The following is a 288358-nucleotide window of genomic DNA, read 5'->3' as shown; positions in this document are numbered from 1 at the left end:
TTTTCGAAATGGTCGAGATAAAGAGGAAACTCAAAACAAAAAACGGCGTCCGGCAACCTCTTGAACACCCACCATTCAGTCCAGACGTGTTCCCACGTGACTACCATATGTTTGGTAAACTAAAACAGGCATTTGGAGAGAAAATATTTCAAGTCGTTGCAGTCCAAAAGTACTTGCGCAGTTGGCTACTGGGGAAACCATCTTTTTTCATGAAGGGATCAAAAAGCTTCATGTCCAAAGGATAATGTGTATTTCTATATAGGAGGACCCGATGTAGAAAATTAAGAAATATCATTTGTATTTTCGTACATCGCCAATAAATCTGTATAATATTATTCCGGTATATATTTGAATTACCCTCGTAGTCGCTTATTACACATAACTTAATAAACTAAGCTTCTACTCAGCAGAATTCTGATTTGCCAGACCATCACGCAATCATGGCCACTTGCACAGACCAATTAGAGCTCAGCTGTGATTGACTATGTACAAACAGTTTCCCACAAGACCAAACATTCGGTTATTCATCGCACTTGATAATGACTGCAATATGGCAAGCCGAAACGTCGTTCACTTCATTGTTTCACTGGACCTGATCTTAACAAAAAAATAAAAGGCAAGAAGTAGTTAAATGATGCTTTGTTTGCGAATTTATGATCAAATACTTAGGTGGAAATTTTTTCCCCAAAGAATTCTTTGTGAAATTTCGAAGATATTTTTTTTTCCATGTAGGCTAAGTTCGTTTTTTTTTTTTGCATAACCGTTAGTCCAAACATTCGAGACTCCCGCACTTCCATGTCAGTTTCCACCCTTCCCAGAGCATTCGACGGCAGTAATTTCCTTTGCCGAATCGAGTTCCCTGGGGGGATTGCAAGAGAGAGTGAGATAGAGAAAGTACATGTGTGTGTGTTGAGGTACATGGATGCAGGACTAGGAGAGTAAGAGAGAGAGAGACGGTGAAGATCTCTCGCACGCAGAGGCTACCAAGGGAAATGGGAAAAAAGACCCGCTCTTCCGCCGGTGGACGGACGTGAGACCTTGTCCATCACGGCAGTATTTCCTTCTCCTTCTCCTTCTCTCTCTCTCTCTCTCTCTCTCTCTTCTGACCTTTTCGAACTAATCGCAACGCCTGTAGTAGCTGGCGCTCGCAGAATCGAAACAACCAGACGCCAGTTAACTGCCCAACGCCGTGAAGAGAGCAGAACCCAGTGATGGTACATGTTTAAGGATCTCCACCAGATTTTGTCCGGAGAGTGCTTATTTACAGCGCATTTCCCACGCAGGCCTGCTTCGAAAATATATGCATATACTCACGTGCTCCGGCTTACGAGCCTAGCAAACTACCGAATGACCAAACACACTGTGTATTTTATTACTTATGTTTGTTTTTTTTGCAAACAAGACCCAGGCAAGGATAGAGCACTATTATTCAAAGCAAAATTCCACGTGCATTGGAATAGAAGTTAAACTTTGCAGATAGAGTTACAATATTTTTGTAGGGGACACAAATATTTGAAACACGTAAAAATTATGATTTTAAAATGGATCTTTATTCTCTAGTTCCCATGTCTTTATTGGGATCTAAGAAGGAAATAATGGGTTGATAAAAAAATTACATTGGATACAATAACATTATATGAAATTCGATTTACCTAAATATCTAACAAAGATAGCGTCGATGGTTGTTCCGAATTTTGAAGTTGATATTGTTCTATCATTATGAATTTCCAATTTGTCATCTAAGGAGTCAATCCGCGGTTCTGCTTCTGACTTCACTGAGAACGCTTCACTGGGACTCTCAATTATACTTCCTCCTCTCTGCCATTGTTTAATTTACTCCCGAACGTTGCATTTTCCGTTACGCTCAACAGTTTTCTTTACTTTGACTTTCTCACTGGCCGTAGGGAATCTTCGCCTCAATAATTATTTAGGTGCGCACAAGCTCTGAAGATGAGAAACGTGTTTTTCTGCCCGGGCGCACACACGGTGTGCAGACCTTCAGGAAAAAAACAAAAAACACGCGATTTGAAATGTCCTCAAGATATTCGAGAAATGTCTGTTTAAGAAAAAAAAACATTTAATAATACGTTGAGAGCGGTTGAGTACATAGTTCTTTTTCAGTATATCGTTTTTAAACTGTATTTTTAGAAGAGTGAAAAGGGCTAAAACGTGTGTTTTCAGAATAATTTTTAGCTCTTACAATTGTTTCTTGAAAACACTTGAGTGACTTGCAGTACACCTTTTCCTTCATTTATCCGCTATCTAAAGTAATTGATGTCATAGTTACCCAGTGCTCGATGAGACTACATCATTGCGCTTAAAGGCGATACCGTGCTTGAGACACCAGCGAGCGTCGCACTTATCCCGTCTCACTAACACACATACCTCTGACCAGTCGGGCCCTTTTTAAACATGGCTACAAAGCACTATTTGTTTTAAAAATATATACATGTGAATACTATTTTTATTTCCATGGACCGTCAGTCCCCAAGAAAGGTGTTGAATTCAGAAAGATTTCCTGCCCCCCTCCACCAAAAATCCTTCCTTTTTGAGGTGAATACGCTGTTGGATGCACAGCTACCAGCAAGTTTGCAAAACCTAAGCCTCGGTCGCATCAGGCTGGTTCACCTGCTAACAGCAGCCACCTCGCAGCCGACCCGTGATTGGCCAGCGCTGCCTGGGTATTGCTCGGCTTCCTCGCGCTTACCGAAAAGTACATTGTTTCATTTGGCGATGACGGAGATGAAGTGGTCTGGAGATCACGCTATGTGTTTTTTTTATGTTTTTAGGTAGTACGATTGCTCATCGGTAGAGACCTGCAAAATTCGGGTTCAATGACCTCCAGGATAGACTCTACTACACTCTACACACTCGGGCAAATGCCAACTGTTCATTGGCTGCTGACTTGTGAGTCGTCTCGACTGAGTGTCTGTGATTCGACACTTCTATGAGTGAGGGTCTCTAATTGGCCCTCATTACTCCAGATTAACAGTGAACCAGTGGTAGAAGCAGCGCTAAGGTATAATTATTTGAATTGTAGTATATCACGAAATGAATTTTGCAGGTCTCTACTCATCGGACACGTTGTCCAGTGAATACAGCAAAAAGAGACGATAAGGACTCAGATTTCAAGAAGATGATAGACGGATTAAACTTTGTGGTATTAAATGTTTCTCTGGTACCATTGAAAAAAAAAATTATTCCAGACGAATTTCAAACTGCAGTCATGATGCTAAGGAAATCATTATCCACACCATGCTCGGCAATACTGTTACATCCCTGATTATTTCAACGCGATCATTGAATGCCAGCTACAAAATTTGCTGTGTTTGTATAAATTAATTCAATTAAAATATAATCCAAACATTCAAGTGTTCAATCTTTAATATTTTGTCTGCTATTTACAGTGAAATTGTTAGAAAACAAAAAAAAACTAATCCATCGTTTACCGATAAGTTAGATACTCTTTTAACTTATCACAAAAAGAAATTGTACGTCATAGTTTCACTAAAACATATCAGTGCTGTCCTTGTGTATTAAAAACTTTAAATAAAAAAATAATAAAAATATTGGCAACGATGTCAGGTTTTCCTGAATTTAGACGGGGGGGAGGGGTTAGGGGCTGGTCGTGACCCCTGTGACCTCCTCCCACCCTCCACCGCTCCGCTGGGGGAGGGGGGGGGGTCCACGCCAGGGGGGGGGGGGGAAGTCGAGGGAGGTGGTTCGTCGACGAGAACACGGTGCTGGTTTTATTTTTTTATTTTTTTTTTGCGGTGGCTGGGACGCGTGCGGGGCGCAAACGGCTGTTGCAGCAGAAGAGAAAGAGAGAGAGAGAGAAGAAAAAAATAGCAAAACAAATGAAGTCTAATAAACAGCACCCCTAAGCACGTCCAAGCGACCAGCTGGAAGCCATTTTCCTCGGAAAGACGACCCTCGCGTTACGCCCCGCAGACGAAGTTGCTGGAAAGTTATCTGACGCATGCTGCTTACACTTAAAAAAAAAAATTTCCACGAGGAAGAACGGATACAAATCATCCAAAGATCTTCTGGGATCAACGCGAGCGTGACGTTTCTGAAATTAACGTTCAAATGTCACATTCAAAACAGAATTTCGTAGAAGGAACTGTCAGAAAAAAAATAATTAGCTTGTTCTCCATGTGTTTGTGTGTTTTTATTTTGTGAGGTTTTTCTATGAAAACCAACAAAAACCAGCCATGCGTACGTCCACAGTACTTTGTTAAATAGATTTAATGGGAAAATATTTCTAAGAGTGGGAGAGATCAAGTTTTTTTTTTGGTATCTGAAGATGTCCATTCCGACACGTGGTGGAAGAATCAAGGAAAGATAATTTGCAGAGAGGGCATCCAAAACTGTTCGTTGGAAACCAAAAACTAGTAATGTCCTAGGACGCCTGCCTAGGCACACACACGACATGCAGAGCTTCAGATGAACCTACGTCATTTTTTTTTATAAAAACTCACAAAATCCGAGTGAGTCTGTTTACGAAATACATTCATGAAAATGTTGTGGTTTCAATGAGCGGTCTGTTTCCTGACTTAGGTTTCAACTATATTTTTAGGGTAAGGTTTAAAGTTAAAAATTTGTATTTTCAAAATACGTGTAGTTGTGAAAATTCCTGGTGCATAGTTTAAATCACTTTATGAAAGTGTGTAGTACTTTTATCTTTCTACACCATAAAGGGTTATGGTCATACCTCAAAGTCTCACAGTTGCCCCATGGACGACGAGAAGGTTGCGCCCTAGTCCATAGCCTTGTACTTAGAGGCGATACCGCGCTAGAAGCACCAGCGGGCGTAGCACTTATCATACCGCGTGACTTACACAAATACACCGGCTAGCCTAGTCAGGGGTGTATTTTTTTTTATCAGTAAGGAAAGATGATAAGTGCGACTCTCGCCGGTGCTTTTAGCACCGTATCGCCTCTAAGTACAAGGCAGGCTGTGGACTGGCGCGCAGTCTTCTCGTCGTGCATAGATTTGAGCGGTAACCATAACACCAGATGGCGGAGAAGAGAAATCAAAGTTGTAATGCAAGTCCCTTGGGTGCTTTCGAGATTCCGTACCACGTGCTTCATGCCTAATTATTAGCCATTTCCACTCTTCTAAAAAATACAGTTTAATCACCCATCCTCGGTGTAATCTTAAGAGCTTTTCGTGAACAGACGTACTCGGATATCTTGAACTGTTTTGTCAATTCCGTGGTTTCATTCTGAAGCTCTGCGGCGCACCAGATGGGTGCCGTGGTAGGCAAGGGGCCTTAATCATCATCCCCCCGACCATCTTGTAGAGTGGTCCAACGGCGTTTGCACACACACTCACACACACACACCCGGGGTGCGCAGCTGTGCGGAAGGTGTTGCGGTGGCGGCCCCCGCCGACAGGCCAAAGAGAGAGAGAGAGAGAGCGAGGTTCGTACGACGTCGACGACGACGACGACGTTGTAATCGCTTTGCGGTCGCCGGGAGAAAGAGCATATCTTCGCCCGGCCTCCCCCGGCTGGTCCACCTCCTCCCCTCTTCCCCCCAAAACCTTGCACAGGACTCGAGGACGTGTGCCTTAACGTCGCTTCGCCAACACGCAGTCCCCTCGCGGCAAACCTACCCCCCCCCCCCTCACCTTTCCCTTCTCCATCACATGGGGCTCCGCCGAACAAGTTAAGCCTCTTAGGAACAATCGTGGCCATGGCAACGAATATAAATCCCCACTTCCCCCCCCCCCCTCCACCGCCAACACCTTCTTCGCCAACACGAGGAATCCCTCTTCCCACCCTCCCGCTAGCCAACGAGGCAGATCCGATTGTGACGACTCGCGCGGATAGGGCGCGAGAGAACCTCCAGGAACAAGTGGCGAAGGGGGGGGGGGGGGGAGAGTGGAAGAGAGAGGGGGACATTCACATGCTCGCTCAGGGGCCGAGAAACCGCGGGATCGTGCGTGGCATGGGGAACGCGACTGCTCCCCGGCCGGGATCAATGTCTGTGAAACATGCGCAGTTTTTCCTCCGGGATCGAACCTTCCCGACTCGGCAACATCCCTTCGATCATCACATGCACTTTTACGAAAAAGATCCCTTTGGAAACCAGTTGCCAATAATATATATATATATATATATATATATATATATATATATATATATATATATATATATACTACAACAAACACATTGTAACTTTGACCAGCACATTGTTATGGTGACATACGTTTTTCGAGGTAATACTCAAAATTTCATACGAAATTTGACGCATGATTGTATATTTTAATAATTGATGTTTCATTCAAGCATATATTTTTTTTTAAACCAGGGAAAATATAATAGAATATTCAATAATTGGACTATATTTGATATTATCGTGCTTATTAATGTGCGCAGTTAATACTGAAAATCTATCCAGGAAAAGGTTTACAAATAACTTTTATTACTGTACAAAGTAATATTTTGCAGTGACACTGTTGTTTTCATGTAAATGTTTAAATATTTGTAATTTTACATTTTACAAGAATATTTCTGTTCAATTTTTAAAAATATATATATTTACAGTGTGTATAGTATGCCATATAACCTGGCAGTTCCCGAAAGTAGTATCAGTGGCGTCTATTTCTCGAGAGTTACTTGCAAAGCGTCACATATGTTTGTTTACAACCACTGAAGAACACGTGAAGTTTTCAACAAAAACTGTTTACAAAACGACAGTGTCAGGAAGTGTACGTAGACTGTCGGCACTAATTTCGAGAACTGTCCAATTGGAGACAAGACATTTGGCACATAGCATCCTTCAGTGATATTCCAAGGATGTTTCTCTTATTAAACTGAGCTATTGCGCCGAGTGTATCCTAAAAGGAATTCAAGCTAACCGTTCAAGAATTTCTACCTGTCGGATACACCTGGATACAGTCTTACTCAAAGTTTGATTTATGCATGAAAAACTCATTTCAGAGTTTGTTTTTTTTTTTTCCCCCTTTCCCGTCTCCTTTGGCTTCTTGAAGTGTTTTCCGATAGCTTCAAAACTTGCTTACTTCGGCTCTCACTTTCGCGTAGCCAACGGAATTCTTTCAGATATGGTGAGCTTACAAAATATTAATAATTTAGGATACTTTACTTCTACGCTGCAAAAATCATATTTTAAAATATCGTCAGCGCTGTTTCTCATGTAAATCATAACGTGTGAGTTTTAAGTTCAACCACACAGTATAATTTTCACTATAACTTCAAACGCAGGAGGGGAAATTCATTTGTGTTCGAAGATAATAAAGAGAGTCTCCAACTGGTTTCTTTTAAAAATAAACTTTAATTAGGTACTCATTTTTGTGTGTGCGCATGTGTTCTCATTGAAAACTCATATCTTACTGAGACTTTTTTTATTGTTTTATACTGAAAGAATATAACGTAAAACGTTTTACAAATAACCGTTGTTGCACCCGAATATCATTGCACGTTGTAAGGGTGTATTATGGTGGTGTGCCATTACTATACAGTATATATTTAAATTTACTATTACATAATTATTATTTATTTATATGATATATACATATATTGAGTTTTATTGCGGGTCTGTCAAATATGTAAATAGTAAAGGTGATTGGTATATATTACTGTTTTGGAATGCCCAATACACAAATCATGTACATAATATAAGGAACCAAACACATGTTTTAAATTATATTTTGTAGGTATACTAGCAGGAAGTTATGTGGGGTCCAGCTTTTATCAAAAGTCCAGATCTAATCGAATGTTATTGTTTATGATAATTATTAAGAAACAATTTGAACTAGAAATATTCTCGTATATCAATGTTGCCTCGACTTCAGTTCGGTAGATTCAGATACTCGTAAAGTCTACAAGACTACTGGTTTTAACACAAGTTATGGTAAGGAAAAAAATATTGAATATTGATGATTCTTTCCATAGCATCAATTTCTGTGGCCATCCAATATATTCAGTCAAACCGATATTCGGAAATAGTGAAGATAATCAGCTCACCTCAGTTCTAGTTTTATGCACCTCAATTTACTCATAATAAGCATTATATTCTTCACAAATATCATTGCAATCATTTAATTCCATCTTTATGTCTTAATTCAGTATTACATATTCTGATTGACATGATTCCAACCTTTTTCAACAATTCAAATCATACTGGTCAAGCAAATTTTTCTATGGCCTGAGGTCATAGTTACCATCAAGCTTAAAAAAAGGAGAAACACTTATAACTAAATATATACTAAATACAATGGTAATATTAAAACAGTTAACATGTGCATTGAGAAAAGAATATGAAATTGCATAGACAACTATGTGAATTAAAGTTAAAATAATAGTCTTTGCAGGCTGTTTGTATTACTGCTGCTATGAAATGGTCGCAAAGCTTTATAACTATGTATCACAATGTCATTGAATTAACTTATTTCAGTCTTTAACACATGTTTACATAGTTTTATACATATAAAATTATTTGTATATTATTTTTGTTTATTCTGAGAGGTCATTACCCGCTCAACGTATGTCCTTAACCCCGAAGTGAAAACTCCAACACACAACACATAAATTGATTTTCCGAGACTATAGTTACAGTTGTAGTCATTCTCATAAATTAATTCGACATTGAGCCCAGGTCATTTCACTGGGTAAAATATTTCTCGCGGCCAATCGTTATCAGACTTAGGCATTCCATTCAATTGGGCAACGAAGTTAAAAAATTCCATACAAATGATTTAAAATTCTATAGCCCGAAAACGGAAATTATGAGTTCAAGATGGTGTCGTTATTTTTTTTTACTCTCTCCCCTTTAAACAGCACAATCCACAGTGTTATTTATTGTTTTTTTGAGCTCATTAATGTAGTTTTAATGCAGTTCGTAAGATTCTTTCACTATCTGGGGTATATTATACTATTTTTTTTTGTTTGCAAAATATGGTCATCACATAACGGCATTTACGTTTCATGCTGTGTTTTTGTAAATGTCAGACTAGTACAAACGACATTTTTTTTGATCCACCAAAATGATTTATGGTTAGTTACCAGAACTTGGGCAATTAATGCCAATCTACTTTTTTTCTAAAAATTCATTTGGGGGAAAAAAAAATAAACCTGTTATGTGACGAGAAAAAAAAACTATTGAAATAATTCAAACATGGCGGGTGAGGCTTGAAGACCGAGGTGGAGGTGGATGGAATTAGTTAGTTCCCCTCGCGGCCGAGGTACGTGCTGCTCGAGTCCGAGACGAGCAACGAGCAGTGGCGGACAGGGCCGGTGCCAGGTAAATTGGCGCCCTGGGCGAAAAACCATAATGCCCCCCCCCCCCCCCTTCGCCATCGGACACCCCAAAAAAAATTTCCTTGCCTCAAAATACATCACGTGAGCCTAAGATTTTGTCAACAATCAAATGTAAGCAGGCTTGTGTTTGTTTTTTTTTTTTTTACTTTTTTACTTATTACAAATCATAAACAGTTCACCGTGGACTTTAAATAATTACTTATATCAATATAAACATTCCAAACTGTTACAAAAATCCATTTTCATCTAGTTTCAATAATCGTTCAACATATGATATCAGCTGTTATGTGTCGTGCTGCGCCGCCCCCAGCTACAGCCTGGTTCTGCCTGTGTGGACGCGCCGGCCCTGGTGGCGGGGGAAAGTCGTCTCGCAGCTGAAGGGATCGGGCTTCAGCAGCTTGTTCAGACAATCCGTCTTGCTCCTTCCTGTTCCTTCCTGCTGTTTCGTTTGTTCCGTGGACCCTGCTGCATCACTCCCTCCCCTCCCTTCAAAACCCCTTCCGACGAACATAAAGAAGTTTTCACCTCCATCCATTACCACCGCGTGTCCTGTCGTGGACCGTATAGTAGCTCGCCCCGTTTCCTCAAGAAACACGGGACTTATTATTTGTTGTTTTCACTTGTCTGCGCTCAGATTCAAGCCGCACAAACGTAGCTGTTTTCTTTCGGCCACCACACGTACATTATTACAATACCATAATAAATATTAAAAATAAAAAAATTATAAATAGTAATCTCTTATCACTTTAGTGATTAATTTGTTAGCTTAATTCTTACATCGTTCAGGGCGCTATTATTTTTTTTTTTACTTTAAATGTGCCAAGAATTCTGGTTACAATATGTCCAGGGATCTTTATGAACTTACGAGACATCTTCGTAAATTTACGAATGCTCAGTTTTACAGATTTTTTTACACGAACTCACATTAAACATCTTAGAGTACAAGCAATATTTAAAAAAATATATATGTTTAAAAAAATTTTCTTCCTTATACATGCATACTTCATCATGTTTACAATAGAGAACATAACTCGGAAAATTGAATCAAGCGTAGTTTATACTATTATCCAGTTATTTGGAACTAAGAAGAAATCTTAATTTAATTCTGGCAAATTCTTCGTTATAAAGTTTGTCAATTTACTGGTTTTTTTTTGTTTTATCATAGCAGTTGGCTAATTGCACTTTATAAATTCAAAATATTGAAGAGTCTTCGAATTATTAACTAATTTATTATTATTTTTTAACTTCTTCACTTTAATCTGGGAATTCCAAAGTTTATTTCACTGGCCGGATATTAAATAAACCACCTGTGTCTTCCGCTGATTTCGCAGAAGATTTAATTTATTCGAACACAGACGAAGAGTGAATATGTTTTGTTGAAAAGCATTTTGGCTGATACAATATCATTTTACTGTTTAGAATTACTTATTAAAGGTTGAGAGGGTTCTTTGTCGGTGTTCAAGGGCGTAACCTTTTTCCGCGTGAGCGCGCGCTCCGATATCTCAACAAATGACGAAAGCAAAAGAAAAATTGAATTTAAAATTTTTACACCGCAGCCGCCTTCGGTAGTGTAGGCTTCAGTGTGACAGATTTGTTGTCATAGGGCCTAGGTTAGAGTCATGCTTCGAATATGATTGTTTTTTTTTTAATATTAGCATTTACTTTGTAAGCCATCCTGCATTTTGCTTCTTGATTAAGATGTCAGATAACTCGTTTCCCAAATTATTTTATTTTATTTTTGCTGAGTCAATGAATAAATGCCTTTTTTTTCTCTATAACAGTAAACTTTGTAGGGTACTAGTGTGATAATTTACATTTGTCTTCCAATTCAAGGGGATTCTCTGGTATTGTGGTATTTCTATACCTGTTCGCTTTTATCTCTGTTGCAGGTTCTGTGGGGCTTCCTTTGACGGGAATACGTCGTTGTACGTTTTAGTGTAAAAACGTCAGCTCTCGATTTACGGTAGTTAATGGGTGTAGTTTCGTGAATTTAACGGAAATTCGTAACCACGTTGCTTTTATCTGTGGATGATGGCGCGAACCAAAGTTCATAGAGATAAAGGAAAAGTTGTAGTACTAACAGTTTAATGAATTTTTCAACAAGATGGGCAGTATTTTTAATCAAATCCCTTCTCAAAAATCAGGTCCAAAGCCGGTGCTTAGTATTTCTTTTCAAGTCTTTATTAGTTTTTATCGGAGCAGTTTTATTATATACTTTTAAGCTTTCGCTTTGTAAATTGCATGATTCGATATTCGATGTAGCTGTAGGTGTGGAAACTACGTTTTATTCGCGTCCAGAAATTTAATTAAAAACACAATTTTTGCGTATATTTATTATGCTCGGTATTTTTTTTTTTAATTCTACGTTAAATTTCGCTTCCGAGTTTCGTATTATAAGTTTATTTGCAACACGAGAACACATTAATGTGATCGTTTCCAAGTTTAGATGTTAACACATCACTGGCGAGTACTGAATTACTTTCTCTATATTTTTTAACGGAAAACGTTCCGAAATTAGTCCTTTCACGTGGCTTTTTGGAGGGAACTTAGTTTTTTTCCCGAGAAGTGAATAAGTTATCCATCTGTCTTTTCATCTTCCATCCTACTTAGACGACTGGAATAAAATGTAAAAGTTACCAAATTTTTTAAGAACGTTACTAAAAGTATTTTAAGAGTATATTTACTACAGTCAGTTTACGGACCGTTCAACATAGTTCGATATTCGTTGAATCCACGCTGCATTCGGACATAAAAAATGTATGCTCCGTTGTAAACAGTGAAAACAGGCACTTGAAAGGAAGAAGATAGTTAGAGGTTGTTGCCTAACACGTTTTAAAAGTTTTATTTCAAGAAGCCAAGAAGTATCCTCAAAGTTTCATGTTCAAATAAAGTAAACTCAGCAATAAATAATTATTTTATTGAAAATTCCAATAAATTTACTAATATATTTTAATAGTTTGTAACCCGTGCTTGCGAAAAACAATTTAAAAATTTAAATTTGAAAGGTGCAGTGGAAATGGTTGATCTTAAAAACTGTGAAGTGACATCAACCCGAAAGAAGAGAATGTCGTACCAACCCCAGATAAAATTTAATCATACTTCCCCCGTCCACGTTAGAGATACGTCCAAAAGTGCAGAGCACGCATTCTTCATTTCTAGAAACGCACCCCCCCTCCCCCCCCCCGGGATCCTAATGGTGAAGTGTCAATAAAGGAAAAAAAAATCAGCCTCTTTTCTTATCCCGCCTGTCTACTGCTACAGAAAAAAGTTCTCTGTAAATTTTACAAGGAAATTTTTTGTGTGTTCGTTAGCTTAGCTTCCGAAATTTTAAATTACTTTACTACTAGTATTTTTGTACAAATTTATATCACACATTCAAAACGTATGTTGCAACTCCATGGTGATCATAATGTTTGAGACGTATTTGCTTCTTTAGATAAACTATTAGTTATTTTTGATGGCTGTGATCACTAAGTGGTTACCCTCACATCATGAAAGTCCAGGGTTCCAACCCAACATCACACAAAAAAATTTCTCTACTTTTACAAAAGATTCCTTTGGAAACCAGTTGCCAAGGAAAAGTTTGTTATATTACAAGAAGTATGTTGTAACAAAAAAAAAACATGGCGATGGTTATTTTTCCTTGAATTAAATACGTTTTTTGAGTGTTTCTAATGAATATTGGCTCATAATTTAGAATTTTAATAGATGTTTCATTCAAGCATGATTTTTTTTAAATTGTAAAATAAAATAGAGTATTCAATAATTGGATTTGATTTTATTATGCTTATTAATGTGCACAGTTAATAGTGGAAATCTATCCATGGAATTATACATAAATACCTTTAACTACTGGAGGTAATGGGTAGAGACCTCAAATAATTTTACATAAGTGCTGTTTCTGCCATTGGTTCACTGTTAATCTGGAGGACTGAGGGCCAATTAGAGACCCTCACTCATAGAAGTGTCGAATCACAGGCCACCCAGTCGAGACGACACACAAGTCAGCAGCCAATGAACAGTTGGCATTTGCCCGAGTGTGCAGAGGATATTGGAGTCTATCCTGAAGGTCATTGAACCCGCGAATTTTTCCGGTCTCTAGTAATGGGACATCTCAAAGCATAACTGCCCGGGAAAGAATGCGAACCCAATATTACTGTGAACGATATATTGCAGCGATACAGTTGTTTTCATATAAGTGTACGAATTTACAAATATCTGTAATTTTAAGTGTTTTTTCTGTTCCATTACAAAAATATTTACAGTCCATCAGTATGACTTAACCTCCTGATTGCCGTGTTGGGATCCAGGTCGTTAGGAGACTACTATAATTTTTAGATCACTTTAATTTCAATCTCTATGTATGACCGTAAGACGTCAAACATATCATACAGGTGTACAGCCTGTTTTAAAACACACCTCAGGCCGAGAGCACTTGAAAGTTCTGAATCATAAAAAAACTAAAACAAGAAAGATGTCATACTTTTAGAGTTACATATTCATTTTTAAATCCCAACTTTGCACCAAATTATTAGATATTGTGAATACGAATTGTGTCAACGAAATCATGAATAACCCTTCTATTGATAAAAAAAATTCAAAATAAAAGCACACATGCTATACGTTTGGGGAAAAAAATTATTTACATGACTTATATGGCAAACATTTTTAAGCAGGTAACTTAACTGTCTAACTTTATAAGTTATATGCTTAAATGAGCCCATTTTCCAAATAAATTTCTAAATTATCACAGTGAACGGTTTGATAGTACGAATATTCAAAGCTATAAGATAAAAAAAAAACTTTTGCCACACAAACTGCACAAAGAATTTTCTTATCTCAAAATTATAGTTTGTTTGATTTTATTCCGCACTGACATCAATAGGTGCGTGTCAGTAATGATTACGTAAAAAAATATTTTGGTCACATTGCCTAATAATTTGGTGATGGCATTTTTAATATTTTTTTTTATTCATAACCGTAATTTATTCGCCTATCAACTGTTCTAAACTTGATGTTGGGTCATGGGACACAGGACTGCATTCTCGTCAACAGCGAGGGAATTATGTCATTAAAATGATAGTATTCAGGGATCAGTATGGGAAATATTTTTACATATTTCCTGTGTACAGCACAAAAACGTTGGTACACTAGCACCATCTGGACCAAAATAATTATCTTTATTTTAATTTCCAACCTTTGGCAAACCAGTTACCAAACTATATCTATACTAATATTATAAAGCTGAAGAGTTTATTTGTTTGTTTATTTAAACGCGCTAATCTCAGGAACCACTGGTCCGATTTGAAAAATTCTTTCAGTGTTGGATATTACATTTATCGAGGAAGGCTATAGGCTATATTATATTATCACTAACATTGAGGATCCTTACTAAAAGTCCAATTTAGAATCAAATGTGTTGGAGGGGGTTAGATACAACATGCAGTACACGTACGAAGTGTGTGTTGACAATGCCGCAGGCGCTAGAAGTTTATTTCCTACTAGCTGCCCGACCTGGCTTCGCACGGCTATACTAATGGGAAAAAAATAAGCCACATCTCCCATTTACAGTAATGGTAAATTAAAAAAAAATTCAGTGAAAATTTATTACAATGCTGTATAATGTACCGGAGAGAAAATGAATAGCACCGATGGTTTCCCGACTCGTTTATTTATATATATATATTTTTTACAGTGTTAAGGCCAACCAACGAGGAAACCACTGTCCTGTGCAGACGGGCCTTAAAACTCCGGGTAGTTCTCGCGGAATGTAACCCAGTTCCCGGACGACACCGACGACATTTTCCGGAGGGTAATGATCGAAATCGGGTTAATTCTGCTCGCCCGAACCGAGCTGCGATGCGGCCAAGGGAGGGGGGGGAAGGGGGGTAGTGGTTGCGGGGAAAACTTTATATCGCGTTTCTGCTTCAATAATTTTCGAGGGAGAACCCGACCCCTCCCCCCCCCCCCCCCCTTCCACCTTGGGTGTTTCATGAGGGTCCCCGCGTTTCCGCAAGTCTCCGGGTTTTGGCTTGCGAGAAAAGGGGGTTTTCCCGCGACGAGAGGAGAGAGGGGTGCGATACTCTCCCCACTTCCTACCCCTTCTCGAGCCCCTTCGCCTGAATGGCGAGAGAACAAGAAACAAAGTTGCGGCGAACAAGCGCGGGAGCTCACGGTCCGCACACCAACTCCCTTTTCATCGGAGTCTTGGCGCCTTCGTGCTCTCCGCCCTCCTTTCCCACCCCTCCCCCCCTTTCCCACCCTCTCCCTCTACCCCTCGACACGAAAAAACCCCTTCTCGGGGTCTCCGGGACTCTTTTCACCGAAAACTTCCTCCACACTTCCCCCCCCCCCCTCCCTGGTGAAGCAGACTTTCTTCATCCTCCGCGAAGTAATGAAATCCTCCCTCCCTCTCTCTCTTTACTCGGTTCGCCAACGAAAAACGGTATCTCGTCCTGCGTGCGCCCAAAACTCGCTCGAAAACGATATTGCAAAACTGGGAGTCGCGCAGTTCGAAATTTTGTCTTCGCACGCGATCAAAGCGCGCGCGAAGAATGACTTGAAAGGTGACACGTTCGTGAATCCCGCCACTCAATTCCCTTACCCCCAACTTCTCATGCCCCACACACTTATCCTCTTCCCCCCATCACACACACACACCTCCTCATTATCCCGAAGCAGCAGCGATCTGTGCGGAGCTCGCGTGAAGAAGACGTGGTTTGATTCGGTTTAGCGAGCGATGTGTGATGTCCCGCGGTTCCTCGAGACGTGTATGGTAGAGATGGTATAGGGAGGTAAATGAGGCGACATTATTTTTCAATTCACAAGAATGTTTCATATGTCTCGATTCAAAGACTGGCTATAACATTACCAGACAGCGATTGTTAAAACAACCGATTAATATATATTTTTTTATTTATATATTAACCTGTTCTGAAAAATTAAACTATTTTTTTCCAAAATAAATAATAAAATCTATATACGCCGTTGATAGAATGCATTATATATTATCTTTGAAAGATTTGTGCAATGGGAGTGCATGACTTGATGTAAGCTTTTGGACATACGCCATTGCTAAGCACATTTATCTTTGAAAGATTTGTGCAATGGGAGTGCATGACTTGATGTAAGCTCTTGGACATACGCCATTGCTAAGCACATGTGCTTAGCAATGGCGTATGTCCAAAAGCTTACATCAAGTCATTGCAATGCATGTCAAAAAGTAAACCCGAAGACCGGACAAAAATGAATACACAAACACGCAGAAATCAAGCCAAAATTAGCTGTTGCCAAATGTTAAAAATAAAGACAGCTAAGAGAATTCCGTGGAAGGAAATAGTCGAAACAACATCACAGCACTAACTAAGACAATGGGCTGACAAAATATGAGACAAGTGCAACAAATAACACTTGATTCAGAAAAACCACAACTTTACAAAAAATTCATTTGGAAACTAGTTGCTCAAGATATAGTTTGTAATCCTACAAAAAAAAAAAAAAGATATTGTAACTTTGTACAACACACGGCTATGGTTATTTTTGCACATTGGAAATTCATTTTCGAGTATTTGTTATGAAAGTTGGCACATAAATTTATATTTTAATTGATGTTTCGTTCAAACCATAGATTTTATTACCATGGAGAAAAGATTAATGAATACTCAAAAATTTCATTTATTTTGTTGTGTAATGCTTACTGATGGGCGCAGTTATTACTGAAAAGCTATTGAGGGAACGTTATGCAAAAAAAAATTAAACATTGGAGGCACTAGGACAATACACACAGCATAAACGCCAGGGTATGAATCAGAACCCAGTATTACTGCGAACACTATTTTGAAGTGATGCAGTTGTTTTCATGGTATTCTGTTCCATCTACAAACGAAATTACAGTGCACAATGAGGACGGCACAGGCAAACACTGCAGGCTTCCCAAAGACGAGACACTCGCGACGTTTTCGGGAACGTGTGTGTGTGTGTGTGTGTGTTTGCCTGTCCCCGCCAATTAGTAGAGACCTGTAAAATTCGCGATTTCAAATCCCTAAAGGATAGACTCCATGATCCTCTATGCACTCGTGCAAATTACATCTGCTGATTGGTTACCGACTCTTAACACCTGTTGACTGGAATGATCGTGATTCGCTAATTCCTTCTGTTAAAAGATTTTTCATTGGCCCAGAGTCCTTCAGATAAACTGTGGCCCAATCACTGAAGCAAAATACATAATGTCAAAAGTATTTGGACTCTTATCCTATCGCGAAATGAATCCGCGAATTTTACAGGTCTCTGGCCATCAGGCGCAAACAGAGAACCAATGCAGGTTTGCCAATCTTCCTGACGGCTGGCCACCTGCCAGGGAACTTACGGCACTGCTGGGAATTGCCCCGGCCGTAGCCATCTGTTGTGGAGCGAGCCTGTCGGTTTGCCAACTATCGGAAATAGTTGTTGGCGGAGGGGCGGAGGGGTCGGAATTAGGAGCTCTGTTGTGTTGTACCCGCAGACGCCGAGAGAGCGGAATGATTAAATGCAGCCCGTGCATGAGGGTGCGGGGAAGGGGGTGGGCTCTGGAGGGGAGCGCTGTTTCGCTCGCGGCACCGCGCCCAAGTGAATCACGAGGCAAGCAAGCACCGGCTCGGCATTATGACGCTCGCGAGCGCCATCGACAATGGCGGCGGCGGGGCGTTTAAGCCTCGCTCAGCGCCACTCACTCGGTCGCTTGCTTCGCCCACTATCCTCCTCCAGTCGAATTTTGACTGCTTTGAGTCGTTAACGTCCTCCTCCAGTCGAATCTTGACTGCTTTGAGTCGTAAGCGTCCTTCTCCAGTCGAATTTTCATTGCTTTTAGTCGTAAGCGTCCTCCTCCAGTCGAATTTTGACTGCTTTGAGTCGTAAGCGTCCTCCTCCAATCAATTTTGACTGCTTTGAGTCGTTAACGTCCTCCTCCAGTCGAATATTGACTGCTTTGAGTCGTAAGCGTCCTCCTCCAATCAAATTTTCAATGCTTTTAGTCGTAAGCATCCTCTTCCAGTCGAATTTTGACTGCTTTGAGTCGTTAACGTCCTCCTCCAGTCGAATTTTGACTGCTTTGAGTCGTAAACGTCCTCCTTCAGTCGAATTTCGACTGCTTTGAGTCGTAAACGTCCTCATCCAGTCGAATTTTAACTGCTTTGAGTCGTAATCATCCTCCTCAAGTCGAAATCGTAAACTCCGTGTCCCAGTTCAACGTCTGTTGCCCTTATTTTTATTGTGAGTTTATGCTTGTCTGCTTAACATTAAATATATATAAACTACACATGAAATAATTAACTCAAATATGATACTTATATATTAGAGATTTTATAACGCTGAATTTTACAGAAAATAAACTTGGCAGCCAAATAAATAAAAAATTATTAAGGAAGTGATTTTTGAGATGAACTTTAAAACTATTAGTTTAATGAAGACAAATTGCGACAACCATCGTAAAACTACACTGTTAAAAACTACAGAATTTTCTTACTTTCCAGCGAATAATGCACCTCAAATAAACGAAGAGTACTTCGTTATTTCAAGTGACTATATTTTCGCATAAACTACAATAGATTCTAACTTCTGAGTTGTGTGTTCAATATTTTTGAGTGCGATTAGGCACGTTGAAGAAATAAGACCGTTTTTTACTGCAGACTTAACAAGTAATTGAATGTTTGGTTTATTTGCCAAGATTATTCTAGCGGATAGATATTCAAAGTAAGGAAAATAAGTACCGTTAATTTAAGACTATATCCGTAAAATTACGAATATTACAGGATAATTTGTAACGAGTATTTGTCGTACAACTACCACGGAGAAATTTTTAACAGTGAACAGGACTAAAATCCGTTAATATATGCATGTTTGTAAAATTGTCGTAATTTAGCTATCTTTTAACAGTTGAAATCAAACGTGTTTCACTTACCCTTGGTAAATTTTGAAATTTATGTTATGTTGTGTTTTTTTATGCTTTGCTGGATGAATTACTAGTAAGTATATCAGAGTAAAAAATCGTGTGAAGGTTTTTAAATTTCTCATAACTAGACCCGAGTAAATATATGTTTTGGACAAACGAACTTTTGTCTTGCACATCGTTTCTAAATCAGATGTTCTTTTTAAGCACAGAATTAATTTTTAGCTCACCGAGATCCGATCATCCACGCAAGTCGTTCAGCTAAATAAAAATAAGAATTTCTTATTAGTTTGTGCTGGGGTACATGATCTTTAAAATAAAAACTTTAGATTTAATTTTAATTTTTAATTTCATTAGAATCTTAGGCTTAATAAATGAAATAATACATTTTTATGCGCGTTGTAACAAAATTTACTTTTCAAACTAATAAAAAATGTGCTATGAAGCATTTTTTTAAATATGTTTATAATTACATATTTTTATTATTTAACAAATTACTTTCTCTAAAAAAAACATAAATTATAAATGCTGAAACCAGCAAACACCTTTTTCTGAAATTTTAATTTCTTCAGGTTTACCTGAAATTAGTTAGTGGAGAAAATTATTCTAAAATACTCATGTCACTGATGATATTTACCAGTTTGTTTGTTGTCGCTAACATGACAAATGCTGCGCTATCTCTTTCTTTTGATGTTAACTATATGGTTTAGATAATTTGTTAATCATGCCAGTAACATATGACTTTTAATGGGCGTGAATTATTTTTAAAGCAAAATACCTCCTTTCACTAATTTTTTTATTGTTTATCGTTTTTAATGAAAGTTTGTTTTATCGCCTTTTTCTGGAGGTTTTTGCTTTAGGTGTTTCGTGAAATAAATCTTTCTCCTCGCGCATCAAACACACTAGCGACAAAAGCACTTTGCATAAAACATAAAACTAGATTCCCCACTTTTTTTACGGGCAGAGATTTGACTGTGGTACTCCGTCTCGAAAAACCACGCGAACAAAGATCGCTCTTCTCGGGAACGTGACAAGTCGTTCTCCGGGGGATCAGCTCGCTTGGAAGCACGAACGCACGAGACAGCTCCGTCGTTCCGTTTCACGTCACGTGCTGTGCGCGCTGCCCATAACGCACGCAAACCAACGAGGATCTCCACTTCTTCTCTTCTTCTTTTCTTTTTTTGCACCGAATCCCGGAAGCTTCCAAGAAGAGTTCCCGATGTAAATGTGCGGGCACTTAGGCGGATGAATCTTTGAGGGTTGTGGGGGGGGGGGGGGGTTTACAGGGGGGTGTGGTGGGTCGATTTGAGACTCGCAGCAGAGTTTTATCACCTCGAGGGACTAACGCCCCTCTCCGCCCGCACCAAGGCTGGGTTTTTAAACTACGCAAGGAACGCTGCGACGCAAAAGGCAACCAACGCGAGAAAATCACAGACGTTTATAAAGCACGCATGTTCAAAACATTGAAAAAACAATATAAAATATGTGAGCGAGTCTTTCAGTATTCTCCAGAGATGTGTATGTAACATATAACCTCGATAACGAGCAAATTCAGCTGTTCTCATGTTGCAAATACACTTATAAAACGAAACTTGGACATGACATTTAACATGGAATTCTATAAAATAATTACAAGCGTGATAAATACTCAAAAATAGTATTCTAAACTACATTTCTTGACGCTAATCCCGCTTAAGATTCCTCACCCGCCGCTAGAATTCGTTCCCGAAGCAGCTACGTGTAGTATTGAACCATTCGCTTTGCAAAGAGAAAGGTTAAACTATATGGTTAAAGGACTCCGATAAAAGCGGAAAAGACTTGGGAAAAAAAAACACCAAACCCTGGTTTCTGACCTTGAAAGTATAGCATGTTTGATTTTATTTTTACTTGTATTCAATAGTACAGTTATTTATTATTGCCTAGCAAAAATTTGTAGACAGTGAGTGCAATAATTTGGAGAAGGGTGGAGATGTGCAAATATTTTTTTTTAATATCAGGCTCAAAAACAATTAAATGTTTTAATTTTTTAATTTATTTATTTAGAGCCGTAATTTAATCGTCGGTCAACTATTCTCGGATGGACGTTGAGTTGTAAGACATCCCGTATGACTATTGCGATCCTGTGGAGGGGAAAACCGCTTTTCTTCGCGAAGCAGATTTCCGAACCAAATATGCGACAGCGCTGAAAGGTCATCAGTGGGGACAACGCAATGGGGGGAAAAAAAATTGAAGAGTTGTTCCTAGAAAGTGGAGACAGCCTGCGTGATCGATATGGTCATTGTGACTTCAGCCCAGTGAACAACATCATTCGTGCTAGGCAGATGAAAACAAAGGAGAAACTGCAACCGTTTCGTTTCTGGGAATATGTAGCTGCAGCAAATTTATGACGAAGTACTCTCGGGACGAGCATAAGGAGGGGGGGGGGGGGGGGGGTGAAATAGTGCCCCATTCATTGCAAAAATAAAAATGAATTAAAATAAAAACTGGCAAGAAGAAACAGCAGTTTGGGACCATTAATCCAACACAAACAGGACGAAGAGCAGAATATGAGCGTCTCTCTTTGAGAACTTTAAAAAAAAAAATAAAAACACAGGAAACACGACGAACCGAGTCGGGAGATTTCGCGGGTTCAGTGAACTTCAGGTTAGGCTCGGTGGTTCTGTGCTGCGAGCTTCAGGCCTTTGTCGACAATTGGCTGCAATGCGGGAAAGACTTTATACAGTCTGTGATGAAATGAACGGAACTCTACCTCTCAGTTCGTCATTGGTTTGGACTTCCTTGGGGACACGCCAGAACAGTTTTCGGCTCGAAAACACGCACAGAAAAAAAAAATCCAGTAATTTTACAAAGGTTCCTTTGGAAACTAATTGCCAAGAAATACTTTGTAATACTACAAGAAAGATATCATAAATGTATACAACACATGGCTGTGGTTATATTTGCGTACATGAAATAAGTTTATCGAGATAATACTGAGTATTTCTTAAGAAAATTGGCGCAAAATTTCATATTTTTATTGAGGCTTCATTCAAGCAATATTTTTAAACCATGGAAAAAATAATAGATTATTCATAAATTCGTTTTTATTTTTTATTTATTATAATTATTATTAATGTGAACTGAAAAGATTTTCAAGAACCGGTTTTAAAATAACATTAACTATCAAGACAACCCAGTATTACTGTGAACACAATTTCGTAGTGATAAAATTGTTTTCATGTAAATGTACAAATTTACAAATGTCTGTAACTCTATCACGAATATATTTGTTCCGTTTGCAGAAAAAATATATTGTATAAATCCTTTTTTGAAATTTGACATATCGTTAATGAATCTGCGAAATTGACGGGTGTCTTTCCCTCAACCCCTTGCAGAAATGGTTCGGCTAATCAAAAAATGTTTCAGACAAACGTTTTAGATAAAAAATATATGATTAGTAGATAATTTGTACGAATCGATTGTGACTACGAAGAAACGAATGTGTTATTATCCACATTAGGGTAGTTACAACGATTTTTCTGTTTAAAAAAAATAACCTCATCCATTTCTACTCCTTTGGTGGGATATTGCCCATTAATTAACTTTACCGAGATTATACACTAATAGATTGTATTTATGAGTTTGTAAATTATTTGAGAAAATTTGCGACATTTATCGTGTCCACAAAATTGTGGATATATGTATATATCAACTTTTGAGTTAGCAATGGTTTTCGGGTCTATAGACCATGAAACGAAAAACTATATAAAAAATTTCCGAAAGTCGCACCATGGTAACGTCTTTAATTCGTAGTATTTCTTTGAAATCTACCCAAATAAAAACGTTTAACATATTTACAAGTAAATTTAATCAAACCATGCACTTTTAGTAGTTGTAACTTACGAACTAAAGCTAAAACCTAAGTATATTGCCATAAATTCTTGTATTTGCATTAAGAGTAAAAATTTAATATTTTCAGATAAAAATTTTTTTGCAAGGATTAAATTTATTATTTAAAAAAGGTGTCTACTAACTGTCAAGCTTGCTGATACAATAATTTGTAGAGAATCAACCATGTAGGTTCGAAATTATCTAGTACACCACAAGGTTAAGAACATTAGGTCTAGTCAAAAGTACATATATCGTATACTTAAATTCGGGTCATTGCTTCAATTGATTATTTTTTTCTCCAATATGAAATTAAACAGAACCAAATCAAGACTACTTTTTTAGTTGAATACCACGTATTAAAGAAATAAATTTCGGTGAATGTGCGGTGAATTTGTAAGTAAGCCCAGAACTCTTCGTGAGTAAACACATTTTTTCCTGAGGTATTCTCATGCTTTGGAGATATATCAGCGGTCGGAAGTGGTCGGCCATTTCCGGAGGAAGGCAATCCGAAGTCCCGTGTGATGGAAGAGCGTAGATAGTTGGAGGAGTGGGATCGAATGATTCCCGAAATCGAGAATTTTGAAGAATCGATTTTTTTCCTCCACGAGCGAAATCGAATTGATGGTGTTGCATCCGAGAACGGGAATTTTTATTTCAGCGCAAATTCATTTTACTAAATATTTTTATATTATTGTCTGAAACTTTTTAGTTTTCAAGCAGTTCATTTTTTTACATAGTTTGTTACAGTTATTAGCTTGGAAAATATTAGGTATGTCAGAATTCGACGTAGAGTACATATTCATTGCGAAAAAATAGATAAAAACATATCGTAATTCTATGGCTAACTATCTAAAGTGATTCCTAAGGTGGATAAATGTCCTTGAAATCGTAATCTAACAAGTTTTTCATGAGACTTAATAAAGTATCGTGGGTAACTAAACGCAAGAAAAATGTATTACCAAATGTTATTTCAAAGAATTCATTACGAAAGCAATACATTTTGCACTGGTTGTAGAAATGTTGTTTAAATAAACATCATCTGCACGATTAGTGCTCTGTTTGAATTACTTTCGCAGCTATATTTGAAGTTAAAGAAAAATGTTCAGCTCCAAATTCAAAGAAGAATACCAGCCTTGCGAAGCACGTTTAGACCATGAGTCGTTTGAATTAGGGTACAGAACCTAAGATTCCCGGTGCTTTTGATGTAGTAAAAGAACCGAGACTTTAAAAAAATCGATTCCGAGTTCTTTCGGTACATTCGGGACTCGACATCAGTGGCATAAAATTTCGTTTTTTTTTTTTTGTTTTTTTTTTAGTTTTTAACGCTGAGGTTACTTTCGTTTGCTACACTCCTCTCGCGAGGGCAATATATGCGGGCGCCGGATTGCTGTATGCGTGCTAGTGCCTGTGGTTGTTAATAATTTAAAGTTAATATTTCTGTGATTTTGCATGCGTTAAAACAATAATTTCTTTGACTGTTTTTGTTTCTTCCAAAATTAAAATATTCAGAGTAAGGCAGACAATAAAGTGATTTGTTCATGTTTGTAGAGGTATTTTCCAATTTAAAAAAAAAAAATTACTTTTGGTCACTGAAACTTGTATAATCGTTCAAAACTAACTATTACTACCCCAATCACCGACTGCTGCAGCATTAAATTAAAAAAAAAAAAATACTACCTAGTATCGAAAAGAAGAATTCTCGGTTCCGTTGAAGAAAATCGGTTACGGTTCCGAATACCATAGTTTGAATGTTTTGAACTTTTATGTTTCGTGATGACGAGGATTGTCGGTAGAGTTTTGACTCATCCTCGAATGAGAAGTCTTGGAGGCGGATCAACGAAGTTAGTTAGTTCTCGTTTGCGGAGGGGCACGATCCCGTTAAGAAAAGGATTTCTGCGATGTAGGATTGGGGGGAATCGAGATCTCGATTGTTTTCCGCTCGATTATGCTCGTCTTACGGGTTTTCAGAGGGAAGGAAGGGGGGAGAAAGGACTTTCCCGTCGGCTGACGTGCACGTGGTCATTACCGGCGGGAAATGGCTTGTTCCGGGACGCCTCGGCGTCACTCTTACCCCCCCCCCCCCCCTTCCAAGGCCAGTGCCCCCCCCGCCTAGAGACTGGCGTCGTGGCGCCTGTGGCTAGACGTGACGACGGTTCTCATTCCCCTCTGCCCTTCCCAGGGTCATCTTGAATGGGAAAACCTAAATGGCGCGGAATTACACCGCTCTGTTTTTTTTTTGACGTAGATTTAAAAGAAATGACGACCTATTGCAGTCGTTACCATCCACACAGGAAAAAAAAAAACATTTTCTGTACTTTTACATTAAATTCCTTTGGAAAACATTTGCCAATGAATAGTTCCTAATACCACAAGAAAGATATTGTAGCTATGTACAACATATGGCTAAGGTTATTATTTGTATTTATACAACACGTTTTCCGAGATAATATTGAGTATTTCTTACAAGAACTGGCGCATAATTTTATATTTAATTGTTTCATTCAAGCATAATTTTTTAAATCGTGGAAAAAGATAATTTAATGTCCAATAAATTGGTTTTATTTTGTTTTATAATGCTTATTCCATGCACAGTTAATAATGTAAATCTATTTAGAACTATTGGAGGTACTGGGACAACACAAATTATTAATGCCCGAGTAAGAATCAGAATCCAGTAATACAGCGAACACTATATTGCAGAGAATGTTTTAATGTGAATGTACAAATTAACTAATATCTGTTATTTTACATCCATTATTCTGTTCCATTTACAAAAAAAAAAAGATACAAAGTCAAGACAATCTAAAAAATGTCTCGTATTCCATTTCATCTTCCTTAGACCCCAAACATGTAGCTCATAAACATGACGGACTGAAAGCTAATTTAGATCATATATTGTTGCAAATCAACTAACTACATTAATTCCACTTGTTACAGCAATAATTATTGTAGCTGAAGTGAAGTATGTTCGGGTATCTAGAGATATTCCTACTCTAAATATATGATGAGCTCATACAACGCATCCTAATAAACCAATAGCAAACATAAGTCGCTTCCTGAATAATAAAATAAAAAATAGTAATGGTAAGATATTTTGCGCGAATAAATTTGACTCCTCAATAGACTGCAATAAGCTATGCCCAGGATAGCGATTGTTCCCTTGTAATTGGCGCTCGTCTGCAAGAGAAGCTATTGGCCTGTTTGGCCCGGGCCATTCAGGATGCGTTTGCTTCCGCACAGTATGGCTGTGATTGGCTGCTGACAGTAGACACGTACCTGAATCAAACCCAGCCAATCATGAAACACACACGCTGCTAGAGTTTTAACACACACCTGATCTCTAAATCTTTTCGCAAAAATACGTGGCTCTAAAGTTAGATATTAGTGATATAGATTAAGTTCGTTAATGGACAATATTGGAAAAGGGGAGTAGAAATGAGGAATTTAAAAAAAAAAACTTAAAAAAAGAAATCACTTGGCCTATAGGCCTAACTCCTTTAGTACGAAAATTATTGCATACGTTTGAAGTTTTCATTACCTCCTAAGAGTGGTACTAAAAAAAGTTAGGTTCTCAAATGTTTCGATGTGTAACATCTTACCTCTTGGTATACGGCATTTTTAGGAGTAATTTTGTATAAACTGAACGATAGTCGATGAACGGAAATGTGACACACGTGTAGCAACATAAACCCGTTTGTAGACACTTTAAAAAATTATGGTACATATGAAAAGTATTGGCGTGCCAAATGAAACTTTATAAAAGTGAAACTGCCCTAGGATGAACTAAACTAAAGCATAGTAAAACAGTAATACCAAGTTTTAAAAAATGTATGAAAACTGAACTTCAAAATGATAGTAATACATACTCTCCCTACTACTCTCAATATTTCTGATGGCGCAGTGATATTACGCGCGCTTTTAAACCTCAAGGAACATGTTTCATATCTCTTCAATGGAATTTTTTTTATATTTTAAATAACATTTTAATATAATAATACTATATGATTAAAATGTTTAATCAGCTTAATAAGGATAAGGTATTTTTGAAGGAAGTATTTACAGACTGATTTCAGTCGTTTAAGCAAAATCAAAACACACACATATACTTATGCATACTGCATGCCACAGAGAAACAGAAAACAAGCTAAAATCAGCCGTTGTCAGATGTGAATCACAAGTGCACGTGTGGTGATAATTTCAAAGACTTCCGCGCCTTTTGCAACCGTGATATTTGGTAAAATTATTTGCGGCATAACAACAAATGGGAGGTATCGAGTTTAATTTTCATTGTTAATACTTAACTAAAAGTAACGTAGAGAAAATAAAACGAAAATGGCATAGGAGAACGAATCTTAAACTATTAAAGATAACCGTAACAATTTTTTTTTTCCTCCCGTAACCGACACACTTGCACCTTTCGTGCCCGTTCGAAACCAGCGCAGTCTCACCAACCTGCGGCAATTAATCAAGCAGGCGGCCCCAGCACGAAGTGGGATTATCGGCCGAGAAGTTCCCCGTGGCTTCTGCCTGGGTGACGCCTTCTCTGGCCTCCCAATTATCGGCACACTTCAAGGCGCTTAAAGGAACTAATTGGGTTGGCCGCTGGTTATAATGAAACTTTCTTCCCCCACCCCCCTCCATCCTACCAACTTTACACACACACACACACGATAGTCACAATGGTCAGATAAATTCCTCCCTCCCCACCATCTGAACGTAAACGATGTGAGACGGAATTTTATAGCAGCGGCTGACGTTGTCGTGCTGTGTAGCTTGTGTTGGGGATTACTCGGGACGCTTCCGTTAAAAACACGCCAATGCATTCTGTTTCATTCACCTTCGCGCCAGCCTCCATCGTGTTTCAAATCTACGTCGCAAGGTCACACTTGGTGAGAAAAAATACACTTAAATAGAAGAAAAAAAGCACTGCAATTTTGAAAAATCTCATTCATGTGCAACTTAGAGTGTTTGTGTGTGAGAGTGCATAAAAGCTGTTTACCGTGTACTTTATGATTAGTTTATAACAAGTAATTTTTTTAATAACAGAATCCATTTCTTTTCATCTACTTTAATTATTTTTTTAATTATTTTATGAAAACGTGAAAAGGGTAAGATTGATTTCATAGTATAAATTTAATCTATAATACACAAGTTTTATACGTCGTGAGATAAAAATTTAGGTCTGGTTCCATTTAAATTTATCATATACATTCATGTCTACGAGACAATATATACCTACCTTTAATAAAACAATACCTCCTGTAACTTAATCAAATCATCAAAATTATATAAAGTTAAAAAAATTTCCGTTGAGTATTATATTTTATTATTAATTTTTAAGATCGATTGTCTAAAAAAAATATTATTAATTATGAACTGGGATTGAAAGAACTTTTGTTATATACACTGTTAGATTGGTAGCACATTTAGAAAATGTTTGACTAAACATGTTACTAAAAGCTCAATGTTTTGAATTGATGGCTACTAAAATTGTTTTGTTTTTGTTTATGTACTATATATACTATATACTATATATATTGTTTACCACATTGCAACAGTTCAGCCTGTCTCGACGCTTTTCCAGTCACCAGGCTCCAACCGATTTTCTACTGACTGTAGAAACTCAACAAAGATAGCGGAAATGTTAATTTAACCGCGAATACTTAGCAGTGACGTACCTGCCGCGCCTTCTGCTCGGAGCTACACACCTGGTCGTGTCGAGTTTTCCTCCTCCCACAGTTATTCTGCTGGCAGCAGTCGAAATATAAAAAAAAGTGAGTGTCTGTTTTCGTGTGAAGCTTTGCACGTGACGAGTTAGGTACAGGGGTGCCCATCCCTCAATGATGATTCCGCATTCCCCCACCCCCTTGAACCAAAGATCGCTGCCATACCCCCCCCCCTCCCTCAAAAAAAAGTTACCTATCACTTTTAAATGTCCAACCAGTTGCTCCAGGGATCCTAACCCAGAAAATTTTTCAAAATAAGTTTATCAAAATCATTTTTAATGCTAATATAACACTAAAATACTAAGCTTAATATTGCACTTAAGAGGAAATTAATTTTAAATAATAAAAAAATTGATAGATTTTGTCTATTTATATTTTTCTTACTTTTTTTTTTTTTCAGTGAGTGGCCATGAGTTAGAAAAAAGCTACTGCTTTTAACCATTTCAGTCTATTAGTCCACTGGAATGGACAGTTAACATCTCAACGATACATTGAGTTTATCAAACCTTTAATGTGTCGTTCATCGTGTACGTTCTAGTCGACATCATACTTTATGGCTAACAGTTTTACTAAAATTTTATATTTTTCTAGCTGAAGTACCAAGCGTGTCCCGGGCTAAAAAAACAAATCGTTAAGAAATTTATTTTAGTCCAATATAGATTCACAAATGTAACAATTCAATACATGGTGCCATTGAGACGAAAAGATAAAATCAAAATTAAATATGTTATAACTTATTGTTAGTAAAGGAAATTTTGATCATTGGAGCTCATTTAGGAGCTGATTTTAAATACGTTCTTAGCGTTTGCCTGCATATCAAAATGAATAGACGTGCCACAATCCAAGTCTATAGGTCTTTAGCTCCGGAGAATTCGTGATGAGCGAGTCAGTGATTGGTGTTGCGTGTGTGTATAAATATAGTATATATACATACAATATTATAAATTAATTTACATTTATAGCTCAATACCTTTATTATATATAATAGTTTAGTTTAAAAAAAATAAAAATTACTTCTTTGCAAATTATAACGCGTGATTGAAAGCGTTAAAGAAATGACAAATTTTATACAAGTTGCATGGGACAGAATTATTGAATGTTAGATACTACAGAGTTTTTTAAAATTTTATTTTAGTATATTTTCTCTTTGAATTAACTGAGACAGTAATTATCACAAGGGCAAATCCGAGGGAGGAGTACTGGAAATTCCGGTGGAAACCGCCTATTAATGGAAGTGGGTGGCCACCCTCTCCCACCAGCCTTCGAATCCTGCCCCTCCTCTGCTGCAGAATCTTAAATCCGCGCCTCTCCAAACAACAACCCCCGTGGACTTTAATTAATTTCTGGGGCGGGGGGGGGGGACGGATTTGTGTTCGCAGCCGCGGGATGTAGCAGCACTTTGGGAGGATGCTGAGGCGTGGACCTGAGAGGGTGGACGTGGGGGGGGACGTGGGGGAATGGACACGTTAGGACGAGAGGTTGATAATCCCTTCCGACATTCCGATCCCTCACTCCCTCCGTCCATCGCAGCAGCCTCCGTTCAGGGGTTGGCGTGGTTGCGGCAGAAGGGGGGATGCCGCGGGGTCTTCCGCCGTTACCCTCCTAGCGCATGCGCGGTGGGGCATTTGTGAAGGAATCCGGGGTTCCTTTTGGCAGCTATCTCACCATCTCCCTCGCTCTCCTTCGAGTCACAAAGTCCGTCCCTCCTTTGTGGCCCGGTATCTTAGGCTACAGCGCATTCAAGATGCCCAACGAAACCCACAAAACAGTCTTTTAATAAGTCTTACAGACAAACATATAATTTCTTGACGTGAACACGTCTTTGAAATTGCTTCCACGGTGTGAGGTAATTAAAAAAAAAACGAGTGATGTCAAAAACCGGGGGGGATACAGTTTGGTGTTGCAGCTACATATCTATCATCTCCGTTCATAATTTAATTACACCACTGGGTAGCTAAAGGATCAAAGAATCCGTTGCGCTAAGTGAGGAATGTGACACATCGCGCGCGGTGGAGGGGGAAGCGCCGCGATTTTGAGGTTATTTTGCTGCGTTTCCAAATTTCCATTTGGTACAAATTTTGACTCGGAGAAGCTACGGCGTTCGTTTGAGTTTCAATCGTCAGCTCTCGTCAAAATCTATCGATTGCATGTATAAAACATTAGTGTAAATTAGTTACAGTGAATATACATGGTGTTAAAATAAATATATATAGTAATCATATATGTATATTGTCGGCCTATACGCAAAGCGTATTCACGTACAACACACGGTTGTGTCCATGACACAGCCACACCCCATTTTTTTTCTCCCTACTCTCTAACATTTCCGTAGTGACAACGGTGACTTACACATTCTTCAACAAGGTGACAAAATTTTCTCACAGTTAAAAAATTGGTTGTCTGTAAGGTCGGTTTATGGACGATAGTTTAACGTGACAACGTCATAACAAAACATTAATGAAATGATTGCATACTTTTATGAATAAAATTGAATCATTTTTTTTAATTATCACTATTTTGTTTGGATACAAAGAAGGCGTGAAATGAAATCTACAATTTAATTGATAAATTTACTTTTATTTGCACTCATTAATTCAAATATGTTTATTACTTTAACGATCAGATTATTTTAACTATAACTTTTATACATGTTTGCTATTTAACTTCTTCCAATCTGTGTTATTCTGTTAAGGATAGGACGATGATATGAAAAGTAGGAAACGAATGGGAGTGTTTCAAGTTTAATGTGCCTCGAAAAAGTCAAATCGATGGTTGTTCCAATCGAGTGGAAGAGAGATGCGACGCAAGCGTACAATGAGCGTAACGGGACACAGTGTAACGGGACAATGTGCGTAACGGGACACTTTTTCGTGCGTGCAGCCGGCGTTAATCGATTTATTAGACGTTGTCACGTCTAAAAAATCCCGGAAACAGTGCAAAAACTGACGCGTCTTACATCACACGACAGATGGAATTCATGCTCGCTTGGCGAAAATTACACCTCTGCTCTAAAACCCACTTGATACGTCAGCACAGCAACAGACAAAAGACTGAGCCCTAATATAATACGAGTGACCAGGGCTTTCGTGATAAACCAGGGGCTTCTTTCCCATTACTTATTATTTTTCTTTTTTAATTTTCCAAACCTAAATTTTACAATAATCGAAAGACTGTGAATGTTACCGGCCATAACTCTTTTTACGATCTGCGAGTATTTTAATATTTTAAAGGTTACCGCTGACAGTAAGTGAAGTTTAATTGACCGCGTTCAGCGAATTTCTTTTGTTTATTTATTTACGTAGTGAATGTTGATTATTTGTGGATTTTAGTTCATAGTTTTTTTGATATTTCAAGAATAAAACTACATTTATTCTAATTTTAAAGTTATTATTGGTAGGGGCAAAACTTACAGGTTCGCGTCACCGACATGCTAGTGATATAACACTAAAATTATTTTCCTACGTACATTTGACGTAGAAATGATGTCATATTACACATTTAAAAACATAGTTTTAAGTTTTCACTCCTATTGACAGTCTCCATGACTGTCTTTTGGTTTGTTTTTTTCTGTGTACCACAGATAGATTCAAAGATTTCTTAAAATAAAATAAAATAAACTATAATCAGGCAAACAGAACGAAAACGCTGAATGGTTACTTGTTTATTTTTGTTTTCATGAAGGTTAGGGAAGGTCATTTCAGCTATAACACACACAACAGTTGAAAAATTGTAACTCACAAAAAAAAAATGTTGCTGTGGTTGGAAACGTATTCGCAAACTTGGGAATGGAATAAACAAGCCGAAAGCTACGAGGTCGCGTCCTGGGGAAAAAGAAAAAAAAAGTTTTGTTTGTACGGAGCTTTCGGAAGAAGCTGAAGTCAAACATCACCCTCGAAGGTCGCCTGAAGCCTTCAACGACGTGGACTTGACTCACGGGGAATAAAGTCCTGTGTGGTGTAACTTGTCTCGAGTTCGACAGTTCTTAAAAGTAGAGCCTATATTGGCAATATTCCGAATGTCATTGGCAAAGCACCGCATGATGTTTGTACACGATCACTGACAAACCCATCAAGTTATTTTAAAATACTGCAAATGGTGAAACGTGAAAATATACATGAACCATTGGTACTACTTAAGGAGAAACGTTACTTAACACCACTATGTGCTTGGGTAAGATAAGTGTAGCTACACAGAAAAAAAAATTCTGTATTTTCACCAGTTGGCAAGAAATAGTTTGTTAAGCTACGAGAAATAAATTGTAACTTTGTACAACACATGACTATGGTTATTTGTGCATGTATGAAGTACCTTTTTTCTTACGAAAATATATTTATTTTAACTGATGGTTTACTCAAGCATAAGTTGTGTTTAAACCATTAAAAAGATGATTGATTATTCAACAATTTGACTATTTTGTTGTAGGAAGTTCATAATGTGCTCAGTTAGTACTGAAAATATTTTCAGAGAACGGTATACAAATACCTGGAGGTACTGTGACAACACACAGCATAACTTCCTGGGTAAGAATCCGAACCCAATATTATTGTGAACACTTTTTTATAGAGGTACAGTTTGTTTACATGTAAATGCACTAATTTACAAATATCAGTAATTTTATATGAATATTTCTGTTCCATTTAAAAAAAATCAAAGTATATACTTGAAGAAGAAATACTTTTGCAGTTAAATTCACCGTTAGTTTTTTTTTACTAAACAGTAAGGGAGTTTTGTTTTATGTGGTAAGAGATTTGGCAATAAGAAGTGAAGCCTAAAGACTAAAAATGTTTGTTTTAATGTTTGCATGCCTGTCTTATAATTTGTTACAAATTAACATAATCGATACAGTAATTTTTTTTTGTTGTAATCCAACAAGATAAAAAATATATGTCTAGCACAATTTCCATACTATAAAGTATCATTTCCGTATGTATCATACTTTTGTTTTTCGCACAAAATGCTCTTAAACTATTCCATGGATTTCCTAACTTCCACACGAACGCATTCTTGGGCACAACCTGTTTTTTATGTTAAAAATGTAACCTTTCAAGTGTATGTTTTTAATTTTACTTAAATGACTCATTTGTTGCTTTTTGAATGCTGGATTGTTGAGGAATCGAGGCCAAGGACCGTTGTGAATTGAAATGAGACGTGTGTTGAAAAAATTAAATACTTTATTAATTCCGTAAAACAGTTTTTTTTGTTACAAATTATTTTTTTTTTCAAGTCACTAGAACAATAACATTTCGAGGCATCCGCATCCCTTTCGGTGCCCCGTGCTTAGCGTATTCTGTGTCCACTAACGTACATAAGTATTGGTTAACGTTGTACGTATGTAGACTTAGAGAACGGCTATACACGGCACACATAAACTATATGTTTTAAGTGAAGATATTAAGTTAGACATATTCTAAAAAAATTACTCGATTGAGAAGAGAAGACATATCAGGAATCACGGGAAATCGATTGTTTACAGCTAGAATCGATTGAAATATTTAAGGTTTTTTTTTAAGATAAGTCCTTTGTTGTATTCTTAAAGCTATCATGTCACACAATCATTATGAATTACCATTCAATTACACAGAACAAATCAATAAAAAAATTTTTACCTCAAATCGATTCATATGATTTATTTACCTGTTGATTTTCCTGCTGCTGCATGACTCTCCTTCGACCATCTTTTAAGCTACAATTTTTGACGTTTAAAACTTATCGGAACAAGTTTAGAATGCACGTGATTAGTTGCCGAGTTTAAAAAATAAATAAATAATTCCAATATATTAGTTCAATTTCAATATACTTATCCGAAACAACTTAAAAATTAATATGAAACTGGAGTTGGAGTATTTCAAGATATGCCTTTCTGCTGTTTGTTTACAACAATGTACAGTTACATTTAGGCTTCTAGAATTATGATGGACTTAAAAAAAAAAAGATCGGTTCTTTGGTTTATAGTTCTTTTCTTTCAGGTTTTATTAGTTCTAAATATTTGTTAGTTTTTTTTTTTGTTCCATAGGTTGATTTACAAAATTATATTAAGTTTTTTTTTTTATTTATTTCCGTTCGAGGTGCGGCAGTCGCGTACTCGCGAAGAGGGGCATGTATAGGGGCAGGCATTTTTCGCGAAAAAATATGAACGCCTGTTAGAATTCAACAAGGCATACCCGCGCCAGCGGTTTCTTGCGTTTGATTGGCGACCGTCTGAGAAATAAGTAGTTCAAGACGCGTTTGCTTCCGCATCGAATTGCTGTGATTGGTGTTGCTGACAGTATAGATCTACTTGGAATAAACTTACCCAATCACGAAACACAGACGACGCTACAGTGTTTTAACTTTCATCCAGTCGTGGAAACTTTTCGCGAAATATGCATGGCCCTAATAATAAGCCTTTTAGTACAATACGTATAACATTCCGTCATGTCAGGCAGTAACTAATTATTATTTTGGAAATGGATTTCTTAGTGTTAATAGGTGTGAAAACTCGTAGACTTCCGTTAACTACACTGCCCTTAGACTTCCGTAGCGAAGCACGGGCGCATGAACTTGCAAGTCCTGATGTATGACCCCTTCCAGACGAGGCAACTGGTTGATGCCGCTGGTTGAACGGACGGGTGTCGAGGGGTGTAAAGACGTAGCAGATGATTGCGAACCGCCCGAACCCCTTCACTTGCAGTCAACTCGTCCCCTCGGGCCGGGCGGCCAATAGGCGCCCGCGTCTCTCGCCAGTAAGACTCGGCACAAGAGACACCACTCGGAGTTCGTCCTTCACGCCGGTCGCCTGGTTGAATCCACCGAGGTCGTTCCACCTGTCGGTTTCAATGCGGAGCAGTTCATAGAAGGAGCTATTGATAGTGCCACGATATGGGATAAGAGGTATGAGGAATACAGCGATTAAAAAAAAAAAAAATTGTTTGGCTGTAAAGTCGGTTTACGGACGAAAGTTTAACGTGACAACGTCATAACAAAACATTGATGAAATGATTGCATACTTTTATGAATAAAATTGAATCATTTTTATTTAATTATCACTATTTCGTATGGATACAAAGAAGTAGTGAATTGAAATCTACAATTCAATTGATAAGTTTATTACTTTAACGAAGAGATTATTTTAACTATAACTTTCATACATGTTTGCTATTTAACTTCTTCCAATCTGTGTTATTCTGTTAAGGATAGGACGATAGGAAAAGAATGGGAGTGTTTCAAGTTTAGTGCGCCTCGAAAAAGTCAAATCGATGGTTGTTCCAATCGAGTGGAAGAGAGATAGATGCGGCGCAAGCGTATGAGCGTAACGGGACACAGCGTAACGGGACAATGTTCGTTACAGGACACTTTTTCGTGCGTGCAGCCGGCGTTCATCGATTTATTAGACGTTGTCACGTCAAAAAAAGGAGTGAAGCTTGAAGAGAAGTAGCACTAAAATTTTGTTCCGATTTTAACAGCAAACAAGGATTTTCTTGCTTCTCTTCTCGCAGGAGAGCAAGAACAGGAAGTTCTCCAACTTCGTCAGTTTATAACATCGTACCTACTCACCTCCCGTTGGGTAAAGAAGTTTGAGTCCACAAATTGCCTGGTGTGAAACCAGCCCCTCAAATGAGTCTTCGACACGGCAGTCGACTAGTTGACAAGTCAGCCAGGCAACTTAGTTGAATCAACCAAACCGCCTCGTCTGAAAGGGTTCTTATATCGGCAGATAATTTTCCGGGGAAAAAAATGAGAATTCTTTTTTTTTACGTGTGTAGGTCGGGTTAGGTGCAGTTGATTAGGTATCGGGAAAGCAGCACCAGGTACTCCGTGTGCTTGTAGCTCTGGTGTTACGAGGGTTTCGATTTGAGAGGAGGGTAGACCAGAGGATTATTCAGTTTGATGGCTCTTGCCGGAGTGGATCATGGCCGCCAGACGCCTGAGCGCTTCAAGGGATCGACCTCTTCCCCAGGCAGAAGTAGCTTATCCACCCCCCTACGCCCTCCCCCCCCCCCCCCAAGCCATCGTCAATCAAGCACTACCCACCCCATCCAGGCAAGTGGCGCCTGGATCGCTGGAACAGCTCCGCCTACCCGAACACACACACGGTGCGCAGAGCTTCAAGGATAAACAACGCGATTTGAAAACTGCTCAAGATATCCTGATTAGGGTCTGTTTACGAAAAGTATTTAAGATTACGTTTTTTTTAAAATTTGTGTTTTTGGAAGAGCCTAAAAGGCGTGTTTTCGAAGTAATTTTCAGTCGTAAATCAACCGCTACAGATTATTGAAAGCACTTAAGGGACTTGGATTACACCTTTATCTTCATTTCCCCGCCATATAATGTTACGGTCACCGCTAAAAATTTTCACAGCCATCCTGTGACGACGAGAAGACTGCGCGCCAGTTCAGAGCCTTTGCGCTTAGAGGCGATACCGCGCTAAGAAGCACCAGCGAGCGTCGCGCTTATCATCCCGCCTCACTTACACACATAGGCGCAACAACGTTTGCTTTTCAAGTTGTGTGACTTGTGTTTCCATAAATTTTTTTTGTAAACACGACCAGTTATAAAATATTTATGATGTTAGAAGCAATAGGCCAATAAAAATAGTGCATAGCAAAAACGGAAATTTATTACACCCAATTCTGTCTCAACGAATTTTTAAAATGGTGAATAACACACGTGCGACCAAAGTGGTTATTAAAGTGAAATATCTAAAATAGTGATAGTATGAATGTCATGTGCAAAATAAAATTATGCGTAAAAAGGCAATTATGTTTGTGTTAGTTTAAAAAAATCACTGAATAATTATTTCATTATATAACAAATATTATTGTGAATTCAATTTATACATGTTCGAAAAAAAAATTTTAAATGTTCGTTTTGGAAAACCAAATTTTTGGAAAAGTAAAGGAAGGGCACTTATCGAAAGAAAAAAAAATACTTACAAGAGGCAGGCGGCTCAAGACGACACGGCAAAGACAGCACAGTCGAACACAATAGCGAAAACCACCGCAGGTTGTCCGAATAAGATCAACAAACTTCTGCTGTAGATTCGTCCTTGTGTTCTGAGACTGCTTACCAAGGCCGGTGCACGCCTTTGAAGTTGTACCTGCACTTACACGATTAATTTTTAATAATAAAATATTTACGTTTGGAATACTGAGCATCTGAACAATAATAATTAATAAATGTCTGCACTTACTATAAATTAGTTCCCAAACGTTAAATTATTTATTCGAAATAATATCGCCCCAGAATATAAAGTAAATAAATGTGTTTACTTTTTTTTTTTTTTTTTTTTTTTTGCGGTTTGAATTTTCAAAAGCTGTCTATGTTGTTGTCCCCCCCCTCCCTCATTGCTATAAATGTTTACGTTGATATATTCATCGCTACTTTTACACTAGAGAATTTTAGCTACGTAGGAAAAAAAACTTTAGTTTTAGGGCTCTTTTTTACCTTAATCCAAAAGCTGTGATTTTTTTTTCTTTCGGCATATTTTATCAGAACGGATGTAAGAGCTCAAAACGCATGATCCGGTTTATATTTCCAATTTAATAAATTAGTTTTGTATGATCAAATCTCAGGATCGGCGAGTGTTCAAAACCGAGGATCCTATCAGTCCGGCATTTCGGTTACCAGACCAGTTTCAATTCAATTCCGTAGATTTTTACTAACATGCGTATACCCTTTACAAGTTTTTTTTTTTTGCTACAGAGACATCCCAGTACTCATTGCTCTTTTGCCACATTTTTACAGATAACATACATAATAATTTTTTTTCTATTTGCAATAATTAAAATATAGTTTAAATAAAACGAAAATTAAAAAAAAATATATTATTTTGTCCAAAGACGTACTACTTCGCGGAACTCACCCAAGGTCGTACCCAGTTTAAAACATACAGAAAGAGGGAAATTTTTACAGAAATTGAAACTATTTCATGGGGAAGCAGATTCCACGGGGCCCATACAATAATAAAAGTAAAATCATTTATGATAAAAAAAATTTAAACTTGTTCATTCACAAATTTTCTCTAACTCCAAGGCGTTCCGACCCTTAGAGGGGAGAATTTTTTTTTTATTCAGACTACCTATATTGTAATAAATCACAAGAGTTTTTAATCCAAGGGAATAATAAAAAAAAAACTTTTCTTTGTATTCACGCTCGCTGCTGCGGTCTAGATTTAGATTCGTCACCATCCATCAGAAGTATTCAACGTCTCTGTAATTATTTTTTTTCTTCTTTCTTTTTGTCCTTTCGCCCGGTCGCGTGAGGGCTAAAATGACAGTTTTACTATCGCGACTTCTTTTCAGATGTAGCGCGCGTTTTTATTTTATTTTTTATTATTATCACTCGTCGGTACGCGGCTGTGCAAAAAAAATAAATCAAAATATATATTTTGTTTTTGCCTGAAACCTAGACCCGTAGCGGGCCTTGTAGCTGCGACAGCCGCGCTTGTTGAAGAACGGTCGCGGAACTGCCAAGTGGGAGAAGGTAAATATTTCATGGTAATGTTGGTAGCACGCGGAGGAAATGCTACCCCCCGGGCAGGGTGGGGGAGGGGAAGTACAAGCCATCAGGGGGTCTCCTCCCCTCCCTTCCTCCCTCTCCAATCCTTCTGAACGCTAGTGGGGGGGGGGGGGGCAAAGGGCGTTGTGTGCAGTTGTGTCGCTGGCAATGACGGCGGTCATCCGTCAAGCCTCGACAACCGCGTGCCAAAAGGACATAACGAACGCAAACTTCGTGCTGCGCGCCCTTAATTTCAGGCGGTGCTATGAATCAGTAAAAAAAAATAAAAAATAAAAATTGTCATAAAAAAATATAACCTTTCCTGTTTTCCTCCCCCCTCCCCATTGGAACGATTTTACCCATTATTCAACGCGACCGAGATTTTCCATTTCTATACTTTATGTATCAATATGGAAGTAATTTATGAAAAATTATGGCGGTTTTTTTCTTCATAAAAATGGGATATCAATTATAAACATAGATAAACAATATTTGGTTTTTGGGGTTTCTGGGGCCATTAAAAATAAAAATTTGGTAGTTTCCCCCCCCCCCCCCCCCCGGAAATCGCACCATGGTACCGAATACAACGAAAAGTCTTCCTCCAGAATTTACCTAACTGAAACTTAAACTTGAGAATTCTAAAAGTCCATTTCAATGGGGGGAAAAAAATTCCACTGTTTCATTCGGTTCTTCAAAAGACTAAAGACCGCTGATTCAGAAGCTCGTTAGGATTTTCGGTTTCTGGATTTTCACTGAATTAGGTTCACTGATTACAGTTCAGTATATGTTGGTAAAGAACGTGAACATTAAAAGTTTTTTTTTAAACTAAAGCATCTAGGTTATAAATGTTAGAATTTAGGAATAAAATTAGCATTTGATACTTTACCTAAAAAAAATTCAGCTTTCAAAGCCACAGTATAAAACATAAAAATTATTTTAATTTCTTCTAGAATTAAATAGACATTGTTTCTATAAATTGGTTAGCGTTCCGACTCTAAATTACACAGTGGCAACGGTTGCAAATATTACAGGAGAAAGATTCATTATAAAAATTGCTAAACACAAGAAAATATTTTGTGTAAGTTTGATGATCAATTTCAACTTGCATATATAAAAATAAAACTTTAAGTTAAATTTACAAAAATGTTTTATGTTCCCGAACAAAATAACTCGCTACATCTACAAATGTTAGGATGAAATTCGAACAAGTATAATAAATACTAGTTGTGTTAATCCATTTCTTGCGATATATATTAAGTTAAATAAAAAAAACAAATTTCGTGCATTTTAAGTTATTGTTAGCTGAAAACTATAACATAAATTATATATTTGTTTTTCGTTCAGAAAAAAAGTACTTTGCGCTTACTCAAAAATATTTCCCACAAAGCTCATAAAGATAAGTAACTTAATTTCTAACGTTAAGGCATAGCTGTGTTTATAGTTTTTCTGTAATATACGATTTGTTTTCTCCTTAATAATCATTTAACAAAAGATTTTTGCAGAATAAATTACAGGAAACTACTCTCATTAATTATATTAAATATATATAATATATATATATATATGAAGAAATTTTCTGTACGAGTCTTAGAGTCTAAATGAAGGCCGGTTTCTTGAAATTTTTTTCGGTTAACCATTTCATTTAAATTTCATTGTTTATTAATTTAAAATTATAGTTGAAAAAATTAATTGTACAAAGTATTTTTAATAAGAGAATTGTTTTCTGAATTATTAAGCTAAAAAAATATTGTATTTTGGCAAAACATTTAAAGTTAGTTCATAGTATTACATTTCATAGCTTTGAGATATATTCTGTTGATAATTCAGAATATATTAATTTAATTATTTAAAAAAAACATTAAAGCTAATTCATAGTACATCACTATTATGAATTGAGAGTATGTTATTGTATGGTATAGTGTCATACTCATTATTCCAAAAGCAAAGTTTCGTTCGTAATTCGATCTCGTCCCTGAAGAATAGGGTGTATGACGGACCTTCCCCCCCCCCCCCCCCAAATTACAATGTGTCCATGAGCTAGATTGAATTAAAACTCTGTGGAAACCCTCCTACAATTAGGCGAGAAGGGGCAACCCCTTAAAGGTAAAAATTGGACTTGAAATAATTTTTGTAGCAGGTATGAATGGTGGATTGTACTTGGTTGTGGTGTTCTGTAAAATGTTTCGCTTTTAACACATAATTTAAAATTTTATTTTCGCATAAATCTTCAAAAAATTAGGTATCGATTATTTAACTTTGTTTCCAATGAGTGGTTTATATTGGAATTTTATTATTTTTTAACCATTAGTTACCTCATAACTCTATACTTTTCACAACATATTAATAAATATATGTTAAGCAATAAAATAACATCTCTGTTAAGAAATTAATGTTTTTTTTTTAATCTGGTGTGTACAGATACAGTTAAAATAGCTTTATAATTTTTCATGTGAAATATTTCCCTGCTAGTTGATCATACATGCATAACCTCAAGTTAAATATTAAAAACAAATCACATTAATATTTAAAAACCTCGTTATAGTGAAATTACATCATATTGACAATACATTTTTTTTATATATATTGGATTGATTCAGCGTGGTTTTACCAGCATGTGCAATTTACATTTTATTCTTGTGAATATCTCACCACAAGCTAACACAAACTATAATGAAACTGATAAAAGTAAAATTTTCAATAAACGATGTTTTAAATATTTTTACAACAGTAAAATCAATATTCATTATAATGCTAGATTTATCTTTTTAATCAGTTTATTCTGTTAGAATATATCCATTTTAGTGTACGTATACATCACTATTTAAAATAACAGTTTTATATTCTTTTATGTGAACAAAATAAATGACACAACTAATCTCAAATCGCAGTAAATAAAAAAATCATTAATAGAAATAATTAAAGTTAAGTAGATTCGCTGTGAAATAAAACCAAAGTATTTTTTTTTTAACGATTTACATCCTTTACTTTATAGTTTTGGCCACACATATATCGTTCTCACACAATTATAAAAATATTTGATAATTGATGCCCAAATTCCACAGAAAAAAAATTGCATATAGCTTTGTTTAAAAAAAATTAATTTTAAAGTATTTTATGTTTCTTTAATTATTAATCCGTTGGTTGAGCGGGGAAAAATATTTTACATGAGCTATTCAGCTCTAAAATGAAGAGGAATCATTTAACAGAATTAAAAATTTATCATGGGAGAGCAGACGCCATGACGACACGCAATAATAGATAATAACAAAACGAATAACTAGAGTTGTTAATTTTTTTTACATTGGTTTGTGAGATTAATTAAGAATTGTCTAACTACATCTAATTGTCTCCTGTCTGCTAAAACAAATTAATACTTATCATGGTTAACCTACCACCAATAGCGCTTCTTAGGCATGTTGTAATACACAATAAAAAAAGACTAACACAATTTATTCACATCGGAGGGGGTGAATGCTGCCTCCCTTTGCTCCACTTACCAACAAAGAAAATTTTTTTCCGTACTTTTACAACAGATTCTTTTAGAAACCAGTTGCCAAGAAATAGTTTGTAATATTACAAGAAAAATATTTGCAAATTTGTACTACACTTGGCTATGGTTATTTTTTAATATATTAAATACGATTTTTGAGATAATACTGAAACTGTCAAAAATTTTATTTTTTAATTGATGTTTCATTCAAGCTTAAATTTTTTTTAATATTAAAAGTTTTTACTTTACTTTGTTATAATGCTTATTAATGTGCGCAGTTAATACTATAAAGCTATTCAGGGAACGGTTTCCAAATAACTGCGACCGCAACACAAAGCAAGAATCCGAACCCATGTATATCTACGGACACTATTTCACATGAATATTTCTGTTCCATTTACAAAAAAAAAAATATTATATTTACAGAGTATGTTTCGCTCCTGGTTAGTTTGGCAATCCATTACACGTCTTTGTCCGTGTTAAAAGCGGCTTCGTGGTCATCCGTGCGTTGTTAATGCCGTCAAACGATAACAAATGTGGATTCTCCGAGATTCGGCGCAGTGCGCGCAGCTAATTAGCTGTCCCTGTTAATTGCCGCCGTTTCACACAAAGCATCGGAATCTCGCATCACCGCACATTCGGAGTGGCTTTTGCGCCGGTCGCACCGCTATGCGAACATCAGACTCGATAAAAAAAGAGTTCTCCGGTCGAAGGACGATCCATGAGTGTGTTGGAGGGGTTGGGGGGTACTGTTGCTGTAGGTACTGTTTACTGCGGTTTATGGACGTTTGCAGCTTGTTGATGTTGGTATCGCGAGCTAAACGAGACCCGCAGGTCCGAGACAGTTTCAAAACTCAGTGAATCCTAGCGTCTTGCTGTTTGCTTCGTGTTTTGATCTCGTGCATTCAGTTTAACTCATCAATGTTTATATTCTTTTTTTTTTTTCCAGAAATGACATATTTTTTAACAAATAAGTGTTTTAGATATTTTGTTGATAGAAAACCGGGAGAAACTTGGGAAGATATTGTATGTCCTGTCATACGAACATATTCATGAATAATTTTAAATGAATATTAAATTGAAATTTTAAAAAATTCTCTTTGGCCACTTAAGTCCCCAAATGGTATTCATAGATTTAAATAAAATTGTTTAAAAAAACTACTCAAGATTTTTGCTAAAGAAATTTTTATTTAATTGAATTCAAGAACATTTATCAGTGACAAACATTATCCTCTTTTTTCGAACGTTTTAAGGTGTGTGTATAGGTATATATGTAGGTGCATATATATATATAACATTATGTGTATTTCAGTTGGTACAAAGGAGCAAGAGAAAAAATGTATAATTTAGCTTTATAACTATAAAATCACTGCCATGCGTATACACTGCACGCAAGTTCACACCCTAGTGCATTAATACGAAGAGACATGTGGTATTAACTTAGAAGATGACTATAAAATAAGTAAAACGTATAACTTACGGAAAAAGTAAAAACTAACACCAGCTTCACCATCACCGATTGGCGGTCAAAGGTGTATGTTTCCTAACCCAGAGGTTTGAGGTGTCATGGTTCGAATCCCCGTGGTTCCAATGTATAAAAAAATTACATTTAATATCTCGATAAGGATCACTTTAACATTAGCAGGGAATGGAACATTGAACTTACATGCCTGAGCCAGAGCTTTGCTGGCGCTCTCTAGGATAAAAAAAACAGCATAAACAAATATGTCGGTATCCAGGCTAGCGGCCTCCAGCGGAACAGAAAATAACAAGATGGCAGTCGTGATGTCATCCAAGATATTGACTTCCAACCGACGACAAAAAATATAGCGGACATGACATTAGAATCGAAAAAAAAAGTGAATTTCATACCAGATCCAAGATCGTGGCAATGACATTAGAATTCAAATTGGTTACCGTAACGAAAATTGCATCGTTCGAGAATTAGTGCACTCGATGTCAATATGGCGATCGTAATGAAAATTGCAACGTTCGGGGAGTGGGACGTTCGACTTCAAAATGGTGGGAAAATAGCGACTAAAGTCAAACGTTAATGTCAAGGTTAATATCATTCAATATGGCCACCATGACGTCAGAATCAAATATGGTCAATCCCATTCACAATGCAGGCACAGGCACCAGCGCCTTAAGCCCTTTCATATACCACTTTAGTTCTTAATTAATAGTTTTTATGAACTTACACGTAAATATTTATGTCAGTCCTAGCATGTATTGCAAGCATGAAATCGTGTGGTACACAGTTTCTGATAAACTGTTCGTATGTAGCATTCTCTTAAACACTATTTTAAGTACATAATCCATATATAAATAAAAATTTAGTTTTCCCGAAACCTTGAAAAGATCAGGTTTCTATGGTTTTGGAAAAACCTAATTTATATCAATTATCAATACTATAAACAGTGTTGTAAGACGACGGCTACATACAAAAAGTTAATACAAAATTGTAAACCACGTGTTTTGATGCCTTTTTAGTACATGCTAGGGCTGACATGAAAATTTGCCTTCAAGTTCATGAAAACCATTAAATATTTACCTGTTTAGCAATCCCATGTGGTTATATTATCAACTATGTGCAAAAAAACGTAATATTATAATCGACGAAATTTAGGATACTACACAGAATATTTTACAGCATTATTACAGGAAGCTCTCAATATATTCTGTAAAAATTGTTTGTACTTTCACAAAGATACTCTTTGGAAACTCAGTTGCCAACCATATCACTTGTAAAATGATACCCTTAACCTCAATCTAAAGTAAAATTATTTCTCCTATCTGTAATCAAAATTTTTAACTCAATAACTGAAAACCAGCTTAAGTTTGAAAAAAAATTTAAGAGACCTACTATTCGCATGGATATTGTTTTTTTTATTTCACTGTAAAAAATTAAAACGGTTACGGAGATATGATAACTATACACAAAAATTTATTTCCGTAAAACCATTAAAAACAAAGTTATAACCCTAGTCATCATAAATATTAGACATAAATTTGGAGTTATCAATCATATAACTTAAAATCTTAAAACCACAAAATTTTTGTGATGATACAAAGCTCTGCTTTGCAAATTTACAAGTGATATCGTTGGCGACTGAGTTTTAAGAATTTTATTTATAAAAAGTACAAAAAAAATGTTACAATGTTAATCGGCTTGAATTTATTTCAGAAGATATTAATTAATTTTACCTGGCATTTCAAAATTCTCAAATTTGATACGATTTTGATAGCCAAGAAACATGAAATTAGTTTTTGTGATTGAAATGTAAACCATATAATGAAGTAGCCAGTGGCAATGCAGTTAAGCCTAAAAAGTTTCAGTTCTGCAATAAATTAAATTCTCCTTATTTGTACAACCCAAAAACGTTAAAAATGTAACTTCGGCAGCTAGTTATGCAAAACGTATGCGCTGAACATATTTTTCATTTAGTGAAAGTTAAACAATTGAAAAAATCTAAAAGTTGATCAGTGATTAATATAAATATAAAATCATGACCTGAAATGGGAGGCACCCCCCTTAAAGGCTCTCTCCACCATGTTATTTATTCCCTAGGCTTACGTATATTTTTTGTTTAAAGTGCGGTGGTCTGCAACTTTCTCGCGCGCGACGAGAACTTGTTGCATGCGAGATAATTACTCGTACGAGCCGTTTAAGCCCGGGCTCAATTTGAAAATTCCCAGCCTCCTTCGGCGAGACACCGAGGCTTTTAGAAAGTTATTTTCTTTTTTCTTTATTTTTTTAGATCAGAAAGGTTGTCGTACTTGTTCTTCCTTGCGCCGATAAATTTATTTTTCAACTCGCGCACGGAAACATTACATATTTAATTTTACATGTAACAAGGAAAATTAGTGAAATTAAAATGTGTGTGTTATACTATAATTATTATTACATTAAATTAATTAAACTTCTTAAACGAGCTATACGCTTAACCTCCAATTTGAATTAAAATTGTTTTTCCCCATCTGTAAACAATTATTTAACTCAAAAACTGAAAACTGGCTTAAGTTTAAATATTTTATTATTATTTTTTACTTCACTGTGAAAAATTAAAACGGTTCCGTCAAACCATCAAAACATAAAGTTAAAACCTTAGTCATCAAAAAAATATTAAACTTAAAAATTGTATTTCTCATCATATAAGTAAAAATTTTAAATCTAACAAAACTTTGTAATGTAACTCACTTGAATATCCCTAGATTGGATTTAGTTCCATATATTGTAACGAAGGATTGTTTTTGCAATTGGTAAATAATTTTCTTTAAGCATCGACTGAAATCGTTTTACACAAGGAAATAACTCTCTAACACTTCACTTGACTTGAGGGTTTCTCGCCCAACTGAATCAACTTTTCTTCCATGGTAGAGAATCTCTAGCGAGCTGATTTTGATAACAAGTCCAGCCAAAATAAGTATCACGGGAACAGTAAGTTTCCTCTGTTAGGGAACTCCTGGTGAAATGAGTTGAGAACCATCGAGCTAAGATAAATATAAAAATAACTTATCTAATTAAAACAAAAACTACGTTTTTACTATAAAAACTCAAAATTCTATATCAGTATTTACAAATTGAAAGTCTTAACAATTCGAAGTTAACGTTAAGAATCCTCTTTACTCCATTTATATCAAAGACTTACGACTGTGAGTACTTGATTAGAAGACAATAAAATATAGAGCACATCCAAACTATTTTTCTAACTATTACTAGCTAAACCCGGCCACGCTTTGCTGTGGCACAGTTTAATATTAATTCATTAATGTAATAGAAGAAATAAAAATGTGTTTAGCTTAAATATTTTTATTGTAAAGCTAATGGAAGGACTACATTCCTTGTTTTCCCATTTTTTGCATAAACATATAGATCAGATGGTTTACCGACTCTGGAGCACCCGACATATAACTGTCCATGAGAGAAGCATTCATTTTCTAAATTCAAACCGCACACTTGCAAAGATTGTCCTTGTGCTTTATTGATGGTCATAGCGAACGCAAGGCGTATTGGAAATTGAAGTCGTTTGAACTCGAACGCCATATCTGTCGGAATAAGTGGCATTCGTGGAAGTAATACGTCTTCACCTTTATGAAGTCCAATCAAAATTGTTGCTTCAATAAGATTATCCATTAATTTTTTAACTACTAATCGTGTACCATTACATAATTTAGGCTGACAGATATTTCGAAGCAATATAATTGGCACACCAATTTTCAAATTCAAAATATGTGGTGGTAATCCTGGAACATCGAGTGAATTGAGAAATTCCGTTGGAAAGTTCACTGCTTCATTTTGGTGCACTACTGAATCAATAGATTTGTATGTCATTGTTTCACCTTCGATTCTGTTTATAATACTATTGTTCATATCGTGTACGTCAACATTTTTAGCCGCTAGAATGGCTCTTTCGCTCAACCATGCATGATTTTTGAATTTTGTTTCGATGTTATGGAATACCTTGTCTACTAATTCCTCTTTTGAATCTACGATGTTGCATAAATCAGATGATAAGCTGATTTTTCCTGTTTCTGGATTTGTAGGTACAGTGCCGTTACCAACTTCAATTAATTGTCTTGAAAATATGACTGCTGTTGGATCGTTCTGAAGTTTAACTCGCATATTCGTGGTTAAATGCATTTTTTTTACTGTGCTCCAAAAATTTGAATATTTTTTAATTTAAACGTATTTTTATCAATAGAGTCGAAAGAATATACTTTCAAATTAAATAAAGTTTTTTATTCTTTCTTGAAATATATATATATATATATACATATTTGTGTAAATTATAGTCGTCAAGGCACAATGGTCGAGTAGCCTGATGTGCTTGAACTTCGACAATATGGTACAGCATCGTCGAGCGTGGTCACAACTAAGTTGGGTGACCATGATATTAAGTTATAGAAACTTTTTTTTCCGACTTTTCCGGTGGATTTTCCCAAACTTTTATTTCATATAAACACTCTTCTGTTAAGATGCAATGTTCTGTAAAAATTTCAATCCAAACCATCGTATACTTTCCGAGTTTTGCGGCCAAATACATACGGAAGCTAAATTTTTATATATATAGATGAGATACTTAAAATTTTCTTACATTGTAGATTTTTTGTGTAAATGGAACATAAATATTCATGTAAAATAACAGATTTGTACATTTGTACATTTGTACATTTACATTAAAACATCTGTATCATTACAAAAAAAAATTTCAGTGATCATCAAATTAGACGACATACACACAATATATATTTTTTTTTTTTCGTAGGACGCATAACTGAGCCAGAATGCTTCTTGAATTTATTCGTTATAGTTGTGTCAGTTTTGTTCGATTATTTCTCGAAGAGCTGAACGCCTCTAGCTGTCTAACGATGAAATGTGATGACGTGAACAAAGATTTGTTCCCATGGCCCTTTGACCACGGTAAATAAGGGTACTTTTAATCTTTGATTTCAAGAAATATAACGTCAACAATGCAATAGCATAATTTTATCAACCAAATAAACAAAAATATATGTTATAAGTGATAGTGAAATGTGGACTTGGGGGTGATTATTTTCCCACTTCAAAATCTGGCGCAAACAGTGATCTTTCTCTTTTTCTAATTTAAAGTTTACAAAATTTAATTAAGATCGATTTTAAATTGTACAGCTATACCAAAAAAAATGGACATACGGAAACACTTATTAAAGTATACAAAGATTTTGTTTAGGGTGAACTTTTTTTTTTTTTGGTGGTCACAAAACTGGTGTAATTTCCGCGTAAACGCGTGCATGATTAACGCAGTTAGCGATAGCAAGAGTAATTACCGCTCGCTGCAGAGATAACCGCCGTTGAAAACCGAACATGGAATACGGGAGGCTCGTCTGAGCACGTGACGCGATCCCGGCTCGCGAGTTTAATAACTTCTCGCCTTTCCGCGCCCAGCCGTGTGAGTTAAGAAAGTCCCGCCCTGGGTTGTGAGGAAGTGGTTGGTTTTTGCGAAGGGACGGGGGAGTGGATTGGGTGGAAAAGGGGGGAAGGAATCCGACCGCAGATACTGCGCAGCCAATCAGAACTTAAGTTCCGCTAACAGTTAGCGGGTTAAATGTTCAGGAGGAGGTCGGCAGTTTGGGGGGAGGTCTCCAGAAGTGCTGGCAGGAGTTAGCCGAGGTTTTTTGGGGGGAGGGGGGGGGAAACACGTTTGTCGATTTCGAGGGGGGTTTCCAGGCCCACGGACATGCAAGTCACGGAACTTTAGGTTCGGGCGGTTGGCATGCTTGGAAATCTCTCCAGTTGAGGGGAAGTGGAGACGTGAAAAAAAAAAAAAATTCACTAGATATGAACCATGAGGCAGGAGACTTAACAAACAAGTTGCCAAACATTTTTGTTAAAACAAAATAATTTACTGTCTCTTATAAACCATTTATTAGCGGAATCATATGTTTCTGTAACATGTGAGCCCTTTTTGTGGAGATTTACATATAATTTTGTTCACAAGACATATAGGCTATTTGGGAGGTTATAGACAAAAAAAAATTTCGGGGTGCAAGGTTTGGTAGGTTTGGTAGGTTTGGTAGGTTTGGTATGTTTGGTATGTTTGGTAGGTTTGGTAAGTTTGGTAGGTTTGGTAAGTTTGGTAAGTTTGGTAAGTTTGGTAAGTTCGTTTTCTACTCACATTCCGTTTTTCTTACTTCGAGGTGATTCTATGTAACAAGTAGTTTTCGTGTATCGGGTTATTGATTTCAGCGGAGTTGTTACGTGTTAGCGACGCGTCCGGGAAGCGAGGCCTGCGTGTCTCGAGCAAGCAGGCGGTCGGTCTCCTAGAGTTTCTGCAAGTTTGCAAATCTCTCCCCGCGCGCCGGCAGACGAGTCTCGTTCGGCCAGCGGCTGCCTCTAGCCTTGAGAATAATTGTTTAAAAAAAAAACTCCCCGTGGTTAACATTCTCGAATTTAGGTACTTTGACTAGTCGTACGTGAATTATTTTAACTTCACATGTGTTGGAAGTTATTTTTCTACACGAGACAAGAGATAAAATACAAAGTTGCTGGGTGGGTATAGATCACATGGTCCTTACTGCATGCGTTACTGGCATTTGACGTGTGCTAACTCATCTGTCCTGCTGTTTCATTTATGGTATTGAAGTTTTTTTTATTTATTGTTTCCTGGACCTTATACTGTTTAATATATTATTAATAAGTTTAATTAACTATGTGCTGCCTGGTATCAAACCGGGGACGAAAATCTATCGAATCTCATAGGTGATTATTATTTTTGACGATTTTTTTAAAATTTCCCAGAATTTCTAGCCAAACAATCACAGAATTTCAAAATGGTGGCCAAAGTGGCAAGATGGTGGATATCGCAACAGTTGACTTAATGAAAAATACTTCACTTTAGCATGTAAATACTAAACTAATATGATAGCAGCGCCCTCTAGCATATGAAAACAAGATGGCGGACCTAAGATTGTGGCCTCCAGCAGACGAAAACAACACTGGCCGCTATGACGTCATACTGACCGATCTAATATCTGCCTTAGAATTAGTGGTGGGAGGTCAGTCTTGACGTTGGCTTCTGTGGAGAAAGGATCTGTTGCAGTTATTTGTCTTCGCCAGGTTCTAACACAGCATCTTTTTTTTTTAAATTTTGCTATCAAAATTAATTAATTATTTTATCATTTTAATTTTTTCCATTATAATATGATAAAAAAATACGAATTTTCAGTACGGCGGACAAATGTCAAAATGGCGGAAGTTATGTTTATTAAAATTATAATTATTACAATTTGACATAATTTCAACTTTTTTCCATTAAAATTGGTTAATAATTAGGGATTTTTAAATATGGCGGCCATATTGAAAATTGCAATATTCGGGGATTGGGCACTCGAAACCAATATGGCGATATTCAAGATGGCGAATGAAATCAGAGGTCGAGGTCAAGGTAATGCCAAGGTCAAAGGTCAAGGTTTAAATCAAGGTCAAAGGTCAAGTTAAAGATAAATGTTAAGGTCAAGGTCAAAGTCAAGGTCGTTTTCCAATATGGTCACCATGATGGTACAATCAAATATGGCGACCGTAACGCAAAGTTAAGTTGTGACATCATCATCCAGGATGGCTGCCGTGACGTCACAATTAAAGATGGTGTCCGTAACGAAAAGTGCAACGGTGACCTCATCATCCAAGATGGCCGCCATGACGTCGCGATTCAAGATGGTGGTCGAAATACAATTATCTGGACCCTGGACCCTGCTTCCGGAAATACATTCATATAGCTACTACTTGTGTGACATGGTGACGATTGGGTCAAACGTGTGACAGGCGTGTGATTTGGTGACCACTGTGTAACTCGTGTGTCTGGCGTGTGTTCACACATGTATCTGGTGTTGACACGGTGTCGGCTGTCACGCGTGTGACTGGCGTGTGACACGTGGTCGATTGTTTTCAAGTCGTGGCCAGGTGCACGCCATGAAAGACTTGGATCAGCAATTGAGTGATGCGACGAGAGCACAGCTGCCTCTCAAAGGACGGTTAAGGCCGACTCGTGGACTAAGACCAGTTATAGTATATCTTTAATTTAATATTTTTATTATAAATTACCTATAATGTTAAGGCATATTTTTTTATAAATTTTAAGCTGGAATTTATTTGCTAGCTTTTGCATCATGGTATACTAAAATGATTTCTGTAATCGTCATTAAATTTATATATTTCTTAAATAGTGTTTATCAGCTGTGATATTATTTCATTACTTTGGCTAATGAACCTAGTTTATTTATATGTAATTAAATTTTATTCCCTTTTTTAGTTTCATGATAGTATATAGGCCTTATCATAGCCATTAATATTTAGTATTTTATTTCGCACTAAGCCACCTGTATCAACTAAACCTTAATGCAACTTTAATCAAAATTCAGTATCCTGATATTTTTCAAAATAATCTTTAAAATCAAATTGTTTTAACATGCAATTTTCAAATAAATTTATCTATAATTTTTTTATATTCTGTTCGTAACAGTAGAAGTAAAACCTTTCGATTACATACTACCCCATAGTTATATGAAATGTTTCAGTACGGCTTAACGTTATCTCCCGATAAAGCTCTCATTAAAAGCGGTGATAAGGATTTTAATCGAAATAATGTGCACAACCCCATAAAAAGGTATTTCCTCCATGATTATATCTAATGTTCAACAAGCAATTCGGTTACCAAATGAATAGCATTTATTTTGCATATTTACTATTAACCTTGTGTAAAAAATTTTATTTGTTTACATGGATTGCAAAGTTATTTTGCATCTTGTCTAAACTTATTGCTTGTAGAACGTACAACAATGTTTTGCTATGCTGTTCTATGTAATGAACAAGGCTTGCTTAAAAACTTCAAGAGAAATTTTAAAAAATTCTGTGTTTGTGTTAAACTGATATCATCCATTATCATCGGTTAAATTAAAATAAAATTTCATGTATTCAAAATCAACAGTATCGCATAAAAATGTGTTTACATACGTAAACTATAGATCTAAATTGAATTGGTACATAAATATGCATTTTAAAAAAGCTTCAGTGATGAAGGTGGTCAAATGGTATTCAGTAAACGTATTGTAATTTATTTAGCTCAGTTGTCAGTTAACACATGAACGCGCCAGATAAATATACTCACATGATTGCTATAAGCAAGGGTGGATCTGATATAGTAATTTAATTGTTCTTACATCTTGCAGCATTTATAAAAATTAAGTATTATTTGATAATTGGCTTGTTATTACATATAATTCACTTTTATTTATTATTTTTACCTAAGCTAAACACAGCCAAACCGCTGACTGTAGACATAGCAGTACAGTTTCTTCCATACATTTCCCTACACTTCTATTATTTTTGCTATGCAATTTTTTTGTCAACAGCTGCGATATATCTGTATACATTAAAAATATTTAAACAGTTTTAATATAACCTAAATTTCACTATTTACTATTTTAATTCTTGTGACTGCCTTAAGGTACATTTTTTTAGAAGCTTACCCGGTGTCAATAAATCTTCTTTATTAAATTTCCTCCGCATAGTTTGCCTTCCATGGTTGACCTGTATTGCGTTGATTATAATCATAAACTTGATATTGTAGTTTCCGTGACCCGTTATAACGGCGAAAATTTCACAGAAACTGCACAAAGTGCCTGCAGTGTACTATGACGCAATATCCGAAGCGCTGATTAACATTAATAATTGATGATGCGTCATCTATCATGGCATCTCAACAACACATCAACCTATGTCTTTAATTCCCATAGGTTACAAAAACAAGCTAGGGATTCTTATTTTCTGCAAATGGTCCTTTTTCCTCTCCTACTTATTTTCTTTTAATGATATTTGAATGGGGAAGACCGATTCAAAGCAAATTCATGGACATATGCCACTTCTATCTTACACTGGATGTCAAAGACTAAATTTCTTCCACGGAACTCATGCTCCAAAAGTTTTTTTTTTGTAAAGGAAACAGAAATAGTCAGGTAAAATTTACAGATATTTCTAACTTTGTACATTTACATTAAAACAACCGTATCACTACAAAATAGTGTTCGTAGTAATACTGCGTTCGGATTCTTATCCGGATGTTTATGCTTTATGTTGTCCAGTACTCAAATAGTTAAAGTTAGTTGTAAACAGTTTCCTGATTAGCTTTCTAGTATTAATTGCCCACACAATATGCGTAATACAAAAATAAATTTAAAATGTTGAATATTAATTATCTTTTACATGGTCTAAAAATTTGGTTTTATTGAAACATCAATTAAAATATAAAATATGCGCCACTTTTCGTAACAAATACTAAGTATTGTCTCAAAAAACGTAAAAAAAAATTACAATATATTTCTTGTAGTATTACAAATTATTTCTTGGCAACTAGTACCCAAAGGAACTTTTTGTAAAAGTAGTCTTTTTTGTGTGGCTATGTATTTAACTTTTGACTTCATTTGTTATTATCTCGTTTTCCGTGTTCTTATGTATTCGACTTTGTAGTCCATTTTTGATATTTATCTCTGATATCCAGTGTTTTTTTTTTACACATATAATTTTCTATCGCAGTAAATATTTTTACCATGTTTAAATCTTCAAGATATATTAAACGTTTCCTCGTTCGCAGATGATACAATTATGCTGCAAATTAATGCGTAAATAAAGAAACACTAAAGAGCAAGTAAACGGATCTTGTGTTCCGTCCCAACATTTATATTAACCTCTTGCTGTTGCTTTGTTCGCAGGAAGGCCAACATATAGGTCACCGAGGGGCTCTTTTGTTATTCTTTCCAGCTCTCGCAAAGTGTGAAATATGTTGGCATCCCTGCACCAAAGAAGAAACACGCCTCGCCTGCGCGGGGCTCGCGTGATAAAAGGGAACATGTAAATGTGCGCGCTCCTTGCTTCGTTATAAGGAGATTACGTTCGGTGGCAGAAGAGTCGGAAAAGTTTTCAGTTTCCTGTTCGCCCGCGTTTTTTTTTTACAAAGTATTGCCGGAGAAATTCTCGCCTGGAGACGGGGAAAAACTCTGTGCACAAAAGGAGAAGCCATGTCGAGTCGGAAAGGAAAATATCACAATGTTGGCAACACCTCTCTCATTGTCACTACATCGGGCGGCTTCACTCGCGCACAGTTCGCACTAAAGTTTTAAAGAACAATATAATTTATTGTTTTTTTTTTTTGCAAACTTGTGTTTCTTCTTGATGCGGGCTCTTTACATAATGAACATATCTACTAACATCCTTCACTGTAAATGTTTTTTTTTTTATAAATGGAACATAAATATTCATGTAAAATTTAAGATACTTATAAACATGTCCATTTTCGAGGAAAAAAAACTTCATCACTATAATATAGTGTTCGCAATAATACACTTTTTGTTATGCGCATGCAACATGCAACCAAATTTTCACGGGATGGGAAAAAAGCCCACATACAAATAAAAACTATATGTGTTTTTTAAAAATCTTTTACTTTAGTGATTGATACTGAATACTGATTCATTTCATTAAAAACATTTTTTTAAATTTTAAATATTATTGGTATAGATTTTTTATGAACTTTTTCGTGTGGTTTTGAGGTTATGTTCCCGTATTCATAATTTATATGCATTATTAAACATAACATTGTTATTGAATCAATAATATAAATTAATAAATCTGTCTTAACATATAGCATGTTTATTAATTTTTGTTACTAATTAGAATTCACCTCGATTATTTTACAAAATTAAATAATTAATTTTATTCACGTGTTGATACTAAAAAATTGCACCGTATTTATAGTATTTACCAACCGTATTTATAATTTCCCTGCAGTCCTTTCATTATTTTATTTCTATGAATTAATTGCATGCAAAATTAAGAGTAATTATAACTTATAACCCGCGCGTATGTACATAAATACACGACGCATATATTATTTTTAATGCACTAGTGTTTTATTCCCTAAAATAAATAAATTATTTTTCACGTGACCAGAACTGAAAATAAAAAAAAATAATTCTCCGCGCACAACATGGAGGTTACGCCCCCGCTGTATAGTCCGGCCGCAAAGAGTCGTAGCCGCTAGTGCATCTATCTCCATTTGGTTTCGGCTCCGCGCAGTGAAGCATTAATCTATTAATTAGCGTGTTGCGTTAACTAAGCGCGCTAGGTCATGCGGTGGCGTATTACGACCTGTGTTACGGGGAGGTTACCCCCAGCCCACCTACAAACCCCCCCCCCCCTCTTTCCCCCCCCCCCCAACTTGAAAGTTTTTTCCCAAAAAAAAATAACCTTTCCAGGCAATTGGCGGTGTGAATCCTGCGTGTACGTCCATTATCCACCCAAATCCCCTGCGTCGCAATTAGCGTTACTGTTCAATTGGCTACGCGAAAAATTTTGGCCAGCATTTTAAAAAAAATACTATAGTTTTTTTTTTAAAAAAGACATTGCTCACCGAATCTCTCTCACGCAATTTTTCCAAGCCAGCTATCCTGAAACAGTCCCTTAATCGCTAACTAGCATACCTTACCCATTCTTTGAATGCATTTGCTGTTTTTTTTTGGTGCTTATAAGTTGTAACAGAAAATAATTTATCATATTTGAATTATTGATTTTAGTTTTTGGTTTTAATTATTTTAAAAATAATTCCGTGTCTTACAAGTGATTAAACACATAAAACATTTTCGAGTTGTATTTTTACTTATACGCATGCAACCGCCCTGCTGCTTAACTGCCGCAACAGTGCGATAGCAACTTTTCCCCACACTCATGCCCCAAGGCCAACCAAAGGTAAATAGCTTATTCCCCGGGCATTGTGTAAGTACCATTATAAAAAAAATAAGTGCAGTTATTATTTACTATCATGGCTAACAAGGATTACAACCCCCCACGTATACATTACATTAAACACATAGGTATACAAATATATATATATATATATATATATATATATATATATATATATAAAACTATAGTTGAAAGATAAAATAAAGTTTATATCAGTCCTGTGCGTGCACTTTCCCTAAACTCGTTTGCTCGTGGGTGATACTGCAGTCCTCGTAATATTCAAACAAAAGTACGTGAACTGTCTCCATGCACTCCATCCAAATTAATACTATGCGGGCTCGAGTGAAAGACAAGTTCATTAATGTTCATCCACTACAAAAGTATTTACCGGTCCTGAGTAAAGTCAAATTACGTTGCTAGTAACCGTCTACTTCAGCAAAACGTATTTCACAGCCCCGAGCTTCACCTATTCTGGCCATAACAAGTATGAGCGTCGACTCCTTACTTTGAGCATGTTGAGTGGGGCCCCAGCTGGTGGTCAACGCGCCTCCGCGCCGCTGCCACACCGCGGGCCAGACGGTCGCACCGAACCATCCTGCTGCTGTCGAGTCCGGCTTGCAAGTCCCGTACCGCACACTCGCGCGCCACCGCTGAGCTCGTCACTCGGCTACGTCACCATCGAGCTTCTTCGGCCGTCCTCGGGTACACTCGTAAAACCCATTCCCAACCCCCGCATGGTAGACTCTTTTCTACTCTGTCCAACACTTCATCCAGACCATCCTCTGTCTCCTGTAAATTCCTACACGTAATGCATGCCAATTTGCATCCCGCATGAATGTGCCCAGGGTTTTCCCTGTGTCTATGCAGGTTTTACCTGGGCCCAACCTATCTCTAGTTATAGTCTAGATTTAAGAGTGAGGGGAGTTAGTCATGGCGCCAATCGCTGCCATGGCTGGCCAATCCCCTCCTAGCACATGATGCATGCGACCCTCTCCTTGCATGGCTAATCCCAGCATGACTAGGCGTATAGGCTTCGGCCTGAGACGCACCTAGGTCCCTCCCTAACCCGGACCCCTCCAAAATACACTTAGTTTTAGTTAGGTTAGGAAAAAAAAAAATTAATCGTAAAACCCACACATCACTAGGCGGCATGACTAGGCGTATAGGCTTCGGCCTGAGACGCACCTAGGTCCCTCCCTAGCCCGGACCCCTCCAAAATACACTTAGTTTTAGTTAGGTTAGGAAAAAAAGAAAATAGGCGGCCGTTGAGCAAACGGTTTCATTTTCTTAGTGTCCTCCTAATGCAATTTAATAATTAAAAAAAGGAAAAACCTAATAAACATTACTATGAATAATTAAATAACAATAACAAAACCAATAAATAAATTATTAATTACGAAAAAAATATTTAAATTATTAAATGCAAAACCAAAGAAACGTTTCTTAAATGACAACAAGCAACAGCCAACTAAATCGCAAAGAAAGTTACCGAAAACGGTAACACGCACAAAAATGAGACACCATTAATAAGAAATATTATATTTTTATGTGTCACGTGCATACTTGTATCAACTATATATATATATATATATATATATATATATATATATATATATATAGAAACTGTAAAAAGTAACATTAAATTAAAATACAAAATTAATAAAATAATAAATTTTACGATAATAATTTTACGTTCGCTATCAACATTCGAAGCTGATCAATTAACTTCTAAATCAATTTCAATAAAATTGAAGCTAATTCTTTTAACGTGTTATCACTTTGAAGATATTGTATTGTAAAATCGAAATGTTTAATCGAAATAGTGTCCAAATTTAGGCAACGATAGTTTTAAGATATTGGTGCTACATTTTCAACAACATTGAAACCAAAAACCAAACTATGGTAACTGAGTACCAATTAATCACTACATAATATAACAGATATTTGTAAATTTGTCCAGTCACATGAAAAACTGCCATCACTACAAAATATTGTTCGCAGTAATGCTAGATTTGTATTATTAACCAGGCATTTATTCATTGTGTTGTCCCGTACCTCCAATAGTTAAAGTTATTTGTAAAACGTTTTCTGAATACCTTTCCAATATTAACTGCGCACATTATAAACATAATAAAACAAAATAAAGTCCAATAATAAAAAAAAATTATATTTTGTTATCCGTGGTTTTCAAAAAAAAATTGCTTAAAAAACATCAACGAAAATATACAATTATGCGCCTTTTTTGTAAGAAAAATCAGTATTATCTCAAAAAAAAGGATGTCATATATTCAAAAATAACCATAGACATGTGTTGTTCAAAGTTACAATATCTTTCTTATAGTGTTGCAAACGTCACGTCTTGCCTAGGGGTTACCTGCCATTCCCGGAAAAAAATGAAGCTTAAGATTGACGTCCCGGTTTTGCTGATGCGTAGCCTTGATGCACCGAGATCGTGCAACCAATAAGACTTTACAATAAAATAAAATAAAAATTCTCTTTTATTTTTCAAGTTTATGTCCTACAGACTTGAAACTCGGTAGTAATTAATGTTCCTTAAGTTACGATGCGTTCGGCCGGGGGGAAAAGCCGGGGGTATACCTCAGCTAGTTTAGCCATGTTTTAAAGATCAACATTTGCTTTGGATTTTAAATCTTTTTGATAGTGAGTGGTTACATTTTTTTTTTTCAGGAAAAACAAAAGAGTGGTTGTATATGATTTTTTTTGACGTGATAACGTCTAATAAATCGATGAACGCCGGCTGCACGCACGAAAAAAGTGTCCCGTGACGCACATTGTCCCGTTACGCTGTGTCCCGTACGATTGCGCCGCATCTATCTCTCTTCCACTCGATTGGAACAACCATCGATTTGACTTTTTCAGGCACATTAAACTTGAACCACTCCCATTCGTTGCCTACTTTTCCCATCATCGTTCTATCCTTAACAGAATAAGGCCCGGTCCACACGAACGGGCAGTGTGCGGGATGGGAGCCGCGCGGCGCACGCACGGTTTGTTACGGACAGTAAGATAGGTAGAGCAGCCCACACAGGGCGGGCACTGCTGCCGTGCGGCTGTAGCTACCACCCGCACTGCCCATAGCGCGACGGGCACCGCGCGGCAGCCGATACTTTGTTACTGGCTGTTGTGAGATACAGAGTCGTCCACACGAGCGGTCACGCCAGTCTTGCGGGGGAACCGTCTTGTGTGTGCTGTAAAGTTAGTAAGAATTGGTTTCCACCATGAATGATACCGACGTAGAAAAAGTTGATGTTGAAGTGTTTACAGACCAGAAACTGGAATTCCGAGTGGAGGTGTTGCGTTTACTCCAAAAAAATTAGACGGAAATTATTGCAACCAGGTCAAATAATTGATTCCCTAAATACAGCTCCTATGTAGCCACTGCAAAGTACTTCCGCACACCCAAACCACATTTCTGCTATCCAGACACCACTTACAAGTGTGTACCACCCACCTCCAACATCTATGTATGGACAGCTCCAGTTACAAAATGCAAAACCTATGTATAGTCAGCATCTGTCACAAATACAAGGAAGCCAAAACAGCGAGCTTACAGAAAATCGGCTTTTCACTTCATGTCGTTCCATCGTGTCACCATCTGACACCGAACTGTCTGCATTCTCGGATGACTCCTAATGTGCATACCATAAATATACACTTTAAATATCAAGTTTCATATTTATTATCTTTCATTTTTTATTGTACGTGAATAGCTGTGCGAAAGAATTTTTTCAGACTTAAGGGCATATTTGTTTTCCAGTGCGAACTGTACATAACAATATTAATAGAATTGTATGAATACACCTACAATACAAGTATATCTTGTTATCTTTCTCATATTTAATACAAACCTGTATTGTCTAAGAAAGTTTTTGCGATATGTAAATGGCCTTGTCAACTTATTTAGTACATGTTAGTACAAGAAAAAGGAAACACACTTACCTAAGCGTTAAAGCCATCATTTCCATTGTAGGTATAGCCAGCCTCATGTTTGTATCTTGTTTTTGCAAGGAATACTTCACAGTCTCATGCAGTTTATGAAAGCTTGCAGACGACATTCTGAAGTAATTAAAAAATTTCATTTCGTCTTCTTGCAATAAAAAGTTCCTTGTAACAAACAACTGCTCACTATGGGATGTACCCAATACTTAAGATTCGACTTTCTTCTTTTTAACACCTGAATACTTACGTACACAAGTACTGCACTATGGCGTGCATCCATTGAATCTAATGACTGAACTCCAAAATGGTAATGCCCGCAGACATCAGCCGCATACCCAAACCCGCACACTGCCCGTTCGTGTGGACCGATTTCACTCCTTCTTTGTATCCATACAAAATAGTGATAGGCCTAATTCAATAAAAATGATTCAATATTATTCATAAAAGTATGCAATCATTTCATCAATGTTTTTGTTATGACTGTCACGTTAAAACTATCGTCCGTAAACCGACTTTACAGACAACCTTTTTTTTTTTTTTTTTTTTTTAGAAAGTGTCGTCTCCCACCCACACGCGCGTCTCTGTTTGCCCGCAGAGAACGAGACGTCTCCGTGGACGGGCGCCACGGACGCCGCGACGGGCGACGCCTGGTCGACGCCGGTGACCGCCGCCTCCTCCACGGACAGCCCAACGACGCCGCCGCCGCCGCCGCCGACGCCGACGACGCCTACGCCTACGCCGCGGGTGCACTTCCACCACCACCACCACCACCAGGGCGCGCGCTTCGGGCCCTACTTCGAGGACGGACCGGGCCCGCAGAACGTGACGGCGCGCGTGGGCGCGGCCGTGACCTTGGACTGCCGCGTGGGGATGCTGCACGACAAGACCGTGAGTAGTCGGGCCGTACATGCAGCCTTGTCGCGTCCACAGAGAGTAGGTAGAGTGCGTGTGGTACGAGCCGGCGGCAGGCACAGGCCCCGGAAATTTCATTTGACCGAAATCATCCCGGGGGATATACCCCTCCTACCCCTACAGCCCTTCCTTCTTTCCCCCCTGGAATCAAGAAGCCCTTCCCGGGCGGTGGTGGTGGGGGGGGGGGGGTTAGCCTGCTTGCACTTGCAAAAAAGCGACGCGAATGCTGTGGGATAGGGTCCGATAAAAATGTAAACGTCAAAAAATATGTTTTATGGGAAAACATTCAGTAATTTATTAATTTTTTTAATTTTGTTGTCATATTTTTTATGCATGTAAGCCAAAAATATCACTCTCAAAACTCTCAACCACGTACTGTACTTCCATCTGCAGGAATGTACTAACGTTAAAAAAAGGGGGGGGGGGGGGTGGTGGGGATTCAATAATCGACGTAGCTGCTCTGGCAGCGAATTCTAGCTGCGTTGTGGAAGACTTGGTTGATTAGCTGTATGAAATGTGTGTAGTTGAAAACACTATTTTCGTTCGTTTATAAGGTTCGGATATTTTAGTAAGAGTTCTGCGTTAAATTTCATGTCCAATTTTCGCATTATAAGTGTATTTGCAACATGAGAACACATACGAATACTCTCGTTACAGAGGTTAGATGTTACACATATTTGGCGAATACTGAAAGACTCTCTCAAATTTTATTTTTCCATATCATGTGCACTTACAAGTGTTTAAGTGTATGTTTCATTTCACATAGAGTATTTTATCAAATAATATGGTGAAGAAGGGTCAATGCACACACCATGCTTTTTTTTAAAAAAAGGGGGTTTTGTCTGTAAAGTCGGTTTACGGACGATAATTTTACGTGATAACGTTATAAGGAAACATTAATGAAAAAGTGCATACCTACTTTTTAATTTTCAAATATTATTTACAGTTTAAATAATTTGTTTAAATATAATCACGAACAATTAGTTATAGAAATAAACTGAAATCAAATCAATGTCAATGAATTGTTAATTTGAAATGACGAAATTAGACAAATAAATAATTTTTTTTTTTAATTGGTGCTTTTAAAAAGCCCGTCTCAACCTGTTTGATATTATAGAAGATTTTCTCGCACGGTGGTTGGCCGGATCTTGCACGTGACAATGAGTCATGCTTTTTCGGGCGTGCAGCCGGCGTTCATCGATTTATAAGACGTTATCACGTCAAAAAAAATACTTTACTGCCAGTTTCCCCCACACAGCCTAAAGAACAAATTTTTGACGTGATAACGTCTTATAAATCGATGAACGCCGGCTGCACGCACGAAAAATTGTCACGTCCCGCTTGAGCCGAGCGTGCAAGAACCGGCCAATCACCGTGCGATAAAATCTATAATATCAAACAGGTTAAGGTGGGATTTTTAACTAGTTGTTCGTGATTATATTTAAACAAATGATTTAAATAAATTAGCAAAACTGTAAATATTATTTTTAAATTAAAAAGTATGCAATTTTTCATCATTGTTTTCTTATGACGTTATCACGTAAAATTATCGTCCGTAAACCGACTTTACAGACAACCGCCTTTTTATTTGTTTATTTATTCATTCTTAGTTGCGAAGTTACACGAACGAGCGGCGAACTTTCGGAATAGTTCGGGGACTGATCGGTGGTCAATGAATTGTCGTCTTCTTTCTGTTCAACCAGCCGGTTTCTGGGTCTCCAAAGCTAGCACTTTCGAACAAGATCTAGTACCCTTTATGCATTTTATTTTTTTTAGTACGTTTACCCACATGTATGTTTTTTTTATGAATACTGTAAGATAACAAATGTTTCTCTTTTAACAAAGTTAGTTAACTCTGTTCCATCCGGCAATTTTTAAAGGCAGCAAATTAAAGAACATTTGCAGCAGTGATGATAAACAAACAAAATGTTAAAACCATTGTCTCACTTATTATATTAAATGGAATACGTACTTTTAATAAAAAAATTAATTATTGTCCACCTACGTATTTTACGGTTTCAGGAAAAACATGTTAATTCAGAAAATTATGACAAAAAAATATTTTAACCTTACTGTATTTTTCTTTGTGAATTATTAATGTAATATGTATTTTTGATTCATTTGTACAATATAAATATTTTAAATACTAAATATTACATGGTTAATTAATAAATGTGTCAAATTGAAATACAATTCTGACATGTGTTGTCTCCGAGATTTCAAACGGTATGTGTAAAAACCATTTTCTTTTACATCTTAGTAGACTTAAAACATTGCGTTAATTTATAAGCGCGATAACACGAAAAATTTTAACTTTTATAAAACAAAAATATATATAACGTGTATTTCTTCTTCCGATCTAGTACTTTTTTCCTGCCACAGTTAGTACGAAGTATTTTTTTCTTAGTGGCGTCCCTGCTTGGGCGTAGTCCCGTATTCCCAGGTAAGAGGTCAGAAGGGCCTACCCACTCCTCTAACTAAAAAGGCCTTCAATTTAGAGGCAATCCTAATTTTTGAAACTGCGATTATAAATGAGAAATTTATTATTAAGCTAAAACTAAATTTTAATTGATATGTTTTGAATAACATAGAGTTCAGCGCTTATTGCGTGCATTTTGGCCAAGACCACCTAGTGAGAAGACTTGTGTTGGTATCCCCCCCCCCCTCACCCGCGTAAAGCCCTTGGGATGCATATTCTGCTCATCTCCCCCCCCCCCCCCAAATTCCTCAACGAATTAAATAAATTTACGCCCTTTATATATAACACATTTTTTTTCCAATGCATTTGGTGTTCTCTAGCAAATGTCGATGCCCGATAAAATGATATTTATCTTACATTTAAAAAAAAGACAGCGAAATATGAATAAAAAAATGTTGTCTACCTATTTCGTGATTTCAAACTCCAAACCTGGAGTCATAAAAAACATAGATTCTATAAAATTATTTTTAAATGCACCTGTTTATTCGCAAAAAATATATATATGCAATTAGAGAAAAACCGAAAATCCCTCTGGCAAGAGTGACGAGTGTATACTCGTGAGGTAAAAACGGAATGAGGGGCAATGCAAAAAAAAATATTTAATAGCAAAGGCTTGGCACACAGTTATAGCAGTGGGATGTACCATTCACAGGACCCAGACGCCAACTAATTGATTTATTAAAATATAAAAAAAATTAAAAAATTCATGCATGCTCATCCAGGGGCGTAGCCAGGGGGGGGGGGTTTGTAGGGGTACAACCCCCCCCCCCCCTTAGCACCAAATCTTTTATTAATTTCTTATTGATCACTCAAACAAATTTCATATTAAAATTAATAAAATTTTCACCATTAAAATATTTAAATTTAAGTACCGAAAAATGCCAAAATAGCACTATTTTACACCTTAATATCCAAATTTTCCCGGGGGAGGACCCCCGGGCCCCCCGCTTCAATACGGGGGGCCTGCTTCTTAACACCCCCCATACACAAATCCTGGCTAAGCCCCTGTGCTCATCTCCACGTGCGTTAAAAGTGAAACTTCACAAAATGGTCCCAGTTTCCTCGCCAGATCACAACGGCTGCCAGGTAGCGCTGCTGAAAACATTATACCGTGGTCGTGTGCACAATGATTTAAACACAATAATTTTGAATCCTACTGACTCATAATACTTCATATGTATAGTACTTATGTGCTCCTCTTGGGCGCACAAGAAGGAAATAACGTTGTTATATTTGATTTATATTACGGACGTACGGCGCAAAAGCCGCTGAGCGCTGAGTATTTTAAGGGGAACACTGTTACTAACATATGTGTGCAACACACCACCCAGCTAGAAGTACACTCGAATTCCAATAACTCCAAACTACCAAAGACTCTGGGCCTAGCTAAGTGCAGTGTATTTGCGGTTAGCATAAATAAAATAGCAGAATTCACACAAAAAAAAACCTAACGAAGTGTGCAGAGATATGTTACCTAAATACCAGTAAAATATACCGCGCGCATCAAAATTAAGTATACGGCGATTCTTTACTGCTGCTGACAACTATACTGACAATACACTAAACGCCAACACACCTATTTGACTTGGTCCAAAAACAAACATTTAGGCTGCAGCCGACCTAAGAAAGAAGGTACCAGTAATAAAACCAACTTATTCATAGTTACGAAAAAAAAATAATATCTAAATCGCCTACAAAATATATAGTCCGCCAAATTCATATTTCAGCTTCTCCACAGTCTAGGCGGATAGCAGTTCACAGAATACTTGGATAATATTCAGTCCGCTGCGACTCAAGACATACCAAGAAACTAATATCTAAATGGCCTACAAATAAAAAGTCCGCCAAAAAGTCCTATCGCAGTTTCTCCGCAGTGCGGGCAGATAGCAGTTCACCAACTTTATTTGATTATATTCGGTCCGCAGTGACACAGTCAAAACAGGCGCGCGGCAAGGCGGTAAGCGCAGCACTTCCAAGAGTGTACACCGCGCCACACAAAGTTTTCATCGTGGTGCAAAAAAAAACAGTAGGGACCCATTATCCGCACCATTTACCACGCTGTTCAACGGCTTCGTGGGGCACACCACACAAACAAACTGACGAGCAACTAATCCTCAAAAGTCCCACGCGCAGTAACTTGCTCCAAAAAAAAAAAACATAAACCTCTGTGACCATGAAAATTTATTAAGCGCGGTTATCCCATAGCCAGTCAATACTCGGGGACAGTGTATGCGACGAAAAAGGTAATTGCACGACGGCGCTCGAAACAAACTGACTGGCTTGGCATAGCACACCAAATTAAAAAAAAAAAAAATTAAATGTTCTGTAGTTATGTCAAAAAAATCTTTCAATGTTTCGGGCACTTCCGAATGCTACTCTCAAAACTGATGACCTAGTCGCCGAAGTTATTCCACGCAGTTATTGTTACCTATGGGTGGCAAAAGAAGGATGCGATCGCAATGTAACGGACTTACGTTGCGAAGTTCTCGAAGCCTCGGCGCCTCCCGCCAGGGTTGCTGTCCCGCGCCGGCAGCTGCTACGTTTCCGGCCCTGGATCGAGTCGTCCCGTCACACGCCGTCTTATCGAGCACTCCATCTGTCGATGTTATCGCGTGGACTGGCTTCGCTTCGCACTCCCTGCTCGCACGCAGCCGGTGCTGTCAACCCCCTCCCCCCCTCCGCCAACAAACCAACCAACCAACCATCAACCAGCCCTTACGTGCGTCGTCTGTCATGCCGCATTCGACCGCCGCGCGCCCAAGCGTCGCTCGCCGGAAACACGACGACAGCACGTCAGTACACGTGTAGCAAAAAAAAAAAAAAAAAAAAAAAAAAAACAGGGGTGACCAAAGTTCCGCACGTCGCGCTCAAAAGTCCGCGACGCTCGCTAGCCCGCTTAGCTAAACTAAACAAAAACTACCAGATCCCTAAAAAAAACTATAAAATATTATAGCGGCGAGCACGCTTATTTCTTTTGAGGTGAGAATCGTCGACTGTATATGTGTGATTATTGAAAAATAAACTGCTTGTCAGCTGTCAAGGAATAACTATCCGAAAGTTTAAAAAAAAGTGAGTGAGTATTTGATTATTTGTCAGTGATCGGTAACATATAGGCTAAACTTAATGGGCAAAATCATGTGTTTTTATGTTGTAAATACATTTATAATACGAAACTCGAACACAGAATCTAACGTAGAATTCTTTAAAATAATGCCGAGCTTGATAAATATGCACAAATTGTGTTTTCAACTACAATTCTGGATGCGAATTTAGTTTTCGCACCCGCCGTTTGACTTCGCTGCCGGAGCAGCTACGTCGACTATTGAATCATTCCATTTGTAGAGCGATAGATATAGACATAGAGAGATAGATATATATATAGCGAGGTATATAGAGATAGAGAGAGGGATATATATAGGTGTACAGAGGTACAGAGGTACAGATCGTAAGATAGATTGAAATGTAGTTACATATGGAGAGATATTGTGATATTGAGAGATATGGATAGATGTATGTAACGAGATGTTTATATATATAGAGAGAAATATCGTGAGATTTATATAGGGACATTAATAGATAGATAAAGAGAGATAGAAAGAGAGATTCTTTGTTTATCTGTACCTACTTCAAACCATTTACAAGAAATGAAATATGCCCAGCAACGCATGCTGTGCATTAGCTAGTTTAGTATAAAATTTTGATTGTAATGGTTTGTGTAAGTATGGCATTGCTGTTGGTGTTATATAAATGTGTTGAATGAATTTGCAAATGTAAATTTACCACAACTGACAGTTAATTATTCTGCATAATTAACTAGATATATACTAACAAAGAACATTTTAGTTTATACTAGTTCCAATAAATATTTTACATTGTTGTGCTTATTTTTATTATTGAAAATGTGAACCGTATATTTTTTTATTTAAATATCTTATCTTTTAATGATCAAGTACTTACTTTTTATAATCCGAAAAACCTAGCGGGGGATCGAACCCACAACTTTCCGATTATAAGTCAAACAGCTTAACTTCATAACCATCGTGAACAAAAAAATGTCATTTGTAGAAATGGGAATTCTACTTTCGTAACCTAAAGTAAATTAATTGTGTTTTTGCTAAGAATGAATACTAAACTTTTTTTTTTTTTTGCATTTCTCTAGCCGTTGTTGACTGTTACAAATTTTATGCTCTTTTACGATGACTTTAGTGTGTGTATACAAGTATAGTGTACTGAATAGCACACTGATTAAATCAACACTTGTAGTATGTGTAATTTTACGTGCACATCCAAATGTGTTCTTTAACAAATAAGTTACTGAAATAAAATATTTATGTATATATAATTTTACCCGCGCCCATAACACACAATTTGTTTGTCTGGTGATAATAGTGCCAAATTACAAACTTTACCTTTTTTAAAAAACATACACTACAAAAGAGTAAAATTAGTTTAATTTCGTATGTGTAATTTAACGATATTTTGTAGTATTCTTTACAGCCGTATTCGAGGTGATGGAGTTATCAGAGAGCAACTGAAAGTAGCATATAGAAGAAAAAATACATGAAAAGCTCAGAGCATTACGGGGAGCGTAATAATCAGGAAGAGAGAGGTTTTGTTACCAGCCAATCGGGTGAGGCGAGACCTTGTGGCTGCAGATACGTCCATTTCACATCAGACGCACTATTCTGGAGACTCTTCGCAACGAACGCTAAGAAACTGGATTTTCAGGTCTACGTAAATTTGTAAACACACAACTTGCAAAAAAAAATAACCTGTGATTCGCGGTACTAATCACTAGCATCGACACTAACGTCATTGGAATCGCGAATTCGTGCACAGAATCTTAGCCGTCAAAGTGCTTGCCAAAACACATGACGTCATCAGCAGCGCTACCTAGCAGCCTATGTGACCTGGCGAGTCTACTCGAACCATTTTGTGAAGTTTCACTTTTAAATCGCATGGAGATGAGCACGCGTGAATTTTTTTTTTTTATAATTTAATAAAACAAATAGTTGGCGTCTGGGTCCTATGAATGGTACATCCCACTACCATAACTGTGGCACTCCTTTGCTATTTAATTTTTTTTTTTGCATCGCCCCTCATTCCGTTTTTATCTCACGAGTACACATTCGTCACTCTCGCCAGAGTGGATTTTTTTGGTTTTTCTCCAATTGCGTATTTTTTTACGAATAATCAGGTGTTTCGAAAAATAAGTTTATAGAATCTATGTGTTGTATTACTCCAGGTTTGAAGTTTGAAATTGCGAAATAGGTCAGACAATTTTATTTATTTATAATTTTTTCCCTTGTATTTTTTAATATAATATAAATAGTATTTTATCGGGCAACAACATTTGCTAGAGAACACAAAATGCAGTGCATAAATATTGGATCATTCGAACAAATGTGTTAGATGAAAAGATAATGGCATAAAAAAAACAATATAGCGAGTGTAGCCTGGTGGTTTACATGAGAGAAAAAAAAAACAGTGGTTTATTTTTCTATTCCTCTGAACACTGGTGTAGATACAGTGGCGATTTTTTTTTATTCGCGGAAGTAAAACCAAGTTTTTTTAATGCGTTAAATTTATTTTCATTACAGAAATGTAAAATATATACACATAGCTACCAAAAACTTAACTCTGTGCGTGAGTTTTTATTCAGCTGGAAAACAAGTAGGTACTGAAATAAATAAAAATTTATTATATCGGTTCACAGTTTTCTAAATGGAACTATGTAAAAAAAAAGGACATAATCACACCACTTATATCTTTTTTTCAGTTGGCAGACACGGAACCTTTATCATCTACAACATATGGCTTGTATGAATAATCAAAGGCGGTGGGGTGTTACACTGAAGAATCTTTCGGAATAAACGTGGGCGTAGAACTTCTTCGAATTTAGTTTGGTTCGTACAATAATAAACTGTCACGCTGTAGTTTTCCAAAAAAAATCTAAATGTTCCTACACGAGGATACGTTACTGCATAAAAAGTATTCCAATAACATTTGCCGTGTTAGAATTCGACCGTACTTTGGTAAAGGTATTCAATCTCAGGCATTATCTCGCGCCCAAACACACAAGACGAAAACATAATTGTTTCTCCGGAACCTATTTCTCCAGTCGAATTTCCTCCCTAGCACTGCACCTTCACCCCAGCTGACACGGAAAAATATAATATGAAAACTTTATGAAATCTCTTTTCTCGTGGCTACTTTTCACGCTTATTCCAAACTCAGCTTTGATTGACACTGTGTTTTTTTAAAGCAATTTCAGAACACACCGCATTGTGGGGGATCACAGATGTTGGGAAAAAATCTTCGCAGAGGCGAGAGAAATAAAGTGTAAAATAAAGTGTTCGTAAAAAGTGAAAATGTGTTTGCGCTGATGGACTCTCCATCCAATTTTTACCGCGAAAGGATGCGCAGAATTCTTTTATTCCTCAAGGGGTGAGAGTTTTTCATAACAAAAGTTTTTTTTTTTAACCGTATTGCGCTTCCAACTTCGTGAGAATTTCCTGTCGCGAGAAGATTCGAGAGGAGGAAAGGAAAAAACAAAAAAAAATGGAGGGTTTCGAACCACCAACTTACTTAATGCATTTCTTTAGTATCCGTAGAAAAGAAAAGTGTCTTGCCGGAACAAATTCTGTGGCAGTAATCATGCAACTTGTTTTTTTTTCCTCCTAACATTTCAAGAGAAAACAAATTTACAAGAATTTTCTCTCTTGATATACAACAAGGCACTTCCATCATAGTGTGCCTAAAAAAAAATAAAGCTACCTAGACTGCAGAAGATATTCAACGATAAGTTTTTTTTTTAGTGTGTAATATGCCTAAGATACTGTCAGACATAAATATTTATTGATCATCAGCAGATGCCATAGTTAAAATTAAGTTTTAAAAGTCATACATTATTAGTTCTCTTGAACAATATATTTAAAAGTATTGTTTTATTTTCTAAGTATATAAATATTAAATTTTGGCATTGGTAGATAAATAAACAGTGCAATGAAACGATAAAAATTTAGTTATGGATTTGTTTATTTTCCAATTTCATAACAATAGCTGTTGATTTAAGCAAATAATTTTCTATTTGTTAGAATCGTCTGGTCATTATTAAATCATCCATAAAATATATCAAAAAATAACTATTAAATATGTATGATGTTCGATAATGTATTAAACATGTTATTAAATATTATTGAATTTGCGACTTTAAAGTGAGCTTAAGGGAAATAATTTTGTTAAGAAATATTAAATTTTGAATACAAACAAAGAAAAACGTTTTTCTGCAGCGAAATAAGTATTTGGGTTTCATTGCAATAAATTCTGCAAGGTAGATAATTTATATTCTCTGTAGCTCATAAACCTTTATACACGTTAAGACTGAATCTGTTACTTCTAAGACCAAACTCATAAATAATGACAGCTGGAAAAAGTGACGCGATGCATCTGTATAAGCTACTTTAAAGCAAACGAAAATGTATCATTCATATACCTAATAGTGTTTATGTTAGTTCCAGTATGACGTCTATTCGTTTTGTCATAAGGTTTTGCTGGATTTAATTATATATATATATATATATATATATATTAACGCTGGGTCCACATAGAGATAGCTTGGCCATTACTTTCTGGGCGGAAGGGGGGGAAAGGAAGTTATAACTTAGTTGAAGAAGTTCTAGTGGTATTCGTCCCAGATCCCTGTAGCGCGTGGGTCGAGTACTGTGAAGTCCAAGAAAGTAAAGAAGTATATTTATATTTTACCTAACTAAAACTAAGTGTATTTTGGAGGGGTCAGGGTTAGGGAGGGACCTAGGTGCGTCTCAGGCCTAAGCCTATACGCCTAGTCATGCTGGGATTAGCCATGAAGGGAGAGGGTCGCATGCATCATGTGCTAGGAGGGGATTGACCAGCCATGGCAACGATTGGCGCTATGACTAACTCCCCTCACTCTTAAATCTAGACTATAACTAGAGATAGGTTGGCCCCAGGTAAAACCTGAATAGACACAGGGAAAACCCTGGGCACATTCATGCGGGATGCAAATTGGCATGCATTACGTGTAGGAATTTACAGGAGACAGAGAATGGTCTGGATGAAGTGTTGGACATAGTAGAAAAGAGTCTACCATGCGGGGAGATGTATATAAATGTGTATATACTCCCGATAAACTCCGAACATACCCGAAGTTCGCCGCTCGCTTGCGTAACTTCGAATTTGGGCTTAAAAAAATAATAATCTTGTGATAATTAATACATTTTCATTATTTTTGCTGTTTCAATACAACCAGCCGTTAATTTGTGTTACTATTCCCAAGGATGTTCACATACCTACCCTCCACGGGGGAGGAAAAAAAACTAATTTTTTGCGATGTTTGTGTTACTTTAACCACGGATTTTACGTATAATTTAAGTAACAGGCCCGATCCAACCTATCTTTGCATCCGAAGATGCACGAACGCGGATTAGCCGTTCGTGAATTAACATAGACCGGCTTGCACGGTCGTGACTTCAAGGCGAAGTATTTGTCTCCATTTGATTAACCTGCAATTTTTTTTTTTTTTTTTTTTTTGCTTGGATTCTAACTTAACCTGTCTATGCAAGCGGCCCTTGGGGCTTCTCTCGCCTCGCCGTTCGCCCGACCTCTGCTGCAGGAAAGCCAACACCTAACATCGATTATTTTTTTTTAAAAAAATCGGTTGTTTTTTTTTTTATCTTTTTTGAATTGAATTTCCGTCTCGAGACCCCCCAGCAGCAAGACGATGAAATGCAATTGTGGGTCATAAAATTGTACTTTATTTTCAGTCAAGTGGTTTTCAGCCTACTAAAATCGTGTAGGCGATGGCACTTAAGCCTCAGTGCATAACGCCCTGCAAATTCAAATTGTTATCTATAAACTAGGAAAACACCTGAAAATATGCTTGTTCTTTCTTACCAACTCGCTACACACTTGCATTAGCTCACTAACTAACTCGCTAACCTCAAGATAGGCTCGTTGCCGTCTGCGAATCCGCCTTGTGACGTCAGCGCACAAGTCGCTCGAGTTTCAGTCCGCGCACGATGTTACACGGAAGTAGAATGCCGTAGCGATTGCACTCATGCTTTTGAAGAACTAACATCGGGAAGCCTACAACTCACGTAGTTTCGGTTCCCTGCAAGAATTTCCGAAGATTTCCGAAGTTTTGCGTTTTGGCATTAACGCCACTTCAGCCGCTAAATCAGAAGTTTCCAATGAAAACAAGCATGTTGTGACTGACCTAACCTAACCTAACCCTTCGATTTTTTTAAATTTCAATTTTTGAGAGAAATACGAAGTTGCACGAACGTGGTAGGGAACCGAAACTATGTGAGTTGTAGGCTTCCCGTTAACATCTTAGCTCTCGGTATACGGCATTTGGTGGATGTGATTTCTGAGAGCGCGACGGGAGTCAAAAGGAACGGATATGTGCTGCCATCTGTAACGGATGACACCAATCAAATTTCACAAACACAAAAAGGGAAATTTTGATTGATTTTAACAAGATGGGCAGTGTTTTAATAAACTTCCTTGTCGTAAACCGCAGGTCCAAAGTTGGGGTTCAGTGTTTTCTCAAGTCTCATTTTTCGCTTTCATCGGAGCCGTTCCATTGCATGACCTAAAATTTTGCTTGCAAATGGAATGATTCGACAGGCGACGTAGCTGCTCCGGCAGCTAATTCTAGCGGCGGGTGCGGAAACTACGTGTGAATCGCGTCCAGAAATGCAGCTGAAAACACAATTTGAGTGTGTGTTTATCACGCTCGGCATTATTTTAAAGAATTCTGCGTTAAATTTCATGTCCGAGGACCGATTTTCGTATTATAAGTGTATTTGCAGCTTGGTAACATAGAAATTTGCTCGTTACCGATGTTGGACGTTGCACATCTCTGGTAAATACTGAAAGACTCACTCACTTTTTTTTTTTGTGGTTACAGAATGAATACACCTGCGCACTGTGTGCATGAACGTAGTAAAGGAACGCTGCACCGATGAGGAGATTGTCATCATTTATTTATTTTACACACACACACACACATACATACATATATATATATATATATATATATATATATATATATATATATAATGCAATTGGGAAGTGTACAAGACTGAAATTTCTTATTTATGCCAGTTCGAAGTTATAAAGTTCTAGCTTGAAATAGTTCTTAATTGTGTGTGTGTGTGTGTGTTTTTTTTTTAATTATAGCAGCTTTAAGCTGTGTGTATATAAGTTGTGACAGTTCTAAATAGTGACTTTTACTTGTAATTTTCTATATTACGATTTCTATAAGTTGTGATGATCTAAGTTACGATAATTTAAACGTGTGTGTTCTTCAGTTATGATCGTACTAATCTTAAAGCAGTTCTCATTTCTCAGAATTTTTGTTCGGTGGATCTAAGTTATGACTGTTCTAAGCTGTGGCATTCTAAGCTATGCGTGTATCCCCCCCCCCCCCCGGATGGGAGTCTTTCGTTGCTCCTGCGATGAGGGGTGGGAGTGTGATCACGATGGGTGTCAAGGGAAGAACAAAAAACAACACACGCCACTTGTGATGACGGCAAATACTTGACCTGGTTACGAGCTCGCACGCATCCCCTCAGAACAAGAGTGAGTTAAGGGGTGGTTCCATCCTTCCGGTGAATAATGTTCGTAGATATATGAATAATTTGTTGAAGGGTGCTGATTTATAATTAGCGGTGAAAGACACTGGCCAAAAATATTGTGAGGAACAAACGTTAAATATCAGTCACTATTAAAAAGAATGAAATCGCTTTAAAAAAAACGTTTCAATAAAAGATGACAACGTTCAGTTACTGTGTTTAAATACTTCCCACGCAAGAAAGAAAACTTTAAAAAATTCTTAAAACCCAACGTATGTCATTAAAAGTTTATTTTAATGTTTTCTTTGAATAAAATGTAAAGACTTTATAAATTAGAATAATTCACTGATCGTCATTTTAATTTCAAATGCAAACTTTATGTATTTCATATTGAAAATATTCCACTCGTTTCCGTTTTTTAGTAGATTTCCATGGGAAGGAATGCTTAACCGTAATTTTGGTTCCATATTCTATGGTTTATTGTTCCATAATCTCTGCAAGTTTTAAATTTAAAATTTAAAAAAAATTTTGAAACTTATTTAATCTGGTATATGTTACCCTTCCAAGCCTGCACTAAACTTGGAGCAACTGTAACGTTGATTTCCTGTTTAATGCCGCCATACGTGAACCACTGACCAATTTTTATTGGGAAACCTAATATTCGTTGACTCTTAGTCAAACCCTCAAATAATTTGCTTTCGTACGTTTTATTTTCCTTTTATAAAAGTGAAATATTGGTAAATAATAGATCAAATAGTCGTTAAGATGTTAAAATACTCGAAATAATTCGCTGTTTCGTGTTGTTTTTCTTGGAAAGTAGGTTTTCGTACTTCTAGGCGATCGTTCAGCGACATAAAAAATACTCTAAAATCGTTAAAATGTATGAGTTTTCGCAATATTTTCTCATCTTTATCATTCCGACCCCGAATGTGCACGAGGGAGTAGTGAACTTCAGATATGATCGATACATATCGGGAACTATTGAAATGTATGTTTCCCATGTTAAACATACTCTCAGAACCTGAAAGCTTTTTAACTGTTTCTCGTCATTTGTAACTCCTGACATTCCTACGCCCGTTAAATAAATAGCTGATTTTTGAGGTAACTAATTCGATGCTGATAATTTAAAATAATTCAAGTACATCGAAATACATCCAATTTTTTCCTTGGTAATATAGAATTCATTATAGGGTTAAATTCTCACATTTACAAATGTTATTTTTCAAATGTAATTTATTTAAAGCGTCTTTAGTTAGAAAAGGCCACGATTAGATGGCTTCATTGAGCTGAAAAAGTATTTCTGAAAATGAGAACACATTTGAGAAAGTTAAACTGAGTAAATTCACCGGTGTGGACGTTATAACACGTTTTCCTTCATCCATGCAACGTACTTTCCCTCGAACTGTCGCTCCACGTTATCGATTTACTGGGCATTTGCCTTCGATAATAATCGAGTGCGAGTAAGCTAGGCTCAGAACGTGCACCAAGTTGCTTTCACACTCTCGGTGTAAATAGTTTGAGCTTGTATCCGGATCCATGCAAGAGAAGCATTTAGGAATACGCTGCGAGCTGATGAGTATTAATGTATCTGTATATTGATTTAAAATTTAAAACTGTATTTTTATAATAGTGTAAAGGTCTAAAACTCGTGTTTTCAGAATCATTTATACACGTGAGAAGCCCGGTGCAGCTTTTCGAAAGCTCTGAAGGAACTCGCATTACACGTTTATCTTCATTTCTCCGCCGTATAATGTTCTCGTTACAGCTCAAATTTCACGGTTTCACATTGCACAACGATAATAGTGAGTGTTCAGTGCAGAACCTTTTGCTTAGAGGCGACACCACGCTATAAGCACCAGCGAACTTCGCACTTATCATCCCGCCTCACTAACACATATACGCTCCTAAATAGGTGGGCCCCTTAAAATCGGAATCGACGACTCAAACTACATATATTTCCTCTAAAAACGAAGAGTGTAACTTGCCACAATTTTATCTGCAATCCCATGCACCCCTTATCTAATTTATTACTTTTTATTACGAACAATTGCTTCAGACATTAGGGCTCACGCGTGTACAGTATACATTTCTTCAAAAATTTAGAAAGATTTTAATTCTTTTTTTAATCCCTTCAACATGCTTACACTCGTGTTTTTCACCTGATACATTATACAGCTTTCCCAAAAAAAAAGTTCAGATATTTGTATTTATTTTGTTGAACATGCTATTTGTATTATGACTGGCTGTTGTCTGCATGTTTTGTGTTTGAAGTGCGTATGAAGTTACGGTACACCCTATGGTGACTGACACATTCTACGCCGTCAGTGCTTAGTTAAAGCTTCAAATATTGTAAATAAACTTTAAACTCAAGGTGTATAACGCCAATAATATTTAAAGGGGAAGTAAACTAAATCATTAATGTTATCCTATACATTTTTATTTTCGCTCATGATGTTCAATATATCTGTAACATAAGACTAACTTTTAATAAATGGTTTCATTAATATAAGTGTTATTTAATAGTTTTGAGAAATATAAGGACAATTTGTACCATGGACAAAGATCATTTGTTTTCGTGGTATAAATGTTTGAATTAAGTTTTTGTATGTAGATTTTGCAGTAAATCAAAATAAATTTCGTTACCAAAAGAAGTCTAAAAACCTGAAATTTTCATTTGTTTGGGGAAGCCGAATTGCTATTTATCAGAATACCCTAAAACAAACCAATTTTACAGCAAAGTACACACAAATAATATATTTAAAATTATAACATACGATTTGATGCTCTAAATTCGTGATATGATTTAAATATAAGATGGCTTTTAAGGTTCTCGAATTCATTTAAAAAAATAGCACTTTTCGAAGTTATCAAACTGATGATAAACTATTCCATATAGCAATATTATTTATTCAATTAAAATTACATGTAAAAATTATCAATTTAAATTAGCCAAGTAATTTTGGAAACTTAAAACTCGACTGATAGCAATGTCTTGTCACAATATAAACGACACACGAGTCTGTGATTTTGCACTTACAGATAATAGCGCTCATCATGATCAAAAAAAAATTTGTAAACGTATAACAATGCACACACAAACAGAGATTGCTAATATGTTGGTGAACCACTATAAATCAGGAACCAGTGAGACGGTAGAAAATATTTACCATCAGTCCAGATAAATTCAGTAGATCATTCGCTGTTCAGAGATTTAAAAAAAAAAAGCTGGCATTGCCTGCAGGGACATAAATCATCAAAAATGTGATTTATGTTGACAGGTTTTGCATAACATGCCAATATTTTCCATTGAACGGTCACAGACTAAAGATTGCATTAACAATGTTTTTTTTTTTTTGTACTGTGATTACTTTCACAGCTACGGCAAAGCTGGCGAGTTTTGTTAGCACAATGTGAATGAACAGCAAATATCAGAATTAGTAAGTCGGCTTTTCCTCGTAGGTGTTTACGTCTGTGTTGATTCTTTTTTTACATGCTTTATATTAGCTTCACCTGTATGTTTGTCTGTCCGTCTGTAACTCTTTCGACTAAGAGTGAGAGTGACTCATCACTGTAAAATGTCCCACCAATTTCATTACGTTCGTTAGCCGAGCGGTCTAAGGCGCGCGACTTTTGTGACGTCAGCTTTCGGATTCAGCGATCGTGGGTTCTACTCCCGGCCACGCCGAAAAAAAAAAAAAAAAAGTTTTTTTAATTTTCCGGTAAATTCTAAGATTATATCCATACATCTAACTGTAAATGATTCGGAGAGACTTTACCATTTCTTTGTGACGTTGCAACTCCAAATAGTTATCTCAGATGGTAATAGGTAGTGTCGGTAACTCATTTCCCTATGATAATTATACATAAATATAGTTTAAAAAACTAAAAAAACATGCTTTTAAAGAATATCAAACTAAAAAGTTAAAAATAAATATAGTTTAAAATACTAAAAAAACATGCTTTTAAAGAATATCAAACTAAAAAGTTAAAAATAAATATAGTTTAAAAAACTTTAGAAAAATGGTTTTAAAGATTATCAAACTAAAAAGTAAAAAATAATTTTAAAATTTTATTTATGACAATAGTAGGTATATAAGCAATACTAGTATAAATGAGAAAAAAGCATGGGGCGCTTAATATACAAAAAATATGGCACAAAGCGCCTTAAGCTTTTTTCTCATTTATACTAGTATTGCTTATATACTATTGTCATAAATTAAATTTTAAAATTATTTTTTACTTTTTAGTTTGATAATCTTTAAAACCATGTTTCTAAAGTTTTTTAAACTATATTTATTTTTAACTTTTTAGTTTGATATTCTTTAAAAGCATGTTTTTTAGTTTTTTAAACTATATTTATTTTTAACTTTTTAGTTTGATATTCTTTAAAAGCATGTTTTTTTAGTTTTTTAAACTATATTTATTCTGTTCTTGTTGCACCTGCTCGGCTGTGCTGTGACATTTCTTCCCTACTAATTCCTTCCACGTAATTCTCTGTACTGTTTATGTGCTTAACCATTTGACATTAGGTTGATTGTGGCTGGTTTTTCTGTGTGTTTGTGTACTCATCTTTCCTGTAGTTGATTCTTGTGGTTTCTCCATGACATGCAGTGCAAACCAGCACTGGTGTTTGTCCAAGGAAACGTATTAAATTTTACCAGTAACTTATTATTTTTGTTTCTATAAAAGACATTATCACAATGAATACAAATTTTGAACAGGGATAAAAGTTTTAAGTACACAATAACTGGTTTGGTTTTTTTTTTTTTTTACGTCTGTGATTCATAGCCGACTTAAGATCCATTGTAAACATAACATTCGAATTTATTTTAATTTTTTGTTGTAAAGTATTTAATTACTCTTCATAATCGCTTATTCGTGGGACGGAAGATAACTTTGTTTGACAGTTCGAAAAGCAATTCGGAAGGTTCGTCTAATAGTAATGCTGCTTCGTGTTATCATTCAACCTACAAATAACCCAGACTAAACCTTAACCTTCTTTATTTCACCTGTTCCTATTTCGTGTCACAGGAATTTCACATCTTTCTCTTTTCTCCGTTAAAGTCACTAAAAAAAGAGGGGGCAATTACTTCTTTTATGTACTGATATGCTTCTTTTTTAAGTGTTTACGAGTAAAAATTTTTTTCTTCAAATTAAAAAAAAGGGCATTTGGACAACTTGGCGGATACATCTTGGAGCGTCTTAAAATGCGTAGTTAATATGTTTACAGCAAATTTTTAATTAGCTGTTAAGTAACAAAAACTTGAAACATTTTTTCATGTACTACCATTTAATGCCGTATTTGATTACTGCCTACAGGTATTCTAGAGGATATAATTTTGAGATTCTCTTCCAAATAGGAGTACTAACTATAACTGATGCTGTTTTTTTTTCTAAAATAACTTAATTTACGGACTTATATTTTTTTATCGACAATTAACTGTTTACTAAACACCATGGAAGTTACATAGTATTATTTTTAATGGACCCTGGTTCAAATTAGCACATAAAATTTCTGTCTTTATGACAAGGAGTGCGAATGTTATTTGTCTTTTCAATTTGTAAAATATAAGATTAGTTCAGTTTAATTATAAATAAACCATTTTCCAAATTATAAGAAATGGGTTCTATATAATTTGTTTTATTCGTTACTCACAACATACTGAAGTTAATATTGGGTCCTTCAGGGTTTTATTGTTTTAAATCAATCAATAGGTCACAGAAACCACACAAAAAGAGCGCTATATCACGCTACATCATTTATTACTAGAACCTGCTTGACATCATCCCCTAGATGATTAAAATAAAATTGCTAACATTTCCGTGAGTCTGTTTAATAGTCGCTTCTGATACAATGACACAAAGTGAAATGGCGGGAGTGCATGAAGTTGTGTAGTTTTATTTTGCACTCTCACGACCTGCGGACGACAAAAATTTTTTTCAACCCTGGGAAGAGGGCGCGTCTGTATTTTTTTTCTCTCTCTCCCCACGTGGCTGTTAACGCGAAATCCTTTCACGCGCTTTACTTTATTTTTTTTTTGTCTCCGCTGCGAGAGAGGGCCTCGATTATTATCGGCTGTTTGAACACCTTCCCACCTCCTCCACTGTATTTCTTCCTCTTCTTTTTTTTTTTTTTCATCCCAGTATTTTTTTTTTTTTTTCCTGAAGGCACGAAATTGCCGTCAAACGCAGCGACGCCATCAAAACTTCAGGCGCTCGGACAAAACACGTTCGGTTTTTTTCCCCCAGTCGTTCGTCTCGGTGTAAATAGAGCGCGCTGAGAACGTGTTCCAAGGACACTGACGGGTTCTCTTTTTTTTAAAAGTGAAACTTCTTTGCTGAGAAGGCTACAATTTTCGAGCGTTACGAATATTCCGATCGCATGAGGGGAATAGTTAGGTACGGTGGGGGAACCGGTAGAGGAGGAGAGTGCGTCAGCGGCGACGCCACTCCAACGCATGCGCTAGCGGTCGAATGGGAAGACTTAAAATTTGTGGGGGGGGGGAGGTATTTTGCAGAGTAGCGTGCTATACGCTAGTTTTAACGACCGGCAGGGGAGATGTGTAAATTACTTTACTGCATTCTTGTAACAATGCTTGTGTTTGTCTACTACTCAGTTTTCGTAACGACTAACGATTGACGCTACCATATTTCTTTTCTTTTATTTAAAGTACCTACAATTTATTTATTCGTGTGAAAAAGAGTTATTGATTTGTGCAATTTACTTTATAAGTATCACATATTTGTATGTGAAAAGTGTGATTAAACATGTAAAAAATAGACGTAGGTATGTAGACTTAACGAGGTTATATTTATAAGTGAAAATTATTTTTAGTGTGTGAACACTTGTCAAAAGGACTCATAGACATGTGAGACAGACTTTATAAGTGTAATTTAGGTTCGATTGGAGTGTTTTTTTTTAGATCATACTCACACCCCTACTATGCTCAATTATTATGTCTTATTTAATAGATTTATACCTAATAAGCAAGAAGTGTATCTTCCGTCGCGCGTGGACTCAAGGCACACTTTTTTTTTTTTTTACTTTTTCGAAGCAAACTAAAACTAAGAGTATCTGGTAGCAGGGACACGGGTGAGGGGGGGGGGGGAAAGACCTAAGATGCACATAAAGTTTGGTTACTGCCCGAACACGCCGGAATAATTCACCTTCGGCCAACTTCGGGATTTGTTTTATTTTTTGCGCAGGAAAAATTAATTCAAATGTTAAGAGTGGTCGGTTAGGTTAGCTACATCAAAACACTTTAAAACACTATGGACGGTTAGTTAGGTTAGTATAGCTACATTAAAGTAAACAGAGATATATAAATATATAGGTATAAATAAACTCGAGGTTGACCGAAGGTGAATTGTTCGGGTGTAATCGGCAATGGCAGAACTTCATGTGCATCTTAGGCTTCCCGTTAGGCAGGGACCTAGGTGCGTCTCATGCCTAATCATGCTGAGAGGGTCACGTGATCGTGAGCTTAGTTCGGGGGTTGGCCAGCCACGGCAGCGACTGAAGCTATGGCCGAGTCCCCTATCTTAAAAATCTAGATTAAAACTGTGAAAGGTCGAGCCCAAGGTATCATTGCGGCAACTACAGATTGATTTAAGATGTATTAAAGGTGTCTGATTACGAATAGCATTTAAGGGCTCCGCCTACCCAGGCACACACACGGTGCGCAGAGCTTCAGGAAAAACAATGCGATTTCAAATCTACTCAAGATATCCGAGTGGGGTCTGCTTACGAATATAATTTAAGAGTTCGCTGAGGGTCAAAAAGTACTTTTTATTTTGGATGAAGTTTTTAAATTGCATTTTTAGAGGAGTTAAAATGGCTAAAAAAGCATGTTTTCAGGGTAATTTTAAGGCGTAAAATAACCATTACAGATTCGTGAAAGCACTTAAGGGACTTGCATTACACCTTTATCTTAATTTCACCGCAAAATAATGTTACGGTCACCGCTCAAATTTCACAGTTGTCCTGTGACGACGAGAAGACTGCGCGCCAGTCCAGAGGCGACACCGCGCTAGAAGCACCAGCGAGCGTCGCACCTATAATCCCGCCTCACTAACACATATACACCCCTGACGAGGCGGGCCCCTTAAGGAGCAGCGCACTATCTTCTGTAATTATTTTTCATGGTATAGTTTCTAATATATATTGCACGGCGCAAAATTCTTAAACTGGTGTTTTCACAAGCGTCTCTATGCATTGTTAAAAATTTAATCAAATTTACGGACTTTTCTACCAAGAAAGTTCTTCAAATAACCGATGAGTACTTGAAGGTTTCGTATACCTGAATTTTCGCATGACTAGGACTATTTCCGACTTCTTAGTTAGGACTGCCACCACTTAGCCTAAAATCGTTCAGCCTAATACCCTCTCTGAAACACTATTCAGCCTAAAGTCACACAGCCTAAAGTCATTAAGCCTAAAATCACTTAGCCTAAAGTCATTCAGCCTAAAGTCATTCAGCCTAAAGTCATTCAGCCTAAAATCATTCAGCCTAAAGTCACACAGCCTAAAATCGTTCAGCCTAAAGTCACACAGCCTAAAATCGTTCAGCCTAAAGTCACTTAGCCTAAAATCATTCAGCCTAAAGTCGTAGAGCCTAAAATCATTCAGCATAAAGTCGCTCAGCCTAAAGTCGCTCAGCCTAAAGTCGTTCAGCCTAAAGTCACTCAGCCTAAAGTCACTCAGCCTAACGTCGTTCAGCCTAAAGTTGTTCAGCCTAAAATGTTTAAGTCTTATGTTTTAAGTATCTGACTGCTGTAAAACCGTTATTTTTTATTACAATCGCTCAGTGATTGTAGTGCTATCTAGGAAGCAGTATTGGAACTATTCTCGAAACCTAACTCTCGAGATGCAAAGCAAAATGTCTGACATCTGGTAAGGGATTGGGGAACCCACAGAATGATGATAAGCAGCATGTGCTCATATGTTTGCATGCATGAAATAGGATTAAATTCGAGCCGAAGAAATAATGACAGGAGACACTTCAGTATAATATACCATATATAAAAATCACTAAACATTTGTATTTAGCAGCTATATTTTCTTAAGCCTAAAATAATAACGCTAGAAGCAGTCAATATCGAACTGTGAACACAAGCTTTGCACAATTTATTTGTGAAATTTTTCCACGTTTTTACACATACATAATAATATAGGGGTGACTCAATAAAAGAACGTGTAAATATTAAATTTTATTATAAAGGAATTATAAACATAATCGTAACACACTAACAAATATTCAAGTCTATCACAAATTCGGTAACAAAGTAAAGAGCATGACAGCGTATATACTGTACGAAAACTTTGGTACGTGGACGAGTTTTTATGGTATGTTTACATGGAAGTACACAAAATCCAAATGAAAGTGTAAATTTGGTGGTGTGTCATGTGTATGAAAGATTGGGTTTCCCTCCTGGTAAAAATTGTGTGGAAGCAATGAAGACTAGACAGCTACAGAATAGACGAAGCAAAGCGTGTGGTGAAAAATATTGAAATGAAAGCCAGGCAGAAGAGGAATGCAGCAAAACGGAAGTTGAAGGATCTGTATGAGCAGCAAGAAGACCCGGATGAGCCATCATATGGAGCTGGAATGTATTAGAATGTTAAGTGAGATTGTATTGTATACAGTATTTACTTTAAATGCATTTTTCTCAAAGTAAAAATTTTCTCTGCCAAGGCCCCTTTTTCTCAGGAACTATTCGAGATAGAATAATGAAACTTGGAACATAAATTGCTAGTATGATTATGCGACTTATAACACAAGATTATTTTTCTAAATTAATTAGAAAAAATGTTATTGCAAAAAATTTTGATAACATTTTGTAAAAAAAATTTAAAATGCTAAATATTCCCCCCCCCCCCCCCCCAATTATACCACAACACAATACAATTTCCTTATGTCTATTCCATAAATAAGGCTTCATGAATACGTAAAAAAATTTCAACATGCTGTGACAAAAGGATCCTGAGAAAATGGGACATTAAGATGCTAATTTTAACACTGTCAAGATAGGGCATTCCCGGTTCCCTTAATGTATTTAGGCCTGAAGTTTTGTGTTTCGCGAACCCCTTATATTAACTGTTTCGGCCTAGTAACTGATTGTTCCTGTTAATGCCTCTGGTTTTCGTCATGGCACAACATAATTATCTTAACTTTCACCCAGTAGTCTCGACTTAAAGATTCTTGTGTGATCCGAGGGAACTGAGTTGATTTTTAATTCACTTTAAGTATTATTATTTACCATAAATTAACTTTTGCTTTCGGCTGTGCCCAACATAACTATGTAGATAACTTATATTTAATTTTATTTTATATGAGTTATGTGTAAGCAACCTTGTTTCCCAGTGTTAATCACCTTATGTGTGTCAAACTAAGCTTTAATGTTATTGTGTTTACACTTATTCATAATTTTAATAAATAAAAGTGATAATTTTCAGTTGTATTAATATTTGAAATGGGTAACTTTGGGCATAAGCCGCAATTGAAAAACCACTTATAGCAGTGGAAATATTTATGAGTAATATAGTAATATTAAAGTGTGGCGCCCGTATAAAAATAATAATAGTTGTCCTATTACCTATAGCAACTACAATTCATTCATGAAATAATAGTAATTATATACAGACTAATCATAGAAGTTATACATATATGATAGGTATAACACATGATCAGATGATTTAATTACAGAGTACAATTATAGAGTGGCTAACCCAACTTGGAGACAGTCAAACTGCGATTAATATAATTGTGGTAACGAGCAAGTAATTGTACAATGGATGTGATGTTTTCTTGGTGGTGTTTTGCAAATCAGTAGTGTTTGCAAAACTCGAATACAACAACCATGTGATTAAATACATGACTAATATAAAAACCATCATTTTCCAAATGCCACTTTCACTCAGTAGGACAAAACAAAAATGGTACAAGAAGAATTATTAGGAAAGGTTAATGAATCACACTTTATTGGGAGGATCCAATCCTCTCCTAAACCATCCTACCCCGTTACTGTAACTAGGTTATTATGTACACTACCTACTGACATTATTGCTTAGTTTTGGTGCTACAGATGATAGAAAGCACGTTTTTTTTTGTTTTAATTTTAGGTCTACTGTGCAAGATTTCCAACATGCAACCATAAGTTGAACTAAAATTCTTTATGGAGTAGTTGACCTAAGTTGTGTATTTTTTTGTGCTAATGGCACGTTCAGAGTTAACAGAGCTTTGTACTGTGAGTGGCCTATGGATCATATTTTCTGATACACTCTGTATTGACATTGCCACTATGCTTGGTTTTTGCTGAAAAAAAAACGCAGGGTAGTAGTTTTTTGATTTTCCCTCCCCATCTTAAAGATCAGAAAATCAATTTTGTTTTAGAACAGGTAAAGATACAACTGCTGTTAGATCTCTAGTCAACATGGTTTTAAATTCATTTAACACTAACAACTTTATCCAAGCAAATATGCGTGAGTTGAGTAAGTCATTTGACTGTGCACCATAATATTTTATTATCCAAACTACAATTTTATTGTATATGTGTTGTTGAATTAATTTTTTTTAGGACATATATAATAGGACGAAAGCAATTTGTAGAAATATGACAAATCCTAATGCACCCTAACCTTTTTACATGTTTAAATTTCTTAATTCAAATTGCCTCAAGTTTCTTGTATTCCGTCACGTCGCGCTTATTTATATTCAAGTAAATAGCATTATTTCTTCAAAATGACAGTATGTTTAACACATACTCTAGTATTTACATTTTATAACCTTAAAACTATTTTCCGACTTTCGAGCCACCTAGCTCACAGTCAAAAACAATAACAAGCTAAATGCAAATGATTTTCGAAGGCGTTTTCCAAAATATCGAAAAAGTGTGGTTCGGAAGTATTTCAAACACAAAAATCACAGCAACGTTGCCACATTTCAAGGTGAAGAGCCATCCAACTCTCATTCTTCGGGCGGTCAAATGGCAGATGTTAATAACTAGGAAAGGGTGGATTGCCTCCAGTAAGCCGCTGAGTGGGAGACAGCCGGCGGCTTGCCGGCAGTCATTCGAATGTCGTTTATAAATTCGGCCCTTAATCTTCTATTATCAGCATAGTTTTGGCAGTAAACAAGTTTTCTACAGTTTGAGGTAAAAATACAGTGTTAATTGGTTTAAAATTCAGTTTTAAATAGTTTCTTTAGTGCACGATGTCAAGCGTCACCACAAGAGAAGCCTACGAGGGAGTCATGGAAAATTCGTTTAGTCAAATTGTCGACCCATACTTTTCGGAAGTGTATTTTGTACTAAAATATGTGAGTTTAATTCACGTCATCGCTCAAACGTTACTGGTATTCTTGAATTCGTGCTTGACGTATAATCGAATATATCTTAAAATGTACTAGCCCAGAGGTCCCGAGAAATGAATTTCAGTTGATCTATTTACTGATTTACCCAGGGAATAATTCAAGTACTATTCACAAAAGTAAAAGTCCTAGTGAAGAATTTATTGTAAAGCTCTACAAAGCTATGCAATTTTAATGGTAATTGTGTCTGTTATATGTGTGGTTTATGATAGCCAATGTTCATTCCTTGGACGTAAAGTCTTTCATTATTTTATTTTCACATTATGTGATGTGGTGACAAGAACATTGTTATTGAATTTTATTGCCACAAGACTTATTAAATTTATTATTAAATGTGTCTAGTTGCTAATTATTTCGTATTGCAGTGATTATTGTACCGTCTTAAGTTGTATTCTTAGGCTGACGCTCAGTGACGTGTACTCAAAAAATCTCACAGATAACAAATTTTCTGACATTGTTGAACTTGAACTGCAAAAAACCATGCAAAATGCACACACTTCACAATTATTCAAAATAATTTAATATTATTGTAATATGACACACATATCGCGTCGCAAGAAAGTTACATCTTCCTACAATATACCAATGCGAACCCTAAAACTTATTAGTGCAATTCTTCAAGAAAAATTGTTGTTAAACATGTCATAGAATAATTACAAAACTTTGAATTATAGGTACACATACAAAACATATTAAGAAAGAAAAGGACGCCAGTGTCAAATGGTAGCGTGGTGGATATAACGTCCACAATTTATTCTAAATGTGTCTGTTAACACAATTTCAAGCCGTTCAGTATGGTTTTAATTTTTTGGAAGGAAATAGCACTGAGTCTACAAATAACTGACCTGCCAAAATGTTTTTTTTTATTTATTAAAAATAGGTTATAGATTATTTTTGTAATTAATGCACACATTCATTTAGAATTGACCTCTACCAATTAAGTGAAATGTTTTGTATATTATTATTACATTTTCATAACGCTATGGCAATTCTCAACGTATTACTACTATTATTCTTTTTAGTATTTGCAACATATTTGTTGTGTTCGCCTTGCCAATTCATTATACATTTAAGTTTAATTTCTGTGGCTTTAGCTGTAATTGCCGCTGAATGAAAAGGTCGAAAATGTAGTGCTCATGGCACCATCTTCAGGTGAAATCTGACACTACCGTCCTCTACGATATATCGTATCAGTGCTGCCACCTAGGAATAAAATATGTTACTACATGAGATGCGAAGCGCACAAAACTTAAACTTTTATGCCATTGCGTATCAGAACCGTCACTCAGCCTAAATTTATTCAGCCTAAAATCGTTCAGCCTAAAAATACAACCGCTCACATACATTAACAGCCAAGATCAGAATTTCGTTCTGCCTAAAGTCATTCATCATAAAGTCGCTCAGCCTAAAGTCACTCAGCCTAAAGTCGTACAGCCTAAAGTCATTCAGCCTAAAATAACTCAGCCTACAGTCACACAGCCTAAAATCGTTCAGCCTAAAGTCACTCAGCCTAAAGTCGTACAGCCTAAAGTCATTCAGCCTAAAATACATCCAGCCTAAAGTAACATAGCCTATAGTCACTCAGCCTACAGTCACTCAGCCTAAAATATATCCAGCCTAATTTTAGGCTGAAAAATTTTAGGCTCTGTGACGTGTACTCCTTAGTTATATGTAAACAGGGTAAACACGTGGAATAATAAAAGTGTGGATTCTTTATACTTAATAAAACTTTGAAGTTTTTTGTTAACACACAAATATTATTGTTCGGTAATTTATAATGTACGTTTGCTAAGTAACTGTAATTTTTAAAGAAATATCCGTAATTTTACGAATATCTCTAAAGAATTTGTGACAGGGGGTTCTTTGGAAATGTAACGCGAATATTATTTTAAAATATTAGGCGTGTATGTATGTACGTTTGAAAGAAATAAAAATTGCTTGTCTGTAAAGTCGGTTTACGGACGATAGTTTAACGTGACAACGTCATAACAAAACATTGATGAAATGATTGCATACTTTTATGAATAAAATTGAATCATTTTTATTATAATAATGAAAGAATAAATACTTGAAATTATACTAGTAATCAGATTCATTTTCTTACGTACATTTGACGTGGAAATTATATCATATAACTTATTACACATTTATAAACAAAGTTTTAAGTTTTCACTTCTGTCGGTGCGGCGCAAGCGTACAATGAGCGTGACGGGACACAGCGTAACGGAACAATGAACGTAACGGGACACCGAGTAACGGAACAATGTGCGTAACGGGACACTTTTTCGTGCGTGCAGCCGGCGTTCATCGGTTTATTAGACGTTGTCAGGTCAAAACAGTAAACGATTCACCGCTGATGAGTCCCACAGAGACGCGTTTACCTTCGCGAGGACGGCGCGTGGCTGATGGCGCGCAGAGGCGAAGAGATCCGCGACGCGCGGGCCAATGTCGCCCTTAACGCCCCGATGATTCGCGCGCCAGTGGGACCCGCGCCACACGCTGCCGCGATGCAACACGGCAGCGGGTTCGCGGAACAGAGAAGAGGAACAACGTCGAACATATCGATAATCGATATTCGAGCCGGCCTCCGCGCTTGCAGAGTTACGCCCCTGCAGACCAAAGACTAATGATGTGGACCGCGCACGCCAGCTGCGCAGTGAAAAATATGTATATATGTACGTATAAATGTTTTTTTTTTGTGGTTCCCGACACTGACACATCTGTTCACCAGAACGCTGTGTCGTATCGTACGCATTTGACGTGTTGTGGAGATAGCACATTCATGTGTGTGTACCAGGCTGTTTCCGAATACCTCCTTGAAAGACTTTTGACGTGACGTCAAATAAATCGATGAACGCCGGCTGCACGCACGAAAAAGTGTCCCGTTACGCACATTGTCCCGTTGCGCACATTGTCCCGTTGCGCTGTGTCCAGTTACGCTCATTGTACGCTTGCGCCGCATCTATCTCTCTTCCACTCGATTGGAACAACCATCGATTTGACTTTTTCGAGGCACATTAAACTTGAAACACTCCCATTCGTTTCCTACTTTTCCTATCATCGTCCTATCCTTAACAGAATAACACAGGTTGGAAAAAAGTTAAATAGCAAACATGTATAAAAGTTATACTTAGTTAAAATAATCTCTTAGTTAAAGTAATAAACATATTTGAATTAATGAGTGCAAATAAAAGTAAATTTATCAATTAAATTGTTGATTTCATATCACTACTTCTTTGTAACCATAAAAAATAGTGATAATTCAATAAAAATGATTCAATATTATTCATAAAAGTATGCAATCATTTCATCAATGTTTTGTTATGACGTTGTTACGTTAAACTATCGTCCGTAAACCGACTTTACAGACAACCAATTTTTTAGCTTAAATAATTCTTGAACAGTGCGTCTCAAGAGGATATCAGCCGGTATTACTCTGCATAAATTGATTCGCAAGGGAAGGGGGGGGGGGGAATAAATCTGTGGAAGAAGTGATATTGCTTTTTTTGTAGCAGTTGATTTATTTAATTTACGTATTTGAGGATTTTTTTTTTTTGGAGAATGTAGATTTAATAGTACTGGGTGGCCCTTACTTTTTCTTTTTTTCAAAAGAATGTTATGAAGATATCTAACGATTTTCTAATTGTGCAAAAAAAAACATTTTGAATTTTTAACCTTAGAAAGAAGAAACATAATAGTATTTCAATGAATATGAGTATTAAAATATTTTTTATGGCGGGATATTTAAAACATAATTGTGTAAAATTGCTCATTGCTAATCACTACTCCTCAATACATGTTATCTTACATTGTTTGTGGGCTGGTAGATTAAAATCAGTTGATCTTAAATAACCTAAAGTGGTATCATAAATCTTTAGCATACAATGCCAAAATCCAAAATATATCCGCCCTCCCCACCACAAATTCGTTTGTGAAATAGAATTCTGGCTGCGTCGCTATTATCCGGGCCACGCGCCGTTAATTAGTTACGTCACGAGCTCGGGTTACCCATCAACCCCTGCGTGCGCGGGCGCGCGCGAGACTCGAATTTTCATTAAACCACCAACCCCCCCCCCCCCCCTCCTCTTCCACGACGCCCGGTGGGGTGCCGACTTTAATATCGGCCACGAGTGGCGCTCCACAGAGGGTGGCCACCCCACGGGGTTGAAGCAATTCAGCTTTTAACCCCTAAGCGGATAAGGGCTTCTGAGTTCCTTGCCGTGGGGGAAATAAAAAGAAAGCTTATTTTCTTTCATATGTGTAACATCTTAGCGGCATTTGGTGGGAGTAGTTTCGTGAACGCGACGGAGGTCGAGGAACGGAAATGTGTAACTGCCACGGTGCTGCCATCTGTGGCGGATGGCGCGAACCAAAGTTCACGGAGACAAAGGGAAAACTTAAAGTATTAACTGTTAAGTGAATTTTAACAAGATGATGGGCAGTATTTGAAAAAAAAATTCGGGGTTAAATTATTTTTTTTAAATCTTTCCTTTCTTTATCGGAGCCGTTTCATTATATAGTTTAAAATTTCGTTCCTCCAGTCAAATGATTCAATCGTCTACGGAAACCACGTGTCATTCACGTCAAGAACACAAAAATTTGCGTATATATTTATCACGCTCGGAATTCTTCCAAAAAATTTCGCGTCCGCGTTTAGGTATTTTTAAGTTTTATTTGCGACATGAGAAAACACGAATTTTCTTGTAACCGAGATTTTATGTCACACATTACTGGCGAGTACTAAAATACTCGCTCACGTGTTTTTTTTTTTTTTTTTCTTGTGACGTTACGCTTGTTACGAAAGATCACGCGTGTCAAAAACAATTTGTGTACGTCAGGTTTTGCTCTTGTTTTTGCTCGCTGGGATCTCTTCATAGTTTCTATGTTATTTATTAATGTTTTTTTTTAGATATTGCTCAGAGTTATTGATTGCCTTAAAAAATTTAAGACGGTTACGCAAATATTTTACGGGTAGTTGTAATGAAATACAGATATTTTGTACTGGATTTGTGTATCAGTTTTTTTCAGAACATCTCTAGAATGTTCTCCTCAGCCTTTGTTCCGTACCCGAAAGGAAATCGTTAGGAAAAGTTGCCGGACCCCTGAGAGGGGTTTTAAAATATCGGTAGAGACTGGAAACTTTCGCGGAATCATCTCGTGATGAGCAAGAATCCAAACAAGTTTACCTCTGTTTGATTTTTAACTATTAGTTTCACAGTTCATGGGGATGACTCTGGGCCTATGAGAAATCCTCAGCCAAGTGCCAACGTAGAGACGTCTCATTTTTTAACAATTTTTTTGGATATCTGTATCCAAGGAACAGTTGACATTTCTCCTAGTATCTAGATAAGTGGGGAATCCATCCCAAAAGGTCACAGAAACCGCGAAATTTTCCGGTCTCTCTACCCATTGGTAGGGATACGGAAATTTCGCGCAATTATTTAAGTCACAAGCTAGAATGCAAACTTTCAACACTCTCTCGCTGTGTTCATGATTGGACCGCAGTTATTCGGACACGCCCTTTCTACGACCGTGAGCCAACTACGTCCAGCTAGAAGAGAAGTAAGCGAATCAGGTAGTGCCAATTAACAAGGATTGAAAACCTACTCGCTAAGGAATCAGCCAGTAGGGAAGCAAACATAAGATGAGCACACCTATGACTTTGAAATATAACCTGAGGCCAGACGAATGCGCGAAATTTTCCGGGTCTCTGGCTATTGGTACACCAGTGGTACAGAGTTGCATAACTGATATTTCATTAAAGAATTCTTAAATATACTAAATCAAGAAATTAATATTCACAACTTAAGTTTAAATCATCCCACATAATTTAAGTTGTAAATTTCAAGTAGTAATTCATTTTTATTACATTTTTACGTAATTAACAAAAAAAAACCTTGAACGCGTTGTTGGAGGTTGACATGTATATGGCCATAAATATAATGTTTAATATAACTGACAGCTACAACCTGATATTTAGATGCATAAAGTTGTTAGGAATTAAATTAAGAGCAATTTAAGATACACATGTTAGCAGGCACGTATTCAAATGCTGCTAGTTTCCAAATTGAATTATAAGGTACTCAGTTCTCTTATAATGTCTGTTTACAATGAGTCAAAATGCAACGAAACATACCAAATGAACTACACAGTTGAGTCATAATTCCAACTGACTTCGACTGCTTATTACGAAAAATAAAATTGTATTTTAAGTTGAAGCTGAACTATATATATATAGTTTCCAATAGTAAAAAAATTTGTTCGCAATGGAACAGTGAGCATCTAGATAGCGTTCAAGTGATTAAATAATTCCTTCAACCACCGCATAAATGTTTCGCTGTAGTAAAATTAATTCTTTGAAATAATCCCGGTAACCACACGTCTGAAAAAAAAAATGGGAAATGTTAGTTTCAGTTTCACGTGTCAATAATTTAAATGAAATCCTGCAGCCGAAGTTTTATGTTCGAACTCTGGCTTGTTCTGTGTAAATATTTATTACAACTGAGGCAGTTGGACGTTGGGCGCCTACGTCCTGTTAGCAGGTGCGTCTGGAGTGACTGGAGAGAAAAAAAAAATATCCCTTGCTGGAGAACTTTACGAGCAGAAATAATAAAAAGGAGTGTCGATATAAACTTCCACTTGCGCGTGCGGAAGTTTAGTGGACGTTCCGTAGCTGATGTTTTTACAACTGCAGTATATCTTACTAACTCGGCGGCGTGAGCGGAAACTCCGCAAGGAGAAAAAAAAACTTTTTTATTTTCATTTTATTTTCAGTTCCTCGGTGTCGACAGCTCAACAGCTCAACGGAGTTGCTAGCTTGAAACTTATCTCAGTAGCTTCACCTGATATGACAGGAAACGGAAGTTCAGAATAGTAGTTCACCTCGTACCAGAAAAGAAAAGAAAAGAAAAAAAAACAAATAGTAGGATAGTAAAAATGATTTTATTAACTGATGAAAAATTTGTGATCACTTACAGTTTTTTTTTATGTTTATAGAGCTGCAGGAGATTAAAAAAAATTTCAGTAGGGTGGTTCATGGGGTTATATACCCTACTCTGTTGACATTACGTGATCAATCGTAGCATTGAAAAATAAAGAGTGGATCAGAATTGAATCTTAGAGGTTGCAAATTTTCGCGAACTAACCATAAAATTTCCAATGCACTGGGAAATATTATGTTTTTGGAACCATACCATGTTCCAATTGGTATGATGTGAATAGTTTTGTTAATTCATTGTAGAAATTACGTGAGAGTTTCGTTGTGAGTTCGCCGTTAATGTGGACCGCTACAACGTATGAATATTGATATCAACGCTATAGTAAATCTTGAAAGATACTCACCAATAACATTACTTTTTTTTGGGCTTTTTATCATGGAATTAATGTTTACGTTCCTTAATTTTCTTTCTACGTGAATCAGTGTCAGTGGGAAGTAGTCCTTAATTATTTTATTTCTCTAATTTTTTAATAACTACAATGCATCCGTCAAATTGATACATGTTTAGTTCATGGTTTTAAAAATTTTAAAGGACAATTTGTATTATTTTCTACTCTAACATAGCTGAGAGCATGTATTCGTGAAGTGTACAATTTAAAAGAAACTGTTTGTATGTACTTTTTGTAGTAAATCTGTCTATTATTATGCATGCTAGTATGAGTTGTTATATAACCTTTACTCAAACTTACAGATACTACTAATACTATGCCATACAGTGTGCATAATTTTAATTAATTGATAATTGCATAGTGATACCCATTCACATAACAAAAAAAAATAATACACAATAACAATGTATATATAATTATCACAAATACACACCCTAGTAATACTGGCAACAATGCAAAATTTATTTTCAAAAATTATTGATATAATTATTCCTTAAATAAACAGGTTAACTGAAATATAAAATAAAATTAATGACAAGCTCCCTTATATGGCGAGAACTGTAGTTTCAAGTCGAGCATAAACAATACAATTGTAGCGACTGTTTTTATAAAAGATCAAAAATGAACAATGAAATTCATCCTAATACGTAAAAATTATGTAAAAATAATGAATGAACTTAATTTTCGGACGTCTCTGTACCCTACATCATTGCACACTTAGGATTTATTTATAATCTCTAAAGTTTTTATTTCCTCAAAGCTCTAAGTAACTTGTGTTTTCGATATTCGGCTTACGTAACGGCTGTTGGAACGTTTTGTCTGTGTCACGTGACTTGTCTCATAGCTCAAAACAAAGCGTTGCAAAGCCATCTCACAATATTTGATTGCGAAAATTGACAACCGCATGAAGAATCTGTCAACAAACATGGCAGAAGGATACGTTGATCATTAGTACTAACATAAAAAAAATTGTCAAATTTAAAACGGGTTATTTGATATAGACCAGAGTTCTGCGTTAGGTCACAGGAAAAGTTTGAAACTGTTGCCTTGAGGCTTCGATCGTAGTATGTCAAGTTCAACTAACGTCATCCCACCCCCTCCCACACTCAGTCGTAGTAACTGGTTGATGGTGAGTGTTTGGAAGTGTACAGTCACGATAAAGCCAAGCACGCATTTAACCACACTTCACCAGCCGCCACTGTTTATAACTAAAACATTAAAAACAACAACCTATTAAAGTTGTATAACAACTTACGAAAAAAAAATTTACTCACGTGTATGTGAGGTCGAATGCCCCCACAACCGTACAAATTTATTTTGACTGTTAATGAAGTTACCGATTTTAAATGTCAGTTTGATGTTCTCTTCAGGAGTTATGCTGTAAATAAAAACGTCGTGCTTTTATTAGATTTACGTGAAATGTCGGCGACTATTTGATTTGACTACACTTCCCTTCTCTTCCCGTAGAGTGACATTTTATTTTCGCGTCGACGACTCGTTATTGCACTATCCTCCCCCCCCCCCTTTTTTTTCCCCTAGTCACTTCCGGGCCCGACTCTACCACGGTGCCAGGCCTTGTTTGCCCGTCATGCATCAGGCGAGACCGTCACGCGCGGGAAACCTATCCCTCACTGACTCAGAGTCGAAAAATTCACGTTCTTGCATCCCCGAAAATTTTTCTGCTGTAAAATTAAAAAAAAAAAAAAAAAATTGGTTGTCTGTAAAGTTGGTTTACGGAAGATAGTTTAACGTGACAAAGTCATAACAAAACATTGATGAAATGATTGCATACTTTTATGAATAAAATTGAATAATTTTTTATTGAATTATCACTATTTTGATTGAATACAAAGAAGGAGTGAAATGAAATCTACAATTTAATTGATAAATGTACTTTTATTTGCACTCATTAATTCAAATATGTTTATTACTTTAACGAACAGATTATTTTAACTATAACTTTTATACATGTTTGCTATTTAACTTCTTCCAATCTGTGTTATTCTGTTAAGGATAGGACGATGACAGGAAAAGTAGGAAACTAATGGGAGTGTTTCAAGTTAAATGTACCTCGAAAAAGTCAAATCGATGGTTGTTCCAATCGAGTGGAAGAGAGATAGATGCGGCGCAAGCGTTCAGCGTAACGGGACACAGCGTAACGGTACAATGTGCGTTACGGGACACTTTTTCGTGCGTGCAGCCGGCGTTCATCGATTTATTAGACGTTGTCACGTCAACAAAATTGTGTGTTATGTGGGTACATGCGTTACATAAATTAATCCCTCGCAATTTTTTTTCTTTACAGGATAGAGGTTTACAGACTTCTAGGTGAAGTTAACTAAAAAGTTAAGGTTGGTTATATAAGGTCAGCTACATTAACAATGCGTTAACTCAATATTAAAATATTAATTTTGACAAAAATTTATTCTTTATTCCCTTCCCCCCCCCCCCCCCCGGAAGGTATGTTTTGGCTTGTCCAGGTGATAGTAGCAATAAAGAAAAGTTTGGTTAACTCAGTTCAGGGAAGTTATTTAAACAGTCAGAATTCCAGAAGACGTTTGTTAATTCAGGATTTTTTTTTTTTAATGAGGAATTGCACGAACGAACTGCAAACTTCGGATTAGTTTATGTGTACGTGAAAGTGAAGTTCATCCTAATACCAAAAATAAAATAACGCGAATTTTACGGGTTGCTAATGCTTGGAGACAGTTGTGAAACTGGTTACGCGTGAACAAATTTCTTAAAACACTTTTAAAGGAATCTCAGACTGGTGGTAGTAAAACAAACGCAATCTCAATAGGAGCGGCATGCACTGAATTTTTTTTTGTTAGTGGAACAGAAATATTCATGTAAAAAGTAAAATTACAGATATTTGTAAATTTTTACGTTTACACCAAAACAGCTGTCACACTACGAAATATTGTTCGCAGTTATAATGGATTCGAATTCTTTCCCAGGAATTTATTCTTTGTGTTGTCCCAGTGCCTCCAATAGTCAAAGTTATTTGTAAACCGTTCCCTGATTAGCAAGCACTAGACCGAACGTCATTTGACAGAAATTATGGAGAAACGACTTTCGGTTTGGACTAGTGCATTTTTGTTTCTGACTTTATCAAGTAAACAAAGAAATGATTTTAAAAAAAAGGTTTGTTGAGTATTAACAACCTGTTTAAATTTTCTCGCGAAAAATAACTGCCCCTACTAGTTTTTTTTTTTTTTTTTTTTTTAGTTTCAAACGACGCTGTAATTGCATGTAGCTTCTCTGGCACTGAGCTCGGCTAACGTATTCTTAGAAACCGACTAAAACAACAATGCAAACACTCGTTTTCAACCCCATCGTTGCAACGATTTCGGATAAGGGGAAGGGGGGGTTGTGTGTTTGTTTGTGTCCAATTTAAAACGTCGGTAATTGACGACCGCACAACCGCGATTGTTAAACGAGATCTGACGGAGCGAGTTCGTGGGGAACGGGGAACACTGCCTAACGCAAGTCGCCAAACACGGCGATGATCTGATCGCAAAACGCAGTATCTGCGCGAAGAGGGGGATGGGGTGTGTGTGGGGAGTGGTAAAAGGGAGGGGGATTTGGTTTCACAGGGTAGCCCTATCGCCCGCGTCCCGAGCATTGATTAAACGAAGTTGGTAGCAGTGGGGCGCGCGCGTGCTCTCTCTCTCTCTCTCTCTCTCTCTCTCTCTCTCTGTCTCTGGTTTTGTGGTCGCGCCTAGCAGTCGCTGCAGCTATATGGTCCCACCGTGCAGCCTGGCCCGGAATTTAGTGAACCCCTTTACCCCTTTCCCCGACGGCTCATTACCCTCCCCCCCCCCCCCCAATTCCTTTCAATCCCATACTTGCCCCTTTCCCCTTTCCATAAAACTTGTTAATGCATATTCAGGGACCCTGTCCCACATAACCAGCCGCTATCACCCACTCCGCCCCCCCCCCCCTTCTCGTAGTTTCTCTCTTTCTGACAATATAACGCCCACGCATAGAGTCATCAAGTGGGTTTCTGCACGCTTAACGTAAGCGCATAACCAGCTGATGGGGCAGAAAGCGTCTAAGAGACTAACTCCGACGGTTAAAGAGGACATTATTGTGATTGGCTGCCGCGCGGGGCGTGTTGGGAGATGTTTCCGCTTGATTGGCGGATCGCAGAGCCACTAGGAGGAGACCTCTTCTGATTAGCTACTCGCGGATTACACCCCTCTTGCTCGACCGTGGTGATGCCTACTGGAAGACGGAAATAAACGTCCGTATAACCACTTAGACACGGCTAAACTTTGAAGGATTGGAAGTTCTATAAATAACAATGGCCGTTAAGGCCTGCAATTTCACTTTCTTTCTGTTAATCGTCAGCATAGGCGTGCCTACAAGGGGGGGGGGGGGGGGGCCAGGTGGGCCATGGCCCCCCAATGTAATCACTCAGATCGGCATTTTCTGTTATGCGTTCGTTAATATTCGTATATTCCTGGCACTGTGACACTCAAACTGTGTTTCAGTGTTGCAGCGTGCTAAATAACAACATTTTTAAACATTTTATCGTTATGGAAATTAAGCCGCCTAAGTTTATTTAAAACACGAGGTCCCTTAAAATGGCCAAGCAAAAAAAAATATTTTAAGAGGTTTGTTAAAGTTCTGTTGTCTGAATTGCTGTGTTTGCATTCACTAAAAAGAAGTTCATTTCAAGGTAGATCTGGACGAAGCTATTGGAAAATTCGAGGGGGAAAAATGTGTAAGTACCCTTTAAACATTGTCTATGAAAAAAAAACATATTTTCAAGATTGTTAAAATTATACGGATATAAATAGCCTATTAACTAGTAAACATATCTCGTTGATACTGCACAAAAATATAAACACGGCAATGAGTGAATGTATTTAGGCTATTTAACATTCTAAATTCAGCTTCTGATTTAAACATTTAGCAGGGCCCCCCCCCCCCCTAATGGAAATGTCTGGGCACGCATATGATCGTCAGCAGCAAGGACATTTCGGAAGGTTTCTTCCGTGGCTTTTATCTAAATGCCATCCCAGCATTTACCTGAAGTAAGTTCAGAAAATCAATAAAAAGTGTATTCAGCCGGCCAGAATATCTAACCTGACACATTGCGCATAGCTGAAAAAGTAACTATGAAAATTATTGGAAAGCATGTGAACAATACCTACTTATTTGTGAGCCTTTGTAAACCTTTATAGAAGTTATATTAAATTCATGATAATCTAGAGAGGCGTTAAAACATGAAATATTATTGTCTATTGTCCCGACGTGAGTTAAGATTTTAACAAGTTTGCGTCAGGTTGGTTATCTTTAAGTTTATTGGTTTATAAAAAAGTCAATTCCAAAATGGTCAGATATTTTTTAATGTTATGCACACTGCTTTTTAACGGACAGTGGAACGCAAAGTTGATAATAGGGTAGTTAGCCATGTCACTGATGTATAGTTCCATTAAAAATATTTCCTCGTTTTAATTTTTTTTTTTTTTTTCAGAAATAAGTATGTACCATGAATTAATGTAAATATTTCTTGGTTATTTTCATGATTTTCAACCCATTTTCACTCAATTAGAATAATATGAATTTTATACATGCACTCATCTACCATTCCGCAATAAATAATTATGAGCAATATATATATATATATAGTATACGAGCTGACGTGAGCAAAAAAGTACATAAATCTGATAGAAATTGTTTTGTCCTTGCTATTTATGTGTTCAAAAAACATGCATTAATATACTCTTGCTCTTTTCTGTTTTATTTTTATTTTTAATGATAATCATGCACCGAGGACTTCCGCGGGATAAATGTCCGATAGGATAGACTTCATGACCCAGTTGCTTTCTCGAGAATTGGTGGTTTGTCAATTGACTGTAGGTCCTCGAGAGGACATTAGTCCTATAGTCATGAAATAACTGAACGTGATTCGACCGTGCAATTGGTTTCGGCTTGTCATTGGTTTTGGCTGCCTTGGGTATAGCATCGCAAAAAAATAACTTTTTTTTTTATTTAACTTATCGTTAAATTAATATACGAAATTTTCGGGCATCTATTTTTTGAACCACCACTCGTTTTGAATGGTCCTTGCAACGTGGAATTTGAATTAAAACAAATCCATGGACATACCCCACTCTTTGCTTACACTGGTTTTCATTATAAAAAAAAAGTCTTCAAGAATGGACAACAATAATAAATACATAAATACGCTGAGAATAACGTATTAATAGCGGATGTCAAATGATACAGCATAGACTAACGCATTGGACCGACAACGACGAAACATTTGAGATAATAACAGTAAATATAAAAAATGGTAAACTTGGTTTGGTTCGTCGTGCGTTTATATGTTTTCCGAGGATGTACTTCATATGTGCTGTAGTATTTTCCGACTAACCTTTTTTTTTCTACAAATTTATCTGTGCTATCTAGGCAAGTAACATTTGGCATCAGATTTTATTGCCTCTTTCGCCGTGTGTTTACGTATTCATCTTTGTTGTCCAATCTTGAGGTTTTTCTATGACTTAGAACAGGATGAATACGCGAGTTCATTTCGTTGAAGGTTAGAACTCAAATAATGTAACTCAGATTGTATGGAGAACTATGGGCCAATAATAAAAGCCTAATAGAAGAAGTGGTTAATCACATTAGTAGTAGGCCTATATAAAAGAGGCACCGAAGCCTGAGTTCTGGATGAGGTGCTTGGTGCAGGAAGCCATCTTGTCTTGTGACGTCACGGTGGCTGTTTTGGATGTCCTTGACCTATACCTTTGACCTTGACTTTGACCTCATCCGCCATCTTGCATTTCACGATCTTGAAATGGAGCATCCCACTCCCCGAACGTTGAAATTTTCGGCTCAAGTCATGTCCGCCATCTTGAATTCTGAAGTCACGTTCGCCATCCTGAACTCCCATCTCATGTCAGCCATCTTTCATCTGACATCACAGTCACCTTTTTTGATTCAGACAATACAACCGCCATCTTGTTGTCATCTGCTGAACGCTGCCATCTTGTATGACGTCACGACCTTTGTTCCTAGAGATTGCCAGCATTGCTCTGTCTAATGCACATAAGATCGATGTCCCATTACCTGCAAATGTTGTTTAGGTCTTTATCGACATATTAATTGTAATTTTTTTATACATAATACACACATTCGAATCGAGGTGATTCGAACCAGGCAGCTCGGACCTCTGCGTTGGAAAGCATATGCCTTTGACCGTACGACCATAGAGACATTTACTAGACTGAGAATTAATTATGGTTTATAAAAAAGATAACACACAATCGGAATTGTTATAACTATACTTAATTTGAAGGAATAATAGCATCAACTGTTCGAGGTCGAGCCACCATGTTTATTTTTTCAATACTAGCTACCAGGAGCGTTAGTTAACACACATCTCCTGCTAGAGGGTGTCGCCGCTATCTTGTTTTCAGTCATCTATACCAGGATCATTAGCATACACAATGGCAATTTACTACCAGGGCGCCCACCTTCTCGTTAATTGGCCGCCATCTTGTAAATATTTAATCATTTTGTTAAAAATCGGAATAAATTCCAAAAATCATCAAAGAAATAGACTATTAATATACTGGTTGATTCAATGCTTAATTAGATCTTTATTTTTTACCAAAAATATGTAAAGCTCATGTTTCTTATGTTGTAAATGACTTTTATTTATTTAAGATATGACATACTAAAAATTGAGAGTTTGAAAATAAAGGCTAAATACGAATGGTTGATACAAAACTGCATACCACAGGATTTCATACTTTCATTACATGCTAAGACTGATAAAAAAAATTGTCTTTAAGTTTTTAAAAAATCTTTTATAAAAAAATAAATATTGTATGTGAATTTTTTTTAAACACGAAATATCAGATTCAAAATAATTTCGTATATTAAACTCTTAAGGAAAACAAAACTGTATGCAGGAGAAGGGTGTAAAGGCTAGAGGCAAATTAATGTCCCAGGATACAAGCAATGTTAGTAAAAGGGGTAAATGCCAATAATTTAATGGTTTTAAAGTGCAATCATCCTCTCCGAATGGACGTGAAGTGAGCAGTTTTAAGGGCGTAAAATAACTCGTGACCAATTTTTTTTTTCAACTAGCACAGAACTGTAAGCCTCATCGAGCACCAGGCGGGAAACGGCTGATAATCCTTTGGGAACAACGTTAGCTTTTTTTTTGCCCCTCCGCTTTCGCCCACGGTTCTCTGTAATCCCGTCACTCTCAGTCGCGAATTTATTAAAACAATCTCAAAAATGGGGGGTCGGGGAACGATGCAATCCGCTGGGTGGAGGGGGAGGGTGTCCACGTTTGTAACGGAGCTTTCGCCCTGTTGAAAACCCAGGGGGTGTTTTTTTTTTTTTTGTTACGACCCCTCCCCATCCGCCAACCAAAAACTCCCCCAGCGGATGTGCGACTCAGTAGCCACCCCCCGCGGCGACGATAATCGAAACCCTTTCGCCGAGCGCGCAAGCCCGATGCTAACGCCTCAGAGGATTATTTACCGTGGCCTGTAATATGCCTCACGCCTTCCCCCCCCCCCTCACCCTGTGGTCAATGTAATTTACGCCCTCCCGTACCGAACGTGCAACGAGCAGAAGAGAGAGAGGAAAAAAAATACATCGCTATCAAATATGGTTTTATCGAGGCAAAATAACTGGTAATCCGTTTTTTCAACTAATGAGCCACCCCGGGCGAGAAGTCTCGTTCCGGATTTTCTTTTCATTTGGAAATAATAATTAAATAAAGGAATTTTAAAAAAACATGAAAACGTGGTATTTTTCTAGATGCAGCGATACGTCGAGTCAATGAATCAATGTGTTGCCAGGACTGAAGATTGCTTAGAGATGTCGGTTTCTTACAGTTCGGTTTCACACCCGAAATTATTATTATACTCTCTTGTGAATTACTAGTTTCTAAAGGGATATTCTTGTAGGTACATCTTTAATTTCTCACTCGCATTGTTCGTTTGATCGCAATGTTTCGCTACCAGAAATTTATGAAACTGTATTCTAGTGTTGCAAGATGTCACGTAAGGGACCAAAAATAATTACGGACACTTGCGTGGCGTTTGACGTTTCTTAGACAACACTTGGTATAAGTCTGGTAAAAAAAAAAATGTGATTTAAGTAAACAGCGATAGATCCACCCGGACAAACTGACAGGAATTGCCCTTAAATAAGGGTAATGGCAATAAAAAATTAAAACATCAAAATATCGTTTCAGACCAAGCCTTAAAAAAAAAAAACATATGAACCCCTGATTCATGCTCCCGACTGAAAGAGTTGTGCGTTTGAAACCGCTTGAATTCGTCGGCGTATTCCTCAGTAGCGTTATTTTTCTCTCGAAAATGGGAATTATTCCACTTGTGATGTTTTGTTCCAGAACAGCAGTACCGCATTTTATATATATATATAATTTTAACTGTAAAGCTCATTCATCTCCCATGCGAAAAGTCCAACTACGCTATGGATCGATTTACGGACGACTGACGAATGAACAGTTCTGCTCGAGCCTTAAACATTACATACGTTCAGGTCTGTGGTTCTGAAAGCCGTTAGCTTTAAAACATTGTTCGCTCAAGCGTTAACTTTAGCAGTTCCGGCTAGTTAGTATAGTTGAAAATTTATGGTACGTTCCGATTTACATTTCCAGTGGAGAATTAACGACAGCATTAAGTTGTTTCATTTTTTATTATTATCCTGTCTACAGCGAGGCCACAAAACAGGGATGTTGGTGAAAGAGTTCGTATTTAGTAGGGATCAATCCTAGCATCAAATATTTGAGCTTGGGTCCCTCTGGAATGGGAGTTTTAGTGTCTTACTTCAATTTTTTTTTAAACTTTGAATGTATGTATATATATGTCATTGTCAACTAACCAACCAATCCATCTCCCTCCACTTTTGAAGATTTCTTTTTACTGAAAGCTTGGCGTACATTTTCTTATTTGGACAGGGAGCGCGTCGTTTGGCCTAAAATATTTGGCCTAAAACTGATTCATAACATTCACTTGGCCTAAACTTCTTTTACCTAAAGTCAATAGGCAAAAATATTTAGCCTAATTTTAGGCCAAATTATTTTAGGCCTACTGGCGGGTACCCTTTGGACAAGTCATCGAATATGTGTGCCGATTTGTGACTATTGAAATAAAATGTATGTCATTTCACGCAGGCAAATGCGTTTCGTTTGCAAATTCCTGCCTGCGTCTGTGGCTTATACGGCACCTAAAGTCTTCGAACTCTATAGTCAAGCGAGTTAATAACCCCGCATACCTCTTCCTATTTTCTTTCGGGTGAGTCCGAATACGGGATCGGGCGGGCCCGATTTTCCTGACGCGACTGATTCTAAGTGTAGGTACTGGTTTTCGGGGAGGGGTCCGAGTTAGGGAAACACTCCCCCAAGTGCGTTATCGTGCGCGGGGTGTTTCAACCCGCGCACGGGGAGGGTAGCTCGCATCGTGTTCTGCGCGGACAATCGCGAGAACTTCCCCCCCTCCCACAGGGGGGTTGTATCCCAACCTGGAACATCCGATCACCCTCGGGCCCAGGGGTCGACTCGATACACCCGGCGGGCACCTGTGTCTAATGGCGGGAAACAGGGGCGTGGGAACCCCCCCCCCCTCCCCTCTCACTTTACCGCTCCACCTATCGATCACTCGTGGAAGCCCCATTGTCCTGTAGGGGACGAGTTGCTGGGCGTGGGGGAAGAGGGGAGGCGGGTTAGGGGATACGCTGACTGATCCCGATGACCCCCCCCCCCCCCCCCCCAACGCTATTCCCCAGCGTGCCAAGTGGCACGCGTCCAGGGTCCGGTGACCCTCTATTAGCGGTGTCGAGTGACCTCCTGCTCACCACCTCCAACCCCCCAGCCGCTCCTCCAAACCCACCCCAAACCCACCCCCTGGGCCGTCATATGGCGTGACCTCCCGCATCCACCATCCCCCCCCCCCTCCCTGTCCACTCCAGGCATTCAGCGGGGCCCCACCTGTAGTGCGCTATCACGTCCGCGCGTCGCTTCATTTTAAACTGCACGCGTTCAACGATTTTATACTCTCGAGAAAAAAAATTTGATTTGGTGAATTTTTATTTTTTGTCGTGACAACGTCTAATAAATCGATGAACGCCGGCTGCACGCACATTGTCCCGTTACGCTGTGTCCCGTTACGCTCATTGCACGCTTGCGCCGCACCTATCTCTCTTCCACTCGATTGGAACAACCATCGATTTGACTTTTTCGAGGCACATCAAACATGAAACACTCCCATTCGTTTCCTACTTTTCCTATCATCATCCTATCTTTAACAGAATAACACAGATTGGAAGAAGTCAAATAGCAAACATTTATAAAAGTTTTAGTTAAAATAATCTCTTCGTTAAAGTAATAAACATATTTGAATTAATGAGTTCAAATAAAAGTAAATTCATCAATTAAATTGTAGATTTAATTTCACTCCCTCTTTGTATCCATACAAAATAGTGATAATTCAATAAAAATGATTCAATTTTATTCATAAAATTATGCACTCATTTCATCAATGTTTTGTTAAGACGTTTTCACGTTAAACTAACGTCCGTAAACCGACTTTACAGACAACCAATTTTTTTTTTCTATGTGTAAACATCTTAGCTCCCGGTATGCGGCATTTGGAGGGAGTGATTTCGCGAATGGTGACGGAAGTCGCATGGGACGGAAATGTTTAACCGCGGTGCTGCCATCTGTGGATGTCACGAAAATATGGCAGACCCCGCATGATTCATCCGTATATATTGCTTTTATTGTGAACAACACAGTATTTACAACGTGCAAAGGTATTAATATTTTAAATTAATAATAATATTATAACTATGATCAGTAGGATACGATACTACAGACTGGACTACGAACATTTAACGAAAAATATGTATATTTTCACGAACATTAAACTCAGTAGGATACTAACCCATAGGTAGATTATTACCAGAATCTTTTGTCAGTGACAATTTTTTTTTTTGTTGTTACGACCAACCCTTGCTGCAAAGGTGACCAAATTTGTACCGCAAAAAAAATATAAATATATATTTCCTTGGTAATCAAAATACCAAGCCCCTTCCAAATTTATACAATGTTCTTAATATCACAAAAAAAATTTGTTTGGAAATTTTGATACCCCTACAACCATCGACGCTTTTTTTTCGCAGAGATTTGAGTGTTAGTTAAAGGAAATATAGTTTTCGACAGACTGTCAATGTCTTCGATTGGCCGCCATACTCTGGTGGAAAAGATGATTATTATTTAGCACGTATTTAACTTTTTTTTTTGTTTTAAAATTTTTTTCCAATTCAATTTAATACGATCATTTTCTCTTCAGACAAGGAGCTGCTAATACGTAGTTTTAAAAAATTACTTAAAATACTTTTCTTAATAATTTTTGTTTGGACGTTTTGTCACCAACGAGGTCATCAAAAACGTACCTTAACACGACTCAGGGTAATTGGTAAATTAATCGGTCATGGCCTTTAGTAAAGACCCAACTCAGCATTAGCATGGTGGTTCTTCAGTACATCAGGGTAAAACAATAAAGTCGTGACAAATGAAAAAAAAAGATTCGAACCCACTTCCTTCAGAATGGTTGTACAATGTTTTACTGTTGCAACACCTCGTTTATAATAAATTAGCCTACAGACGTTAGGCTTGTGTATTGAAATATTTTGTTTGCTTTAAAAGTTTTTATTTACTGACTTATTGACTAATTCAGATGATAAGTATTTTTAACCATTACCTTTATTTTGCAATGGCCGTGAATACGTTGTTTCTCCTTCAGACACATTCAGTTTGTCAGAATTAAGCTTATACCACAAAACTTAAAGCCTAACTTTTTGCTTGTAACTCAGTAAATAATATCGCCGTTGGGTATACAAGTAAAACTCCTTGTACCTTTATGATCACATGCAGAAATTTTGGCAGAACGGTAAATGAGAATACCAGATGTGTGTGTGTGTGTGTGTGTGTGTGTATACATAGTTTGTACCATATAACTTGTGTTAAATTTGATAGTTCTCTAAAGTAGTCCCAGTAGTACCAATGTCGTAACTGTATCTTGCAAAGCAACACATAAATTTTTTTTAGGACACTGACAATCGTGTGAAGTTTTTTACAAACACCGTGGTAGATTTACAGTGACAGAATGATATTAAGAACCAATGACACTTCTCTCTGTCTCTCACAAAGTCCGTGAAAACCAGCGTTACCCAATATATAGGGACCGGAAAAATTCGCGGGTTCAATGACCTCTAGGATGAACTTTATAGTTCTACGTACACTCGGTCAAATGTCACCCTCTCATTGGCTGCTGTCTTGTGAAGGTGTCCCAACGTAGCGGCCTGTGATTCGACACAGCTTCAGTTGAGTGTTTCTCACTGGCCCAGAGTCGTCCAGGTGAGTTGTGAGCCAATAGCAGAGGCAGCACTGAGGTATAACTATTTGAATTTCAGGCTGTTGTGAAATGAATTCAATTTTTCCTGTCTCTACCAATATAATATACGATACGAGCGTTTTGCGTCTGTATCTGTGATATAAAAATACGAGCATAAAATTTTATTTCAATAGATTTTTTATTGTGTTATTTTTTGATCCAAATTCCGCCTTCGATATCAGCTCCGCACACGTCGATGCTGGAAAGAATCCTGCACTTGTGGGTAAGGGTGAAGGGTCGTGGAGGTAAAGGCAGGGGGCGCATCTCTCTTCATCCCCCTACCGTTGACCCAGTTTTCAAAAATTGATTTTCCTTTAACTTGCAGGAGAAAGCTGACGCGCATTTTGGAGCCTTTGTGGATAATAACGCAGTGTTCGCTAACAGTTTCTGTTTTAAACAGGCATGCTTTCCATGGTTTAGTTATTATTTTTTATTGTGACGACTTCGTGATTTATTTAACGCCAAAAACCTTCTTTTTTTTAATTTCATTAAATTTTGTGTTACCTGCTCTAATTTTACCTCTGTCCTGGATCTCGGGAGGAATTTCCCAAAACTTTCAAGCGGCGGTGTGAGAGTTCTCTCCCTAAAAACATTGCATGGCTAATTATAATAATTTTCCGCGTTTTGCTTTAAAAATTAGAACGAAGCTATCACAATTTAAAGTGTACCCCCTTCAAAGGGATAATTCTTCAAATTATTATACGTATTAGGTAATAAATATATTCACATTGAATTTTACAGATTTTTTGTAAGGTTTTTTTTTTTTATTCATATCCTTCACGTTCACGTATCTGTGTTCTTTCAATATTGGACCATACGTAGGCCCTACGTGTTTCACTCAAACACAGCTAAACTTAGTTTTTTTTTTTTAATAATCTACCAAAATCGTTTAGCCAAAACTTTCACTATGCCCGTAAGCTATTTTAGACAAATTCTACAGCGAGACGTTTAAGGAAAATTAAAAAAATAATAATAATTTGTATTTTTTAAATTTACTTTGCTGTTTTAGGTTGCCATAACTAGAGCTGGCAACTGCTTGAAATAAATCCTTCGTGGAAGTCCATAAGTCCATCCTTTTGGTGCTTTTTTTTTGGGGGGGGGGGGGGGGTGGAAGTCTCCTTCAAACCTAGGCTTTCAGTTCGTTACCGTTAACGCGCTGATTCGGGCGCCACGTTTATCTCCACTTCGATTGCCCCGGCAGATTCGCCGGTAATTAAAGTGTCTTGAACGACGACGAAACTAACGCACGCCTGCTTTACGATCTCCGGGGAGGGTCGTCGGGCGAGGCTTATACGGGAGGGGATTGGGGGATAGCCTCGCGATCCCGGATTCGCTGGCCAGTTCCGGCCACATCCGCGAGGTTCAAAGAGGGCCCCGTTGCTCCCAAGTCTCGGAGCGGAGCCATCGAGCTCGAGAGCAATCGCACGATGTCGCCCCGAGCCAAGCTCGTAAAAACCTCAGCCTGCTCTCTCTCTCTCTCTCTCTCTCTCTCTCTCTCTCTCCCCCCCCCCCCCCCCCCTCTACCCCGCCCCCAGCGGTCACACGAGGTTCAGGCCGCGCTGCCAGGTCAAGGAACCACCCTTTTGTTGGCGAGGAACGGCGATCAGGCCACGAAGAACCGACATTATCCTGCCTGGTCCATCGGGTAGCAAAGTATAGACCTGAAGCACACGTATGTGCACATCTCTGTTCTAGCTGACGATAGAACTGCAGTGTGCAATTGACACGCACTTGATGACCCCGAGCCACAGCTATCAACGAGAGGAGAAGGATTCAACCCCGCGTGATTTCGACAACCATGAATTGAAATCGGCAGGGTCTGCATGGATGGAAAAGGGGCTGAACACTCTCAGGAGCCCGACTGCCCCAAACTGTCGTCCCTGCCAAGCCTGTGGGATGGCGTGAGGTCAGATGAGAGCCACAAGATCAAATTTTCAAAGTCTCGAAAATTTCATGGGCAATTGACCATCTCCCGAGGTGGTCAGATGGTGCCCGAATAAGGCCTCAGAAGTACGTTAAAATCAATGTACTTCAATTTTCCAGGCTTTAAAAAAAATCAGGGGCAAATGACCTCCACTCTGCAACCCTTCTCCCTTTTCCCAAAATCGAATCCCGAACAAATTTTACACCATGTCTTGATGTAAGTTTTTGGACATACGCCATTGCTAAGAACGTTTTCTGTTGAAGAAGCACTATTAGTTTTTCTTCAACAGAAAAAGTTCTTAGCAATGGCGTATGTCCAAAAACTTACATCAAGTCATGCACTCCCATTGCACAAATCTTTTAAAGATAACATTTACACCATGTCCCGGCCTCTTGGATCAGAAACATTTCCAAATCGAAAAAGAATCGTTTTTTAAAATTTTCGAATTTTTGTTGGTTGACTTCCTGAGGTGAAGAGGGGGGGGGGGGGAATTGACTTGTACGAAGATTTCCCACCATTCCCCGGCCTCATGGATACAAAAAAAAAGCATTGTTATTGGCCGTATCTCGAAATTTGTATTTTGGCCCCTATAACACTCCATTTGGAGCATAATTTTAAATTTTAATTTATGTTTAGTTCAAGAACAAAATTTTGAACTTCGGAAAAGATAATCGAATATTCAGTAACTGAACTTTATTTTGTATTATTATTATTAATAAAGTGTGCAGTTAATACTGGAAAGTTATTCAGGAAACGGTTTACAAATAACTGACTGTTGGAGGTATTGGGAAAAAGCAAAGCATATTTTCCCGGGTAATGATCCGAACCCAATGTTACTGCGAACATTGTTTTGTAGTGATACAGTTGTTTTCATGCAAATTTACAAATATCTGTAATTTAACATGAATATATTTCTGTTCCATTTACAAAATAAAAAAATTACTTTGTAGGTTAACGACTCTGGCAAAGTATAATTCTCGCGCGAAATGAGACGTCGACATAATTACTCTTTGCGTGGGCACTCCCGGGAAATCCATTTCAACATCCGACGGGAAGACGCATGAGAATTCGTAACTTTTTTTTTTTACTTTTGGGGAAGAATTTTGTTTTCCCAAGACGCAGGAAAATTAGGTCAGAGTTTTCAAGCGTTTCCCTTGCCAGGGTTTCTTCCTGAAGTACTCTGTTGACCAATTAAAGTTATGTTAATTAGCTCGAGAACCGCTCGACCACAGTTGCCTCCACGGCGCGCTGTCAATTAGGGCGAACCTAGAACTGCAATGCGAACAAGTTTGCTCTATATGTGTTACTGCGGTGCCAACCTTAGTCGCCTTGTTCCAAAAATAAAAATCTGAAATACAATTATCGGATGCAGAAAATCTTTTTCCTTTAAGCAGGGGTTACACATAGGGCTTAACTTTTTATAAGTGAATAATTTAAAGTGAACCTCTGCATTAAAACCGTAACCTGCTTGAATGCATTTTCAAATTTTTGTGAGAATCGTAAACAAACTATACGTACGTTAATCAATTAAAAATCTCTTTTTGAGTTTAGCCATGTGTGTTTACGTTGATAATCAGAGTGAAAGTATTGCAATATCTATAAATTTAAGATAAATAACTGGTTTATTGAGAAAACTGTCTACATGAATCTTCCAATAAAGCTACTACAAATCGATAGCGCGTTTTTAAAGTACGATTTTTTTTTTTACAAAGGACCAGACTATCGGCGGATTTGGGTTGTACAATACCAACATTTAACGATTTTTTGATGTAAAATTTCGCATGATATATATATATTTTTTTATTTGTGTACCTCTTTGTGAACGAAATTTGACATCTTAAGCGTGATTGGTTTTCAGTCCCGTGTAAGCGCGAACTTGGTCTTCAAAGCTGGGTTACTATAGAGGCGAAGTGTAGGTACTCATAAGAGCTGGTGAGATGTCATGCGAATGCCTATATCGCGGAGCATGTTCATAGGGTTGACAATCATGCATTCACTAAACACACTTCGCATTTGTGACTTGCAACGGCAAAACTTTCGAGATCGATTTTGTGACAATTAAATTTCAAGCACGCATTTTCATTGCAGCATAGTACAGAACGGGTCAAATCTTTTCAGATTACCTACTCATTTCATGCTTATTATTTTGTACACAAATCTTCAACCACGTAAAAATAACGACCGATGTGAATTTTTTTCTGTTAAAAAAAAAAAATTTCTGTAAAGTCGGTTTACGGACGATAGTTTAACGTGACAACGACATAACAAAACATTGATGAAATGATTGCATACTTTTATGAATAAAATTGAATCATTTTTATTGAATTATCACTATTTTGTATGGATGCAAAGAAGGAGTGAAATGAAATCTACAATTTAATTGGTAAATTTACTTTTATTTGCACTCATTAATTCAATTTTTTTTTACTTTAACGAAGAGATTATTTTAACTATAACTTTTATACATGTTTGTTATTTAACTTCTTCCAATCTGTGTCATTCTGTTAAGGATAGGACGATGATAGGAAAAGTAGAAAACGAATGGGATTGTTTCAAGTTTAATGTGCCTCGAAAAAGTCAAATAGATGAATGTTCCAATCGAGTAGAAGAGAGATAAATTCGGCGCAAGTGTACAATGAGCGTAACGGGACACCGCGTAACGGGACAATGTGCGTCACGGGACAATGAGTCATCCTTTTTCGTGCGTGCAGCCGGCGTTCATCGATTTATTAGACTTTGTCACGTCAATAAAAATACGTTTTTGATTAGTAATGTCGTGAAACGTACTTTTCGTTTTTACAGGATGAACTTTGAACTTCCAGTTGCTCCAGAATGGCAAAGTCTGTGTAATGTAGCTTGTCCTAACATTTGACAGTTCTCAAATTTGGTACCAGTGTTACCCAGTGTAAACATGAAATCGTTTACAAACCTGTTGGCATAACAACAGTGGCTGAGTTATAGGTGATCAGAAACACATTTTATATACTTTTACAAAATATTCCTTTGGAAACCAGTTTCCAATGAATAGTTTATAATACTGCAAGGAAGGTATCGTAGCTTTGTACAACACAAGGCTACGGTTATTTTTGCATATTTTAAATACTTTTTTCGATAAAAAACATACTGTGCATTTCTTACGAAAATTGGTGCATAATTTTATATTTTAATTGATGTTTCAGTCTAGCTTAAGTTTTATAAACTACGGGGGAAAAAAATAATTGAATATTAAATGACTGTATTTTCTTTTAACATGCTCATTTGCCAGACGCGTAAAGGCGAACAGCGACGCTGGTCTGGCCAGGCAGTCACAAAGGACCCGGACTGTAGGAGAATTAGGGGAGGGGAAAGGGGTTTCGTGGTGGTCTGTGGCAGGAAAGCCATGCCGGCCCGAAATCCAAAGAATACCGAATGAAAACGACGTGCTGCAAATCTCATTGGCCATTCCTCTCGTCCGTCCAAGCACGGAGAGAGAGAGATAGATAGATAGATAGAGAGAGAGAGAGAGAGAGAGAGAAGCAGAAACGCGCGCTCACAAAAGACGGGTACAACCATGCCTTTCAAATTCAAAGTGCGGGGAGGGTTGGTGTGGGGAGGGGAAGGGAAGTTTGGCTCGTCGTTGGCATCAGCGATTTCGTGTGTGTCTTTCCTCCGATCCCTTAAAACCGCCTCTCTTGTTCCGCACCCACGGGGCTGGCCCAGAACACTGCTCCCGCCCGTGGTCCCTGAAGGCGGTCTTACAACCACACGAATACTGCACTCGATAACATGGGCCGTGTCTTGTTCCGCATATAGGGGCGCCCATCTGTGGTGCACAGAGAGGAGGAGGAGGAGGAGGGGGTCGGCTGCACGCTTTGTGAACACCAAATCCCCTTGATGATTTCGTCATTGCATTTGGAGGCCGATCCGTCGGCTCGGCGGTCAGGGCTACCAGGCTTGCGAGCCGAAATCTCCCGGGGTATCGATTACGGCCGGTTCACCCCGTGCTGCAGAAGGCAGCGGTAAGCCACATTCAGAATCATCTCCACTGGTCTGAGCGGGTCGTTACCACAACGCCGAACGTACAATAACGCCGAATACCATAACGCCGAATGCCAAATTGACCGCAACGCCGACAGCTAGAAAATTGCTGTGTACCACAACGCCGAAATACAGTAACGTCTGAAAAATGTTGCTTCCGTGATGGGGGGGGGGGGGGGGCACAGCAGCAAAATTAAAAACAACTGAATGAATTTGTGTGCTAACCTTACCTTTGTGGCAGTCCTGCAATGACATTTTTCGGCATTAATATATTTCGGCGTTAATGTATTTCGGCGTTGTGGTAATTAGGCGTTGTGGTACACAACAGTTTTCTAGCTGTCGACGTTGTAGTCAATTTGGTATTCGGCGTTAAGGTTTTCGGCCTTATTGTACGTTCGGCGTTGTGGTGCGTCCCTGTCTGAGCTAGTCACGAGATGACCACCTCAGGAGTGAATATCATCATCTTAATCATCTTAATCTTAATCATCACAATCATTAACTTGATCATCTTTATCTTAATCATCATAATCATGTAGATCTTTAATCATCGTCAGTAGTATACTAATGGGGCTCCTAGCCCAGGGTCCAGGGTGAGAAGCTCGTGCCGGTCAACGACCGACCATCCTGACGTCACGGCGTCCATCTTGGATGAGCCTGACCTTGAACTTTGAAATACCCATGTGACAGCTCAACAAATAAACGATTTAAAAGATCGAGCTGTTTAAAATTTCAAACTTCTGTTGGCGAGAGTAAAAATATGATCTAAATGTCATTGTATGATTGATATGAAGTTCAAGATCCTGAAGTTATCTGAAAATTTATCAGAAAGTTTTTAACACGAACGTGTAATTTAAATTTTGCTTTGTAAATGTTTTGGACATAATTTCCGCGTGGAAATTCTATTCGTGGCGACCTATATTTTTGATGATTCGTGAGCTCAAAACTCACAAGAGTTTTTGGTTACAATGTCGATGACTAACTGTTCAGTCATCACTAAAAAATTTTTTTAAAAAAGCAAGCTTTATCGAGAAAAAAATGCAAGATAAATTTCAACACTTGAGAATTTTTTTATGGAGTAGTTAAGTCTTACGAAACTACTTCCACGAGTTTTCACACCTATTAAAACTAAGAAATCCATTTACAAAATAATAATGAGTTACTGCCTGACATGACGGAATGTGATACGTATTGTACTAAAAGGCTTATTATTTATTCATCTTAACAAATAATTCACACAACAATAATAACCATTCAATTCTCTTTCAAGTCCTCCCCCCCCCCCCCCAGCTTCAACCGTTTGTAGTTTACTGACATAAGAATAAAAATAATACGTAGTTTATGGTAGAAAAATAATAAATACGTACTTGCTAACGAAAACTACTTTCGTTTCGCTGTCAAATCGGGTAAGCAGTACCGTCGATGTAAATTCCCCTCTCATAGAGGGAACGAATAGGTAGGAGCAGGCATTTTTCGCGAAAAGATCTGAATGCATATTAGACTGCAACAATGTGTACACGTACCTGTGGTTTCTTTCTTGTGATTGTCGGCCGTCTGCGAGAGAAGTCGTTGTCTTATTTGACCGAGCCACTAAGGACGCGTTTGCTCCCGCACTGAATCACTGTGATTGGTGTTGTAACAATCGATATGTACCTGGCAGAAACTCGCCCAATCACGGAACACAGACGATGCTACACAGTGTTTTGACTTTCATCTACTCTCAAAATCTTTTCGCGAAATCTGCATGCCCCTACGAATATGTGTCTACGTGGGTGGAAGCTGTTGCGAAGAAGAGTCCGTTCCTGGAGAGAGTACTGAAGCACTCGCAAGGCTTGTTACTGGTCTTATCAGCGGCACTCAGCTCCCGACAACGAGCAGCACATACGGGCGAATGCCTCCAGCCAACGCCTACTAGATCGTACCTTACGTCCTTCCGAGCACTCGAGCCGAGTAGCATAGTAAAGGTCCAGGGTCGCGTTAAAATTGCCCTTATGTTTCCGAATGAATATCTCAAGATGGAATTTAAAATGTGTCAGTGGGGAAAAAAGTGCGTAAGTCCAGTTTCTTGACAGCTGGTGCTTTCATCGTACGATGTAATTTTTTTGTTTGTTAAAGTAACATAAATATTAATAATAAAATTAACAAATATTTACATGAAAACTACTGCATCATTACAAAATGGTTTTCTCGGGGATACTGGGTTAGGATTATTACCAGGGCATTTATTTCCAAGTACCTCCAATAGTTAATTATTTGTGAACTGTTCCCTGAATAGACTTCCAGTATTAAATGCGCGCATTCATTTTTGAATATTCGATCATATTTTCTATGATTTAAAAATATTATGCTTGAATTAAACATCAATTAAAGTAGAAATTTTTCGTAAGAAATACTCAGTACTATATCAAAAACATATTTCATCTATGCAGAAATAACGATAAACATGTGTTGTACAAAATTACGATACCTTTCCTGTAATGTTACAAACTATTTTTTGGCAACTGGTTTCCAAAGGAATCGTAATTACAGAACTTTTTTTTTCTGTTTTCCAATCTGGGATAAAGTAGACTATTGCTATAGCGGGAAGAATTCAGAAAGTTTTTAGCAAATTCCTTACAACTGTTTCACACATCGACGAATTTGGCTAGAGTTTGCTATTTTTATCTCACTGCTGGCAGAAAAAAATACTTTACACCTATTTTTTAGCCAGAAACTTTTTCCAAAAACCTCACTTCCTTCCCCTTCTGTTCCATCTATTGTTGTTACCTGACTGTATGCCGAACTTAACGAGATTTTTTTTAATGTCAAATTATACACTGAATCAAAGTACTAAGTGGGGTCAAAAAACCACTAATATTGAGCGATGGTAGTAACCAGAATTTTTGAGCATCCATGAGGTCGGAGCATAGTGGAAAATTTGCCCCGGGTTCGACTGTTATCCTGCGGGGGAGGGAGGAAGGTTAAAGACCCAACATTTCGAAAATTATAAAACTCATTGATTTTTTCGATTTGGAGTGTTTCCGATCCAAAGGTCGTGTTATGTTGGGAAATGTGCCCGTATAAAAGGGGGGGGGGGGGCGTAATGCCCCTAAATTTTGAAGATTTCAAAAATATATTTTTGATTTAGAATGTTTCCGAGGTCGGTTTATGGTTGAATATGTGTGCCCAGGGTTCGTTAATGGTAATACGGGTACTATATCTGAAATTATCTGGCCACTCTTCCGGCGTGATCAAATGTACGAAACGGACATTCCATCAGTCCGTATTGATTTCGGCATAGATGGTGTACATATAATTCAACCAGTAGCCATTTTGTTTCCTGCGAAATACAGCTATGGTGCTGCTGAAAGGAGAATTTTGCCATTAATACTGAGTTGAGAATCTACCGTGCATAACATGCAAGGCTGCACTGTAGATTATGCAGTTGTTTATTTCGGATCGCGTCTCTTTGCTGCCGGATAGGCTTATGTAGGTAGCTCTTAGTCGCGTAAAGTCACTGGATGGTCTCCAAGTAGAAAAAACTTGATTGCTCTAAGATAAAAAGAAAATTGCCATGTAATGTCAACGCATTAGCTGAAATGACAAGATTACGTGAAAATTGATTAATAATTTTAAGTTCATTGTAACAAATAAATAATTTAATCACTCATATTCAGTATGTTTAATTATTTCATTTATTCATAATCAATATTTTAATTTTATTTTGAGACTAAAAAGTACAAAATAAAGTTATAGTTTAAAAACTAACACCCCCGTTGAATTAACTAAAAACTAAAAATTTAAATTTATGTTTTTTGTCCAACAGGCAAATAATGCACTAGTGATAGAAAATATAGTTTAAATAATACTGTCATTACTGATAAAAGATTTAAGACGATATCAAGCACCCCACTTTTTTTAATTATACAGAGTTATGGTGTATTATTTTGCTGTTGTCAAAAAAATTAAATTCAAAATTTATTTTTAGTTCATTCAACGATAAAAGTTTTTTTAGTTTTTTAAACTATAAGTTTATTAAGTCATATGGTGTACTACATTTTCATAAATAAATTGGTACTCTGAAAGTTTACTAAACAGAATAAATTTTATGTACTGTTAAAAGGATTAATTTGTAAACTAGTTCCCAAGAAATATTTTGTAATACTATGAGAAAGATATTATAAATTTGTGCAACACATTGCTATGGTTATGTATGCATAGCTATACGAAATAAGTTTTTTCGAGAAAATACTGAGTGATTCTTCAGAAAAAATTGTGTATAATTATATATTTAATTGATGTTTCATTCAAGCACAAATTTTTTTAAACTATACATTATTATTATTTTTTGTATAGTGCTTATTATGTGCGCAGTTAATAACTATGCAGAGTGTGTTTTTACGAAACAATTTTAACTGTTGAAGGCACTGGGACAATACACAAATCATGAATGCCCAGGTAAAAATCTGAACCTAGTATTACCGCGAACAATTTTTTTGTAGTGATAGAGTTGTTTTCATATTAATGTACAACTTGTAAAATATGTGTAATTTTGTCATAAATATGTGTGTTTCATATATATATATATATATAGTTCATTACTGGCCCATGAATTTGTGTGTTTCATTTACACACATACACACATAAAGTTCATGACTGGCCCAAAAAAAAAATGTTTTCCGTGTCATTGAGAGGAGATATTGGTTTGGTGACTTCCTCTTTGTACCTGCTGTGGCCCATGGTCCTGTCGTACTATGCCGTTATAACCAAAGGTCACACTGAGCAGAGCCAGCCTCTATCATTCTGCCGTACGCAGCTCACATGAAGTTTATAATATTTTTTGTCCATTTCATGCGAGAAGCTGCGTGTGACAGCACCCCCCCCCCCCCTTCCCCCCCCCACACACACGTACACAAAAGGACTTTGAAGCGCGGAAAGGGGAGCCCACGCAGAACAAAGGCAGAGCAAAAAAAACACGCCACTTAAAGTTCATATCTCGCGGTACTTTAAAAATCAAGCAGTGACTTTTAAAATAATTTTTTTTTCTGATTTTACTTTGACAAGTATTGTTTCTCCAACTTCTTTGAAAGAAAGAAAAAAAATAAGCCTTCACACACTTTGAACCCAAACAAAAAAAATATAGTTCTGTACATTTTTTAAAAATATTTTCCAAAAATTAGGAGTTTTGTAGAATATATACAAGCTGGAAACAATTTGCAAGCTGTATTCAAACGACTGTGCGTCTAAGTCATTAGCATTGCTATGCATTTCCAATACAAAGTACTGAAGTATTTATGTGGGTTGTATAAACAATCAGAAATGATGTTCTGATTTTAAAACTTCGAAAAATATTTTTTTTTCTTTGGAAACTATAGTTAGTAGCAATAGTTAACGTAAAACAATCCACCTTACATTGGTAGATTATGTAGAAATTATTTATAAAAGATGTGTGAGTGTAGTCCACGTGCGACAGAATTGAACTTCTGGTTTTTTGAGTTAGTGGTAAATATACTTTTATTAATATATTTTATATAACAAGAGATAATAATTGAGCAAAGTAAGGATGTGGGTATGATCTAAAATTAAATAAATATTTTTCACAGGAATGAAAAAATAACAGATTCTTTAAACAAAACAAAAAAATTTCGGCACAGCTTACAGTCCTAGATAGATTTCGAAGCACTATTTCTTTTGAAAATGTTTTGGTAACTTTTATGAACTCCACGAAAATTTTAAGAACTTAATGTTTACTCCTAAATGCTCTCCAATATCTAAAATAATATATATCGATTAAATATTTTCTCATTTGAAGGGCTGAGGATTAGAAGGGTGATATCAACCAATTCATAATGTTTGAGAACAGTGAAAAGAAGATTTTGTTTGGAAATATAAGTATTGTATTAAACTACTACAAAACGCTGAGTTTTCATTTTGTACATTCAAATATTTCTCTTTTCACCAAACAACTTTTTTTCATTGTTTTGTTCTTTGGCATGTGGTTCATAGCCCCGTTATAATATTATTGGTTGATAGCTCCATTATAATGTTGCCAGAAAATGCAGCTCGAGAAGTTTAGAACTATATTTTGAGTGTTTAAAGTGGGCTACGGACAAAACCAATGATACCAACGAATTCTACACGAAATTTCCTATAATAATATGCTGGAAAGTCATTTTCGCAATTTTGGCTGATAGCCCCCTTCTAATCCTTAGCCCTTCATTTCTCATATCCCAAGCAGCGAAAATATATTTTATTTATTTTTTTTAAACTCAATGCATCCAGCATTGAATGTCTTAACGAATTTCGTATTAAGCCTACTAATGTGTATTTATGCAATTATTTTTGACCATCAAACAATTTTTTTCCATTCCTTGTACTGATACGCAAGTGCGCAAGTGCGCGAGTGCGTGAGTGCTCAAGATTTCAAGAGCGTTAAGTGTGCAAGCTTGCAAGTGTGCAAGTATGCTGAATGATTTCTACCTTTCTCTGCTATCTCCTCCACTGGTTCTCCTCCAACGTAACTAACTGTTTCCCTCCTCTCCCGGTTCCCCCACCATATACCTCATGCGATCGAAATTTTCGTAACGCTCGATGTCGTCTTTCCCGTGTTCCAGGTATTTGTTTTATTGTTTTAGCTTCGTCGGCGCGGGAGCGGGCCCTATTTAGCTCGAGACGACAAAGCACCACAGAGTTTCATTCTATACAAAGTACCAGTTTGTCCCATTATCCTGATCAGGATCTTCAGGATTAGAGATGTTTTATACCCGGAGACATGGTAGTGTATTTCACCATGTACTCGTATGAAATAAAGTTTCCAGAGGGAGCTTAATAAATTATCGTTTAAAAGTAAAAACCACACATTAATGATAAATTTATCTAAAAAGTAAAAAAAAAATAATAGTTTGAAAACTAAAAAAAACACGCTTTGATAGAAAATCAAACTAAAAATTAAAAAATAAATATCATCTGATTTCAAGATTTCAAATGTTGCATACTTAGACAACAGAGTATTCCGTAGAATAAATTCAGTTCAAAAATTTGACAGAACAGACGAACACAGCCTGTCTCGGCCTGTTTATCTGTTCGGTTCCGTAACTGAGTTTGTCTGTGCTCCACTATGTGTTGCCCGGAGTTTTATTTGTTGTTTTTGACATGTTTTATTTCTGTTCTTACTTTTTGGATCGAAACTGTCTCGTCTAAGACAGAATTCTGTGTTCGTCTGTGCTGTCAATTTTTTTCTGACTTAAACACCTTCCACGTAATAGGCCTACTCTGTGTTGTCGATGCATAGCATAACATCTTCATTTCAGCTGATAGTTGTTTGTTTTCAAGTGTGTTGCATGCGTCTTTTGTTGTCCATTACTGAGAGTTTTTTTTTCCCTGACAAATAGTAAAAGCTAGCAATGACGTATGTACAAGATTTTAAGTTGAACTGAAGAGAGAGAGAGAGAAAAAAAATCGTTGTTACGTGTCAATTATCATCCCTTTATGACGGCGTTATCGAACCTTCCACGCGCGGAAAACCTTCACAACGGCTACCAGACAACATACAGACCTACCGCTCCGGCGCCATTGTTTTGGCGCAGCCCTCAATTTCCTCCCTTCCTTTGTCCGCCCGAGTGCTATCTTCCCGCTGCTGACATCTGACGGCCGTTTTCGGGATTAATGGCGCAGCCCGCTAAACAGATGTCGAGAGCTCGTGCGTCACGCTCGACTCTTGCGAACACAGGCTTCCCAGATAACGAGACGCATCAAGCGGTGGAACATCTGGCGTAAGAGTTCACGGAAAGTGAGGCTGGGTTCAAAATTAAAAAAAAAAAAAAAAATTAAGCGAGTGCATAGCAAGCCATGCACACGACCTGTGCACACGACCTGTGCGAACTGCGAAATCGGTTCACAATTGAATTCTTACTGTTAATTTCAGCCAATGAAATTTCGCGAACTATGCGAAATCTGTCAGCAGTGTTAGTAAATAAACATATTAACTTTCAAAATAACGACAGTACTATTATTATCTCGACATTTTCTTACCACAAGATGGTTAGTGAATATAAACATATTTCTAGCCCCGCCAAAAACGCACCCTGCTCTTCTCTCATTGGCTGTTGTGCCATGCGTACACGACCGAAATAAAATATATTCATTTCACTCCTATGCGCACGACCTCGCTCCCATGCACACGACCAACTTTCTGCTATTGTGAATCGTTAGGTTAGGAAACATGGCGTTCATATCCTATGTACACGACCTACTGTTACTGTTAATTTTTCAATTGTGAATCCAGCTTAAGAATTCACCGCGTCGTGTAACACGTCCCGAATCCGAAAATTCTCAAAGGTAGTGAGCGCACAACATAATCTCCTGTGCTCTTTTACCAAAAGATTCTTCGAGGAAACCAGTTGCGAGGAGAAGAAAAAAATAGTCTGTAACACTGCAAGAAATATAACGTTACTTTGTACAACACATGGCTATGTTTTTTTTTTTTTTGCGTATATGAAATACGTTTATCGAGATAATTTTGAGTATTTCTTATGAGATAATTTCATATTTTTTTAAAACGATGTTTTATTCAAGCATAATTTCTTTAACAGTGGGAAAAAATCTAATAAACAATCATTTGACTTTATTTTATTTATCATGCTTATTATGAAAGCTTTTCAGGGAACGATACTGGGACAACACAAAGCATAAATTCCCGGGTAATAATTCTAACCCACTATGCCTGTAAACACTAATTTTATAGTGATGCAGTTGTTTTCGTATAAATGTACAAATTTGCAAATATCTGTAATTTCACATTAATATTTCTGTTTCATTTACAAAGAAAATATACAGTGTGCCAGCATTACCCATTTTCCAAAAATCACGTGATCTTTGTAAACACAGAGTCTTGGAGCGATAAAGGAATTTAATATCGCGATGCATTCTGCAGAAATGTAGGTATTTATGATATACGGAGATCGCTAATCCATTGTATCAAGACAAAAAAATTGTGAATTTGTTCCATAGTAACAGGCAATTAATTTTTTTTATGTTTTTACTACATGTTAATGAACATGTTTAAATTTAAAAAATTGTTAAAGTTAAATATAAAACAAAATGTATATATTTGTATCTGAAGTTTTTGATATTGATCCCATATTCCTCCCAAAAAAAAAAAGTTTACTGAGGTTTCCAAATTCAAGGTTCTTTAAGATATACGCGTAATCTTCGAAAAATAATTTTCCTCGTAGTAAATAATATTATCATACTAGTAAATATGTGTCTTAAGATATTCTCAGTTCCCCCACGGCCCCCTTCCAAACCTTTTGCCAAGCTTTTTTTTCTCACATTAAGTAGAATCTGGGACACCCCAGCAGTTATCATCACGATTAAACATACCGGTATAATCATGACCCATCCCAAATTGATTTTATTACTCTGGGTGACTTAGTAAACCCGCTGAATATATCTGTATGTCCGCAGTTTGCAGGAAGTTTGTTTATATTCAACTGCGTTACCTCTCTCGGAGTGCAAAACTTGCTTTCGGGCATATTTTTTCCATTAAACGTCTCAGCTGAAAAAGGTTTCGCAATATTCTTTTTTCTTTTTTTTTTTTTTTTTGTTCTGAGAATTCACGAAGTTTGCAGAGTGTCTTTTAATTAAAATCCTTGGAGCGGGAAAAGTTCTGTTGCACCTTCGTGAAGATGCCTTGTTTGGCTTTATTTTATTCACGAAAAATAATAAAATATAAATCGTTTAATTATTTCACATTTAGATTTTATAACACTAACGAAAATTTAAAAGCCTTGTATTGTATAACTGCTATATAAGTGTTTTTGAAGTATATGTGCGATCGAAATAAAAAGCCGAAAAGGATGTATAAGTATAGTAATAACCCATTTTGTTTTTACCTCAAATTATTATTAAAAAAAATTATTTCATAACGAATGATTTACAGTCCAGAATATATAACAGTATACGATTTGGTGTCATATTCGTGGGATCAGGGTTTATTTGGTCACCCCACAAGGAAAATTGGAAAGGGGGGGGGGGTGTTTAATGCTGAAATTCGTTTGATCAAACCATATGCAAAGTGTACGAAAGGTAAAAATTTAACAGCCAATAAATTAATACATTGACTTCATTGTGTAGAAGTTTGTGTGTCAGGCGCCAGCATATGAAGCGCAGTTTGGCTGATATGCATTTATTAAATAAATAAGACAGAAAAATCCGTGTAGTCTACAATTAAAAGAAGTATCGAATCACAAGCATCCCAGTTAACAGGTGTCACGAGTCAGTATCCAATCAAAAGGTGATATTTGCCCTGGTAGATAGAATATCTTGGAGTCTATCTTAGATGTCACTGAAAAACAGCAAAAAAAAAATTTCCCAGTGCCTAACGAATAATCCGTGTTACCGTGACAAGGGTCATTCAAGTGTACCAACATTTGCATTCTGGAATGTCTATATATATAACGAGAATTTTGTTGGGCTCTACTTAAAAGCAAGATCTCTCGTGCCGGTAAACGTGTTGCGAAGGCGAAGGAACCTTTTTTCTAATTAAAATGCAATGAACAGATCTGTAACCTTGCGTTACCTATCGTAGCAGAATTACTAAACTGTCGATTGCTTTTACCTCTCGCTTCCCACCAAGATGATCTGATTTCAATTTCCAGTGGTGTATGGCTCGGTTTTTTTTTTATCTCTCTCTTGAAAAACTCTCTTTTGTAGCGAAACAACCCTCACTTTCCCTCCGTGGCCGCTGATCTCCCTCGCCTATTCACACGTCATCCTCTTGTGTCGACAGCAATGCAGTTAAGACGTTCAGCTATTATCTTTTCCTATTATAAAAGGGTTTAATTTGACAAATCGGAAGTAAAATTTTCTAAAATTCTTCCCACCCCCTCTTTACATTGTCAATCTTTAATATTTCATAGATTAGTTATAAATATTTAAAATGTTTTACATACAACATGTGACAGCAAAAAAAAAATCTACTATGGAATTTTTAAAAAAATATACATATTTTTTAATGATTTCTTATGTAAATTTTAATATTTTTTTACTATAAAACATATTGATGCGTTAATTTTTTCCAGTAACGTGTGTTTCTTATTAAGTTTTGTTGCTGTTTGTCTTCCCCAAGATATTAACATAAATCGAAATTGGTTAGGAGCCCAACTTCCAAAGTACCTTCCTTGAGGTATACTGTAGGTAATTTTACGTTATTTAATTGTGCGTTTTTATTATAATCCCGAGTTTAGTTTAATACATAAGTATGATTAAAAAAATTAATTGTAAAATTATTCATCCCCATCTTATCCTACATTTCTTGAAACGAGTGTGAACTCTCAGAGGGCTGATATCAACCAGGCAAAATGGTCCTTGAAGATTTTGCGTACCAATCTACGAGCAGATAATTTTTTATGCCCCTCACCACATGTGTATTTATTGTATTTCTCCATTGCGTGTTTTTTTTATGAATCCTCTTCAACGTTGGATAGCACAAACCACCAAAAGAATAAATAAATATACGAAGACTCATGTGTTATTCCAACCTGATAAGCAAAATAAATAAAAATACACGGGTCGATTTTGTTAGAGAGAGCTGCGCGTTGCTTCTTTTGTACTTCCTCCGCCGTTTCCCCCCCCCCCCCCCCCCCCTTCAACATTCGTGGGGGAAATTGGTGCTTGAGCGAAGTCAGCAAGTGATCATCTCACCGTGCTGTCCAAGTTTGGAGTCGCACCTCATTACCACGCCATCACCACATATCACCCAAACACCACGCCGCAACCACGTCACATCACCTCACCACACGACTCCCACCTCATAAGCCACAACACACACACCATACTGCCCCCAATACCACCTACCACCACCACCATTGAACCCCTGCCCGCATTACACGAACAGATAAGCCCAGGCGGCGTTCCGCACCCTGGGACTCTTCCGCGGACCCTCGGTAGAAGATAGTTTATATTCGTGAGGCCCGTCATGGCGGATGATGATATCCCTGTCAGCCAACCACGAACAACTGCCTGGGGTTGCGTCATTACGCAATAATTCTGAGCCATGTCCTGGTTTATTACTTTATTGGTTATTTTCTTGACGTGACGACGTCTAATAAATCGATGAACGCCGGCTGCACGCACAAAAAAGTGTCCCGTTACGCACATTGTCCCGTTGCGCTGTTTCCCGTTACGCTCAGTGTGCGCTTGCGCTGCATCTATCTCTCTTCTACTCGATTGGAACAACCATAGAGTTGACTTTTTCGAAGCACATTAAACTTGAAACACTCCCATTTGTTTCCTACTTTTCCTATCATCCTTAACAGAATAACGCAGATTGGAAGATGTTAAATAGCAAACATGTACAAAAGTTAAAGTTAAAATAATCTGTTCGTTAAAGTAATAAACATATTTGAATTAATGAGTGCAAATAAAAGTAAATTTATCAATTAAATTGTAGATTTCATTTCACTCCTTTTTATCCATACAAAATAGTGATAATTCAAGGAAAATTATTCAATTTTATGCATAACAGTATGCAATCATTTCATAAATGTTTTGTTATGACGTTGTCACGTTAAACTATCGTCCGTAAAACAACCAATTTTTAGTGACGGCTGTGTTTTGCTGCCAGCGGCAAATATATTATTTCTGTCCTATACGACGCCTACGTGAGCATGTACCTGTACTTTCATTATAATAGTTGTTTTTTTATATTTTTTCGGTTTCAAGGTGGGCGCACGGACACCAGCGCTTGGGGCGGTTCGTGAGCATTGGGAAGGCCTAGCGAAGGCTTGCGTGAAGCATCAGTGGCGTAGGAAGGATTTCATTTCGTGGGAAGGGGATAGAACTTATATTCAAGTAATCTACCAAATTCCAGTAATTTCATTACTGAGAATTTGGATTTAAAGTGACAAAATAATTCAAGCACTTTTCGTACCTAAACATTTAATTTACATCGTAAAAATTTAAATAATTTTCAAACGATTTTTATCTGGATACAATTAAAATATGTAGACCCTTGCACGATATATACACCTTTTTTTTTATATCAGGGTAAATTTGAAAGTTGCAAACTGCAATTTGTATATTTATTTTCATCTATTTTACGGATGTTTTTAAAACAGATTGACTAAAGGGAGAATAAGCCTCATCAGCTTGCAATTTCCAATATTTTCATAACGCTTGCGATAAAGCTTCTGTGCTAGATTTTTTTTTTTTCTTTTTTTTTTTTTTTTGGTTTGACATGGCATAGGGACTAAGCCTTGTATACTTGTTGAAGTCGATGACTTGGGAACTAATGTGGTTATCATGACAGTTGTAGTTGCCTGTGTGGAATAATAAGCTATTTCCTCGTGGCGCTTACAGACTAGAACCTGTTAGTAAACATGTGGTTGCAACAAGGAGTAGAAGGTCTGGAAGACATGTTTTTTATACCTTGACTTGACAAACATTGGGATAAAAAAAAAGTTCAAAATTATATTTATGGCAAAAAGTTGGAAAATTTCCAAGATGGCGGGGACTAATGTCTCTCTTAAATGTGCTGTAATATCGATCGCTCGATAGGAGCATATTATGACAGCGGAAACTGCAGCGTTTCACATTAGCCGCTGATTGGGTTTTGTTCGTGGGGATGATGGATGGTTTAGGATTTTTGGGGTGAGGGGGGCAGGATTATCCGCTCCCCCCCCCCCCCACCCTTGCTTACGCCCATGTGAAGTATCGCAGGTGTTTGTATTGGAAACAAACGTAACAGTCCGGCCTCCGCTTGTTTCGTTCAATCAGAAGTCCACTTACCCCCCCCCCCCCTCAATTTTGCACACACAACTGCATATCGCGAGAAATGGGAAGGTTTCCCTTACGAAGTCGTGCTGTTTGAAGGTGGAACGATGGACGGTAAAAGGAACAGGTGGAAATGTTGGGAATCAAGCTGGACATTATAATTATTGTTCCCCCTCCTTCCACGTCTCAATTAGACCTTACAAACTTTCGCCTGCAGGTTCATCACAATAAAATAAGTTTAAAAATCATTTATACGAGACATGTTTGTGACGTGTTACTACCGCCAATCATCCCAATGAAATCACATTGATGCAGCGGCAAATTTTCGCGACGGTTATAGAACTTCATTCAATTAAACATAATCAAGACGCCCGGTGCACAGCGTTAAATGCTTACTCCGTTATTCACAACAAAATAAACTTGCAAAGACGTATGAGAGCCTTGTGAAGCATTTTAGATCATAAGTCGTGTGTATATGTCAACTTATATTTGTCGCGATGAACTTGCAGCTGAAGTTGTGTCGTTAGAATCATGCACTGCACGTAATATGTATTCCTGAAACATTCGGTGCTCGGCACGGGGTGTTTATTCCCTTCGGGGGTTGAATGAGGCTACCACAACCACAATCCCCCCTCCCCCCGGGGACTCATCAAACAGACGCGGACGTTCCGAGGTAGATAGATGGGGTTTGCACCCCCTAGCGTGTGCCATCATTTCCGTCAACGGTGGTAGGGGGGGGGGGGGGGGGGGGAAAGGGATTGAAAAGGTTTTTTTTTTTTTTTTTTTTTAACTGGGAGTAGGGATGTAGGTCTCAATTCCTGCGTGGCAAAAATTTGTGGTCCCATCTTTCTTTTTTTTTTTTTTTAATTTTAGCCGGTGTGCGTATAAAACCACGTGCTAGGTCTCCGCACCAATAGAAAGCCCCACAACCTACCTTTATTTAATCTTCCGGATACATACATGTCGGTCGCGGTGCTTTTCCTGTCGGGGGAAATTTCTCGCTGCTATGTTGAGTTTTTTTTTTTTTTTTCCACGAATGGCTGGGGGCGCTGGTGGTATTAGTCTATGAACATAGAGACCATATTGATTCTGCGGTTACTACCTTACAATTGATTCAATATATGTCAATAATTCATCAGTTTGAACTTATTTATTTCGTTTGGACGGACAGTATTTGTTTTAAAGTTTTATTTAAATTTGTTATTATCTAATTGTCAATGTAAAAATATAAATATTAAAAATCATTGAAGAAACTTAACTTATATTTGTTTACATTGATGTTTTGATATTGATATTTTACTGCTTATTTTACTAAAAACAGAAGACATTAGTTTTAATAAACCTTACGGTTTTAGATGAAATTAGTGTTTTCCATGCTGTGGTAAAATAATTAATTTTAGTCTTGGACTATGGGATACATAAATGAACGCTTATATTGTATGTTTCATTGTGCAAGAATTTTACTGCCAAAGTTTAAATTAAGAAAATTATAAGTTCTATTAAATAATTTGAAATAAATTCAAAACATATTATGAGAAATTAATTATTAAATTGAAAATTTTAACGTTACTGATTTGTATATTAGTTTGTAAACGGAAATTAAATAAAATATCATGTACGATAGTATGTACGGGTAGGTATTCCAACATAAAATTAGGGCTTATCTTGATTTTTAATCATTGCATGCGTATTAAATTGTATAAAAATTTGTTTTAGTTTACAGCTTATATGAATATTCTGATTAAGTAAACCCTTATTTAGGGTTTAAGATCACTTTTACTTTCTAGTCAATGAAGTATTACTTGTTTTTATGTTATGTTTAAATTTATTGTAACTTCATCATCTGTAAGCATTCCATAGCTTTACATACATTTAGTGTTCTGTCTAGGAAGCAGTAGGTAATGATTCTGGAAAGATATTTCCGAGACTTTTATAAAGGTTAATAAGCAATAACAATTACAGGGTTCCAAAGAGATGTTTACAGGATATTTATGAAGGTTAGGAAGCAATAACAATCCCAGGGCGATGTTTTTCGGGATCTTTATTAATGGAGCGAGTCAGGCGGGTAGCCTACCCTTTAGAGAGAGAGAGAGAGAGAGAGAGAGTTGTTGGCAATGAAATTGGAGTGAGAGCGAATGAAAGAACATGTTCGCAATAAGGAGACGGGAGTGCTTTGACGTTCAAAGGGCGTAGGAATACGCCATTTATCGCGAGCTTTATTATTGCACGGGATCGCGTGCCTTTCCCCATATCTCCACGGGTAAATTCCAAAAGGTTCGCCATTTTAAAACTCCACAGAAGCCGAAACCCAAGAATTTGCAATACATGCTCCTGTGAGGAAAAAAAATATTAACACGAAGTGTGTTGAAGAAAACACTGCTTTATCACGAAAAGCTGATTTTAAATCCCTTCGTAAGACGCGTGTTGAAATGGTTATTGGTAAAGACTTACAAAATTCGCGTTATTTATTTTAAAGTAGCTGTAACGCATAAAATTACAATAAAGTTAAACTTGCATTCAGATAGGACCGTAGATAGTTTTGATACGTCCTGAAAAACAAACAACCAATAGCTAGAGACCTGCAAAATTCGCGGATTCATTGACCTCTAGGATGGACTCCACAGTCCTTTAAATACTCGCGGAAATGACACCTGTTCATTGGCTACTGACGCGTGAGACGTCTCAACTAGGCTGTCCGTAATTTGGCACTTTCTTGGTTTAGTGTTTTCGATTGGCTCACAGTTACCCGGATAAGATGCGGGCCAATCGCAGAAGCGGTACGAAGGTATAGTTGTTTTGATGCTAGCCTATCGCGAAATGAATCCGCGAATTTTGCATGTCTCTACCAATAGCACATTACAAAATTCAAACGACTCAATCCCATGCGATCCGGCCGGAAGCGAAGTGTAGTAACGGCGTATATGGGCTATAAGCATATTTGTACACAAATGGTGCCAGCAAATTACCAAAATATTTCAAAACTCTAGTTACAGGCAGAGGTATGAGTATAGTTTGGTTTGTCCTGAACCAAGTTACAGGTTGTGGTGTGTGGTGGGGTCAGTGAAGGATCCCCCTGACGTCACGGTGGCCATCTTGCATGTCCTTGAGCTTTCACCTTGACTTTGACCTTGACATTTGACCTCAGTCGCCATCTTGGATCCTAGAACGTTGCACTTTTAGTTACGCCCGCCATCTTGGATTCTAGAACTTTACATTTTTTGTTACGTTCGCCATCTTAGAGTCTATAGTGTTGCAGTCTTAGTTAAGACCGCCATCTTGAATCCTAAACTCAAGCTGCCATCTTGGATCTGATGTCACAAAAAAAAATTTAAGTTCTGACATCATGTCCGCCATATTGCTGTCACCTGCTGAAGACCGCCATCTTGTTAACAGACATTTTTGTTTCTGTTTGTACCTCAGACATGTAGGGTCGATGTTCTATTACCTTACAATGTTATTGTGGTCCTTATCGACAAACTAAATTTAATTTTTTTAAATACTAAATAAATTGGAACTGTGGTGACTATAACCATGACAGCTCGGACCTCTGAGATGGAAAACACGCGCCTTTGACCGCACGACCATCGAGACATTTACCAGACCGAGAATTAATTAAGGTATATAAATAAATAACACACAAATTCAGACTTGTAATTTTTTTTAATTTGAAGGAATAATAGCATCACCCGCTAGAGGGCGTTGCAGCCATATTTATTTTCAATATTTCCTACCAGGAGCGCTAGTTAAAGAACATCGCCTGCTAGAAGGCGCTGCACCATCTTGTTTTCAATCATCCTTACAAGAAGTGCTAGTGTCACGTAGTACGCACGCCGTCTGCTAGAGTGTGTTGGTGCCATATTGATTTAATTTTTACCCGCAAGCGTGCAGTAGTATATATTACCTTAGTGTCCGCCATTTTATCTGCTATCTTGGCAGTCATCTTGAAAATCCGCTAGAAATTTTAAGATTTTTGGGCTGTAAATGGAATTATTCGATAGTCGACATAGCTGCTCCGGCAGCGAATTCTAGCAGCAGGTGCAGAAACTATGTATGATTTGAGTCCGTGCACCAAAGTCTACAAAGACAAAGAAAAACGTTATAGTATTAACTGTTTGATGAATTTTAACAAGATGAGCAGTGTTTTAATCATTTCTTTCCGAAAACATAGTCCAAAGCTGTTTTATTTTTCAAGGTTTTTTTCTTTTATCGAGTGGATTCAATATATGGTTTAAAGCTTTTGTGATTATTCGATGATGTAGATGATTCAGCAACGAATTCTAGTGATTGAAAAATTTATTGGTAAATTTTTGATTTTTTTCCCGAATTTCTAGCTAAGTAATTACACGATTACAAGATGGTACCCAAATGACCAGATGGCGGATGCCTCCGTAATAATAAATGATTACTGCACTCTAGCGGGTAAAATTACACTAACATGCCGACAGCACACTCAAATAGCTGAAAACAAGATGGTGGCCTCTAGCAGATGAAAACAAGATGACGGGCATGACGTCATACCAGCTGATGATATATACCTTTGTATTGGTGGAGGGAGGCCAGTCGACAGGTGGCTTCCATGGAAGAACGATCTATCGACTTTTTTTATTTTTGCTCTTACCAGGTTCGAACCAAGACTTTAATTTGTAAGTACGTTTTTAAATAGTATTTTATTAAAATGTGATAATTAAAATTTCTTTATAATTTTGAAAAATATTTTCGAAATTTCTACCATACAAATTACTGTTTTCCAAGGTGGCGGCCGTAAAGAAAAGTACAACAAAGTTTTTAATGATTTTTCATTAGATTTTAATTTATATTTTTTTTATTAATTTTTAAATTTTTCCCCGATTTTCTGGCATTAAAATTACGGATTTTCAAGATGGCGGACATGATGTCATACTTGCTGACGATATATATACCTTGATATAAGTGGTGGGAGGACAGTCTGCCAGCGGCTTCCGTGGAGGAAGGATCGGTCGTCATTTTTATTTTTTTGCCCTCACCGGGTTCGAACCGAGGAATCCGAGCTCCATGATGTAAGTGTACATTTAATTTTTTCAATAATATTTTTATTAAATCTATCATTCAATTCATTGATTAATTTTTTAATGATTTTTAAATTTTTTCCCGATTTTCTAACATAAAAAATACGGATTTTCAAGATGGCGGCCGTAATGGAAATTGCAACGGTGACGTCATGATTCAAAATGGCTGCCATGGCATCCTAATTTTCAAGGTCATGACCTCGGCGGCTTAAAGCGGCTAGCTCTTAGGACTTCTAAGCCGCTTTTAGGATTTTGAGTTCTTTCTAAGGCAAAAAGACTTTTGAGGTTTTTGAAATCCTAATGTTTGAATTATCAAATTTTTTTAAGAATCTTTGGTGGAATTTGTTTCCAAAAAATGGAAATTTTGGCGAATTTTAAGGAATTTTGGGTAAATTTTGGAAAAACTTGGCAAATTTTGAAGGTCAAAGGTCAAGGTGAAGGTCAAGTTCAAGGAAACGGTCATCCAAGTTGGCCCCCGTGCCGTCAAAATACAAGATGGCGGTCGGCACCACAGGCCATACAGCCTGAAGCCTGGCGCAGGACATACCAAAACATACTACTAACGAACAATTACTGCAATAGGTTGAAAAAATGGGGGTTGAATAAAACTAAGATTCATAACTTCCCTGCCATATTCACTAGTGTATTCCTGGTTGGTTTCTTAAAACATTATAATATAATTTAAGACTTTTGTCTAAAATATTTTTTAAGCGTCCAACCATTACTGCAAAGAGTGGAAGTAACAAGGGTTGATGGACAAATAATCATAACTCCTTTAGTAGGTATAGTATAAAATACGATACAATTTATTGTAAAAATCCTAAACACTATCTAAAATTTTGGCTGAAACATGTTTTTGATGGGCCAAACTATTGGGTACTGAAACAACCAATTGTTAGTGCAAAGGATGAGGTGTAGTCTTCGAAAATAAAATAAAAATTCATAAATACCTTAGTAATTATGTTATGAAGTTCTTTTAAAATTATTCATGCTGGCGGCATTGAATTAAAAACATTCGGAACATTTTTACTGCATGGAATATGAGACCATGTGTAATCGATAAATTTGGAATATCGGAGAACTAATAGGTGTTATGTACATTATATTCTATAAATGTTACATAAGTTTTTAGAAGCTTTCCTGAACTTTTCATGAGAAGATACTTCGAAATCTACCTGTGTCTGTAGGCTGTGCTGAAAGCTATTTTGTTACTATGGAATATGTAAACAAATTTTATGAGACCAACGAAATTACAATAAAAACTAAAATAATTATTTAAATTCTAAATGTACGATGAATTAAATTAATTGTAATGTAAAATAAAGTTATTACAATGATCAAAAATTAATACTAAAATTAAAATTTAAAAAAAAACTACCTAAGCTTCCATAGGAAAAAAATTCTTCTTAGATATAAGATAAACCTCATCACCAGAAAATATATCCAGCCAAGTATTGAAATATTTTTATTTGTTTTTTTTTTTTCAGAAAAATATTATTGCTACAACTTTTTGCAAGCAAATGTAGATATATCTCTGTGGAATCGTTTTGTGTAGTATAGGAGCAGGATGAATATTTATATTATTTTCACGCGATACATAATTGAACTTTTTTTTTAAAATTCTATGCATATATATTTTTTTTAGAATTTCAAATAGTTCCTTTGATCAATAACTTATTCCTCATTGCAACAAACTTTCAAATAACACTTCAAATAATCGCCAATTTGTGTTCCTCCCCGGCACCAATAACTAAAATCGCATTCGGCCGAAGCGTCGTGAGTGCGATGCGATAACTAAGAAGGAGTAGGTCTTGGACAGACTTGGAGTGTGTCGAGGGGACGGGGGGGGAGGGGTAAGAGGAGGAAGTTGATTAACCCAGGGTCACGTTGCGAGCGCTAGGGCCACGTTTTCCTATCTCGTTCCCTCTGATTGGCTGCGTCACGTGCGCGCCTAATTAACTGCGGGCGAGAGAGAGAGTTCTGTCCCGACTCCATATCTCTCCGGCGGCGTGTGGCAGGGAGAGAGAGAGAGAGAGAGAGAGAGAGAGAGAGAGAGAGAGAGAGAGAGAGAGAGGCGAAAGGGCCTATGTGCCCTAGCAATACTCTAAGAACTACCCCTCACTACCCCCCTTACCTCGATGTAAAATTTTTTTTTTGCAAATGAAATGGAAAAAAAAAATCACGTAAGATTGTTTTACAAGCAGTTAAAAACGGATGAAGTTGTTTACATACACTGTTGAACTTCCTTGTTTTTAGAGTTCTTAATATAAGAATGATAAAGGTTGAGTACATTGGTTTATTCAATGATTTGAAGAATTAAAAAGTTTAGTTTTTTTTTCAATCGTAGCATTTAATTGTGTGGTACATAGTTTTTTTTACTAATTATGTGTATATATATTTTTGTCCTAAATCTCTTTATCTTTCTGAAATCTTCTTAACTACTCAAGAAAAATAGTTTTCTTAAAACTCTGAAAAATATTTTTCCAAAACTTTGGAAAAAAAATTATTAAATGTTGATTAAAAACTATATATGACCTTACGTCATGCTATTAAATCATGCTTGGATTTAAATTTAATTCTTATTTTAACGTTTTTAAAATTATTAAAGAGTAAAATGTTTTATTGAAGTTGTACTTCTTTAGGCGCGTTATGAAAAAATGATGAGAGTGAAATTTTAAGATGCGCGCGCATCACTGTAACATAAAATTAACAGGTTGAAGCTGCCTGCTAAACCGCTCATTAAGTCTCGAAAAAAAGCTACCAACAAAATAGTAATAGAACCTCTATTAGTCGCGCATGTTGGCACGCTCGTCGCCTCTGATCACTGTTTTCATATTTATAATATTTATCCACATGTTTCTAGTTTTTACATTTTCAACACGTGTTTAAAGTTTCATACAGGTGCGAATTATATATGTGCTAATAATTTATATTCAGTAGTGATCTAAAATGAATATTTTGATTAATATTATTTACTATTCGTAAAAATTAGTAAAAAAAATTGTGCCTTTATACTTTTTCAAGTGCTCCAATATAATTGAGTTTAACTATCCGTATGTATTATTTTTTCTAATAATTAAAATATTATTATTTCATATAATTAATACTAAATATTATTAAATTATTATGTTAAATATTTATTATTGGTTATTTAATATTTACAAAATAAAGAAATAAATTTAATAAAACATTTAATAAAAAAATTGTGACAAAAATTAAAATCGAACATCAAATTAAAATATTAATTTTTAATATTTATTATTAAATTGAATAAATAATAAATATTTATAAAAATAAATGAACAAATTTAATGAAAAACGTTTTGATAAAATTGAAAAGTAAATATTAAATTAAGAAAATTAAAAAAAAATTAAAAAATTAATAAACTTAAATTATATGTTTGAATTTATTATTAAATTTATTTATTTTCTTTTAAAATATTAAATAATCAATAATATTATTTAAAATTGAAAATCTTATAATATTCAGTACAAATTGTCATATTATTCTCTAAATTTTATTTATTTAATTTTTTTTAAATGAAACAACTTTATTGACTGTTCACTATCTTTTTCCAGCCCTTTTATTATTTTATTGTAATTAATTATTTGCATGCCATTAAAAACTATTTATTTAATAATGCCAAATAAGTATAACTTCTCACGCGCGTACATAAGTACACGCACTCATTTTTTTTTGATAAAATAACTATTTACAAAATATTAACCATATTTATATTAAGAATTTAACTTAAACCATGGGGGGGAAACAAACATAAAATAATCTAAGCAGTTTAACAAACACCCCTTTAAGGGGACTCTTAAGCACACTGACAATAATTAATTCTCCTCACGGAGTCACAGTTCCACCTCGGCTGTCCCATAAGGTGATAATTTCGCCCCAATGAGGCAACAAGTAAATGAGAAAATTACCGCCGCGAAATGTGTTATGATAATTATCGTTGGCTCTACGGTTCGCAGAACGATAATGTAATCAGGGCCATCCGTACACAAATCCTCCCCTCTGTCGACACTTCACGTGTGCTATCGCGAAATCGCGTTATTATCACATTGGCGTATTTACGCCTAAACAAAACAAAAAAGTAATTCCAGGCGGTTGTTACCTCATCAAACATAATTATCGTTCTGCGATATGACCCGTACTTCTTTTAGGAGTATACACCATCACCCACGACACTGGTGGGAAAAAAATATTCAGATTCGACCGTGTCGAGTGTAGCTTACAATCCCTAGTCTCCTATGTACTCAATCTGCCAAGTGACAGCAATCATAATCCACTTTAATTTTCATTATTTTATCTGCCGCGCTTGTGTTTTCTCTCTTTTTTTTCTTTCTCTCTCTCTCTCTCCCCCCCCCCCCCCCCCCCCCCCCGCTCTTCTCACTCTCCCAGACGATGCGTTGGAGAAGAAAGAGCCTTTACAAACACAAAAAACAACGAAACAAGGAAATACGATATAACTGGAACGGAATGTAACGCATGTTTAGACGGAAGAACCGGCAGCAAATTAGGACGTGGAGAAATTACCGTCATTCATTATTTTTTTCCTCTAAAAAAATGTATTTAATGGCAGTATCTTTGAAAACAATGGTGCTGATATGAAATTAAACTTCCTTAATTATCTTTTTCTGTAATTGCAATTTTTTACACTTGCGAGTTTTTTTTTTTTTTTTTTTTCGCATCTTTCGACATTACCGCAGTGAAAGGAGAATAAAAACCAGAGATAAATAACGGGGATGAAACTCCTCCGACTTCTTTTAAGTAGGAAATTGTATTCAGGTTTTTTTTTCTTAATTAATGCCGTCAGATGAATAATTTAGTAACTGGAGTGTTGTTATTTAAGCTTCATGGTTGATTTATGCGTTTAAAAGAAACAATGTTTAATTACGAATTACATAATATTTGAGAAGAGAGTAACGTTTTTCATTAAAAATTATGAATGAAATATCAACGCCAAAACGTAATGCTTTACGACATTGATTAGAATATTTATTTAAATATATACGATATAAGTACGAAACGCTGCCTTAAAGGAATTTGTAAGCTCAAACACCGTAGACAAATCAACAGAAATTGTTATTCAAGTACTGCAAATATGAATCTCTTTTTTTTTCGCTAAACTACGACGAAAGATGTGCTTTTGTTTTATTTTAATCAATTTTATGTACTGTAATTTTGCGTCAAAAGCGACGCAATTATAAATCACTCAAAACTTATCACTTGTACTGGGGTTTGAAAAAGGTTGTACCTTAAGTAATAAGGAAGGGGTACCCGACAAAATGTTCGTCAGTGTTGTAATTGTGTTGTCTATAATATCTGTTTATTACTATTTTTTTTTGCGTTTTCCAAATTTTGTTGTCTGTCTGCATTTACTTTTATTGTTGAAACTGTCTCGTCGTTTTTAGCTGACTGTGTTCGTTTGTGCTGTTATTATTTTTTTTTCATGTCTACATTCCTTCTAGGAATTCTTGTGCTGTCTGATATTTAATTTTAGTTTCTAATGCTCTGCTGTCGCCGTTGTGTTGCCCGTAATACCTGTTAGGTTCATCGTTGGATTTATCTGTTTTTATATCAGATTATTTAGGTCTTTGGTTTCTGTAAGTTTGTGCATTCATTTGTATTTATTATTTTGCATTTATGAGTTTTCCAAATACAAAACAGTGCCAAACTACAACGGTGAATGTCCAAGAAATTGCATTAAATCAAAATTCTCCGTTGTATGATTCACTTAAAGAACGTTGAATTTTTTGTTCCCTGACATTTGGTTGCTCTCGGCGGCTCTGAATATGACGCAACCTTTGGTTCTCTCTCTCTCTTCTCTCCTCTCTCTCTTCTCTCTCATCTCTCTCTTTCTCTCTCTCTATTTCTCTCTCTCTTTCTCTCTCTCTTCTTCTCTCTCTCTCTCTTTCTCTTCTCTCTCTCTTCTCTCTCTCTCTCTCTCTTTCTCTCTCTTTCTCTCTCTCTCTTTCTCTCTCTCTCTCACTCTCTCTCTCTCTCTCTCTGAGAAACAACTCGGGTGATCTTTCACACTTACATATAAGTTATGTAAGCAGTACTAACAAATTATTCGCTCCCATTTATGTCTTTACGATACGCCACGTATGGCTGTTCCCCACTCTGATACCACAGGTACCTACAGTATCTTATTTCCTTCACAAGTTACTTAAATTTAGCCTTCGTGGTAGGAATGCGTATTGCCAAGTTTATTTTTAAAAAAAAAAAATTCTGGAGACCAGAAAAGTTCCACATAGTACCTCTTTATTTAACAGTCTGTTTCTTGTAACAAACCAAATAAATACTTGGTAAATCGCGAGACTTATATATTTGGTGTTTTTTTTTTTGGTTGGCTTCACCGCTCTGACGTCACGAACAAGGGAGAGAAAAAAGGAAAGCTTGGAGGAAGTCGTGAAAACTCGAACTTTCACGAGCGGCTGCGGCCTTCCAAATGGTCGGAAACTTTAAAGCTTTTTAAGCCTCTCGATCTTTTCAGATATGGACCGCGTGATCGAAGTTAACTCCATGTCGAACTGCCCCTATAGGTTGTTCCAGGAAACGTGATGTACGACCTGGAGAGCGAAGCACTGGTAACGTGTGTGACAAGAAAAAAGGAAAAAACAATTTACATTGGTCACTATTCACAGAAAAAAAAAAATCTTTTCTTTACCTTTACAATAAAAAATTCCTTAGGAAACCAGCACGAAATAGCTTGCAATTCTACAATAAATATATTGTATCTATGTAAAACACACGGCTATGGTTATTTTTGCATGTATGAAAATTTTTCTCGAGATAATACTTATTGTTTATAATTTTTAACCATATACAAACAACCAAATATGTTGTTTAGGAAATGAAACCATTTTCTTGGAACCCTGGACAAGTTTCACTGTCTGGGTTGTGATCAAAATTATAAAAGTAAACTAGCATGATATTAAAATATATTACTAAACTATGTGGACTAAGTACTTAAACATAGCCCCAAGCAAATATATTGTAAATGATTGTTTTAAAAAATTATTTGACTGTATCGTTAGCAGGAAAAAGAACTGAATAAAACATGCTGAAGATCCATAGTACAGACGTTTAAGGTGGCATATTTTCCAAATAACGTGACACAATTGTGCATCAAATAAATGTATTACTCTTAAATCACTAAACAACATAAATTAAGATTGTGTTTGTCTATTTTTTAACGTTTTTTTAGTGATGAACCTACAGACGAAGTTTGTTGGTCTAATTATATGTCCCATTCTGTATATGGAATAGATCATTCGTCGGTGGTCTGTGGAACGTTTTATGTCCCCAAATGTACCTGGTTCTCGGCACGTTTTTTGTCCCCAAATGTACCTGGTTCTCGGCACGTATTATGTCCCCAAATTTACCTGGTTCTCGGCACGTATTATGTCCCAAAATGTACCTGGTTCTCGGCACGTATTATGTCCCCATGTGTACCTGGTTCTCGGCACGCTTCATGTTCCCGACTGTACCAGCGATCCGCGGCAAGTTTCACGTCCCTCGACTGTACCGACGGCCTGTGGCACGTTTCATGTCCCCGGCTGTACCGGCGCGCAGCCCCGCTGAGGTCTCCATCAGCGCCGGAATTGCGTGCTGGCTTAATCGGCCGCAGAGCTGTCGTGTGGGGGTGCGTAGGGGGGAGGGAGGGTCACGTGGGAGGGCGTGAGCGGCGTCCGGGCTTGGGGGGGGGGGAGGGTGGCTCGCTCGCTGAAGCGTTTACGTGGCGCGGCAGTGCGCACATGCCTAAGGGTGTGGTAACATCCTACATTATTTTTCTTCTAATATTCCATGGGTTTTTTTTTTTTTTTTTTTTTTTTTTAGTAAATTCATACTATAACCACATTTAAAATATTCATAAAAAAATTTTTTTACCTTCAGAACAAATCCTTATTTAATGGTTTTTGCTGTCTTATAGGCTTCCTTTTTTATGTCAACACTTACACATAAATCATGAAATCGTGCATTTACCGTCCGTATGTATTTTCTTGTCTTTTAACTCTTTATTTTTAGGTTTTCCCCAAAACTACAGAAACATGAGATTTTCAGAGTTTTTTGGTAGAACCTATTTTTTAATGATTTACATACGATAAACTAAAAAAAGAATTTCATGACCACGGCCACATAACGAACGGTTGAACCAAAAATATATACCACGTGATTTCATGCATTCCGTTCAAGCTAGTGTTGACATAAATATAAACCTTTAAGGACGCAAAAACCATTATATAAGGGCTTTTATGGTATGCAAAATATTTTATAAACATTTATATATGGTTGTATTATGAATTTATTTGCAACCATTTGCAAAAAAAAAAACAATACCAAAAATAATAATTTAGGATACTACCTACTTAAGGCTCGAACTCAAAAAGCTATGTTGATTTTTTTTTTTTTTCGTTTATTTTATTTTAGGAATATTTCTAGAATTTTAACTCGATGCTTTCTCAGTGGCTGTTCTTTCGCTACTGAGGTTTTCAACAGCTATTCACTAATTAATACATGTTGCAAATACTCGTGGCCGAACAGAATTCCCGTTCCAGGTCTTATTTTATGTTTACGTTTAAATTTTACTAACTTTCAAGCCTTTTAAGTGGCTTAACCTTTACATAGTAAAACGATTTCTATTGCATACCTACTTTTTCCATTTTCAGCTGTCAAAATTGCATTTTTTTTATGTTTTTGGTAGTACAGGTAAGAATAATCAAAAGGAATAAATATCTAAAACATTTTTTTTTTAGTTTTAAACGCAATGCTACGTGCTAATTCGTGATACTGTTTAAATTTAGTTCAGAAAATTTATTTAATTATACTTACTCTTTGAAATCATCATAATTTTGACACTTTTAAAAGTCTAGGTCAAATAAAATCAATAGTTCAGAAATAAATTAAACCATTTTACGAACAAAAATAAAACAGTTATTTATTCATGTTGTATGTTCTCCTTACCCGTGATTTTATCGTATTCGAATTGCGGTATTCGATGTGGGAACTACTGGGGGTTTATGTATCCAAACGTCTTCATAAAAGTTATCCTGTTACCACGATGATACTGGTAAGCTTTAGAGCTTCGAACTTTTTTTTCGCTTAAAAATAAATGGTTTTTGAGTACAGACCGGAAAAAATTCGCATTATTTTCTATTGCTAAGTTGAAATCGAAAAACATTGTCAGTCTCGGGGGTTCATTGGCATGCACATGATGAGGTGGGATTTTTTTAAGGTGCTTCATTGGTAGAGGTATGGAAATATCGCGGATTCTTTTGTTCGCAAGCCAGAATGCAAATCCTCATACCGTTGCACATAGAGCAATGATTGGACCGCCCCTTTACGACTGTGAGCGAATGAGGCTCATTTAGGGGAGAATCAGGCGTATCAGGTAGTGCCGATCAAAGAGAACACATGGGTTCTCGCTTGAAAGAATAAAACCAAATCGGAAAGGCAAACGTTGGCGGAACAAGCATGAGGCTTTGAGTTTCAGTCCGAAGCCAAAACGAAATCGCGAAATTTCCATTCATTATGTTTCCAGTCCTTCTTGGCGTTTCAAGTAACGGAGACAAGAGTCTAGACCATCACCAAGTGACGACGCCAACTGCCAAGTTGTCGACAGTCTCTTGTTTCTGCTGTCGTGGTGTTCCATCGCGACAGACACTCAAACTTGTGGTCGGCCAGGCTTTGGAACGTGGAGAACTACGCATCACGGGGCAGGGGAAGGGACAGAAATGTGCTTTATCAAAGAGTACCGTTAGGGAATGTGGTTTATGTTCGTGTACACGAATATTTTTGTTCCGTTCACAAAACAAAAAAAAATACGCTTTAGTTTTGTATTTTCACAACTGTTGCGGTAGGGCATTATTAAAAAATTTTTTTAGCGTTTAGCACGATGCCTCAACTCGTTTTACAAGCAAAATTGCTGGCGGGAAATTTAAACTGTATCATTCGTTGGCAAAGAGCTCTGGGTCCTGTTCGGTGAAAGTCGAGAAGTTTTGTTTTTGTTTCTGTCGTTCACTTTCACCCTCTTTCTCCGTACCTCTCCCCACCCCCTCACCCTTCTCGCGCTCTATTTACGAAGCGGTGGCCGTTTTAATATGGAAGCCGCGCCATTCGTTCAAATTAAGGGCACACTTTGAACTGGGGAAGCGCCATAACGAAAATGTATGCGACCCTGCAGACCGTTAAGAGATGGGGGGTAAAAAAAAAAAAAGTAGTTTACATGCAGCGAGTGTGAGGATTGGTCGCTGCTGTGTTTTCTCCGCGAGATTGCTTTGAGCTGAAGCAATTCATTTCAAACACTTGGCGATGCAACGCCCTGAGAAAAATGTGGGGATCTTGGTACACTGTCTGCGGTTAGGCACCCCAGGGATCAACATCATTGATAACAGTGCATCGGTTACATATTAACACGTGATGAATCTGAACCTGAACCTGGGATGCAGGTTCGTCTTGAAAAAAAGTTAGTAAAAACTTATTTACGACTTGTGGTCGAAACTGCTTCCTAAGGCTGGTATACACAATCGAAGTTAGATTTTGAAGAAAAAAAATTGGTGTCTGTAAAGTCGGTTTACGGACGATAGTTTAACATGACAACGTCATAACAAAACATTGATGAAATGATTGCATACTTTATGACTAAAATATAATCATTTTATTTTAATAATAAAAGAATAAATACTTGAAATTATACTAGTAATCAGATTTTTAAAATCCAAGAATAATTAACCTTTATTGCCGAAATTGTTGTTGTAATAAGCAATGAAAACCACATTAACTTTTCACTTCACTTTATAAACAGTCGAGAGGAAGAGAGATAGATGCGGCGCAAGCGTACAATGAGCGTAACGGAACAATGTGCGTAACGGAACAATGTGCGTAACGGGACACTTTTTCGTGCGTGCAGCCGACGTTCATCGATTTATTAGACGTTCTCACGTCAAAAAAAAAACTTTTTTTTATTTCAAATAATAGAGCAATTACTCGAGTGCGTCTGGATAGTATTTAACTGAACAAATATTCACAACTACTGAAAATATTTAAGTGTCTTAAAATTATTTATTTGAATTATTTCGGGGGTAACAAAACGTCAGAAAAATGAATGACGGAAAAAAAATTCAATAATTTCACGGAAATCATATTACGGAAGGGATGAGTTTTGGGAACTGTGTTTGATTAAATGTCATTCAGATACTTAAGCCGGCTTTTACAGTAGTGAATTGAAGCAACTTATTACTCCATTTTATTTGTCTGCGAAGTTTAATGCTTAGATTTTACGTACCTGACTGCAGGTGGTCCTACCAAACCAAATACTAGGGCCTTTTTTTTTATCCTTCATGACAGATGAAGTGTGTGCTCTGTTTATTGGAACATATTGTGATTTTTTAATTAGGTTACGCACGGGCCTGAAACATTGAAACCAAAACTTAAATTCCCATGTATCCCTAATTTTAAATAGTTTCAGTTGTGAGTCGTGATTTTTCCTACTTCGGTGGAACCAACAGAGTTTTTGCTGTAATATTTGTTTTTGATTCCTTATCCATAGTATTGGCATGATAGTATATATTTTTTCAACTCTGTAATATGTTTAGCAATTATTAACAGGAAGCAGCTTGATGTAACCACCAAGAGAAATTTACTAATTACCTACTATACGCAGACGAAAGGTAACATTGAGCCACGAATACTAACTTCAAAAAATGTTGTGCTACGTCGAGCCACGAAAATAAATTTTCAATCTGCTTTGCAAGCCGTAGCTAACATTTCAAAATATCCCATATGGCGAGTAGCATAAATCTTTCTTTAACCAGATGAGCAAGATATATCGAAGATTCACCGAACCCCGAGTCGAATTCCTGAATAATCAGCGTGCATATATTTTCGGATTTTTTTTTCTGTGTTAAAAGTAAAAAGTAGGTTTAGATACATTTGTCACATAAATGAAGATTTTCGCTTAAAATCGTGGATTCTATATGTGTTTTCTCATGTTAAGTTAGGTTTCTACACGTCTTTGTGGCCATAGTTAAAATGAAATGTTGGTTAAAATTAGGTCAGCGATACTTAGAATTCTTCTGAAATCGTGGAAACGTATCAGTTCTCGCAAAACGACGAATGTTTTCTGTTGAAAGCGAAGTTCGGCAAACTTCGGATGCGTTCGGTATTGTTCGGGCAGGAATGGTTGTTTAACCTCGCCCGTAGTGCTGACTGGCGGCGGAGTGAGTGGTCAGTGCAACCACTCACCACCAGGGGCGCTTGCGTCCCTGGTCACTAAATCCAGTACTGGACAACTAGAAAAGCGGACCACGAGTCCAAGTGCCCAACCCCCGCATGGTAGACTCTTTTCTACTCTGTCCAACACTTCATCCAGACCATCCTCTGTCTCCTGTAAATTCCTACACGTAATGCATGCCAATTTGCATCCCGCATGAATGTGCCCAGGGTTTTCCCTGTGTCTATGCAGGTTTTACCTGGGCCCAACCTATCTCTAGTTATAGTCTAGATTTAAGAGTGAGGGGAGTTAGTCATGGCGCCAATCGCTGCCATGGCTGGCCAATCCCCTCCTAGCACATGATGCATGCGACCCTCTCCTTGCATGGCTAATCCCAGCATGACTAGGCGTATAGGCTTCGGCCTGAGACGCACCTAGGTCCCTCCCTAACCCGGACCCCTCCAAAATACACTTAGTTTTAGTTTGGTTAGGAAAAAAAAATAAACCTCGCCATCTTGCGATTCCAAATATTTTTATACCCCTCGCAATAAAGCTTCCATGGTTTGACATGGCAAAATACTTAGCTTTGGCTTCTTGTTGAAGTGATGTGTGATTATTTTGATAAATGTATTCGCCCGCGCGAAACAATAAGTTATTTCCTCGCGGCATTTACGGAACTAGAGTCTGCTGGTAAACGTGTGGTCGCAAGAAGGTGCGGAAGGCCTGCGAGTTATGATTTATGCCGTGAAAAAAAAAATTGAATAAATAAATCAAAATTAAAATTACAGCCAAAAAAAAAAAGATTGAAACAAATTCCAAGATGTGCAAAGCTTACAGGCGAGCGGAATCATTCAAGCGTGCTCGGCGGTGTGAAGCGAGCGAATAACGCAGAAGTTAAAGTACCCGTTACCAACCTCCAAAACACACACACACGCGCTAAACCCACCGCACGCATCTGCGCTAGACACTTAACCTCTATCTCTCTCTCGCTCTCGCTCTCTCTCGCGGCAAGTAGATCCAATGCACGCGCGCGCAATGTTGTTGCCTGCGATGAACCCCGGGCCTTCCAGCATAAACACTCGCTTCGCGGAGCGTGAGGTATGGCCGTGACGTTAATGCCCCGTCGAGTTACGGACCAGCACCCGTAGCAAGTGGAAAGGGGGGGGGAGTAGGGGTGGTTGTGCTCACCGCATTGCAGTCCGCCCACGGATAAGGGATGGGGGGTGGGGAGAGAACTCGCCGGGAGGGTGAGAAGCTGCGGGGAAAGGAAAAAGGGGTGTAGGGGCGAGTGGACCGAAAGGGTTAAAGCTCACTTCATGTTCTGAGTTTGTTGGGAGGGGGAGGGAAAATAAAATCGGAAGACTCCAAGACGTGTACGTTAACGAAATTTGAGCATGTGACACCAGCAGTGCCTTTTTTGACGTGACAACGTCTAATAAATCGACGAACGCCGGCTGCACGCACGAAAAATTGTCCCGTAACGCACATTGTCTCACTACGATGTGTCCCGTTACGCTCATTGTACGCTTGCGCCGCATCTATCTCTCTTCCACTCGATTGGAACAACCATCGATTTGACTTTTTTGTATTATTATGTAATTTAATGATCGTCCACCGATTTTCAGCAAAATTGGTACGGTTATTTAAAAGTGATGTTGAATTTTCAAATACTTTTTTGTACGAACAATGGTGTTTTACAGTTACACATAATAATTCAAATTACACCCGGGATATTTTGCACAATGTTTTAAAAAAATATTGTAACACATTATAAATAAGTTTGGTGTATTTAGGATGCGTATTTGTTACAAAATCGTATTATTAAAACGAAATAATATTATTCCCCTACGGTGCTGTAATCTACGGTGACGGACGCGAACTGAACGAATCGCGCTATCTATCAGTTTCCACGGTAACCAGGCACTCGTTAATACATATTTTCCTTTGTTTATCGCGAGGGGCGTTATTATTAATGAATTATAAATAAAATTTCGTGCCCGGGGCCACAATTGCATATCATTTTGAGCACTGGAAGACATAAAAACGTAAACTATTCTCGACGAATTTTAATCTCGGCCCCAGCGCACCACGAGCGTCTGGGTTGGAGATTAAAGCCGAAATTCTTTCTTAAACTTACTAATACTTATTTTATTAATTGCAAGGGCGTTTTTATTAAATTCTACGTTTCATTTCACGACGAACAAACTTCGTCGTTAAATGTGTAATTGCGAAAAAGCGTCACGTTAAACTATCGTCCGTAAACCGACTTTACAGACAACCAATTTTTTTTCGTCAAAAACGTCTAAAATACTACATAACAACGATATTAGTCAATATTTTGTGACTAAAATTTAACTGTCAAAAATAAATCAAGAAAATATATACCGATAAATGGTTGAACACACAATATCGGTATACAACCACTCAATTACTGATACACACTTAATTCAAATATTTTATGTTCAAAAGCAAAATTAAATGTTTGTTTGAGCTTTATTTATAACATGTTGGAATGATAATGCTACAGTTACTAAAATCTCAAACGCTACAAAACTATTTTTTTTTTTTTTCAAAACTGCGTTCCCCCGGAGAAACCCCCGGAATGGCCACCGCATGGGGAGCCCAAGAATGAAACGGGCTCCCCTTTTGGAAGCCAACTGGAAGGTTCTTTTCTGTTCCACCAACCGTTTCTTTGGTAGCCTGACTTGTTACAAGGGATTGTTTTCCTACCAGAGAAAATGCCACCATTTTGTCTGGGCAATCCGCCTTGGAGGAGCCGGGGCGCGAACCCGGGTCCTACAAGTCACAAGGCAGGCGCTCTACCCCTGAACCAGAGTGGTAGAGCGGATACTTGCAGTCTTCTTAACACTGAAATTATGTTATTCCACGATTTTACTGTTGTTTAGTGTGTCATTAACACGTGCAGTAACATATAAACTCGGTAACGAACAAATGTATTTATTCTTATGTTTTTCGTTCAGCATGAATTATGTAATTTCATAACAGTGAAATATAATTTGAATAACTAGTCTGGCCATTTTTTATATGATTTTCTGCAAACAAACTTACAGTCCCGCAGTACAATAATTATATAGAACTACCCATATACTAGTAAAAAAAAATTGGTTGTCTGTAAAGTCGGTTTACGGACGATAGTTTAACGTGACAACGTCATAACAAAACATTGATGAAATGATTGCATACTTTTATGAATAAAATTGAGTCATTTTTATTGAATTATCACTTTTCTGTATGGATACAAAGAAGGAGTAAAATGAAATCCACAATTTAATTGATAAATTTACTTTTATTTGCACTCATTAATTCAAATATGTTTATTACTTTAACGAACAGATTATTTTAACTATAACTTTTGTACATGTTTGCTATTTAACTTCTTCCAATCTGTGTTATTCTGTTAAGGATAGGACGATGATAGGAAAAGTAGGAAACGAATGGGAGAGTTTCAAGTTTAATGTGCCTCGAAAAAGTCAAATCGATGGTTATTCCAATCGAGTGGAAGAGAGATAGATGCGGCGCAAGCGTATAATGAGCGTAACGGGAGAATGTGCGTAACGGGACAATGAGTCATCCTTTTTCGTGCGTGCAGCCGGTGTTCATCGATTTATTAGACGTTGTCACGTCAAAAATATGTAACGAGCTTGCACTGTCGATGGTAAAGTTATTTTGAAATAAATGTTAGATATTAAAAGTGTGTGTTTCGTTAAAATATGTGTGTGCTTACAAGCATGAAGTTATTGTATAACATTGTATTTGTTTGGTTTTAAAGCCACAGAAAAGACAGTTATATTAGTTTTTGACGGACAACGTCTAATAAATCGATAAACGCCGGCTGCACGCATGAAAACGTGTCCTGTTACGCACATTGTTCCGTTACACTGTGTCCCGTTACGCTCATTGTTCCGTTACGCTCATTGTTCCATTACGCTGTGTTCCGTTACGCTGTCGGCGAGTGCAGTAATAATAGTTTATGTTACTATTGACTAAAAAATTATGTTGATTCATATAATTGATGATAGATATTTTATTACAATTTATTTATATGAAAACTTGTTCATAGTTATATTTAAACTTTATAGCTTAACGCCAGTTTTTAAAATTAATTACAAGTCATGTACACGTGAACTTTTTCGTCGACTGTTTATAAAGTGAAGTGAAAAGTTAATGTGGTTTTCATTGCTTATTACAACAACAATTTCGGCAATAAAGTTTAATTATTCTTGCATTTTAAAAATCTGATTACTAGTATAATTTCAAGTATTTTTTAATTCTTTTATTATTAAAATAAAAATTATTCAATTTTATTCATAAAGTATGCAATCATTTCATCAATGTTTTTTTATGACGTTGTCACGTTAAACTATCGTCCGTAAACCGACTTTACAGAAAACCAATTTTTTTCCTAACCTAACTAAAAACTAAGTGTGTTAGGGAGGGAGACTAAGTGCGTCTCAGGCCGAAGCCCATACGCTCTAATCATGCAGGGTATTAGCCAGGCAGGAGATTAATCATGCATCATGTGCTAGGAGGGGTATTTGGCCAGCCATGGCAGCGATTGGCGCCATGACTAACTCCCCTCGCTGACTATACTAGACTAAAACTAGATAAGTTGAGCCCAGGTAAAACCTGCGTAGACACAGGGAAAAACCCTAGGCTCTGACATGCGGGATGCAAAATTGCATGCATTATGCATTCAGGATGCTTACGGGAAACAGAAGGATGGATCTGGAAGAAGAGTTGGACAGAGTAGGTTAGCCAGGCATGTACATTTGATGGTCAGGCACCTACAGTCAGTAGCCAAGAGGCCTTCTTCATCGATACTCGATGGACCTTTCAAACAGGTCGTGTACAATGTTAAAAGTGTAGGCCAAGAGTCTCCAAACCAAGAGTTCTAATTTTTCCAATATTTGGAATACATTTCAAACAGGTCATAATGTCGGGTGTATAGGCCAAGCCTCTCTGAGCCATAAGGCCTTCTTCGACGATACTTGTTATTGCTTTAAAAAAAATTAATATATTTCAAGCATACGAGAATAGAGGCTCTTAACTCTCAGAACTACTGTGTGGGAATTTCATTCACATATTTGACGCAAAGAATACAAAATCGGAAGCACACTTCTAAAAAAATTAAAACAAAATATTGTCAGGCGTAACCAGGAGCACGTGGACTTGGCATGAAATAGTTTTGTAGAGTGTATCCTGGAGTGGAAAGAACATTGAGGAATAATAATGGGCGTTCGGTGATTGGCTGAACACAATTATACGAACAACTGGTTTGTTTGTTGGGTTTTTTTTTTCGCCAACCACGAAGAACTAGTTCGTAAGTATGTGTTAACGAGTTTTTGTACTCTTCTGGAAGAGGGGGAAGGAGGCGGAAACAAGATGGCTACCGAGGTTCGCGTTTGGAAGCAGGAAGACGAAAACAATTTGTTTAGTGCGCGCCACCGAAAATTTTCCATTGGAGTCTGTGAAGTGGTGAATGGGGAGTCGGAGAAGACGGAAGGGGAGGGAGGTTGATGACGCTTGCGGACGTGCCCGTCAAGAATTTCCCACAGACTTTCCGCGTTGGGGAAGTTTCTGTCTCGGCTCGTTAAACCTCGAGCCGCGTCTAGCACCGTGAACGTAACCATGCTCGCGCTAAGCATAACCGCAAAAAAAAAAAAAAAAAAAAGTCACAGTGTCTCTCGCCGAGAACAGGATTAACGTTTCCTTCTAAAACTTTTCAACTCCACGGGGGAAAAAAAAATAAAATAAAATAAAAAAAATTCCGTAGAGCAGGCCCGCCTGGATAAGAGAGGAGGAGGGGGGTGCGCGTGTCTGGTTGTGCAAGTCGTCGAATTCATCACGCTAGTTTACTACTTTGTTTTTAGAAATTACGATTAACTTACGGACTTTTCAACGAAATATATTATAACTCGAATAAACGAAGAGTCCTTCGTAATTTCAAATAAATTGAATCTTCGTGGAAACTACACCCTTATTTTGACCTTCCGAGTTGTACGTTTCAAATGTGAACACACGCTGCACAAAAAAAAAATAGTGTCAACCAGTTTTTGAATGTTTTGTTAATATGCCAATAATATTGTTTTGAAATCACGTTCAAAAAAGTGAACTCGAAGATAATCGTGACTTTACGAAGATCCTTGGATGATTTGTAACCAGAGATATTTTCGTAAATTGAAGGAGAAAATCTTTAACAGCGTAGCTACTCCTGTTTCGACGGCAATCAAGTAGTTACGAACTAAACTCACTAATTATGTAGGTTTATCTCTACAGGTTTTTTTTTTTTTTTTGCGTTTGATTTTTAGCCACTAGCTCTATCACAAAATATTTATACTAAACGTTATTTTCGAGCTGTAGAAGGTCACGCGTGTTTTTCCAGCGTGATTTCGTAACACTTAGTCTGGTGACAAATTTTGTGTCAAAACATAAAAATACTGGATAAAAATATTCGTGATAAATTTACAGGTATACACTTCTTGAGTAATAAGTAGTGACAATAAAATTATTTATTTAAATATCATGCTGAGTCATTGCTTTTTCCTATTTTTATAGTTTAATAAAAGCAATTACTCTACGAAATAAAAGCATGGTTAATAGTATTTTGTTTTACAATATGTTGCCAAATAGGTGTTTAACTCTATCTATTATTTGTAAAATGAATATAGCAAATAAATTTACATTTGACTAATAGATTTCGGTCACGAATATAAATTTGTTTTGTGTTTCCTTACATAAGAAATTTAAAGTAATGAGTTTATATGAAATCACTTTATTTTTTAATGTATAGATTTGTGATTAATTCAAAAAAACGAACCAAACTTCTTGGATATGACAGCCTTACTACTGAAGTACACTACTGGTTACCGTAAACATAAGATTTTTCCCCTTCGAAACTCCAATCCTGTAGATTAAATTGAAAGCGGCAATTGTTCGGTAAAACCTTTTGCCTTATGTTGTGGGTTTAAATCCTGCCACTTGATAAGGAAAAAAACTGACTCCTCGCGGAGAAAACGACCTTCTGTGGAGAAAATTAATTTCTGTACTCATACAAAAGATTCCTTTGGAAACCAGTTGCCAAGAAATAGTTAGATATACTACAAAAAAGATATTGTAAATTTGTACAACACATTGCTGTGGTTATTTTTTTGCATAATTTTATGAAATACGTTCTTCAAGATAATACTGAGGTTTTCTTACGAAAAAACGTAGCTCAATTTTGTATTTAAATTAATGTTTCATTCAAGCATAATTTTTTTAAGCCATGGAAGGGATAATCAAATATACAAAAACTTTACTTCATTTTGTTTTATCTTGCTTTTCATGTACTGGATAGCTATTGAGGGGACGGTTTACAAACGACTTTAACGATTGGCGGTACTGGGACAACATAAAGTATAAATCCGAACACTATTTTTAAGTCATACATAATTTATAAATTTACAAATATCTGTAATTTTACGTGAATATTTGTGTTTTATTTACAAAACCTGTCGAGAATTATTGGGCTCTTTCTTGTAGGAGGGTGGCTGCAAGACCTCATGACCACCATGTCCATCTTTTTGTTTTCTTTGTTTGTCTAATTTTATAAGAAAAATTATTGACGTTAATGGGAAAATGAAGTATAAATAATTATTATTACTATTTAATTCAAAAATATGCATTTCGATTTCAGTTCAGTTTCCATTATTCCGTATTAGAAAAATTATCAAATATTTTACTGTATCATACAATGACGCGATTTCAACGATTTTGACCATTAGTATTTATAAAACTTACCCATTAATAATTTATCACGAAGGAATCGAAATTTCTTGAGCAAAATAATCGTCAAATTTTAATTTTTAGGCTGGTCTACAAACGTCGTTTTAAAGAGTAAAACTTATGTTTTCAATTTTCCAGGGAAGGTTCCCTGAACCCCACTATTCTCTAGGGCCCCCATTAAGGTATTGCAAAAGAAATTGGTCCTTGCCCCTAGCAACGTGTATGAAGTTTCCATGCATACGTTTACCACATGGATAGCTGTCTGCACCATGTTAGTGGAAAATCCAAAAATTTGAATAAGTTTTTTTTAATTGCATTGTAGAAAACGTTATTTAAGGACTTGAATTTGTGGAAATTACTTTTTTATCGATGTTTACTGTAATTCATTCTTATCAGCCATCATCAAAAAGTGTTCCAGCACTGTTTTCGGTGTTGCGTATTCAAGGTATTTTTTTTTCTAAAAAAAGGTAAACTTTTTTTTTAGATTGTGAACAAACGTGGAAACCATCGCGACCAAACACTCGACTTCTATTGGCCGCACGGAGAATCGTAAACGGAAGAGATGGGCACTGCCGAGCTGATCCTCATGAGTGCCATTGTCGGATCTCCGTTCCGTGACTCACGTATCCGTTTACGTGATCCGTCTCCGCTTCCCGTTTCATTGCAGAACGGGACTCGGTGTTTGCGGACTTCTAAAAATATTTTTATTTTTTTTAAATATCATCTGTTGCTTTCTTTTTTTTTTTTATCTTCTCGGAATTTTTTTTTTGTTTGCAATACTTTTAGCAGGCCGGGTATAGAGAATGTTGGATCGTGCGTTCCTGTTCCGAAGACGTAGAATGAAACAGCGTGCAGCGCAGCGGCAGCATCTGCGCACGGGTAATTACCGTGAGCACCTGTAACGGTCGCCAGAAAACAAAACTGGGGGGGGGGGGGAGGTTGTGTGTTTGTGAGCCGTGCCCACAGGAGGCGCGGAGTAATTGAAAACTGAACTACGTGGCAGCGAAAAAAACGTTAACATTCTGCCCCTACCCGCGCGCATTGCCGTTTAACTCAAACAGGTGTATTCATCTGTTGCAATCGCAACCAACCGTCGCGTCGCCATTAAATGAGGGGTGGGTGGGGGGAAACATTATTTTTTTTTTGTTTTAAATACTCCGCTTGTAATTGGGCTCAGGTGTAGTATGCAATTACATCCAGGCCAAAAAAAAAACTCATTTCGAAACTTAATCTAGGATACATTAAATTAATGAGTTAAAAATTGTTTGATGTGTAACATCCAAAGTTCACAATGCCGAAGGGAAACTTGATATAATAAACCGTTTAATGAAACATAACAAGATGGGCAATGTTTTAATTAAAAATTCTTAGTCGAGCCGTTAAATTATGTAGTTTAAAATTTCTGTCTCAAATTGAATGATTCGGTAGTAGACGTAGCTGCTCCGGCAGCGAATTCTAGCGGCGGGTACGGAAACTACGTGTCATTCGCGTCAAGAAATGTAGTTGAAAAAAAAAATTTGCGTATATTTATCACGCTCGGAAAATTTTTCTAATATATATCTCTGCACATGCCACCCTTGATATGCCGAGCAAAATGTCAAAATAATATTGACCAATCTACATATTGAACATGTCGCACAACCCTATATAGTCATACACCGCCTCAACCCTCTTCTGACCACCCAATAAGAACTTGACTCGAGCCGTGTAGTTTATTGCCAACTGTGAAACTGCCTGACACAGGGTGGGTTCATAACTAGATAGTTACGACGGCTGGGCAACAGCCCGTTTGCAAAGCTGATGCGCGCGCATTGTCCTGAATTTATGATTCTCCAGGAGAAGCACTTAGCGCAATGGACGTCGTTGCAAACTGTGTCCAGCTGTGGCCGTGAATGTAATCATTTGTTCAGAACTCGTGTGCACTATGCTTAAGATGACTGACCCTTTGTGACGAAGTTCAAATGGAATACCACGTTTGTCTGCTGCCAACTATGAGTACTTATTATGTACATTTTTATATAGCTCAGGTTTAAAAATAATTTTAAATAATTAAAGCTAAAACATAAAATTATTGTTTAACTTTTTTCAAAACTGTTAAATATATAATTGTCATTTTTCTTATTGGGAAACCTAACAAACCCATATATATATATATATATATATATATATATATACACACATACATATAATGTCTTCACAGAAACTCACAATGAAAACATAATATTCCAGTTGTTTCATTATCAAAGAACGACTTCAACACTTATCAATGCAGGAATATATTATAATTATTATTTTCGTTAAAGTGCTTCTAATATCCGTGTCACTAAAACATTTAATATAGTAGGATTAATTTTATGTGTTATCTATTTTAAATAATTAAGATGCTGCATCTTTTATTACTCTGATGTCCTGAACTACTGGCCTGAAAAAAAAAGTCAATTTATTTTAAGAGAAATAGTTTCTAACGTTGTATTTATTTTATTTAATGTAACGATTTATTCCTCAAAATTTGATATTTTAGTTTATCATACGTACTCCTCGCAATGCATTCATTAGCATTAATATACAATATGTAGATACTTTAACCAGTTCCAGTGGCAACAGCACGTATGTAAGTCGTTAAAACATTGTCAGTCCGACATGAAGTTTCATAACTCGAAATAAGTGTAAAAAAATTTTAATTAACTGTACATATCAGTTCACGTTGAAAATAACTAAATCACGCCCAATTTTCCGAAACAGCATTTTTTAATAATTATAAATTTTTATAATTTTTTAATACTTACACCCGAAATTTAAAACTGAATTGAGGTTTAATTTTCTTTAGTTTTTTTCCATCTACTTGTATTTACTCATATTTAAACAACATTCTCTGTCGATGTAAGTGACAATTCACGCTCATTCTGTCTGCCAACACTGCTTGGTTACAGCGCTGCCTAATCTAATTTAAAAAATTCCCTTTTGGCACAGACGTAGGCTAAGTAGATTTCGAAGAACGTGTTTCTTCTTAGACGTTCTGGAAACTTCTAAAAAAAAATCTGGATCATTTCGAAAATTTAATGTACATGTCGTATATATTCTCTGATATTACAAAATGATTGATTAGACATTTTCACATGTGCTATAGGATAAAAATGTTTCTAATATTTTTAATTAAATGCATCTAGTATTGAATAACTAAGAACGTATTTCATGCTATGCCCAATAGAGTTGTTATATTATTTTCTTATCTTCAAACACAATAGTTCGTCCTTTGCACTAATAAGTGGTCGTATAAAATATGTTTTTGAACAAGGTTTAAGATAATGTTAAAAGATTTGCAATTTGTTTGAACAAATCTTATAGTCTACATAGTAACGAAGTTTTGAAATTTTGTTATTTCAACCCCTGTTGTTTGTTTTTTTCATTTTTGCAGTAATATTCGTCTCATCAAAAAAAAATTCAGCCAAAAGTTTTAGATAATATTTAGGAATTTTAAAAATAATTATAATAGATTTAATAATATGGCTACTAAAGTAGTTATGGTAATTTTTTTGTTCTTTAACCCTTATTTCCAACCCTAGCAGCATTGATTGGTCATATCAAAACTTAATTTTGATATAGTTTTTTGGTATAAGGCTACTCTAACGAGATTTATAAAAAATACTTCACACGAATGTGATATTTGTTGTATTAAGGGAGTTATGGCGATTATTCTGTTTATGAAATAAACTTTCCCCATTTCTACCCCTTTGGTCGGATTTTGGCAATTAACCTTTTTGACCGATGTTTTCCATTACTATATTTTATTTATCAGTTTGTAAGTTATTTGTACAAAAGTACGGCAATTATCGTATACATAATATGTGACATATTTTAATAAATAAATATATAACATTTTAATCTACATTGAATTTTGCTGTTTATGGACCATGCAATGAAACATCTATGTAAACATTTTCCAGAAGTTTAACTATGGTAATGACTACAATACGTAGTCTTTCTTCAAAATTTCGTTATATTGTATGTCCTGAATTTTGCTCACATAATTTCTGACGACCAATTTCTAGAATTTCAGTCGTATTTTCATCATATTGTAAGACACATGGGGATTAAAAATAGTTTATTGTAATTAAAGGCAATACTAGCATTTGTATATCCATGCTAGTTTGGTCATCCGCATCGCGTTATCTAGATTTCAATCGCAATTTGGAAACAAAAGAGAAAAAAACTGGAGTAGACTACTTTTCGGTCTCGATCCTAGCTTTATACGATCACTTTACATTTTCAACCATTTCACCCTTTCAAACAAAACAAAAAATTAAGTTCTATAACGGAAATATGCCTTGCAAATTTTGTTATTTGTGAGGGTACTTTTTTTCAGCTTTATATTCTCCCTCTATGTGCCCTGTCCATGTTCCATTTACAAATCGAGACACCGCAGATTCATTCGTAAAATAAAACAAGAAAAGGTCACGTTCACTACTTACACTGTTAAAAAAAACATAAATTTAGAAACATTTTCCATTTAGTGATCCTAGTAATACTGGTTTCGGATTCTTACCCAGGCATTCATGCTTTATATTGTTCCAGTACCTCCAACAGTAAAAGTTATTTGTTGTAAACCGTTCCCTGATTAGCTTTCCAGTTTTAACTACGCAAAATTGATAAGCATGATAAAATTAATTAAATTTTAATTATTAAATATTTAATCAACCTTTCAATGAATTAAATAATGTATGCCTGACTGAAAATTCAATTAATATATAAAATTGTGTGCCAATTTTCGAAATAAATACTTAGTACTTTCTCGAAAAACTTATTTCATACATGCAAAAATAACCATAATCCTGTGTTGTACACAATTACGATATCTTCTCTTGTGGCATTACAAACTATTTCCTGGCAACTTGTTTTCAAGAGGATTTTTTTTGTAAAAGTAGAGAAATATTTTTTTTTTCTGTGTAGTCTGCGTTGCAGACTGTCGCCTCGAACATGGCGACTGCAATGTCGGCACCCAAACGATGGTGAGCTCACCGCTTTTGAAACCCTGAAAACCCACGAGCCGAGACACCTTCAGACTGCGGGCGAAAGCTCGCGAACCTTATCGAACCTCCTAGATGATTCTTGAGCCTTACCTCTTCACAGTGTTTGGACTTATTGCTGCGAGGCTACCGGAGACGAGGCCGAAAAGCCAGCCCAACGCGCCAGCCTCTGGGATTCATATACACCCGTCCCTCCCCTACATGCTACACGAAACTCCCGCCAACAGCACAACCTCTCCCCCCCCCCCCCCCCCCGCGCCATCCCGTGAGTCAAGGTCGCCTCTCTGTCTCGTCTGGAGGGTTCACGTAAGGGAAGCCTTCTTCTCACAGACGAGAGAGCCAAACTCCCAATCGTGCATCTTCGGGTTTTTTTTTTTTCATTGTAACTCATGATAACTAATGGTCAATCAGGTTATGTAAGCTACATTATAAATACTTTAAAACATTGTGGACGGTTTATTATGGTTAGGATAGCTACATTAAATATACTGTGAAATCATGTTAACGGTTTCCTAGCCCCGGATAGCTACATATTAAAAAGTTATTTGCTAAGCAAACCATAAAATGATTTTACAGTATTTTTAATGTAGCTATACTTACCTAATATAACCAACCATTCACAATGTTTTAAAGTATTTATAATGTAGCTAACCTATCCTAATCGACCGCAAAATTTAATGCCACACCGGTTTATACAATGAGATATAACGGGGGAAAAAAGCAAGCATGAACTTCGGGAAACTTCGGGTGTGGCTCTCTCGCCTGTGAAATGAAGGCTTCCCGTGGCGTGACAAGGACGCCATTGTTCCCGCAGCTGCGAGTGTTAAGTCGAGTTGCTTTGATGACAGTTGAGAGAGAGAGAGAGCAAATGTCTAACCGAGCTAAAGTGGGAGAAGTAAATAGTTGACTCTTTAAGATCTGATTAGTTTGTGGACAGTCATTCAGATTGTTCTAACGTAGGGGATAGTGTACTTAATCCCTACTGATGTAAATGCGAGTACGTGTTTGTGTGTTTGTCATTTTACGTAGCAACGGAGCCACGGATTTACGTGATTTCTTGCGTATAAATAGTTTATGGGCCGGAGAGTACACATACTTTATATAATTATGAAATTTCCTCCTTAAGGGAGTGGAAAAGGAGTAAATATAGTTTTATAATATAAAATAATGTGAGATGTTTTTGTGTCGTTTGTCTACGTCAGTGCCATCTATTTACTAAGTTGTAAACTAACTGTTGTTAGTGCCGTTAGTTCGCCAGCAGTCACAAGCTTCACCAAGCGTATGAGTTTCGCCAATGCACCGAGATTGTGCAATCAATGGGACTTTAAAATCAAAATTTACCGTTTTCCAAGCGTATGAAACTCAATTTACCGTTTTTCAAGAATATTAAACTCAGTAAGTACATTACTTACATTGTAATGTGTTAATCCCGGGAAACTCCGGGTACTTCAACTAATTAATTAATTAATTAACTCTATTTAACTAATTTGCGCTAAGCTTTCCGAACCCGTATTCTCATTCGTAACATTGTCCTAAAATTTACTAAAATCCATGTATGATTTGTAACTTGCTTAAACTACAGGCAGCTTTTTTATAGTGTACCCGCGAACGCGTTGCATTTGTTTTATACCTCATGGCACGAGATTTTTTTAAAATGCAAATCTTCTCTCCGCAGGGGTTGTTTGCTGCGTGCTTGTCGTCGGAACGAATTTCGGGTTTCGCTGATCCTTTATTTGCCGCGCATATTTCACGAGAGAGAACGCAACAAATATTTACACTGAAACGCGTCGCAATCATTATTCTTTTTTTTTCTTTTGTTCTTTGTTCCCTCTGCTACGGAGATTTTCCAGCTAATTTTTGCTTGTTGAAAGTTATTCTGTTTGAAGCTATAGGAATCACGGCCTCTGGGTACTTTAAAAACTCTGTATTTTCAAGCTTTCTTGAATTAAAAAAAAAATATATTCAAATCATTGTTCATCTTTAGTGCATGGACATTTAAGCTGCGTTTAGTGCTGAAAATTAAAAAAAAAAAAGTTTCGGAATGAGATTTATCGCGACTATCTGTTTCATGTAACTTATTAAAACTTGAAAGTTCTCAAAATTAGTGAATCCTAACTGTCACTTTCAAAGCAGTATATGATGTTTGTTAACGAAAAACGACAACCATATAAAGATGTTTAAAAACACTCTCGGCACAACATTAGCTGCAAAAGGACACCTAGACCATTGGTTTCTACTTTTGAAAACTGTCAAATCTGAGACAAGCTACATGGCACATACTACAATTGTTTTACAGTATGCTACGATTTATTAATTGTAACGCTACACATGCAGTGAAACGTACTTCTTGTTTCTAATAAAAACGTATCAGTAAGGCTCTTTATTCAGAGATAAACAAAACTCTTGGAAAAGGCGTATGATAATTTTGCACAGAAGTGGAATCTCGCAGTTAAAGGAGAACAACGGATTACACAGACGGTGATTTGTGTGCATGGAAGGTATAAAATCAGGCTTAAGGGCGCGGTTACACTAGACATCTGAACTACTTCAAGGAAACATGTTCAACTTTCGTGTGCAGTTTCACACAGTCTGAACATGTTTCGTTCAACTTTAACAGGTCGTCAAAGTAGTTCAGAACGACACCTCTTCTATATAAGCCTCTGATTTGGCCGTCGAGTGCTGAGAGTATAAACAGTCTTTTGCAAAAAAAAACTCAATATGGAGAATGTTCCTGGCACAAGTTCGTGTAATATTATACCAACTGCAACAAAAAAATATATATTGTTTCAATTTCACGCTAACGTTGGTTATCTGTTTGCTCGAATAAATAGGATCCATAACACATTCCTTCGATGACAGTAGGCAATCAGTGTTTGGAGTTCAACACATTTTATACCAAACGCCATGTAACTGTACACGTTCGCGTTTGTAAACATTTCTATTTGAACCTGTTCGCCCGAAGTAGTTCTGCGTTCCGTGTTACCGCGTCCTAGGGTAAGCTTGAATCTATAGTCTTCGGCTCTAGCAAGGGTAAGACCGGGAGAACACATTGGCACTCGAGTGTCGCAGGATGGGCAGATCAGTTTCTGCTAAGCTCGCGACCAGGAGGGGGGGGGGGGTGGTGTAACATCGCCGAACTGAGAAGCAGAACACGGCATGACAATACTGTACTACTGCACTACCCGTTGACTCCCCCGTACCCCCTTTCTCTCACCCCATGTGGCCCTCACGTACAACCTTTATATACTTTTCCCTTTGGTGTCTCAGGGCGGTATTCCAAGACGTCCGGGTAATGTAGCGAACAAGCACTGCCTTGCTGGGACACAACGGTGACCTAGTTCCGCTGACCGTATTCCAGAACGTGTCCAATCCACGCCGCAATGAGAGAACAGATCGGCAGCCGTTTTAAAAAAAAAATTGGTTGTCAGTAAAGTCGGTTTACGGACGATAGTTCAACGTGACAACGTTATAACAAAACCTTGATGAAATCATTTGCATAGTTTTATGAATAAAATTGAATCATTTTTATTGAATTATCACTATTTTGTATGGATACAAAGAAGGAGTGAAAATAAATCTACAATTTAATTCATAAATTTACTTTTATTTGCACTCATTAATTCAAATATGTTTATTACTTTAACGAAGAGATAATTTTAACTATAACTTTTATACATGTTTGCTATTTAAATTCTTCCAATCTGTGTTATTATGTTAAGAATAGGACGATGATAGGAAAAGTAGGAAACTAATGGGAAGTTTGATGTGCCTCGAAAAAGTCAAATCGATGGTTGTTCCTATCGAGTGGAAGAGAGATAGATGCGGCGCAAGCGTACAATGAGCGTAACGGGACACAGCGTAACGGGACAATGAGTCATCTTTTTTCGTGATGCAGCCGGTGTTCATCGATTTATTAGACGTCACGTCAAAAATGGCGCCCTGCGCGAGACTATAAACTGGTTCGAACGCATTCTAGCGGACGTTTCGCAACCATCGATACAATTGCTAGTGCGAAATTCCTAGAGATAGCGGCATTTTCGTGCAAATATTGGAACCACCTTTCAAAATTTTTTTTCAGTACTTTTTAAGCTGCGATTATTTCTTGCTGTGGCCATTAAAGTGTGCAAAAGGTTTTCCGCGATAGTTCCGCTATTATAAAATTTCATTTGGCACAGCAATACGTTTGGTACGTTCCTCAGTGTTCACGAAATTGAATATATACGAGTTAATGGCACCAGACTTGGTTCCACTACCTGGACGAAATAAAAGAAAATTTGAGCTCTGCCCATGCGCGGATTTGGGCAACAGACCGGCAACGTAAATGACACCAAAATCCATTCCCTAAAAATAATGGACTGGCCGTGTCCTATCGTGCACTAGAAATACTGTTAGAGTGCAGGTGCAGCATATTCAACAACTAAACCCTTATTTTTTGTATCTTGGAATACCGGCTTCAATGTGTTATTTGATTTCGATTTTTTTTGTTTGAATTCAAGCGCAACTATTTTATAGCATAAGCGGTCTAGTAAGTTACAAACAACGTAACGACTTAAATATTACTGTAAATATTTATACTTTATGTTACGTAAAATATTATTTACTATTTAACATATGCGTTTTATTATATTCCTAGAAGGGTATAATACATATACTTTCACATTAGGACAGTGGAATTTGTTAATTGGCTACTGCTTAATTATATCATCCGTCGTGATTGGGCAGCAGGTATTTTATCTGTTATGGGCTTTCAGTACTTTAGGCAGCATTAAAAAACCCATGAACCAATGGCAATGTACATTTAAATGTATAACTGTTTAACTCTCCTGTGCAGCAAAATAACAACGCGAAATTTGCATGTATCTAAGAATTTATTTTCTTACGAGGAAGTCAAATTCAAACCGTTAACGGAAAACAAAATGTGGGCGAGCGTTTAAAGTAAAACGTCATATATAAATATATATAAGAATGTATATATATATATATATGAATGTATACGAATGTGTCCAGTCATGCAAGTGTGCAAGTATGCTAGAGCGCAAAATATGCGAGTGTGATACAAATCAAACATGTCATCGAGTGCCCCACTCCTGAGACGCCTTCGATATTCCCAGCTCCTGGTCGTTGCTTTTTTTGTTGCCTTCTCTCCGTTACGCTTTTGTTAAGCACTGACGACGTCAAAACCTAGACTTAATATGAAATCTAGACATTACCTGTGGGAGCACAATCCTCTTCTGAAAATATTTTCTGAGAAGGTGTTAGCTTGTGTGCTTTGACGTAATTCTGCCAGGTATGATCTACCAAGAGAACTAACACTTTTTTTTTTGCTTGTCTCGTTAAAGAAAACAACACAATTCCTTCCTACAGCAAAATCAGTTAAATGAAAGGCAATGTTAAATTTCTGTACTGTTCTCATTCGTATATATTTTTTGTTTAGTAATAATATGTATTTCTTTAGTATAAATATTTACAAAATCATACTATATATATTTTTTTAGGAAATTTACAACTCACAAAAGCAAGCTTGAGCATGATTCCCACTAATCTATTTTTTGCAACGTGCGATATATTAAGTATATTTTTCATATATCAAAAATAAAAAGGAATTATGCAAAGAGTTACAAAAATTGACAAAAACTCCGAATATAGATAAACTAAATAATCAAAAAAAAACCAAAACCTTCATTATTTCAATGCCTATTTTATTTTTTTTAAAGAGATGATATAGTTTCCAGGTAAAAATTGTGTTGTATTGTTATCTAGTTAACTCATATTTAACTATGTATCCAATAGCCGTTTATCCGGGAAAATATTTTATTCCTCATTCTTTGTGAACTACCTAAATCGCTGATATAAATGACTTATTTATACACAGATTCCTAAACACCAATGTACATATTTATAATTTTAAAAATGACAAAAATCATACAAATTTTCATTCCCGATTGAACCCTCTTAGGAGATGAATTTTCGAAAATACTTTTTCAATGCACATCTAAGTTATGTAAGGTACTCCTATGCGAAATTTAATGCTTGTAGAGACCCACTGATTTAAGATGTGCGTTTTCTGTCTGCCAGACAGTGTTAGAGTTTTATTAAATAGATATTTTTTTTATTTCTCAAGTTTGAATTGTAAAAAAAAAAGCGGTATGTGGCCCTGAGAAAGTAAATAGCGTAAATGTATGGTTTGAGGAATGGTGGGAGTGATTGAAGGGTGGCTTGGAGGTTGGGAAGCCTTCTTTTCACAGACGAGAGAGCCAAGCGCCCGTTCGTGCATCTTCGGTTGTTTTTTTTTTTTGTTCATTGTAACTCACGATAACTAATGGTCAATTAGGTTAGGTTAGCTACATTATAAATACTTTAAAACATTGTAGACGGTTGATTTGGTTAGGATAGCTACATTAAAGATACTGTGAAATCAAAAATCAGAAAAAGCGAGCATGAACTTCGGGGAACTTCGGGTGTGGCTCTCTCGCCTGTGGAATGAAGGCTTCCCGTTGGAGGTAGAGGACTTGTTCGCGGCATAGAGCATTTCCTCGTCCAATTGGGAGTGCCCCCTCCGAGACCCTGGCTTCTTTGCTTCCTGGAAACCAGGCACGTCCAATCACCCGAGAGCCCTCCGGCCAATGGGAGGAAGCCACGGGTGTTCGGGCCCCGATGGTGCGTTATGGAATAAAACAAAACAAAAAATTGGTTGTCTGTAAAGTCGGTTTACGGACAATAGTTTAACGCGATAACGTCATAACAAAACATTGATGAAATGATTGCATACTTTTATAAATAAAATTTAATCATTTTTATTTTAATAATAAAAGAATAAATACTTGAAATTATACCAGTAATCAGATTTTTAAAATGCAAGAATAATTAACCTTTATTGACGAAATTGTTGTTGTAATAAGCACTGAAAACCACATTAACTTTTCACTTCACTTTATAACCAGTCGACGAAACAGTTCACGTGTAGATGTAAGTTGTGTGCTGCCGCTGTCTTTCTTCTCCTCGGACGCATAGGCCAATCGAGTGAAAGAGAGATTGATGCGGCGCAAACGTACAATGAGCGTAACGGGACACAGCGTAACGGAACAATGTGCGTAACAGGACACTTTTTCGTGCGTGCAGCCGGCGTTCATCGATTTATTAGACGTTGTCACGTCAAACAATATATATATGTGTGTGTGTGTGTGTGTGTGTGCGAGTGCGGTAACATCTCACCTCAGTACCAAGCAAATTTTTTGTGTTCTCATATTACAAGTGCACTTAAAATACCGTTAACTCGGATACGAAATTATAACGTAGAATTCTTCAAAACGATGACGAGCGTGATGAATAAATACAAAAAAAAAGTGTTTTCAATTTGCGTTTTTTGACGCGAATCACACGTAGTTTTCGCACCCGCCGCTAGAATTCGCTGCCGGAGCAGCCACGTCGACTGTCAAATAATTCCATTTGCAGACAGAAGTTTTAAAGTATATAATGAAACGGCTCCGATAAAAGCAAAAAAAAAACTTGGAAAAATACAAAACCTGGCTTTGCACCTGATTTTTGACGAGGAATGATATCTAAATACTGCTCATCATGTTAAAACTCAATAAACCGTTAACAATATAATGTTTCCCTTTGGCTTTGAGACATTTGGTTTGCGCCATCCACTACAGATGGCAGCACCGTGATTACACATTCCGTTCCATGTGTCTTCCGTTCCATTCACGAAATCACTCCCACCAAATGCCGTTTACCAAGAATTAATATGTTAGACATAAAAAAAAAATTGCGTGCGTGGCCGCAACGCGCGTTTTAAGTGAAACTTCACACAAAAATAATCTTCTTTAACTAAAAAAAAAAAAAAAAATTAATGATTCTCTTGAACGAGAAAACCAAACCGTAAAGTACATTCTGCAGGTTCACAACTGTATCGAACAAGGCGACCAAAAAAACCTGCAATTTTACAGTTGTCCGGCTCTTTTATATTCATTGCCCCTCCCCCCCCCCCCCACTCCCTCGGGGACATTTTCCTTCTCCTTCGTTGAGCACTTTATTGTTGAACTTTTCGTTATGCTCTGATGAGGCATCGCTTCAACTTTGACCAGCTGAAAAGAAGTTTCAGTTAAAAAAAACTTTGGTGAATGTAGCTTGAAATTTAAGGTGTGGTTAAACGAACGTTAGCACATTTCGCTATATATATATATATATATATATATATATATATATATATATATATATATATATATGTGTGTGTGTGTGTGTGTGTGTGTGTGTGTGTATATTATTTGTATATATATTTATATTTATATATTTATGGGATCGTGTTAAATAAGCTTTAAATGGTACGCTACGAATGTGCGATATGGCACTTGTTCACATCCAGTATTACCAAACATCTGTCATGGCACTGACGATTGATTACTTTTTGTTTGTTTTTTTGTTGGTGGCGCATTTCAAGTGTAACCAATCCATTTTTTTCTTACATTTAATCACATTGAAAAAATATTTCGTTATAACATTACATATCAAACAAATAAAAAATCATATTAAAGCTGCACAACTAAAAAAAGAGTTCATGATAAGCTAAGGTAATTTGTCAACAAAAAAAAACATACTTAAATGTTAACTACACGACAGAAAACTTGTGTGTATATTACTCAAAATCAAGCATAGGCACACGCCTTCTGGAATTTAACTAATGGCTAGAACTCTTTTTTTTTCTGCCAATATGAAATAACATTAGGCGGTATTACATCAATACCAGTGACTCACTCATCATTTTAAGTAATCCATTAATCGGACAAGAATATAATGGGTAAGGCTAACTGTTCCAACGTTTTTCTGTTAAATTACATTTCAGAAACCTCGCATATGTATGTATGTATGTATGTATATATATATATATATATATATATATATATATATATATATATATATATAATGGAGGCCTGCTGTTTCACATGTTTTCCACTTCCTTGAAGTAATATTAGGAAATATTTTTTTTTGCTGTGGGGGGGAAGGGGGGAACGCCTGGAGAAACTACGCTCAATTGGCAAGGAAAAAAGGGGGGCAGAGGGGGATACAGGTTGGGATGCTGCATGGTCCATCGGGCGCGACATGGGAAGGCTTCTCCACGATTGGTTCCGAGCTCAGTAGAAACACACTTCCTCTCCCCTCCCTCTCACCCACACACACACACACACAAACCCTTTCCAATTCTACCCTTACCCCAAAACTTCCTCCCCTCACACACTCTGCAGCGCACATCACTTCTTTTTTTTTCCTTCCCCCGGACGATGACGTCGAATCACGTGTCACGACCGCGCTCTCTTGTCTCGAGACCCGAGTCACATTCGAGGGGCGCCCTGTTTGGTCCACAGGAGAAGAAGAAGAAGAAAAAGCCGAGATGTGATTCAATAGACGTCTCCCAATTCCATCGCGAGGCGACAACCCCGGACTCACCAAACAAGATTTTCCCGACTTAGTGTTCAGCTTGTCGACTTCTATAGCCGTGTGTTAGTGGATTATTCGAGTCCCACATTTGGAACAAGAATTTTTTTTTTTTTTGTGACATTTCGGGTTAATGTACGCTGAAAGGTAACAATTACTTATTGATTCATATTAAACTCTAACCCTACGTGGTTTTTAGTTAAGCCATTTCCGTCTATTCCTACACTTAAGTGCATAATTTTTATCCCAATGATACTTTATGTCTATAAAACTTAGAATGTGTTGGTCGTGGTGTATGTTTTTTTTATATGTATACTATTCATTAACATTTTAATGAATTCTTATAAAAAAAAGTATCCAAATTATAGCTAAGTTGAGATTTTAAAAAAATTATTAAGTCTTTCACCACTTGCAAATTATTGAGATCTTAAGTTGCAAAAACAGGGATATTATAAATTTTAAAAAAAACTGTGTTCATTTGTGTGTTCTTCATCTATGCGTTAGCGCATCGTTCATCCGATTGAGTTGAAATTACGCACACTTTACCTTCGAAACACGAGGAAGGTCACTGTCTAGTGATATTTCGATAAAAACCACCTCCTTGAAGCAGAATATATTTTTATTTTTTTCACGTGACAACGTCTATTAAATCGATGAATGCCGGCTGCACGCACGAAAAAGTGTTCCGTTACACACATTGTCCCGTTACGCTGTGTCCCGTTGCGCTCATTGTACGCTTGCGCCGCATCTATCTCTCTTCCACTCGATTGGAACAACCATCGATTTGACTTTTTCGAGGCACATCAAACTTGAAACACTCCCATTCGTTTCCTACTTTTCCTATCATCATCTTATCCTTAACAGAATAACACAGATTGGAAGAAGTTAAATAGCAAACATGTATAAAAGTTATAGTTAAAATAATCTCTTCGTTAAAGTTATAAACATATTTGAAATAATGAGTGCAAATAAAAGTAAATTTATCAATTAAATTGTTTATTTCATTTCACTCATTCTTTGTATCCATACAAAATAGTGCTAATTCAATAAAAATGATTCAATTTTATTCATAAAAGTATGCAATCATTTCATCAATGTTTTGTTATGTCGTTGTCACGTTAAACTATTGTCCGTAAACCGACTTTACAGACAACCAATTTTTTTTTTTTTACGAAAATATCACCATCGCATTGTTAATGCTTACTTCGTTTCCATGGCTACGGGGCTTTTTGCAGTGTGGATGCCTTCTGTGTGTCAATGGCAACGGCTTTTGCAACGAGAGTGGCATTTACCCTCGAGCAGGGGCATGCATGATGAATGAGCAGGAGCTAGTGTGTTCTGCTGTAGACTGCAGTAGCGAAGCACAGGTACTCCAGCTGGTGTTCTGTTGCTGGTACTGAAAAGATTTGGTTGCTGCTACCTCAGCATGCGCGAAAGACTCCATCTTTGTTTCAACTCTTTCTAGCCCGTGGCGAATTTATTCCATCTTTTAATTTTCAATGTTTGGCTTCTTTAAAGCATGGTTCAAAAATTAACGGAGAGCCTTGCGTTAAAACAGTTTGGCTTTTTTTAATTGTTTCCTTTGTGCCGCCATTGATGTCTAGTAGTGAAATCGTCCTGGAAATGACTTCATCTGAAATAATACTGCCAATGGACAGTACTTTATAAAGCTCTGCTTCAACGAAGGCAAATAGTCAATATTAAAAGGTACAAAATTGTTATGACCGTTGAAAACAATATGGCGTTTTTCGGTTCATATGTCTCCCCCTTAAGAGTATTATTACAATTGGATACAAATAAGTATTTAGCGTTCCCAGGAAACCTTTGAGAGTTTGGAGGGACGTAATGGTGCCTTCGGCGGACAAAAGGTTTTTTTGATTGAAGAGTTTCAACAAGCGCCAAATGATGAGGAGGTGGAGGATGGCTTAAAGCATTGCGTCATCTGGTTGTTGAGATTACCAGCGGGATCCAACCCGGAATATATATATTTTTTTTTTTTTCTCGGAAAATTGGGAATAAAAGTGGTGAACGTTGCCGTGAGCAGGTGGTGTTTCCTGCGAGTGCTTCCATTTTTCCCCAGAAGCATTCCATCCCTTCTCTACTCACCCTCTGGAATTTTTTTGTAAACAGAACCGAAATTTTCATGTAAAATTACATATACGTTTTTTTTTTATTTTGTACATTTATATGAAAACAACTGTATCACTACAAAATAAGTGTTCGCAGTAATACTGGGTTCGGATTATTAACCGGGCATTTATGTTTTCTGTTGTTCCATTATCTCCGATGGTTAAAGCTATTTGCAAACCGTTCCCTGAATGGCTTTCCATTAATAACTGCGCACTTAATAATAATGATGCAGCCACAATCCGTGGCCACAAGCCGGAAGCGAAGAAGTAGAATCAAGATCATTTTAAGGCTTCTGAACCTTTTTTTTTTTTTTCAATTTCAGACTTAAAACATCAAATCTATAGTATAGGCGTACGTGTAGCAGCTGACAACGGTGGGCTTTAGAGGTCAGTATGCTGTATTTATAACTCTTACTCATGGGTTAAAATCCTAAATACGCTTGCTCATGATATGTAGATTGTTACCCGTGTCCCGCTTTTTTCTTCAGCTTCAGACGGTACAGCAAATCATCATCATCATCATCATCATCATCATCATCATCAACTGATTCCAGCATGCGGCCGGGTCTTCCGTCAGTCCGCCATTTTCCCTCCTTCACTCTGTTCCATTCTTCTTCTCTCTCCTGCGCTCGATTAACTATACAATGTTCCCACCGCAGTCTTGGTATCTCTATGATAACCAGATCTTAGAATAAAAATATATTACAGTTTATGGCTAATTTTAACTTATTAGAAGAATATATTATGCAATTGTAAAAGAAAAACATTGTTATTTTCTTTCTAAGATTTGGTCACTATAGATGTTTTTTCTTATGTTTTTTAATAAATTTAATGCCAAATTTTTTTCATATTAGTTTTTTTTTGTTTCAAGCCCTTATTTTACGGGGAAAAAACATTTGCAATTTTTTTTTTTTAACTACGCAATGTATTTCCGTAGATTCACGTCTCCGTAATGAAAATATCCAGCCGACAAAATAGACCCCATCTAATTCTGTGAAATTGTTCAGATTCTATTACTGTTTTTTTTATTATTCTGGTCATTCATGCACGATGCAACCTTTCCTATACTCTCAAGGAATCATAAATTATAACAATTAAAACACAGCCTGTGTCCATATGTAATGATGTAGCTTCACAACAGTGTAGCGTGCTTTAGTATACATTGATTCTGTGGACCCAATCACTGAGGGTTTAATTTATAGCGCAGGGTTTGTTTGTTTATAATATCCGTTCCTGGTTATATTTCAAGGCATGCAGGGGGTCAGTTGAAAAACAATAATCAATAATTTTATGGGGTTCCCCCTCCCCTTCAACCCTTGACACATTTAACACTTTAACTTTACCGGTACTCTCGGAGATATATATTATGTTTTGTTTGCAGGTTTTCTGGTGCCATTACACGTGTTCGGGGCTTATAAATCTGAAACCAAACACACAGTTATGAATATTGAACGTGTTGTTGCATAATGGCTCTCTGGCGCGCTATTGCAGCAAACAAGGGGCCCGGGATGCCGGGTGTAATTGACAAGGGTCGTTTGCGGGGGGGGAGGGGAGGCCGCGGGGGGTTATGATCAAAACCCGCGACGGTGGATACGCAAATCGCACCGCAACAGTTGCTGTTGGGGCTGTAAATTGGCAGGTAGGTACTGTTCGCCAGAAATGAGCCTGCAATAAATGATGCCCGCAGCACACAGTAATATATATATATATATTAGTAAATGGAACGGAAATATTCATGTATGATTACAGATACAGTATTTGCAAATTTTAAACAGACGTGAAAACAACTGCATCACTACAAAATATAGTGTTCGGATCCTTAACCAGGCATTTATGCTTTGTTGTTTTCCCAGTGCCTCCAATACTTAAAAGTTATTTGCAAACCGTTCCCTGAATAGCTTTCCAGTATTAACTGCGCACACTAATAATCATAATAAAACCAAATAAAGTTATTGAATATTAGATTATCTTTTCCATCGTTTAAAAAAAACTTTATTGCATGAAACATCAATTAAAATATAAATAAATACACAGTATTATCTCGAAAAACGTATTTAATATATGCAAAATTAACTCCAGAAAAGTGTTGTACAAATTTCTAACATAACTGTTTTTTCGCAAATGGTTTCGGAAGGAATTTTGTGAAAAAGTACTGAAAATATATTTTTTTTCTGTTCATCGTTTTTCCCCCCTTCCTTGTCAATGGCGGTCGTTTGCGATAGAAGCCATTGTCGTATTTTCCACGCACATTGCGAAGGCGTTCCGCACAAAGTTGCCTCGTGATTCATGTGCCGACAGTGGACGCATGTCTTAGAGAAAACTCAAACTAATGACGTAATACAGGCGATGCTACAATTTTTTTTAATAACGCAACTAGTGTCGAGATCTATTCACAAAAAAAAATATGTATCACCCTGGCTATAATATATTTAATTATTTTTAGCATGCCTGGCTACACCGCAGTTACCGCAGTAGTATACGCGGGGCTGGACTCCAACTTGTAAGTGTAGGAGTCATAGCCCGAACAGTCCCCGAAAATATCCCAAGTTCGTTCTTGCTCGTGTGACTTCGTGGTCGGAATAAAAAAAAATACTATTTTTGCGAGAATTCATACTTTTTTTTACAATGTTATAGTATTTTTAATGTGTCTGACCTAACATAACCAAACTTTAATTTTATTAACGTTCACATAGATTGGCAAATAGCTGAACAACCCTCCCAAAAAATAAGGGCACGATTATTTTTTTTTTTTTTTGCGATTATTTCATTACCAACACACACCTGTTCTAACGTGATGTTTACTTTTTCAACAACAAAAAAATCTCAAAGTTTCACGAACACGATTTATGCATGTCAATGAATCTTAGGTTTCTCTATTCCGTATGGAGTGCATCTATTAAGAATCTATTTGCCTCTCAACCAGTGATTTTAATCAGTGAAATGAATTAAAATTCATTTTACAACGCTTTTTTGATGGCTGCCAAATCAGCAGGGTGTGAGCTTGTTCCACACGCCTGTAAATATCAGTACGTTTAATTTACATTTTATTTTCCTTTCGCGTGAATGTATTACTGCTTGGTAAAGCATTGGTTTGATTTGTGCACTTTTCATGCAGGTGTCTTATACCTGATGCGCCCATTAAACACGCTTGTAACTGTAGTTTGGACTCATTCGTGTCACCGTTGCGTGTTAATTTTTAAACGTCTTTTTTTATTGGAATTTTTACCCTAGAGTTTGGCTGGCTCGTATATGACTTTAATGTTTCCGCCCTTTAGTAGTAACTTTGTAATTTACGAGCCGCAGTACGATAAATAATGTTTGTGTAAATTCTTTAAACGCGTGCGTTGCGTCATAAACGTTATATTCTATGATCTTGGAGCTTGTACTGAGTGGCACGCATTTCATATGAGCATTTAATGAAAATAATTGACTTAATTTTCGTATTCATAACTTGTACCTTTACGTTATTATTACGTTATTTAATTTTGTAATAATTATTTGAAATCTCATGTGTGAAAGCGCGTGGTGCTAAAAAAAAATGTCCTTTAATATCACCTATAGCAAGGAATAAACATAAGTAATCAAATGAAAGGAAAATTTCACTTTTTTATTTTTACATTTATTTTTAAATTCTTTGTTGAATTACAAAATTACTCTGTAATTTAAAGTTGAATAACTTTACGTTAAAGATTTTGTCTCGTCGAACGCCAAAGTTTTGTTGTCTGTCGAGACTCATGGACGCTACACATGGTTTTAACGTTTACGTTTATTTCCCCAGTTTCACAGTCACAATCTTGCAAGCGCAAGAAGGCCCTATTGGAGAAGAGTTTCTTAATTTCAACGGGGCCCTGCCCCCCCCCCCCCTGGCTTCTTTTCCAGGATCTTCACCCATGACTAGAGACCCGGAAAATTCGCGGATTAATTTCGTGTTATGTTAAAATTCAAATAATTATACCTTAGTGCTGCTTCTGTCATTGGTCCACTGTTAATCTGGAGGACTGAGGGCCAATTAGAGACCCTCACTCATAGAAGTGTCGAATCACAGGCCACCCAGTCGAGACGACTCACAAGTCAGCAGCCAATGAACAGTTGGCATTTTCCCGAGTGTGTATAGAATATTGGAGTCTATCCTGGAGGTCATTGAACCCGCGAATTTTCCGGGTCTCTACCAATGACTGTAACCAAAATATTTTGTGGCGTATAAAAAATTTTTTCACGGGAATTTCCATACTAAAAAACAGTCATTATAACATCAGTTTTATTCAGTTTTTCTCTCTCAAGGAATATCTAATTAGAAGACCTGCAAAACTCTCATTATTGTATCCTGCCAGGCTAACACTCCACAAAAATGTGCATCATTAAGTTAATGATGCGTGTTCATTTGCTGCTGTCAGAATTTCGCTTTCCCTACGGTTCGCACGTCATATGGTCTTAAGTTGTTTGTGTGTTTCGTCATTGGCTTCGACACCCGTGATCCAATGGAAAGGGCCATTCAATTGTATAAACATTTGCATTCTAAGCCTGTTGCCAAATTAGAGTGTGAAGTTTGAAGGTACCTGGTGTTAAGAATTGGGGAAGAAACGAAAGATTATAAGTGGCATTCTGATAGCGAAAGTCTGTTAAAAGCTACTCTTAAAAAGACACCTCTCACAAGTCAAGCCGTTTTAGTGGATTGTATTTAAATTAGGCTCTTTTGGCATTTATGATTGAAGTCAAGAATTTTGGTACAGTGGATTGAAGTCAAGCGATTTTTGTTTAGTCTATTGAAGTCAAGCAATTTTGGTGTAGTAGACTGAATTCCAGGGTGTCTTCACAGACTGACCACCAAGCTTAAACAGCTTCAGATTGCCAGAAACCAAGGGGATGTGTTTCAACAAGTGTAGATATTAAAACGTGGTAGCAAACTGATTGTTTTTTTATGATCATCAGGGGGGGAAAACGAGGGCTATGTAGTAAAATGTTTATTGTCGTATAGTCTGTTTCACGCAACATGTCTCAAATTTGACGGTTCTCAAAAGTAGTATCAGTGAAACCATTTTCAAAACTGTCACTCTCTATGCATTACATTAAGTTTATTTCACGAACACTGGCCATGACGTGAATTTGTTTACAAACACTGTTGACAGTACAACAATGGCAGAAGGATGCGTTGCACCATTTGCGTTACATTTGGGAACTCTGAAATTTTTGTCACGTTGGGTGACAGACTTTATTAGCCTTCAGTCTCGAGAGCTATGTGAGGCATTGTCACGATATGTCAGTTCCTTTTCCATATGCATTTGATTTCTTTTTTTTTTCCCCCTCCTTCGTGTGCAGGAAGAAAGCGCGAAACAAGAAGACACGTCTGAGAGATTTCATTCCTTTTCTCACACTCTAATACTTTGAGCATATCTTTCATAACCGTCTTATTATTTTACTTTTTTTTTTCTGGATATCCTACCGGGAATATTGGCAGACTGCTGCTCGCGCATTTGCGATGAAATTCTCCCGAGCTGTCCTATCAGACGGATGAAAGAGAATGCGTTTTCAACCCCCCCTCCACCTCTAATACAGGACGCTGCTGACTAGCTCTGAAGCTGAGAGGGTGACAGAGAAGTACGTTCAGTTAGGAATTGGGGGGGGGGGGGGGGGAAGTGAGGTAGCTGTGATAAGTTGGAACTGCAGTCACAGAAGGCGGTTCTGCGATAATCCATTTTTTTCCTCGTCCGTTGTTGGAAAAGTGGCACGGGGAAAGAAGGATTTAGTGCTCATTTGGAGAAGCATGCCACTTCGGGACTTGGCGATGATGGTGCGAAAAAAAACTCTATTCTCGGTCCTCTCCGCCCCTTGGTTGGACACGAGGGGGAATTTTTTTTTACATACGATCTGGTTCTCTTTCTTTACCTGCTTCATCCACTCCGTCGGTTACATGTCTCCGTCGATTCCCCCCCCCCCTCCCGCGCGTGCAACACCGCGACTCAGTTTCAACGGGGTTGGGATTGGGGAGGGACCCTCTCTCTTCCGATGGGGACAGGGGAGGTGGTGTAGCGGGGTGAAGAGACAGAGATGGGTTCTCAGGTAATTGAATTCCAACTCTTCAGTCATGGCTAACAAGAGCGAGCGTTCTCCACCCCCTCTCTCTCTCTCCCTCCCCCTTTTCCAACCCTCCCGCTCCCGTCGGGACATTTCCGGCTGGATATTTTCGGGGAGCCCGATGTGGGACAACCTTTTCCACCAGGGGCAGCAAGGAATTTAGTTGGAACGGAAGACTGAAAAAGAGGGAGGGGTGGAGTGGGGGGCAAAAAATTGGAAAGACTGCTTTCTACCTTCTCTATTTCTCTTCGCGTCTTCCTCGTTCTCCTGAAACACGACCAGATGTTGTTGTCTCTTCTCTCCCCTCCCCTCTCCCACCCAATCCCTCATTCCTTTTTTTTTCCCAATCCACCCTTAAGCAACGCCTCCTTCCTAAAGTGAAATATCTCTTGGTAAACAAGTTACCGAGCTGCTTCATTTTCTTTCGCTCCGGTGCCTCTCCGGGAAATGAACACCTCCTAGGACGTGCCGGCCGCATCTGGTGAACTCGGGGGGAAACTCCCGAAATTCAACACGTCATCCCACCTTTCCTCGACCTCCCTTCCTCCCCCCCCCCCCCCCAACCAAATGATCCTGCCTTCCTCACATTCCCTTTGGGTCATTCTCACGCGAAGTTGGTATGTCATCTCAGGATTAGCTATATAAAGGCCAATTGAAATACAAAATTCTTTTTTTTTTTTTTTTTTTCATTTCTGAAAAATTTCCAAGCGCCAGTGGGATCCAACATGTACGTGGCAGTCTTGATGCCGTGTTTTAAAAAAGGAGTAACCGAAAGATGCTATATATTGATTTGAACGGATTATTTTTTTGCCGTGATAATTTTGTATCGCTTTAACATGGGAAATAATGACAAACGTCTTAATATCATCTGAACGAGTCACGTGCAACCCGGAGCGAAGGTTAAATGTGGCCGCAGCCAATGAGCGCATGGGTTCGATACGTAAGTGGAATAAATAAAAAAAAAGTGAATTACCCAGAACTCTACTATTAATTATATGTACTAAATAGTCCTCAAACTTTACGAAATTTAATTAGCAATTACTTACCTTTAACTTACTCATAACTATTGTGGGTTTTTTCTCCCTCGATATTTTCTCAATAAAGCTGTATTCTTGAATATATATATATATATATATATATATATATATATATATATATATAATGCAATATTGTTTTACATCACTACGTAAATTAAATACTTTGCAATAACTCGCAGGACCAGTAGAATTTTAACTAGCATTCATTGCGTTTGAAGAAATATCTAAGCCACTCTTCTATGTGAGCCATTTAAAGAATTCACTAACATTAAGTAGAATTAAGGGTTTGTTTGATAAACGTTTTATTGTAAAATTAAAGTCAGTTAAATTATATTCAATACAATTCATTTTCTAAAACAAATTCCTTACATATTTTGTATCAGAAATTTGTAATATAATGTGTCTCTTCACATTTCCAGTGATATTAAAAATAATATGAGTTTTTATATAAAACAATGTGGACCATCGAAAATCAGTCAAATATTAAATTTGAGTGATAAATGAAAAACGAATGAGATATATAAAACAAGGATGTTATAATAATAAGTAATCATAAGTAATATTTGGAACATTTTTTTTATCATCAATGAGTAAAATAAAAAAAAAAGTATTATTCAATTATCTCCTCATTTATTATATACTATTCAATAAAATATGATTTTGTAAACTATTTGAAGTATAGAGTTATACATACATTTCCGAGAATCATACGAAGTGTATTTTACATCATATAGGTATTATAACAAACTAACACGATTATGATTTCTTTTTAATACGCTAACAATATAAGCAAAAAATGTTGGAAGTCAATTTTAATCATCTTATTGATTTCAAACTTTGCAAGTGCCGGATGGCAATAAAATAATATCATGACTATGACCTGTAAATGGAAGGAGGGAGGGATATAGGGGCAAAAAAACACAACTTTCGAGCTATGAGCAATAACCATGATTTTTGTCTAGCCAAGAGTTCAGGGCATGGTGTAAAATATGCCCGAAGTTTGACGTTTGACTTCCCCCCCCCCCCTTCCAGGGTCGATGGGAGGTCAATTGCCCAAGATTTTTCGAAAGTCAGGATAATTGAAGTTCGTTGATTTTGACGTGCTTCCGAGGTCTTCGATCACCATCGGACATATTCGGACATTCATTTCTTACCCACTTTTTCGACGTCCGAATGTGTTGAAATTTTGAATCTACATATAAAGAACCTCTGACAATACAATAAGTTGATAACATCAGACCTTAGTGTTAGGGGAAGTGGGAGTGTCAGAGGGTCAACAAACCACGAATATTGAGCTATTGGTAATAACCATGCTTTTTGTGAGATCGGGGCATGGTTGAAATTTGCACACGGGGTTGACTGTGCCCCTAAGGGGGGAGGGGAGTGTTTAAAAACCCAAAATTTAGAGATTTTTAAATATCAATTTTTTATTTCGATTTGGAGTGTTTCTGATCCAAAAGGTGGGGTTATGTAGAAAAATGTATCCTGTGAAGAGGACGTAAGCGTGGAGTGCTTGAAATAATTTTTCTTAAATTTTCTATCAATAATAACATTATGATTTTTAATACATTTTCTATCACTGATTTTAGGATATAGTCATTACGAAAATTTTATCATCTAGTCATTATGAAATTGACAATATGAACCTAATAACAATATAATTAACTTGCAAATTAGTAATACGGTGCTGGATATATAATTTGTCTAAAATTTTCTAGCACTATCTTTATGATCTAGTCTTTACGGAAATGAATATAATTATGTAATCAATAACAACTAGAACTTAAAAATAGTACAATGGGGTGCTTGATATAATTTGTCTTATATTTTCTATCAGTAATAAATATATCATTTGTAATAGATTTCTATCAATAATTTTAGGATATAGTCGTTACGAAAATTTTAGGATATAGTCATTACGAAAATGAAAAAAGAGAATACCCCGCGCTTTTAGTTGTACAAAGATGTGGAGCATTATTTAGCTGTTGGAAAGAGCTTAAATTTAAATTTCATTTTTGAAATTTTAGTTAATTCAACGAAAAAAGCTGTTTTATTTTTAATTTTTTAAACTATAAGTTTATTTTATGTATGCTTCGATCATGATAGATTTCAAATTATTCATGTCAAATTAAACACTTTTTTTAACTAATTATTATACAGGTTTTTTTTATTTTAATGGCAGTATGATGTAACTCTAGAAGGCTTCGTTAATTGGGTTTCAGCCGACAGACAATGCTGGCCATGTAGCTTTAAATAAAGTACCGATGGAAGTTTTTGTAAGGACGAAATGTAAATTAGGTAATTAAGATTGTTGGAAATTCATTGTTTTCTTTATTTTTGTCTTATTTCCGTTATTTGCTTCTCTTGTGTTTCGCGCTCCTCCAAAACACTTTATTTTTTTTTTGTTTACTTTTAATCCTGTTCTTTCTCCGGGACAGTTACGATTTGTCATCGGTCTCAAGAAGGTTGAATGTGTACCTGAACTAATTGATCATTAGCCAACAATGATAACGAAAGAAATATATTCACTGTTCAGAGAGAAAGCGAGAGGGAGATATATCATTATTTCTGATGTTAACTTCTTTAATATTTTACATTTGAGTCTGGAGTAATATTTTCACAGCATGCTTACAGTCGGTTGAAAATAAGCAACAATAAATACAGTTTTGTTACATCAATTGCAATAGTAAGAGAATTCCAATACAAGCTTATCACATGAAGCTTGTGAAGTCGGTTATAATATTATGAAGAAAAAAAATTGGTAGTTAGAAAGAGGTGAAATGCAAATGCATTTTAAATATATATATATATATATATATATTTCATAGCAATTTTAATAATTTTTAATTATTATGTTAACGCACGTGGAAGCATTTTTCTTTGGTTTGGTCAAACATGTAAAACTAATCGTGATAAAATAACATAATACAATAATTTGTAATTTTGAAATAGTATTAAAATATTTATTTCCGTGAAGTTTGGTTCTTCACACATTCTAAGAACAGACAGTAGTAGTATATAATAGGGCATCCTGCGCCAGGAGCCAGTGAGAGGGCAGCCATCTTGGATGACTTTAACCATGGCCTATGACCTTGACCCCAACCGCCTTCTTGGAATCCGCCATATTGGATACCACCATCTTGTATTCTAGAGCTTTCTACCAATTTGTTTTCTAAAACATGCCACCATCTTGGAATCTAATTCCCCAATCCCTGATGTCCGCCTTATTTGAAATACATAATTATTAATCTAGAAAATTAAAAAAAAAATACAAATGTATAACAAATTATTTAAATATAATCTTAATAAATTTTGAATTAAAATGTACTTACATCATAGAGCTCGTTTCGAACCCAGTAAGAGCAAAAAATGGAAATGGATACTTCCTTCGTGGTGGCTACTAGCAGACTGACCAACCACTTATACCAATGCATATATTATGTCTGCTAGTATTATGTCACATCCGCCAAATTGTCTTCGTTCGCTGGAGGCCGCCATCTTGGATTATGACATCACATCAGCTATATTGTTTTCGATGGCTAGAGGCCACCGTCTTCAATTATGACATCACAGTCGCCATATTGTTTTCGTCTGCTGGAGGCCACCATCTTGGATTATGACATCTGAGTCACCATATAGTTGTCGTCTGCTTGAGGCAGCAATTTTTATTTTCAGTACTTGCTACCAGGAATGGTAGTGTACACAGCACATCGTCTGCCAGAGTGCACTGCCGCCATATTGGTTTAATTTTTACCCGCTAGGGTGCATTAGTATTTATATTGCAAAGGCGCTCGCCATCTTGCCAGTCATATTGGCAACCATCTTGGAAATTCTTAATAATTAGGCTAGAAATATTCTGGAAAAATTCCAAAATTCACTTTTTAAAAAATTTCCGGAAGTCGCACCATGGTAACGGCTGCAGCAGGTAGAATTACTTCGAAATCTACCTAAAAAAAAATATCGCGTGTAACTCAGTACACGTGATAAAACTGAAACTTCTTAGGCACTTAGACTCGTAAGTGCTCCCTTTACCTCTCTTTGTCCTTTGTCGTCAGAAACGTTTCAGAACAATGTTCCACGTAAACGTTGCATTAAAATTTCGGCCTTTGAAATTGTAATCGAAAATTTACTCTCATCGCTCTCAAAAAGGAATTTGCACTTAAAAAATTGGTAAGCAAATAAAAAAAATGTATGGAACAGCTCCTAGATGATTGATTCAGTACCTAAAGTGATTCTCTCTTCTTATAGATTTTTTTTTCCGCATAAATCGTGTTTAAGGGTAGCTGTTTCGGGTCCACGTATTGCGGAGAATGCCGGCCGTGTTCTCCGAGAGGATAACTCCGCCAAGCGGCCGCCCGGGGAAATGGATTCGACGCTGGGTTTCTCGTTACCAGGAACGCAATTTCTAAAGTTGAGCGGTCGGCGCGACGGACGGTTTCATGGCCCCGAGGGCCGTTAAAAGACCAGCGTCCGTGGCGGGTCTCGCTTAAAGGTCACCCACAGGAGGAAATAATCCACGAGAAAGAGCATGGGGAGATTAATTCCAACGCATATTTCCCACTCGCGAGATGATTTTTTGTAACGCGTGTTAGTTCTAACCAACCACCTCGACTTTATGAAGATTTTTTGAAGTGACAACGTCTAATAAATCGATGAACGCCGGCAGCACGGACGAAAAAGGATGACTCATTGTCCCGTTACGCACATTGTCCCGTTACGCCGTGTCCCGTTACGCTTATTGTACGCTTGCGCCTCATCTATCTCTCTTCCACTCGATTGGAACAACCATCGATTTGACTTTTTCGAGGCACATTAAACTTGGAACACTCCCTTTCGTTTCCTACTTTTCCTCTCATCGTCCTATCCTTAACAGAATAACACAGATTGGAAGAAGTTAAATAGCAAACATGTATAAAAGTTATATTTAAAATAATCTCTTCTTTAAAGTAATAAACATATTTGAATTTTTGAGTGCAAATAAAAGTACATTTATCAATTAAATTGTAGATTTCATTTCACTCCTTTTTATCCACGCAAAATAGTGATAATTCAATAAAAATGATTTAATTTTATTCATAATAATATGCAATCATTTCATCAATGTTTTGTTATGACGTTGTCACGTTAAACTATCGTCCGTAAACCGACTTTACAGACAACCAATTTTTTTTTGTTCATAGGGAGTTAAGCACAACGGTGCGCAGAGCTTCAGAAAACCCCGCGCGATTTGAAAGCTGCTCAAGAGATCCGAGTGAGTGGTGTCTGTTTACGAAAGGCGTTTAAGAATGCTCTCAGGGCGGATGGGTATTTAGTTTTTAAAAAATATTTCTAGGAGAATGAAAATAGCTAAAACACGTGTTTTTGCAATCATTTTTTTTTTATTTGTAAATATCTTAGTTCTCGGTATAAGGCATTTGGTAGGAGTAATTTCGTGAATGGAACGAAAGTCGATTGGAACGTGTGTCATCCGCCACAATTGGAGAAATTTTCGAAAATATGGCGGACACGCGTGATTCATCCGTGTATATTGCTTTCGTGAACATCGCTCACAGCAAATAAGTATGAAAAATAAAATTTTATAATAGTACAACTTTCCTTTAATACTTGTTATAGTTTACTCATAAAAATAAATGACAACTTTAAAAAAATACTTTTAAATGCTGGCTTTACAATTTTGACAAATCTTTCTCTGTTTCTCTCACTTTTTCTTTCTCCCACTCTTCATATTTCTCCCATACTCTAACTTTCTCTCTCTTTCTCTCTCTATCTCACTCCCGATACATGGGAGCGGTATCGGTTACTCAAGGCACGCAGATAACGGGAAGCGATATCGGTTTTCCAAAGGCCTTCGCCCATTGGTCGTGCTGTGAATATTCTCTTATTTCTTTTAGCACGACGAGATTTTGCGTAACTGCCTGGCATTTTTCAGTGGAATTCTTAACTTGTAAGTAAATTCAGTGCAAACTAGGTACATGCTAGGAGAAGAAGCTGTTTTTGCAGAAGCGCGGAAATTGAGCTTCCTTAAAAATGTGTTAAGTATTCGAGCGATAAATATAACAAATGTGAATTATAAGTAATCGCCCTTTTTAGTAACATAGATTATTAAAAAAATTATTTGAGTGAAAACAATTATTATAATATAAACATAAGTATACATCAAGGCTTTTACTAACCTACCACGATTAAGTGAACTAAAAGAACTAATTAATCAATAATAAGGTGCACACATTTTACAAATATTATTTCACATTTAAGTAGGCCTAAAACATATAAACAATTTGTTTTGGTGAAGCTGAAGTTTGACCGTAACCATTCAAACTACTTTCCTTTTCAAATGTTTTTGCTCCAAGACTATATTTTGAACGGCTCGGCGGTCACGTGAGTCAGCTATATCTTGACGACTCCGGCTCGTGGCTGTGGTGGCAGTTTCTGCACGCATGCGCGCATTGGACTTTCAACCTGCTTCCTGAGAGAAGTCCAAGTTTACCTAAGCATGTCCGACTGCCACATCAGGGTTGTTTTTTTTTTTTTTTGGTACTATTCTTCGCGGCGTCGTTCTTGGCGTGATTCGGGGTTACGACTTGAAGCTCGCTGCTGCGGCTGGTCGTTATTTCGTCCCCCCCCCCCCTCCTTTTTCACCTGCTGTCGGTAGCCTACAACTCACGTAGTTTCGGTTCCCTACCACGTTCGTGAAACTTCGGATTTCTCTCAAAAATTGAAATTTTAAAAAAAAAAAATCGAATGTTTAGGTTATGTTAGGTCAGTAACAACATGCTTGAACTTCTGATTTAGCGGCTGAAGTGGAAATCTTCGGAAATTCTTGCAGGGAACCGAAACTACGTGAGTTGTAGGCTTCCCGCCCGCTGTTTCCACGGCCGCCATGTCGGGTCCGACGCAGGAAACACGGCGTGAAGGCCCGCTCGTGGGGAAGACTGCCGTGTTGACGGCGCGCGCCAGATGAAACCCCAGTGAGCGCTGCGCTCGACGACGCAAGCCGGTGTTAAGGCGGGATTTAGGTTCCGCCACATTGGGCTTCCCTCAGCTCCCACAACTATGACTCCAGGTTTTAACTTTCCGCGTCTCTCGGCTGGACCTTTTTTTGGTCGTTTTATTTTTTGATGTCGAGATTCGTTATAATTACGACCGCAGCAAGTTGCTCCTGTGAAAAAAAAATCCGCGATTTCCCAAAAGTACAAGTACAGCAATATTGGAAGAAATAGGCTCCTGTTGCTGCGAGTTGTTACGAACAGACTTTTCACATAGATCGATTGTGTGTTGGTAACGAGTAAATAGAGCGACTCACTTTTTTTTTTTTGCAGTGCAGAGTAAATGGCGCGCACACAGTCCTACAGCTCGGCGACATATAATTATTGCGTTCCACTAATCATACAGCTAATCTTCACTAAAAATGTATTTTTGGACACTATTTTAAGCTATATTATGAATTTTAAGAATTTTTAACTTTTTTTTTTTAGATTTTAAAATAGTGTATCATTACAGATGTAGGCATTCTAATAACACCATTTTAATACTCAAAGCCAAAATTTCACACAACAAACTATGTATTTTCAGCAGCATTATTTCAGGCATTTCTATTAAACTAAGCACTATGCTAAAACGGAACCAAATTGTTAATACTAAATTGTAAAAAAAAAAATGTTTTTCCAAAGGCATTTATTTGAGACACATATATGACACCTTTCTCCTTAAAGTAAAAAGTATATTATACGTTTGAGGAAATACAAGATGCAGGAAGAAGAGAATGGAGGTCCATTTCACTGTCAATTGCTAATTAAGAATGAGACGCGCTATATAATTCGGTATTTTGGTTAGCTTACAAGATTAAGCGATACAGCCGCACTTGCAACTAACAAGTTTTGGCAAATAAAGTTTGGCAGCAGTTATAGTTTAGTTTCAGCGTAGTGTATTTATGATATTAGTTCACTTGTATTTATTTTATTTTAACTCATTAGCGGGGAAACAATACAACGACATCTTTCTAAGAAAATTATTATTAAACTTGTAATTGCAACCAACCTACCTTTTGAGGTGGGTATAAAATTGGTAATAGACATCAAGTATCAGATGCAAGTTTACTATCTACAATATTGAAATGAACCTAAGTTTTTAGGTAGCATACAAGTAGGCCTAAATAGCTTGTAAACATTAGAAAATTCAATCTTCATTACAAGTTTACAAAATTGCTTTGGTGGAACACTTGTAAATGTATGTTTTAACAAACTTAAAAAAATTTACGTGTTAGATACAAACTTTTTTTTGACGTGACGTCTAATAAATCGATGAACGCCGGCTGCACGCACGAAAAAGTGTCCCGTTACACACATTGTCCCGTTACTCTCATTGTACGCTTGCGCCCCATCTATCTCTCTTCCACTCGATTATAACAACCATCGATTTGACTTTTTCGAGGCACATTAAACTTGAAACACTCCCATTCGTTTCCTACTTTTCCTATCATGGTCCTATCCTTAACACAATAACACAGATTGGAGGAAGTTAAATAGCAAACATGTATAAAAGTTATAGTTAAAATGATCTCTTCGTTAAAGTAATAAACATGTTTGAATTAATGAGTGCAAATAAAAGTAAATTTATCAATTAAATTGTAGATTTCATTTCACTCCTTCATTGTATCCATACAAAATAGTGATAATTCAATAAAAATGATTCAATTTTATTCATAAAAGTATGCAATCATTTCATCAATGTTTTGTTATGACGTTGTCACGTTAAACTATCGTCCGTGAACCGACTTTACAGACAACCAATTTTTTTTAATTGGCCCTCGGATGTCCCTTTTTAGTGAGCATCGTGCTCTGACGAGGTGTAAAAGGTTGTAAATGTAATTAATTACTGGACCAGACGACAAGGCAATCGAAAAGCTTAGCTGCCTTCAAATACAGGCTGAATAAGCATCTTTGGAGCACCCAATTAGAATGATCACTTTGCGATTTAGCTATTGCTTGAATCTGTATGTGATCGTTTCTGTGACTGATATAAAATGTAATGTCATTACCTTTATTTTTATTATTATTATTACCTGGATGACCGAGCTTAGCTAGGTATTTTTATTTTTATTTTTTGTAAATTGTGTTTTTTATAAATTATATTTAAATACGAATTACATACTGATGAAATGATGAAATATGAATAACATTTTTTGAGCTTACCGACATAATAATAAGCATTTTCCTCAAAGATAGTTTAGGCATTTTTAAGTGAACACATGAGTTAAAAAGACACAATAATATAAGTAAACAATTGATTTTCTTGGTCTAACCTCAAACCAAACACTCAATGGCTTAGTGTTGCTTAACAACGCCATCAACTGTAGTAGCTTTAGTGTTGTGTCGTTAAAGCAGTTAGTTGCTCCCAATTAAAAAAATAGTATTATTACTCGCCAATAGATGTCATGAAGAGTCATTTATGTTTAAGTTGATTATCGATAAAGTTTATTATTGAAAACACGGATAAAACGACATTTTCTAAAAATTAATCCTAGCTACATCGATTTATCGCCCCCGAAACCCCCTACATACTAAATTTCATGAAAATCGTTGGATCCGTTTCCGAGAATCAAATTATATATATATATATATATATATATATATATATATATATATATATATATATATATATGAATCAGGAATTTGCAAAAGGTACAAAGTCCACTTTTTAGCGAAAATGAGTTATAACCATGAAAATGATCTATGAAGTAAGGGCTATCTGTTCAGCAGGAAAAGGTCCAAAGTCCAATACATTAAGCACAGTTAAATGCACTATGAATTTTTAGGGAATTTGCAAAAGGTCTCATGTCCTGGACATGGCACCTTTTGAAAATGAAAAGTATATGTCGTGGACTTGATACTTTTTTTCAAATGAAATATTTGTGAGGTTCCTTCATAGAGATAATATTTTATGGAGTGGTAACAGCATTATATACAAATAAGCAAAATATGTTTATGATTTCTTGTTATGTAAGCTTCACTCTATATAGTAAAACCTCTATGGTTGTAGGAACAACAGTTGGCAACAGTGGCATTTTATCGTAATTATTTTGTTTACATTTAGTTAACATTGTTTTGTTTTCTGAATGGAACACATACAGTCGAAAATGGATAGCAACTGTACTAAGAAATGAAAAGGTGTAAGAAATGATGATAGTTATAAGCGAAATATGATAAAAAAGGCAAAAATAAAGGGTTTGCCTCACACAAACCATGCAGGAAAAGAAATTCGTGCCAGACAAACGGGATCCCAATGCAAGTAAGTGAACCTTTCAGTACATAAAAATGCAATCATACCCAACATAACCTACGTGTAAAGATATTAACATTATATTATTGTATAAACCTAAAACATCGTGTTTATTCGACATTTTTGTGTGTGCTATTGTAAGATTATTAATTTGTTCTAATAAAATATGTTATGTTTCTTACAGCTGCAAGAAACGGTGCTTTGGACATTTTACTGAGTACCAGCAAATTGATGTGATCCAAAGGATAAATGGCTACTACACAAAGAATGAGCAAGATATTTACCTCCAAGGATTAATCCAATCAGTACCTATTCAGCGGAGGCGACCCCGAAGTGGTGAGGGCTCAACAAAGGCAAATTCTTTCATTTATAATGTAGTATGTGATTCTGAAAGGATCAAAGTTTGCCGCAATGCTTTTATTGCCTTACATGGTATTACGGCAAAACGCGTACGCCGTTTATGTACATTACTTTCACAAGGTAAAATCCCAAAAGAAAAACGTGGAAAACATAGAAATGGAAGAGAAATAGCAGGTGAAGAGCTGAGAAAAATCCACGAACATATTGAATCCTTTCCGGTACATGAGTCTCATTACTCGTCTAGAGATGTATTTTATTTAGATGCTAGGCTCAATGTAACCAAAATGTATCGTATGTTTAAAGAACAGAATCCAACTTCTAAAGTCTCTTACAAATACTACACAAAATATTTCAGAGACAACTTTTCCCTTTCATTCGGCCAACCGCAAGTAGATACGTGTTCGAAATGTGAACAACTGTCAGCCAAATTAAAGAATCCACATCTGACGGCTGGTATGAAGGGTGTTGCGGAGACTGAGAAACTAGTGCATCTTAGGAAAGCAAACAAATTTCACCATCAAATGAAACTTGTTACAGAAATGTGTGCGAAAGATGACAGTATTGCAGGAATAGTTATTGATTTCATGCAAAATGTACCACTGCCACATATTCCTGTTCAAGAAATATTTTATTTGCGCCAATTGTGGGTTTTTGTATGCAACATTCACGATCTGAGGACTGGGAAGTCAGTGTTTTATATTTATCACGAAGGCCAAGCACACAAAGGACCAAACGAGGTGTGTTCATTCATTCTCGATTATATTGCGACGTACATTAAGTCAAATGTTAGAGAACTACATGTATTCTCAGACGGCTGCCCTGGTCAAAACCGAAATAATACAGTTTCACGGTTCATGATGGCTTTAACTGATACAGGCAGATTTCAGAACATCCACCAGTACTTTCCACAGCGTGGACATTCATACCTGCCATGCGACAGGAATTTTGCAGTTGTTAAAAGAGCTATCAAACACATTGATAGAATTTATACTCCTAAAGAGTATGTAGAAATCATTGTCAGCTCTTCCGCCAAAAACAACTTTGAAGTGAAAATGGTTGACTCGTACGATATCCTAGATTTTAAGGGATGGTGGCCTTCGTGTTATAAAAGAACAGCTACCTCGTTAGAAACATCCAAACGAGAAGTACCAAGAGATCGAAAGGAACACTTCACTATTTCCAAATATTATGACTGTACATACACATCAGATGCAAAAGGTACTGTAAGTGTGAGCGAACATATTAATGGACTTATTCGGCATACGTTTTACCTAAGCCTCCCATACAAAAATGACATCCCTACACTACCAACAAGACACGCATATCCAGAAGGACATGTTGCAATCAGGAAGGAAAAACTCCTCGATATTGCGAAATGTAAGCAGTACGTTACAGTAAGTGAAGAAGCTATAGCATTTTATGAAGATGTGCTTCGTTTGCCAGTCACAATGGACAATCACTAAGTGCTACCTACTGTTTCCAGAACTAATATCATTCATTGCTAACATGTGTTTTCAATTATTATATCTCTTAAATACATAGAGTAACATTTTTGTTTCATTTTCAGAAGTGATGCCAGTGACAGTTTAGGGTTATATTTGTAAAAGGGCATAAGTCCAGCAGATTTAAATATTTGTACATATGTTATTTTACGATGTAACACAATTATTATCATGTGCCATCATTTCTGTAGTATTATGGTGTGTATACAAAATTCCATTTAATGCTAGAATTATATGGCCACATGCAAACCAGTTTTTTGTGTTTTTCTCACAATTCATGTTTTTGGACATGCGACCTTCTGCAAATACCTGATTCATATATAGGGCCTACAAGAATTGCTCGTTTAAAGATATAGCCTAAGATTATGTTGATAACGTGTAATGTTTCATCTTAATTATAATAACGGCATGTGTGTGTATATAGGGCCTACCTACTTAATTTACAGTTACGTGAGAATTCCCTTCTGTTTGGAATTTGTAATATTTAACCCTTGTTTTTTAACATTTCAATATCACTGGACGTTTGGTTTTGTAGCACATTACCCATTTAACGTTATCTCTCTGTAATGATGGTTGGATCACAAAATGTGGTCAAGTGTAAGAGAAGGTGTATCGCCTAAAATTCTCCACCCAAAAAAACGTTAAAACAATAAACATCAAGGCTGAAAATCGTATTGAATCTCAAACTTTAAATTAAAGCAAAATAAATTAGAAATTTAAGAAGTATCTGTTTGTGGAAAATACAATTTCTGCGATCCCACTATTTAACCTCCACCCACCCACCCACACATAAACTCCTCAGAAGTAAAAACAATAGATTATAATTAAAAATATTAATAATCTACTCCAAAGGTACGTGATCTTTAAAGTCAGTTCTAATTTTTTCGCGTAATATTTTTTAAAAATATTTTTAGTGCTACGAGTTAATGTAACTTTTGATGACATAGCGTCATATTTGCGTTGAAAAGGCCTATTAGGGAGTATTATTATTATTTTTTAGTAGATTTTGTACTCTTTATATAATTGAGAGGTTTTTAATACCAACCCAAACTCTTCAGTCATCCCTCCTCCTCCCCCCCCCCCCCCTCCATCACCCTAGCATTATGAAACTGGGTCTGCCTCTGAATCCAAGGATGGTGGGGCCTAATTTCTGGACCTTCGATACGACTACTTAGGTCTCGTTCTTTCCTTCGCGGTAGTTGGACCGTGAGACCGTGAGTTACTCACCGTCGCAAGACCTGCGAGCTACACGGGCAGACGGTTGGACGGCCCATCGGTGGAAAATGCCACGTGATTATCCACCTTCCCAGCTAATTGGACGAGCGGCGGGCATGAGTAAATAGCGGTGAAAGGGGGGGGGGAGAAGGGAGCGGAGGCAGTGGCTTGGCCGAGGGCCTAATTACGCGGCCTGGCATATCTGTCCACGCTGGCATGTAATGACGGGCGCCTGGCATCGACCGAGTTCGACGAGGGGGAGTGGGAGGGGAAATGCGTCCCCCCTCCCTTCCCCCACATTCTTAATCCACCACAACCCCTCCCCCATACTCGTTCACTTCTCCTCCTCGACTCCCTTCCCAACGTCACACTCACCCAACCCTCCTTTCCTTTCCCCAGTGACCCCAACGCTTCCCCCTCTCCCCAACAACTCCTTTCCACCCCTCCAGCCCGGCGCGCTCAAATTACTTCTCTCCACCTGTGCACCTTAAAGGTTCGCTTCCTCCTTAATACCTTGCCGTCTAGAAGCGGGGTTATTTCCTACGGGCCCGGCGCAAAGAGTTGAATAACGAACGGCAAGAAGAAAAAAAAATATAGCACGTCAAATACGCCCCTTTACACGCCACTCCAATTACTAGCTGAATGAGGAAAATAACTTGGATTCTATATAAAAAAAATAATACACATGGTATGCCGCATTTCATACTTCGTTCTGTTCTGAACGGGGGCGCGGAAGACTACCATACTGGAAGACTACCATAATGACAGTATTCCGCTTGGCCTCTTCGAAAAAAGGCGGAAAAGTAGCATAACGGAAAACTGCCATAATTTTAAAGGACGAGACGGAATTCTGCCATACTTTCTTATACACTCCATAGAAAGAGTACAGCGGCAGTGCTCTCGAAGTAGTGTATTGAATACTCGGTAGATAGAGCTGTCAACCCTCTAGCTGTTTCTCAGGTTAACTTTAAAGTTTACAGATAGCACTTCTGACGGTGATATCAATTCCATATCGCAGATGGGAAGAAAGAAATGTATTGTATACTGTATTCTTATTACGACGTTTTAAAAAAGAAATACATATGGTAGTTTTTCATAGTGGTACTTTTCCTCCTGTTTTGACGAAGGCGACGGAAAAGTGCCATAATGGAAGACTGCCATAACACAAATGGACGAACAGGAATTCTACCAACAATTCTTATACATTCCTTGGAATGAGGAAAACGGCCTTACTCATAAAATCGTAATGTAACTAGCTTCATAGAATTTACATTTTTGCACACTGTAATAATTGAAGTAATTGTAGATCATCATTTAATGAGTGAAAATACAACGCAAATATTCAAGGGTTTACTTATGTAATGTTTACATTATTAGGGTGATAGAACACAAAAACTCACATATTAAGGTTTTTAATGCTGTGCTGGGGATCTTTAAGGTTTCACAATGTTATTAGAAATGAACAGAAACAAGGTGTGATTCCGTCTGAATATAATTACGTCAAATTTATTGAAGGAAAATTTATAACAGATATTAAAAAATATAAACATACAATATCAATTAAGTACTTAAACAGGTCTCAGGTATATTCAGAAAGAAAAAATATGGGTCGACCCTAAATTCAATTATAAAAAGTTTCATTTACTAAAAATACCTAAACCAATAAAAAAAACAAATATATTTAAACTATCCCAGTATAGGTATGTACTTAAAGTCCAGAAATTATGTTTATATGATGAACTTCGTCTGACGGCGTAATTTAGGAAAGTTCAAAAAAAAGGTTGAAAGATACAATAGCACCGGAGGTCGGGGCTTCGTTTCCCGGAGATCACGCGGGAACATGATGCAAGGGCGCCTGAGTGTTGTTGAGGAAGGGAGATGAAAATGCCAAATCGTCGTCCGGCTCTCGGACCCTATCTGCGAACAGTACAAATCAAAACTAATCAGAACTTGTACACAGACAGTATACGGGGCAGAAAATGCCCACAAAGGTTAAGGGGAGGTTGGGGAAAGTCGCGGATCGTCACTCACCAGACAGGGTAGTTGGCTTCTATTTACCGATGCGTCGCCAGCCAGGAACTGTATCCCGCGAATACGCGGCTGGGCGCGGATGTTTCTCCCATTTCAAAAAAAAAATTATTTAAAAGAAAATAATTATTACTCTTTATACTACGCAGACGGACTAAACTACTTGAAAAAGATTATAGGGATAGCATCCCTTCTTTAAATGACTACATCGTCGGTTGCGGCCGGATGGAAATCTTGCAGTGTCTCGTCGACTCGCCGATAATCGCAAACGGTCCGTCCGCAGTCGCGACGCGAAGTGTCTCGCGAAGAACCGCGTCTCGTAATTAAAAGTAACTGTTCAACCAAAAGTGGAGGGGGGAGGACTGGGACGTCCGGACCGAAAGGTTCCGAAGTTCCCCGAGTGGGCGTCATAAAAAACTCTGACTTCGATGTCTCGAAGTTGGTAGCACTGGCCGACTTTAGCGCTACCTGTTGAGGGGTGTCTGAAATAAAAAAGAATTGACTCGCCCAAGACGTCTGCTATAACAAGGGGATAAAGGGCGCAGTCAGGAGCTGCACTCTGGCGGCAAGATAAGAAGTTACTGTTTCTGCCGCTAGATGTCGTGGGGTGGTCCATCTTTGCACACACATTTTTTATGCAAGTCGTCCTTGACGCCGGCCAACACTTGGCGGGGTTAACGGCAGGGCAATGCTCCGGAGCTGAATTCTCAGAACTGAAGGGGGGGTGGAGTAAGTGGGGGGGATAAAATGCAACGACGCTGGGAACGAGCGTCCATGACGTGCTTTTCGAGGAGAGAACCTAAGACGTATTCGTGACGGTAAAGGCTATGGTCAGCTCGTCTCTGAGAAATGGTAACAGCTCGTCCAGAGCTGCTGTATGCAGTTTTAGTCATGAAGTGAAGTAACGTTACAGGCCTGGGACGTGCCTGTAAGCGAGGGAAATGTCAAACGGGCTGCCAACAAAGTCTTAGATCTGCAAAAGATCCGATACGTCTCTGGGAAAAGTGCTTAGGTCTACTGGCACAAAGTTTAACTAAGGGGGGTACACTAGCCTAACAAAGAGTAAATCACCCAAAGTAACCAAATTATAAATAAAAATAAAATTTCCAAAAACAATTTAAAATAATAATAAAATTTAAAAAAAAAAAAGTGTCGAAATTCCTAATTTCCGGCACAATGCCCATATTAAATTAAAGTCTACAAAATGTATATTTAAATTGCTGAAATTCGAGGGAAATATTTTTGTGTAGTGTAGTTTGTTGGTGGGCTTTACACTGGTTTGCAGTCTTTCAAAAATTAATTCTGCTAAAATTTAAGATTTGTTTCTATTACGAAATAAAAATATAATACAATACGTAGCATATTATTCTGCTTCTTTAAAACTGTCAGATCAAAATGAAATTCTGTTTTTTGTGCCTTACGACACTTATAAAAGAAATATGACACATACATTAAAAAATAGGTACCATATAAGCATAAAAACCCATTAACACAACAAACACGAAACAACACACAGATAGATAAATATTGATAAAGTTCATAGTTACTAATTGGTTACTTTGGTTTTCACAAAAACTAAAATGGTGTTTACAAAATAAAGATGTAGATTATAAAAGTTTGAAATAACTTTTTGCTTAAGTTTTTAACCAATGAAAATACTTAGATTATTCAAAAAATTATAATTTTTTTACAAATTTTATAGTTACTAATGGTTTTAAAAGTGTCACTACTTCTATAATTGCAAGTTGAAATTCTTAATCAAAACCGAGATATTATGTCTGAAACATCAAAAATGGTAATAAAACGTATATAATTAAATGTGTATCACTGAGTGAACGTCTAGCAAATATAACATGCAAACTTAAATTTATATAATAATGTAGCATATTTAAAAGGAATTGAAAAGCCTGAAATTTTAAATTTCAATTTATGAATCAAAATTAGTTATATAATTCCAAATTATGACACAATATTCCACTTCATGCCTAATGAATTTGAAGAACAAAGTATACAATCACGTGTTGATGCAGAGAAAGTTATAAATTTAATAATATCTAAGATCTTCAAGTGCAACTAATAGTATTACCTACATGTTGGTGAAAAATAAAAACTTGGAACCCAATATAACTAGAAGGTATTAAAGTGGACACCACGTTTAATGTCATTTCTTACTATGTGATAATTCTAATTAATTGAATTAGTTATTTTTACTAAATGTTATCGTAATTCAGAGACGTTTGTTAACTAGAAAACCAGAGCTGGACAGCTGAAATATCTTGCTGAATAGTTTCACAAACATAATTCCTTTTTTTTTAACAGTATTTTTCTTGATCAATTCTGATTACAGTTGTAATATCATTTATTAAATATTAAAGAGTAGTTGAGATAAACTACTACTATGCGGAACACCTAATACCATGAAATTACATTTACAAATTTGACTGCAAAGCGTCTACTTGAAAGATAATTTAAAAAATATATATTTATTTCAAAATAACTTTACCATCGACAGTGCAAGCTCATTTGTTCGTTACCGAGGTTATATGTTACTGCACGTGTTTATGACACTAGAAACTACAGTAAACTCGTGGAATAACGTCATGTCAGTGTTAAGAAGACTGCAAGTATCCGTTCTACCACTATGGTTCTGGGGTAGAGCGCCTGCCTTGTGACTTGTAGGACCCGGGTTCGCGCCCCGGCTCCTCCAAGGCGGATTGTCCAGATAAAATGATGGCATTTTCTCTGGTAGGAATACAATCCCTTGTAACAAGTCAGGCCACCAAAGAAACGGTGGGTGGAACAGAAAAAAACCCTTCCAAGTGGCTTCCAAGTGGGGAGCCCGTTTCTTTTCTTGGGCTCCCTATGCGGTGGCCATTCCGGGGGTTTCTCCTGGGGAACGGAGTTTTACAAAAAAAATTTTTTTTGTTTTGTAGCGTTTTAGTTTTTAGTAACTGTAACATCATTCCACAATGTTATAAATAAAGATCAAAAAAACATTTAAAACAAAAAAAATTCTGCTTTAGTACATAAAATATTTAAATTAAGTGTGTATCAGTCAGTGAGTTGTGTGTTCAACCATTTATCGGTATATATTTTCTTGAATTATTATCGACAGTTGCATTTTAGTCACAAAATTTTGACCAATACCTTTGTTATGTAGTATTTTAGACTTTTTGACGAAAAATAATAATATTTATAGTCACATGAATTATATCCCTAAAACACACACATTATATATACATAATAATGTGTGTGTTAAAGACGATCTTCCTGATTGAAAACTACATGTTTTTTTTTCAGAAATAATATTTTTATATACCGATAAATGGTTGAACACACAACTCACTGACTGATACACACTTAATTTAAATATTTTATGTACTAAAGCGGAATTTTTTTTTGTTTTATATGTTTGTTTGAGTTTTATTTATAACATTGTGGAATGATAATGCTACAGTTACTAAAAACTAGAACGCTACAAAACAAAAAAAAAACATATTTTTGCAAAACTCCGTTCCCCCGGAGAAACCCCCGGAATGGCCACCGCATGGGGAGCCCAAGAAAAGAAACGGGCTTCCCATTTGGAAGCCACCTGGAAGGTTTTTTTCTGTTCCACCCACCGTTTCTTTGGTAGCCTGACTTGTTACAAGGGATTGTATTCCTACCAGAGAAAATGCCATCATTTTATCTGGACAATCCGCCTTGGAGGAGCCGGGGCGCGAACCCGGGTCCTACAAGTCACAAGGCAGGCGCTCTACCCCAGAACCAGAGTGGTAGAGCGGATACTTGCAGTCTTCTTAACACTGACATTTTATTCCACGAGTTTACTGTAACTTCTAGTGTCTTTAATACGTGCAGTAACATAAAACCTCGGTAACGAACAAATGAGCTTGCACTGTCGATGGTAAAGTTATATTGAAATAAATGTTAGGTATTAAAAGAGTGTGTTTAGTTAAATTATGTGTGTTCTTACAAGGATGAAGTTTTTGTATAACATTTTATTTATTTGGTTTTAAAGCCACAGAAAAGTTAACCTTGTTATATCACTTTTGGCTTTTTTGTTTTGTTTTACTCTGCTTAATATGTACAGCTAATACTGGAAAGCTATTCAAACAACTGTTTGCAAATAGGCATTTTTTGCATGAATTAATTTATATACCAAACTTTACCTAACCAACCTTTACTTTCAAAACAGAAAAAAATAAATAAATTTCAGAAAAAGCACGAACGCCGAATATTCGGGCATCTGAGTCGGGGGTCAATTAATCTTAGGATCCCCTCGTTAATCTGCAAAAAGAAAAAAAATGTTAACAGCGGACGTAGCAAAAACATCCACTTCTCTGAAACTATTTGGTCCTTAGGCAGGCTGGCATAATTGCCAATTACTCGAGTTATGTTTTATGTTCGGCAAGAAATTCTCTCTCTCTGCAGTCCACTCCGTACTTTTAAGGGTTTATTTTTTTTTTTTCCTTCGTCGCTATTGGTTGTTATCAGAGAAACATCTGCTTTTTTTTGTTGTTCTTCTTTTATGTTGTGGAAATAAACTTGACGACGGAATTCCCAGAGTGGCTCTACGGGAAGGGGGTGGTAAAAAAAAAGGGGGGGGGACCGACGAAGTTGCTGCGTTATGCGCGCCGGCGATAAAGCTGCACATTAAAGAAAGCCCATTTTAGCGCCGGTTGAAGGAAGTTCCCAGAGTGTTACACTGGCTTCTGGAGGATACACTTTGCGTCACAAGGGCTGAAACTTAAACGCTCAGTAAATTGCTCCCGCGGAACCCCCGTGTCGCCAGGAAAGGCAGGGACGAAACAAGAGAGAGAGAGAAAGAGAAAGAGAGAGAGAACCTCGAGGGATTCAAGGCTCGGTCTGGCATTCCACACGCTGGTTATTTTCGTTTTCTTGTCGTTACTGCCGTTTGGGGGCTTTTTTTTTTTTTTTTTTCGTGCAAATTTACCACGATAGCATTTTACGTTTCGCCTCGAATTTCCCCAACGATATTTACCACTGACCTCAAATATCGTAAAAATCCTTAGTATTTGAAAGATTTGAGGAAAAATACGCGAAGAAAAATATTACAGGGGAAAAAAAATAAAAAATGCAACGCCAATAACCTCTGAATTTTACTAGGTCAATGTTTTTCCCTTTCACACCTCATGTTACTATTCTCAAAGATATTGAATTTTAACATGTAATTACCTACATAAATAAAATTACCATATGTGTTGATTCTAAAAACATAACTTGAAAAGAAAACAACCATTTAATGGGTACAGTGTTTCAACACCCCTAATTAAAACTGTTCATTTATTTTACATTATTTTATTTTTTGACCCTTGACACCTAGATTCGGATTCGAGGAGATGTTTGAGTTACTCTCTGGGATTCTAATTCGATATTCGGATTGGAGAATATTAGGATTTTACCTATCATTAATATTTTTAAATAATATCTAATAGCGATAAATTTCGGGCAATATTGATCATAGTAATGATCAATATCATGACATTTTAAACAGCTTGAAAATAACCTTTAAGGAATATCTGATGAGAAAATATTCAATCACACATCATGTGTAAGAGAGCTATGGTAATAAATAATAAATTTACAGGAAACTCCTTAATTAATGCTAGATAATAAAAATGAAATGAAATTACTAACTCAGCTTATAATACCTAAACCGCTAATGATCGGGGAAAAATTCACAGTGTTAAATAAACTACAAACCGCAATTAAACATAAAAATTTAACTTCTAAATCCTTTCGTGTTTATTTTACCAGGTATTTTCATTGGGAAGAGTAAATTAAATGTTAATTAAAGATATATAAAATTTATACTTAAATAGTGTCGATTAGTTTTAAAATATCGGTACTTAGAGGTACAAAATCCGTATAAAGGCACAGAAGTGTACGCATGAATATGGTTTTTCAATAACAATACTTAGTTCCCAATTATACTAAGATTTTAAAATCAATAGCAAGAACAATTTTGGCTTATAAAATTTTCGAACAATTTTGGCTTATAACATTTTCAGACAGTTTTACAAACTCTTATGTTCTCAATTTATATTTTAACTGATGCTAGAAGCTGGGTGATAAGTACAAGTCTTTTATTTAATGATGTGGGTTGATTTTGTGTTTTTGTGCTGAAATATGTTGCCTTAACTTTATTATTCAAAATATATTTTTTTTTCATAAGAAATCTATAGCTGAAGTTATACCTACATTACTATAAATTATATTATGTTTTTAGAATTCAAATATTATTAGGAAAGTACTATGTTTATAAGCTTAATACTTAAATTCGTATTCTTGCTTTTTTTTCTGAATATTACTCTTTCTTAAGCACCGTTTAGAGCATAATGGGCCTAACATGTGCGAACAACTAAGAGTTTGTTTTTGTTAGTTAGTGTGACTTTAGCAGGTTCACGTAACAAGCTATCGTCTCGAAGCTCAGGCTCTGAATTTGCGCGTAGAACTTTAGGGTGTCTTGAATATGCTTGCCTTAAGTTGGAGGTGAATAATGCATGCAGTAAGTTCTCTTTTCCTTTCGAAACAGCAAAAGAACACTATTTCTCCTCCTTATCCTATGTCAACCAACTGAGAGCTCAACTTCTGAGAAATAAGAGAAGCTAACAGACACGAACGTGCGTTAAGTAAACGTTTGTTCTTCAGTAAAGGAAAGAAACTCTCGACGTTTGTGCGTATAACCAGCCAGCTCAAATATAAAAAAAAAAAAGCATATAATTTCAGGTATAAAAACTATGGAGAGGAATGTATTTTTAAGTTTACTTCTCCTGGCTAGCAATCTTTGTATTCACAAGCATAATATTTTGAAACAAAGTGCAATTTTATTACCTATATCATTTTAAACTTATAATAGCCACGTAAATTTTTATTTTATCAATTCATGCATTCAGAAATTCATGTTTTAGATATAGATATATATATATATGTGTGTGTGTGTTTTACGTCAGTTAAAAATTGTAGCAATATATATGTTTTAGAAATATATATATATATCTGTGTGTGTGTGTTTTTTTTTTTACGTCAGTTAAAAATTGTAGCAAGAGATAAAATGTAGGGAGGGGGAAAAGAAGGGGGGGGGGAATTCTGAAATCCCCACTCCCCTTCCCAAATCAACCTCACCTTCGTTCGTTCGACGTCGGCAGAACCCCCGGAGACGACGCGATACCCTCGCAGCGCACGAACGCAGACGCGAAACCCCCGAGGGTGTTTTAAGGGTTGGGTTGCTGAGGAGGGGGGGGATGAGGTTTCGACAAGGCTCGGGAAAGGGCTACAAGCTCTTCCCTTCGGAACATCGGACGCGCGCGCGCATGTGTGTGTGTGTGCGTGTTAGTGTTCGGAGGGTGGGCGAGTGTGTCGTAAAACAAGCCTGCAGGACTCGACGGCAGACGAGGCTATCCCTCTCGATACTCCCCCCCCCCTCACCCTCCTCCCATCCCCTCCCCTACAATTTGACGAGACGCCGTTCGGAGCGTATGTACGTGCGCCTCCGTTAAAGATGCGGCCAGACCTTTTTTATTATTTTTATGTGCGACCACGGTGCTGCCATCTGTGGTTGATGGTGCGAACCAAAGTTCACAAAGACAAAGGGAAAATTTTCAGTATTAATCTTTGAATGAATTTTTAACAAGATGAGCTGTGTTTTTAAATCAAATTCTTTTTTTTTTTTTCCAAAATCAAGTCCACTGCCGTATCATTATTATATTTCAAAAAGTTTTGGTCTGCCAATCGAATGATTCGATAGTCGAACGTAATGACTCCGGCAGCAAATTCTAGCGGCGGATGATGAAACTTCGTGTGATTCGCGTTCAAAAATATGTAGTTGAAAACGCAATTCACGTATATTTATCACGCTCGGTATTATTTTAAAGAATTCTACGTTAAATTTCGGGTTCGAGTTGTGTATTACAAAGTGTATTTTCAACGTGAGAACTCGTGAATTTGCTCGCTAATGAGGTTAGATGTTACACATCACGGCAATAAATTAGCGTTGAACTTTATCACAACCAAAAATATTTTTTTTCTATGGAGATAGGAAAGAATGGTGAGGGTATGTTCTCATTTTTACTTCAAGTGTTAACATGGCAAATAGTGTACACACCACCTCCCTTAATTCCTATCTCTATGGGTGGTTAACCCTGGATTTCATATAAATAACTCAAGAATGGACAACAAGCATGTTTACATAAAAACACGGAGAAAAAAACCAAAATCAAATTTTGTCCAATGTCAAATGCATACATTACAGAGAGAATCTCGTAGAAGGAATCAAGACAAGAAAAAAAAGAGCGCGTGTAACTCAGTAGGTACACGTTATACAAGTGAAACTTGTACTTACGAGTTTGAATTGCCAAACGAAACGAAAGTAAGTTTTCAATATTAAATAATAAAAAAAAAATTGTTATGGCATGAAAATCATTGAGACCCAAACGGTTCCTATATCTTCCGTTAGAAAGGAAATGTTCATTATTTTCCTTTAAACTGTTACTTTCGTTTCGTTTGGCAATTCAAACTCGTAAGTATATCGTATACCTCCATGGTAGCGTTAAACGTTTAACGCAACCTTGTTGGAAGTCGCATTACAAGTTTCACTTCAAAAAAAATTAAAACTTAAATATGAATAAATAAATTACATCACAAACAAAACACATAGAGCTGACAATTTCAACAAGATTTTAGCTTGTTCTCAGTGTGTTTGTGCGTTCGTCCATGCAGTCCAATTCTCTGCGACATCCAGTGTGATCCAACAGTGGATAAATTTACACATATTTCGAACTAATCGACCCGTTATTCGAATTACCGCAGGTGAAATTTCCATAGTCCCCGTTGCCGTAAATTCTGCTGCGACTGTTTCCCGGGAACAACTGGATGGCAAACAACAACTCGTGTTCTCTGCGTGACATTTAAAAAATATATATATTTCACGCGGTGTTGTTCCGACGATGTAGAACCACCCGTCGCGGTCTCACGAGGCGAAATGGTGCTGTAGAGCTCGTCGCTACATGAGCTGTTTGTTACCTCCCTGTGCATTCCGCGTGTCGTTACTGAAGAAACTATGTACGTGTTAAACGCGTTGAAGTGCGTTTCTGACAAGTCCGCACACCCCCTCCCCTCCCTTCACCACCTTTTTTCCAACCCCTCTCCCTCCGTGATCGCTCTGGTTCCAGCCGTGGATACTCGACGTCATGGTCCGACAAGTGTGCTCGGCTACTCGCAGGCGTGTTAAGAAACAATGGACTAGTTCAATTTGAGGGGCTAACATCCAGTCAGATGTGCATTTGTGTTAGTGAGGCGGGAACATAAGTGCTGAGCTCTCTGCTGCTTCTACACAGAAAAAAAAATCTTTCCTGTGTCTTTTTTTACACAAGATTCCTTTGAAATCCAGTTGCCAAGAAATAATGTGTAATACTACAAGAAATATATTGTAATTATGTACAACACATGGCTAATTTTTTTTTTTGCACATTTGAAACACGATTTTAGAGATTTTACTGAAAATTGGCCCATAATTTTATGTTTTAATTGATGTTTCATTCAAGTGTAATTTTTTTTATACCACACAAAATATAATCGAATTATTCAATATTTTGACTAATTTGTTTAATTATGGTTATTAGTACGCTTTTTTATAATGGAAAGCTATTCAGGGTATGGTTTATAGTAAATTTAACTATTGCAAGTAGTGGGACAACACAAAGCTTAAATTCCCGGGTAAGAATTCTAAACCCATTATTACTGTGAACATTATTTTGTAGTGATAAAGTTGTTTACATATGACAGTAAGTATTATCAATAATATATTAATAAAAACTTTTGTGATAAAAGTTATTGTTTCACCCATGTTGTCAGTATTCGAAAACAAATGTAACGTGTGATTTCGCAAGTGACGGAGAAACGGTGACTTCACTGGTTCTGCTTTTGAGAACTTTTCAAAATTCCAGGCAACATTTTTTTTAAAATGATTCTTGAAATGGAGAAGATTGATTTAAAAAAGATTTTTTTTTTTTTACTTACACCTTTGCTGGTAACGTGTGAGTGACGGAGAAATGGTGACTTCACTGGTTCTGCTTTTGAGAACTTTTCAAATTCCAGGCAACATTTTTTGAATGATTCTTGAAATGGAGAAAATTGATTTAAAAAAAAAAAATTTACGAACACCTTTGCTGGTCTACACTGTGTGACATGGAGAAATCTTTAAAAAAAAATGGACAAAGAAATGAATACACAAACACACGTAGGAAAACAAGCCCTGATAAGTCGACGACATCGACAACACACAGCCTTCTGAGGAAGTGACTTGTCAGGAAATATCACAACACAGACGAAAAAAAAAGCGAGCTGACAACAACTAGCTAGATAGTTGAAACAATAATAGTGAATACAGAAAACACAGCGACAAAGAGATTAACCCAACGCTGATACTGAAAGATCATCTGGACAACACAGGAGCGCGCAGGTGAACCCATATTTGAAACTAAACACGTTATTTCCCGCAAAACACAACGACGACAGCACATACGAACACAGGAGTCTTTTTAGAACAAAACAGAAGCTTACTGTGTTTACCATGTGTTTATCCACCACCAAAGAAACATGAAATAAGAACAAGGACAATAACTAAGAAGTGCAGGATTTATAGAATAAAAAAACTACTATTCTGTTGTTTAATAGTATTATTACCTACATTAAAGTTTTTTTTGGGTGCCCTAAAGCATCATCAATGGAGTGTATTGAGATTCCAACGGTTGAGGTTTCTCAATGACGTGTGCACACTGCAAACCAGCAATGGCATGATTCCAAAAAATAAAAAATAAAAAATTGAATCAAATCCGGGGCGAGTTAACGAGGCGCAAGACCACGCCGGCAAACAACTCGTACAGTGTGCAATGAAGGGCTTTTCGGTGACAGAGGCGGTCACGTCAATAATTCTGGGTCGCGCTGCGGTGGGGGTAAACAACGAAGAGGGAAGGGATGAAGCTCTCATCCTTTCTCACATCCGGCGTGTGTGCGTGTGTGCTCGGATGCCCGGAGGCGAATCCCGGCCTCGGAAGCGCGACTGTAAAACTCAACTGGCGGGAAGAGAGAACTGGGAGAAGTAGTAGCCCGGCGACGCGGAAAGGCAAATGTTAACGTCTGGCGGCGTCTTCCGCGAGTTTCAGGGGGGCCACACCCACCCTCTCTTAGTCCTTCCGCGCGCCGGGGTCTAGTAGCGTCGCGTCGGGAACCTGCGACGTTTTCACTGACTCAGAGACAGTCCGACCCGGTTAAAAAAAAAAAAAAAAAAACGCCGTCCAAAACAGCAAATGTCTCGGATCGTGTCCCGCCGGGTCCCCGGATGTCAAGGCAAGCCCTCTGGCGTCAAGTGTGTTTCACGGCCAGCGGACCTCATCTTCTCCTGTCCGAACACGTGGGGCAAACTGAACCTTCTGTCCCAATCTCGTGTCCTTCGGCACCGTGGAAGAATAAGACCTTCCGTGAAGTTTGCGGTTTTGGTTTCGCTTTAAAAAAAAATATATATATATATTGGTTGTCTGTAAAGTCGGTTTCCGGACGATAGTTTAACGTGACAACGTCATAACAAAACATTGATGAAATGATTGCATAATTTTGTGAATAAAATTGAATCATTTTTTATTGAATTATCACTATTTTGTATGGACACAAAGAAGGAGTGAAATGAAATTTACAATTTAATTGATAATTTTACTTTTATTTGCACTCATTAATTCAAATATGTTTATAACTTTAACGAAGAGATTATTTGAACTATAACTTTTATACATGTTTGCTATTTAACTTCTTCCAATCTGTGTTATTCTGTTAAGGATAGGACGATGATAGGAAAAGTAGGAAACGAATGGGAGTGTCTCAAGTTTAATGTGCCTCGAAAAAGTCAAATCGATGGTTGTTCCAATTGAGTGGAAGAGAGATAGATGCGGCGCAAGCGTACAATGAGCGTAACGGGACACAGCGTAACGGGACAATGTGCGTTACGGGACACTTTTTCGTGCGTGCAGCCGGCGTTCATCGATTTATTAGACGTTGTCACGTCAAAAAGGAAGCTCACTCTTAAACAGAAGGAACGGGCGTTATGATACGCTGTACATTTGTTTTGTGAATGGAACAGAAATATTCGTGTAAAATCACATTTGCTAATATTATTGTATCACCACAAAATAGTAGTACTGGGTTCAGGTGTGTTGTCCCAGTGCTTCCAATATCTAAACTGTTTTTCAACCCGTTTTCCTGAATAGATTTAAAGTATCAACAGCGCACACAATAAGCATGATACAACAAAATAAAAGTCCAATTATTAAATATTCTATTGGTTTTTTCCCCTGGTTTCAATAAATAGTGCTCGAATGAAACATCAGTTAAAGTATTAAATTCGTCACCAATATTCGTATGAAATACTCAGTATTATTTCGAAGCACGTACTTCATATATGCAAAAATAATCAATGCCATGTGTTGTACCAATTTACAATATCTTTACTGTAGTATTACAAACTATATCTTGGCGACTGGTTTCCAAAGTAACCTTTTGTGAAAGTAGAGAATTTATTTTTTTCTGTGTGGAAGCCAATAAGGCCTAGAACAGAATTTTGATTAGTGCCTGTTTAATTAATAAAAACAAAAACAGAAAAAATGATAGAAATACGCTTAAATCTGGGGGTTCTACATTTACTGCGCTCTGGTGACTAATTTATAAATCAGTAGATTCAAACATGTCAGTTTTAGATAGGGCAGAATTCTGTGCGGCAATGTGACGTCATTCACATTAGGATAATGAGACGGACTGTTGTGGACCGACCATTATCCGCATTTATGCATACTCAAAATCTTTTTCTTCTGTATTTAAAATAAAAGTTAAGTTAGTTTATATGTGTAACATAAATAAAATTCTCGCGAAAAATTGTATTTTTTTTTTTTTTTTTTTTTCGTTAGGGTGGGTTTCGACATGCCTCGGTGATCGTCACTGAAATGAAAGGTCTGTTAAGGTTACGTGTACTACACAACTAATACGTAGAATCGTTTCTCACACTATTAAATTCCTCTCTCTCTCAAAAAATAATTTATTACATAATTGAAGTGAAACAAACTCCTTTGGAGCCGTCAGGGTAAGTTGAGGTGATGCCTCATCAGATCGTAACGAAAAATGCAACACTCGGGAGTTGAGCACTCTTCGGTGGGAAAGGGGTTTGGATAAGGAAGGGGGGGTGGTAAATATTAAACGCACCAGTCCTCACTTTCGGGCAAGCGTTAGTTAAGCGAAGCTACAGTGCTGCATTTTTCGTTACTCTGCGACTTGCATACGTACATACACGTGCTGCTGATCGGAAACACGCTGGAATTTAGTTTTATTATTTTCATTAAATTAATTATTATTTTTAACTTGGCGGGACGAGATATTGGGTACTGTAAAAAGTGAAATTTTTAATGTTCAAAAAATTAGAACATGGCAATTATTTTACTTCAGAATCAGAATTTGCCATCTTGGTTTCAAAAGGTTTCTAGGCCATGAAAAAAGTATATTGTATAGTTTCCAAAATTTTACTTCATTTAAGAGAATAGTTTATAATTCAGTTGAACAGGTTACCTGAAGCTAAAAGTGTCTGGATGTTACAGATAGTTTCTCTTTGAAGTCATTGGCGTTTGGTATTCAATTTTTTTTTGGAGGGGGGAAGGAGTTTGGGAGAATTACTACGATTTATTGTAACAATACTGTCAGTGTCAGCTCTGTATAACGAGAGCTTTTTACGATATCAAACGTTTAATAAATTATTATGGCATCTTAACTTTTGAGACCAATATGGCGTCTCCAGGTTCCTATCTCTCACCCTTTAGGTTCGCTCTAGCACGCCATGTTGCTGTTTTTTTTTTCTCGTCATTTTTTATCCAAGTGTTTTTTTTTTTAAATTTAAACTTACATTTGTTGATTTACCACAAATATTTTTTTACAGATATTCACTTACAGTTATGTAATAAAATTCGAGCGTTACGAAAATTTCGATCGCATGAGGGGAATACTTGGTGGAGGGGGGGGGGGAACCGGTAGAAGAGGAGACGGCAGGGGAGGAGGTATAAATGCACACTGGCATTCTTGCACACTTGCACACTTGCATACGTGCATACTTACATACGTGATTACGTGCATACGTTAGCAATAGTATAATTCAGCGCTAGCATGCATGCATATTTTTTATGTGCTACCTTAGACAAATGTTTCCTATATCTAATAATATAATAAGCAAAAAGTTTCACTTCTGTCGTGCGTAGACTGCATGCATACATTTTTTTCTTATTTTTTTTCGGGATATATAAGTTTTTCGAGCGTCTAGGTGAATGTAAATAATATTCCTTTTGACGTGACAATGTCTAATAAATCGATGAACGGCGGCTGCACGCACGAAAAAGGGTGACTCATTGTCTCGTTACGCACATTGTCCCGTTACGCCGTGTCCCGTTACGCTCATTGTACGTTTGCGCCGCATCTATCTCTCTTCCACTCGATTGGAACAACCATCGATTTGACTTTTTCGAGGCACATTAAACTTGAAACTCTCCCATTCGTTTCCTACTTTTCTTATCATCGTCCTATCCTTAACAGAATAACACATCGGAAGAAGTTAAATAGCAAACATGTATACAAGTTATAGTTAAAATAATCTGTTCGTTAAAGTAATAAACATATTTGAATTAATGAGTGCAAATAAAAGTAAATTTATCAATTCAATTGTAGATTTCATTTCACTCCTTTATATCCATACAAAATAGTGATAATTCAATAAAAATGATTCAATTTTATTCATAAAAGTATGCAATCATTTCATCAATGTTTTGTTATGACGTTGTCACGGTAAACTATCGTCCGTAAACCGACTTTACAGGTAACCATTTTTTTTTTTTTTTTTTTTTTTTTTTCCACCCGCGAAATTCCACGATCGAGCGGCGTGATCTTCGGATGTGTTTGGGCCTGATCGGGGGTCAATGAATCCCGGGTTTCCATCGCTGGTACACGCCGCATCCATAACCGGCGCGAAACAATGTCGCCGATCCATCGACGACCCCCTTCTCCCCCCCCCCCCCCCAAACTCGTAAAATCTTATCGCGTGACATCCTCTCGACGGGATCGATCTTACGTTTCTTCGTCCGGGAATTTTTATTTTTATTTTTATTTGATATTTGCCGAGCAGCACGAAGAGAAATCGTTTGGCTCTTGGGCGGAAATAAAACGTGTTCACCGACGGAACGTAAATTTGTAAGATTATTGCGTCCTGTTCGATGCGCTGCGTCCTGCAGTTAGAAAGATTTTCATTCGGGTCCTGCTGACGTTCGAAAAGTTTCGTTTTCAGAACTGTTATTGCACTTCGCGGAAAAAAAAAAAATTGAATTTTGCAGAACTTTTCAACCAAGGAATCGCATCAAATAAACAAGGGTTCTCCGTAGTTATAGATAACCGGATCTTAAAAGAAAACTACCCTCATTTCGATTTCCGAGCTGGGCTCTGTCGTAAACAAGGTAAACGCGTGGGAGGCTGTGGACTTAAACGTGTACAAAGGTTTTGTCAATGTTCCAAGATAATCATTGCCATTTCATTTTGAGAGTAAATAGCCTTTGTGCCCGGTTGTTTACGAAGACATTTTCAATTGAGTAGCCAAAATTGTGTTCCGAGAAGTTTTTTTTTCTTCACGTTTATATACTATGAAAAACTAATGGTTTTAGAAACCAAAATTACGTACCAACAGCCTTCCAAGACTGTTAATGTACACTCAAAGAATTTTTTAATGTTCTAACATACTGTGTGGTAAGTTTAAAGGAAAATAATGAACATTTCCTTTCTAACGGAAGATATAGGAACCGTTTGTGTCTCAATGATTTTCATGCCATAACAATATTTTTTTTTATTATTTAATATTGAAATTTACTTTTGTTAAGGCAGCTATCACATGTAAATTTAAATGACTATAACATAGCCTCTATTAATAGTTTTACTATATTTGTTCCACTCTCGAAAATTAATTAACAGGGAAAAACTATATGTGGCCGACAGCTCCTATTAACATCAAGTATTCCATTGAAATGTAAACTATGCTCAAAAGAAGCTAAATTTTAAACATTAATCGGTAGGATTCTGTTGTAACGTAAAAACTGTTGAAACCAAGATGACGTCTTACGGTTCCTAGCGTAAAAATAGCCTATAATTTCTTTTCGTGTGAAAAAAAACACCTTTTTAGACTGTGTTGGAGGAAGTTTTGCAAAACATCTTGCGCAATATAACCCAAAATTTGAAGTCTCCTAAAAATCGGTTTAGACCAAAAATGTCAGTCTGCTGAAACTGTAAAACACATACTCTGAATAAACACGAGAATAAATGTAAACTTTCCACTTGTAAACCACTGCTGAAAGTCTCATTTATTAAGAAGTATCTTAAATGAATTTGGTTTTATAATAACGTGTTTACGCTCTTGGTTTTAAATAAATTCATAGCATGACCGTCGTTATATTTTTATAAATTACTTAGTCAATTTAATAGTCAATTATTTAACTGTTATTAGAAATTTTATCGGAAAATTATATTTCAAATCTAGCATGAACTAAGAACATGTCGTGTACTATGAATTTTTTATTTAACTTCTGAGTGTAGACTTTATCGAAAATGTCTATTTCTAGGGTATCGTACGTAACCCATTAAAACACTCGCGTTTCCAATTTTTAAAAAAAAAAAAACTTAGTTTTTCATGGTTGTGATAAATCCCAGTTGATATTTATTTATTGAATACATCCATAAATTTAAATAGTTTTACGACAAAAGTTACATAAAATCTGTTCTTTCAAAACTATAGGCCATACCTATCAAACGCCTTCATGCTTTCAATTATTGAAATTGGAATTAAAAACTTTCCTAAACATCAAATGAACACTTACAGAATTAACATTTTATGTATAAACAACTTACGTTTGTTGCATTACGAATTAATTGAAAATCGCATGCAAGAACATGAAATTCATAAAGGCGAGTCTAATACGGGGAGAATTTACGACATTTCAGAGATAACCAAATATTCTCACGTCCTTTGAATGGCTCTCGCAATGTGAAAGAATGGTTTAAAATGTTTGTGCCTGATGACAGGAGCAGATATCGGATTCCGAAACTGTTTTTTTTTCTGAGGAAACCTACTGTTTTTCGCCTGTGGTTTCGTCGTTGTGTTGTTCAGAATATCTGGTTAGTATCATCTTAGTGATCATCTATCGCTGTGGCGTACGAGTGGTTTTATTGTCTTTATTTGCTGTTCTCATTGCAACTGTCTCGTTGTTGTCAACCCACTGTGTTACTTATCTTCTATTATTTTGACGTGATAACGTCTTATAAATCGATGCACGCCGGCTGCACGCACGAAAAAGCATGACTCATTGTCACGTTCCGCCTGAGCCGAGCGTGCAAGAACCGGCCAACCACCGTGCGAGAAAATCTTCTATAATATCAAACAGGTTACCTAAGGCGGGCTTTTTTAACTAATTGTTCGTGATTATATTTAAACATATTATTTAAATTAAATTTCACAAAAATGTAAATAATATTTGAAAATTAAAAAGCATGCAATTTTTCATCAATGTTTTCTTATGACGTTATCACGTAAAATTATCTTCCGTAAACCGACTTTACAGACAAACCCCCCCCCCCCCCCCCCCTTTTTTTTCTGGCTTATTCCTTCTACGGAATTCCCTGTGCTTCCTATGCATTTAACTTTTGGCGTCGGCTTGCTTCCTGTGCATTTGCATATTCTTCTTCTTCTTTGACCTGTATTAAGGTTTCATACGACATACAGTATAACCATAGATGGCGTATGTCCAAAAAAAAAATTTAAGTAAAATATTCACATGAATATTCCCATGGAACAAAACTGTTATACACATATATATGTATTATGGTGAACAAATAAAAAAAAAATGTGATTCTTCAAGCTGACAGTTTTTTTTTACCCCCTTCTAGTCCATTCGTCCACGGAAATTGACTTTTCATATCTCAATGATACATGGAGTTCATAGAACCTTGGATGTGTGGGTTATGGTGCGTGCATTCTAGTCGACATCATAATTTACGGCAATTAAATGAATGAATTTGTTACATAAGTATAATTTAATAATTATACGTTGATGTAATATGAAATGAAAACTACATGAAATATTTAAAAAAATTCTTTGTCTGTAAAGTCGGTTTACGGACGATAGTTTAAAGAACCAACGTCATAACAAAACATTTATGAAATGATTGCATACTTTTATGAATAAAATTTAATCATTTTTATTTTATTAATAAAAGAATAAATACTTGAAATTATACTAGTAATCAGATTTTTAAAATGCAATAATAATTAACCTTTATTCCCGAAATTGTTGTTGTAATAAGCAATGAAAACCGCATTAACTTTTCACTTCACTTTATAAACAGTCGACGAAACATTTCACGTGTAGATGACTTGTAATTAATTTTAAAAACTGGCGTTTAGCTATAAAGTTTAAATATAATTATAAACAAGTTTTCATACAAATAAACTGTTATCAAATATCTATCATCAATTATATGAATCACCATAATTTTTAAGTCAATTGTAACATAACCTATTATTCCTGCACTCACCGACAGCGTAACGGAACAGAGCGTAACGGAACAATGTGCGTAACGGGACACTTTTTCGTGCGTGCAGCCGGCGTTCATCGATTTATTAGACGTTGTCACGTCAAAAATTAGTTAAATCAAATTTTAAAATAATGTATATTTTCTATCTCTCGGAATCAAAGCAAGGTGTGTGAAAGGGTTAAATAGTGACTGTTTGTTGGTTGCATGCAGGCGGTGACCAGGTCTCACTGCCGTGTGGAATGTTAAACCCATTCTTCCTCAGGGCCCCCTCGGCGACATGACTGTCTGGGGGATTGCTCCCCTTCTATTTGTTAACCCAGCCCTCTTAGCCGTTAGGCCCTGCCGACCCGGGGCCCCCGCACGGGCCGTGGATACGGAATACGCCGTGTACGCGTAACAGGAGAGGTGTTTAGAGATCCAGCTATGACCAGAGGCTGAGGGCTACCCATCCCAGCATAGACACCACCGTCACCCCCTGCCTCACTCAGCTAACCAGACAATTGGCTGCGTCCTTAGCTCTTGGACGTTATCAGCACTGCTGGCGCCTACCCCGATCTACCACATCACACTGGGACCCCTGTCACCCAGTGAACCCGTGGTCCGGTGGAGGTTCTATCCAACCTCTGCCAGCTGTCCAGGCTAGTACCGGAGCTGTGTCGTCGCTCACCACGTCGACTCCGCATCGGGCTAGGGAACCCTCGGAGCCTGCTCCAAGCGATCGGAGCACCACTACCGAGTACGAGTCCTACCCAATCAGAATCCCCCCCCCCCCCCACCCTCGGGGACAAACAACCCTCTGGTAATAACGAACAGGGAGGGGGGGCGGGGCAGGGGCGTAGGAACCGGGGGGGGGACAAAAGGGGACGTGTCCCCCTGAACTTTTTGGGTGGAGGGGACAGTCCCCCCCCAACTTTCTAGACCGTGATATTTTTATTTTATAATATTATTCTGCCCAAATTTATTTGTAATTTCTTCACTCCGCAAATTTTATCTTAAGGAAACAATAATAATTTTAACATCGATGTATCCAATAGTTAGATACAAAAACTGCTTAAAAAGCGCTATTTTGCACTTTTAAAATCAAAATTTTCCGGTGGAGGACTCCCGGACCCACCGTCTTAGTAAAAGGGGATTGGGTTTACATGACATCAAAATCATTATTTGTCCCCCCCCCCCCCCCCCCAACTTTATGAACACAGCTACGCCAATGGGGCGGGGGTAGCCACGCGACGGGCTCATCTCGTTTGTAATCCACGACGAGGGAGGTCCTCCGCCGGCCAGCCCGCGGCTCTCGAGGCCTCGGCTTCGACGTCGAAACCCGCGCGAGGAGGCGAGGCCAGTTCCCGTGATTACAAACCGTTCACTTTTGAAATTACTCCTTTCTGACGTGACAACGTCTAATAAATCGATGAACGCCGGCTGCACGCACGAAAAAGAATGACTAATTGTCCCGTTACGCACATTGTCCCGTTACGCGCTGTGTCCCGTTACGCTCATTGTGCGTTTGCGCCGCATCCATCTCTCTTCCACTCGATTGGAAGAACCATCGATTTGACTTTTTCGACGCACATTAAACTTGGAACACTCCCATTCGTTTCCTACTTTTCCCATCATCGTCCTATCCTTAACCGAATAACACAGATTGGAAGAAGTTGAATAGCAAACATGTATATAAGTTATAGTTAAAATGATCTGTTCGTTAAAGTAATAAACATATTTGAATTAATGAGTTAAAATTAAAGTGAATTTATCAATTCGATTGTACATTTCATTTCACTCCTTCTTTGTATCCATACAAAATAGTGATAATTCAATGAAAAGGATTCAATTTAATTCATAAAACTATGCAATCATTTCATCAATGTTTTGTTATGACGTTGTCAAGTTAAACTATCGTCCGTAAACCGACTTTACAGACAACCAATTATTTTTATTTAAAATAAAATAAACAGGAAACAAGTAGCCCATATATGATGACTGAAATTTTGGTCAGAGAGAGATATTGCCCATACGGTGGATTGGATCTGACGAGAGAAAAAAAAAATGGCGTTAAAACGCAACGACACGACGTGGCGGGTAAAGCGGGTGTCTTGGCGATGGGATTCGGGTTCTAACCCGGTCCAACGACCTTGGAAACCCCGGTTTCTGAAAGAAATTCCGGGTCAATGCTTGGCACGGTCGATTAATTATAAAAAAATATATATCCCTTCGTTTCTAAGCAGCTACGGCACCCGGCCTCGCAAGGGAGGATAAATGTTTACGTTTTACAGTATTGGTATTGCATTAAAATACTCTCATCAATTGTAGGCTATATAATCGCACAGGAACTGTAGGTAGGTATTCTCGTTTTTTTTTTTGTTTTTTTTTTTTCGGAATAAATATGCTGTGTCGTTTCAGAACTTACACCTATGCAAACTAAACAAAAAAAATTCGTTCGCCAATTACAGAGTTAGGTTTTGGTACTAGCCCACAGATCTGAGTGGTAATAAATACACACACACAAACTTTCGTATTTATAATAATTAAGTAAGAAGTAGGATTTTCTTTTTTTTTCTCAGTCCGTCTCTTTGAATTGGATGTCAATGATACTAACAGTCTAAATAAGATCAAAACATAAACTTTCTTTTCGGTGGAGAATATCTTTGGAACCAGTTAATTGCAAATATCACGTCGAATGAAAGCTTGTCTTTGTTTTGTAGCTATGGTTGTTTAGTTATTTTCGTAGAGGTATTGTTTTATTTATTCGGGGAAGCAGTTTATTCAAAGCTTAAAATAAAAATAAACTACGCAAGCCCCTTAAGCCCGACAGGAGTAAAGAACAAAGAATAATTTCACAAAAGAGACGTCAAAATATAATTATCTTAAAAGTTCAGGTCCCGCGAAAAAAAAAAAAACTGATGAGGTACGTTGTTCTGTTAATAAAACTGATTCTCATATTCTCATTTTACCCTGACATTTATTATTATTATTATTTTTAAAACAGACCAAATAAATAAATATTCACGAATTTAGCTTTCATAACAACGCATACATACTATGGTTCCCGTAATTTAGATTATACATTACCCTTGAAAAGTTATTAAATATTAGTATTTTGTTCGAGTTTTAAAAACTGCATTTAATTAGCAATTTGCATCTGCTTCCGGCGTGTTTTGATTGGGTTATAATTTCAACTGTGGCTCTAAATATTTATTGCGATGGCAAATTATACGTGAGGTATAAACATCAAACAAAATTATAATATTTTTTTTACATAAAACGAATAAATCAAACCACTTCGGCTACGAGAAGGCAAACACATCCATCGATACAAAAATATATTGTACACAAACTTTTGATAGTGGAAGTGGACCAAACAAATACGCTGATATCAAATCCAATGGTCTCCTTGGTATATATAATAAATACACTGCATTTATCCGTGGAGATTTACACTGGTATGCTTTGCCTTTTGACAAATATCACATGAGGCAGTCATTTTTGCTAATGTTCTAGACATGTTGGGCCAACATCACTGTCTACTAATGGCATCGAACAGCTTATGCGATCCAACATGGCCTAGACTGACGTGTTCCTCCCATGCTAATATATTCCTTAAATTAGTAGAAATCGCAGGTTTCCAGTAGTCATTAAATAGTTATTTATTGCGCTAGTGGCATAACAACACACACTCTGAGAATTTACAGTAGTTACCTGTGTATTTTATGATTTGGAAGGCTATATTTAAGTTTCTCAGCGATACCATGACAGAATTTGTCAGTTTGTTGTTCCGTACGTAGATCTTTCAACAAAATTTTTAGTTTTTCGTTCTTCCAAACAGATTTGGTTTCTACTGGTGTCACGGTGAATTCATTCGGATGACTTTATGGAAATAAGCCTTCAGTTGATGACGCTGGTGAGTGGCTAAGGTAGTCTGCCACTATGTTTTCGGATCCTTTATAGGGCAGATTTCAATGTCATATTCTTGAAGTAGAAGATGCCATCTGGTCATTCTGCTGCCAAACATCCATCCTGCTTTCAAACATGTTAATTCCTGATGATCCTTTGATAATTTAATCCAACATCTTAGAAATACAAAATGGTAAGACATAATTAGGGCCATGTATTTTTCGTGAAAATATTTTCAGACCAGCTGTGTGTTAAAACTTGGTAGCATTGTCTGTGTTTCGTGGTGTGCTGGGGTTATTTCAGGCACTTGCTTACTGTGAGCACACCAATCATATCCATTGTAAGGGAAATAATCATTCATTTCAAAGACTATGCATATTGTCTAGGAGTATATATAATTAGTATTTCCTGCGTCTGGTGCTAGTGCGTGGTGTTTGTGGCGGGGTCTGCTGCCTTGGAACCTACATATTGTTTGACGTCACGGCTGACATCTTGGATGACCTTTAACTTGACTTTTACTTTAAAATTTGCCAAAAATTCACCAAAGTTCTCCCAAAATTCTAGTTTTTAAAGGGAAAAAAAATCCGCCAAAAAATCTAAAAGAATTTTTAAAATTCAAAAATTCCATTTTTTTTTAGAGAAAACCCTTTAGAAATTCGAAAGTTTGAAATTCGCAAATCCTCAATTTTATTTATTTTTTTTATTTTTTTCTTTTCCTTTGAAAAGCGAACAATCCTTAAATAACCCAGCGCTATTTCCAACTGTAACAAACAAAATAATATTTGTTCATCACAAGATGTCTAATTGATCACATATTAACAGTGTGTAAATTTATTTTACCCATAACAGGTCATCATTTTTTTTTGTATTTCTATTATTTTTTCTTTAAAATTTATCTTTGTATAGATTGTGTATATAATGTTGATACACTGTAAATGGAACTGAATTTTCACGAAATCAACTGTATCGCTACAAAAAAAAATATTTCGCACTAATACTGAGTAAGGGTTCTTTCCCAGGAATTTATGCTCTGTATTGTCCCAGTACCTTCAATAGTTAAAATCTATCTGTAAACCGTTCCCTGAATAGCTTTACAGTATAAAACTAAGCACATTTATAATCATAATGAAAGAAAATGAATTTTTTAATGCTTATTATATTTTGCCATGGGTTAAAAAAATGCATACTTGTACGGGGATAAAAATCTGCGTCAATTTTCGTATGCGCGACAAGAAATATTCCGAATGTTTCTAACAAAAAAGTATTATAAAAAATGTGTTTTGTAAAATTTACAAAATATTGTTTTTGTATTGATACAAACTATACTTTGGCACCAAGTTTCAAAGAAATATTTTGTAAAAATAAAAAATAAATATATTTCTGTGTAAATAAATACATATTCTCTATATCCCCCTTCACACCTTTTTTTTCCCAGTGCCCTTTTTTTTTCTGGGTATATTTGAAACCATTAAAAAAACTTTTTGAAAATGAAAATCGCAAATTTAGAGCTGAAAATGGACGCGACTAACTTATAAAGTATGAAATTTAAAAGCGCACTTGACTGCTTTTGTTTGATTTTTTTCGGCGTCTGCGTCGTTCGCAAATGGTTTTTTTAGGCTTGGGGGAAGGTAGGGGGGGAGGGAATAAGGATGTTGGATAGAGTAGAAAGAGGAAAAATGGGGGGAGTGGGGGTGTGTGTTTATCGTGCAGGATTTATTTCTTATAAATCTCCGGTCGCACCCGGTGCGTGAGCGCAATAACTAACTCGCTAAGCCGGGGTCTCGGACTGTGTATGTTGTGTAGCCTGGTACAGATTTTAAGAGGGGGGGGGGGGTGAGGGTGAATAACAGCAGTGGCAGTAGTTCGGCCCACCAGCGATGGAGGGCGTTTACCCCTTTCTTCCGTCGGGTTTTTTCGGTACATCGAGGGAGGATGTGTGAGGAAATCTCTTGACGTCTGACGTGTGTGAGTTTGTGTGTGTACCACCAGAGCAAAATCATTGTTAATTCCAAAAAATATATAAATATATGTAGTTTAAACACATGTTAGCAGCTGTGAAATCGATTTCGTAACAAAAACTGTTTTATAAACCCTTATTTTTTTTTATTGTTATTAAAAGCCATGGTGCGACGAATACAAAACTTTAAAACACTAATACATTTTATCTTTGTAGAGGCATGTAAGTAATGTATGTATGTTGATCAGCTTATGAGTGGAACGTGTGGGGTCGTTCTTCCCTCGTCCTCTTCTCCCAGCTGCTGTTTCGCCGCAAGCCCGCAACTTCCTCGCAGAAGCGACGATTGTTATTCCGCCAGCAGCTGTCGCGCACGCGCGGGGGGGGGGGGGGGGGGGGGTTGAACTCACTTCCGGATACACACACCCCCCGCGTCCCACCCCCGTCGAGACCGCCGATAAATTGGCGGTTTCCTCGGCAGACGCACGGCAACTCCCCGGATTCCAACAACCTCTATCCCCCCCTTCCTCTCCCAGCCCCGCAAGCCAAAACCAACCTCTCCCGGCCTACTTCACTCCACCGTCGCCGCTGCGCACCTAGATCCTGGTGAATGATGACCCTGGAGGGGTTTCTCCGTGTTGCCAGCGGGGGTCCTAGATCCCTGCCCCGCGGTGCCTTCTGGGGCTGTGGGCGAAGTAATAGCTGGGGTTGGAGTGGCGGCTCTCTCCCCCCACTCTTCTCCCTTCCCACACACCCACAAACCTTGCAGAATCTTGCAGTGATGGAGCGTTGCAGAGCAAGAGGAGAGAGAGAGAGAGAGAGAGAGAGAGAGAGAAGAAGATGGAATAATTTTGCAAGTTGAAACGGGAGGGAGCGGTCGTAAACTGCCGATGCCTGAGAAACGATGGGTTCTGACCTCGGTCGGACAGGGTGTCTGTGATTTATTTTTAAAATAAACTCCTTTAGGAGCTGGTAGTGAAACGAATATCCTGCAAATTACCTATTTTCTCTCTCTCTCTCTCTCTCACTCTCTCTCTCTCTCTCTCTCTCTCTCTGTATGTGTGAAGTTTCACCTATTACGCACGTGGTGGTAAAGAACCTTTTTTTTTTAGGTTTCCCTTTTACTACCTTTTTTTTTTTCCTTTCTGATTGTACAGAAAACCAGTTGGAAACCAGTTATCAAGAAATAATTTGTAATATTACAAGAAAGGTATTGTAACTTTGTACAACATATATGAAATACCTTTTTTTTTACGAGATTATACTGAGTATTTCTCACGTGAATTAGCGCATAATTTTACAATTTAATTGATGCTTCATTCGATCGTATTTTCAATAATTGTACTTTATTAATGTACGCAGTTAATTCTGGAAAGCTATTCAGGGAACGGTTTACAAATGACTAGCTATTGGAGGTACTGGGGCAAGACAAAGCATAAATCCCCGGGTAAGAATGCGAACCCAGTATAACTGCGAACACTATTTTGTAGTGATACAGTTGTTTTCGTGTAAATTTACACATTTTCAAATATCTGTAATTTTACATGACTATTTCTGTTCTATTTACAAAAAAAAATTACTCTGTACTTAAAATGTCAATCATACTTGAAACGCACGGAAGACAGAAAAAGTATAATGAACGTGGCAATTTAACTAACTGGTAACTGGAAAGACGTCTTTAGTCAGTTCGGAAATTTTCGGCAACACTCGTTTACTATCGGCCTCGTTTCCGCTCCGTGATGCCAAATTGCATCCCGCATGAATGTTCCCAGGGTTTTCCCTGTGTCTATGCAGGTTTTACCTGGGCCCAACCTATCTCTAGTTATAGTCTAGATTTAAGAGTGAGGGGAGTTAGTCATGGCGCCAATCGTTGCCATGGCTGACCAATCCCCTCCTAGCACACGATGCAAGCGACCCTCTCCCTGTATGGCTAATCCCAGCATGACTAGGCGTATAGGCTTCGGCCTGAGACGCACCTAGGTCCCTTGCTAACCCGGACCCCTCCAAAATACACTTAGTTTTAGTTAGGTTAGGAAAAAAAATTGATAGCGGGACGTGCGAAACATTGCGGCTGAAGTGTAATTTTTTGCATTGTGGAAACAGTTTTAATGAACGGTAATTTATGGCAATGGCTGTTTTTAGCGATTCGTGCTTTGTAAATCGATGCCATTTCGGGTGTTGTAACATGGCGATTGTGATAACAAGCGTTTGTTCAACTACGTCACAGCAGTTTTTAACTTGAAGAAAATGTTCGTGTTCGAAATTTGAAAGTATTTGTCTGTTTTATTACTAAATCAAAATTAAATAACACAAACAAAATGTTTTCGAATCTTTAAACACAGGCAGTACGCTAATTCCGACTCATGTTGCTATAGTGGCCCGTTTTGCCGTGTGTTATCGTTGTAAATGAATCTTAATGCTATTCCTAAAGAAATGTGTTTATTGCGGAACGAAATGTACTGAATTTATCAATCCATTATATCGGCTACCTCTGATACGAAAATCATAAAATTTATTGTATTTTTAAAAATGAGGTAAAAAGGTATTGCCACCATTTAAATTGTAGGCTTTTTTTCAAACGTAAAGGTTAAACAAGAATATCACAATGATTTCTAATTGCTTCACTTGAGAAAACTGACAGTCGTTATAACGAGTCGTCTTAAGTATGTGTTCTTTCAAAAAAAAAAATATATATATATATATTACTAAAAACACACCTCGAACGTTTTATTTCATCAAAAATAATCAAGCTGAAACGGCGAAGCAGACTCGGTAGATAAAAGGGGAAAATGTATAATCAGCAGATGGAATCTGTACCTATCAGCAGACACGTCAGGATATCTCAAATTACATTTCAAACAGTGTTATCTGAATCACTTCCACATACAAAACTAAACGTGTATGCGGATAACTCTCGAGAACTGTATACACTGTCAGAAATTACAGTAACTTTATAAACCTTTTAAAGAAGAATGCGCTTAAATTAACGGAACGGTTCTTTGTCGTTTCAGACCATTGGCTCTACGTTGGATTTCAAATTCCGAGTTCTATTTCCCGTGTGGTAAAAAAGCGTGGATTATTACTGTAGAATAAAAAAATTTTGTTTTAAAATTTTGTGAACACTCCAAGTTTGTACATGTGAGATCGTGTTCAAAGTAAGTAAATCCTTATGCGAACCTTTATGAAGATAACCGTAAATTATCAAAGAACCTTGGACAACTGGTAACCAATACTATTTATAAATTCGCTGTTAAATATTTTTAACTGTGTACAAATTGTAAACCAACGTTTAAAGGCGGTTCTGCAAAAACAAATTCACCCGAACCGTCACAGTTCATTGATAAACAGGACAAGAAAATTTAAAAAAAAAATCAAACAAAATGTATGCACAAAAAACGTACTTGACAGTTTTAAACTTCTGTATATGCATATACCAACTCGAAAAAAAAAATAAGAATTACGTTAGGCTTTTAATTTTTTTCTATCATTATTATAGATATATAAAATTTCATTCAAGCAATTTCGAGTGAACTGAGAAGGAATTCACATAATATAAAGTAACATCTGTTCGCGCTTATTTGAACAAATTGTAAATCAACTTTAGGAAAAAATTATTTCATTCTGAAACAACATGCATTCTTACTCAAACATGTACTTTTAGTTACCTTTTTCTTCCTTCAGTAAATGCCAACAAGTAGTATTGAATTATAACCAGTGTTACATCACCATCACGATAAATATGCTCTTTATCCGACAGTGAAGAAATATAGGTAGGCCTACCTATAGTTAGTTGTAAATCGTATATAGTAGATGGTTGAGGGTAATAATTGTATTTTAATTCTATATAATTTCTTACCACTTTTGTAGAGACTGTAAGTAGAGATTCTACTTTAATAAATGCTTCCTTAATGAGGTTTGCGTGTTTAAAAGTGTCTGTGAATTCAAATAAATTAAAATCTAGAACTCTCTAATAGAAATTCTTCGATTGCGTAAGTTATGTTTTGAATTTTCTTTAAAATCACATTCTTTCTCTTGTACATTTCCATTGTATTATATTACCATCCGTGTTTTAAAAATATATATATATATTCTACATCTATGAATGCAGCACGTTAAAAACACATACCAATAAATACTGGAAATTTTGAAGCACCGGAATCAGATATTTGTACCACCCCTGGTTCGATCAAGTTATTTGTTAACGCTGCAAATAGTTCGTATAATTGTTTAACGTGCGAAATTTAATTTCTATTATGCGTGGACCTCAAATAAAAATCCGCTTGCTCATGCGAAGCGCAAATAAAAGTTCGACAAAAAAATATCCCTAGCCAATTTGAGTAATGGAAATGGTTTAGTACTCTTTTTTTTTTTTCTTGTTTCGTTTGCATCGGTCGCTGTCGTTTTTATATTCTCGAGGTTTTTTTTTTCTTTATGTCAAACTGTGTGCGCACGATTGGGGCTTGTCTGCATCTCGTTTCGAATCCTTCATAATTGGCCATCTTCTGCTGCCACTCTCTTTCCCGTCCTCTCGCCGAAAGAAACTGAAAGAAATAAAAGTCCGCCCCCTCCCCCCTCCCCCCCGGCGACGGAGTTTGCCGAAGTTTGCCGAAGTTGGCCGAGACTTACCACTATTGAATACGATTCCTACGGCACCCTCTTGTGCGCTTGATTTACGGGTTTCTACCTCACCCATTTCTCTCTCTATCTTTCTTTCTCTCTCTCTCTCTATTCGCTTGATACCTTTACAGAAACGGAGAAGTTTTTAAAACTCTCTGTACTTAACTTCGAAAGGAGGAATGAGAGGAGGTAAAAAAAAAAAAAAAAAAAAAAAGAGTGGGTTTACGTTAGGAAGGGGTGTACAGAGGGTTTGATAGGGATATTTCAACGTTGCGAGCACGTCTCGGCGAAAGGCTAGTCTTGCGTCCTGAGACATTTCTTTTTTTTTTTTTAAATGGCTCCCCTGCTCCTTCTACTTCCCACCACCCCCCCCCCCCCCTTTCTGACCTACAACCGCTCTCAAGATCGGGTGACAAACGCGCCGCAATTTCTCTTCGGCAACGCGGGGAGTCAAGTCTTTCAACCTTGTTGCGGGAGCGATTACGTTCCACGAATTCCCGGGGGGACTTCGACGCTGTAGCTCCACATTAGCGTCGCGCGTTCAATCAGCAGCGTCCTCTCTTTCCGTCCACCGACCACCTGTACACACACAGGGTGCGAAGGCCTCAGGGCCGGATTTAGAGGTCTGGAGGCCTCGGGGCAACAGAGGAGCGGAGGCCCACCTGGCCCCAAATTATTTTCCAAATAAAATGAACAATTTTTTTTTTCAGTCGAGTTTTCCAATAAATAATTTATTGTGAAATCAAATAGTTTCTCTTAGTATTTAAAAAAAAACATACATAGGCCTATATATGATCGGAGACAAGAATTATATGAAATTAAATTTTAGTGTTAATGAATATTTCTGTTAATATTTAACAATAATATAATCATGTATGTACAAAGTACTGTAGGTAAAGGTAAAACACCGAAAAAGGAATATCAAAGGAAAATATGTTTACTAGTGTTTACTTGTCGGGATTTGAAAGATTTTTTTTTCCGAAGTCTCTATTGTGGGGGCCCTCCGTTTGTGGAGGCCCCGGGGCTTTCGCTCCGGTTGCCCTCCCCTAAAACCGGCCCTGGAAGGGCTTCAGTGGGAAACCACGTCATTTGAAAAACTACTCAACGTGTCCGAGGGGGTGTCCTGCTCACGATAAGCGTTCCGTTTCCGTATGTAGTTTTTTTGAAAAAAGTTTTTCCATGACAGACATGAAACACACAGTAAATTTCGTGTGAGTGTCTCGTATTACAAGTTTATTTCCAAAATGAAAACACACAAATTTCCTCGTTACCAGAGTTAGATGTTAAGTATCTCTAGCAATAACTTGATCTATTAGTTTTGAAAAATTTGTTTTCTGCCCGTTTTGAATTTCTGCACGGGAAGAATGTACATGTATAATAAAGATAAACGACAAAAATAATAATAAAACACTAGATATTCTTGTACTTGAAACAATTTTTTTGTAAACTTAATTAGAACATAAAAGAGCATGGCTACCACCGCAGCCAAGTATTCGGCTTATATTGGCCGCACGGAGAAACGTAAACGGAAGAGTTCAGCATCGCCGAAGTTAATCCGTAATGGGTCCGTCTCCCGTCTGCGCGCCGTTGCAGGAACTATGTTGCGTGAGATACGTCTCCGTTTTACGTGACCTGTCTTTCGTTCCCGCGCGGCGTCGTTGCGGAAGGGGCCCCGACAACCAGTCCTGATGCGGGTCCGGGGGCGGAACTCCTGAAGACCGTGAGCATCCGCCGCACTACTTCCCCGCGGACTGATACACTTCTCCAAACCCGCGCGCCGTTTCCTCGCGCGCCTCCCAGGTGCTGCCTCATCCCCCCCCATCCCTCATCAAACCCAGGATGAGGAAGGAAGGTTGCCGCTCACGCCGTATCGCCCGACGGACGCGAGCGCCGTCGTTCGTAAATTATTCCGTCATGTTTTATTCAGGCTTTCCTCCCGCTTGGACGGCGGAATCTGCAGCGCCTGTGCAACGGCCGATGCCTCCCCCCCCCCCCCCTGCTTCCCCCCTTTCGCTCTACCCAGAATAAATATTTCTTCCCCCCTTTTCAAAAATTTCCCTTCCAAACCCCCTCCCCCCCCCCCCGCAGGAAAAAAAAAATATTCCCTCACCCGTCATCTTTAACCTGCTTTCCCCCCCCCCCCCCCAACTCCTTTCCCAAAATCAAAACCATCATCCCCCCTCTCCGCCGCCTCTTCCACCCCCCCCCCCCCCCCCCCACCTTTAAGAACGGCCGAGAGGCACGGAGAGTCCATCAATTTATTTAGTTATTTATTTCGGTTCGGGAACGTCTCGTCGACAGGCGAGGATGCGCTCAACATCGCGATTCAAGGATCCCTCGACTCGGGAAGCAGTCGGCCGTAACCCCTCGTTGCAGCATCATTTGCCGGCGAGTGATTCCCCAGAAACCGTTTCGAGTAAAACACGCATATTATATATTACTAGGCAATTATTAAGGGTGAGATATAGGAATATGAAAAGACGTCTTGTTGGTTTCAACCGTTTTTTTTTTTTTTGACGTGACAACGTCTAATAAATCGATGAACGCCGGCTGCACGCACGTAAAAAAGTGTCCCGTAACGCACAATGTTCCGTTACGCTGTGTCCCGTTACGCTCATTGTACGCTTGCGCCGCATCTATCTCTCTTCCACTCGACTGTTTATAAAGTGAAGTGAAAAGTTAATGTGGTTTTCATTGCTTATTACAACAACAATTTCGGCAATAAAGGTTAATTTTTCTTGCATTTTAAAAATCTAGTTACTAGTATAATTTCAAGTATTTATTCTTTTATTATTAAAGTAAAAATGATTCAATTTTATTCATAAAAGTATGCAATCATTTCATCAATGTTTTGTTATGACGTTGTCACGTTAAACTATCGTCCGTAAACCGACTTTACAGACAACCAATTTTTTTTTATGATGTGACAAACATCTGAACTCTCGGTATGCGGCGTCTGGTAGGAGTAATTTGCGAACGGAGTGGAAGTCGCGTGGAACGGACATGTGTAACCACTGTGCTGCCATCTCTGGTGAACCAAAGTTCACGAAGTCAAAGGGAAACTTCGTGGTATTAACCGTTTAGTGCATTTAAACAAGATGGGCAGTATTGTCCTTTCTTCAGATATAAATTTTTAAGTTAAATAAATATGACCACAATGTATTTTTTTGTTTTGCAAATGGTACAGAATTATTTATTTAAACTCGTTCAGTATTTCTATGAACATATGTTTTTGTAGAAATGTGTTTGATTTCATGTAAATGTACAAATTTGAAAATATCTGTAATTTTACACAATTATTTCAGTTACATTTTAAAAAAAAAATATTTTACTGTCCATTAACCGGGGAATGTGAAAAATACCCAGGTAATTGAGACCAACGATATGACATAAGATGCCATATACTGTATGTGTGTTTATTTTAAGTTATCATGACGACATAATTTTTATATTATAGTTTATATATTTTTTTATCTCTCACAGTGTTCTGTAGTATATGAAATATTTTCAGTGTTGAAAAATGTATTATTAAATTTGACATTTTCTTAAAACTAGACAAATTGAGAACAGTCCTAGAGCTGAAATTTTTCCGTGTCCAAAAAAATGAATAAAATCTAATAAACGTATCTTGTCACGCCGGTTCCAACTGAAAACTTATCAGGGCCTACTTTGTATTGAAGAAAAAAAAATGATGGGCAAGATTGTCAGCAGTAATGTGCTGCATTTGTTTTGAAAGTGCGCCCCTTTCCTCTGCACCGAAGATGCACGTAATAATGACTTCTTATTCTGGAATATCGTCAGCACGCCGGGTGCGACGCCGTGTACGCGACGCGAATAAAAATATCCAACCAATCACGTTCGACACAGCTGTTGCCTTAGCGCGCCCAAAATTCGCGGACGCGCGTAGAATTTCCGATTAGAAAGTTTTTTTTTTTTTTTTTTTTTTTTTTTAACTTCCACTGCACCGTGGGCGGGTCGTTACTAAAACGTGTATGTCAACAAATTTGGCTTTTTAATGGTGGTTAAACTGGTGCATTGGTCCATACTATTATATTATTCCTATATTTTTAAGGTTGTCATTACTAAATGTATCCGTAATTTTTTTTTTTAATTTGTTGACGCACCACCGTGATTTTTCAGAATCAATGTTAAATTTAGCTGAAACCTATTTCTTTTAAAAAATATATATTTAAAAAATATATATTTAAAAAATATATAAACAAAAATTAATAACTCACTGAATGAATCAATAAATTACACAATGGAGGTTCGCGTTAGAGGTTCACAATTGAAACAAACAGAGCGACGAAAACTCTGTTATGTATATTAAGAGTATTACATTTTTCTGACACACTTCTTTATATGTAATTCCCCTTCCCCCTCTCATCATCGATCACCCCAATTCTGATTTTTGTACTTTTTCGTAATGTTCCGATGAGTTTTTATCTCGTCCTAACCTACCAACAGTTAGGTACGTTTTCCTCCGAAAACTTGTAAACGTTGATGGCTGTCGTAAGTGTGATTATATATATATATATATGTGTGTGTGTGTGTGTGTGTGTGTGTGTGTGTGTAATTGTCAAAAACATAATAACTATTTAAACTTCTGATCTCATCTACTTCTGTACTTTCACCAGATCAGTTCATTTTAATACGTTATCATATCATTATATCATGCCAAAGTTAACATTTACTTTGGTTGCACGATATTTGACATTAATTTTGCCCAGATTAATTTCAATAGCAAATAAACAAATCACTGATCAAACATACGAAAAATGCCCTTAACACAATACACATAAGCAATATCAACAGGTACTGATATCTGGTTCAAATACGCATTCACAAAGCAAAGATATATTAATTTTCCGTTATGTCGGGTACCAATTATAAAACAAAGCTTTTATTTATATTTTAGTGTGGTTCGTAAAATATTATCTGCAGTAAATACTGCAATAAATATCTGAATCTGCTGTTGCAATTTCCCTGGCTTAATCTCAGTCGGTTCACAAGATAAACTACACCCAAGACTTCTCGTATCCCGGAGAGTTTTGAAAATAGGGAGATTAATGTAAATAATCAAATTAATGTCAAAATTAATTTACTTAACTTTTGATGAAAACATAAAATTTTCATGCCAGAAAGTCATTAAAATAATTTAAGTTCACTACTAGGATTTAAAATACAAAAAAATAATAATGGTTAGCTTCACTATTAGAAGCATAAGACTCACCTAAAACCTGGTACAAAATGGCTATGAATCGTTGTGGTGGAAACTCATCACTTAAAAACTTGGCTACTTGGCCTATAATTCAGAATTTTTTGATTCTGATTATACCAGTACACTTTAAAAATCTTCAGGCTGTAAATACTTAACGAATAGGCGTAATAATTAAATAAACTTGATAGTTGTCCGATAATTTGGCATTGACGCGAATATTACACACTCATCTTATACTTTCTAATAATTTTCAAAAATCAAGTTTTCAAAATGATTTTATCTTGTAAATAAAATCTTGGTAGCCATAGAAACCTTGCCATGGTACCTTACAAAGCAGCCTTCAGCTGATTTATACTTTAAAATTCACATCATGGAAAATCTTAAAGTTAGTAGTAACTAAAAAGTCAAACATTAAAAAAAATGTTACCGACTAAGCCAGTTTTGGTTCAGTGCTGTAAAGCCCTAGTTTTAGGCTTAATCCCTTTTTTGTGATTGGTCTTTCCTTCCAACCAGCCACAGCAAAGGATCCAGGGAAGTGTTCCAAGGAAAACATTGTTTGTATCTGTCTACGACGCTGTTCGCAATTCCCCTGTGAAGGATGACCGCTGGGATAGTCCAGTTGGTTGTTTTACGCGTCTGACCTCAAAAACCGAATGTACTTATAGCTGAAAGTTTGAGCCGGGCGAATGAGATTACTTCGCCATAGAAAAAAAAATACTACTTCTTTTCTAATGTTCCTTTCCTCCGAGATAAACATCCGCAAAGTTACTCTGCTTCCTGGTCATTGGTTTTACGCCCCGGAAAACTGCACGTAAAAATAAAAAAAAGTTTGTAAATGACTATCCGAATGTGTGTGTGTCCTTCTGACATGCTCAGCAGATTTTCTTGGAAGCCTACAATCGAACTATTTGCACTCCAGCAATTATCGATTCTTCCCGTTCACAGTCGCATCCAAAATACCAAACCCCCGACCCAAAAACCCATTTACTCTGCTCCCCGATCTCAGATATGCCATCTGTTCGTAATATTTTTGGAGGCCCCCCCCCCCCCAATTCAATTTATGGCTGTTCCTGAATACAACTGGAAGTGACATCACGAATGTAGTACAGTAGAGCCCTGTTATAATGTTCCTGCATATAATGTTTTCCTACTTATAATGTCATATTTTTAAAGTCCTAATATTTCCATGTTCATAATGTTCATAGTGACGTGTCAGTTGACACCCTTAGTCAACTCTTCTGTTCCTTGCCAGTGGGTATTCAGATGCACGTACATAGTCCTACGATATTTAAGTTGCCAACCATTGAGTGAGGGCATAACTAAAAGTGTTTTCTATTGCTTACAATTTTTTTTTTTCATTCATACGTAGGAATCCCAAAATTAAACATTTTCAGGTGGCGAAGGAGTAGACGTTCTCACTCTTAATGTTGTCATCATGAATCGTGAGACAATTTTACAAAAAATGTGGCAGTGTATCTTTAAAGACAAACAAAATTCAACCAGGGAACAAGACGAAGTTGAAAAATTGTTGGCTTGTTTCAGAAAATTCATGTATCAAGTATACTATCTTTGGTTTTAACATTAAAGTTGTTTACATAGCTTGGTGAGTCCATTGGTACAAAGCTCGAACATTGTTAAGTGCTAAATTGAGATTTCCTGCTTATAACGTTTTCCTGCTTATAATGTTGTTTTTTTCTTGTGCTCCCTTGAAAAACATTATAACAGGGTTCTACTGTATGTTCTTTGCTGTGCTGTGCTGACCCCAGACTTGTTTCTGTACTGTTAAAAACTTTCTTCTCAAATCCACGAAGAATGTTGGTTACCAATTATCCAGGGATCTTCGCAAATGTATCTTTTTCTTCGTTAATTTACAGTTACTAACTCTGAACGTGAATCCACAATCATATAATTGGTATACAAGCAAAATATTTAAAAACTGGATAGGACTAGTGCAAAAACACACGGCATGACAAAAAGGAGCATCATAAAGTTAATTGTCGAAATTCGTGTTAACCCAGTGAATTGTTAAAAATTATTACTTGCGGCTAAATATCGTTTTTTCCAATAAAATTTAATTGTTGAAGTAAAAGTAATGTAAATAGCCTGTTCGTCTGACTAACGCCGATATTGGGATATTGTTTCTGGGAAACTATTTGCGGTAAGTAAATAAAATCCGTATAGTTCTGAAAAATTTTCGTAGCGATGCTTCTAGAACACGCTTTAAAAGTTAAAGTGGGAATAACAAAGTGTTTATAAAAAGGTAAACTACATCTTTTTTATCTCTATTGACATGAAATAACAAACTTAAAACTCAAAAAAAAAAATTATTGAACACAACTTTGTGTTTATAAATGTAAGTGAATTATTTTTTTTTTGTTGTGATAATCGTTCTCCTGCTAACGGGCAGTAGTACATAACTAAGCAAAGGATAAAAATGTTCGTTCCCTACTATTTAAATCGATCAACCCTGTTTAAACAGCTGAATATCACAGGAACGTACATACCACTCCAGTCTGCGTGTTTGCGAAGTAAACATACCCTGAAGCTTTGTTGAAATACATCTGTGTAACGGCACACGAGCTTAAAACAAACAAGCGCACTCACATTGTTACGTGTGTTTACTTGTATAACTTAAAGTATTTTTTTTTATAAACACAGAACTGCATTAAAAAAATATTCTGTATAGTCTGCAGTTGATTAAAATGTAAAAAAAAAAAATGAATTATGTGTTCTTGGCCGACTTTTGAAGATTCTAATTCATCGCCTATAAACGACAACAGTGGACGATCACGAAAGGCTAAGCGAGATCGTTCTGCAATGGCGTTCCGTTGTCTTCTGTTTCGTGGATGCGAATGTACAGCACAGTGATTATAAAAATTGGGTACCCATATGTTGCATGTTATCCGTTGCAATTGGAAATCGCACCGCGTTACAGCGTATCCGAATTCAAAACTAATGATACGTTCCGTGGACACAACAGAGGGGCAGTTTATTAAGTAGCCGTGAACCAAGCCCAACTTGCAGCGGCCACCTTCCATTTTGATACACATCTCGCTTAAAACAAGAAAGAATAGAGTCACCCCGTTGGTGGATATCAGAAATGTTTACATAATATATTAACAGAATAATTTTTACGTATCACAAAATTATGTGAAAAATAAATGTGTTATCCTAAATTATTTCAAAGAAATAATTTTGCGACAGGGATAAAATTCGCTGTGGTGGTTGTAGAATTGCATTCAATCAACTATAATCTAAACTCTCAGTGTTCTATATTAGATGTTTATTTTTTTTATTTTTTACGATAGCAATTTTGTTCAGCCTCAACTTCAAAGACGTATACCAACCTTGGAAAAACTTTAGACCGTAAGTCGTTTAGAGGTTTTCAACTTTTTTGAACCTGCAGCCGAATATTTTCTGTCATATTCAGACTATACTTCCAAAAATATTTTCAGAAACCTGCCACACAATTGAGCAGTGTTTTAATAATAGGGTCCAGTGTTATTGAATGTCAGATTTATGCGTGGCAGTAGCTAAATTGTATAAAATGTGTCATTCATTCAGTTAGCAGAAATTTTTTTCGTAATCATGCTGTAATCCCCTCCCACTTCCTTCCTCCAGGGGGGTAAAACAAAAAAAAAAACAAAAAAAAGTGAGTTAACTAACGTCCAAACCGTTAAACATTAAAATTCAAAACAAAGTGTGTAACAAACTGCAGAGTGAATAGGGGGACAAAGAATAACAGAGAGCAAAGGTAAGATCACTCGTAGTGAAGAAATCTGTTTTGACTTATCTTGCTTAATTTCTGAACGTATTTAGTCATAGACAAAAACTTTTACACATGCGAGTACAAAAATCTTAAACCTACAAAAATTAATAATAAACTAGAGACTAAATGTACAGTCTCTGGTAAGTCTGTGGTTTGGGTGTGCCACCAATTTTTTCTCTATTCTAGTGTGTGCGAATGCGTCTCTGTACGACTCGTGAACGAAAAGAATGTGATGGCAATTATATTGAATATGACTCCAAAACTTAAATGTTTTGCGCAGACAGGTCCGAGAAGAAAACTGAAGCAACAGTTCGCAGTCAACTTGGGAGTATTGTACACAAATTTGAAAATGTCGAAACTGATGTCCGCAACAGTTCTTTCTGGTGGTGCAGGCCTGGTGTAGCGAGCCTGTGACTCCCCCACGCCCACCTCCTGCCCACTGCAGACACGCGGGTGGCTACAGGAGGGATTACACTGCGCGCGCCGCGCTCGCAGTCCAGTGCGCGCGGCTAGGTTACCCTGGGCGCGCACTCCCGCGCACCGCTTGCCGTGGAACTGCCTGGTGTTGGAGGCGCGCGGAAACGTAACAGACGTCACGCTTTAACACTAGTTCCAAAACTAATAAATATAGTTTAAAACACTATAGAAACATTCTTTTAAAGATTATCAAACTAAAAAGTAAAAACTAATTTTAAAATTAAATTTATGACAATAGTATATAAGCAATACTAGTATAAATGAGAAAAAAGCTTGAGGCGCTTTGTGCCATATTTTTTGAATATTAAGCGCCCCATGCTTTTTTCTCATTTATACTAGTATTGCTTATATACTATTGTCATAAATTTAATTTTAAAATTATTTTTTACTTTTTAGTTTGATAATCTTTAAAAGCATGTTTCTTTAGTTTTTTAAACTATATTTATTTTTAACTTTTTAGTTTGATATTCTTTAAAAGCATGTTTTTTAGTTTTTTAAACTATATTTATTTTTAACTTTTTAGTTTGATATTCTTTAAAAGCATGTTTTTTTAGTTTTTTAAACTATATTTATGTATAATTATCATAGGGAAATGAGTTACCGACACTACCTATTACCATCTGAGATAACTATTTGGAGTTGCAACGTCACAAAGAAATGGTAAAGTCTCTACGAATCATTTGCAGTTAGATGTATGGATATAATATTAGAATTTACCGGGGGGGGAAAAAAAAAAAAAAAAAAAAAAAAAAAACATTTTTTTTTCGGCGTGGCCGGGGGTAGAAACCACGATCGCTGAATCCGAAAGCTGACGTCACAGAAGTCGCGCGCCTTAGACCGCTCGGCTAACGAACATAATGAAATGGATGGGACATTTTATAGTGATGAGTCACTCACTCTTAGTCGAAAGAGTTACAGACGGACAGACAGAGTTACAGACGGACAGACAAACATACAGGTGAAGCTAATATAAAGCATGTAAAAATGAAGCAGTGTCGGGACTATGAAAAACTGGCAAAATAGTTATAATATAGTTTCCCGAGGAAAATAAAGTGCCGCATCAAACAAAGTTAGTTCTATGCCTCGTCACTAGCGAACTGGAAAGGCACTTCTTCCATGCAAAACTTAAAATTCAGGAAACTGTTCCGTCACCACTGAGGCCGAAATACTGGGCGGATCTTATTTTAGCAGTTGAGGAGTTGCGGCCAGAGTCCAGGCGGTGCTCGTCGCTCTGGCGGCCGTGCAGTCTCTCCAGTTCACGGAGGCGTCGAGCGCCCCACTCTCCCGCGTGTTCACACCACCGAGACTCTTCCGCGGCTCCGTCCATCAGCTCCACACTCGGGCGCCGCGCATGCGCATAGCGCGCCACTCGCGCATCACAAAACAAAACAAAAAAAAACATACCGGAATTCTGGTGCGAGTCCTTAAGTAAACGTTTGCGATATTCAGGAAACGAATTCTAGCGGTGGCCGCAGAAAGAATGTGTTTAGTTCGCATACAAAAATTTTGGTTTAGTTTCTTGTTACCAAGGTTACAGTCATGTTCACGCATCACTGATGAGTACTGGAAGACTCGTTCACTTTTATTTTCTTTTACAGACTGTCACATAATTCAACGTAAAGCCGAGAACAGTTGATATAACGAGTAACAGGCGATTTGCCTAAAGGCGGTTTGCCTAAACATGAATTCGTTACGGCGATTTGCCTAACGTCAAATTGCCTAACGGCTATTTGCCTAAAGGCGATTTACCTAACGGCGTTTTGCTTAACTCCGATTTTCCAAACGGCGTTTTGCCTAACGTCGAATTGCCTAACGGCTATTTGCCTAAAGGCGATTTATCTAACGGCGTTTTGCTTAACTCCGATTTTCCAAACGGCGTTTGCCTAACGGTGATTTGCCTAACGGCGATTTGCCTAACGGCGATTTGCCTAAAATGTTACTATGATGACAAAACCTCGTTTTGCCTAACGGCGAATTGCCTAATGGCGAATTGCCTAACAGCGTTTTGCCTAACTACAATTTGGCAAACGGCGTTTTGCTTAATAGCGTTTTGCCTAAAGGCGTTTTTCCTAAAATTAGGCAAAACGCCTTTAGGCAAAACGTCACATGCCCGATATAACTATAGAATACCGTTCTGAATAAAAAAAATTAAAAAGTTTCGTTCTTTTTCGATTTATTGGCATTTTTCAATAGGTTTTTTTTTTCTAATTCCCACTCTGCAACAAATTACTGTAACTATTTTGATTTTGCTAACAGAGTTACAAATAACCCTTCTATTGATAACTCAAAATAAAGTCAAACATACTACACTTTGCGGGGGGAGGAAGGTTGAGAATTCTTCGCATGACTCATGCGGCAACACCTTTTAATCGGATAACTTTTGAATATTCGCATTGTAAAAAATAACTGGTTCTACTTTTAGTACTTAACTGTCAAATTCTGAGATAAGTTACACGAAACATACTAAGATGGCCTAATCATCTCAGGTCAGGGTATGCCAGTTATTGTTGTTTTTATTGATTTAAATCTATGACGTATTATGGTTTCATAATCACATAAAAAAAAGTAATATTTTTTGCGGGTTTTATTTTTTCAACCCCCCCCCCCCCCCCCCGGCCTGCTTCAGACTGGACAGAATTTCGTCCACAGTTTTCAGCAGGCGCGCTGGAGAAGATTCGTTTGTCGTGTCGGTAGCGGGGGAGCGCATATTTGCATCGTTCACATCACGTCCGCTGCTTTTGTGTGGTCGAACTGATTGGTGCTCGCGGCAGAGAAATACCCCAATCTCCCCTCCCCCTTTTTTCTCTTCTCTCTCTATTTCTATCTCTCCCTCTGACGGGACGAACGGTAACGGAGAATTAACCGCAAGGGGTTTTACTAGTCATTCGCTCAACAAGGGAGGAACAGCTTTATTGGTCCTCTACAGGTTATGATCATTGGCGTTACGTACTAGAATTAAAAAATAAATAAATAAAACGTTCAATCAGAATCATCGATGCTAACAAAAATGCCGATAATATATTTGTTCGAGAATTTATTTCATTTATTTCACCCCCTCCACTTTCCCATCCCCCTCCTTTTTTTACTACAAACTGAATTCAACCGACAAACTTTCAGCTGCAGTTTCATCACGAAAAAAAAAATACTGAAAACCGTTAACACGACATATGCTCCAGTGCTTCCGGCGACTGTGAGTCTTTGAGGTTGGGACTGAGCAACTTTGGAATTGTAAATGACAGATAAAGTGATACAGCACTGAATTATGTTTAATTGAACGAAGCTCTACAACAACCGAGAATTTTGTAGTTGTGTTAAAAAAAATATATATATTATTACATTGAAATAATTGAAATAAATATGTTAAAAAAAATTGGTTTAACACCCTTTTATTTCAATGAAATAATATTTTCTACAATGACACAATAGAACTTCATTCAATTAAACATAGTTCATACGCTCAGTGTTCTTTATTAAATAATTCCTCACCTTTGGAAGCACTTTAGACCATAAAACAAAAAGACCATAGATGTTTTCAACATATTTTGTCGTGACGAACCTGCGGCCTAGGTTTGTCAGGTCGAATTCCAACTCATCCTGCATGGATTTTAATTTTGGAAAATTTAAGGATACCCTTTCTCAAAATTTCATTTCAACATTAATATGTTTGCCAATATTTTGATTTCCTTACTTTTTCTTTTTTACGTTTTTTACGTTTCTTTAAAAAAACATCAAATGATGAGTTTTAATAAAATAGAAGAATGAGATATTGCAAAACGTTAGTGCGTACGTTTTTTTTTTAACTTGTAAATTTTCATAACTTGCAAACTAATAAACCTATTCCAAAATTTTTATTTATAAAAATATGTTTAGACGGCTACAACTGTAGAAAATTGTATAACAAATGATTCCACCGAATATAGTGCAAATATCATTATGATCCTGAAATATTGTTGCGTACTCAAATTTCTCTCATCCGCGCCTTAAATCTGAAGGAAAAAAAAGTAATTTGAATCAGCAAAGTGACGTTCACGAACTGTCACTGACTGATTAACCAATCGGGATTCGCTCTATGCGAGAGAATTCACTGCTTAAAAATCATTGGACTTAGGTCACTAAAATATTCCGTGGAAATTAACACATTCAAGCGGAGAAACTTTAACAGATTTTCAGCCAAGTTTCACTGATAATTTCGGGTGCACACTTGTATTAAAGTTGCGACGAGAAATTCATCTGTAATTTTTTTTTATTTTGAACCTTTATTTGCGTTAAAGATTATGTAGGTATAACCAAAATTAAGTAGAAAACATGCGTTAGCGAGGAAAAAAAATTGTTTTTCTGTCTGTCATTTTGTTACTCATAAATTACTGCGGGCATTTAAACCATGCTTATTAAATCACTTTTTTTTTGACGTACTGGAACTTAAAAGAATTGTACACATTCATAAATGTTAGCGAAAATAATTTCATACTTGAGGCGTCATAACCTAAAAATGTTTTAGCGATACGCGAATAAATTTACAAAATTTAAGGGTCTGTGTTTGCTAGCTTATTTAGCAGATTTTTTGAAAGATTAGAACTGTTCCTATATGATGGAGTCACAGTGGTAAGGCACGGGTCTGGCATACCAGAGAAAACGGTTTCTGTCTTGGTACAGCTATCCTTATATAGTTTCTTCCTGGTTTCTGGGAATAACTAGCAGGAAAAATGCTGGCATAGTTATTTACGAACGGGCCAAGGTCACATTCTTTAATAACATCCATGGTCTTTGTCGTCGTGTTTTAACGTCTCGAATAACCTCGCTGTCGACAAGTAAAGTGAAATTTTAAAATAAATAAAAATGTTAAATATATAAAAAATTTACTTTTGTAAGAGCACTTTTTTTCCTGGATATTTATGGGTGGAAAACCTCAGTAATCTCCGGAATTAAAAAGAGCTATTTGCCGCGCAAACGACTACACCTGTAGTAATAGTTAGGTTAGTTCACTTTGTTTGTCCAGTCGAGCAATACAACGTATTGCAAAACAAACAAAAAATACTGCATATTAATCGAGGGCTAATTATTTCTTTGAATTATTAAATAAAAAATGGACTTATACACTTTTAATTGTGTGTATTTGAAGCTAACATTAAGAATCAACTTATCCGTTATGAAGTTGAAGTTACTGTGTGAACATAGGCTTTTAAGTTGTATTGAGGTATTCGTGGGATATTTCGACCCCATGAATTTTTTTTTTTTGTTTAAATACAATATTTTGGCATAAAGTTACATTTAAATGATTTTAGTCTTTTTAATAAATTAAGGACCGTTTAAACTTAGGTGGCATCGTGCTATTACTGGGCCCAAGATGTATGACTATAAATATTGCATTTTCATCTTAAAACAGTCACAGTGAACAAATTTTATGAAATTTATTTAAAAATTGATTTGATAATTCTTGCGTTAAAAAGATAATTCTAATATTTTTTATTCACTAAATAAACTACGGAAAAAAACTAGAATTCTAGATTTTCATTTATTCTTTTTAACTGGCCCTACAATTTAGGTGGTTATTACGGGATTAAATTTCCCTTTATTAGATTACAAAAAAAAAGTCACAATGAAAATAAAGGCTAGGTCCAACCTGGTTGGTTGGACTGAATTTTCCCAGACAGCTTATCTCTAAGTAGAATACGGGGTGGCACGCTACCAAACTTGCTCGTGGCAAAGGATGCGTTATCGGGTCGTAGAACGTTGGGGCGAAGGAGTGGGAGTGGGGGAGGTTCATTCTAGGCATTGCCGCGTCTCTTACCCTTGTGCAGATAAGAGGCGCGTCGTTGTTGAGCTAGCAGGCTGGTGGGTAGGAGGGAGGGAGAGAGAGAGAGAGAGAGATAGAGAGACAGAGACAGACAGGACAAGGAAGAAAAAACGGGGTTACTTGGTCATGTAGTCATACGTACCATAATCATGACGATCGTACCATTATAGTGGATGGTGTACCATTATTAAGCTTTATTTACGCGAATGTACCATAATATGACTTGCAAGATCACACTTTTTAACTTCCTTTTTATTTTATTTACTCTTTATTACTTAATGTGATACTCCTCTTATGAGAGGAAAATTTATTTTTAAACTTATCTATTTTTTTTAAGTATAAAATATTTCACGTTTCTGTCTCACATCATCTCAAATTTGTGATACAGGTGGTACGATTTTGGAACGTTTCATCGCTCTAGAGTGAATTGAACTTCGGCGTGAGATTCAGAAACGTGCCTTTATTTCGTACCGGCGCGTACAATATTTTGGTACCGGCGTGCATATTATCGTACGATCGTACCATAATTTCGTTATAACGCATCGTTTTCACGTATGAATGTACCGTAATCCATATACATACCAGCGATACGACAATGAGAGGCGAGCTGGAGTCTCGGTAGATGAGGGAGGGGGAGGAGAAACCCGTCGTAATCGCGGGCTCGCTCGCCGAGGCTAATTGGCGCGCTATCTCGCCGGAGTTTCGCGGGAACAGAACGTTATTTGAATACTCCATTAACCGTCCTCCGCTCAGAAATTCTTTTTTTTTTATCTCCGAAACGAACGTCGCTTTACAATGCGCAAACTTAAATTCATAAAAAGTTTTTTTTTATGTGTAACATCTTAGCTCTCGGTATACTGCATTCGGTAGGAGTAATTTCGTTAATGGAACGGAAATGAGTAACCACGGTGCTGCCATGTGTGGCGGATTGCGCGAACCAAAGTTCACAAGTTAACGAGATGGGCAGTATTTCAAAATAAATTTCTTGTCAAAAATCAGGCCAAAAACCGGGGTTTAGTATTATTATTTTTTCAGTCTTTTTCGTTTTTATCAGAACCATTTTATAGTTAAACTTTCGCTCTGCAAATCTAATGATTTAATATTCGACGTTGCTGCTCCGGCGGCGAATTCTAGTGGTGGATGCGGGAACTACACGTGATTCGCGTCCAGAAATGTATTTGAAAATACAATTTTTGGTATCTGAAAACTATTATTTTAAAATTTAAAAAAATATATATCACGAAGTTACCAGTATCACGGACTAACCAGAGTCTACCCAATTGTATGGTTGCCGCTCCAAACATCTCATACATAGTTGTCCTGCGCGCGACGAAAAAAATTTCACGCCAGTTCCACAGCCCTTGAGCTTAAGGGCGATACCGTGCTAAAAAAAAAAGCACCAGCGAGCGTCGACCTTATCATTCCGCCCCGCTGTCACAAACACACGCAGCTCTGGCCGGCGGGGCAGATCTTTGCCCACTTCCAAAACTTGTTGACCTCCGCGGAGCTCCCTGCAAAGGGGCTCTAAGTCCAATAGCAAACAAGATCATGGATAGCGGACATCCTTGCCGGACAGATATGTTGATTTCAATATGAGCAGTGCAAAAAAAAATAATAATTTGCACACGTGACCTAGCTCCCATAAATGTCATTTTCATCAAAATTACAACTTCCGGAAAATCCAGACGATGCGTAACTGCTAACACAAACTGGTGGCTTACTCTGTCAAATCCGCCTGGATGGAAGTCGATCCCCTGACAGCTGGATGCAGTTGACGGACTGAGGGGAAGGGACACGTGTCTTGTCGCAGGTGACGTGGGTGCACCGCAAGCCGGACGCCATCCGCCTGCTGACGGTGGGGCGCAGCGGCTACAGCGCCGACCAGCGCGTGGCGCTCAGCTTCCGCTACCCCAACAACTGGCGGCTGCAGATCCTGTACGTGAGCCGCCGGGACCAGGGCGTGTACGAGTGCCAGGTGGCCACGCACCCGCCGCGCGTCAAGCAGGTCTTCCTCAAGGTCACAGGTGCGGCATGCGTGATGATGAACATGAGGATCAGGTGTAATGATGAGAATTGTGGCGATGGTGATGAGAATTATGTCTACAGGGATGATTAGGATGACGATTATGGAGATAACGATGATGATTATGGGGATGAGGTGTGATTATGAGAATTGTGGGTATGGGGATGAGAATTATGTGGGCAGAGATGATGAGGAATATGATTATGGAGATAACGATGATGATTATGGGGATGAGGTGTGATTATGAGAATTGTGGGTATGGGGATGAGAATTATGTGGACAGAGATGATTAGGATGATGAGGATGATTATTTTGGAGAGAACGATGATGATGTTTTTATATGATTGAAGATGATGATGAGGATTGTGGGGACAGTGGTGAGAATAATGAGGACAGGGATGAGGAGGATGATAATTATGGAGATTATGATGATTATGGGGATGAGGTTTGATGATGAGAATTGTGGGGATGGTGATGAAAATGATGTGGACCGGGATGATGAGAATGATGATTATGTAGAGATGACTATTGGTTTGGAGATAGTGATGAGGATTATGGGGACAGGGATGAGGAGGATGATAATAATGTAGATGATGATTATTATATGAATGAGGTGTGATTATGAGAATTGTGGGTATGGGAATGAGAATGATGTGGACAAGGATGATGAGGATAATGATGATGATTGGGTTGGAAATAGAGATGAGGATTATGGGGATAATGATGGGAATAATGTGGAAGATGATGATTTTGGTGTCAACGATGATGATTATTAAGGGTTTGAGGATGATGATGATTATTATGAGAACGACCATGATCATTATAGGAATGATCACGATGCAAATAAGGGACAGTGGAGAAATAATCGACTTCGGCCTATGGTAAGGAAACATCCTAGCATTTTCTCACGAGTGATTTCAGGAAGCCATTGGAAAACAGATATCAGGATTAAAACCGGGTCCTTCATAATGCGAGCCCAGCATTTTACAGTTCAAACACCTCGCTCTGTAAAATGATGAAGTAATCAAAACACGGAGGAATTTTTTAGATCCCCAGCCATTTCCGCTCGAAAATTATCACAAGGGCATATTAGGCGAGATGATTTTGCTGTGGTTCGCAGTAGGAATTTTTCGAAAAATGAAACATTCACGACCCAGCTGACATCAAACCTTGGACATTGGCATGGGTTTATATGTGCCATTCTTACTGGTCGGTAATACTTACCACACAATTCTTTCTGCGCTTCTTTTAAGGGGGCTCTATGCCATTTTTTCTGCGCAAATAACCGAGTGAGTGGGTGGATGTGTGAGTGAGTGAGCAGTCCACAGTTTCACATCACCCTGGGTTCTTTTTTCTGGGTGGGTGTCTCCACATCAGAATCACAGCACATATCCAGATATGTAGATGGTTTCACGCAACTATCTCATTGAGTGTGTAATTTTCACACCATTCTCTCGTCGAATCCTTAAGTGTTTGTGTGGTTATGTACATACAATTTATTCTCTCTACACACACTTATGTGCACAATATATCTTGGAACTTTGCGAAGATGAATATCTGTCCTGCAATAAAGACAATTTTTTAGCTTTTATTTCATGAATATTTATCTAGAAAATAATCGTGGGATTTATTTGCTGTTAGACGATGAAATGCAAAAATTGTCTGGTACTTTTTTCCCGTGTGCCTAACGAGGTCAACAGTTACCCGGCGTTCAAGATATCCTGATTGATAGTTCTTCCTCAGATTTATACTTCTGGGAGAAGGTTAATTAACAATGGAGACAATCTTGTGGTTTTCAAGATTTTTAATGAATCCTGCATCGTGATTACAACGGAGGGTTTCGTGAATTTCGCAGCTTCCGCTGATCCTTTCTTTCAGGTGAGCCTGATTTGCCACGGCACTGGCAGAGTCGTTCAGGGATGGTATGAGGGTAAAGGGAGGGGGGAAGTGCCGCATGTTGGAGCAGAGGGTGCGCTCCAAACAGGGGCAAACATCCCCTTCGCAGACGAGTTATATCAAACCCTTACCTTCCCTGCGAATGTTCGCTCGCGAAGTGTTTGAGGGTAGGGAAAGGAGAGAGAGCGCGTGAGAGAGAGAGAGAGAGAGAGAGAGAAAGTATAAGTGAGGGGGGAAGGGGGTTTCGATGCACCAGTCAGCCAGCCACAACCCTTCGATGGTCAATATTTACCGGAGTGCCTCTATTTCCGCTACCACCCACCCCCCTTTTCTCTTCATCACTGATGTAAGATCCCGGAGCACCCAATCCCGAACAGGAATTGCACTCGCGCACACGCGCGCACACACACGCAGTGTGCCCTAACAGTCCGCTTCAGGCAGGTAGGCCCGTTTAAGGGGTACCGCTTGGTACCTTTCAGACGAACCCACGCGAGTTAAAAACTGAACAAGATATCTGGGAGATATATATTTTTACGGGGTGCATTTAAGAATTTTTTGAGGCTGGTAACGGTTGTTGTGTTCCCGCATTTCGTTTTTAAACTGTTTTGTTTGGATAGTGATTGTGTTTACAAACAGGTATGTTTCTAGAATAAAATTTAGAATATTTTTTTTACTTTTAACTCACCACAAAAATAGTTCAACAAGCTATATAAAAAAAAACACTTTAAAGCACTGACGAAGATCAGCCATGTTCTCTATCTTTAAAAGTAATACAGTAAGATTATTTTTTTTATCTGGGCCACCTTCGAACGAAAACTGCTGTCTGAACTGAACGGAAGACAGAGCGCACCAACTTACCTGCGTGACGTATCGACTTGACTGTGCAGTTATCCGAGGTATGAGCTATTTTTCTCAGTATTTCGTCTCCGTGTTCCAGCTTTCAACAGGACTGCGAATTTCGTAAAACTGCGCAGCTTACCTTTCCACACGCGTCTTGACTGCAAAAACTTTAACTGCGCAGGTAAATCGTTGCTCAAAACGTTGCGTGTGGACCGGCCTTTTAGAGTCGATATCGTAATAGAAACACCGGTTAGTGTCGCACTTAACATTCCACCGCTGGCTATGTGGTCTAAAGACTTGAGCTTACCCATCATTGTCATATATATATATATATATATATATATATATATATAAATTTTGATGGTTCTAGCTTTTTATGGAGAAATAATAGATCATAGGAGTTATACAGTGTGCATTACCCAGCTATGAATATCGCAGGAAATGGATTTCTAGTGATTCTCGAATATAAATATGAAGTTACATGGAAAATAGAACTACAGAAAATCAGATAAATTTCACTGGAGATATTTTGGAACTGCTTGAAATTTAATTGAATTGGAAATTTTGTGATGGATTTTTAGTTAAACTTTATGTTTCCGCAGAAATATTAAGAAAGTAGACCAACGAACAAAAAAAATTTCAGGTCTGATTACTTAGAAATAGCACATAAAGTACAGCGTTTCTCTAGCGAGAAAATATGTAAACAATATCTGTACAGGTTTTTCTGAAACAAAATCTACGTAAGTAACTGATAGTAGACCAATCCTGCTCAAAAATAAAATATAGTGATACTAAGGGTTCCCACATGCCCAGTATTTAACAATGTTAGGTTTGCAGCATAATTTACTGTATTTAAAATAAACGAGGTAAATGTCTTAAGTAAAAGTATAGACAAAAATCCATAAAATCAAGCTTCAAATGTTTGCTTGCGAAATGTAACCAATGTCCCGAAATTAAACAAAAAAAAATTTCAATGTAAATGAGTTGTTTTTCCCTTGATTGCTCACTCGAGCAAGTTTCGATATGACGATTTTTGTTTTATGGTTGAATATCATGCTAAAAATAAAACTTCTTTTTAAAAACTGGATTACAACAGCGTTTTTCTACGCGAAAACACTGAGTAGACACTATAAATCCAAAACCCTCAAAATTTGGAAAATACCGTTTACTAAACAGTGTTTCTTAACTTTAGGTTCTTTAGTGTGCATTTTAATGCAACGTAAATTTGTTTGTTTCTTGAACATATTTCTCACTTCAACATTATTTTAAAAAGAAAACAAAGTTTTATTTTCAACCCATTATTTTTGGTGTAATACAAACGTGCGTGATACGTGTATCTAGACGTAAGCAGATAATTATTTTGAAGTATGGAGTACAGCAACGTAGATTCGTTTGGTTGTCAATGAAAGAATATCGTTACGTAGTTTTAGTGAGACACCCTTCTTCCGGATCGATTGTTTGAAACTCGTACGTTACATCTGAGTTTTCCAGGTTTTGAATCCCTTGTACAGTCTACGTTTTTAATCCGGCATTTTTCGTTTCAGCACATTTTGTAATTCGGCATCCTGAAAAAATTAAAACTAAAAGTAATTCTAAAATAAAAATAATATCAATATCTTTTTTGGATAATTTAACATATGAATAAGTATCTCTAATATTTGGAGTAGATCTTTTCTTTTCACTGATTAGCATATGTACATGTATTTTTATTTTTAATGTGATTTATAAAATAATTTATTGTTGAATCGATTAACTACTTTACCCAACATCAGTATTTTCTCTGTGATTATTTATCGTTTAAAATAGGTATAATTTTTTGTTTACTTTTTGTATTTTTTGTAATTTTTTCTGTAATTTTTGTGATGTTTCTTTTTCAAGTTCATTATGTTGATAACATAATTAAAATACCGCAATTAGGATTTAAAAAAACACTAGTGGCACTCACACACAAGCTTTCTTTTTGTGAGTGTTAAATTCCCTGAAACACTGTGTGTAATTTAGTAAATATGTAAAAAAAAAAATTAAAAAAATTAAAATAAAATAATCGGCGCGAGGGGTTTTGCTTTTTTTTTCGGTGGATTAGTGAGTTTGTTGACTTCGACCACTGCCTAGCCCGCCCTTTCGGTTCGTTTAGTGTTAATTTTATGATTTTTTTATGAAAAAATATATCCGAATCGCGAATGCAACGTGGTATGTACCACGATACTTTTTTTAGAACTTCAATGCTCACTTGTATTTTTTTTTCTTGCCGCGGAGTAGCTTATTACAACTTGTTTTAAATATAATTTCACCGATTGTTTTTTCCTGGTGTATTCCGGTTAAAACTACATTTGGTTTCGATAATCCGGCATAATCGCACATCCAGTATTTAAGTAGTCCCTAACGTGCCGAGTTAAAGATCTTTCACTTTATTTTTTTTTAATCATGTATTAACCTAAGGTTGGTTTGCAATATTTTAAACCATAACTATTTTTTTTTAAAGTGAGATATGACCATTGTCACAGGACTTCGGTACTTTTCGAATTGTATCTCTGGGACCGGTCCAACTTGCATAATCTTAGCCGTTTTAACTCTAAAGATAAATTTTTATTTAGGGTGATATTTTAGTTTAGTGAGCATAAATTGAAGTATATGACAAATAATAATCAGAAATGTATATTGAGATAAACATTTATTTCCATAAACAGAATATTTATTTTTAGTGGCAAATAATTACATTAAAATATTCTTGTTATACAGAACTTAATGGTTAAGTGCAAAAACAAAAAAAAAGTTTTATATAATATTTAAGATCATAGTAATGAATAGAGTCCAGCCTATCATGTTTTATCTTATGGGCCACAAATTGTTTTCCTTTAAATGCCTACCTTCATTTTATTGTTTCAACTGGCTATATATGTAATTACTATATGAAAAATAGAGATAAATTAAATACTCTAGTGAAAAGGAGACATATTTAATAACTTATTTTTGTTCACAACCAATTTAATTTTACCACAAGCCACGTGCGTCCTTTTTGCACTGAACAAGCCAAATTCGAAATCTGGTAAAGCGCGCAGCGTAATGATTAATTAGCGACATGAGAAGATGCAAAATTCCACAATACTTTATCGTATCAGCGGGTATTTCCGGCATGAATCTTCATTGTTGCACGCAGCCAAAACGACACACGCCAGCTCTAATTAGCACTCACTAGTTCAATAGCGCATTACGTGTATTAGCCTGAAACACAAACATGCACACAGAGACTAGTTCCCTATCGTTAGAACGCAATTAACTTAACTAATCTCATTTTATGGACGAGTTATTGTATTTTAAACTAACAGCGGATGGCATGAAATGAAAATATATTGGGGTCTAAACTGTAATTACATTCACATGATTCCCTATTAAATGATCCTATCCTGAAATTTCTGTACCGAGACTGTAAAATCTCGTTAATTAAATGAGTGCGGATGTGTGATTATATTCCATTTATACCACCGTTGAGCTATTTTCAACAATAAACATGTGTATGACTGCATAAATATTATCTTGATTTATCAAAATATGTTTTTTCTATAGTTTCTATGAAAGATAATTTATGAAACATCTGGCATTTAACTAGTTAAGATACCCGGCTTTAAGCGAGTAGATAGAGATATTTTTAACACAGCAAGTTTTTCTTGAGAATCACAAGAAAAAAACTATATATAAATTAATGCTAAGTTACTCCAATAGATGGCTCGCATATTTGAGGTGATTATATGTCGTTGAACTTCGCAATGTTCTCTTGGTCAGCCGTCACATCGGACAGTCTGAACGCTGAACGGTATTTTACACGCACGAGAAAGGGGAGAAAAAAAAACTGGGATGTACTGCAGATAATTTGGAATCTACGATGAAGTACATTTGCTCCTTTTCCTTCCGTTTTTAGTTACAAATATTTATTTTTACTGCGGATACAAATATATTTTAAAAAATACAGTTCAGAATTAAAAAAAAAAAACTTAAAATAAAAAAAAACAGTCGTGGTTTTTGAGTTATAGCCATTTGTTTAGTTTTTTTTTTTTACTTTTATAAAAAGACCAACTTGCACCAAATTATTGGGTAAGTCTCATGGGTGTAGATTCCCAGGGGGGGAGGGGTTCCTACCCCCCCCCCCCCCCCCCCAGGACACAGGAATAAAACAGCCCCTCACTGATGGAGCCCTTATTCGCTTTCAAAAGCGTAACTGCGAAACGGGGGTTGATAAACGCAAAACGTTAAAACTATAGTTTTATTTTAAAACTTCCCTGCATGCATTATAGTTTCCTGCCGTGTTACACACGACGTGCAAGCGCCGTGTCCAGAGATGACAATGTTGTCGGTTGAGCGAAACGCGCGGAGCTCTCGCGCCCGAGGAGGAATCACGCAGACTTGCACCGCTGCTGCCGTGTGCGTCGTACCTTTGAATATATATACTGTTTAGAAGTCGCGAGTGGATAGGATTTACTCTACGTTTTTCAGGAGCGTATGATGAGCAGCTTGGGAACTTCACCGCTGCAGTGCGCTGCTGTAACGCCCTGTATCGTCTTAGGTTGTTATTTGCACGTTAGAGAGCAGCACTGTCGCCCGCTGTCATTCCCCCGCACCCACCCCCCACCCAACATTCACTGCAGCTCAAGGTCGTTCAACGGGAGTTTGTCCGTTACAAAACTGTGTAGGGATGAGAGGTTGGGTAGAGGGTGGGTGGAGGACAACGCATGTTTGAGGGAGGGTGGGGTTGGGTGTTTGAAGAGTTCGACACTTGTCCGCTAGGGACCACCACAAGTCGATGCCCTAGAGATGGTGGCGATTGCGGCGGTGAATTAACCAACTACCTCAAACCGTATTAGAAATTTTAACCTGGGCTGGCGACTTCTATACAGTACCGTATATACCCGAATCTAAGACGACATTTTTTTACCATAATTTATAATTCAAAACAAAGGGGTCGCCTTAGATTCAGATACACTGATTTTTAGGTAAACATACCTATTTTGGGGTCAATGTTTTTGGGTTGTGCAGTAGTTACTGGCTGCACATGTTACGACCGATGTTTTTGGAATGTTCTATAGCACAAGATGGCTCCCATCTTATAGACCAGTTTCTTTTACAAAAAAATGCATCAGCATAATGAAACTCAACAGTTTCCAACAGTTACAGTACGAGCCATATAGGTATTTATTTCTGTTTGTACATAAACTGTTAACAGTATTTCAAAAGTGGTGGTTGAAATCCTTTGTAACATTCACATTTTCAATTTTATATCTAATTTGTTGGCATGTGTTTAATACAATAAAGAATTTTTTTTCCTGAAAACATGAGGCTGTAAATTGGGGGTCGTCTTAGATTCGGGTAAATACAGTATATATATATATATATATATATATATATATATATATATATATATATATATATATATATATATTGAAAGGTCGTACTGAGCGAGGGAAACGCGCTGTCCGCAGCCCCGGAGGTGGTGATCCTGGACGAGAACCACCACCCGGTGGAGGAGCGCTACTACAAGGCCGGCAGCGTGGTGGAGCTGACCTGCCTGGCAGACCAGCTGGAGGCGGGCGACGGGGTCACCTGGACCCACGGCGACGCCGTCATCGCCGCGGGCATCAGGTGAGAGCCCCTCTACCCCTCTCACAACCACTCCAACACAACCCAGACCAGTCCATCTCCCGGGTCCGAACAGACAAGTCCGGACCTAGCTGAAGACCTCACCAACACAAGTGATATTTTTTACCAATAATAAACATACAACTACTAACCACAATTCTTATATTTTGAGAAATTCTAGCCATAAGGTGTGAAAAAGGGGTGAATATCGTTTTAAGATAAATGATTTAAACATCGAATTTAATCAAGCACAATAAAAAAAAATTGGGTACGAATAATACACCTACGAAAACTATCAACCACTATTCTACCATTTGGCTTTATTCAAACTGTAAGATTGGTAAAAGTGGTAGGTGTGTTTTGTAAAACAATAACAAAAATTAAGCACTTCCAGTTAAATTAGAATTAGAAGAAAGATACTAGAAAAAACCTCCATCTAAAGTTATGTATTGCTTACATTTTGAGTTTATAAAAATTCGTCTTTTAATATGGGTTATAACGGGGTTAGTTTTCATTTCATTTATTTTAAAAAATCTTATTACCCAAACTAAGTTGTATATAATTTAAATAGTAAAAATGATAAACTAAAAATTATTATTTTAATTAATTGCAAGATTCATCCCCTAAGGGATGTAAAGGGGAAACGTTAGGAGTAAAGAAAAAAAATGCATACTTCCGAATTTACTAGTCCCAAGGGTTAGAAATTAAAAATGAACAAGCACATAGAGTTACGAATTGTATTTTTTTTTTTTTTCAGTTTTTCCGGATTTCGTCTTTTAAGGGTGGGAAAGGGGAGTAAGTTATTTTTATCATAAAAATTGCATAGCTCCATAACAAAGAGAGCTGGATGTAACAAATATAATAATGAACGTAAATAATTAATTATATGGAGTTCTTTCACGTCTTTTCGATATTCAATCCTAAAGGCACGTTAGGTTTTGTAGTAGTAAATCATATATCCAAGAAAATTAAGATGAAGGTAGAAAACTGAGCAAGAATATAGTACAAATTATGATTTAATATATTTTAATCCTTTATCATTTTTTCTACATTCGACGTAAAAGGGGCGAAAAGTTATTTTTTTTTTGTTTTGTTTTATTGAAAAAGTCGTATCTCGGAAGCTAATCAAGCGGGATGTAAGTTGTGTGGTATTATTTACAGACATGCAACATCTACCAACTCTTTCTTACAACATGCTGAAATTCTACTTTTTAAAAGGTAAAATCTTAAAATAGTTTTTTCACATTAAAAAAAACACATTCTGATCAAATAAAAATTAATTTAGGAATAGGAAATGATTAATAAACATTCATTAACCTGCCTTCTGTTATTCAACATTTTCTGAAATATCACGGCTTAACAGGGGTTAAAATTATTTAAAAAAATAAAAATAATTATGAAATATATTAAATCATTATTGGCAAAATTAATTTTAACTCAATATAAATATTAGTTTATTATAATTGTTTTGAAGTTTAGATCTGCGGTTAAAACAAATGAAAGGGTTGAGTTTGGTTTTTGTTTGGTTAGTAGAATTTGCCATATTTACTTAGTTCTTAATTTTTACTTTGGCATCTCTGTGGGAAAAGAGGCGTGGGGCAAAAAATTTGGGTATTCTTGTTAAGTAATACTAAGTAAACTAAGAGTCAACTAATATATTGTATAAGAAGTTTGATATATGTATTTTATATTTCAAATAAAGATGTGATTGTATCATATATCCTTAAATAATGGGAGGTATTTATAATAAGGCGAAATCATTTAATAATTCTAAGAATATATCTAACCACAATAAATGATAGGTACAAACTTTGTTAAAATAATTTGGATGCTAGTTTAAGAAAAAAAAAATTTTAATTTTCTACCACGTGAAATGAAAAGGTGAGATTTCATCAAGGTAAAATATATCTTCGAACACTCTGAAGCAGAAGTTTTGAAAGTTAATCTATATCAAAAAATAGGCTTATGCATAACTATTCCAAAAATATCATTGTTAAACAGTTATGTAATGAAATAAATATTTTATGCATCTGGCAAATTTTTTGTCTATTTAATTCAGTAAAAATGTTTGGAATTAATCACATAACTTTTTTTAATGGTAAGATTTTAGCAATACTAAGAAATTGTGCGAGCTTAGTCTCGGGTTACTAGCTAGTTAGGCTATATATTACAAACAAAATAAAACACTTATCCGAAGCAAGTGAATATAGGGATGCATCAGTGGATGCGATTGCCGCACATCTAGAAATCTATAGTTTAATGGAAACATGAAATGATGCATAAGCATCCCTTGTGAGAATTCGGAAGCAACGCAAGCATGGCCGCGTCCACTACGATGCACTTACAGTGCACCACTAGTTTACTATTAGGAAACAGCCCAAAAGGTGTTCGATACATGCATAAATACAGCACATGCATATTCACTTACCCGCACGTTTTCTTCAAACATTATGAACACGTAAAAATTCTTCTTATGCCCGTTCTACACTAGCACGCAGACGGAGACAAGACCCGTACGGATTAACTCGCCCGGACACATTTTCCGTGCGACCAATAGAAGCCGAGTACTTTGGCTTGGCTGCGGTGGTAGCCAATTATGTTCATGTTCTAAATACGTTATAAACTAATTCAAATTCAAGAATATCTAGTGTTCTATTGTTTTTTTATTATTTATGTAAATTCTGCCCCTGCTATGGTTTCGAAGATATATATGATTATATATTATATATAATTATATAAAATAAATTAATATTTCTAAACCTTGAAATGCTATCGCATCGGTTGTCATTTTTTACGTTCCCGCGCATTGTGGAAGCAGCAGACGCGATGGTGAGATGTTCTGGGAGATCAATCTCCGTTTCCGTGCCGTTTTAGAACGGCTAGTTATTGCTCTCAGCCCAGGTTCATAAAGCTAACGTCTGGGATACACAAGTAGTTTAAATATCGCCGTTTCCTGAACACCCCACACGCAAAATCCGGGTTCGTACACGGCACTTAACCCGATGATCACGAACAATACTTTTTTTTTTTTTTGCGTGCACGTCCCGTGACTTGGGTTTTGTTTCCAACCGTCGCGTCGGCGCGAACACGTACGTTACCGTGCAGGAGCAGAGCAGGACTGCCAACCGCCGGGGAGGAAAACCGCGCGCGCACTGCGTGCGACAACACAGCTGCTTTGCACCGCAGCCTTTTGAGGGGCCTCTTGCCGCGCTGTCAACGACGTGTGGGTGATTGCGTGACAAGAGCTGAGAGTCACGTACGAGAACCCGTCAGGTTTGACATGTGCGTCCGCTCTGGCCGCGGAAGTCGTGGAGGCGGGGGTAGTCGGGTTGCGTCACCTGGTGAAGTAAAAATAAGAAAGACCAACTTCCTGTAATCCAGATTTTTGAACGACAAGGGGGGGGGGGGGGGGTGTTAGTCACGTCTTCAATCGCTGCCATGGCTGGCCAATCCCCAGAACAAGCACACGGTGCGAGCGACCCTCTCCCTGCATGGCTAACCCCTAGAATTAGGAGAACAGGCTTCGTTCTACAAAATATAGGTTAGGAAAAAAAATAGAAAGTAAATGCATTACATTTTCCATTGATTCACTTCCCGAGTGGTAACATTTACTGAAACCATACAAATCGATACCTTTTTTTATATCGAGTAGTTTTCTTTAGATGCCAATACTTTTGCACTTAATAATTTTTAATAAAAGATTTTATTGAAATGCAGAATTTTCTTAGTATTTTTTTGTACTTTTACAAAAAAAATTGTGACTTTTTTTTTATACTGAGCACGGTCGTCCTAAGATCTATGCCGTTCGCGGAGTGGCTAACGTCTACCTGTGTAGGGGCGTGCAATTTTTCGTGAAAAAGAATTCGAGACCAGCCGAGTGTTATAAAAAAAACACCGTAATATCGTCTGTGGTTTCATGATTGGTCGAGTTTCCTCCGGGTACACGCCCACTTGCCGATTCGCGAATCACAGCAATTTTGTGCGGATGCAAACGCATCCTGGACCATCACGACCAAATAAGGCATTGTATTTTTTTTTCCCCTTGCGGAAGGCCGCCAATCACGAGGCAGAAACCGCCGCATACGTGAGTGTATCGTATTGCAAGTCAGGTCAGTTTTTTTATTATTTTTTGTGGCTTTAACAGAACAACCATATAAAAGTATGTGATGCAGGCTTTTCGCAACCATTTGATCCAGAAACTATATTTTATTTTAGAGGTTAAGCCGCGCCGAAGTGTTAGCTTGTACCGACGTTTCGCTCTGCGTTGCGTCAAGACATCCTCAGGATCGAGTCAGTCAAGAGATGATTTGTTACGCAATTGCCGCGAGAAGCGAGAAATCTACTTTAAGGAGAACCTTTTTTTTTGTTCATGAAATATATATATATATATATATTTGTTTGTCAGTGTGGTTAGTTTAAATATACATAACCCCCCCCCCCCCCCCCCAAACAAAACAAAATTATCCTCCCTTCAACTTCTTTCTTTAGAATTTTTCCGTTGATAAAGAAACCTGGGGTGGGCTGTGTCGGAACACGGCCGCAAGTTTTTGACGTGAATGCAAAGTGCGGACAATGTCCGCCATCTTAGTTCTCTTCCTCTCCCTGCAGAGTCAGGCTCGTTTGGCTCCAGCGAGTGGCTTTTTTTTGGGGGGGGTGGGAATCCTCACAAGCTATTCTTTCTCCTGATCGCCATTTTAATTAATTCCTATGGCATGATATTCGCCATATGCCTCGACACTGTTATTTACTCTCACTATTCTTCGTACCACCGTCCAACAGATGTTATAACCTTCTTTTTTTTAATTTTCAAACGTGGTTTAAAATAGATCACTATTTTTGTTTTTTGCTCAAAATGAATGTTATTGAATTCAAATTGGTTGACGCGTGTGTGCCCAAAATCACTCTCGAAATAGGTGGAGTCACTCGAAATCGAATGTTCGCGAACACGGCCTATTTCTCGTAGTGCCCAGTAAATATCAATGGCACATGCTGAACTCCAATATACGCAGGCCGTGGTTAACATCAGTATACCGATTTATATGACGTAATTACTTTAAAAAACTTAAATGGTATGTTATTCCCGACGCGGAATAAGGCACTCACCTCAAAAAATAAGATTTTTTTTTTGTCTGGATCCTTTTTTTAGGGTATCCTGAGCACAGGGTAAGACAAGATGGCTGGTGCTTTTTTTTTTGTGAAGAAGGAGGGAGGGATTCCATATAGCGCCGAGCATAACGTAGGCCCCGATGTGATATATATATATATATATATATATATATATATATATATATATATATATGAAGTATCTTCGGAGAAACATGTGAAGATCGTCTGTGGAACTCTCCGATGCGGGGCGTGAGCGAGGAAGCGGGTGGGTGTGTGAATTTATGTTGCTGGGTTGGCAGTCCTTCGCTGCTCGAGAGAAGGGTATGTGTTGGGAAGGGGAAAGGGGTTTGTATCCGAGAAGATAAAACCAGACTGCAGTCTCGTGGCCGCGCTGAGGGTTGTAAACACGACGTGGTGATTTTCCCCCCTATAGGATAGTAGGAACACGAGAAAAGTATCGATACATTTTTTTTTATATCGAATAATTTTCTTTCGATGCCTATACTTTTGCACTCGACACTTTTAAATCGATACTTTTTACCTACGTGAGTCATTTTATTTTTTCGGCAGTTATCGTAATCGAGTAACTCCCTTATACAATTATTTGTCTTAATAAAGATCGCTGGCTTTCGCGGCCATTGTCTGGAGTTGCTTGGCCTCTGGGTTGTAGCCGCGTCCAAGGCAAATATATCACCAACGTTTCGGTCGACATTGCAGTCGCCATCATCAGGGTAGAGTCTGCCTTTAATACACTCGCCTGAGAGGAGTGTTTCCCGATTGGCTGCAGCTGTGGGCCAATCAGAAGAACTTGTAATTACCTCAGTAGGTAACTCTACCCAATTGATGGCGACTGCAATGTCGTTCGAAACGTCAATGATGTATTCGCCTTGGACGCGGCTACAACCCAGAATCCAAGCTATTTCAATTATTTATCTTTTTTGTATTTTTAATTAAATGAGTTCCGACTTTTTTCAAAATATGGTTGTATGGGTTAGTCCTAACAAGTTATGTTGTCATATGTTTTTTATTTACTACAATCAAGCTAATGAGTTAGAGAGAGACCGAAAACATTTACGAGTTTTCATTCGTTCGCATTAGTTTTGTTCGATTGAAATTTGATTTTTTCGTTTGTCTCGTTTATCAAATAATGTGACAAATGAACAATAGTCTATATGTATAAACCAGAAAGCAAAGATAAAACACAAGATATTCTTTAACCTACTCTAAACAATTTTTAACGTATTTTAAACTTACGTAATCAAACATGGTCGCGCGGCATTACCGTATTAATCCGTATGAGTCCGTGTCCAAATTAGTGCTATTGTAGATACTCCGTTCCGTGATTTACGTATACGTTATACGTGATCTGTCTGCGCATCCGTGGGGTTGTATAGCGGGCCTTAAAAGAAAAAAATTATCGATACTTCAAGGAATCTATACGTTTCATTCGATACTTTTATGAGTACGGTAATTTTTCTTTTGAAACTTCTCATGAGTATAGTAACGATAATTTTATTATTCGATAGCGTTTCCCTACTTTCCCGGCGTGAAATAAGCGCAAGAGTGCACCTACACAGGAAAAAAATTACTCTACTTTTACAAACGATTCCTTTGAAAACCAGTTGCCAAGAAATAGTCTGTAATACTACAAGAAAGATATTGGAACTTTGTACAACACATTACAATGTTTTATTTACAGATATGAAATACTTTTTCGATATTTTCTTATGTACGAAAATTTTGCATAATTTTACATTTTAATTGGTGTTTTATTCAAGCACAATTTTTTTTAAACCATGGATGATTGGACTTTATTTTGTTTTATTATTAATGTGTATGGTTAATACTGGTAAGCTATTCAGGAAACAGTTTACAAATAACATTAACTATTGTAGGTACAGAGCATACGTAAATACCAGGGTAAGAATCCGAACCCAGTATTACTGCGAACACTATTTTTTTAAAACGATTTATTAAATCGCTTTATTGCCTGTTTTATCTGTTCGATACAAATTTTCCAATCGATTTTAAACTAACATCCCGATGAACTAGAGACTTAAAAACTTTGAACATAGCTCAGACCTGAATGACAATGCACTGTTTACTCGCTTTCTTTTCAGTTCGTTTGTTTGTCTGTTCGTTTCAGTTTGTTTGGTTTGGTTTAGCAAAGCCCCCGGATTCGTGGCATTAGGCTACGAGCAAAACATTACAGTGTTGCGGGATGCATAACGCCGTACTCGCAGGCGGTGCCTATATCACGCATGCAGGGCCAGGAGAAATGTCCGCCACACGGTCATATAGTTAGGTCAGGCAACTTCCTATCCTTCTCATTGGCGAGACTCGTCCGCTTAGCAAAGCTCACGGTGACTAGCGATCTAACGGCGCTCATAAAAATTTAGTTCATAACTTCGTAAGTAGATGGTGTTGCATTGAATTTGACTCGCACTGTCGTTTGGTACATCCTTCATGGATGGTCTTCTTACTATTATCTATTGCAAGCGCCACTCATTTTTAGTTTTAAACCTTACAAATATTTTTTTTTAGGTATTTAAAATTCACAATCCCAAATTGTCATTACAATATTCTGATTTTACATGTTTAACCTGTTTTAAAAAGGTTTTTTAATATAACTTTTTATTTAATTATTTGTAGTGATACAGTTTTTTCTTCTTGTAAATGTACAAATTTACAAATATCTGTATTTTTACATGAATATTTCTGTTCGATTTAAAATTAAAAAAATTACAGTGTAAACAAACACGAGAGAAGCGAACACGAACGACTAGGCTCGATTCGAAAAACATTGCCACCCAGTTGTGGAAAGTTCTAGGGGAAACGACTAGAATGAGGTGAGTGGGGCCTATGATGCAGCACTCGCGGTAGGTTTTGCGCTCAACGTGTTTCAACAGAACCAGTCAAACTAATTCTGCTTCAAATTACTGCATTTTATTTTACCTCCGATAAACTCCGGGGATATAGTTTGAACTGCCGCCCCCCCCCCCCCTCCCTCCCTCCACAAACACTTCGAACCATAACGTTTCGTGGTTGAATCCTGGGCAAGGCTTTGGTATTTCACAAGTGTTAAAGTAATTATTTTAAGTGTATAAGTCGCTATCCATTGAGAGGCCTTCAGGCATGAAAAGCCTTACTTGTATTGAAATAATATTTTAAAATCAAGTGTTCCTGAGGGAAATAGAGAGAGTATATTGATGGCTACTTAAGGCCAAGCAATAGAAGACAAAATAAACTATTGTAACGTACAGCCAAGTAAGTGGGTTTGGTGAATTATGTTAATGAAATAAATTAAGTAAATTAAACTTATTTTAATTTGAGTGATAATTTTTTTAAATAGTAAAATCGTAGAAGTTGAAGTTATAAAAATTTTAAATTTAAAGTTTAATGTAAAATTTAAACAATGCTTAATATGTTCAACAATTTCTTTTTTAAATCAATGCATATCATTTCAAACAAATTCACAATCTTATAGTGTTTTTATGAGTGATAAGTTGTGTAATGTAAGTTTCTTGACGCATATCCAGCCCCTGATGTGAATAATATGGGCCAAAAACTCATAAGCATTATTTTCCAAACCTTTAATACAACAAAATACTCAAAACTCTATATATATATATATATAGTATAAAGTATCGGTCATAAATTTTATACTAGGATTTTAGTTATAGTGATTGAATAAAAATATTGCATCCCTAATCAAAGACCCAAAATTTATAGTCACTGTTGGTCTTGTAGATGCTCAGGTCATAACTAAAGTAACTTCAATCTATTTTTTTTCAGTTATGTTTTCGGAACAACTTCCTGAAATTAATGTTTAATTATATTCGATTTGTTCTTTTTAGTTTTGGGCAAATTAAGTGTTTCTTATTGTTCAACTTCATAAATAATAAAATACGCTTCATACTAAAAATGCATCCCAAAAAAATAATTCAAATATTTTATGAAAAAAGTTTAGAGTCCTTAAAGAATAGCATGGCGGAAAATTATTTTCATGGAAGTTCGGGTTTTAATATGAAGGTAAAACAATAAAGCTGAATATGGTAACGTAAATGGGGTCTGTGAAGTTTTTTCCGAAGATTCATTGAAAGTTTCCGGAATATTTTGCCGAAAGACCGCAGTATTCCCAACAATGTAACAAAAAAATAACTTTAAGAGGCAACTTCTTTGCGTTTATTATTAACATGGCGTTTTCTATTAAAACTTATTGTTGGGATGTTCCTCCACTTAAACGCATCAATCTGTTTCTAGGATGTCGACCCTGCAGTTGTGAACTTTCCGATAAGTTTCTGAGTTCTCGCGTACCTAGTCCCGAATTAATGTCGCGGACTAATACAATTAAAATAAAATTATGTTTGAATAAAGTAACTGTTTTGGGATTTCTCGTTCTTACTATAATTAGTACTAAGTTATTTAAACTTTATTGTTCCACGTTCATGTCTGAAATACCAATAAAATTATTTCACAAGGTTTTTTTTTCTCTTTTTCTTTAGCAGATGAAATTACCATAAATAACTTCTTTTTTTTTAATATTTCTTATAGAATGAAGGTGGAATTTAGTTTTTTCTGCTCATGGGTCAAAAAAATACTTAAAATCAACAAACAATAAAGATTTCTAAATGTCTATGTCGTCCGACAATCATACAAAAATTTAATTTCCATTATCCTAAGAAATGGTTACTACAAAATATATTTAATTTATTGTAACGTGTGCAATAAAGTAGCAAAATATATCTTGATTAAAAAAATTAAAACTTATACTACTTCGTAATTATATTACTTAGATCAAAGTTCTGCGAAGTTTGGGTTAGTTGCAGCGGAACTGAAAATAAAGGGGCATCTTGGATTTTTCTAACTTTTGGCTATAATTCTAGTTTTGAACTTATTTATCCAAATGTTTAGAACTTCAAAACATAAATCATGTCTCCCGAACTTCTATACCTAGTTTCACCCACATATTCACTAACAGGCTCTAGTCGGTGAGTGCCGCGAGGAAGTAACTTATTATTCCACGCGGATGACTACAGCTGTCATGATAACAACACCACTTCACAAATGATGACTTTATCTATTAGTCAAAGCTAAGTCCTGTGCCATGTAAGACCAAAAAAAATAATTAGCACGTAAGCTTTATTACACGCGGTATCAAAATATTGGAAACTGCAAGATAGATAGGTCTAGTCCCCCTTGAAACCACAGTCTCAACAATTTTTTTTATTGCCATAACAGTTGTTTTTATCGTGTAATATTGAAATTTTCCATCCGTTGAAGCAAAGATCACACATTAGGAAATTCAATAAAGACCAATGAACAGTGTATATTGACAGTATTATTACAATTTTATTCCTTCCCAAAATTTAATTCAGTACTATACGTCAAGAACTTCACATGCTAGAAGTTTGAAATAAATGAATGTGGACTCTTTAAGTTATTATTATCATCTAGAGAGAATAGTGACCAATATTTCCACAAATGTTTTGAGGTGAGATGTGGAAATATCTATCTACCTAAATCCCCAGTCTGCAACCCATATTTGGGTATAACCTATGCCCTAAAAATATTATGTGCGTAATAATGTGCACATTTATTACGTAGGTTCTAATGTATGTGTGATGTATACAAGACAATACAAAAATATAAATACTTATGCATGTGCATTCTTTGATACAACGTACCTATGAGTCAAAAACAATTTTACTTTCAGGCCTGGAACATTCAATTAAAATTTTAAAATAATAAAAACATATAAAATGTTACTCAGTTATTTTTTTTACCGTGAATTCGATGAACAGCTTATGTTTTGTACGGGGGGTCAATGTCAGAATCTTGACGACACGAAAATAGAAAGAATAGGATATTTTAAAAACGCACACTACGGCCAAACTATACACTTGAGGCTAATAATAACTACACCATCATAAAGCCCGCTCTGACGGCAATGGGAAACGTTGGCACCAACGCTTCTCCTCCACCCCCCCCCCCCCCCCCACCTGTAAAGACGTAACCGCACGACAGCGAATGTTATAATGCGCAGTAGGCGCGGCTAGCGTTCATTCGCAAGCGAGCTAGCAACGAAATTATTTGGTCGATTTGCTTCAAACTATATTTTAATGTAAACTACGTTTAGTAAAATAATTAGGGTTGTGCGAATGTTCGGTATACCGATACCGAAATCGAAATTTTGCTACTTTCATTTTCGATTTCGGTAAGAATTTCATCTGTCGAAGTTCGTTTTTAGCGAAATATTTCGAGCCAAACGAAAGTTCAATAGCTTACCGAAGTTCGTTTGTTCTAGTTGAAAAAGAACTCGTAATTTAATAAAAATGTACAGTAGAATACCTGTACAATAACGTACATTATTATAAAGTATATTTCACTTAACAAATTTTTTTTAAGTCCCCGCCAAAAATCGTATCTTCGCCATGCAAAACGGTTTCAGTTTAAAATATCATATTTTCACTATAACGTATAAATTCTACTAGTAGCGTGGCATTACTACACCAAAATTTACTTAAACTGGTAAATAAATTTCCAGCTAAATGATTAATGTAGTAGAACAAAGATACAAAAATACCACCGCAACGTATTTTCTAACCTCTAAATTCTCAAAACAAAGTTAACAAACAGTTGCGCGCACAACCATAGATTATACCGTACGTAGTATAAGACGTGAGCAACACAACACCATTCGATACATTGAAAGACGGAGATTTGAGAGAAGTATTAATTATTTAGACGAAAGTGTTACGCTACGCTAAAAATACTGTTTGATGTCTGTGCCGGGATTGTTTATTGTTATTGTTGAGTTTATTTTCAGGTTACGTTATTTAGACACCGCATTGTATTTGTGCTACAATATGAATGATCCTGGAGATAAAAAGAAACGAAAGCAATTCACGCTTAAGGAAAAAGAGAACTAGACAAGGGGAAAAAAGCAAGTCGCAGTTGCGAATACATATGGCATTGCGGCTCTCCTATAGCTATTTTTTTTATATATTTTTTTCTCTTTGTAAAGATATGTATGCATGTTTCAGTACTAAGTACAAAAACTTGAGGTACCTGTAAGTACTTAGCACTGAGATTCTACTGTAATGTCTTTATATGATTTGCTTGTTATTACTAATAATGTAATAACATATGCAAATCATATAAAGACATTAATTAGAAAAAAGATTTCCATTAAGATTAATTTACGTCGTGATGAAAAAAACTCACGTTAATGAAAATACGGTAAAATCATAATTTGAACAAACATGAAAGATAAAGTAAACAAAATTCAACCGTGATTACAGTAGGCCTAGGTATCAAAACAAAATCATGCAATATTTGAAAAATTACCTGATTCATTTGCTTTCAAACAGTAGTGTAGGTACTATATTTCTAAAACATACATTCCAGAACTGTTAGTACACTATTTAGTATTTACCGTATACACATAAACAAAGAACGTACCTACTTTTATTCGCGCACAGCCAAACAAAAACATTGTCGTCTGCTTTATTTAAATTTTACATACTCTGACTGGCATATAAAATCCTCATAATATACAGCCAATTAGACAAAAAGGTCAACAAGTCACTGCATGTAATGACCACTTGGCAGCAACCATCTGTTATGTTTTGTTTTGACCATGTCCCTTGCCTGGTCTACAGCTTCCTGAGCTAGCCATGTGTGACAGTGGTGCAAGATGGCGGCCGTTCCGCAGTATTCACGTATTTTTTCATCAGTACCATGCACGTGATAAATATATTATCATAGACTGCGACATTACGACTGTAAAGGAAATAGTCTGTGCGCTGAAAGATCTGGATTGATTCTTGAAATTTACGAGTGACAAGGGGCTGTGTTGTGTGGTCCAGGGCGGATGTTGATTATATTAAATAGTAATATTTATATGTATACATCAAAAGGTACCAAAATGATTTATGTAATAGAATTTATTACTGAAGAGCAAATTTTTGGTCACTTTTTTTCTTTGTTAATTAAAAAATTTCGCTTAACTTTCGTTAAGAATATATTTATCTCATAGAAAAATTCATTTTCGTTTCACTTTCGCGAAACTTGATAGATTTTCTTTCACTTTCATTTCGTGTGGATAAAGTCACTTTCGCACATCCCTAAAAATAATACTTCAGTAATTCGTCCACAGTATTTTTTTTTTTACGCAAGCACCAAGGAATAATGCCCAAACCAAAAGTGAAAAAAAAAAAAATCGAAGAAGCAACGAGTGACATCCACTTCTAACCTAGACTTTCCGATGCAGAGAGAATTCGTTTACTATAGATTTAGAAAGAAAGAATCCCAGAAAAAAAAAATTGTCATGGAATCGGCCCAGGTGGCCCAAAGGGGTGAGCGCGCTGCAGCCGTCTACATCGGCCCATCAACCCAACAATAGAATCAACGTACGTGGATAACCCTGAACTCGCATCCTACTTAGGAACTTGAATCGAATTCACGGGGGAAAAAAATTGGTTGTCTGTAAAGTCGGTTTACGGACGATAGTTTAACATGACAACGTCATAACAAAACATTGATGAAATGATTGCATACTTTTATGAATAAAATTGAATCATTTTTATTTTAATAATAAAATAATAAATACTTGAAATTATACTAGTAATCAGATTTTTAAAATGCAAGAATAATTAACATTTATTGCCGAAATTGTTGTTTTAATAAGCAATGAAAACCACATTAACTTTTCACTTCACTTTATAAACAGTCGACGAAACAGTTCACGTGTAGATGTAAGTTTTGTGCTGCCGCTGTCTTTCTTCTCCTCGGACGCATAGTCCAATCGAGTGGAAAAGAGATAGATGCGGCGCAAGCGTACAATGAGCGTAACGGGTCACAGCGCAACGGAACAATGTACGTAACGGGACACAGTGTGACGGGACACTTTTTTGTGCATGCAGCCGGCGTTCATCGATTTATTAGACGTTGTCACGTCAAAAAAAAAAAACATAGTGGTAGTCGCCCCGACTCTAAACCACCCCAATTTTTTTTTGTTTTCCTTCCTCAATAAATCAAAGGTTTCCATTTTCCAAACGTAGTTATAGCTAGTAGCACGTGATGTTTCTCCGCGCGACTTGGAGGAGACTAACAGTGCCTCGTGGTTGTTGCAGCCTGAACACGAGCCTGGGGCCCGGCAGTGTGGCCGCCACCTTGAAGGTGAACCCTGCCAGGAAGAGTCACTCGGGCAACTACTCCTGCCGGGTCGGCGACATCTCCTCGGCCACGGCTGTCCTACATATCCTCAACGGTGAGTCCTTGCATCCTCAACGGTGAGTCCTTGCAACCTCGACGGCGAGTCCTTGCATCCTCGACGGCGAGTCCTTGCATCCTCAACGGTGAGTCCTTGCATCCTCGACGGTGAGTCCTTGCAACCTCGATGGTGAGTCCTTGCAACCTCGATAGTGAGTCCTTGTATCCACACAGATAGTTCGCGTGTCCTCAGTAGTGAATCCTTGTACTCTCATTTTTGAGTCAATTTATCCGCAGTGATGAGTTCACGTATGAACAATGCTGAGTCCACTAACCTATGAGTTCTCGTATTCTACAAGGAGTTTCCATATTTCCGCAACGGTGAGTCCACATGTCCTCAGTGGTGAGTCCCCGCGTCATCAGAGATTATTCCACATTTCCTATAATGTAAGTCCTCATATACTCAACTGTGAGTCCCCATATATCCTCAAAAATTAGTACTCATCAATGATGAGTACAAGTATACTCAACTGTGAGTCCATATATATCCTCAACGATGAGTACATCATCAATGATGAGTACAAGTATACTCACCAGTGTGTACACATATCCTAGTTGGTGAGTACACATATACTCAGTAGTGAGTGTAAATATCCTCAACTATAAGTACATGTATACTCAACAGTAATTATATGTATGTATCCTTGACAGTGATTACAGGTATTCCTAATGGTGAGTACAGTTATTCCCAACGATAAGTACACGTATCCTCAATGGTGAATACACATATCCTCAATGGTGAGTACATAGTGATGCAGGTATCATAAACAGTGAGTTCACGCAAGTATTATGTTGCTACTACTTATGTCTATCAATGGTAAATTTTTTATCCTCGTTGGTGAGTTCTTGTAATCTCGTCTTGAACAGTGAGTAAACGGATCCTCAACAGTGATTTCATATATATTAACAGGGAGTCCACGTATCCTGAACAGTGAGTCCTTGTATAGTGATTTGTGAGTCCATTGTGTTCTCAATGATTAGTCTAGATGATGGTCAGTTTGACATCGTCGGCTTACTTGTGGCTGACTTTTGAGCCGCTTTAGGAACATTTCGTCAAATTTAATTTAATAACTATTTCTAATCTAAAATTATATATTTGCACAGACCAAAAGTCAAACAAAAGTAGTTCATCGATCGACTCAATCAATATATTAAGTATATATAATGTTTTTTTTTTAACCATTTTTAAAGTTTTTTCCAAAATTGTTGGTTGATAATTACACGTTTTCAATATGGAGGCCAAGATGGGCGACAAGGTGGCAGACACAACAATAGCTGACGATCTTATAATTGACACTACTGCACTCTAGTGGGTTATAAAATAAACCGATATGGTGGTGGCGCATTCTAGCAAACAAAGAATCCAAAAATACAGAGAGAAAATTTATAGTAACAAATTTTTAATGAATTTTAACAAAAAAAAAGTAATATTTTGGTAAAATTCCTTTTCAAAATTAAGATCCGAAGCCGGGGGTTTTTATATTTTTTTAAAGTCTTTTTTTTTTTTCGCTTTTATCGAAGCCGTTACATAATATAGTTTAAAATTTCGGAAGCGGCGGGTGCGGAAACTACACGTGTGATTCGCGTCAAGAAATGTAGTTTTGAAAACACAATATTTTGAATTCAGTGTCCGAGTTTCGTATTACAAGTGTATTTGCAACATTAGAACACACGAATTCGCGAGTACTGAAGGACTCACTATTTTTTGACGTGACAACGTCTAATAAATTGATGAACTCCGGCTGCACGCACGAAAAAGTGTCGTCCCGTTACGCACATTGTCCCGTTACGCTGTGTCCCGTTACGCTCATTGTACGCTTGCGCCGCATCATCTCTCTTCCACTCGATTGGAACAACCATCGATTTGACTTTTTCGAGGCACATTAAACTTGAAACACTCCCATTCGTTTCCTACTTTTCCTATCATCGTCCTATCCTAAACAGAATAACACAGATTGGAAGAAGTTAAATAGCAAACATGTATATAGTAGTTAAAATGATCACTTCGTCAAAGTAATAAACATATTTGAATTAATGAGTGCAAATAAAAGTAAATTTATCAATTAAATTGTAGATTTCATTTCACTCCCTCCTTCTTTGTATCCATACAAAATAGTGATAATTCAATAAAAAAGATTCAATTTTATTCATAAAATATGCAATCATTCCATCAATGTATTGTTATGACGTTGTCACGTTAAACTATCGTCCGTAAACCGACTTTACAGACAACCAATTTTTTTTTTTAATTGTGAGGGATTTTTTTTTTCTTCTTGTCTCGCTAACGCGGACGGGCAACGCCCACGCGGTTCGACGCTAACGACCGCCGAGGTGCCTGTAGGTGGAACGACCCCTCTGGGGCGGTGCAGTTACCCCCTCTTCCACCCTCCTCCACCCCTCTCACGCCGGACGGTCACGCCGGCACCATTAGAGGTGCCCATCCCTCCTCCCCTTTCCCCTTCCCCGTAGCCCGCCCCAATCCTTGACGCACGCTCGTTTCCGCAGCGGAGGGGAAACAAAAAACAAAGACGGAGCTTCGGTGTTCGCTCGCTTCCAACCTCCTCCCTTCTCCCACCAACTGCGCATTTTAAGGCCCGGCTCCACACACGGATCGGTAGAGACAGGAAAAATTCGCGGGTTCAATGACCTCCAGGATAGACTCCAATATCCTCTACACACTCGGGCAAATGCCAACTGTTCATTGGCTGCTGACTTGTGAGTCGTCTCGACCGGGTGGCCTGTGATTCGACACTTCCTTGAGTGATGGGTCTCTAATTGGCCCTCAGTCCTCCAGATTAACAGTGAACCAATGACAGAAGCAGCACTAATGTATAATTTTTTTGAATTTTAGCATAACACGAAATGAACCCGCGAATTTTTCAGGTCTCTACGGATCGGTATAAACTGTCAGACTGTTGAAATGTGCGCCACATTTTAAGTGGTGGTTTCTGATGTCCAATAGCGTTGAAGAGTTTCTAGCTCTCGTGAAAGACCAATCAAAATAAAGGGGCGTGCAGTAGGGAATTTTAAGTCGTCGGCTGGCCAATAACATTAGTTCTTGATGTTGATGTCCTTTATGTGTTCAAACTAAGAACATCTCAAGCACGTATTATTTTTTCTTTTTTTTTACGTGAAAACGTATATTCGCCCGTTACAGTGATAGTCGGTCGAACTTTCTTGTGTGACAAAAAAATGCCGTCAGATTTGATCGCTAATAACTACCATGCTAATAATGCGTCAAAGATGGCTGAACCCACAACGAATGGATCGTGGCTGAGCGTTTTTTTTTTTGCCCGTGACGTCATCGTTCAAGTGTTGGCGCACGCGCGTGATTGTTGCGGATTAGCTTTTCGTGAAGTTATAACATTTTGACGTGGCGTGGAAGAAAGCGTTCAGCCAGGACACTGATTGTTGAGACGATAAAATACTCGCCAGTTCTAGGTCGTCGAGCTAAATGTTTCTGAATTTCGGATCGACGACATAGTTCTTCGCAGACACGTTTGAAATCTTCGCGCCTTTTTCATTTTGCTGAGGACCGACGAGACAACTGCAGTTTACCAGACATTGCTGAGAGGAACAGTAAGAATTTGAGCCGACATCTCTCTGTATCGGAAAGTACAGGTGGCCGGTTAGAAATGTTTGTCACTCGTTGGTTCTTCGATTTCCTCACTTTTGGTTTGGGCATTGTACCTTGATGATTGCGTAAAAACATTTATGTGCTTGAAATATTAAAGTATTTTTATTTTTAAAAAAACGTAGTTTACGCATTAACGTAAAGAATCAAAGTAGTTTGGAGCAAATCGACCAAGTACTTTCGTTTCTAACTCGCTTGCGACTCGCCTACTGCGCATTTTAGCGTTCGCTGCAGCGCGGTTACGTCATTGCAGGGGAGGGAAGGGGAAGCGTTGATGCCAGCGTTTTCCGTCGTCGTCAGAGCGGGCTTTACGGTGGTATAGTTACTACTAGCCTCGAGTGTGTAGTTTGGCCGTAGTGGGCATTTCAATGTATCCTATTTTCGTGTCGTAAGAAACATAAGACGTTCATCGAATTTCCATCAAACTATTGTGACTTTTTTTTTTGCGTTCCTTGCGTTGCTTACAAATCCGGTCTCAGCGCTTCCTTGCTTTCTGTCTAATTAATGATGATGCTAGGGCGAAATATTAAACACACGGACAGCACACAGTGAATGTCTGTATCTTTTTCCCGATAATTACTCACACCAAGCGATACGGCACTGATTATTGAATCCTATATTTCATTCAGATTAACGCAAACGGGGAGAAATGGACTGGTGGATAACTTTTAATTTTTTTTTTTTTACCAGCAATAAATTTTCTGGATGTTTATTTCGTCAGGGACCGAAAGGGTTTCGTTTGACTGGCTGGATATTAAAACACCTAAATTAGTTCCACGCTCTTTTTTTTTTCAATCCTGCGCAGTGATAGCATCGAGGCTTGTGAATATATCGCCTTCTCTGCAACACCAAGGTGAACATATCTCACTTTGACTAAATCTAATTAACTTTCGCTGCTCTTTGATCAGCAAGTGTAGAGATACGGGTGGGTGACTTGTTTATGATTTACACATTCATCGCAAAATTCTACACAAGTTAGTACTTTTTTTCATTTCGTTTCCATGGTTTTTTTTCTACAAGTTGACAGAAGTGTGCGACATCAAACAGATCAAGGGTGTAGGTGCCTAGCTAACAGGTTTTGGAGCACGAAATTACTCACGCGATGCCAACGCAACCGCCTGGTTGCAGCCGCGATGTTTGTTCATTTTTTATTTTCACGTGTGTTTTTATACAACTCGAAACTGAGAACGTTTCATATATTAACCAGACGTGGAAACAGGACAAATTAAATTTTAATGTGAGACCTTGATGTTATCAGCACATTCTATTTTTTTTCGTAAATAACATATTAAAGTCCAGTAAATAATCAAAAATATATATGCATGAAAATAAAATATTCTGAGTAGTATAAAATACTATGTTCTGGTGCAGGAGCCAAGGTGAGGTTCTTGGTGCAGGTCAGTGACCAACCGCCATTTTGAATTTTATTTTAAAAAATATCCCGTTTTTAATTTTAAAAAAAACTCTAAAATTCTTAAATAGTAAAAAATCCCTATTTTGAGGGAAATGTCTCATTTTGAAGAAAATATTTTCCATTTTTCCCTCAGAACATTTATAGATGCCAATTTTCCTCAACAAATTTTCCCAAAATCGGCTTCAATTTCCTTAAAAAAATTAAATACAAGCCGCTGAGGTTACGACCTTCAAAACCAACTTGAAAATCTTTAAAATTTAACCAAAAATTCTGGAAAATATATATATAAATAACTTATTTCCAATATTTAATAACTTAACCGACTACGTAGACCTCAGTTCGAATCCACCAAGTGAAATTATGTAAAGCCGAAAGCCATATTGTTTCACTTGTTATCCGATGAGTGCACTAGTATAAATTACCAGATATTCAGCTATCGTAGCCTCCACCATCTTGTCGGACATCATGGCCGCCCTATTTTAAATCCATAATTATCAACCAAAAAAAATCATAGCAAATTTCTAAAAACCTTTTTTTTTTATTACATATTAAAATATTGGTTGATTTGATTTATAAAATCACTGTTTCATTTCTACATAAGATTACAAGAAATAAAACAATATTTGATTTGTATGAACTTCAAGTAAAGATACAAGCAGTTAGTACTACAGTGGACATAATCGACACGCGTCATGCTTACTAGGCCCAAGAGCCACCGATCCATGGATCCAACTGCTCATATAATATATATATACATATACACACATATATATATATAAACACCATGGGGACTGCCGATAAAAGGGAAAACTTAAAACTTTGGAATAACTGTGTTCTATTTTTTAAATTTTTTTATTAATTATAGTCTGAAAAATTATTTCGCACTTATTTACGTCAGATACTGACGTAATATTAATGACATAATGATGATGTTAGTCTGACATCATAATGATCTCCCTTAAGTGGATTTTACATACCGATGACATAGTACCTAATGCTCCTCAATTTTATCGATTAAACCAGGCGTCGAATAATAATAATAATAATAATAATAATAATTTTAAATGCCTAGTGATTCAGGTTCGAATCCCACTCGTATCCTTTACTTAATGATTTTATTAATAAAATAATTAATAACTAAATAAAAAAGGACTCGGGTTTTTTTATTATTATTATTTATGAAATCATAAATAATATTACATTATAAATATATAATAGAATAATTCAATGTGTCTCAAATACAAAAAATGATATAAGAAAAATCATGACACTCAGGACTCAAACCTAGTACCTAACACTCCCCAGTCTTGTGCGTTATCTGCAACGCTACGCAACGGATTCAATGCTTTTACTTAAGTAAGTGTATATACGGTAGTCATAAACCACGCCTCTACAAATGACAATGCATTATGTCGATTATTTAAGGGAGAAGGGATAAAAGGTCACGATAACGTGTAAAAATATTATGTACGCAGTTGGTAATTATATAAAAGTTAGACTTTATCTTATTGACCATAAAAAATATCTTTGTTTATTTTTTTGTTTTACTTTTTGAAAGAATATTGTAAACAATTCCTTTTAATTTTAAAAAATTTTAATTCTTGGTTTCTATTTTTTCGGGTGAAGACTTCAGAAGATTTCATACCGATTTTCTGAGCTCTTTATAACTCGATTTCTATAAATATTAGTATGATGTCAGCATGATATAATTTATCCTTACATCATTTTTTAGTCACAACAGATGTCAGTGGTATGTCAAAATTACGTAAAAATCCATTAACTATAGCTATGACTTACCAGTGATGTCAGACCTAGGTCATCTGTTCACTGGGCAATGCACAGTATACACAAATTCAACTTTTTACGTGGTCAATTTAACTTCACTTACTGCTACTACAGCATGTCGGTGACGCGAACTCACAAGATTTTGCCCATCCAAAAAGAGTCCACCACGCAGATGATAGGTACAGTCGAGTATATACAATGCATTAGTGTATATATATATGCGTATACATGTACACAGGCTGCTGCGCGTCGCCAGTCTGGCGCAACACGTCACTAACATGTCAGTGCGCGAACCCGCAAGTTTTGCCCCTACCAAAAATCGCTCAACGCGGCTAAAGAAGATTTCACTTCAAAAACTAGCTTCAACAAATAAAACTGGCTCCAGCTAATACCACTAGCTCCAACTAATACAACTGGCTCCAACTAGCGACATACAGTTCGAACTGACTCCAATTTTTGACTCAATTTGGCTACACACAGCTCCAACTGGCTCCAATTATACCAACTGGCACCAACTGACTCCAACTGACCAAAATGACTCTAACTAGCTACATACAGTTCCAACTGGCTCTAATTGCTCAAATTGCTCCAATTGCTCCAAATAGCTCCGAAGGCTCCAGCTAGGTCCAATGGTTCAAATTGGCTACAATGGCTCAAATTTCTCCAGCTGGTTCTAATCGCATTTGGTTCTAACGAGCTTCTATTGCTGCAATAACTCCAATCTACTAAAACAATCATATAAACAAAAAAAATTGAATTAAAATGCCGACCAAACTTGTTTTATGCTTACTACAGGACTGAAATATTCAATCCTGATGAAAGAATTGAAAATGAATAATCCATAATCATGTTCTAGGACACACATTTGGACGCACATTCATCATTTAAGACACACGCTGGGATGGGACGCACATTCATCATCTTGGACACACATTTTGATGCACAATCTCCATCTAGGACGCACATTAGGGCGTTCATTCAAAAAGTACGCACGTTAATGCACATTCATCAAAAAAGGCGCACATTTGGACGCACATTCATCTAGTGTATGCACATTTGGACGTACATTCACCATCTAGGACGCACAGTGGACGCACATTCAGAAGGACGCACATTTAGTCGCACATATGCCATCTAGGGGGCACAGTGGTCAAAAATTCATCAAAAAGAACGCACATTTAGACGCACAATCGCCATTTAGGACGTAGGTACATTTAAATGCACAGTCATCAAGAGGATGCACATTTGGACGCACGTTTGTGATCATGGATGAATGTAATGTTTTATTCAGCCAATCACAAAACACAGACAGTGCTACAAAGTTTTAACACATAACTGCTGAGAAAAACTGTTCACGAAAAGTACATGGCCCTACCAATTGTGTGAATGTTGATTTTACGGCCACTTCTACAGCATTTTAAACAATGCTGATTATTTCAGAAGAAAACTTCGAAAATTATAAAAGTTATTTACACGTTGTTCTTTTATGAAACAAAGTTTTGGAGCCGCTTGTTTTCTTGGTCAATGTGCTGAATAATGCAACATTCTGTTCTGTCGCCTGCCTCTAGAATTAGCAACTGCTTTGCATAAAACTCTGCAAACAATTCTGAAATCTGCAAGTTTTTTTTCTAATAACACATTTTAAAAGCAAGACCTTTAATTGTTTTCTCATGGAGTTGGAGCCTGTTTATTTTCCTACAAGTATTTTAACGCTTCTAATTACTTGTTAACCCTGTTGTCTCATTCACTATGAAATAAATTGTATTTTCGTGTCATTACCGTTAAAGGACTCGTCCCTTAAATTTATCATCTCTTGCATTTTGTGTTTCGTCTGGAATATAAAATAAATAAATTATAATTGTGATAGAAGTACTTTTAAGAGTTCTTATTCATGGTCACATCCGTGACCTTTTACATCTCAAAAATAACACATAGTAACTGTCTGGTGACCAAAATTTATAATTTAACCAATGCAAAAAAAGCTATTGAAATAAATTTACAGAAAATTCTCTTAACAGTAATGTCTAGATAATGAAATAGCCAACTCTGCATATGAGACCATATCTGAAGGTTTCTTGTATGTATTCAAGAAGTCTGTCAGACGTATGCATCAAAGCTCAATTCAGCAGAGATTTCAGCCAATTACTGAATAATACACCAGAGAAAAACCCTCCTCCATGAAACAACTGGTGCACTTAAAACTGTTAGCTAGCTGAGGAGAGCTCAACTGAAGGCATATGGAAATAAATATGTTTCTACTAATAGGTTTATATTATTAGGATAATTTTTTTATACTAAGATAAGGGTTATGATTTCACACCAACCCATGGAATTACACTAATTTATATGTTTCTATCATAAGCCACTGCATAACCATGTACACATCTTTCACATCCACAACGTTTTTTTTTTAATATGTAACATCTTAGCTCCCGGTATACGGCATTTGGTAGGAGTAATTCCGTGAATGGAACGGAAGTCGTGTGGAACGAAAATGTCTGACCCTGGTGCTGCCATCTGTAGCGCATGGCGCGAACCAAAGTTCGCAAAGCCAAAGTAGAACTTTATAGTACTACCTGTTTAATAATTTTTAACAAGTTGGGCAGGATTTAAATAAGATCCCTTCTCGAAAAGTAGGTCCAAAGCTGGGGTTTACTATTTTTTTCAAGGGTATTTTTTAGTTTTTCTTTTTACTTTTATTGGGGCCATTTTATTGTATAGCTGAAAAATTTTATCTACTAATCAAATGATTCAATAGTTGACATAGCTGTTCCAGCAGCGAATTCTAGCTGCAGTTGTGGAAATTACATGAGATTCACATGCAGAAAAATGTATTTGAAAACACATTTTGCATACCTACCTATATTTACTATGCTCGGCATTATTTATAAGAATTCTGCATTGAATTCTGTGTCCGAGTTTCGTGTTATAAGTGTACTTGCAACATGAGGACACATGAATTTGCTCGTTACAGAGGGTTCGGTGTCACACACATCTCTGGCGGCTGCTGAGAGACTAGCTCACACGTTCCTTTTGTGGTGCAGGTGAAATACCAGCGGCCGTGCATCACGGGAACTCCGCAGTCTGGCATCGTCCCGTTCACGTCCGACTGTTGGTCGCACTTCTGCTGCACTGGCCCGTGCTCCGGTGACGTTGAGAAACAGTGGTGCCAACACTACACTGACTACAACTTTTTTTTTTTTTCATTTGGCATATAATGTGTTTCGTGGATTCGCTGTTCTAATTCAGACAAGTTTCAAGATGGGCCACATGAATTTAGAGATTAAAAAAAGTTACGTAAATGTTACTGTAAATAAAACAAATTGTTATATTTTTCTACAAAATAAAAAAAAGGAAATGAAATCTCGCTGTGAATGAATCACAATGGTTCATGTTTCTGCAGTGTGACAGTGTAGTTTGAATGACTATGAACATTTCTGTAAGATACTGACTAGTTCGAGGAAAACAAATAGACAAATCTCATTTTATAACCTTGGATAATTCAAGCATTTATTGCCTAAGAAAAAAAGTATGTTCCAATTCTAAACAAATTTTAACTGAAGATGCATTATCTATACAGTTCTGTAGAAATACATAACAAGTTCCATATGTGTCTTACTGTAAATAATAGGAAATTGTGTAAAAATTAATACTGAAAACTTTCTTCAACAAAATGAACTACATTAACTAGAAAAATCAAAACATTTACTTATACTAAAATATATGTCAAAAAAATTCTATATTTCTAGTTAACAATAATATCCTCATAAAAATATAAATGTTTATTAACATAAGTTACATTATTTTGCATTAATACACTGTATGTTCAAATATTTTAACTAAAAGCTACAAATTTCTTTAAGCTGTGTATTAGTTAAAACTAAAGTACCTATGTACTATATTATTTTACAGTAAATCACTGTTAATATTTATATGAATTTAATAATAAAAATTTTAATTTGACATAATTTTTATCCAGGAAATCACCATGGGTTTCTTAGCTTTTAAGTTGTTTGTAAAATTATGATTTATTTAGATATATGTCACTAATACTGCTTGCTAGTTCGAATGTTTAGTGTATAAACAGACATTTGTTGTTAAGTTGTTTCCAGCATAATATTGATCAACTTTAGACCATTCTTGTCACCAAATATTAATTAAATTGTTCAGTAATTATATGGCATCAGTAACTGACAATTGTTTTTTGACAGTGTTGACATTTTATGTATGTATGTTAATATTGCAAATGTTTTGGAGTGCATTGCAAATCAACTCATAGCACTACTGAAACCTTTTGTAAATGGTGTTTGTTTCGATTCTCTCACTTTATAGCTAAATATTTAATTTCTACTGTATTCCCATGGACTTTACCATTGAAGATGTAAACTTGATAAGAAACTGTTTTTGGATGATAAAGTTTTAATGGTCACAATATACATAGATTAGTTTTTTTTTAATTATACATGAACATACATACTATACTATATGCTATAGTTTCCGAAAATCATCTAATTTTCTTAAGATATTTCTACTTCAAATTAAATACGGCTTTTGAAGACTTTCTATATGATTTTGCTTTGTTGTTAAGGAACATATCTTTTTTTTTTTTTTTTTTTTTTAATTATACATGAACATACATACTATACTATATGCTATAGTTTCCGAAAATCATCTAATTTTCTTAAGATATTCCTACTTCAAATTAAATAAGGCTTTTGAAGACTTTCTATATGATTTTGCTTTGTTGTTAAGGAACATATCTTTTTTTTTTTTTTTTCGGATGAGTGACAAAATCGAAGACCAGTTCACACAAATATTTTAACATGTAAAATTTTTCAGTAAAGTATATTCAGGTATGGTTAATGTTTCAAAATAGTATAATAAAAAATCCTACAGATACTCACCAATAGCGCTGGCCAATTTTTATTCTGATAAAACAAAAATTTATTAAATTCGCTTAATTTATTACTTGGTACTTGATAAATGTGTGAAATTACTTCATTGAATGGACTTTGTTACAAAAAAGTTGTAATGAACTACCAAAAAATCTGTTTTCACTTCCAACAGTGCAGAGGAAATAAAACCTACACAAAAATATGGTGAAATATTTTTAACTCATAGAGTAAAGCATAAAAAATTGAGAAATTGTTACATCTTACATCAGACATCACTATTTTTTAAAAGTATGTATTTAGCTTTGTTCAAGCCAATTACTAACACTCTGTTTGTCAGTATAACAAACTTGTGCTTGGTTAAGTTATTTCTGGGGATTTGTAACTACCCCACTAGTAAAAAGAGTATATAAAGTAAAAACTTAATTTTGTAAAATTCTACTGAGCCAGCTATGAAGCCAAACATATATGCATGGAGAAGATAACACAAATCTTGTTTAAACTACCGATGCTTAGATTTGTGTTTGAGAAGAAGACAAAATACCAAATGAAATAACTTATGACATTATTCATAACTTTTTCGCATTAATAAAAACTAGGGAGTTTTTAAAAAGTATCTTGAGCTCTACATGAATATCAATAAATTTATTTTTATTTATTGTTTCCCACAAGTAAAACTATTATTACTATTGTTTCATTATTAACACAAGAAACACAGGCACAAAGAGTATTTAGAAGCTAAATACTATTTCAAAACACAAAGTGCATGAGCAAAACACTGCTTTTTGCAGAGTTCAAAACAAAACACCTATTAAATTATAAACACAACTCAATATGTTTTTAATTTCTATGCAATTTGAATAATATGTTTATTAAGGAGTTTTATAAAAAAAATAGTGAAATTTAAGGACATTTAAGGGCCCTTAAGGAATGAAAATAAAATTAAGTATTTAAAATCAATTAAAGAGGCCTAGGAACACTGTATGAGGTACATAAAATGTGTATGATAACACTAGTACACACTTTTAACGAGACAAGACACACACAAAAAAAAATGTATGTGTGGAGTCCACGCGCGACAGAAGTGAAATTTTCTTGCTTATTATATTATAAGGTATAGGAAACACAATTCCCTTTGGTTGAAATCACAGATCAAAATAAATATACGCCAGTATGCAAGCCTGAAAGTATGTGAGTGTGCGAGTGTAAAATATGCCAAATATGCAAGTATGCAGAGTTAATTTTACCACTCCCCTGCTGTCTCCTCTACTGGTTCCTTCTCCATGTACATACGTATCTATTCCCTTCATGCAAACTGAAATTTTTCGTAACGCTCGAAAATTGTAGCTCCCTCAGCAATGAAGTTTCACTTTAAAAAAAACTCAGATTTTCAACCCCATGGTGGTTATCTATGGTAGTAGAGAAGGAATCACACACACCTAACTAGGGGCAAGATTTTACGGTGAACGGTGATAAAAACTTAATAACACCCAAAAGCATGTCGATGTAACGATACAACATACAACAACGAATTGCAATTTAATGCACCATATGGTACCGAAATTGTAACTAGCATCTTTACATTAATCTGCCTTATTTTAATCAAATAAACTAACTTCAAACTAAATATATGTATTTTATTTTAAGCAATCCATTATTTTATTTATCATGTTATCTGCACCAGAATTAATGGACCAAATAGATATTAAAAACATAACTTTTTTGAGTTTACACATATTAATAATTTTTTTTTTTACATAACTGAAGTTATATTTTTAAAAGGCTAAACTTTTTTCATTGTATTTTTTATTGTTTTGAATGATTCTGTTCCAGATAGCTTATTACAAGTTCTTTTGTATATATAATCTACTAGCTGCAGTACCCAGCATTGCCTGGGTTTAAAACAAGGTGATATATTGTCTGCGAGTTAAAGCAAAATGGATAGTGCTATATGGCAGTGTGGTAGACATGAAAAATGACACACAATTGTTGTTTGTATGTCCATGACCTATGATTTTCTGTTTACCCATAATGATCGGTTGAATGGTTTAGAAGTTTATGCGCTGCATGGGCGAGTTACAAAATAGTGGATGGCATAAAAACCTTGCCCATGAAAAAAAAACTTTGATGTGCCAACTTTCAGTCAAACTGTGTCTGAGTTTATCAACGTCATACATACACACATACATACCAACATCCTATTTTATATGTAGTTTATATTATGTATCACATTCATAATACGTAACACTATTTTAGTAAATTTAGAGACCAAACCCATTTTGTTGAAATATTCGTTCAATAATTCACTATGTTTGTAAATAAACATAATTTTTTAGAACAAACATTAGCGTAGTAATCTCAGTAATCTCCTGTTTTAAAAACAAAATTGATCAAACAGTAAAACTATTAAATCTTACATGTACACACAACCCAAAACAAAATGGCAGTGTGCATCATGCAGAGGAAGACTTTATGCTGTAGTGTGTGAGTAGTGTCTTTTTTATTACTGATGGCAACCATGTGGCTGAACATTTTTATATTTTTTTATTAGGGATGGGCCAATCAAATCCTCAAATATCATCCAATCCTTAGTATTCAAAGGATTTGATATTCCAGGAAAAGATTCAAAGAAAAATATTAAAGGAATAAAATAAACTAAAAAAAATTAACACTGATAACAGTGATAACCTCTGAAGTTTACTAAGTCAATTTTTTTCTTCACACCTATCCTGTTACCATCCCTTAAAATAATGTACTTTTAACATGTAACTTTATAAATAAAATTACAATATGAATGTGAAACAAACATTTAAAGAGTAGAATGTTTCAACACCATAGTTAATATTTTGCATCTATTGTATGTTATTTTATTTTTGACCCTTGACACCTAGATTTGGATTCAAGCGGTATATTCAAGTTACTCTGTCGGATAATAATTATAGATTCGTATTTGAGAAAATTGAGATTCGACCCATAGCTAGTTTTTATTTTTATTTTTTTCTCTTCTGATATATTTACTAGTGTCATGGTGCAAGAAACCCATTCAATATTTTGAAAAGGACTCTAAAAACATTTAGGTAACAAAATAACCTTGTCCCACCGGCAATGCTGCAAGAGCTGGCATGTGGTCCTTAAGTGTATTTCAAATATGCTATTTTATATATATGTATATACTTTATATATCGTACATATATCTTGCAAGTGAACATAATTTTCAGTTATTAATCCTGTCTTATTTCTGCCATTATATTGACACAGTATTAATTAAATGAATTTTAATTTTAAGGTCAGATCTAAAAGAAAATAATTGGCACTTATCATTAATTTGAGATATTAGTTTTTTTAATGTTATTTTTTAAAAAAAGTTACTCTTTTAAAAAGCTCTATTATCTCATGTGAAGCCTGGAACCAAAGCTAGTAGGTAATAAAGATTAAAAAATGTTTGTACAAGATAATAACACATATAATTCAACAATTATTGCACTGAACATAACTCTCTGCTAGTGTTACAGGTGTCTCATTCTTAGATTTGCAGTGTGCTTTTACATTCGCATTTACTCTCTTTTTCCAATGAACAGTTTCTTCCATAAGCGCTGTACTCATGTCGGTGTGCTCTGTTGCAATGTACATGCCATAGAGCTCAAACGATTTAGACACAACTCCGTAATGTGTTGAAAAAATTTTTAATGTACAAAAAACATTGTATTTTATCACAGAAAATTTGGAACGAGAATTTTGGAAATACATTTTCTAGTCGTATTTCATAAAGAGAATCATCTAATAAAATTCAATTTTTTTTTTTAATTTTTAATTTTTATATAATTTAATATATATTTTTTTAATTACTCTTTTGAGCACATCACATTATTTAATACCTAGCATGCCTTGTTATTGAGTGACCGATTGCAACCAACTATTTCTCGTCTGAAACAACAATTAGTGGTTTAACACTGAATTATTTTCTTTCATAATATCTTCAACTGTAATAATACTGTCAATATAAGGTTATTTTATTGTCTCAGAATAACAAACAAAAAAATATATATAAAATGTTAAAACTTGTTATAAATAACGATGGTATATAAAATATTATTTTTAACGTTAGTAAACTGGGTGGTATAAATCTCGCAATCTGCACTGCGATCCAAGCGTGAGCCGGACCAGCACGCTCGGAGAAAGCGTCACTCGGAGAGAGCGGCCCGGTGCTCGGCGGCCCAGCGGCCGATGCTCTCGCGCAGGATCTCGCGCACACGGCGCACGGACGCCGGGTCGGCGGGGTTGCTGGCGCGCAGGTCAAGGTGGTGGGGCGTGTCGGGCATCACGAGCGCCACGGCCGTCTCCGACACGTTCCGCAGCACGCCCAGGCCGGACCACGGGTCCAGCAGCCCGTTGCTGGAACCAACCGCGCCCGGCGCGTCCTCCAAGCTGGTCCCGGGGGCCACCAGGCGGGTGGTCGAGAGGTCAGGTCGCCTGGGTTCGAGTCCCGGCGGTGTCAGGGTGGGGAACGTGGCGGACACTGGCGTGAGCTGGTGTGTTTCCTCAGGGTGCTACCGTTCCATCCCCCCAACCCCCATCAATACTTCATTCTCATCATTTTAAAATGAGTCACAATATAGGCACCATGAGCGCTACTCTGGCAGAGAACGCAGTAACTAACTGCAAGATGCTAGGACACTGCAAGTCACCAGCCTTTAGGTCAAATGGTCAAAACAGCAAGCAATATGAATAATATTAAAAATAGGAATGGTAACGCAAATAACTGTGTGGTTGGGTGCAGTAATGCTTACAGGAATTCATAAGCAGATATTGCGTTTTTATTCGTTCCCAAAGCGGGAAAATAAAGAGGAACAACGAAAGTTGTGGATTTAAGTTGTACATAGGCGAAAGTAAGTAGGCCTACACTGCTAATAAAGTATGATATGCCTATGTTAAAAAAGTACATAAGCGTACGCGTGTGTGTGTCTAATTAAATACTTAAATTAACGTGCTAAACTTTTCTTTCAACAAAAGTTGTATGAAACTATGTAGGTATTTAGGTTTTGTATTTAAGGTCATAAATTTCTACACATATTTTGCAACTGCGAGTCCTTTCTTTGTACGACAGCCCCTCCCCGGAGGGGACTCACGTTAAGACGATGTTGGCCGCGGTGGAGATGTCCCGGCCGCCGTACAGGTTGATCCCCTCCGAGAGGGACGGCCGCACGCCCCACCGGCTGTAGCAGCTGTCGGAGTAGCTCGCAAAGTCGAACGAGTACGGCTCGAACATGTCCTCCACCCCGTCCTGGCACATGCCCTGCACCACCTCCGTGCACGTCTGCGACAGGGGAAAGAAAATAAGCACATGAGCACTTGTAGAGTCCACTGCGAGAGAAGTGAAACTTCTTGCTTATTAGGTACATATAGGAGCATATTATTAGTATTTCATTATAGAACAAGAGATAATAATATGAGAATAGTAAGGATTCTTGTATGATCTCAAAAAATGAAATAACTCGTTTCCACAAGAATGAACAATTTGTAGATTCTCTAAATAAAAAAAAAGTACCTAAAATTTTATCTCGTATACATTTAAAACAAATTTTGAATTTAAATAATTCTTGAAATTGAAGCTCACCAATAGTTAGGAAGTTTATGCAGATTAACTAACTATTATCATATTAAATCAATAGAGCCAAGATTTAATGATTTTATATTGAGATTAATTTTGTTGTATGAATTTAATATTTTGTTGTGATAGATTCTATTTTTCATGAATAATAAGTTGGTTGTATTGTGATCAAATTAAAAAAAAAATACCTAAATTTGTGATATATCACATTTTATGCATCAGAGCACTTGGAGCCCAATATAAAAAAAAAAAATTGCAAGTTTATATGCGTGGCTTTAAATTCTTTCTGATGCTGATGTATGTAGTTACAAATTTTTATTTCATTTTGCAACTGATATATTGTTATAGATAAACCTTTTGTAACCAGAATAATATAATTATTTAAATTTTCTAACTTAATGCTTAAACTAAAGACTAATTAAGTAAATATGTAGTATTATATTTTAAAAAAGCCTAGAAAAGTAACTCAGGTTAATTTCTTTGCAATATGTGCATTGCATCACATTTCAGTGTTCAGTCTTGCGTGTAACCATCACAATATAAAACTATATCAAATCACATAGTCTGTGAAAGGGGAAGCTTGGTATAAACGACCTAGCAGCTAACGAACAAAGTGACGAAAGACGCGCGTCCCCACGCGGGCAGCGTCACGCGCCTGGTAGTCCCAGCCGTCGGTGCCCAGGTCAGCGTACAGATGAGCGACGTCCGTGTCGAGGCACCGAGCGTCCCCGGTGTGGTTGAAGTACACGCTCACGGCGCGGAACAGCGAATCCAGGAGCTGCCTGTCCGGCAGGCTGGAGTCGGTCAGGTGACTGCACACCGCCTGTGCGGCACGGTTACACCCCGTACACGCAAGGATCCACCACGGAGTTTCTTTTTTTCGTTAGATCAAATCCAGAGGATGGCAACTTAAATAGCCCGCTATGAACCCAGGCACGACAGACAGCTGTACTACAGTGAACTAGTTCTTTTCTAAATTCATAGAAAGCATTATTAATATTCATGATCAAATTTCAATTAAATCGTTTAATACAGAACTAAATGTATGTATTAAATTGTAAATCTTATTAAAAAAACTTAATAATTATTATTTAATATTACTATTAGTTAAATGTAGGTTTTTCACAAAAATGCATAACCACCTGACATCTTTTTATGGTAACTAGGAAAATGAAATTAACAGGTGTAATTTAATTCATTTTTAAAGGAAGTATCGAGCATCCTACAAGTAAAAATTTGGCAATAAGCAAGTCCTCAGGTTATTATTACGATTATTACTTGTTTTGTTATTGTTTTTGTTGTTGTTCTTATTATTATTATTATTATTATTATTCCATTTTCCCCGGTTTAAGAACGTGCAAAGACAGTTTTTTATTGGTTTTTTTTTGTTCCATTTTACAACATACTATTTAGTTTCACAAACACACACTTTTTTTTTTCATCACACTATATAAAAAAAGATTTACTGTATTTTTAGATTCAATGTGTAAAATATTCTATACTTGAAAATAAGTTGATATTTTATTTGGATCAAAAAAAAACCTGATTCGCAGCAGCCTGAAATGTAGACCGCTGTGACAAAGTGTTTCCTGTTAGTCTTCAGGATGCACACCTTGATCGGGTAGGCCGGCAGGGAGTGGTGGAACTTGGCCGCGTACGGGAAGTTCATCATGGCCAGGTCCTCGTAGATCTCGCTCAGCCACTCCTTCAGCGCCGCGCCGTCGCCCGCGAGGTGCTCGCACAGGCGCCAGGAGTCGCTCAGCCAGCTCCTGCCCTCGTCTGGAACACAGCTGCCGTCCGCTGCACCGGGCGGGGCTCTTCCCGGCAGGCAGGGTGGGTCAAGGCGACATGCTCAGAGGGTGGATAAAAGTACCAAGTCATTACTGTACCAAATTTTCAGCTACCAAAAACCGAATTATTTGCTGAAAACACTTATGGCAGTGGCAGGGTTCGATGGCAGATTTGCATTACAGCACGCATCCATATACACTCCCATACCTGTACATGTGCCTGTATGCTTGCATACTTACCCGCTTGTATGTGTGTTTTAAACATTTGTGCACCCTACAAATTTTCTATCCCTCTATCAGTGGAGTTTCACTTTAGATTTTCTTTTTCCCTTCTTCTTCTTCTTCTTCTTCGCCAATTTTGTTTGCTGGTCAACGAAAATTATTACTAACCAGACCTTTGATGGTTAGGAATTGAAGAAGGTGTGTACCGAGACACAAAGGTCTTATTTATGTTCTCTAAAATGTTGGTTTTTTTTTTACAATTTTTAGCAAAACCTTTTCTTCTGGCATCTTGAACAGGCTAAAAACAGGAGTTTCACTGCATGTACTATAAGTAGTATTTATTTTTATAACTCATTAACAAGATCATTAGAAACTGACATGTACCATACCAGCCAGGGAATCTGAGGAACGAATCGGTTATGGCCTTTAGTTAGGAACCATCCCAGCATTTGCCTGGAGCGGTTTTAGAAAAAAACCACATCAAACCGAAATCCGGATGGAGGGATCAGATTCCACATTACTAGGAGGGATTTATTTTTCAAAAATTGATTTTGAAACGGTTCAATACAAAGTGTTACTGAAAGGACGTTAACGCCTATGCCTTAGCCCAGGGGGAGGGGGGTTCGTGTGGAACGGCTTACAAACAAGCCGGGACTCGAAGCCACAACCCTGGCGCTGAAGCAAGTAAGCTCACTACACCACCAAGCCCGGCAGCTGAGTACCGAACTGTTCACACCTTGGCCGCTGAATTAAAGGTTAAGCCCCTTGTAACAAGCAGATGTTTTGACATAGCCTTGTGGCAGCCGTTCACCAGAATGGTAAAGCAACTGAAGACCTTAGAGCTAGCTGCGACTGGTTCGTGTGGGAGGCTGTGGCTAAGCTCTGAATAAGTGACCATTCGTGGTTTCGGCAGAACAAATGATTGCCAATATTGAGCTGAATAAATGTGCAGCTGAAACAGGGAATAGATAAAGAAAACGATGATAAATCCATCGCGTGACATGACATGAACTGTGGGCTTCGTCGTGCCGTGGGCGGCAGGCTCACCGCTGGCGGTGACGTTGTCGATGGCCTTCCAGGAGCGTCGAATGGAGTTGCTGCACTCCGGGGACTCCCGGGTGAAGTCGGCCGTCACCGTCTTGGCGAAGGTGTTGCAGGGGTTCATGCCCGCGAACTGCCATATCGGGGCGGACGAGGCGATGGCCCTGAAGAAGCGAACGACGCTGTCTCCAGTCTCACGTTGCATTCTTTCCGATCCAGACAACTTTCAGCCTTTTTGCGAAGCACACTTCCTCAGTAAAAACATAGTTTTATTTACTTTCTTTTATTTCTGTAAAGCACACAAGCAGACTGAACACTGAACTAACTAATCCTACAGCCCATTGTGAATTCACTTCAAGGCAACCTCCTTGTTTGAAATATATTTTAAGGCAACATCCTTGTATGAAATACACTTTTTTCTGCATAACTACTGAATGTTTTCACAAAAATTTTATCGGTAAAAATAATCCCCATATCAACTTGTAGTTGACTGAATAATGAAACTTTCAAAGTATAGGGCATAATATGGACAATTTATTTAAATTCACAATAAAAAATTTAAAAAAAACACATACTTTAAACTGTTCAATGTTTTTAAAGAATATTAGTATCAGGATGCATCAAGTACAATGACAGTGGACTGAACTGAATTTTGCATCAAATAATTTTAAATTGGTTATTTTAATAGTTTGAATGCTGCATGTAAAAAGTATCACACACACACCATTGCAGTAAATTTAACATAGAGGTGATAACACATTCTAGGCACCAGTAATCATCACCTTTAGCACTCCAAACACTGCATGCCTTCACTCACACAAAAAAAAATTCTGTTAAAAACTGTGTCAAACTTGTCACCCTAAATACTTACACTGAATGCAAATAACCTGAAGCCATTTACAAGTATCAAATGACAGGGGTCAAAACACATTCAGTATGATGATGCAGAAGAAATGCAAAAACAAATTTTTGGTCTGGCACGGTTTTACATCGAAAAGTTATGCACAGAGACTTGAAACAGAACAAACTTCAAAAATATAGCAGGTTCCAAACCATTTGACCCACTTCAGGAAGTCAGAACTCTCGCCACATAATAATGATGTGTTTCTGAATTTAAAAATGAATTACGACTTTACGTCTCGTCGACATCAGGCTCATTAGACATGATAAAGAGTTAAGAAGTTAAGATTATAGCATTGATCGGATGAGTGGGTGGCAAAAATAGGAATATCCCAAGAAAGCTACTGGCTCACAGTAAGGCTGGACTCACAATGATGCCACAGTCAACCCATCAGATGACCCGAAAAATTCTATCTTTCCATCCATCAAAACCTTGACAAGCTTCAACTTTCGACGGACGGACGGATGAAATTATATCCTCGAAAACGTCTGAAAGGCATTTTTTTTATTATTTTTAAAGGTTATTTAGCTTGTTTATTGGTTCAGCTGCTTCCATATTATGTTCTTAACTTGCCTATGAACAAGTTTTGAGTTTGATATCTGAAGAAAAAACTGTCTGTGACACAAAAAATATTGATAATGCACTGTAACTCGAAAATGTTTTTAAATAAATATTTTAGAGTTTGCTTAAACATTTATAAGTGCTCAGCATACATGATCATCAAATTGGTAAAGTGTTGTAAGATAATTTTTTTTGAAAATATAAGCCTGGCAGTATCCAAGTATAAAAATATTATGATGAACGTGTGAATCAGTGTGAATCGCTGGGCTTCTTGACGGGCGAACGGACAGGTGACGGACAGATGTGACAGATCTTTGTGGGTCCAGCTTAACGTACGTCACTCTCAAAAACAGAAGCTGGGTTTGCGTCACCTGGGATCTACACCAGATCGCCTCAGAGGGAGGCGAGTGCATCGGCCCTCACGCGCTGGGTTGGTAATAACGGCCACAGAGGAAGCAAAAGAAAAGTAAGACGAAGGGGGCACAGTGGTGACGACAGCTAGGGCAGTCACGACTCACCCAGCAATGATGTGCGGGTACTTCATCTTGAACCACGCGGAGAGCATCCCGCCGTAAGATCCGCCGATGGCGATGAAAGGGCTGTTCCTCGCGCCGCTGACGTTGGCCTTCAGGAACTGGATCAGGTCCACAAAGTCCGCGATGGCTTGCAGGGACGTCAGGTAGCCAGTCTTGTTCGGGGACTGGAAAAACAAGGTTCACCTGAGCTATTGAGAAACTTCATACGACCCTAATTTCAGAGTTGGACGTTACAGTACTACCAACTGCCACGCACACCCATGAGTAATCACATTCCTGCAATAAAAAAAAAAAGCACGCGTAAAACAAACGTGATTAAGTTCATGCCAAATACTATTGCGGTTTGTCTCGACCTTCAAAGTGGCAGAGTGGAGCAATTGTCCTTTGCTCCCACAGACATTTCACGCTTGATAAACCATGTCAATATATGTAAAAAAACTGAAAACTCACATAAAAAAGTTAAGATGGAGATAAGGTTTTAGGTCACACGAATGGCTTAATACAACATGTATTCCATGATTATAGTTGGCTCCAAACCACGAGGTACAAATTCAGTACTCAGGAAAATAATAAGAGAAAGGTCAATACAATAAAAACAAGGTCACCACAATAAAAACAAGAAATTACCAAACTATTTCAAGCAAGTGAATAAATAATCCACTTGGAAGCGTTTATAGCATAAAGTCATAATTATTTGACCCTCAAGATTTTCTGAAGCGACAAATCAATAAAGATGAACCTCGACAAGAGCTTGAAAAATTTCATAGATAAGAAGGGTGTCAAGAAATAATTCACACAATCCACCAAAACCTAACATTACCAAGTAAAAAAATAAACATCACTCCTTTTAATAAATTTGACCGCCTAGATTTTCTATTCCAGAACATTTTATACAAGCTTTTAACTATTCCCAATGATTTCTCAACTCAAATTTTTCATATATAAATTTTACAATAAAATAAAATATTTTTTTTTGCAGATTAACAAAACCAATTAGGTACTTTAGTTCTTAATTTTCAAATTCACAAACAAAAAAGTTCAGAATGTTGCGAGCGAAACATAAAAATGCAATCGGCGCAAATCGTGTTACTTACCGAGAAAGAGTCGTTTCCGAAAGGCAAAGACTTCCCGTAGTACCGATGCTCTGCAAACACTATGAGGGCGTTGAAGTCTGGAGCAGCCTCCCATATGAACCCCTGGACAAGAAGATAACGATAACTGTTTTGCGCAGTAGCCAAAAGGTGATGGGAAAGCCAGTATTATAGTAGACTCTCAAATACTTGTGTACCAACTCTTCACATTGTTCTGTTGACACGACTCCTCATGAAAACGTTTGCTTTTTAACCTTTTGTTTTTTTCCATGCTCTGAAATTGCTGATGGCAGAGGGTAAAATTACTGAGAAAGAAGTTTAAAATTTCTGACAATTTAAATTAATCTGGGACACACTTTAAAAAATGTTAGTATAACTTTTTTTTTTAAGTGGTTTTTACTCCACAGCTCAACATTAAAAAAATTTCTTGAGCAAATCTTAAGCTTCCAATGTTATAACTTTAAAACAAATGCGAAGCTTTTCCATCACAACCAAAGCTGTAAATAAAACTAACAGCGAATTTCCTGGCGAAGTCAGATCAAATATTAAAAAGAGCTTAGAGAGCTTGCTGAGCGAACCGGACTTATAGGGAGGCGATACCTGCGAGTGAAGGCCTGGCGAGCGATAGTTGGGGACTGCACTGCGGCGCAGTGTGGGTGAGTGTGCGAAGGAAGCGGACAGAGGCGGACAGAAGAGCAAGCCACTGTCGAGCCGTGTTGTTTCAATGGCCAGCGCAAGACTTATTGTTGTGGACAGAGATCTTGAGAGCATTAATTAAATTTATAGTGTAGAAATTATTAATAAATAAAACTGTACTACTTAATTGGGCTATCCCTTACGAACCCAGTAGTTCTCCAACATAAATCATAATATATATATGGACACACACACACATATATTTTTGAGTATATACAAGATATTTTTAATTTAATAACAGCTCATTACAGAGTACGTACTTTCACTGCTAAGTGCAGTAACAAAATTGAGAGTTAATCCAGGTACAATGTAATGAGGTTTCCAGTCGTATAGTGAGGCTCTCTCTCACGATTAACTTGACTGACACATACCGTGTTTTCTATGAAGAGCTCGATGGTGCCTTCGTTGCCGGTGTAGAAGAAGACCGGACCTCCATCGCCCTTCCAATAAGAGTCGTTGACGGCGTAGCGAAGCGGGAAAGTTTCTTGAGACGAAAAACTAAAATGATCAATCTACAAAAAAAATGTTGAGAACCAAATAAATTTCTAAATATCTTCGGATCTACTATTTATTTTGTGATTTAACTATTAATAAAACATTTTACATTATCTCTGGCACATAATTTACAATTTACTCACAGGTGATGACTTTATATATTTTGTTACCATACACTAAAAAAAAAATACAGTTTACATATTTTAATGTTAACTCCATTTGTCTAATAATCTAGAACAGGAGTTTTTGATGCACAACAGCTGTAAAACATGTGGGGTAAAATATATTTTTGATAGATCTTTATGCACAATCTTGCTTTACTTTTCACACCCTAACTCTACAATGTGAAAAACCTTTAAATTAAATCTTTTCTACTGTTTAACAACTTTTAATCACGTACTACTTAGATGAAGTACCTCTTCAATAACATAACACAATTTTAATAGCTGTGAAAAATTATTCCGACCAATTATACAAAAACATTATGTTAAATGTATTAGGACATTTACAATTGAAATACAACCCTGGGATCAATCATCAAAAAATTCACCTACCAACGCATCAAAAGTTTTCATTTTATATTCATAACCCATAGTTGTAACGAAGCAACACAAAGCATGAATAAAAAATGTGAATGAAAAAGTACTACACTGAAACCACATTGCAATTGTTGTAAAGAAGTTTTCAGCTATGAACAGAAAAACAAACAATGATTCAAACGTTTGGCCAACAAACTTTATAAACCGTCTCACAAACACTCAGCCAGTATGCAGTAAAGTTCAAGAACTGTCTTTGATAAGATAAAATCGGAAAGGTGCTTCAGAAAAATCTTGTATGTCATGTTAATGGTAAAATTCACAAAGAGCCTTTTAGTGGAATTTCACAAACCAAATAGAAGCTATAACTAATTAAAAGTAGATTTTACATAACCTTTTTTATAGTATTACTTAATAAAACATTAAAATATCACTAGCCAAGAACATCACAATTGTTGATATTCTGCTGTATGATATTGCAATTCCATAATCTATACTAATAATAAAACTGTTATAGGTAAAAGGTTTGCACATTGGATGTAATGACTAAAAAACTATTGAAAATGGCTATTTACATATTGAAAAATATAATTTTAAAATTTTTGTCTGTTTGCTCCACCATGATCAAAAACTGCTTGATGGATTTTGATGTGTTTTTTTTTTAATTAAAAAGATCTTTGGCTAACTTAAAAACAAGGTTATATATAATTACAGAATTCCACCTAAAAAGGAGTAAAATAGGGATAAATATAATTTTAACAAAATAAATTATATTTATGAAACTAATCAAGCAAAAGAAAAGATATTGTGTACCAATGCTAAACATACGAATACTACCAAACACAATTTTACCATTTTAAGAATTTCAACCCCTAAGGGGTAAAAAATTGATAATGTGGTTTTAAGATTAAAAATAATATCTTCAAATTTAGTTTACGATAGTAAATATTGGGGATCAATAATAATTATACAAAACTACTGATTACAATTTTACCTTTTTGCAAAATTCAACTCCTAAGGGTAAAAATAGGATGTAAATGTTTTAAAGATAAATATTTATAACTCCAAATCTAATAAAGCACAATAAAAGATGTAGGATACCAATGATAAACATATGAAAACTACCAGCTATAATTTTACCACTTTGAGAAATACAACTTCTAAGGGGTGAAAAAGGGGTGAAGATAGTTATAAAATAAATCATTATATCTTAGACTCTAATTAAGAATAATAAAATATACTGAATACCAATTCAGAGAAACCTCCTTACAAAGTACCTCACTATACAGGATTTCTCACGTTAAATATATTTTAGGTCCCAACAAAATGTTTTACATTTACTAACAGTGTTTAAGTACTTTCATTATTGAGTACCAAAGAGGTGGGGTTTTTCAAGTACGTTGTAATGAGATTTCACTGTAAAACACAGTGTAAAATTCAAACCATAATTTCACCATTTTGAAAAAAATTCAAACTTTCAGTATAGAGGGAAGGGGGAGGGAGTAAAGGGGCAGGTAGGTTTTTAAAAAAAAAGAATCAACACTTCTGAGTCAATCAGAACTAGAAGTAAGAAACTAAGGAAAAACAATTTGTATTAAGAATTATGTATGGCAAATTAATTTTTAATTTAGTGGAGTTTAAGGGGGTGAAAAAGGGGTAGGATTAATTTTATTATAAAAAGATCATATTCCCAAAATTAATTTATAAGATTTAAATTAATTGATAAATAATTAAGCATAAATTAATATTTTACTACTTTTCAAGATTCCACCCCTAAGTGGTATAAAAGGACAAAGTTTGATTTAACGAAAAAAATGTACATTTCCGAATCTACATACTAAATATAAGGGTATTAAATTACAAATGAACAAGCATATAGAGTCTATAATTGTATTTTTTTCAATTTTCCAGATTTAGACTTTTAACTATGTGAAAAGGGTATAAGTTTTGT

General features: G+C 36.9%; 2 protein-coding genes across 2 annotated transcripts; one reads left to right on the top strand and one right to left on the bottom strand.

Moving 5' to 3' along the window:
- The first annotated feature begins 140391 nt into the window (after positions 1-140391).
- LOC134540311 (uncharacterized) lies at positions 140392-271500 on the top strand. Its single transcript, XM_063382971.1, has 5 exons — positions 140392-140622; positions 238247-238460; positions 246667-246826; positions 261067-261203; positions 271083-271500. The coding sequence occupies exons 1-5, from the start codon at positions 140392-140394 to the stop codon at positions 271187-271189; spliced, it is 849 nt and encodes a 282-aa protein (XP_063239041.1). The 3' UTR covers positions 271190-271500.
- A 4871-nt stretch (positions 271501-276371) lies between these two features.
- Positions 276372-286562, bottom strand: LOC134540208 (lysosomal Pro-X carboxypeptidase-like). The gene is made up of 9 exons (XM_063382797.1): positions 286426-286562; positions 285748-285888; positions 284684-284785; positions 283572-283753; positions 281598-281755; positions 280151-280317; positions 279194-279361; positions 278057-278244; positions 276372-277322 (listed from the first exon to the last, which is right to left on the bottom strand). Exons 1-9 carry the CDS (start codon positions 286531-286533, stop codon positions 277112-277114), a joined length of 1425 nt encoding a protein of 474 aa, XP_063238867.1. The 5' UTR covers positions 286534-286562; the 3' UTR covers positions 276372-277111.
- Between the last annotated feature and the right edge of the window lie 1796 nt (positions 286563-288358).

This window comes from Bacillus rossius, chromosome 16 (assembly GCF_032445375.1).
Source record: "Bacillus rossius redtenbacheri isolate Brsri chromosome 16, Brsri_v3, whole genome shotgun sequence".
NCBI classification, from domain to species: domain Eukaryota; kingdom Metazoa; phylum Arthropoda; class Insecta; order Phasmatodea; family Bacillidae; genus Bacillus; species Bacillus rossius.
The sequence above is the reverse complement of the archived record's forward strand: the minus strand, read 5'-3'. Positions and strand labels throughout refer to the sequence as shown.

What these genes read in the sequence shown, in the direction of transcription:
- LOC134540311 (XM_063382971.1), top strand. Translation starts at nt 140,392, where the DNA reads ATGTACCTGGTTCTCGGCACGTATTATGTCCCCATGTGTACCTGGTTC. An exon ending in CGCAGAGCTGTCGTGTGGGG is followed by an intron (nt 140,623 to 238,246) that starts GTGCGTAGGGGG and finishes GTCTTGTCGCAG; the next exon opens with GTGACGTGGGTGCACCGCAA. An exon ending in GTCATCGCCGCGGGCATCAG is followed by an intron (nt 246,827 to 261,066) that starts GTGAGAGCCCCT and finishes TGGTTGTTGCAG; the next exon opens with CCTGAACACGAGCCTGGGGC.
- LOC134540208 (XM_063382797.1), bottom strand. Translation starts at nt 286,533, where the DNA reads ATGTGGTTTCAGTGTAGTACTTTTTCATTCACATTTTTTATTCATGCT. An exon ending in TGAAAACTTTTGATGCGTTG is followed by an intron (nt 285,889 to 286,425) that starts GTAGGTGAATTT and finishes TTTTTTTTGTAG; the next exon opens with ATTGATCATTTTAGTTTTTC. An exon ending in CGACAACGTCACCGCCAGCG is followed by an intron (nt 280,318 to 281,597) that starts GTGAGCCTGCCG and finishes GCTGTGTTCCAG; the next exon opens with ACGAGGGCAGGAGCTGGCTG.